Source organism: Phlebotomus papatasi, chromosome 2 (assembly GCF_024763615.1).
Source record: "Phlebotomus papatasi isolate M1 chromosome 2, Ppap_2.1, whole genome shotgun sequence".
Classification (NCBI taxonomy): domain Eukaryota; kingdom Metazoa; phylum Arthropoda; class Insecta; order Diptera; family Psychodidae; genus Phlebotomus; species Phlebotomus papatasi.
This window is the reverse complement of record NC_077223.1, coordinates 41,469,451-41,727,851: the sequence shown is the minus strand read 5'-3', so window position 1 is coordinate 41,727,851 and position 258,401 is coordinate 41,469,451. Positions and strand designations below refer to the sequence as shown.

General features: G+C 34.2%; 11 protein-coding genes and 1 long non-coding RNA gene across 18 annotated transcripts; 5 read left to right on the top strand and 7 right to left on the bottom strand.

Moving 5' to 3' along the window:
* Positions 1-87,005: 87,005 nt before the first annotated feature.
* LOC129802322 (uncharacterized) lies at positions 87,006-87,351 on the bottom strand. The gene is made up of 2 exons (XR_008751787.1): positions 87,249-87,351; positions 87,006-87,177 (listed from the first exon to the last, which is right to left on the bottom strand). It is a non-coding gene; the product is annotated as an uncharacterized LOC129802322 (long non-coding RNA).
* A 7,972-nt stretch (positions 87,352-95,323) lies between these two features.
* On the bottom strand, positions 95,324-96,494 carry LOC129800308 (BLOC-1-related complex subunit 7). 2 transcript variants are annotated; one of them, XM_055844596.1, is made up of 3 exons: positions 96,373-96,494; positions 96,162-96,301; positions 95,324-96,098 (listed from the first exon to the last, which is right to left on the bottom strand). In XM_055844596.1, the coding sequence occupies exons 2-3, from the start codon at positions 96,297-96,299 to the stop codon at positions 95,919-95,921; spliced, it is 318 nt and encodes a 105-aa protein (XP_055700571.1). In that variant the 5' UTR covers positions 96,300-96,301; positions 96,373-96,494; the 3' UTR covers positions 95,324-95,918. The 2 variants fall into 2 exon arrangements, with proteins under 2 accessions (XP_055700571.1, XP_055700570.1); XM_055844595.1 differs by having other exon boundaries at positions 96,377-96,494.
* A 1,252-nt stretch (positions 96,495-97,746) lies between these two features.
* On the top strand, positions 97,747-100,055 carry LOC129800906 (glucose-6-phosphate isomerase). The gene is made up of 3 exons (XM_055845644.1): positions 97,747-98,020; positions 98,273-98,470; positions 98,612-100,055. The coding sequence occupies exons 1-3, from the start codon at positions 97,890-97,892 to the stop codon at positions 99,951-99,953; spliced, it is 1,671 nt and encodes a 556-aa protein (XP_055701619.1). The 5' UTR covers positions 97,747-97,889; the 3' UTR covers positions 99,954-100,055.
* A 3,187-nt stretch (positions 100,056-103,242) lies between these two features.
* Positions 103,243-109,702, bottom strand: LOC129800904 (uncharacterized). The gene is made up of 3 exons (XM_055845641.1): positions 109,185-109,702; positions 103,484-103,769; positions 103,243-103,413 (listed from the first exon to the last, which is right to left on the bottom strand). Exons 1-3 carry the CDS (start codon positions 109,279-109,281, stop codon positions 103,335-103,337), a joined length of 462 nt encoding a protein of 153 aa, XP_055701616.1. The 5' UTR covers positions 109,282-109,702; the 3' UTR covers positions 103,243-103,334.
* A 36-nt stretch (positions 109,703-109,738) lies between these two features.
* On the bottom strand, positions 109,739-117,546 carry LOC129800903 (WD repeat-containing protein 43). Its single transcript, XM_055845640.1, has 5 exons — positions 117,319-117,546; positions 117,049-117,147; positions 116,031-116,986; positions 112,687-112,815; positions 109,739-110,225 (listed from the first exon to the last, which is right to left on the bottom strand). Exons 1-5 carry the CDS (start codon positions 117,496-117,498, stop codon positions 109,799-109,801), a joined length of 1,791 nt encoding a protein of 596 aa, XP_055701615.1. The 5' UTR covers positions 117,499-117,546; the 3' UTR covers positions 109,739-109,798.
* Positions 117,547-123,112: 5,566 nt separating this feature from the next.
* On the top strand, positions 123,113-124,090 carry LOC129803868 (MRG/MORF4L-binding protein). Of its 2 annotated transcripts, none has more exons than XM_055850689.1 (2): positions 123,113-123,554; positions 123,628-124,090. In XM_055850689.1, exons 1-2 carry the CDS (start codon positions 123,231-123,233, stop codon positions 123,877-123,879), a joined length of 576 nt encoding a protein of 191 aa, XP_055706664.1. In that variant the 5' UTR covers positions 123,113-123,230; the 3' UTR covers positions 123,880-124,090. The 2 variants fall into 2 exon arrangements, with proteins under 2 accessions (XP_055706664.1, XP_055706663.1); XM_055850688.1 differs by having other exon boundaries at positions 123,613-124,090.
* A 71-nt stretch (positions 124,091-124,161) lies between these two features.
* LOC129803862 (cytochrome b5 reductase 4) lies at positions 124,162-229,965 on the top strand. Of its 5 annotated transcripts, XM_055850680.1 has the most exons (8): positions 124,162-124,323; positions 146,858-146,955; positions 147,033-147,208; positions 206,879-207,094; positions 212,310-213,029; positions 217,898-218,192; positions 218,266-218,355; positions 229,643-229,965. In XM_055850680.1, exons 3-8 carry the CDS (start codon positions 147,058-147,060, stop codon positions 229,860-229,862), a joined length of 1,692 nt encoding a protein of 563 aa, XP_055706655.1. In that variant the 5' UTR covers positions 124,162-124,323; positions 146,858-146,955; positions 147,033-147,057; the 3' UTR covers positions 229,863-229,965. The 5 variants fall into 5 exon arrangements, with proteins under 5 accessions (XP_055706655.1, XP_055706653.1, XP_055706654.1 ...); XM_055850678.1 differs by lacking the exons at positions 124,162-124,323; positions 146,858-146,955; positions 147,033-147,208 and adding exons at positions 166,531-166,788; positions 175,171-175,566; XM_055850679.1 differs by lacking the exons at positions 124,162-124,323; positions 146,858-146,955; positions 147,033-147,208 and adding exons at positions 166,531-166,805; positions 175,171-175,566.
* On the top strand, positions 124,318-125,656 carry LOC129803867 (sentrin-specific protease 8). The gene has a single exon (XM_055850687.1). The coding sequence runs from the start codon at positions 124,603-124,605 to the stop codon at positions 125,239-125,241; it is 639 nt and encodes a 212-aa protein (XP_055706662.1). The 5' UTR covers positions 124,318-124,602; the 3' UTR covers positions 125,242-125,656.
* On the bottom strand, positions 125,262-140,530 carry LOC129803863 (fatty-acid amide hydrolase 2-B). Its single transcript, XM_055850683.1, has 5 exons — positions 140,398-140,530; positions 134,744-135,164; positions 133,461-133,813; positions 129,048-129,864; positions 125,262-125,557 (listed from the first exon to the last, which is right to left on the bottom strand). The coding sequence occupies exons 2-5, from the start codon at positions 135,053-135,055 to the stop codon at positions 125,327-125,329; spliced, it is 1,713 nt and encodes a 570-aa protein (XP_055706658.1). The 5' UTR covers positions 135,056-135,164; positions 140,398-140,530; the 3' UTR covers positions 125,262-125,326.
* Positions 185,009-187,801, bottom strand: LOC129803864 (chitinase-like protein Idgf4). The gene is made up of 2 exons (XM_055850684.1): positions 187,613-187,801; positions 185,009-186,297 (listed from the first exon to the last, which is right to left on the bottom strand). The coding sequence occupies exons 1-2, from the start codon at positions 187,737-187,739 to the stop codon at positions 185,093-185,095; spliced, it is 1,332 nt and encodes a 443-aa protein (XP_055706659.1). The 5' UTR covers positions 187,740-187,801; the 3' UTR covers positions 185,009-185,092.
* Positions 229,966-239,962: 9,997 nt separating the features above from the next.
* Positions 239,963-247,706, top strand: LOC129803866 (RNA-binding protein Rsf1). The gene is made up of 2 exons (XM_055850686.1): positions 239,963-240,161; positions 245,777-247,706. The coding sequence occupies exon 2, from the start codon at positions 246,019-246,021 to the stop codon at positions 246,685-246,687; it is 669 nt and encodes a 222-aa protein (XP_055706661.1). The 5' UTR covers positions 239,963-240,161; positions 245,777-246,018; the 3' UTR covers positions 246,688-247,706.
* On the bottom strand, positions 247,690-253,702 carry LOC129803865 (parkin coregulated gene protein). Its single transcript, XM_055850685.1, has 4 exons — positions 253,316-253,702; positions 252,974-253,255; positions 248,002-248,151; positions 247,690-247,924 (listed from the first exon to the last, which is right to left on the bottom strand). The coding sequence occupies exons 1-4, from the start codon at positions 253,422-253,424 to the stop codon at positions 247,764-247,766; spliced, it is 702 nt and encodes a 233-aa protein (XP_055706660.1). The 5' UTR covers positions 253,425-253,702; the 3' UTR covers positions 247,690-247,763.
* Positions 253,703-258,401: the final 4,699 nt, after the last annotated feature.

Sequence of the window (258,401 nt, the reverse complement as noted above, 5' to 3'; positions counted from 1 at the left end):
TTAGTACAGTGCACTTAAAACACTAAATATGCATGACCCGCACTTGCACACTTTCAAATAGATTTCCCACGCGCACAAGGGGTATGAGATGCGACAATCACCCAAAAATATCATTAATAACTAGAAATATTGATTGCCTCAATTTGCGAAAATTTACCATTTCGCATTTAACTCGTAATGAAAATTTCACTCGTTTCGTCTTGTTTCATTTTGCTATTAAAGTGGGGTAGTTTCAGGCAGATGAAAATTTAAACAAATTTCCGGTTGCATGAATGATCAGGGGATGATTTGGCAACTTCCAGTTGCAGCTAAATAAAAGTTAACCCTCTAACAGGTAATATTACTCATTTACTGCATTTACTGCGGTAATATTACTTTTTTGAAGTTAAAATATCTACAGTTATCTCAGTTATAGTCTTACTAATTTATTTTCTAAGGCTGAACTCATTTTGACCTTTCTTTTGCTAAAATCTTCAGTTTTGTGTGACAGGTCAGAGAAAAAAACAACAAAATGTCGTTCGCAACATTTTTCGTTTTCAAGTGCAAAAAAAATATTTTAAAGTAATATAAGTGTAGTAAGAATGTTATTTTCTGAGAGATATATTCTTCTGGTTTGTATATTTCAATTGATAAGTGTGAAAAAACTAAAAATACGAGTCTAAGAATAAAAACAGGAAGACCGCCTGTGGGCAGTCTTATCGGTTCAGGTTCAAGTAAGTTTTCAAAAATTACCGATTTTTTTATTTAATTATTTTGGTTGTTCTAGTAAAACATATTACTATTTTGTAATTTATTAATCATGGAAAACAATTCAGATTACACGAAGACTGTCTAGAATGAGTAAAATGGTCGATTTCTGCGAATTAAGCGAAATTGATAAAGAAGCAGACACTGATGATGAATTCCCTAATTCGTCATTTAACCCTTTACGGACAAAAAGGTCAAAAATCGAGGATCCGAAAAAATCACTTTTTCTAACTTTTTAGAGCAAAGGACAACTTTAGAAGATCTTAGGAAGAATTAAATTTTTGGGTCACGGGTGACCCAATCGTCCTTAAAGGGTTAATGCCCCAGATCGTGAAATAAAACCATAAGATGAGCAATTTATTTCAAAGGACCTTCAAATCATATAAGAAGATGACGGTTTCATACCTAGCCTGCGACCTTTTAGTTTAAAATCAGTCTTATTGAAACACCTTGAGCTTCATTAACGTCTAATTATAAAAATTATAAACGTTTTTTTCCTAAAAATAATCATTTTTTAGATAACCATAGAACATTCATCCATAAAAAACGTTTAAAATTCATTTATTTTACTATTAGTTTACTATTTTTGAATAAAAATATTTCAGTCTTTTGATGCCTTAAACCGATATGATCGCCTCCATGCGGTTTTTACCTTTTCTCACCTGGCGCTCAAATGGAAAGAGATAATGAAGAATGGATGGTTTTTTTGAGTTTAGTGGACCATTAATTACCCTAAACAAAATTATTTAACTATTTTTTTTTGCATATTAAAGAAAATACTGTTAGAGTGTTAATTTTATTTTAAATTGCTAAATGAATCTAAAAATTGACTTGAAAACTACAATTTTGATGTGTAATATCTTATGCATTTGTTCTTGATTTCAAGTGTCTTTTCGAAAATATAACTATTACAAGTTATAGAGGGTTTATCAGGGTCAATCGGGTCAATATTTACCATTAAACTGTTTTGTTCGAAAGGAATCGTTTGTGTCGGTAGAGTAAAATACACAAACATTACCACCTTGACAGGTTTGGAAATTTGAACTTTTGCAGCTTTGCAATAACGTCAGTCAAAATTATTGACCACCGACGCGACATTGGAAACTCCTTACTGCTATTTTGGATCATACAGTACACGCCGCTCTGGAATATTTAACCCATCCATGGATTCCATTGAATAACCTCACAAGAAAATTGAAATAATAAACATTGACGATAATAAACATAAATAAATAAATAGATAAATAGATAAATAAATAAATAATAAAATAGATAAATAAATAAATAAATAAATAGATAAATAGATAAATAATAAACATGGTGGAACAATTTTGTACGTAACTGCAAGAATTTATGAAATATATGAAGTAGTCGCTATTATATAATATTTCATAATTTCTTAAGGGGTTACATGGGTCTCTCAGGTCCAAATTACTAACTCATTCTTTTCGTGAAGGAAAACTGTAGTAAAACCTGGTTTTAAATTAATTTTTAATGCCTCCGGCACACTTCTTAGAACAGGATAATTTCATGAAATCGGACTTCACATTTCTTTCTCTCTCAAACGTTTTCCATATAACTATACCACTCCTTTGAACTATTCTTCTTTTCTCAAACATCATAACAAATTCAAATTAGTTCAATTCAATTTCAAGATGAAGAGAACGGAACAGACACGAAAAACGTTTGAGAAAGAAAGAAATAATAATTTCGATTTCAAGAAATTTTCTTGATCTAAAATTGTGCCAAAGGCATAAGCGACAAAATCTGGCAGTTTGAAATTGAAATTCATTTACTAACCAGACGAATTTTTCTATAGGGTAAAATGAGGTAAATTGGAACTACTGTTTTAGAGATGCAAATAGATGAAAAGCTATTCTTTTTCTTCTAAATCGCTTTTTTCTTCTATTTCATAGTCTTTAATTTTCTCTTTGCTTATCCGAAAGAGTGAGAAAATCTCAAATGCCCCAAATTGTAAATGGTTAAAAATTACCTCATTTTACCCTATTGAAAATGAAATTTATTAATGTTTTAAGTTATTCGAGCACAAATTTCGAAATTTTTAGTGTTTCAAACAACAACAAATTGCTTGGATCCCTAAAAAATGTTCTATTTAACTTTTAGCCGAGTTATATTTAAACAACGAAACTTCGTATGTGCATAGCACAGATTTTCCATTGTATCCTCACTGAACGGAAAAGGAGATTAAAAAATTGTTAAAAATTGATATTTTTCATACTGTGATTAAACAAAAGTTGCTATTTTGGGGTTAAGCAACGTTAAGCAAACCTCACAATATCAAAATTTTAACAACATTTATCAAAAAACAACAAAATTTAATATAAACCCTCTTATGGTCCTCTTATGGACCTCTTAATGCCTCTTTATTTGAAATCTATTAAATTTTTGAAATAAAACCCTATTTTCCAACTTAGTGAATGTATTTTATTTCATTTATACACTGTAGAATAAATTATACATTAAACTGATTAATCCCATGAAATTAGCTTTATAAAATTATTTCTATGTGAAAAGAGAAGATTATATTTCAAAATAAAACTAAAAATTATTTAAATTGTCTTTTTGGTCTTAATGTACACATAATATTTGATGTTAGGGTAAAGTGTATAATTTGGAATTAGTGTTACAAGTTGGACAATTCGCCGGTACAAGTTGGACATAGCTTTTTTCTTGATAAATACAGTACAAAGTTTGTTTTTAAGCACAAGGAACCAAATTATAAAACTAAAGCATTAAAAATATACAAATAAAAATGAAGTACTAAATTTATCAAGACGAAAAGCCCTGTCCAAATTGTACCATTGTCCAACTTGTACCACTGTCCAACTTGTACCACTTTACCCTATTGAAAAAAATCAGAGATATATGTCCATTCAGCAGTTTTCTCATCGACATCAAGATTCTAATTGTAAGATTACCTAAATCAAATACTAAATACTAAACTATTGATATCCTAGCATTTACTCTTAACTCTGTCTATATTTGCTGATTCGTAGAGGCAAGGGATCAACTGAAAAGTCGCTGTCCATGTTTTAACGTTTTCAGCCTCTACGAAACAAGAACAATTCTTTCCGGACAGATTAAAGATTAGAATATCCTACCGATGCGGTGGTGATACTTGTCCAGAGGGATACTTGAGGGTGAGTGTTTCCACACAGTGCGCAGTGGTTGAACCTTATTCTATTTATGTTACCTCTTTTCCGGACAGCGACGATCGACGATATTCCCGGCTAAATATTATTTCTACGGCCACGGGTACAAGAATTTCACTGAAATCCGAATCTTTGAAGTTCCAAATATTGTCAGAAGTTATTCCTCTGTGAATTAAAGAAAAGAAAAAAGAAATAAGAAAAATAAAGAGTGGGGTTATACAAGCAAAAATTTAATACCTTTTCGAGGCTTTGCTCTGTATGATTCGGATGTTCCAATTTGAAGCATAAAACTAACAAATTTAGAGCTTTAATATTCAAAAAAAGAAACACTTGTGTAAGATCACTGCTTTTATCTGATTCACTTTCACCAAATTGCAACGCGTCATTTGTACACCATCTAATCATGACTGAGAAGAAATGTCAAACTTTAAACTAATTTAAGTAAAATGTATTTAAAGCTTGTTAAAATGTTGTTAAAAAGCAAAATGAACAAAATTATTGTTAGAAGTAGTTCATTGTTGTTTTTAAATTGTTAAAAAAAAATCAATTTTTGTTTATTTTATCTCCTTTTTAGCTTCGAATAACCAAATGTTTGTTTATCTCGTAAATGATCTCTTTTTATCTCCAAAAATAAACAATTTTTAACAAATTTTAACTCTCATTCCGTTCAGTGCTCCATTGACGGTGAAACGAAACAATTTATAGTACTAAATTACTGTTTATTCAGAGTGTTTAAATCAGTTTCCACAGACTAAAATATTTATCAGTCTGATTCAAACATGTTTTCCACAAATTATAGGCAAAGATAAATTTTATTAATCTTTGCCATTGAGAGAAATCCGAAAAAGTCAAAATAACATTCCGGATTTGTTAATTTTACCCTGGAGTATTGATACGAAATCGATGTAAATATTTCCCCTTTTTAGGTGTATTATGGGTTAAAGTTACCTTTTTTTCATGTTGATTTTACCCTCAAAAGGTGTAAAATTAACATTAAAAAATGTTAATATAGTTTTACACCCGAAAAGTGTTAAAGCTATGACGAAAGAAAGTTAATCGTAGCCTCTTTTTTTTTCAATGGCTGGTTAATTCTACCCTGATCTCCTCTACCTGGCTTCCTCTACGAAGCAATTTAAATTTTGCTCTGCTTAAGTATTCACATAATCAAAATAAATTGCGATAAACATATAAATTATTATATTATACCAAGAAACTAATTGAAAAACAAAATTTTCTAGGGGACAGGTTATTGCATGTGATGTATATATTCTCTTTATGTAATTGAACTGAAGTAGTAAGAAGGTAATAGAATCTTTAGATAAAGTCAATGGTCAAATGGTATATTTCTACGTAGATGCAATTGAATAGGAAGCTATATGACCCGAAGGCATCACAGAGCAGAGGTTTAAGGATGAAGCGCTCTATTGTGAAAACATCCTTCTGTATCAGAAGACGAAAGTCACTCTTTTTTCCAACAATTGACCACTCGTCGAGGCAAAAAGTGCTTGGTCGAGTGTTTGCCAGGGAGTTGTGCGGCCCATTTGAGTGTCATGGCATGAATATCAAATGGATAGGCTGAGGACACTCAAATCCTTCAGCATTAGATGCGAAATATATCCTCTTTTGAGCACGAACGCCTCGGAAAATCAATAAATTCTTTTTCATTTGTGAAATTTGGCAGAGTTATTTTTTGCAAAGGACATAGCCTTACGGTATGGTTATATTGAAAATCAGAGTAATATTTCCTGATATATTTTGCACTACCCTCAGGGTGGGCTTTCCATTTCACAAATGCACATAATTTTGCTGGTGCTTCTCATATGGAAATTCATAAATAACCTGTACTCCCCATTCAACAGTTTGCGATGGAAAAGCAATATTAAAAGAGCCCCGGGAACTGTCGGATATTGTTGTATTTGAGGTGACTGAAAAGGATTTTACTAAATATTTCTCGATGGAATTGAATGTGTTGAATACAAGTCAGAAAAATTATATTTCAAAAGAAAAATAAAAATAAATAGAAATGATTTAACAATTGTTTTTTCTTTTACTGAGAAAAACAGCACTAAAAATAATATAAAATTGGAGTGAATCTGAAAAAAGATGAAATGCAAAATTTTAAGATAAAGTTTTCAGAATATATGGCAAAATGCAAAATACAGAATCTATTTCTATATCATTGTCTTTTTATGTTCTCCACTTCTCAAATTTATACATTGAGCACGTATATTTGAGAATGAAGATATCTATGTATATTTCTTCATTCATGATTCCCAAACTACCCTTTTATTGAGCAATATTTGGATTTTATTGGCACGTTGACGAACGATCTGCTACAGAGCATTGCCACTGAAATTGTATGGGAATGACTTTTATTTACTTTCCCAATATAAAACGGTACGATATTGCATTATCAAGTATAGAGTAAACCCGTGAAAGAGTCTCAATTTATCTCAGAAAAGAAGCTTCAGGGCATGATTGAATGGCATTCCAGAGAAAGTTGATGAATTTATCCAGGAACATGTGATGCTCACATTCGAAATGCAAAAGAATCTGAGGTGTATATTTCTGGGTATTTCTTAGTTATATGATTGAGTTATACTAAGCTAGTTTTCACATTACGAGAATGATTCGAGGATTTACTACGCAAAAAAATGACAAATTTATTCTTAATGGTACTTGAATTCATCTTAATCTAACTCACTGCTTTACATGAATGACAATGCGAGATAGCATAATGTATATTTTATTAAAAAAAAATAATGTCACATACTTTTGATTTACTTCTTTCCTGTGTAGCGCTACAATCCAAAAACAAAACTCTCCATAATTTCCTTATCCCATTAGAGAGTAGATAAAGATCATCCCTATCCTTCTCTATCCTTTCTGTATCGAGTGACCGTGCTACTGTGGAAACTGGTTCTTACAAGTGGAGTGCCTCTGTATGACCGGTCAGAGTGGTACCGATCGCTCCGCTGTTGACGTGGAGATCGGTACTGTTCTACAGAAGTTCCGGTACTTTTCAAAATTTGCTTCTGCTTCCGCCACACCTTTAAAATTTTATTTTTGAATATTCACAATATTTTTGTTCCTTCACCGAGAAAATTTTAAATGGTATTTTTTACAAATCGTGTCTTTAAATTCTACTGCCTCAAAAGATAGTAAAAATATACCATCCTCCATAGACATTTTCATTTAGAATCTACTATCTTTACATTTTAAAATCTAAGCCAGATGGTAAAATATGCTTTCCTCCTTTAGATTTTCCCTTGACCTCTCCAAGATTCTTATATCTGAATAGTAGATTTTAGTAGTCGGATAGTAAATTTTACTAGCCGGATATTAAATGTTATAATTTAACTGAAAGACAGTAAAATTTAAAGGAAGATAGTGATTTGGATTGAATTTACGATCCACTGCTGTTAAAATGTCATACAGGAATATCTTAGGTGACGATGCAACGGTTCCTGATATATGCTTTTTACACATTAAGAATTCGTGGCGCAACTGGAAGATCCTCGTCCATCATCACAAAGGCCGTTGAGACATCGGACATGTTTAAATCTTGGCGCTGTCGCCAATATTGAAAAAAGATTTTCACGCACCAAAATGACTTGAAAAACAGAAAATATCAACCAGGTAGGGCCCCAAGCCCTCAAAACAATGACAAAAAATAATTCAAATAGCAAAAAAAAAATCCAAGATTTTTTATTCTAATATCTGGCTAGTAAAATTTGTTATTCGGCGGCTAGTAAAATCCACCGGCTATTAGAATTTACTATCCATATGATAGTAAATTCCAAAGGCGAACAAGTATATTCTACAACTTTTACAGTCCGATCGAATATCACGTTTGCTCGGTGACCTTTTTACTATCGAGCTATGGAAATTTTGGATAAAGGATAATACATTTTACCATCCTAGTTTTCTCGGTGTCCACCTATGTTCACCTCCAAGGGGGCTAGTTGCTTGGTAGGCCCCAATACACACAGGTGAGTTATAGAAAATTGGGAAAATTGAGTAACCAACCCCATTGGTAAGTCACGAACCTGGGGCAACGGACAAGGGATCTGGTCCTTCTAGAGAGGGTTGGACGAGGGGCTAACAACCCATCTAATCCCCGTAAAAGCAAGATCGTTACGAAAACTCACAAGGAGCCTTCGATAGAACGGGCATTTCGACAGCGACTTATTCCTTATTTATTTTACTGGAGCAATCTGACGGAGGGTCGCCAGGACTGGCTGAGCTTAGTGCGAGAGGTCCAGTCCCTTAAAGGTACGTTGCAGCCACCTAAGTAAGTAAGTAAATGCCGCAAATTATCAAGTTGTAAAATACTTTTCAGTTATAATTTCCTGAACAGTTATATTGTAGCACCAACTAAGAAAAAGTAAGATTACATTTCGTTTAATAATATTAACGTCATATTTATATAAAAAGAATACTTAAAGAAATTGAACAGAAAAGTTGGAAATAAAGGAAAACCAAATGCCTTATACATGTATGTCTTATGCATGTATGCACATCCCAAAATGGTGCTTTTTGAACTTCTGAGTCATTTCTAAGGTAAGGGGAAACCTTTCAGACTTCACACAAATTCTGGCATCGAACACATTATATTTTTCCCATATTTCTTTAATGAATCTGACCTAACTTTCTCAAAAAATGTGTGACTTAAGACTAGATATCAAATTAAATTGTCATTGATCAGATTTAATAAGGCAATATGGGAAAAATTATAAAGTGTTCGAAGCCAAAGTGTGTACAAAGCCTGAAAGTCTTCCCCTTACTTTACATTTGACCACTCATTACCTTCATCTCCTCAAGTCGATTTACTATTTGAGGGATTACGGCGGTACACGGATTCGTTTTACTTTTTATTATTTGCAAAAAGTTTTCAAACGGCAAGTTGTGAACGTTACTTGTACTTGTTACATGTTATACGTTACTTGGTCTATGTCACATATTCTCGAATAATCCTGGATGAAGACATGTAACATTGCATCAGCCTAGTGAGGATTCTTCACGAAAATTTCGGACGATAGAATTCGGATTGCAATGGATAAGATCAGGAAGTGTTCATACTGATCTGCGTCCAAAGCATTTTTCAAAACGGCTGACCTCGAATACAGAAGAAATTGCCTTGTTTGAGTTGCTTTCCACCTTCCTGCGTAATAATAAAGACTATCATGTATAAAGGCCTTTACACATTGGGAACAATTTTCGTCAAAAATTGCTTTTATCGTCAAAAAAGGCAAATTCGTCAAAAGCACCGTTTTTGACGAAACTAGCTCCCCATGTGTAAAGGACTTTACATGAAAATTCTAATGTAAAGGGTTAAACAAACTCGTAGTTAAGTATTCACTAATGAGTTGTTCTCTTTGTCGATTGATAAGTCGGAATAATGAACTTTTAGGAAACATCTAAATCAGAGGCGTGCAAGAACCGTTAAAAACCGAATAAACCTCAAAATAAGTTTGTCTGGTAGCGTTTTGACCATTGACGTGCATGTTTCAATTGACGTTTATTCGGTTTCAACGGTTATTGCACGCCTTTGATCTAAATACTTCCGAGAGTGTGTACCACACCCAAATATACTAAATGCATTGGACAAAGTGGCATTTGAGACGCCTAAATACTTTCGAGAGTGTGTACCACACCCAAATATACTAAATGCATTGGACAAAGTGGCATTTGAGACGCCATGTTTATATTTGCCAGCTCTAACTTGAACGGAAAAGGTTCTTTGTGGTGCGGGATATCCCGTATCTCACGAAATGAAGTAGCGGAGCCTAATTGTCTGCTTGTCGTAGAAACACTACCTTTCTACTTTTTGTATCCCACTTGCTCGCATATCCAACAACCATAATCTCCAAGGGCTTCACAACTATTTCATTGATTGAACTTTGAAATTATTTAATCTTTGAGTTCTCCGATGATACAGCTTAAACATAAATTAATATCATTTAGGTTCTTTCCTCCCTAATACATTCCAAAAAAGACAGGCCAGACATCTTTTCTAGAACAGATGTTATGGAACAGGGATGTGGAACCAAAATACACATCTGGACAGTTCCGAAACTGCCCTGGGTATGAATTCTGAGATGACGAGTTATTCACGTTAGAAATTCACGTCTCTGAGGGTTTTGTGAAGCTTTCCCAAAAACTATTATGTGGATTCTTACATAGGTGCTGTATGTTTTTCACATGACACTTTTTGTGAAAGCTTAACGAAACACTCACAATAAGCAATCCAAAAGCCGTGAATTTCTCACGTGAAAAACTCACACTCTCAGAATTCATACCCAGATTTTTTTGTAATGAATTACAGAAGAAGCGGATATCGTTGATCACCTTGCGGTTCAGAGTTCAGACGATGATTCCAAATCTCGCTGAGTAGATGGGCCAGGTAATGTCAGGTGAAGTCTCGATATCATCTCGATAAGCTCCATATTTTCACCAAATAAAACTTTAGCAAATAAATCTACTACACTATGGTTTATCATTCAACCTGTCCTTGATATCCAATTTAAGTAGTGCCTTATTAAGAACTTTTCCACTCTTTATCACTTCCAAAAATGGTTGCACAAACCTTGAAAATGACTTTTTTGCAATTTCCCGTGTGCTATTTTTAAATAGCTAAAAAGTATAGAGGAAGGTGGAGTATTTCACTCATGCATTAGTTTCGAAAATGAAGATTTATTTAGGAATTGTCCTGTATATTGTAGCCCTTTCGGTTAACTGACATCTACACTCAACCGGTCTTGGACCTCATTTTTGGAATCTCAGGCTCAGCATCCGCACTCTGCATCTTCCCATGACACACTGACTTCACCATACACGACGCCAGAGTGTCATATCACTCACTCTAAAGCAGGTCAGGTCAGCAACCTTGCTAATGCAGTAGGGATAGTTGTGGAGCTCAGAGGCAAAATGACACATATCCTATGGCTAAATCATAGGATATGTGTCATTTTGCCTCTAAGCTCCACAGTTGTCAACGGCGGAACGATACGATAGCTACTTTGCCGTTATCTGGAGGAAAATCTTCTACAATATTTTCAGATAAACAATGCAATGCTCAAGAGAAACTAAAGAAACATAGTTTGAATATGATTTATATTCGTTTGGCATATGAGTCCTCAAAAATAGTCCAGCTCCGATGAATTCCGATGAATTGTGCTACGTTTTTAAAAATGCTTTTCAACTTTGAGGATAAAGAAATGTCATCTATATTAGAAGGTCATCCATACTAAATATAAGAATGGTCTTTTTTAGGTCTGGTAAATATATTATCCAAGTCGTTCTACAGGTTAAAGGTTAAAGGTATCTATAGTCAGTACAATAACGTTGGCTTGACGATACTCTTTACCCCCAAATTCAAACTCACAATCGAATTTTTTAAGTAGAGTTGCAAGCACCTCGAGTTGCACGCATTCCAAGGTCACCTGTAAAGAATCTCAGGTACCATAAGCTTATCTGGGCTTAGGGTAAGTGTGCCAAATTTCGGAATAGTTGCATGCAAGCGCAAAATCTCAAACTTGAAATGTAATATTTTTCCTTTTTTATTCCTTTTTCTTAAAGAGTATTGCTTGGGAACTTTTTGACAATTTATCGTCTTTATTTTCTCTAAAATCATTCTTAATACATTTTAAAATGAATAAAAATGTAGACAGAGCATTGGTGGCCTACTTCGGCCACCTTTATTCTCATAGTTCCTTGCCCTTCGGGATTTCTTCCAATGTCTGTTTCACGTCATCTCGTTTGTCGAAATTACATTTTCCGTTTTTCTTTTGCATTATATAATCTCTAGAGTATATAAAAACTAAAACTTCATGGAAATTCGAGAAATAAAAAAGGTGGCCAGAATTGCAAGCTGGCCGGAATTTGGCACACTTACCCTATTACTTGTCACGTTCTATTTTAAATATTTTGAGTACAGAAGGCGAACAAAAGAAAATGAAATTTCACTAATATCGGTTAATTAACATTAAAGATAGAGTCCAGTCAATTTCGGTACATAAGGGTCAGGATACAGTGGTATAGAGTTGCGTCGGATGCGACCCAGTATTAAGAAGGTAACGATCTCAGATGCAATATACTAAAATTTCATCGAAATCGCTTCATATTCCTAAACACCGGAAGTGCAGTCAGGTTAAAATATTTTTGATTATAGATCAGAACAGGGAACATCGAGGCAGAAGTGCAATTCACAGTTGGAAAGGTCTCGACTTCACCTGCAACATACTAAAACTTAAAGAAAAAGCATCGTCTAATTTTCGCAATATTCGAAATCGAATTTTCAAAAATCGATTTTTCGATTAATCGGACGTCCGATTAAATCGGATAAAATTTGGATGTCAAAAATGTTGTAGTATTCCACGAGTGCTTTCTAAAACACCAAAATTTTTCAAATTTTGACAATTAGAACCTGAGATATAGCCATTTAAAAACGAAGTGATTGACCCCATCTAGCTCGGGTCATGGAGGTTGGGGAAGCTCAAATTTTGTTGTAATAGAAAGCTCTCAAGCCTAAACATAACATACTAAAATTCGAGATCGATCCAAAATTGCGGAAGGAGGGGTAGGGGGGTGAATCTGACAAGTACTTCTAGCTGCCCATCGACATTTAACCTTTGCAGAAAACCGCTCGTCGATATCTCTTTCCGTTCTCTATCCAAAAGTGGTTATACGACGGACGGACGGGACGGACGTTCACGAAAATCGATTTTTAGCGTATTTGATATTCGTGATCTATGAGTGTTAAAACATTTAAATCCAAAATTTGGGCCCGATCTGAAGAGGTCGGTTTTCATCTCGGTCCACAAAAGTTGAGATTGTAAAGAAACTCAGCTAAAAATTGGAAACTGGTTAAAAAGCGTTGTTTCCTCGAAGTGTAGGCCTAAATATTAAGCTTGAGATTAAAACTATTGTACTCAGAAATTGTGCCCTAAAAGTCATGGGAAACCCATGTTATTTTGGGGAATTTGAAGAGACGGATTTGGGGATGTCCTGATAAATATCTCTAGGCATTTACCATGCAATTTCGTCACAATATCTTATCGTAGCGAAATGTACAGCAAATAATCCTTAGTTTTTGAAAATGCATTGAAGGGCATTGACAATGATCATATCATAGATAATATTCACATTAGCTAACTCACCAACTAGAGGAATGCCCATCTCACAGGTGCTTATCATTAATATTATACTTTAATTAATAAGAATTTCTTTTATAATGAAATACCTATACGGTGTAATTATATTCTGCTATTCTCTTTTTTTTTGAGTGCACAAATGGTCTAATTGATTCACTTTATTTTATTTCGGTGAATCAACTTCCGTAATTCAACTCAAGTTTCCACCTTTAGAATATTCCGTGAGAATTGAACTTGTGATTTGCCGTAAGAGATGAATCAATTGAATAGAATGAGAGCCAGAATCGATCGGAGATGGAGATGCTTGTGCAGATACCACACAAATGATGGCGTTTAATTCCACGCAAATAGATTATCGGTTGCCAATGTGAAAATCAGAGGAGGAATGTGGGGAAAAATCAAATAATTTTCACGCCTGGTGAAAATAACGGCGCGTCTAGAGGGGTGTGGTGAGGAAATCTTCACACCAAATGTGGCGTTAAGTTGAGGGATGCCGAAAGGCGGAATCAATACCCAAGGATATTAGATAGGAGAGGCGCGAAAGAGCAAAGAACATAACATACATGAGATGTACTTCAAAAGCTCAGCGCAAAGCCAAGTCTTGAGCTTTTGGGGAGAAACTAATAACAATACCAAAAGGATCAAGTTTCACATTTAAGGGGTTGGGGCGTGCAAACATCGACCCCAAACCCTTTGGCATCTGTCTGTGCGAGTGCTTCCTATTGAATATGGTTTCTCCCAAAAGAAGGAAAGAAGAACTGGGTGAGCGCATTTATTACATTGAGGATGACGATCGGATGTGGTGGGAATCGATTGAATTTTGCAGAACAGACGAAACCGAATTTCCCCATTCAACGTTTTTCTTTACACTCTCTTCTTGTTTTCGGTTTTCCGCCTTTTTTCCCATCCGCCGCCGCCGCTTTGTCGCTCTAACCCTTGGCCCCGGTTGCGCGTACCACCGTCCTTCGTTCTCACCACAAAATTTTGCCATCTCTTTCAGTCAAAAGGGAAAGACGTATCACATGAATATAAGTTACAAAAACTCAAAAAAAATGAATTTAGAAAAATATTAATTTAAAAACTACTTCTATAACATACCAAAATTTTCTCTTTACAAACAGTTCTATTTTAAAGAATTCTTTTAAGGAAACCCTTTTCGTGTACTTGCCCACTTCTCCCCTAAAGAACATGCTACAAATTCAGTTGCATGATTTCGGAAAGAGGGAGTTTTGGGTGGATAAAAAATATGGGAAATGGAATAAATGTACATATTTAGCTCATCTATTAAGGGGCTTCTTGTGCTCCATTGACGTGAAACAAAAACGGGAAATTCATTTATTCACGCCCTCCAATCCAAACTTGGGAACAAATTCTGAGAAAATTATACTCAATGCAGAATATCGATGACTCTGCGACAATTTGCATTGGGAAACAATTAAAAGAATACAATGTGGAAGTATATCTTTATTCTGGAATAATATTTTTTGTACATTTTGCACAAGAGTTTGATAACATGTTCGAATCGATAAATTTGAATGAATTTTTAATGATGTTATCTTTCTGTAGATACAATAATTTAAAGCACATTTCCACTTACACGGTTAAGAAAAAGAACAAGGATCCTCCCACTGAAGATTTGTAAATTGTTTTTTTTACAGATGATTTTTTTTTATAAAATTGTTCCCGCTTTGGTGAAGGGTTAAGTAACTACTTATCACCAAATTTAGAAAAAAGTAAAATTAATTTTATTATTTATTTATTTCGATGTACCGGGCTTTTATTGCCATTTTGCACATTGTTCGGTTTACAAATGTTTTATTCGGTTTACAAAGTTTCGTGAAAAATTTCCATTCAGACGCTTCAATCATTTGCACCGGGCGGGACTCGAACTCACAATTGTGACAGTCGAGTCAGGGGTCACACCGCCCAAGAGCCGCACGCTCTTACCAACTGCACCACGGACCCCCAAGTGAAATTAATCTTAATATAAATTTTGAACGCTTATTATGAAGTAATTCACATTTGATCTACAGTTTATTATGCCCTAGATACACTTACGACTTAAGCCGAGGTACGGCTTAACGTCATATAATAATAATAATGCTGGCACAACATTCCATGGAGGAACTAGGCCTTTCCACAAGGGGATTTCTAGACACGAATTATTACTTTTTCTTGTACGGTATGGGGTTGTCAGTCCCATGCCCGTGGAATCAAGTGCAGTGAAGCTCACTGGATGCAATTGAAACACCTTTAACGCCAGAAAAATTCCTGGTGACTTAAAGGGGATTCGAACCCGGGACACTTGCATCATAGAGCGAGTGCTCTACCGCTTGACCCATTGAGTGCCTACGGCTTAACGTAAACGTAATCAAAATAAGGATTTGGCTAAATTCCCATCAGTTTCCCACTAACTAAGCCGTTTCTCGGAATTAAGTTCAGGGACGGATTAATCGGAAATTGATGGAAATGTAATTTGATTATTATTTTGATTATAATTACGCTAAACTGTCTCTCAACTTATGTTGTAAGAGTACCTAGGGTATTAGATGTGTATTGGTTACAGACATGTTACACCATTAGTCTTTCAATTTAACAGAACTACTTTAATTTTTTTGACAAGGCAAAAGTAATAACTTATCGCCACTTTCTTGAATTGGTTCAAACTGGTTGAATTGGTTTCGTAGGGGGAATTAGAGCACCTTTGAATTAGGGCAGCTTTGAAATTTGGCTTTCTTCTATTTTAAATGGCCTTGAAACTCATTATCAAGTAATTCAGCTTCGCAATTAATTCATGGAACTATTTTTCACGATAAGGTCCAGTCTAATTTAAATAAAAGACATAAAGCTTAATTTCAAAGCTGCATCACTTCAAAGGTGCTCATTTCCCATTAAGTAACAGCAGCATGAAAGGGACAGATAATCCTAACCGGCTTATGTAGGTGAGATTCTTAACGTGAGCTAACTCGGAGTGCATGCAAATTCGATTTGGAGCTGAAGTTGGGAGACGCCATTCAGTTATCTTGAATCAAATTCGTGAAATTATACAAATTTTGTATTTAAACCAAAATATCAAGGATTTGGATGAACTGACAGAAAAGTGTTATATGGGTGAAATGTAGACCAGAATGTACTCTATAATTTTCCTATAGAACATGATCTCATCGATTACTCAGAAGCCAAGATAAGCGAGGTTTTTTGTTTCTTAACTCGTTTTTTCATCCAGAGTGCCCCAAGCAGTCATTTGTTGAACTTCAACTATATCAAAGAATTGTTGTATTTTGCGGGACTTTCCATTTAAACCCCTATTTTAAGTGTCTTGGTGGAGTAGAGGCAGTGAAATTGGCATCTGAGTGATTTCAAAGCGTTATTATTGGAAAAATCAATTTTTTCACACTTAAACGGCAAAATCGGAGTGATAGCGTAGTCTGAGTGGAAAATGATGTATGGACGAAATGTAGAGACAAATGTGCTCTACAATTATGTCGAAGTAATCATCAAAATCGGTTCAGCGACAGTCGAGATAATTGAGGTTATGTGATATTGAAATTGATTTTTCGACTGTGGCGCCCCTGGTGTTGGTCCCACGAAGTTCAAATATTCTAGAAAGTTGTAGCATTTGGTGAGATCTTTCGTTTAAGCCCTCATTCATCAAAATCGGTCACATAGAACCGGAGATATGATTTTTTTAATTTCGTGAACTTTGACCCCTCATATCTCCGGTTCTATTGAAACCACAGCGCCCATACGCACCATTTTGGAAACGTCCTAGACTGGACTACAACATACTAAAATTTCATTAACTTGCACAATGCCGTTTTTGAGAAAAGTGACTTTGAATTTCGATGAATTTTGACGCTATCACAGCGCCACCTGTGGTGACTTTTTGAACTTCCATCTGAAAGTGCTCATTGAGACGAAACCAAAAAGGTAAAATTTAGGTCGCTATGTTAGTTAGAACCGGAGATAGAGGCCGGTCAATGCTCGAACTTTGACCCCTTATAGCTCGGGTCAGGGGTTTGAGATCGACTTAAGGTTTTTTTTGTTTGATAGGTATAATCAACGGCTGCAACATACTAAAATTTCAGCCCGATGCACAATGGAATTTTTGAGTTATTTAACTTATAAGATTTAAAAATTTTCTTTTTAATAATAGCGCCCCTAGCGGTGGTTTTATGAACTTGCGATGTTAGAAGGGGAAGTGGAATTTCACGAGAGCTTTCCAAAAAGCCCTCACTTTTTAAATTCTGACAATTAGAACCGGAGTAATGGCCATTTTAAGAATTTTTTTTTGGACCCTTATAGCTCGGGTCAGGGGGGTCGGGGGACCTTAAGTTTGGTATTGATGGAAAGCTCTAAGGCCCAGCTAGAACATACTAAAATTTGAGTCCGCTGAATGCCATAGGGGCGGAGCTATTGAGAAAACAAAAAAAGGGGGGTCTTCAAAATGGCGGAAGGAGGGGTGGGGGGTGGGGGGTCTATGTACCAAGTTGCAATTTTCACCCGATATATAACCTTTGCCGAAAACCGCAAGTCGATATCTTTTTTAGTTTAGGAGCTATTAAGCTCCAAAGAGCGGCCGGCCGGGAACGTAACTTAGCCACATATATATTCGGAATCAGGAAGTGGCGAAACACATTTTGGCCAAATTTGAGGTCGATCGGACGACATGAAATTTTGTTAGGATTATAGTAGGTGAGATTGTTAAGAATCTCACCTAATAGGAATAATTCAGTTACGCTGCTGACTAGTAAGAAGTTTATTGGTCTTACAATAACGAAAGATCCATTGAAAAATTTGTTTAGTGTGCGCTGCTTCAGCTTTTTAGTAACCGTCGGTCGTTGCGGGTGTCTGCACATTTATTCGCTATATTTCAACTCTATCCTATAATATGAACAGTTGAAATGAAGAAAGAGGTGAATGGGTAAAATTATTCATATTCAGGTGCTTATGAATAGATTTTGTGCCATTACCATTTATTAGGTGAGATTCTTAACAATCTCACCTACTATAATCCTAACAAAATTTCATGTCATCCGATCGACCTCAAACTTGGCCAAAATGTGTTTCAGCACTTCCTGATCACGAATATATATGTGGCTATTTTACGTTCCCGGCCGGCCGGCCGGCCGGCCGCTCTTTGGAGCTTAATAGCTCCTAAACTAAAAAAGATATCGACTTGCGGTTTTCGGCAAAGGTTATATATCGGGTGAAAATTGCAACTTGGTGCATTGACCCCCCACCCCCCACCCCTCCTTCCGCCATTTTGAAGACCCCCCTTTTTTTGTTTTCTCAATAGCTCCGCCCCTATGGCATTCAGCGGACTCAAATTTTAGTATGTTATAGCTGGGCCTTAGAGCTTTCCATCAATACCAAACTTAAGGTCCCCCGACCCCCCTGACCCGAGCTATAAGGGTCCAAAAAAAATTTCTTAAAATAGCCATAACTCCTGTTCTAATTGTCAGAATTTAAAAAGTGAGGACTTTTTGGAAAGCTCTCGTGAAATGCCACTTCCCCTTCTAACATCGCAAGTTCATAAAACCACCGCTAGGGGCGCTATTATTAAAAAGAAAATTTTTAAATCTTATAAGTTAAATAACTCAAAAATTCCATTGTGCATCGGGCTGAAATTTTAGTATGTTGCAGCCGTTGATTATACCTATCAAACAAAAAAAACCTTAAGTCGATCCATAACCCCTGACCCGAGCTATAAGGGGTCAAAGTTCGAACATTGACCGGCCTCTATCTCCGGTTCTAACTAACATAGTGACCTAAATTTTACCTTTTTGGTTTCGTCTCGATGAGCACTTTCAGATGGAAGTTCAAAAAGTCACCACAGGTGGCGCTGTGATAGCGTCAAAATTCATCGAAATTCAAAGTCACTTTTCTCAAAAACGGCATTGTGCAAGTTAATGAAATTTTAGTATGTTGTAGTCCAGTCTAGGACGTTTTCAAAATGGTGCGTATGCGCGCTGTGGTTAAAACAGAACCGGAGATATGAGGGGTCAAAGTTCACGAAATTCAAAAAATCATATCTCCGGTTCTATGTGACCGATTTTGATGAATGAGGGCTTAAACGAAAGATCTCACCAAATACTACAACTTTCTAAAATATTTGAACTTCGTGGGACCAACACCAGGGGTGCCACAGTCGAAAAACCAATTTCAATATCACATAACCTCAATTATCTCGACTGTCGCTGAACCGATTTTGATGATTACTTCAACATAATTGTAGAGGACATTTGTCTCTACATTTCGTCCATACATCATTTTCCGCTCAGACTACGCTATCACTCCGATTTTGCCGTTTAAGTGTGAAAAAATTGATTTTTCCCATAATAACGCTTTGAAATCACTCAGATGCCAATTTGACTGCCTCTACTCCACCAAGACACTTAAAATAGGGGTTTAAATGGAAAGTCTCACAAAATACAACAATTCTTTGATATAGTTGAAGTTCAACAAATGACTACTTGGGGCACTCTGGATGAAAAAACAAGTTAAGAAACAAAAAACCTCGATTATCTTGGCTTCTGAGTAATCGATGAGATCATGTTCTATAGGAAAATTATAGAGTACATTCTGGTCTACATTTCACCCATATATCACTTTTGTGCCAGTTCATCTCAATCCTTGATATTTTTGTTTAAATACAAAATTTGTATAATTTCACGAATTTGATTCAAGATAACTGAATGGCGACTCACAATTTCAGCTCTAAATCGAATTTGCATGCACTCCGAGTTAGCTCACGTTAAGAATCTCACCTACATAAGCCGGTTAGGATTATCTGTCCCTTTTATAAAATTTTACTACGTTAAAAAAAATCAAGAAAAGAGGTTTGCATTTGGGCTAAAGTGCAGGTGACTTTGGACTTTGACATAAGCGACAATGAAAGTCTTCACATCTAAAGGTAAGATGATCGAGATCTACAAGATCGTCAAATGCTCGATCTACAAGATCGTCGTCAAAGCTACAATCGTCAAATCAAGATGGCGTGGTTACTATCTTGATTTGACGTTTCTGTCTACCATTTTGAACAACTGGCAAACCCTAAAACTCGTCCGATTGAACTGAAATTTTAGTATGTTGTAGTTGATGTCAAAACCTTTTTAAAACGTATCTATGCTATGATCTAGGTCAAGCAATTGCACAGATGCAGATGCTTTTAGTTTCAAATATTGTATTAATCATATGTAAGTGGTCTATATTATTTAATCTTGAATATCTGGAGCTTAAACGAATTGGTCTAATAATCACGTAAAATGGTCGAGGCTTTTATTCATTTACTTTTAAAAACTAAAAAAAAAACGAAAATACTTTTTTAATTTTTTTATTTTTGCTCCAATAATTTTCCAGATCCTTAAATCCTAAAATCCTTAATCCTTAGTAAGGTCTTTTTTCTGTTAGTTTCAATAAATGAAGCAGTCCATAGTTGCTTTTAGTATACCTGAAAATGTCTAAATTTTTAACTTGGAACCCCTGTATCCAGGACCTGATCTAGGCCGGATTATATATTTATCGTCTGAAAAGGTCTTGACATCAGCTAAACCATACTAAAATTTCAGCTTACGCATGAATTTTGTCTTTTGACACTTATTCAAAATGACGGTAAAGTCAAAAAAAAGATGGCGACCACTCCATCTTGTAGATCTCAAGCATTTTATTTTAAGTTCCCATATAATTGTATGATTTTTATTCAAATACTTTTTTAATAAAGCTTTAGAAAGACCATCATATGCCATTTCATAACACAAATCATGCGTTTCTAGGACGGAATAGTGAAAAAATTATAATTAAAAAAAAATTAAAAAAAAAAAACAAATGGATTATTCTAGACGAATAAATTTAGAATAGATTTAGGCAAATTACTATCTCTAAAACCAATTTTCAAATGAGACTTTCAAATATCTTTTTCCTGAATTCGTTTTTTTTTTTTGGCAAAATACCTATATTTGCATTTTATTGCCTGTTACTGACAGAACAAGTATCCTTTTGAGGATCTTTGCACCCTACTTGATGCATAATATATCCCTATGATATTGTTGACCGGATCAGCGAAGATCGTCAATAGTAGTAGAATTAATAAAAAGTCTTACAGACTACTAATTGATTTCAATATAACAGAGAACTAGCTATTTTTACTTTTCAATAAATTATATAATAATCTAAGAATTGTGCTGCAAGAGAAAATAACGTGACTCAGTTAGATCTCATACGGTTTATATACGTTTATCAAATAAGTCATGAATAAAAATTCACTTGCGAGAAACTGTGCGACCCTCCCCTAACAAATATATGTGAGATTCTAGGGAGTAAATAATTATAGATAAGTCATTTCATTAATATCCTTATTTATTTCAACCTTCGTGGATAAAAAATGCGACCCTTTAAAATTCCAAAATTAGAATTCCACTCAATCTTCAAGGAGCAAAAGGCTAGGAAAGTCTTTAGGCAATACCGCACGCCAAGAAACCTCGTAAATTGAAGACTGGGTGAAGCCACAGAGTTGGGTAGAATCAAAAGAATTTGGTATGCAATACAGGCTCTAGGACATTTTTCACATATCTTTTATCGATTAGCATGGTGTTCTTTCCTTTTCCTGATGCTTTTTACTCCATGAGAGGAACGATAGAATGTATCCATTATATATCAAAGAGATTGCGACAGATTCGGGTACGTGCTCATGCAGGACGAAAGGGAATTCGACACTTTTCCACCCTTGGAAGTGCTCCATTCAACCGCACCGGCTGATTTTACTACTCTTGGAATTTTTAATGCCACTCTGAGGGATTTTTTTCTTTGCCAAATTGCGCCTGAGGAATTTCACTGGTCACTTGGACTATTAATTGCAAGAGTCTTTTTGTGGCATTGAACTTAAGAGAGAGGTTAAAGAATTTGCAGTATACTTGAATTTCCATACATCTTGGTCAAACAAGAACACATTTTTTGATTGTCTTGAAGCAACTTCTAGCAATTTTTGACAATTTTTATTAATTATTATTATTATTATAATTACTATCCTATTAGGGTTTTTCAAAAATATTAAATCGATTAAATATAAAATCGATTAAAAAGACGTTTAAATGCTTCTATTTAGATCCTTTATTAGTGACCTCACCAAATAAATAATTTGTGATCCAGTCCAAGCACAGAAACAGCCTTAGTGGTAAAGATAGAGGGAAAAGATGTCGTGACCGTGAGTTTTTTTTTAATCTTTAATCATTTCTCCTGTACTACCTACATTTTCTTATGCTTAAACAAAGATTGAGCTCATAGTTGAATATGTATTTCAATTTGTAATATGAAAAGGTTTTTACTGCTCGAACTCCACAAAGAGAGCAATATAACCCCTCGATTTTTTCACCCCCTTAAACTTACACCTTGCAATCCCTGGGGACTTTTCTCAACATAACTCCACGTTTCACACGATTTCTTTCAAAAAGCTCTAAAGAACGCATTTCTCAACTGACAAGTCTAAACCGGTTCCAATCGGTTACGTGATACAATCGGTTCAATAAACTGGTAAAGGGTAAATGGCGAAAGTACTTTTGGGGTACAGCATCTATGTCATAAGTTGGAGCATTGAGCAAAGCTGGGACGCTTTGCCACCCCGTTCTTCCTAGATTCCCAAAACTCCAGTAGGGTAAGGGCTCATAATTTTGGACAGTTTCTTATTTTGGACACTTTGAGGATAAAATTGGACACTATAAATAAATTGATTAAAATTATGGATTTTTATTCCAATATTTTATGAATAATGAATTCTATCTAAATATTTGTTCCTTTTGTGAGATTTCAATAGTAAATACTTTAAATTCTGAATATGATTTGATTTAAAAATGCTTTGTTGAAAATTCAGAGTGAGCAATTGCTTACGAGAAATATGACAAAACTTTGTGTTTACTGCAGTCTTATTTAGCTGGGGTGGAGTTCTAATAATGTTTCTTCACTTTTTTTGAGTGATATTATTGAATATTCATTGAATATTGTGTTGATTCACGTTAATGGTGATTTGTACATTTGACCTGAAGTGAGATTTTCCTTGTGAATTAGATTTTCCGTGTGAAAAATGGGAAATTTTCTAAGAGATTCACTAGTGAGGTGATACTCCTTATTTTAGACAGGTGTTTTCTCTCGAAATATCGTGAAGTTTTAGATTTTGTGATGACTAGGTTGTATAAATTCCTGGAGAAACAAAGGAGCATCATCTCTACGAACGAGATGTACTAAGAAAAGCCTTAAAAAGCTCCTGGAAAGGCCAGGGAATGAGCGAATCCGCGAGTACTTGGATTACCGAAGTCAACTCACTTTAATGAATGATATGGAAAGTTTCCGGGCTTCTTGTGACATTCTACGGTTCCCTAACATGAACATGTAAGATTGGTTTATGAAATGAAGAACAATGGGCATCCTGTTGAGGCGGATTAGCTGTCCAAATTTACAGCAAAGTTGTCCAAATTAACAACCAAGTTGTCCAAAATTCGAGTCAAATTCATCTATACATATCAATTCATTTTTAAACATATTAAGACTAATTTTAGTAAAAACGAAGACAGTAAACCCTTGCCAAGTTTATAAACAACCCCTCTGATAAGAGAGTAACAAAAAAAGTCAATTAGTATTGAAAATATCGCACTTCAAACTTGTAACATCGATGCTCATAAGCAGACTGTTCAAAATTATGAGCCCTTGCCCTACAGGTAAATAACGTGAAGTTACTTTTAGAGTATGGAACCTATGTAAGTCACAAGTTCGAACATTTTGAAAGCTAGGACGCTTTAGTACTTACACACAGAAAAATGGAAAATTCTTAAACAGAAACACCCAGGAATTTAATTTCAAATCCCATCCAATGAATGCCAATGCCCTAATTCTAAATCCTTTGTAAGACTAATCGGTTCCGCGGCTAAAGTCCTTGCCGTTATTTTGAATTCCCAAAGACTGATTGGGTACGTAATGTGCCTTGTCCCTTAGGGTTAGCCCTCTGAGTGGGAGGTGAAGGGTGTGCATCTCTAGGAAAGCCTATTAGTGAACATGCCTTCCGATGAGCATAAGACTTTAGGCAGAGAGCCAATGTGCCTTCCGATGGTGCGCTCTCACAAGCAGTCAGTCGATCCTGAGCTACGAGTTCATCAACACACCCTTAACAAGAGTAATCTTGTCGGGCCACCACCACCAGTTGTGCTTCTCTGCCCGCTTTCCAAGATCTCGGTTATTTTAATCTCACACCTTGAACATTTAGTTTTAGTTGTAATTTGGAACTCCATAGACATTTTGCATTTTCCAGCTAATGCAGAACTTAAGTTCCCGATCTCTTAGCTTGAAAGAGCTAGGGATTCTAGCCCATTTCTTTCGCTCAGAGCTTCTAAACTTAAACGCCTCGGGGATTCACGTCCAATTTAAGTTCCCAGGATCTTATATATTCTTAAATTTAGAGTAAAAATTTTTCTGTGTGTATTTTTCCAAAAAAAAATGCTATTAAACTGCAGCCATAATCTTGACGATTTGGGACAGGGGGACATCAGAAACTTCATATAAAGCAGATGATTCTGTAAAATCGTTGAATTACAAAATTACTTTCCTCACAAGCCGTCCAAACGAGCTCAAGCCGTAAAAAGTATAGCTCGGTGACGAAGTGAAGCACCCCAATAAATTATCAAGGGGAGGCTTGTGATAAAAATCCAACTCAATGGAGTGGTGTGGGTTCTTTTATCGTATGCGGACCAAGGGGATGATCAGTGATGGAGAAAAAATCTTCACTATCCTGTCAGTTAATCTCACATGTCGATGAAAGGAATTCACAGATGGGCAAATGGTGAAATTTCACCTCGGAGGCTCGCCTTATTGGCCCATGAATCTCCAGCCCCTATTGCTGAAACAATTGAGAGATTTATTACTTAGAAGCAAAATTGACAGAGGTCTGCCGAAAGATGTATCCACGGGGACGTGTCTATTATTGACACATGCCACACCATCTCTCCAAATATCATGTGTATGTGTATGTTGCGAATTTATCCAATTCATCCCCCACGGTAGCCCTTTTTCCGCCAGAACTTGCCTGGATGCGGAAAAAGTACCATCCCCAGGCTATATCCTTCAATTAATCTTGTGTCAATATCCCAAAACCTGCAGACGCATCAATGCTAATCCACCAGCCACCCACAATAAATAAGGAGATACCATCCCATAGTCCAACGTATACCGTCATCATAAAAATTAGGCCACAAAATTACATACCCTCAGGGTGAAAATTGTTGATTTATCTTTCCTCCGTCTCTCATTCTGAAAAGAGAATTATCTATATAAAAAAATATGTAAGAGAGAAAAAAATTGGAAATTTTATCTCGTTTCGATTCTCATCAACCCCATTTACTTTTCGCGCGTTTACCATTCATCGATAATTTTATGAGATTGTGGTTGATGTATTCTTCAAAAGGAATAATTCAAAAATCCATCGATTGTATTACATTCTCTAGTGAATTTCTTAGATATTTGAGACTGCAAAAATACCTGTGATTTTCAGAAAGATCATATTGTCTAATATAGAAAATTCCTCCAAAAATTGCACAAATTCTATGCCATTTGCCAATACTTTTGGGAGTTGTATTAGAAACGACAGGGACTTCCTACAAAAGAGTTCGCGAAAAGCCATCACATAGGGTAGTTTGACACATGGGAAATCCGAAACTGACAGTGAAAAGAACTCTGTCGTCGTACATCAAACGTAATTCAATATTTCCATGGTGTCAATAAGTGCTTCCTCTTTTGTATTCAATAAACATTCAGTTAAAATGGGCGCCTTGGGGAGCATTACATACAATTCCAGTCATTGAGAGACTCCTCCATGGTTGCTCCAAGATATCCACTCACACCCACGTATTTACCACAAAGTTGAGCGGATGTGTGCTCAAGAAGTGAACACTTGAAAAATGCCAAAATGAAAATTGGCGGAAAAGCCCAAATATTAACATCAGACTCTAGCTGTTCAACCACGCGTCTATTTACATAACCCACTTCCTGGGACACATCTTTTGCCGAATTTCAAGCAGACACGCATGTTTTTTCACACGACAGAAGTACAATTTTCAGTGGAATGAGTATATACTCAAAACTCAAATAAGCATCAAAAGAGATTCCAAAAAAAGGAGAATTTTTGACGTTTCTTTTTGTTTTGTAGGGGAAAGCGCGCTACCTTCGTACGACTCAAGCTTCGGATAATTCCATTTTTTTTCCATGTACCTGATGCATTTAACTCATGGCTGTTATCAGAAACTTTGAAGCATTGGACTAGCTATTAAAAAATGATATTATAGTGAGTCAAATTGATTGAAAATATATTGCAAGGAATTAGTTGTTCAAAGCTTGAGTTATTCGAAGGTAGCACGATCTCCCCTAGTTATGAATATCTTTTGGATATCCACAAAATGCTACTAACATTTTACTTCCGTAATTGTTACATTGGAGAGTGACAAACTTATCCCTGTCACCCGCTTACACATTGGATGTTATAGGCATATGCTTTGCTCTCCTGAAGTATAGTTTTACTTGTAAAACCTAACCCTATCTAACCCCCAATCGTATTATTTTTGCAAATTTAACCCAAAACAGTTGTATAAGGCTGCAGGAGATTTAAAGATGAGTAGGATAGACGGTGTGATGCATACACTAACAAAACCTAAAAAGTTAAAACAACACTATTGCAGAGTTGAATTAACTCTGCGAATATCAATGTAATTGGTACTCATTTCCGTTGTAAACTTTAGTAAATAGAATTAAAACAACTCTTCGTGCGAGTTGAATCGTTTCGTCGGATATTGACGTAAATATTACTCTTTTTCGACGTAAAATTTCATCTCGACTGAAGTATATGCTTAAGTGCTTTCATTTTAAGAATATACTTCAGTCAAGAAGATTTTCGTGCGACAAAGTTTATATGCAACATCAACTAGAAATATGCCTAACAGTGTATCATGAAGACATGTGCGTGCATCATATGGGATATTTCGCTCGAAACATAGGGAACTTCAGGACAATAAAATATTAATGAAGAAAATGATAAAATTAAAAAAAAATAAAATAATTGCCAAACATATTCATTGTGGGACATGAAAGGGTCATTTCAATTCTAAAAAAAAGATTTTTAACTTTCGAAAAGAGTTATTTTAACTCTTAAAACGAGTTATCTTCAGTTTTAAAAAGAGTTATTTACACTTTTTTGTCATGTAGATTTTAGGAAAAAAAAAGTTAAAAAAGCTCTTCCGAATATTACACTTAAATGGAAGTATAATCAGCTCTAAAATATAGTTAATCGAAAATCACAACGAAATAGAGTTAATTCAACATCGATTCGAGTAAATTTTACTCGATTATTTTTCTGAGTGTAATGAACTCACGCTATCAGAGACATATTCGTGAGAATAAAATGTATTCATTACACCTGTCAATGCTCTGCCACTTTAAAAAGGTGTTCATAGTCGATCCCAAATCATTCCAAAACAAACTCCTGAATTTGTTACAGCCCAATAATAATGAAGGTTTCCACATCTATAAGGGTAAAATGCTCGATGTTTACAAGGTGACATGGTCGTTAGCTTCATTTGACGTTTCTGTCCGCTATTTTGAATAACTGTCAAAATCTAAAACTTGTTCGATTTGACTGAAATTTTAGTATGTTGTAGCCTAGTCCCCGGCGAGTGGCTTTCAAAGTTGAAGCCAATTTCTTACTTTCACATACAAATGCGTATGGGAATTTTTCTGCACTAGTGATCGTTATGCTAAATATTTAAAAAGTGAGAAGTTTTTCCATATTATAAGATACCTTTCCGTATAGAGGGATTAATATACTAAATTTTTGTTTAAATAAATCTTTTCCTTGGAGCACTGTGAGCTGAGTCCGAGATCAATTTAGGAATTGGCTTCAAATATAGCTCCATATAAAAAGGCCAACTTGCCAGGCGCTTGGTTGTAGCCGATGTCAAGGTCTTTTCAATACGTATCTATGTTCCGGTCTAGGTTAAGCAATTAACCTAGATACAGAGACTCAAACTTTCAAATTGTGAAATAATCAAATTTCCGCGGTTTTTATTAGTTAGTGTTGAATATCTGGAGCCTAAACGAAATGTCTCAATAAGCACTAAAAATAGTTGTGGCATTTATTTTATATATTCATTTGCTTTCAAAAAAAAGAAATACACGTAAAGTTTATTTATTTTTTATATAATGTAATAATTTTTTTATATCCTCAAATAATATGCTGTTATAAGCAAAACATCAGTTTTTTCTTAGATCGTATCACCTCATGATATGACTGCTGTAATTTTAGTAATATTTTCCATTAAGGAAGCACCCTCTGGTTCTGTATTCATAAAGATGTTAAAATCGGTGGCAGCCAAAATCCCGAACGCCAAAATCCCGAAAGCCAAAATCCCGAACGCCAAAATCCCGAAAAGGCCAAAATCCCGAAAGCCAAAATCCCGAAAGCCAAAATCCCGAATTTTTAAAATCCTGAAAGGGATGAAATTTTATGCAGGAAAATGTTTAGAATGATTTCCCAATGCACAGAAGATTTCCCTTTGCCTCCAGCAAGCGCGGATACAATCCTGGAAGTAGCTATGACACTTTTAAGAATTCGGGATTTTGGCTTTCGGGATTTTGGCCCATTCGGGATTTTGGCTTTCGGGATTTTGGCGTTCGGGATTTTGGCTTTCGGGATTTTGGCTTTCGGGATTTTGACCGGGACCCGTTAAAATTTTTAATTTGGAGCCTCTGTGTCCAAGAAAGTACTTGGCCTAGGCCAAATTCTATATATTCTGAAAAGGCCTTAGTATCAGCTACAACATGCAAAAATTTCAAATCAATTGGTTGGGTTTTAGGTTTTGACAGTTATTCAAAATGGCAGACAGAAACGTCAAGTTAGGCTATGGAGTACACACTACACACCTTTTTGTAGATCTCGACCTTTTTAACCAAAATCCTCAAATAATTGGATAATTTTTATTCAATTACTTTCCTTATACGGTTTTAGAAAGACAATTTACATGACATAAATTATGCATTTCTAGGAAGAAAATAAAAAAAAACAATATTTTAATGAAAAAATTTAACAAAATCGAAATGGATTATTCTAGTTAGATAAGTTTAGAATAGTTTTAGTCAATTTACTACTCTGAATCCGTTTTTGGAATTTGATTTTCAGATAACTTTTTTATGGAGTCGATTTTTGGCAAAATAGCAATGTTTGCATTTTATTGACTATTACTGAAACTACATGTATCCATTTGCAGATCATTGTATTCTATTTAATACATAACATATCCCTATGTACTTGAGCATGCGTAAACCAGATCTGTGAAGACCATTAATAGGTCCTATTGAAGAAAAGCTTACGAACACGGACAGCAGGGGGTCAAAGTCATCTAAAGAGGACAAAGTCAGAGTCACCCTTACTTACGGAATCTTCCTAATACCAGATAATTACGGGTTTATAGTCCATTGACCCCTATTCGACTTTTAAAGAATTTAAATACCTCTAACAAATCTAAATTCAATTGAACAGTTGCTTAACCTAAAAGGTCGCAATTAAAAATAATGCAAGTCCACTTTCTTAAAGAGCTATTAGTAGCCTAAACGGCTTCCAAACTCTATCCGAAATTGTACAAATTTACACAAAACGATTAAATTATTAAGACATCGTGAAAGTAGTGCTATTATTATATTTTAATAAACGACATAATTAATATAAGAGCTTAATTATTAATTTGAAGATATAAAATCGAAATCATCAATTCGGGTATCCACAAAGTTTCTTTTCACTCTGCCATCTGATTTCTACTAACTAATGATTAAAATAAGTAAAAAATAAATAATAGTTTTCAAAATAATAAAAACAATTCAAAGTGAAATAAATAGTACGACCAGTACGATATTTCACATGTTTCAAAAGTGAAACACTTAGCAAAAATATTCTACTGTGTATTAATAGGAGCAGGAATTCATGAAGCAATACAGAGGGTAATTGTGCTTTATTTATTCGATGTAAACCAGCCATGAATACACACCTTGGCATGAGACTTAAGGTGTTAAATTCACACCATCCCAACTCCATCAAGTTCTTGGCGAACAAAACACCCAGTCCAATGGGATTCTCCAGTGAAGCTCCCAAAAGAAGTCTCCTCTACCTCTGAGACGGCATTTAGCGTCTCCATGTACAACGGTTCACGTGAAAAGCAATTCTTCTCGCTCAATATAATCCGTGTCCTGTTCACCACATTCACCTTAATTATCTGGAAGAAACACAATATTGTGAACTTGTTTATTAACGAAGCGCTGTATAAACTTATAATAACAGATTGCATTCAAAGTCTAAACTGAGTGAGATCTCTGAAGTAGAGATCTATGAGATTATCATCCCAAGTTTGTTTGAAACACTTCACAAACTAAATCAATTTATACTTTGTTTAAATTTAAAAGAGATTTTGGAAAACTTTGGAGTTTTGAAGAAAGTTAAATCTTAAAGATTTACTTAAAAATTGACTCATTTTCTGAATATAGTATACATGCTTTTCATTAGTCTTATCGCTTATGATATTTCGTTTTCATAGCAACAAATGTCTCTAGAGTCTAGACTCTCATTGTCGTCATTTCTCAGAGTTGATTATGTGGAAGTAATAGAATACATAGAACACATCTACTGAAATTGTTCAAATAATAATTATTTAGAAAGGTTTGGCCAATGAAAAAGACTTCGCGAAGTGCTGAGACCCGTATGCATGATGCTGTGCTCTCGTGTTAAAAAATAATTCGCAATATGTATTTCATTAGACTTTAAAAGGACAGATAATCCTAACCGGCTTATGTAGGTGAGATTCTTAACGTGAGCTAACTCGGAGTGCATGCAAATTCGATTTGATGCTGAAGTAGGGAGACGCCATTCAGTTATCTTGAACCAAATTCGTGAAATTATACAAGTTTTGTATTTGAACCAAAATGTCAAGGATTTGGATGAACTGACAGAAAAGTGTTATATGGGTGAAATGTAGACCAGAATGTTCTCTATAATTTTGCCATAGAACTTGAATTCATCGATTACTCAGAAGCCAAGATAAGCGAGGTTTTTTGTTTCTTAACTCGTTTTTTCGACCAGAGCGCCCCAAGTGTTCATTTGTTGAACTTCAACTAAATCAAAGAATTGTTGTATGTTGTCGGACTTTCCATTTAAACCCCTATTTTAAGTGTCTCGGTGGAGTAGAGGCAGTCAAATTGGCATCTGAGTGATTTCAAAGCGTTATTATTGGAAAAATCAATTTTTTCACACTTAAACGGCAAAATCGGAGTGATAGCGTAGTCTGAGCGGAAAATGATGTATGGACGAAATGTAGAGACAAACGTGCTCTACAATTATGTCGAAGTAATCATCAAAATCGGTTCAGCGACAGTCGAGATAATTGAGGTTATGTGATATTGAAATTGGTTTTTCGACTGTGGTGCCCCTGGTGTTGGTCCCACGAAGTTCAAACATTCTAGAAAGTTGTAGCATTTGGTGAGATCTTTCGTTTAAGCCCTCATTCATCAAAATCGGTCACATAGAACCGGAGATATGATTTTTTGAATTTCGTGAACTTTGACCCCTCATATCTCCGGTTCTATTGAAACCACAGCGCGCATACGCACCATTTTGGAAACGTCCTAGACTGGACTACAACATACTAAAATTTCATTAACTTGCACAATGCCGTTTTTGAGAAAAGTGACTTTGAATTTCGATGAATTTTGACGCTATCACAGCGCCACCTGTGGTGACTTTTTGAACTTCCATCTAAAAGTGCTCATCGAGACGAAACCAAAAAGGTAAAATTTAGGTCGATATGTTAATTAGAACCGGAGATAGAGGCCGGTTAATGTTCGAACTTTGACCCCTTATAGCTCGGGTCAGAGGTTATGGATCGACTTAAGGTTTTTTTTGTTTGATAGGTATAATCAACGGCTACAACATACTAAATTTTCAGCCCGATGCACAATGGAATTTTTAAGTTATTTAACTTTTAAGATTTAAAAATTTTCTTTTTAAAAAAAGCGCCCCTAGCGGTGGTTTTATGAACTTGCGATGTTAGAAGAGGAAGTGGCATTTCACGAGAGCTTTCCAAAAAGCCCTCACTTTTTAAATTCTGATAATTAGAACCGGAGTTATGGCCATTTTAAGAAATTTTTTTTGGACCCTTATAGCTCGGGTCAGGGGGGTCGGGGGACCTTAAGTTTGGTATTGATGGAAAGCTCTAAGGCCCAGCTATAACATACTAAAATTTGAGTCCGCTGAATGCCATAGGGGCGGAGCTATTGAGAAAACAAAAAAAGGGGGGTCTTCAAAATGGCGGAAGGATGGGTGGGGGGTGGGGGGTCTATGCACCAAGTTGCAATTTTCACCCGATATATAACCTTTGCCGAAAACCGCAAGTCGATATCTTTTTTAGTTTAGGAGCTATTAAGCTCCAAAGAGCGGCCGGCCGGCCGGGAACGTAAAATAGCCACACATATATTCGTGATCAGGAAGTGCTGAAACACATTTTGGCCAAATTTGAGGTCGATCGGACGACATGAAATTTTGTTAGGATTATAGTAGGTGAGATTGTTAAGAATCTCACCTAATAAGTTACACTTATAGATTTAATTTTTGAAGTAAAACTTTTTTCTTTAAAATATCAAAATTTACTTTAAAATAAATTTTGCTTTGGATTGATGGTTAATGTCAGAGGAGCTCCTCTAGTGATTCCTCTCAGGTGGGTGTCTCGACTAAAATAATAGGTTTGCAGAGACAGTTGCTTCCGTTGCTTCACAGGAATTTTGAAAATTGCAATACAGCTCTTGTATAACAATGCTATTCCAATGAAACAATAACATATTTCTTTTAGCACTTTACTGTTTTCAAGTGCTTATGCATAATCAATTTTTCTTTTTTGTGGTTGCTGTCACAACTGTCTGGTGGTTTTAGAACATAGCAGGGACTGGGGAAAACAGTAGAGACAGGGACCAACACGAGAAAATCGATAATGCAGAAGCACTTGAGACCAATAAAGTATTAAAAAGAATGTTCATGAGAAAATTTCTGCTTTTCATTCTCGTTTTTGTTTTTCTTTTCACAAAAAGAATCTATTGATCAGTAAAGAGTTATTTCCAAAATATGAACATTACATTTCCAATTTTTAGTCTTTATTACTTCATTTGAATAGGTTAATAGGGAGAAGTGGGGCACCTTTCAAATTGGGATTTTTCACCTATGTTTAAGTGGAAATGAGCCATATTAGCTTCACAATTTGTTTGTGCAGCTAAATTATATCACGATAAGGCTCAATTTTATTTGAAAATATTTGAAAAATCCCAATTTCAAAGGTGCCCCGCTTTCAAATATGCCCCACTTCTCCCTAAGTAAGGATTTCAAAAATTGTGTAGTTTCTGTCAGTGCTAGTTCAGAAAATTTAGCATTGTGCATCATTTTCTGCAAAACAACAGTATTTAAAAAAAAAAAAAACTTTTCAGGTTCTTTTACTTTTTCTAAATAATTTTAGCCGTTTAAACTTTTTAGTGACTAATCAAAAGTAGGAAATATAGGGGAAGTGTACCAAATTTCGGCCAGCTTCTAATTTCGGCCACTTTGAGTGTAATTTCGGCCATGTAAATAAATTAATTAAAATTATGTATGTAATCTTCGAATAGTCAATGAATTTATTTTGCTTTTAAATATTTATTCATTTTAGGATGTATTAACACAAATACCATTAAATTTTAGGTATAATTTGAATTTAAATTGCGTTGTAAAAACTCAGTGTGGACAAAAAAATGTGACAGATCGATTGTGTTCCTAGCAGTCTTACGATTTGTGGTGAAGTGCAAAAGGTTTTCCTTCGGTGTTTTTTTATGAAAATTGATTATTTTTCATTAAAGACTGTTTCTGTTTATGTTAATAGTGAATCAATCTTTAAATTTCGGGTAAAATTTCAAAGCTGGATCCTGTATTTCGCGTAAAAAATATATACTTTGTGAGCGTCTCTCCGGTGAGGTAGTGTTGGATATTCCGGCAACATCTTTTGCTTTCCTAAATTTCTTATTCATTTGATGTTTTTTTTTTCAATTTCTGAGTTCTACAGTGTCCAGAGAAAAAAAACCATCGCTTCTATGAAAATGATGATGTGGAAAAGGCCTTGGAAGAGTTCAAGAAGGGCAAAGTGCTACGGGAATCTGCGCGTAAATTTGAGATGCTACTCTTCAGGTCTTCAGGACAAATTACACGGAAGATCTCAGGGTTTGTGGGTCATATAAATGTGTTAAACTAAATATTAAACTCGTTCCGTTTGACGTTTTGAAATTTTCTATCCGTTGCGTTACAAAAAGTGGCCAGAAAAAAGGTGGCCGGAATTTCACTCAAAGTGGCCGGAATACTACCCAAAGCAATGTCCATATTTTTATTAATTTTTCAATATTTTAGGAAGTGATTTAAAGAATACAAAGATGATAAACTAGTTTTCAAGGTTCCACACAACCCTCCCGAAAAGGAAGTAACAAAATATATCAATATGAATTAAAATTATTGTTCACTTTGTGCGAACCTGCCAACATTCCCCTTAGTATCTCAGTTGACTATTATGCTGAGGCGATGATATAGAAATAATCTGCTTTATATAACAATATTGTCTTAATCAAAATGTTTCTTGTGAAATTAATAAAAGAGCAATCACAGTGAATTCATCTCTGATTCCCTGAAACTGATGACCCACATTTACCATTTCTCTATCGCCTCATTGAGTATCGGCTTTTGGGGGGATAATCGTGACAATCGTTGACCTCATCCAGGATGGATGGTCTAGGCGAAAGACATTTCATGCTAAATATGATCATTTGTCACGACACTCAAACACCACGGTAGAGAGTCGGCATAGAAAAATTGCAATGAGATGCGCAGAGATCCTTAACAGTTAAATTGAGGTTTAACGAGATACAATTTAGGGTCAAAATAAGGCAATAATTCAATGTTTGTGTGCGTGGTCTGTGAAGGAGGGTGATGAGTGTTGTAATCGTGTGACACTCATTTGGACACATCGAGAAAAATGCCAACACTTCAGTGGGTGGGTTCTTATCTTAATGTGCGGCCGTGTCTTCAACCCCTTTTATTTCCGACCAAATAAAATTTTTCTCTGCCTGGGAAATGGCTCTATATTGGCTCTCTGAGGGAAAGACTGGGATACTGCAAATGGTGATAGAACTATTAGAGAGATAGGATCTACCGTCCAGAAGAATTGTCATCTATTTAAGAGTAATCTACGTGAATCTGAGGGCATTTTGTTAATTTAATTTCTTTTCGAAACTATGACTTTGACTTAGAAAAATACGATTAAGTTTTTATTACGCTCAGTTACCAAATTTAAGACAGAAGACAATATGGGGGAAATATTATCATTATTCGTTTTAGATTGGATATTCTATTATATAACATTTGACTGTTAATACCTATCAATTAAATCCAATATTAACCAAAACGGTTTGGAAAGTCTAAGCAACAAAAGTGTCATTTAACATCTTTATTTTCAGACTGGTCTTTTCCCAGAATATTTCGAAGAAAATTATTTCTTTATTTAATTAACGAACCGGGACAATTTGACCAACTCAACCTCACAATAGCGACCTTTTTAAAAAGTGTCCATGATAAAATGAACCCTGAACCAGTCTTACCAGAAAACTCCAAACCAAAAGAGAGCAATAAAAAAATATTTAGGGTAAGTGTACCAAATTTCGGCATAGTTGCAGGCAAGGGCCAAAGTCTTATGTTTGAAATGTAATATTAGGTGAGATTCTTAACAAAATCTCACCTACTATAATCCTAACAAAATTTCATGTCGTCCGATCGACCTCAAATTTGGCCAAAATGTGTTTCGCCACTTCCTGATTCCGAATATATATGTGGCTAAGTTACGTTCCCGGCCGGCCGGCCGGCCGCTCTTTGGAGCTTAATAGCTCCTAAACTAAAAAAGATATCGACTTGCGGTTTTCGGCAAAGGTTATATATCGGGTGAAAATTGCAACTTGGTGCATAGACCCCCCACCCCCCACCCCTCCTTCCGCCATTTTGAAGACCCCCCTTTTTTTGTTTTCTCAATAGCTCAGCCCCTATGGCATCGATCGGGCTCAAATTTTAGTATGTTATAGCTGGGCCTTAGAGCTTTCCATCAATACCAAACTTAAGGTCCCCCGACCCCCCTGACCCGAGCTATAAGGGTCCAAAAAAAATTTCTTAAAATGGCCATAACTCCGGTTCTAATTGTCAGAATTTAAAAAGTGAGGGCTTTTTGGAAAGCTCTCGTGAAATTCCACTTCCCCTTCTAACATCGCAAGTTCATAAAACCACCGCTAGGGGCGCTTTTTTTAAAAAGAAAATTTTTAAATCTTAAAAGTTAAATAACTCAAAAATTCCATTGTGCATCGGGCTGAAAATTTAGTATATTGTAGCCGTTGATTATACCTATCAAACAAAAAAAAACCTTAAGTCGATCCATAACCCCTGACCCGAGCTATAAGGGGTCAAAGTTCGAACATTGACCGGCCTCTATCTCCGGTTCTAATTAACATAGCGACCTAAATTTTACCTTGTTGGTTTCGTCTCGATGAGCACTTTCAGATGGAAGTTCAAAAAGTCACCACAGGTGGCGCTGTGATAGCGTCAAAATTCATCGAAATTCAAAGTCACTTTTCTCAAAAACGGCATTGTGCAAGTTAATGAAATTTTAGTATGTTGTAGTCCAGACTAGGACGTTTCCAAAATGGTGCGTATGCGCGCTGTGGTTAAAACAGAACCGGAGATATGAGGGGTCTAAGTTCACAAAATTCAAAAAATCATATCTCCGGTTCTATGTGACCAATTTTGATGAGTGAGGGCTTAAACGAAAGATCTCACCAAATGCTACAACTTTCTAGAATATTTGAACTTCGTGGGACCAACACCAGGGGCGCCACAGTCGAAAAACCAATTTCAATATCACATAACCTCAATTATCTCGACTGTCGCTAAACCGATTTTGATGATTACTTCGACACAATTGTAGAACACATTTGTCTCTACATTTCGTCCATACATCATTTTCCGCTCAGACTACGCTATCACTCCGATTTTGCCGTTTAAGTGTGAAAAAAATGATTTTTCCCATAAAAACGCTTTGAAATCACTCAGATGCCAATTTGACTGCCTCTACTCCACCAAGACACTTAAAATAGGGTTTTAAATGGAAAGTCCCACAAAATACAACAATTCTTTGAAATAGTTGAAGCTCAACAAATGACTACTTGGGGCACTCTGGATGAAAAAACGAGTTAAGAAACAAAAAACCTCGCTTATCTTGGCTTCTGAGTAATCGATGAGATCATGTTCTATGGGAAAATTATAGAGAACATTCTGGTCTACATTTCACCCATATATCACTTTTCTGCCAGTTCATCCAAATCCTTGATATTTTGGTTTAAATACAAAATTTGCATAATTTCACGAATTTGATTCAAGATGACTGAATGGCGTCTCCCAACTTCAGCTCTAAATCGAATTTGCATGCACTCCGAGCTAGCTCACGTTAAGAATCTCACCTACATAAGCCGGTTAGGATTATCTGTCCTTTTTAATACAAATTGAATTTATTTGTTACTTTTATATAAGGAGTGTTCCTTGGAACCTTGTAGGCAGTCTATCGTCTTTATTTTCTCTAAATTCACTCCTAATACATTCTAAAATGCATAAAAATGTAGACATTACATTTGTGGCCTATTTCGGCCACCTTCATTTTCACAGTTCCCCCTTCTGGAATTCTTCTAATGTCTTTTTTTGATCATCTTGTTCGTCGAAGCGACATTTTTTGATATTTTTTTCATTGTATTATTTCTAGAGTATGCAAAAACTAAAAATTCAATGAAATTCGAGGAACAAAAAATGTGGCAGAAATTACAAGCTGGCCGGAATTTGGCACACTTACCCTAAGTCGCCAAAATTAAGAAAAATATCAATAATTTAAAGTGCAGAACCTCAAATTCGGTGCCCTGTAAATTTCTAGTCCAATTGACAAGACAAGAAATTTCAAATTCAAGTAAGAGAGTATTTCACTAAGAAAAAAAGAGGGTGCGATTAACTTTTTTTCCTTATAACTTTGACACTTTTTAGGTGTAAAAATATATCAACATTTTTTAATGTTAATTTTACACCTTTTTAATGGTAAAATTAACATGAAAAAGGGTAACTTTAACCCCTAATACACCTAAAAAGAGTAATATTTACACCGATTTTGGATCAATACTGCAGGGTAAAATTAACATCTCCGGAATGTTATTTTATTTTTTTCGGATTTTTCTCAAGTGTTGTAATATGAATACAAAATAAAAAGTTCTCTTTCCTACCTCAGATGCTGAGAATGGCTTGGAGTCTGAACCGATAGCTTTGAGGAAAATCGTTTTTTTCTTTTCTAAGCTATCCTATCCTCCTACGATCACCGGTTCGCTTATTATTGAAAATAAATTTAACTCCTCCCAACTCCCTTGATCCCAGCTAAAAAGTGTCTAAAATTTAATTTTAAAATGGCAATAGCTCGGGTCCTAATTAGCAGAATTTGATTCAGGATGGTGATTTGGATAGGTCTCAATAAATGGTACAACTCTTCAAAATACTAAGACTTAATCCGATTTAATCGGAAGCTCTAAATAAGGGATGTCATTGCAGTGGCGAAATAGGCAAGAGCGTTGGCCTCTTGGGCGGATGGATCCCCGGCTTGACTAACATTTGTTGTGAGTTAGGGTTCCGCATGGTGCAAAGATCTGAATGACTGATTTAGACAATTTTCACATGTAATTAAAAACGCAATATTATGCACCACCTTCGCCCAACAATTTTGGTAGCATGCAAGAAACAGACACTAATTCGAAAATAATTCGAAAAATCCATTTTAAAAAATTCGATGCAGAAAATTTACAAGTCGATATCACTTACAGTTCTATCTCTAAAAACAGAAAACGGTATAAAAATGAATCAAAAAATATCCTTGCTCATTTCGTCGATAAAATATGGTCGAATCTTATTTGATACTTTGTAAAGAATCACCGATTATTTCTGGGAGGTCTTACGTATTTTTTTCACAAATAATTCAGTGAACGAGAAAACAACACTGAATTCGATTTCGAAGAATTTCCCCGGAAAATCATGCCTCAAGATAAAATATAAAATATTTTAATTCCATTTTATTTTAATGGTAAAATGGGCCAGAGGAATTCCATTTGAAAATATTGGTTAGACAAGTGAATAGAAAAGAAAAGAAGGTCAATTTAATTTAGGAGATTTCATTTCCTGAGCTATACCCTTCTCAAGTCCCACCTTTCGACGGTGAATGTAACAAAAAAAAGTCGAAAAAGACAGCCAAAGTATAAACTCACAAATTCCTCTTGTATCTTTGGGAGAGACAGCAAAGAAAAAATCCAATTCAGCAAATTTTCTACTCTCAAGAGTATCATATATTCAAGAATTCTGACTTCTGACTCTATGGAAATAAATATTATTCTCGAAACGATAATAAATGGGATATTCCGGACACCGTACTGAATTTTTTCCTCGGAAAGTCAATTCGACGAATATTCTTCCTTTTACACACTCCAATCGATTTAAACAGAAATTCAACATTCCACCAGAACTTTTAACACTTCTATGGTTAGGAAATTAGAAAGAATCCGTGTGGGAATTTCACATTAACACTATGGCTCCGTCCAGATGTCCTGAAATGCTCCAAATGAATTTTAGACAGGGAACAATGTCACTAATAGACATCTTATTATTATCTCTCTGTACAGAATCATTGGCATTTCTCCCTGGACCTGTGAGAATGCCAGAAAATGTGGTGCGAAAATCTCCTACCTCCCTCCACATAGTCTACCACACTTTTATCCCTTTCAATCCTCTAAAAAAAAGTCAGAGGATTGCTCCCAAAAATCCCCGAGTAAAGCATTTCCAAAAAGCAAAATGAAAGGGGTCGGAGAATCGAACAGAGCGTCCGTGACATTTCAATTAAATTGTGATTCTTGACTTTGATCTCTTTGGCAGTGTTTGATTTCCCAGGACTGGTGGACCATGTTCCTGGCACGAAATGGGATGAATGCTTGGCCTTTTGCAATTAGTTGGACCGCATAGCAAAAAGAAAGGGGTTTCCCAGAGAGACACTGGAGCATTCTACCATAAATTTTCGACTATGTATCAGCCAAAATTGACCGATGGGGAGTCAATGGTGAAATTGTTTGACGTGCAATCCCACGCTATCAATTAATTCTTTTCACATCTTCCTCCATTTGGCCTTTTTGTGACGTTGATTGATTCCCTAATCAATGGAAATATTGGAAGATGTAGAGGACTAAAAGAGTGAATGAATTTCATCCAAAGCTGTTGATTCTCAAAATCCAAATTCAGATTCTAATGTATAGCATTTTAACTTTGAACTGAACTGGATTGAGGATATTTTAGATAGAACTTACCAATGCAAAGATACTGATATCAGTTAAAATGACGAATGAGATAGTTTTTCAGTTTAAGGTTTTCATTGTGAGACAAATAAACTTTACGTTTTAGGAGAAATTACACAACTACGGGGGTCACTACTCCTCGTATTGCGTGCGTCTGACAATGAACTCCTTCATCTTAACTTAGCTTTGAAGTTTGAACCCCCACAACAGATATTTCTGTTTAGTAAATATTTCTATTAAGAATAAATATGTTTAGTGAGTGAATTTTATAAGTGACAGATCACTCTGACCCCCTCTGACACCGATCAACCTCCATGACCAGCTAATTGGCGGACATAGTTGTAAGCCCTGCTGGGGCTCACCTAAATAGAATTACAGTAGAGTTCCTCAAATTTGAACGACGGTTGAGTTCAAAATGTAAAATTTGAGGTTATGTGAAGAAAGTTTTTCGTGGAGTCTGAATTATAACTATTTTCCTTTGGTGTTTCCTCATTATAATCGTATTATATTAACTTCCGCAACAAATTCCATATATTTCACAACAAATTACATTGATAAAGTTATTTATCTTAATTTAGAGAAAGTGCATTTCACATGAATTCCGTTACGTTTTTGAAAATATTGTTCAAATTTGAGGAGCGAGAAATGTCATCTACACCCCCCAAATGTTCAAATTTGAGGAACTCTACTGTACAAACTTATAGAGGGAAAATGGGGAACTGGGGTTGTCACCCTTTTTTCAACTTTCTGAGAGTGAACTGTCCACGGCGACTGATGTTCACTCACTGAAATACTGTTGTTAATTGCTATAAGCAACAAAAGCACCATATAACAACCTTCAGCATCCGCCTTGAGATGGTAGGGGTTGGGCGTGTGAAAGGAGTAAAGGATTTAGATTGGTGGAATACAGCCGTTGACAGGGTTGACAGGCGTCGAATAAGCCGTACGCTCTGCACAGTGAACCGTAAATCGTAAACTTGTTTACTCCTCGTTTTAGTAACTTTCTGGCGAGAGAGTTGCAAAAATTAATAATAATGTAGTAGGACTGTAGAGCCTGGAGGAGTTGGAGGGAGAAAGCCCTTCCTGACGAAGACTCTTCTAAGCCAACGGTACCAATCACTGTTCAGTTGGAGTGTAACTTGAGGGGTGCTAGTTCCAAATCGAATTCACGTTAAGAATCTCACCTACAATAAGCTGATCTAGGCTTATCACTAGCTTTCAAAATCCCAGCTGCCGTCAGTAAGTCAGCCTTCTTAAAAATGCAGTTGTTTGAAACGAAACCTCTTGTAGCTGCATACGTTGAGGAAAGTTTGTAAAGCCGATTTTTTTTATTATACGGGCTTCAGACCTCAGGTTTAGCCATATGGCTTATCTTCTCTAAATTCTTATGAGACAATGTTTTTGTGAAAACATTAGACTTGAGATTGAATACTAAGAGCAAATGATCCACAAGATTTTGCTAAAAAAAAAACTAAAATTGCTTGTTATTTAGGATTTCGAGATCTTTAGGAACTAGGCTAATCCTCCAACATGAAACCTGTATTATATTGGTGGGATGTTAGGTTTTAAAAGTTCAGACAACGAAGCCTAATTTCTGGTTGCTGATAAAAGGCTGTTTAGATGCTGCGAAAATGAAGCCCAATTATTTGTTGATGACACCAAGGAAAATATAAAATGTCAATAAAAAAAACTCCATCTTTCCTGGTTATAAGAAATCCAAATTTATTTCCAAAAGTGTAAAACTTATACAAGATTATAGATAATTATTTACTGAATAATCACAATATTTTTTTGATAAAATTAGACAAAAAATTAAATTCATTGGTCGGAAAAGGTTTAATAATACATATTATTCAAAATATATTATAAATATGATTTTTTAAAATTGTTGTAAATTTTAAATTTTTTGCTTTATTTTTTAATGTCAAATGTGGTTATTGTAAGAATCATAAAATTGTAATAATGGAAAATGTTAACCTTAGCTTCTACTCAATTCCGGCAAACTCAGCAAAGACAAAAACCAAGTGCATTAAAGTCTCTCACTCGATTGGGGAAAAAGAATAACTGCGACTAATCACCGCTGCGATCGCTAGTGTAACTTCGAGGTCAGCAGAGCTCAGCTGAAAAAATATATGTTTTCAGCTGATTTGAAAAGCATTTGGTGCTCGCTAGGTATATTGAAATATCCAATAAAACTGAACTCGTTCCAAACGGTTTTGAACCGGTAATAAACCGAATCATAACCGATAACCAATTTTCATTCGAAATTCAATTATATTCCTAAGTTATATTGGGTAATGTTTTGACTGATTTATAAATCAGTTCAAATCAGTTGTGAACCGGTTATGAACCGATATGTAATTTTCATTCGAAAATCAATGTTATTACTCTTAAAATTAAAGTACTTTTGAGGAATAGCAACTAAAAGTCACAAGTTCGAGCACTTCGCGAAGTCCGGGATGCTTTGCAACCACTTTTGTCACAAAATGATTTCAAAAAGTCTCAAAATTAAAAATATTGTGTTAAAATAGCACATTAAATTTTTTTGGTCTCCGGTATTATTATTATTTTTTTTTTTGACGAAAATTGCAACAAGATCACAAGTAAAGACAGGCCACAAGTAATGCCGCCACCATATGTATACAACGCGTCATATTTCCTGTTAGTAATTTATTATCCCGAAATTTCTTATTGTTAGTCACAATTGATTCAGTCCTACATCGGATAAAATATTTAATTAATTCAACAAAGACGTTAATATTTTTAAGATCTAGAGATGATTACTGATTTTGGAATTATCATTCTTCTATAAATACTATAAATTTTACTTATTATAAAAATTGTTAACCTACCTGGTTGGCTACCGCATAAACATTGATTATACTATTTACAAATCATTTATAAATAATAGTATAAACTTGCACCCATTAGTTATGTTTCATTGATATTAAATACAGATTCAATTTATTAAAGTTCTCAACTACTAATGCATTGGCAGCTAATACATAATGTATAATATAATGAATGTACATATAAATCATAATTCAGATCGTCAGTGTCACAGTCAATGCATGGATGGGTTACATTCATATACTGGGTTCAAAGATTTTCATATCCATTTTAAATTACAACTGCGCAAACTTCACGCGAAAACAGTTTCCACAATCCATTTTTTTACTTTCCAGCTATTTTATTCTTTTTTAGATATGTTTTGAAGGTAGTCTAGTGGAAAATTGAAGGGAGGCAGGGTCTATTTTTCTACGGATTTGTTCATGGTTTATTGTCATTGATAATGTATAGAAAATGCGGTGTAATTTTCTAAAATCAATTTTATTTAATTATTTTTTCAAATATTCCATTTTTGATCAATTATCAACTTCGATATAGTTTTATGATAATTTATAGGCGAATTAAAATCAAAATTAAAGTTATATGTACTCAAAAATTTGCGAAAAAAATATTTAATGCAGTGCTCCTTCTTGGAACTTCGAGCAGTTCGCAAAGCCTCGGACGCTTTGCCACCACTTTTGTATAGTAGTATTACCAATTTTTTTATTTATTGAGAAAAACCTCTGGCAACGCGAAGAGCACTATTTACATCAAAATTTTCGCCAATTTTATAACAGAATTGTACGGATAATTCAAAAAGATTACATTACCGTCTGTTAGACTGCATTGAGTATCTTCACAATCAAAGCTCTAACCTGTAAATCCTTTTACACTAGGAACCTATTAACACGGAACTCTCAATGTGATTGGTCTGTAGAGAACACAATCTAATTTACTGGAATATTCGAGTTAAAAGAAAACTAAAAATAAAAAAGTCTATTTATGAAATTTGTACCGCCCACATATATTAAATTAGTCCGAAATGTCAAGTTAATAGCCCCTTGTTTTCCCGAAGAAAACCCTGTAGGATTTGCTAATTTCATCGGTCAAAGCACTCTGTAGCACACAAAGTGTGGGTCGAAAGGACACAAAGTCAAATAGTGGACACCAACAATTTAATTAAGTTCATCAACAGGCACAGAATCATCCTCTACTTCCTGGTTTACACGACAAGAGCTTTCAAAACTCTCTCTGTTGCCCTCTCTCTCTCTAAACTTTATGCGGTATGAGCGACTCAATTTAAAATGTTTCATATGTGCTTAGAAAATATATATATAATATTATACAATTCAAATTTACTCACCAACTTCTTCTTGATAAATTTTCAACATTATTTTCTTCTTGTAAGTGCAGAAAAAGTCAAAAGGACTACGTAAAACTCTTGCCTCGCAAACTTACTTTTTTTCTAAAAGCTCATAAATACTAAGCTTGAAGGACCCTTTTAAATTCCTTCTTCACAGTGTAAGACCAACTATTGTATTTCAGTTTCAAGTTGCAAAAACGCAAATTTACCAAAGTTTTACAACACATATGCAGATGAACAAACTGTTGGACTTTGGGCAAAAGTGCCGGAATATAACAAATAGGAAGTCAATCTCATAAGTTTTCTCGACGTCCTATGAGGCACAGTGAGTATCCTGTCTCCAAATTGGCAGGATTTTCCACTGTACACACTTTGTGTGGCAGGATGTGTTTCTTCATTCAATAATCTACACCTCTCGTCCTTTTTCCACACATTTCCCTTTGAGCTGAAAAGAGAAAATGGAAGGAAATTACGTCTTGGTTTGAGCAGAGACTAAAATCCTACCAACCGTGCAAATACCTCAAGAGAGATCGGAAATTCATTAAAAAGTAATTCATTCAGAGCATCCAACTAATATGAAATATTTACATGCTCCTGTAACAAAAGCCTCGTTGTTTCAGATTCTGAGAATATTATTTGTAGTTTGGATGAATAGAAGAGGAAATACAATAGAACAGCATGTCAGGGAGTTCCAGCATTAAGTAAAATTTTTAAAATAATAGTATTTTAATTAATTATTTTTGTAATTTAATTTCATTTAATTTTTCTCATTTTCTTTCTCTTCATTGCAGAAGGATAAATAAAAAATTCTCCACTAAGGTAAGCTAATTTAATGTCTCGCTAAAAAACAAAATGTATGGAGTACTTCTCTGATTTTAACTGATTTATAAAACACTATTTTAAGTTTTAATCTTAAAAAATCGTCAGACGAAATTTTCACCTGGGCCAGGGGGGTGACATTATCTCTGAAAAATACGACCAGTTTTAGTGTAATTTTTTCCCTGTTTTCGTACACAATTCACGAGATATCTCCAAAACTACGTATATTTCCAATTTAGGGTTTTCGGTTGCCTCTTCGTTATTAAATTGGCTTTTATTTTGTATTAGTATTTTTTACTAATTTATTCTACAATGACAGAAAATAGCTAATAAACTCAAAAATTTTTTCGGCTCGCTAGAAACATATGGGAAATATAGGAAATGTCATGCCCCCCCTGACCTGGGCAATCTCTAAAATAATCTCGCAGCTGTACAAGATTCCTTGAACTATGAAGGTTAAGCAAGCGAAGCAAAGCCTTGGGCTGCAGATAAACGAAGGCAAAATAAAGTACATGAATCAAACATCAAACATGGTTTAGATCAAACATCAAACATGCCTTATGCCCTAGACACACTTACGACTTAAGCCGAGAGACGACTTAGTGGAAAATGATGGAAATGTACTTTAATCATTATTTCGAATATAATTACGCTAAGCCGTCTCTCGGCTAATCCTCAGATGTGTCGAGGCCCTTAGATCAACAGTCACAGATGACAACAATATCTTAACAAGAGTCCTCGCACTGCTGCTGCAAACCAGCAGGGACTGTATCAGGCTATCAAGAGTGTTTCGTTATAGAAACTTAGGTATAAAGACAGAGCTATAGAACTATGGTCCTGCCAGTCCCTCACGATTCCGGAGCTTATACAACCATGCGGTGTATGAGTGCTACCGAAGGGTAAGTGTCGTCAAGCAAATACTCCTCAATAAACTCCGGTACGGTGACCGGGTGAACTGATCATCTGGTTCGCAAGGATGTAGATGACCCAGCCTGGAGAGTCTTTATGGACAGACTCTATGCTTCAAGTAAACGAGGCTGATCCAGCGCGGACCGCAGGACAACAATTTGTAAAGGGTGCGGTATTTAAGTACAAAGTCACGTAACAAGTTCGTAAATAATTAAGAATAAGTAAGTGAGTAACTAACCTCCAAAAAATGAAAATAAAATATCAGTAGACACATTTTGGAAAAATCCCAAAAAAATATTATTTTTGGGGGTAGGAGGGGATGGGGCAACATGCAGATCGTATTAATAGTCCTGTCATCGATCTATGGGGAGCTCCCAAATTTTTGCAAGTCTCTATCCCTGACCCTTTGAGACAGTGACTTCGATATCTTTATTTTAAACTGAATAAGCTTGAAGTTTGCAGTCATATATTCATTAATCAAGGAGTAGTGATTGGAGAGTAACAAGATCTTTCTACTGAAATTACTATAAAGCGTGTCCACGTTAAGATTGTACCACATGTGGACATCAGAGCAAGGCGTTCTTCATGCAGGGCAACATGAACTCGTCAATTTACATCACGGAGTGCCTGCAAAAACGCCTGTTGCCTCTGTACAGATGCCATGACATACTCCCGATCTTCTGGCCAGATTTGGCGTCGTGACATTACTCAAAAGCAACCAAAGAATAGTACGAGGAAAACGACGTTCGTTATATACCCAAGGAGATGAATCCGCCAAATACTCCAAATCTCCGTCCAGTTGAAACATATTGGGCTACTATCAAATACGATCCGAAGAAGAAGGCTAAACGCGTCGAAAATATCGAGGACTTCAAGAAAAAAATAAAATGAAACAACCAAGAACCACGGTTATGATCTTCTACAGACCTTGATGGGAGGACTCAAGAAGAAGATTCGAGATTTCGCCAATCAAATACTTGAATAAAAAAACTGAAACAGTAGAGTCTCGCTATAGTCCATATTTGGTTTCAAATTTGACACTTGGGTCGCACTATAGTCCATGTCATTTTTTAAAATTATCAACGATTTTTAGTATTGAAATTGCTCGACGGCTTCCACTTTCTTTGCGATTGTGGTACTTGTCCTTGCTCTCTTTATTGTGGATCACAATTATCACAACTACTTAATAAAGTTTGCCAAAAATATTAAAATAATTATGCATTTCGCATACAAAAAAACATAACCTAACTTAAAATCAGTGTTTTGAAATCAACGGTCGATAAATTGTGGACTATAGAGCGATGGCCTATAGCGAGACTCTACTGTATATCTAATAAATCTACAATGAATTAAAGTTTCAAAAAATATTTTTCTTTTTTTTAATATTATGTAGACTTCATTTTTAAAGCATTATTCTAGGGAACAATCTTATCGTGGACACGCTTTATTGCACAAAATTCGAGTTCTCTTAAATCAAGGGTTAAGTAAAGAAAACAATACAACACACAAACTTGATCGGTTTTTTTTTTGTTTACTTTCAAATAAGTTTAATAAAATAACACTTTGAGAAATTACTATTCTCAACTGATGTAAAAGAAAAACTATCGTTACAGAGTTACAGAGGTGACCCCTATGAAAATTAATTATGTGTGAACAGTCGTTCTAATTTTGTCACAGGAATTCAAAATGAAACTCTCCACTCCAAAGAATATCGAATAGGTGAAAATCCAATTAGGAACTTTTTTTTTCCAAGAAGGGGGACACTCAAGCAAAAAACCTCAGCAGAATCTATAAGAGAATTCATATGATTTTTTTATTACTTATACCAGAACCCTCCTCATGCATGAATGTATCGATGGCTTTGAGGTGGAGGAGTGGAAATGAAAGAGATTGAGTTTGGTAACAAAGATTCACAAAGTTTGACGAATGAAAAGCCTCCAGCAACCTTGAGTATCCTTGTGTTTGAGAATGGACCGTCTGATGCTGATGACGATGACGTGTATATATACAGCAATAGATGGAATGTGACGTGTTTGCCAAAACACATTCAATTAAGCAAAATCGTTTTCATCACCAATATGTTTGCGTGTGTATCTTTCGGGCGTGTATCTAAAAGTTGCCGAAGAATATTATTCACCCTCCAGATAGATGCCAAACAGTTATCCGGACTTGGCCGTACCATCTTATAATACGGACTAACTTTAAGATATGAATTCTTATTCATAATCATGCTGAACAAAACCATTATGAGACAAGTTATCAATAATAAGCACTTACAGGTCGAATAGATTTATTATTTGAGGTCAAGTTGAATATTACACCTTATCGTTATTATACAAACGTATTCCGAATATTTTCGATTTTGAGATAATCGTAAAACAGTGCTGAACAATGCGATTCCCGGAAAGAAATTATTGATTTGTGAAGCACCCATTTAGAGCAAAATGTAAACAGCCACAAATTCACTAATTTCTTTATAAAATATCATTATTTCATGAAAACCGATTTACTCATCTTGTAGGGGAATGATTGCACTTCACTTTTAATTAAACCTTTGGATTTAAAGTACTATTTTTCACAAGGAAAAAACAATAAATGTTTTCAATCAACCAGCTGTCATTAGCAAAAATATCACTGCTAGAAAACTTTTAGTGAAGAACTCGGCTGGCACAAGTTTGAAATGAGTCGATTACACTCACTTATTTAATGGATAAAAATATTATTTTTGCTTTTTCTCAAAGTTGAATAGTTATATTACGATACTGTAGTGACTATATTACGGAAATAAAAATAAAAATATTATTTTAAGTGGATTATCTTAGCGTAGTCATAAACGATCCAGATAGGGAAGCGCCGGATTAGCACACTTGACAGTAACTGCTCGAACAGAATATAAAACCTTCGATCTTTTCATAACCCATAAGTTTTACCTTTCACATCCTGGGTTTCTATTTTCATTACATTTTACGAATGAGACAAATTTTGAGAAATTATCTCAAAGTGTTTGTTCGGTTTGTCCACACCTGATCCGTCCGTTTGTATGTTGCCAGAGAGACTAACCGATTGGATATAGAGACTTGGATCATATGGAAGCCCCCCGTAAATTGATGCAAAGACCATTAACATGACCTTAATATTTTCGCCAACCCTCGTCGTCCCTTTTCCCACTAAAACCATGTTTTTAAGAATTGCTCGGAAAAGCCTCGTCGTTCTAATTCGTTCTACATTGTAATTTAAAATCAATAATAATTTTGAAGGTCAAAAGCTTTAAAAAAGCTGCGCAGAGACATTTCACAATATTTTCAACTGTTCAGTATTTTATGAACCAGTGCTGTGAACTTAATTAATATTTGCCTAAACATTCGGATCGGTTTAAATTGCGAAGCAAAAAGTTTCGCTATGGAAATAGTTTCCGAAATACTCAAACTTATAAGCACAATTATCTTTCCTATGAGTTGGAATTAAAAAAAAAACTTATCAATTTAGATAAATTATGCGAAACTACTTGCGGAGCATTCTTCAAAGGTGGAACGCATTGCTAAACCATTTTTAGTCTGCAAGTCGGATTTGCAGACGGATTTAGGTAAGTGAAGTATGTATCGGCTATGAAGGTTGGATCATTATGCCCAACGCACAATAATTTTGGTTTGTAAACATGTTTTCAAAACTTCCCATCAGAATGAGCGAGATGACTAGATCTAGATCTTACTGACTCTCATTGAAATGTCAAAAACATGTTTACTAAACAAAAGTTATTATGCGTTGGGCATTAGCCCAAAATAAAATGATTTTCTGACAATTATTTGCTGTTTTTTTTTTAAATGTCTTGAATTAGTTACTCTGAAACAAATGTTGCAAGAAACAATTAAGCAAAGGAAAAGAATGATATTTTCAAAAAAATATTAATTTTGGGGTGACGATCCAACCTTGTTTGTCGACACATGCCTCATTAACCTTACTATCCGATAACCTAGGGTAAGGGTAATCTATACGATTACCCTTACCTTTTCAATAAGTTAAAACAGGTGCTTCGTGACGACTGAATAGTGTTACAAAATCACCTTAAAGGAATAATTTTATAAACATAATTGAAAGTAATGAAATTTATTCAGGTATGATTTATTCCGGACACTGCTATTTCTCCTTGGGATCTGGTTTCGTAAAGCACGAAATGAATTAACTGGTCACTTCATGATGTGCGTGTCCCAGGTTCAAATCTCTTTTAAGTTCCCAAAACTTTTTTAGTATTAAGGGCATTAAAGGTATTCAAATTTAAACAGCATCCAGTTAGGTTCACTATCCTTAGGGCTTAAAATTGACAACTCCATTCTTGTATAAGAAATATGGTAAATCATAGAAATCCCTTATTGAGAAAGATCTGTTCGTATCATTAATATTATTGGTATTCTTAGCTGAGATTCTTTACAATCTCAGTTGTAAAAAAAATTATTGAGTTGGTATGGATTACATTTAATAAATGAATTATCTATAAGAATATTCTCCCGTTATAATTAATATTATGCCGCGGTGCTATTATTTAAATACGTAACTTTTCACATCATTATATATAACACCATTATATTCTGTATTTCATAAATGCACTTGCTCCATTTTTTTACAATTCATTTTTCATATAAGATAGCCTATCTGAAAATATATTATTCATGTTTTCCGTCAATGTATCCTTTTGTTGTATTCAGTTTTTTCCTCCGGAAAATGACAAGCACCATAAATTAAATTTATTTGAAATATCGCGCCTTTATAGGAATAATCCCCAGTGCTGCAGTGCCAAATGCTATTGACCCCTCAACTATATGGCAAATTGGGTCAGAGAAGCGAAAACAGACAGGATGAGGTATTTCATTTTCCTTCCCATCATCACATAATTTCATTTAATCGCCTTCTATTTGATTTGTTCTTTCAAAATATATAACCATCCCTGAGGGATGGTGTCTGCTTTTGAGAGTCCCTTCCTTTTTGCTCCTTCTTAAGTATACATCAAAAGGCCACTCACTTTGCACGCCCAGGGAGAGTGTGGATAGCACATAAAATGCTTTCTGATTTCATTATATTGCCGTTTCCGTCAAATCGAGAAGGATACGGTGGGAGAATGTGGGGCCTCTTTAGCGGATGCCATTAAAGGTGCGTGCTGAAAGGCGCCTCCGGTTCTCAATTGAAAGTCTCCCAAGCAGTAAAGTTCATTTTGCTGCTTCATGATTTTTATAGGCTTTCACTCAATTTCCAGGTGATCTTCGTGGTATCTCAGCTTCTTCTCAAGTCCAGTGAAAAACAATAAAATGATAAATAATCTAAAATTCTCTCCAGAGTTGAGAAGGCATTAAAAAAAAAGATTTTTCTTTCAAAAAATTTATACAAAATAACTGCCTTCGTTTATATTTATTGAATGATGGCACGTGTGAATATTTATTATAAAATAAATATACTTATAATTTAAGTTTTCATGAATTTTCATTTTTAGGATTTATTTACCTTAAAAACACGTTAAAGCAAGGCGACTCTGTTGTTTAATACCATTCTTCGCAAAATTAACAATTGTGGTGAAAGAAATTACCATTTGAAAACTAAAAAAATTAATTTAAATCAATAACTCAACCAACCTTTAATCATTTGAATATCCAAAAAATCTTCTTTCTGACTCATTAGATGACAAAATAATTTTTTTAATGAAAAAATTTTGTTTTTTATAGTCACTGGTGACCCATTGGTTCTTAGGCTTAAACAAACGAACTAAAAGCGGTCCATTCACTAGGAATTTAAACTAGTCCTCGATGGTCTGGGGGAATGATAACTTTTCGATACTATCGAATCTATAGTATCGATAAATCTACATCTTCTATAATTAAGCAAATATCGACTGTTTTCGCATGATTGGGCCACAAACTGGGCCATTTATTGTAATACACTTAAAAGAATGCGACCTTTGAAAAATATCTAATTTAGTTACAATATACCGCAAAAGTACTTTCGCATCATTTACCGTTTACCGGTTCTCACCGATTTGAACCGATTCATAAATCACTCAAGAGATCCCTCATAACAGTTTTAAAAACAATAGAAATAATTTTCTCATAAAAATTAGTTGTCGGTTAAGAACCGTTCCAATACCGGTTCAAAACCGATTGGAGCCAGTTCAGTTTTATAGAAAATTCCAAGACCTTTCCAACAATCCCAAACATGACCCCATTCGCTTGATAAATGCGGTCTCTAGTGTCTTTTTAAGCTTTGATTTTGAAAAACCGTTATTAGGAATGATTCAGCTGGATTTTCGTATATGGATGAGATGTCCATGTCCGCCTGGGTAATCTCTAAAGCATATCCAAAAATAAAGAAAATCGCACGACTCGTTTTCGAGCAATAAAACGTAAAAGCAAATCTCATTATCTCATTTGGCGCTCATACTTTACCACCCGCAAAGAATTCATGCTCGCATGAATTATACGCCTAACTGAAAAACTACGTTTTCATCCACTAAAAGAGTCACAAAAGTGAAAATAGGGTAAATATCTTAATTCAAAACCATTTGCAGACGCTTTAAATTTGACAGAATATTCAACACATTAAGTTCATTTTTTTCTGGAGAAAATAACATAGATTTGGTCCTTAACTTTTTTCAAATGTTACTGTTTAGTGAAAATCCTTTAAATATAATATAAAAATTTCTTAAATACAAAAAAAACTCTAGTGCAAAATGTTTCAATTGGAAACAAATTAATCCAAATGGAGACAAGGGAAATTTTCTAATTGGAGGCAAATAGTGTAAGTGAAACCGCGACGAAAGGCTTCCAAAATCTTGTTGAGTTGTTCTAGGATTTATTCTTATTCCTGGTCTTTTCTGCTTTTCCATCTGAGACAATAAGAAAATCTCTTAAAAAAATCATATTTCCGGGATTTCCTATTGAAGCATCTGTACATACTTCAGAAAAACCCTTTTTGTTCGCGAAATAGGTAATTATTTCATTTGATAACTTTACGTACTGTTAACAGTAAAGATTAACACTTAATTTTACATAATTTTCCAGAAATATTACACAAATGTAAAAAAAAAACGTATAAAGAAGAATCACCCTATTGTGTTTTGTATTAGAAAACATGGTTGATTGATGAAAAATTCTATGGTAAAAGGCACACTTCTAATTTTTCTGAGAAATTTATAAATTAAAATTTGTGATTATGAATGGATTTTTGCTTTATTTGGAGCAAAATTAATTAATTTATGAAACTGAGGTATAGAAAATATATAAATAAAAATTTAATACTATATTTATCATGTAAAAAAAATTATGTTTCCATTTGGAGTAGGGAAAAGTTTCCATTTGGAACAGGTTTTGAATTAGTCTTCAGAAAAAATCACTTTTTCTGAGTTCTCAGAACAATACATAACTTTAGAACGCCCGCCGTAGGACAAAAAATTTTTGGGACACCGGTGTCCCAATCATCCTTAAAGGGTAAGGGTCTTAAGCCCTTTAATAATAATATAAATGGCAAATAATATGTAAAATTCCGATGCAAATTCTAAAATCTTAAACTATAAGAGAGCAAAAATCACAGGCTTAAAAAAACTGTAGCATCATAAGTGCTAAACATGTTCATTCTATTGTAGTAAACTGTACTTATTTATGAAATCCTTTTTGTGTTTTACATTTCTGACATTCAAACAGAAATCACAATGCATTATCTCAAAGCTTTTACTAACTTTTGTTTCTGTGAAATTTTTCAGGGATAGAAAATGGAATGAATGTCGTAATTAGAAGCTTTCCTATATTATCTTACGGCTTAGCATTCTTTCAACTCTATTTTCTCGTATTTTTACGCGATGTAAAAGTGCAATAAATCCTCTTAATCTAACTGGTGGCGGACAAAGCTCTCACGGTTTTCAACAAAAACCTTCCAACTTAACAGTATACAATTAAGCCAAGATAACGATTTATTGGAACAAAATAAAACGTTCGTCTCTTCCTGATTAAGATTAAACATCTGCATGTCTGTCGTAGCCTGTAGAGATACATTCTTTAAATTCAGCGTAATCTTTACGATACCCAGTGATTTTTCCTCATCGTCATGCTTCACATTTTACAGAGTTACTAAATACACATAAGCGGATTGTGTGTTTTTGAGGCTATGGGGAGTGCTTTTAAGGGAATGAGGTGTAGTTAAGGGGAGAACAAGTGCCTGAAGGAAGAATGAAAAATTTTCAAAAGGGGGAGAAAGCTATAAAAACACGAATCTCGGAGATGGGTTTGTTGAGGACGAAAAAAAAATTGACTAAAGAAGCTTGTAATCTGGCTTAATAGTATCTCTTCAAATTTATTGCATTTCGAATCAGACAACTTAAAAGGAATTCGTGATATTTTTCCCACGGTACTGTTTCATTTAATTTATTAACTAAAATATTTGTATATCCGTAAATTCTCAGAAACACAGGAATGTATGGTGGTCCCTTTGATAATAGTCTGGAAAATGGTCTTCTCTGCAAATTCATGGAAATTCTGAGAATGTGATAAATAATTCTGAAAATTAGCTAGGTAAAGGTGATATTTTTATGCTTTATATGGTTTAAGTTTAATAATTATGAAAATAGTAGGTGAGATTGTTAAGAATCTCACCTAATACTGACAGAATATCCTAGAAGACCTACATCTTATAGCAAGTAAACCTTCAGAATTATTATTTTTTCTTATAAATCAATGGGGTTGTCAGTGCCGGATTGGTATGTGCAAAGTCTGAAAGATTTCCCATACATTTTGCTATATATTTCGTATTGGATAATATACACGAGATCCCGGGATTATGCACCTAACGGGATTATGCAAACACAATTACACATGTCTACCATTGAGACCTAATTTGTAAAGTTTTTTTTTCTAAAATACTTCTAAATGTATGTAACTCTTTCTACGCGGTGTATGAAATACACTTCATATGAACCGTTGGCTATGACTATCCCCCGAGAAATTGGTGCAAACAATTTGCATACATCATGGCGTTCCTGTAACTTATTCGAGAAAAATCCCATGAGCTTATGTAAATTTCCGGATGCACAAAGCCGGTTCGCGCGGTTTTCTTTGGTCCCGAAAATGTGCATAATTTCGGAACCCCGTACCGTGTACTGTGAAAAATTTGTTTTAAGTAAAATGTTAATTTTTTGTCGCGTAAGTATGTTACAGTAGAACCCCGCTATAGGCTATCGCTCTATAGTCCACATTTCATCGACCGTTGATTTCAAAACACTGATTTTAAGATAGGTTATGTTTTTTAGTACTCGACATGCAATGTTGTCATAATTATTTTAATATTTTTGGCAAACTTTATTGAGTAGTTGTGATAATTGTGATCCATAATGAAGAGAGCAAGAACAAGTACCACAATCGCAAAGAAAGTGGAAGTTGTCGAGCAATTTCAATACTAAAAGTCGTTGATAATATTAAAAAATGACATGGACTATAGTGCGACCCAGGTGTCAAATCTGGAATCAAATATGGCCTATAGCGAGGCTCTACTGTATTAAAAATTTATTTAACAAAAAACTTCATTGGTAATGTTTGATTTGCATTCTTTTTATATTTTGATTTTATTTATTAATTGCCAATATTTTTATTGTTTTTTTTGACACATGCGACACTGATTTTTAATTATCTTGTGAATAATTAAAAAGTATGAAAAATGTAGAAAATTACTCTTAATTCTGAAAAGAACAGTATTGCAGATGTGGTGATGACACTATTTGTATTTTCTTGGAATTTTCCAGCATCCTGTTTGTTTCCAATATATAGAATATATCCAGGGTAAATATCAGCTGTACTATCTTGTATATTGCAAATATATATTTCGTATAATTTATATATACAGTACACGGTAAAAACTTTTGGACACTGACCAAAATATTGGAACAAGTTGTCCTTGGAACAAATTTCTTTGGAATCAATTTGTACCTAGAAAAGATATTTGTTTGTTCCAAAAAGTTTTCTTTATAGTTTCGTTACAAAATACAGTTACAATTTTGTTAGAGTTGTTTTTGGAGCCGTTTTGATACAGTGGAATGTCTACAAATTTGAGTTGATTTCGTTTTATACAAATTTGTTCCCGAAATTTGGAACAGAATTTGTTGCATTCGGCTGTTTTGTTCCCACTGTCAGGAACAAATTGATACATATTTTTTATAACAATATTATTCCTACATCTGTAACATATTTGTTCCAAAAATTTTCGATGTCCATGGACGAGGTAATTTTTGGAACGAAATTGTTACTCATATGGGGAATCTTTTTGTTCCCATTGTCGGGAACAAATCCGTGTAAGTGATTTCGCCTTACAGTTAAGGCCTATACTTCAGTCGAGATGGATTTCGGTAGCGAAAGTTCATAAGGAACATCAAATAAAAATCAACTTAAGAGTATTTTATACAGACGCGTGCATGACGAAATCATATGAGAGTGCTGGCAGCAGGAGGGGAAGTTAATCTCGAATTTAAAAAGTGAAACCATGTAGCATGAAAATTGCCACAGATTTGGCGTCCTCTTCCCTTCGGTGATGGGTGACTGAGTGTGAGAGGAGGAATACGCTTTTATACTAGGCGAGCCATTTATTGGAACAAATTCATTACTAATATTGGGTATCTTTTTGAGTCTCATAAAATGAACAAGATTATGCCAAAAATTATGGTGTCCGTGGACGAGCTAATTTTTGGAACAAATACGTGCCGAAATTTTTTACCGTGTAGACTCTCTCAAATTCGGGCATTTGGGACCTAAATGTCACCCGAATTAGAGAGAAATTCGGGCGTCAAACTATTTAAAATGCTACGATTTTATGTCCATCTGCGTGCTCATATTGAGCTTAGATACTCATACTTATTGTGAATTGCATTACAACTTCTTAATAATGCAATGTCACATCATAACTAAGTCAAACTATGGCAAATTTGGGCATATTTGCTTCATTCGATAATCACAGTCGAACTTGAGAAATTTCAACAAATTTTTTTTTTAATTTAATTAAAATTTAATTAAATTTAATTAAAAAGTAGACCAGTATTAAAAGAGTCGAATTAGATAGAGTCTACTGTATCGTAATATTGAAAAAAACGTATACAGTGGAGGGAAAAATAATAGAATCAGCTTGCAAAGCTTATATTTTTTTTAACTTTTTTTCCCAATTTGTTGATATAATTCTAAAGTAGAAATCTCCAAATTATTAGAATCGTGGAATAAGGGTTGTTTTGGCCGCTAGAGGTCTCTCTTTTACATAGAATACGTCAATAGTGAAATTCAGTTCGGCCAAAAATTGGAAAACTGTCACTTATGGTTTCTAAATATAGCTTTATTTAAACTTATCCGATTTATCGACCACATTCTTTCATTTAAATGAAAGTGGTCCTATCGTGTTTTTAAAACCTAATTTCATTATTGATCTAATCTGTGAAAAATAGAGACCTCTAGCGGCCAAAACAATACTTGTTTGACGTAAGGTAATTATTTGAATATTTCTATATCAAAATTATTTAAACGAATTGGAATAAATAAAAATGATAGGTAAAACAGTGGTCTTTGCGGAGGTGATTCTATTATTCTGGACGCCACTATATATATTATCTATTATAAATTTACGATATTTTCAGAAAACCAGTCATATTTCTATCACTCAAAATTCGATTATATTTTTCTAATTTCTCTGTGGATTAAAATTGGTTATAAACAAGTATTCGATCAAAGTATCAATATTGCTAGTTTGAGTATTTGGGAAAGCTCGGACCCTTTGCTACCTCTTCTAGCTGATTTTTAAAATCAGTCTAATTTAATTTAATGGAAGGGATATTGTAAAATATCTGATAAAATTCGTATAGCTATTGTTCCCAACAACGTATTCTATAATATCACAGGATAGATCTGTTCAACATTCATCCAAACAATGCGGAGGTCGTTGAAAGAGGTTCACTCTTGACTGAAACCATTTTACACCCCAAGTAGACAATCCATGAGTTTGAAGAAAGCTCATGGAGTGTGTCGAAGAATCGATTAATTTTACTAACAACACTGACATCCGGAAATTTGTTTTCTCGCTCCTTCATTTCCTCCAACGAATGAAGAATGTTATGGACACTTCACGTTGTTAATGGATAAAGCAACAAAAATTCAATACATCCTTTCATTTCACGTCAGATGGGAAAAGGCAAAAGTTTCTCTGATGAACAATAAGCTCTTGTTGGTGTGTTTTCCCTTTTTATGGCGGAAAACTGTAACAAAAACATTGAACTGACAGTTAAACTTTGCTTTTAGCATTGCAATGCCCAGCGAGCACCAAATGCTAAGCTTTTTCAAATCAGCTGAAAACATATATTTTTTCAGCTGAGCTCTGCTGACCTCGAAGTTACACTAGCGATCGCAGTGGCAATTAGTCAAAGTTATTCTTTTTCCCCAATCGAGTGAGAGACTTTAATGCACTTGGTTTTTGTCTTTGCTGAGTTGAGTAGAAGCTAAGGTTAACCTTTTCCATTATTACAATTTTATGATTCTTACAATAACCACATTTGACATTAAAAAATAAAGCAAAAAATTTAAAATTCACAAAAATTTTAAAAAATCATATTTATAATATATTTTGAATAATATGTATTCTTAAACCTTTTCCGACCAATAAATTTAATTTTTTTTGTCTAATTTTATCAAAAAATATTGTGAATTCATTTATAAAAAAATATACTACACCTAAATTAAAATTGCATTGCCAAGAATTCTTGTCCGCTGTGATTTTAGAAAATTAATAACCCAAGAAATTCTTGGGAATTCTCAAGATATTTTGATATTTAATGAATTCTAAATTCGAGAAATATTGAAAAAACTTCGGAACCTCATGGAAATACCAAGAAGATCAAGAACATATAGAATTTAGAGCCTCTATAATTTTTATTTAATGGTATACACAGTCTACTCAAAATTATTTGAAATGATTTCCAACAAATTAGCATATTTTCCTGACTTTAAAGGTATTTAAAAACTCTCTTCTAAAAAATATAAATGCATATCATTTTAATTTAAAAAATGAATCATCAAATTGAATAAATTTTTCATTTAAAAAAGAATACGTACAGTATTAAAAAAAACGATAATTGTTGGTTTGTTATTTTACCACGATAATAAAAGTAGTTTTTTGTGTAAAAATACGCTTTAGAAAATTTATAATCGAAAATTTATAAATAGAAAAGTGCAGCATATACATTATGCATATGCATCGTGCACGGATCATACATTTATTTCACTTGTAAAATATAAAACATTTTATAACATAAAAAAATATATATTTTCCGCATTTGCCGCAACAAACAAAAACGCTTTTATGTAAATTTTTCAACTTAAATTGTGATAAAACAATTATATTTTATTTTGTAGTATCAATAGAAATTCTTTTGTAGTATTTTTAAAAGGCATTATTGAACTCATTTACTCTTTCCGGACCGCAGCATATACTGTAAGCCAATTTCACTTTTTTTTAAAATCAAAAATATCTTTGCTCAGAAATTAATTGAGGTCCTACAAAAAAATATTTTACATTTAGACATCCTTATAGTTTGTAATCATTCACAAGAATAGGATTTTTATCAGTTCTGAATAATTAAAAAAAAAACATTGTTTTCCACAAAGTATTCATATGCTGCTTTGTGTACTCAGAGTCCCAAAAGAGGCGAAAGAGTTAAGTGGTGGAGTCATAACTTTTAAATGGATTTTTTCAAATGCATCTGCAACTTTATTTACCATAAAAAAGTTAAAAAAGTAGAAAAATCCTGTTTCAAGATCAATTACAATAGTTGTGACCGACTGTGAGCATAATACATCAATGGCTGTTCCAGGAAAGATGCCAATATTTAATTGCGAAAATTGAGGAAAATATGCTTTTTGCAAAAGAAAAAACATATTTTTCATAAATAATGAATAATTTTATAACCCCCGACTGAATATTTGCTCAGAAAAAAATATTTTTATTTCTCGGGAAAATAATGACGCAATTTACTAAAAAATGCAACATTTTTGGTCGGGAGTATGTTTAATACTCTTATTTGACCATTCTCTATAGGCAGCATACCGCAGCATAATTCCTATAATAATATAAGTAATAAAAATCGTGATTATAATATCCCCCAAGTTGATAAATAATTTTAGGGGAAATTCCAAGTCCATTTTGACATTTTGAGAGAAAAAGAAAAAAAATGAAAGAGAAAATTTGCTGCTAAATGCTTCCTGGCGCCATCTACCGGCAGTATTTAGTTCTGCCATCATCCACTGCGAGCGCTAAACAGTGCCATTTTTATGTATTTGCTTAGCACTTTTTGTTCGAGAGTTGCTGATTGGCCAGCAGACCGATTCAGCAAAAAAATGCTGAAAATCCTATTTTATTCTGCTAACTGTGCTCGCTGGGTGATTGAGGTTATGATTTGATTTTTTTTTTTGAGGTTACGTGCAAATGGTTAAAATGTGAACTTGAAGCGAGAATGTAAGTAAAGAATGTTTATTATGAGAATGCATGTGGGAATAATGCAAATTGGGCAAATTCACAAGGACTGATGAATTTGAATGAAGTATCCTGTTTTTTTCATGCAGCGTCTGTAGGTTATTAAATGGTCTTTCGTCTAAAGTCAATATGGATGAGTTTTTTTTCTCTGCCATCTTCCCCCTATGGAGCATCATGGGATGATGATATGTATGGAATTTTGTAGGAGATATCGGGTAACATGACAAGAACACATTCACACACAAATTCCATTCATCCACTCAGACGCACTCTACTTTCCAGAAAATAGCAATTCACTCATGAATTATTTATTAAATAATAAATTTTTGAATATTTTTATCTCACTCTTCCGCAGAGGGACGCGGAGATGTGGATCCCAAAGGCAAAGAACAAGGGAAGAGATGATGTGAGAAAAAAGGGAGGAAAAACCACAAAACAGTCCCAAATGCTAATGGTCCATGAAATGGATTCTCTCCGCAAAATAGTTTCATTTAATATTTTTATTCGCCATCCTACTCTTTCAGTCACTCTTTGGCTCATTTTTCCAAGCTTTCTATCTCTTCCTCGCGCTCCACACAATTACCAAAAAGTCAGAGTTGGAAAATTTTGGTATGGGAGGTGGATGGAAAATCTCTGGTTTTATTTCCACAAATCTATTCACTTAATGCAAGAAACGTCTTCATGCTTTCAGGATTTTTTTTTGGGTATGACAATGTGATCTTAAGCTTTCTCCTAAATATAAAGATTTCAATGAATTTGAAAGATTGAATTAAAATTTAAAATTAGAAAGAATGTTTTCACAGTCACAACATTATCGGATATTTTTATATTCTATTTTTAAAAATTAAATTCCAAATGGAATATTGAAAGGAATAACAGAGTGAAATACACTTAACCGAATGCTCTCTCCCTATTAAGTTTGGTGGTTCAATGCCTTCCATTCGCACTCGACAGATAGCGGTCTCTAAATTAAGTGTTAATTTTGAGGGTTTGGCAAACAAGTAAAATTAACACCATTTTAATCAGTACAATTTGTTACTTGCATAATGCATATGTTGTGTCACTCGTTTTGTCTCTACAATTGAAAATAAAGACACAAATTCATGATTAAACACCCAAAATTCATAATTAATCAAATTTATGGTAAAAACAAATAAATAGCCTCTCCCGGAGTTTGATACACCAATATGTCTGTGCTAAAAGTTAAATGGTAACACTCTATTCGCACAAAAATCGTTGATTTTCGAAGAATTTAAAGTAGATTCAAAGTACAGTAGAACCCCGCTATAGGACATCGCTCTATAGTCCACAATTTATCTACCGTTGATTTCAAAACACTGATTTTAAGTTAGGTTATGTTTTTTAGTACGCGACATGCAATGTTGTCATATTTATTTTAATATTTTTGGCAAACTTTATTGAGTAGTTCTGATAATTGTGATCCATAATGAAGAGAGCGAGGACAAGTACCACAATCGCAAAGAAAGTGGAAACCGTCGCACAATTTCAATACTAAAAGTCGTTGATAATTTTTAAAAATGACGTGGACTTGTGCAGCCCAAGTGTCAAATCTGGAACCAAATATGGACTATAGCGAGGCTCTACTGTACTTCGAAATTCTAACAGGAAACATTTCAGCCATCATGTTGACCGGACTTCAAGACAAATCTTCGAATATCTCTTGGAGAAACTCCGGCTGTGAGCGCTCAGTTTCACTCGATAATTTGGCTATTAAGAAATAAATGTGCAAAGTAATTTATAGATTATGAGCTTTCTCAAAAAAGCCCTTAATCTCATCCTTTTTTCGCACATTACTGTGAACCTGTATTGTATTATATTATAATTACAATAGCAAATATTCAAAATTCTTCAGGGGGTCTACTATTTCATAAGAATTATGATAGTAGGGAAATTTCAAGCGCCTGGCAAGTTGGCCTTTTTATATGGAGCTATTTGAAGCCAATTCCTAAATTGATCTCGGACTCACCTCACAGTGCTCCAAGGAAAAAATTTATTTAAACAAAAATTTAGTATATTTATACCTCCATACGGAAAGGTATCTTATAATACGCAAAAACTTCTCACTTTTTAAATACTTAGCATAACGATCACGAGTGTAGAAAAATTCCCATACGCATTTGTATGTTAAAGTAATAAATTGGCTTCAACTTTGAAGACCACTCGTCGGGGACTAGGGAAATTTCAATATTTATTTAATGTAGGGTAAGAGTTCATCATTTTGGACAGTTTCTAAATTTGGACTGAGGCTAAAATGGACACTAAAAATAAATTGATTAAAATGATGGATTTTTATTCGAATAATGAATTCTATCTAAATATTTGTTCTTTTTGGAAGATTTTAACACTAAAAGCGTTAAATTTTGAATATGATTTGAGTAAAACATGCTTTGTTGAAAATTCAGTGTGAGCGATGTGAGCAATTGGAGCAATTGCTTACTTCAATCTTATTTATTTTTGGTGGAGTACTAACAATCTTTCCTCGATATTTTTAAGTGATATTATTAAATATTCATTGAATATTGTGTTGATTCACGTTAATGGTGATTTGTACATTTGACCTGAAGTGAGATTTGCCTTGTGAAATATGTTTTTCGTGTGAAATATAAGCAATTTTCTAAGAGATTCAGCAGTGAGGTGATACTTCTTATTTCGGACAGGTGTTTTTCTCTCGAAATTTCGTGAAGTCTTAGCTTCTGTGATCTTCAGGTTGTATAATAGGGTGTTTCAACAAGGAAAAAAATTTTTAGACATTTTTTGAAGAGAACGCACGATAGTCTGTTTCTCTGTGTGAGCCCGTTGTTCACACGGAACTGCCGTGACAACGATCCGTTCGCCTTAATTACCCCCCGGCGAAGTGTTTTTTTTTTTATATGGAGCTGTTTGAAGCCAACTCACAAATTGATCAAAAACTCAGCTTACACTTCTCAGAACAAGAACGCATTTAGACAGAAATATAGTATATTTATCCCTCTTTACAAGAACCAGAGTCGGGTATACAAGGAACACCTCAATTTTGACATATATCGTGTAACGGTCAGGAGTGCGGAAAAATTTCCATACGCATCTGTATGTGAAAGTAAGAAATTGGCTTCAACTTTGAAGGCCACTCGCCGGAGACTAGGCCTTAACTTTGCTCCTCAGATCGATCATGATCATCCTTGTCAGTCACACCCCAAATACCGAAGTTTATAATATTTTATGTCTGAATAAAGCAAAACAATGAAGAGCTTCAGTGTAAGATGATCGATCGGGGAATAATGAGGACAATGAGGATGATAAATTGAAAAAATTCAGCAATTTACTTATTATACACGGATGACCAGGAATAAGAAAATATCTTTAAGAGCCTTATGGATACTTTATTAATCCTTTAAATCTCTAATCAGCTATTTTAAAGTAAAATTGTGAAATCATTTCTAAGATGAATATCTGAATAGATCTTTTATTCTCTTGCGTTAGATACTTGTTTTTCAAAAAGATCTCATTTGCTCCACTAAGATAATATTATTAGGTGAGATTCTTAACAAAATCTCACCTACTATAATCCTAACAAAATTTCATGTCGTCCGATCGACCTCAAATTTGGCCAAAATGTGTTTCGCCACTTCCTGATTCCGAATATATATGTGGCTAAGTTACGTTCCCGGCCGGCCGGCCGGCCGGCCGGCCGGCCGCTCTTTGGAGCTTAATAGCTCCTAAACTAAAAAAGATATCGACTTGCGGTTTTCGGCAAAGGTTATATATCGGGTGAAAATTGCAACTTGGTGCATAGACCCCCCACCCCCCACCCCTCCTTCCGCCATTTTGAAGACCCCCCTTTTTTTGTTTTCTCAATAGCTCCGCCCCTATGGCATTCAGCGGACTCAAATTTTAGTATGTTATAGCTGGGCCTTAGAGCTTTCCATCAATACCAAACTTAAGGTCCCCCGACCCCCCTGACCCGAGCTATAAGGGTCCAAAAAAAAATTCTTAAAATGGCCATAACTCCGGTTCTAATTGTCAGAATTTAAAAAGTGAGGGCTTTTTGGAAAGCTCTCGTGAAATGCCACTTCCCCTTCTTACATCGCAAGTTCATAAAACCACCGCTAGGGGCGCTTTTTTTAAAAAGAAAATTTTTAAATCTTAAAAGTTAAATAACTCAAAAATTCCATTGTGCATCGGGCTGAAAATTTAGTATGTTGTAGCCGTTGATTATACCTATCAAACAAAAAAAACCTTAAGTCGATCCATAACCCCTGACCCGAGCTATAAGGGGTCAAAGTTCGAACATTGACCGGCCTCTATCTCCGGTTCTAATTAACATAGCGACCTAAATTTTACCTTTTTGGTTTCGTCTCGATGAGCACTTTCAGATGGAAGTTCAAAAAGTCACCACAGGTGGCGCTGTGATAGCGTCAAAATTCATCGAAATTCAAAGTCACTTTTCTCAAAAACGGCATTGTGCAAGTTAATGAAATTTTAGTATGTTGTAGTCCAGTCTAGGACGTTTCCAAAATGGTGCGTATGCGCGCTGTGGTTAAAACAGAACCGGAGATATGAGGGGTCAAAGTTCACAAAATTCAAAAAATCATATCTCCGGTTCTATGTGACCGATTTTGATGAATGAGGGCTTAAACGAAAGATCTCACCAAATGCTACAACTTTCTAGAATATTTGAACTTCGTGGGACCAACACCAGGGGCGCCACAGTCGAAAAACCAATTTCAATATCACATAACCTCAATTATCTCGACTGTCGCTAAACCGATTTTGATGATTACTTCGACACAATTGTAGAACACATTTGTCTCTACATTTCGTCCATACATCATTTTCCGCTCAGACTACGCTATCACTCCGATTTTGCCGTTTAAGTGTGAAAAAAATGATTTTTCCCATAAAAACGCTTTGAAATCACTCAGATGCCAATTTGACTGCCTCTACTCCACCAAGACACTTAAAATAGGGTTTTAAATGGAAAGTCCCACAAAATACAACAATTCTTTGAAATAGTTGAAGCTCAACAAATGACTACTTGGGGCACTCTGGATGAAAAAACGAGTTAAGAAACAAAAAACCTCGCTTATCTTGGCTTCTGAGTAATCGATGAGATCATGTTCTATGGGAAAATTATAGAGAACATTCTGGTCTACATTTCACCCATATAACACTTTTCTGTCAGTTCATCCAAATCCTTGATATTTTGGTTTAAATACAAAATTTGCATAATTTCACGAATTTGATTCAAGATAACTGAATGGCGTCTCCCAACTTCAGCTCTAAATCGAATTTGCATGCACTCCGAGCTAGCTCACGTTAAGAATCTCACCTACATAAGCCGGTTAGGATTATCTGTCCCTTTTTACATAGAATAGTATGGTATGGAACAACTGATACATACAATACTCTTTCCTAATGCTCGAACACTTAACTCTTTCGCGTCACACTTTTATTTAGCAGATCAAATATAATAATTTAGAGAGAAAAAAATTTTCCATTGCGTGAAAACTCGGAAAAACTCCGGGTCATATATGACCCTATTGTCCTCAAGGGAAGTGTACATACCATTTTCAAGATCTATATCACGGGCTTTTTAAGAGTTTTTTTTGCTTGAAGTTACTAAATGGCCAAAACTATGGCAAACTGGATTGTCTTGATGAACACTGTACTCCTGGTGTTCAAGGAATCTTCCTGGTAATCTCTTGAACAGTCACTGTCACAATATTTAGAGTGGTATTTGGCAAAAATAAACTTATCCACATATTTATTCACACACAATACAATTGCACAATATGGGACGCTTGCAGAATACTCTAAAATATTGCAAAATATGTTATAATTCATCAGATATAAGATGAAATGTCCAGGAGCAAGATGTCCCACCTGCATTTCACAAAGAAAAACAATGTCCCAACTACATTTCGCTGCAGGTTTGGGACGAAAACACTGTTACCCTTGGGGACAATAGGGTCATATATGACCCGGAAAATTCTACATGCTTTTCTGGAAAATTGAGAGTAGTTTATTATATCAAAATATGCAATATACAGTCTTTGGATATTCTATTTTGTGTTTCTAAAGAACTTTTTGCTGAAAAAAATAAATTAATATAAAAGATTTTGAAAAACAAAAGTCATTTCACAAAGTTCGAAATTAGTGATTTTTGATCTCAAATATTTTCTTTTCCTGAATATCTGGAGTCTTGAGAAAATTAGCCAAGAATCTTACATCCTTCTATTATGTCGTGCACAAACCGATAGAGTTCAATTAATCTAAATAGTCAAAAAAAAATTGTTTTTTTCCCTGGTCATATATAACCCTAATGACGCTAAAGAGTTAAAAAAGAAAATCAAAATTTGACAGTTAATTCGAATTTGAAATTTGTCAGTTGAACGGTAAATCATTTTGGTATGACGCTCATCAAGTTCTTAATGATCTCTATCTAATATTTACACTTTTTGAGCATGATGTTAACAAGTTCTCTGAATAGGGGAGTTAAAAAACTTTGACTTCTCCAAAGGAAATTAAATGGTGAAAGCCACAGTAAAAAAAATCATTCGGGTGAGTACCTTGTATTTTGTGGTCAAACTTTCAATTCTAAACTTTTGCGTTCCCCAAGTAACCCTCATATCCTCCTATACTTTTCCAATTAAAATCATCTAATGACTTTGTGTTCACCTTGGACAAGTATCCAAGGGCGACAGTGAATTCTTGACGCATCAAAGAAGATAGCAAAAAAAATTAAATGAGAACCACACGAAGGAATGTGAGGGTGATGGTGAAAATCAAAGAAGTGGACGATTTTTAATTAAAATATTCTTCAAGGAGTAGCTCGCAAGTTCTTGGGCAACACAAATTTGCTGAGACACCAAAGGCCCTCCAACATTAATAAGTCTTTGATTGAAAATGACGTACAGAGGGGTCAAATCGCAAAAAAAAGAACTTTCTCAGGGATTTTCAAGATAAATTCCACACCAGATTATCTTCTCTGGTTGGAGATTCCTCTCCAATGAAAAAAAAAGAATCTTTAAGTCTTTATGAAACAAAGACACCGGATTTTCGCCTTCTCGAATTTACAATTTAATTAAAAATTGCTCCTCGAATTGATGAGAATGAAGCAATGTTTCATCCACCACATTTTCTACTCTCCATCCACTTCACTTAATTTCTCTTTAATGCCCATCCACATCCACACTTCTCCAGCGAATTTAGCATGGAAAATGTGCGGAGATTTTCCCGCACTTTAAGTGCCCCCGAAAAGTTGAAAGCACTTGTGCGAAAGACAAAAGAACTACCCCCCTGAGAACCATTTCCTCAAGCAAATGTCCCACTTTCCATCTCAAGAGAAATCTCCGTTCAATTGTTGCACTAAATACTTTGAGAAATTCCCACAATTTCAGTGAATAGCATTGTCGTTTCCACTATTTCATATTACAGACTTCGTACACAACTTTTTAGTACCAAACTCCAGTGGTTTACTTCATGTCTGGAGTATGTTCAAAAATCAGGAGTAAAACATTATTATATAGGTCAAATTCAAAAACATATACCAGGCAGAATTTTATCTAATGATAAGGTTTTGAAATTATACATTTTCATTTATAAAAGGACGTAATGCGCTCGATTACGAAAATAAATATAGTTAAGATTAGAAAAAAACTGAACTCATCAGAGAGTAATCAGTATTTTTTTTTTAATGATAAAAGAAGAATGAGCTTGAAAAGTTGTTATGTATCGGACCAAATCGTACCTAATGGCTCTGGCATAACTTTTAGATCAGGAAAATTTCATGAAGTCGAAATTCGAAACCCTTTCTTTCTCGCATGTTTTACATATGGCTATCTTATTCTTTTTAATACAAATTCGATTGAGCTAAATTCAATTTGGAGTGATGTTTAAGAGAAGAAGAAGAGTGCGAGAGAATGAGATAGACATATGCAAAACAAATGAGAAAGAAAGGGATGCGAATTGCGACTTCATGCAATTATCCTGATCTAAAAGATGTGCCGGGTGCCGGAGTCATAAGGAGCTAACTTCAGCTCTAAATCGAATTTTGTGGTAATTTTTATTTGAACCAAAGCTTCTTTAACGACTTCAACCCTTCAAGTCAGCTTCAAGTCTTGCAACGAAGCTAAATTTAATGACAACACATTTTCATTAACAATAAGACACTGAAAAAGAAATTCATGGTTATAAAAAAAATTTCTCATAACCAGAAGTCTCGAAAAACTACCAGACACATTAACCCTAAAAGTAAACTAAACACATTTCTCAAAAAAAGATCATCTGATTTATCTGAATGGAACATCTGATGATATTCCTTTATCATCTTTACGATAATAAACTCATCCAAAATTTTCTTTTATTATGAACAGATACCTTTCGGTCTAGTGTTCATTTGCGTCTGTTCTATGAATGTAAAACAAAGTCAGAGTAATACTACGGAGAGGACACGCTAGAACATTTTTTAAGGTAATAGTGAAACAAAACCTCAAAAATTTGAATGTAATCGAGTTTCCTTAACCTTCTAACGGTGTTTTCTTTAATATGCGAAAAAAAAGTTCTTAAACAATGTTTTCTAGGATAATTATGATCCAATAAAGTCGAAAAAACCATCCATTCTTCATTATCTCTTTTAGTTTAGGCACTAGGTGAGAAAATATTAAAAAAATTTTGAAACTCTTTTTGCTTCTAAAATTCACACTTTTAGTTTCTTCAATTTTTTTAAATAAAATATACAAAGTAGAATGACATATCTTTCAGTAAAAAATAAATTTATTTTAGTCAGATAACTTTAAATCGGTATTTTTATGGAAATTGGAAATGAGCTCTTTTGCGCAAATATTTTTTGTTGCTTTTTCTCTGACCTGTCACACAAAACTGGGGATACCAACAAAACGAAGAGTCAAAAAGAGTTCAAGCTTTCAAGAGACATTAGTAAGACTTTTACCGAGGACACTATAGCACTTTTAAATAAATAAAACCTTTATTGTCGCTGTAAATGTGATTTTTGTAAAGACCGCCTGGAGGCGGTCTTACCCGTTAGAGGGTTAATGCGTTTTTTTAATTGTTCTTCAGAGTGTAAATAAAATTTATTGAACAGTTTTTATGGCTAGAATGATCAGTGAAAAGCTTGAATCTGAGGGTTTCTTTTAGTGATAAAATAAATGTTCTTCCACAAAAAGAACAGAATATATATTTCCCGATTTTTTGGTAGGCCCCACTCAATTGGACATCTATTTGATAATGAGCTATCAATTTAAAAAAAGAAACTTAAAGTGATTCAAAAACTTTTGTATTATAATCGTATGTCAAATGTAAAAGATCTAAAAGATTCTGAAAAATCACTGCAATTTTGAAACTTCTAGATTTAGATCTTCAGGAAATGGGCCAAACCTCTAGTGTGAAGCCCGTATGAAACCCTATAGTTCTACATCCTGAAATTTAACTTTCATATCTTCGTAAGGATGTTCTGACCATTTTTCTGACCACTTCGGGCAATGTTCGTATCTTTCTTGGAACCGCAGTGCATTTAACAGCATTAGCCTCCGCGGTTATTGCCTTCCTCTTGATATCCTTATTGTGAACTTTAAAGGTGGATTGACATTGGACTAGTACAAAGAGTTCTTCCGGAGATAAAACATTATCTATTTTCGTTTATTCCAGAGTTAAAGAAGTGTCAAAAAAAAGGATACTTTCAAAGAATTCCCAGTGATACTTTCATTTTCAGCAGTGGACTTTGAAACCAAATTCATAATCGCCTTGTTCCAAAAATATTATTGTACTTTCATCTTGGACAATATTAGGGGAGCCCGGGCAGAATTAGCCACGGATTGAATTAGGTAGAATTTTAAAATTTGCCTTACAGGGAATATTGAGGAAACCACTATTTATTTGAAGTAAATACTTCCATCCCTATTCATTGAAATATTTATCAATTTAAATTCAAATATTTTACAAGTTATGCGCAATGAAAAATTTTATTTGGTGGCTAATTTTTACCCCAGTCTCCCCTATCCTCATAAAAAATATCCTCAAGATACGAGATATACTCTTTAGTCACAAAAATCTTTTACTTTCGGAAAGCCATCCAAAAGAAAGAAACATAAGAATTGCAACATTTACAAATATTTTTTTTATAAATTATTGAAATAATCACCTGCTTCAATCAATAATAGGCGCATGAAATCAAAAAGGTTTTTCTGAAAATGGAGTCAAATTCCTCCAATACGATCTTCACAAATTAGAATGACTGACGCGACGGACGCGACCGACAGTTTTACTCAAAACGTTCTTTAAATAAACTTAAAATTTGAAAACGGCGTTAGAGTTTAAAGATTGAAAAATGTCATTTTTAAATTAACTGATAATTTCTAATCTAGTGAAAGGTATTATGTAGCGCTATCTTCAACTATTCCGATATTTCTTCAGAATTTATTCTCCTTTCAAAGCGATGCGTAACCTTAACCAGACGTTAGATGTTTTTTGAAATATTTGAAAGCTTCTAAGTTTGAGTAAGTAGTGATACCGACAGAAGAAGAAGAAGAGCCACACAAAGGGTCGAAAGCTTTGGAAAAAAAATATATTTTTTTTAATTTTGAAAGAGAAATGTAATCTAACGAACAAGGAGAGGGTTCCAAAGAGCGCAAAATTTCTGTCAGATCCCAGAAACTGAGGATATCTTATAGAATTATCGTACTCTCTAACCCAAATAGGGTTGTGCTTTAAATGTTAGAATTAAATCATCATTGCTGGAATTTGAAAATTGTCCACTTTTGAGCTTAAATATTTACTATTAACTAACAATTAACTGGATATTTACAAAATACCTTACTACATCGCTGTTTTTGATTAGGATTTCACAAACATTATAAAAGAACAAATTTAGATAGTCAATTTTTTCCTATTAGATACTCATCCTTAAAGGCTTAAAAATCCATGTTTGCAATTTTTAATGTAATAACGTAAGAATATTAAATTTAGCTTGTGTTTCCTAATTGTAAATTATTACTAATTCATCCTACAGTAATAGATGTCAACCCTTGAACTTAAAAATTATTTGGCACGATGAGAAACAAGAAAACATGGGAAATATCATACCCCTGCGGTAGCACCGCTATAAATTCATCGTAAATTCATTTTATATTACCTTTGTTCAAGTTTTTGATGGTCTTTATATGATTTCGAAAAAAACGAAAGAAATTCTCCGCAACTCGTAAATTTGACCATTCCGCGAAACTACAACGCTTTATGGTCGAAGGAACACCTCTTCGACAGGGAACCCCTATTGACACTTTTATCAAAATGATGAAATTTATTCAATATATTTAATAAAAAGTAGGTAGCATGACGTTTTTTTCTGTAGTATACCTATTCCTAGAGAGATCTTCGAATTTCATATCCCGAATGGTACAAAGTGTCAATAGGTCCTGATACGTGTTCTTAAATTGTCAATAGATGTTCCTTTCACCCTATCATCTCTTTTTTTCTCGCCAGATTGTGGGATAAACATTTTTGGTAAGTAAAGTAGCAGATTGGTGTGTAAACAAAATCAAATGGATCGAAAATTGGTAAATAAACTGGTCACTAAAAACTAAAAAGATATATAACAGATCCCTTTAAATCAAACAGTAATTCATGAACATATTGCTAAGGTTTTCTATTTTTGGGTATTTTACAATTTATTATTTCTATTTTATTGAGCAAATTTCATTTTTACTTTTTTACTGGTCATTTTTACAAAAACAAATGTGATGATTCTGCTGCAGCCATAAATTTGACTGACGGTTACGTTCACTGAATTTGATCGACTGAAACAAGCGCCTGGAAAGTTGGCCTTTTTATATGGAGGTATTTGAAGCCAATTCCTAAATTGATCTCGGACTCAGCTCACAGTGCTCCAAGGAAAAAATTTATTTAAACAAAAATTTAGTATATTTATCCCTCCATACGGAAAGGCATCTTATAATACGGAAAAACTTCCCACTTTTTAAATATTTAGCATAACGATCACGAGTGCTGAAAAATTCCCATACGCATTTGTATGTGAAAGTAATAAATTGGCTTCAAATTTGAAGGCCACTCGCCGGAGACTAGGACTGAAATTTACTACGTAATTTTTTTCGAGTGTAGAAAGAATTTATTCTTTCATCATTAATATATAGATATGATTATCTTATTAGTTTCCTGTGAATTGTCCAACAATGTCGAGAAATTCAGTATATGAGGGTTAAAGAAGAGAGATAGCAAGAATCATTCCCTACGGGTAGCCTTACCCATCCCTCATCCATTAAGTGTTAATATGGAGTGGTGGCTGTCATGCTAGGACTTGGAGAAAATGCTGGTAAATGTGTGAAAATTGAATTAGTGATGATGAAAATGGTGGCGTTTTACCACATCACTTTGCAATAATGCCGACCAAGAGGTATCGGCTGGAATCTTATAGTCCAATAATATGCAGCTGACCATAAGGCACCTGTAGAGATCAAACCTCCGCAACTATAATGGGTGAAAATCGAAAAGGAAACGGTGAAGAATTAAAAACTTACAAGAAAATTCACTCATTCTGCCAATGCAACGAAAAAGTTTTACCTCTAATTCTCAACACTGAAAGAAAATAACCCAGAGAGATTAAATAATGGTACAGCAATGTGGGAAAAATTTCATTTTGAGATTATAAACATTTCACTTGGACTCACCTTCCTTCTGACCAACCTACCCAGATGCTGGTGTATTAAATTATCTGCAGGGAAAACTTTCAATGATAAATACTCCAGCAGTCTTGGTGGGAGTTTCATGGGGGGATGGATATGAGAATGTAACAGATTACAGAAATTTTCAATGGACTTAAATTCAAAGGTTAAACACACCACAGTTGTACAATAGAAGAGTTTATTTTTTTTTTCTACTAATCTCCTTTGAAAATTCCTAGAGGAATTTTCTTATAATAATCGCATTTCACTTCCAGCCTCACCTTATTTTACTACTATAGAACTTTGTGTAGAATAAACTGATTTGGAATTAATTTGATGCAATATTCTATTCGTGTGGTAAATTCTTGAGCAATTTGAAGGAAGTTTGTAAATGAATTCTTGGAAAATATGAATAAGAAAATCTTTCAATGGGGGAAATCCGTAAGAAACTTTGAGAGATAATGAAAGTTTCCTGGGTTTTGTGCAAAGTTTCAGTGCAAGTTCACGGCATTCCTGTACAAAGTCAATACACTCCACACATGATAAATTCTTGTAAAGTTCAATTTTCAAGGGGGTTTTGGGAAATCCATCAAATGTTGTGTAAAAATATCCTGCAGGAAATTCGAGGCGACGTTAAAAGAATTCCTACAAAGGGTGCTCTCAAGGGGAAAGTTGCTGATGGGGATGGTGGGACAAAGTCAAATTTTTTCCAGTGTATTGTGCAAGAAAAATAGGCTTAAAATGTTTTTTTCTTCTGTGGTTATATTTTATCAGAGGGGAATGGGGCAAAGTGGAACATGCGTGTATTTCCTTTTCATTATTATAAATTGTGTATGAAATTCTTTCCTTTTCTCACTGAATCTCCCAACCTCCTGGATCCGCTAAACCATTCACACTGACAACAATATTGATTGATTTTGCAACACACCAGCCCCGTAACTCCTCTTGCCTAATGTCAACAAATAATATCTGAAAAGCCTATTGAAAATGCTAAGTGAGTCGCTTATGGTAGTCATTCATTCAGTGGAGCCGCCACCCTCCTAAGTATACTCTTAAATTTTCTCACTTGCTGGAAAAATTCACGTGAAGGAGCAGGAAAAGTGCCAAGGATCGATGGAAATTCTATATAGAAAGATGGATGGGGGGAAGGGGGCGAATGATGAAAATATTCATTGAACGGTGTAACATCAATTCGCTCCTGGACACGAGAACATTTCTAATCAATTTCCCATTCGATTTTAGTACACTTTTCGCAAAATGAAGAAGGGACACGATTGAAAAATTACCATTTAAACTCCATCCAGAAAGGGGTAAAAATTTGCATTTGGGTAATTTGTAAAATTCAACAGTGGAAGAACTTAAAAGATAAGAAATTCAGGAGATTGGAAGAAAGAAAATATTTCGACATTTAAAAGTAATTGGAGAAACCAGTGACAGGGCCAAATAAGCTGATGGTAACAGAGATTCTTTTCAGGCAATTTAGTAGATATTGTATAACTTGAAAGTTTAATTTAGAGACGATACTGACTCGGGCATACCCTTTGGACCAAGAAAATTTCATGAAATCAAAATTCACATTAACTTTCTAAAATAAATGTTTGGCATACGCCAATCCCACTCCTTCGAGCTCATTTTCATTTTTTGAACATCACAACAAATTCAATTTACTTCAATTCAATTTGAGTCCCAAAAAATTGGGGCAAATACATATGGGATGATACCCAGAATGATGCCACTACCCTATTTGATGCCACCTTGGATAAAATGACGTTTTTTTCAATATTACGATACAGAAGACTCTTGCTAATTCGGTTCTTTCAATATCGGGCTACTTTTTAATTCGGACGGCAGTTAAATTCAAAATAAAAGGATTTCTGGAGAAAAGAATCTTTGTAAAATTCTAAAATAGATAGCGGATTCGTATTCAAAGAATATCCAGATAATTTGGGAAATATTCACCAGTGCATCAATTTTGGAAAATAAGTAGGTAATAGGGGAAGTGCTTATAATTTTGGACAGTCTGCTTATAAGCATCGAAGTTCCAAGTTTGAAGTGCGATATTTTCTATACTAATTGACTTTTTTTGTTACTCTCTTTTCAGAAGGGTTGTTTAGAAACTTAGCAAGCTATTTATCGTCTTATTTTTATTAAAATTAGTTTTGATACGTTTAAAAATGAATTGATAAGTAGAGGTGACCTTGGCTCTTATTTTGGACAACTTGTTTATTAATTTGTCCAACTTGGCTGTAAATTTGGACAGCTAATCCGCCTCAATAGGATGCCCATTGTTCTTCATTTGATGAACCAATCTTACCAAGTCCTCTTCCTGTTCATGTAAGGGAAACGTAGAATGTCACAAGAAGCCCGGAAACTTTCCATATCATTCATTAAAGTGAGTTGACTTCGGTGCTCCAAGTACGTGCGGATTCGCTCATTCCCTGGCTTTTCCGGGAGCCTTTCAAGGCATTTCTCGCTACATCTCTTTCGTAGAGATGATGCTCCTTTGTTTCTCCAGGCATTTGTCCAACCTAGTCATCACAAAAGCTAAAACTTCACGAAATTTCGTGAGAAAAACACCTGTCCAAAATAAGAGCCATCACCTCACTGGTAAATGTCTTAAAACATTTCCCATTTTTCACACGAAAAATCTAATTCACAAGGCAAATCTCACTTCAGGTCAAATGTACAAATCACCACTAACGTGAATCAACACAATATTCAATGAGTAGTCAATAATATCACTCAAAAAACCGAAGAAACATTGTTAGTACTTCACTACAGCTAAATAAGAACTGAAGTAAACACGAAGTTCTGTCATATTTCTCGTAAGCAATTGCTCACACTGCATTTTCAACAAAGCAATTTCAACTCAAATCATATTCAAAATTTAACGTATTTAGTGCCAAAATCTTCCAAAAAGAACAAATATTTAGATGGAATTCATTATTCATCAAATATTGGAATAAAAATCCATCATTTTAATCAATTTATTTTTAGTGTCCAATGTTATCCTCAAAGTGTCCAAAATAAGAAACTGGACAAAATTATGAGCATTTCCCCTAATGGTTATCTTCTGCAAAGAAAATATTTCAAAAATAGGGCTAAAAATTTCGATATTTTTTATTTTCTAAATTCCTTGTTCAAATTCTAACAAACTTACAACATTGAAGAAGACTTATGAAGGCTATCTATGGAAAAAAAACTTTAAGCCGCTATCTTATTTATCTTGAAAGATATTGAATTTTAAAATTTTCGATTTGTAACTTTTTGCCCCAGTCTCCCCTATATAAACTTAATATATACATCCAGTTGAACAAAAAATCGTTGGACTTCAAACAGTGGGACGCCCGAATTTCTCTCTAATCCGGGTGACATTTTGGTCCTAAATGCCAGAATTTGAGAGAGTCTACTGTATTTTAGAATTATGAAATATATATACAATTTTTAAGGACGAGAGGGTTTAAAATTGGGGGCCAGAAAAAATCACTTTTTCTGACTGCTTAGGGCAAATCAGAACTTTAGAAGGCCTTAGGAAGATTTTTTTTTGGACACCGGTGTTCCAAAGGGGTAAGGGATTTTTCCTGATAAAAAAAGGCACGCGCCATTATATTAGAGTAGGGTCGTTTTTTCTTAATTGTCAGGCCTAAGTCCCTGCTGTAACATACTAAAATTTGAACCTGATCTATTCCATAAGGGATGAATTATTATGAAAAACAAAGTTTGGAATTATTATAAAATCAATCGATTTCCAGTTAGTCTTAGTACGTGGCAGTCATTATAATCAAATAAATAAATATATAAAAAAATAAATAATCAGATGTGTAGACCCAAGAATAAGGAGCTACAAGGATTCAGAGTATTAATTAATACTATCTCATTCTCAACTTCCACCTCCATGCGGTGAGCCATGGCCTCCAGTCGATATTTTCGGTTAGAGACCGACGCAAGAGGGGACCTTGTCTTGGCGATCTGAATTATATTTTTCAGACTTTGGCGAACGAGGATTTGTGACGATATAGTTGGGTCGTCATAGAGAGTGATGTGCGAAAGAGCGAGCAGTTTACTTGCAAACGGACAGCCCCAAAGCCATTCAAATACGGTTACTAACTTAACGTCAGATATGGCAACCGGCCGTAAAAGTTAAACCAAAAAATTTTTATCCTTGTACAATATGATAATGAACAACTTGAGTTTTCGATCGTCTATCGCAGTGCATGCATTCATAATACAGTCGAGTTCCTCAAATTTGAACGACGCGGTTGATTTCAAAATGTAAAATTTGAGGTTATGTGAAGAAAGTTTTGCGTGGAGTCTGAATTTAAACTATTTTTCTCTGGTGTTTCCTCAATATTATCGTATTATATTACCTCCCGCAACAAATTCCATTTCTTTAACAATAAATTACATTGATATATTCTCTAAAATTATCTTTCTTAAATTTAGGAAAGTGCATTTCATGAATTCCGTTACGTTTTTGAAAATGTTGTTCAAATTTGAGGAGTGAGAAATGTCATCTACAGCCCCCAAATGTTCAAATTTGAGGAACTCTACTGTAAATAACAAAATAGAGTTATGAAGGGCGATCAGTAAGAGGGCATGATGCATAACTCGTTTGGATGCAATCACAAGTTCCTGGAATGATTACATGGTTTCTGACTAAATGGTTCCTCGCATACTCACAACAATAGGCAGTACCCCTCTTTAGGCTACCCGAACTGTTAGACCAAGGTAGATCCCAAATACTCGTATTTTTCAATTTTATCTCGTTGGCCACCGAAAAGAGCTCCGTCCCATCCTCATAACGGACTGTGGTATCGACCACGTAGCCCTTCCCGATTTTTTTTACAATCAAGCCGAGTCTGAGACGGGAACCGGACGGCAGATCTATTGGGGCGGCGTCCTTTACAATGATTGAAAAAGAGGAAAAGCTATTGCTTTAATTACATTGATTTATTACAAAGAGGATGATTTTAACTTGAGTGTAAGTCCAAGAGGCAGTTTCACTCAAAATTGATTTGTTTTAAGAATAAGACTTTGCGTATTATTAATATCTTAAAACTTTCTAAATCTCTGAACACACAAAATTTAATTGAATCAGGATTTCACTACAGAATTTAAAAATTTAGCTGAGACTTTTAAGACCCTAGACTTAAGCTATCATCATAATTCCTTAGTGATTGCTCAATTTTGATAAATAATTTAGTCTGTGGAAAGATAATCTTTCACAATCCTACATTTTTTCTGAACATCGAAAGACCATTATAACGTTTATAAATTTATAAATCATCATACCACTACCAAAAAACGGAATATTTTACAGAAAATATTCTGAAAAATTATTAAAATTCATAATTTAAAAGCAAACATAAGACAGTAAACAACTATTTTTGTTTTTTTATTCTGTCTTAAATGCGTTTGTTGGAATTAATAAACCTTTGAAATTATTTTTAATTAAAATATTTAGTTATGGCCACACAACTCCTCCCATGCAATTTTCCTTCCGTAGGGTAAAGTGGTACAAGTTAGACAATGGAACAATTTGGACATGGCTTTCTGAATTGATAAATTTAGTACTACATTTTTATTTGTATATTTTCAATGCTTTAGTTTTATAATTTGGTTCCTTGTGCTTAAAAACAAATTTTGTACTGTATTTATCAAGAAAAAAGCCATGTCCAACTTGTACCGGCGAATTGTCCAATTTGTAACACTAATTCCAAATTGTATCACTTTACTCTACTTTCAGAACTTAAAACAAAATTCTTAAAACAATTTTAGAATTCATCCAATGCTAAAACCTTATTATCATCCTGAAACCGGTAGCAAATTATTGCAATGATGTCACTTTGTTTGATAACTGCAGTAGTACAGAAATTGGTGAAAACAACATCCCAAAATATTTCATGTTGATTTAGTTTTATAAAATCGATTACAAAAGACAAATGGGAAATGTTGCGAAATTAATCATTTTTCAGAACATAGAGTTTCATGAACTCTGCCATTGGTAATACAAAGGTTTTATTCGTTTTATCCCATCTTTCAAAAAACATCCTACCATAATTCTTTAAGGCTTCTTACTGGTCACAAATAAATTTATTTAAAATTTTATTCGGCAATTTATTAGTTTATAAAAATATTTTAAAAATTATTCGTAAATTAATTTTAGGACCAATAAAAATTTAACCAAAAAGAAAGATTGATACAATTTCTGCAACAATCGATATTTGCACATTGCAATTCAAATCAACTTGCTGTTTTTAATGTAAACCAAAAACAATGCGGAAGGACTTGGCAAAAAAAACTAGCGAAGATATAAAAATATAAAACGTATTTGCGAGAACTATATAAATATAACAGTGATTCGATGCATAAATTTTTTTAGTATAAAAGTTTTACTCGGAAAAATCAATAATTTATATCTTTGTTGTATTATTTTTCAATTAAACTACAGAATTAAATGAAATGAAGAGTTAGGATATTCATTGATTAACTTTCGCGTTTCAATTGTATAATCCATATTATGATTGTATTGTTTGTACAATGCGCAAATTCTGATGAAAAATTATTTGTTAAAAAAGCTGAGTAATTTTTTTCTATTACCCTGCGACAGCTTTTTATTTAATTTAGTCAATGTCAGTAAAATGTTCCATTTTGTCTAATAAAAAACAAATAAGTGATCATAAGTCACTTTAAATCGAACCGGAAACATTAAAATGGGTAATTACTTATATTTTTCCTTTACCTAAAATATTTTACTATTTTTACAAAATTTTTTTTTCAAAGTCGTTAGAGGCTATTAATATGTTATTCAATAATTACGCGGGTTTAAAAGGGATAGAAATGTTATGAGCCAGGGTGCTTTCGAGTATTTTGATGTCATGCTTTTTGACGTCCGGCTGTCGATAACTCCAAAGGCCAAACGGTTATACATAGTGACTTCCGGAGACTCCCTCTCATAAGTCGGCCTCCATATCATTTGCATGATCGGCATAATCTTAATTTCCCCCTCCCCTTTCCCTACAAAATTATGTAATTTTGTGATTGTTCAAAATCATTTTTTTCATTTTTGGATGTCGTTTTAGAGGTTATCAGGCGGACATTTCGACCACATACCCAAACACCGCACCGTTTAATCCTTCCTAATAACGATTTTTCAAGGTCAAATGTTAAAAAGTATCTAGAAGAGTATATTACTCACCCGAATGGAAAAACAAATATTTTGTTTTTCAAAAAAAAATCTTTATTCTCTTTTCACAAATTATTATTAAAAACTATTTTTCACTTTCAATTAAATCTCCATTAACTTTTTAGGCCAAGCTGGAACTTGAAAAAAAAATCCTTTGAAATTAAACTTGGGTCAGAACACGCTTTTTCCTGCAAAACGCACCTCATAAACCCAATTAGAGTAATTTAGTAGCAAAAAACGCGAATAGAATTTTTTTGGGGTGCTGAAGGATACACCCTGGGAATTAAATGCAATTCATTAGCTCGGTGGAACCCAAATCATCGTTGGTGATTTTATTAAATGGAGCGAATGATTTTCAAATTGACAGCAGAACTATGTAATTATTTAAACTTGGCTTTTTTGTGGGTTTTTCGCTTCGTTGCATTATTTTGTCCTGATAGTTAATGAACACCGAAACCCTTCCGTAATTTTCGTTATAACGTTGTAACGCCCAACTGAGAATCCATTAGTAGCCTCAAATAAACCAGACAGTTTATTTAGTTTATTTATACTTTTTGAGCACTTCGTGTAACTTTGCCAAAGAACTCATTTACGAAGTTACGAAGTATTGATATAGCCTGACAAAAAAAATTAAATAAAAATTCTAAATAGATTCTAAATATCCTAAATCCAACAAACATTTTGGTACAATTTATTATTTTAAAACGAACTCGCACTATTGGATTGATTAACCCAATAGTTAGAATTGTGCATTTCATAACAAAATTATGTCAAAATTAGTAACATTATATTCAGTATTCATTAATTAGATAGCAGTGCCTTATTGCATATGTACAAATGGAATACCAATGATTCAACACGAGCTAATGATTGATATTGAGATACTAGAGATACTATATAATTTTATTTCTAAATAAATATTACAAATAGACAAAATCTTTCCAATAGATTTCTATTAATTTTATTTTTGTTTTTTTTATGCATATATAAATAGAATCATATTCTACATACATATTTCTGAATCTCAAAATATAGCAAAATCACGAAAACGAAAAGGAAATGGATTTAATTGAATAATGAAAAAAACTTTCTCAACTCTCTTCTTAAGGAAGACCGATTGATTCCACTTCATTTTCCTGTACATTCCTACTGAAGACCCTAGAGAGTAATTATCCTTTGTTATCGCATTTCCTTTGTGAAGAAAATGGAGTAATAAAAAAAGAGTAGTGAGTGGCATCAAAGACTGAGAAGTCAAAAGAACCATTAAATCTAAATAAATGGGACACCTTACTAGTATTTTAAAGCTTGAACTCAAAAGGAGAGCTATGAGTAATCTACATTTTCCAAATTGTCACTAGTCTGAATCTGAAACGGTAAGAGATATCGATTTATATAGTTTGCGATGACCAACATTTCTTTGACTCTTACCTCAATACCAGGTATGTTTTTTGGGTTTCTTTCAAAACGTCACAAAAATAAATTACATTCACTTTTAATATGTTTTGAATGTATGCCAAACGAACAACCCAAAAACTGTGTGAAAAGGTTATTCATGAAGACCTCTATCTTATACGTCCGAGCATTCCAAAGACCTAGCAATTTCATCTCAATTACCCTGAACAATTCTCGAAGTACGGCTAACAACATTTCTGAAACTTTGGTTTCATAAAAGCTGCTAATTTGCTAGTTGGATTTGCCAGCACTTTTAGCTTTTAAGCTAAAGTAATTAAAAGTCCTTTAAATTTTTTTTATTATAATTACTCATTACCATTTTTCTATTTTATGGCCTTTCTTAATTATCTCAAATATTCGGTTACTTAAAAAATACTCATTTTTCGATTGTTTATTTCTGGCCCAATTTTTTACCTTAATTTTAATTTCTTTAATTTCGAGGAAATTCGTTTTTGAACTAATCTCAAGGCTAATAAGGAAATTATGATATTTTTCTCTTTAATTGTTTGCGCTTCAATTTTAAATATGTAGTCTGTAAATTAAAGTAATTTTTTTTTCTGTATAAAATCCGAAATATTAAATAAAAAAGAAAAGCTAGTGATAAGCCTAAATCAGCTTATTAGTAAGATTGTTAACAATGCATGCAAATTTTGATTTAGAGCTGAAGTTGGGGGACGCCATTCAGTTATCTTGAATCAATTTCGGGAAATTATACAAATTTTGTATTTAAACCAAAATATCGAGGATTTGGACGGTGTGACAGAAAAGTGATATATGGGTGAAATGTAGTCCAGAATGTTCTCTATAATTTTTCCGTAGAACTTGATCTCCTCGATTAATCAGAAGCCGAGATAATCGAGGTTGTTTGTTTCTGAACTCGTTTTTTTCGACCAGAGCGCCCCAAATGTTCATTTGAAAAACTTCAAATATATCAAAGAATTGTTGTATTTTGTGAGACTTTCCATTTAAAACCCTATTTTAAGTGTCTTGGTCGAGTAGTTGCAGTAAAAGTGGCATCTGAGCGATTTCAAATATAAATATAAATGTCCTCTACAATTATGCCGAAGTAATCATCAAGATCGGTTAAGGACGCGTCTAGATAATTGAGATTATGTGTCTTGTTTGACTGTGTCGCCTCTAGCGTTGGTTCTGCAAGGTTCAAATGTTTTAGAAAGTTATACAATAGCCTATCGCTTAATCGGCTCTTTTTCAATCGGGTGCAAAATTTTGTTGACAATTTTTACGTTTAATTGTGAAGCAAATTTTGTCAAATTCGCTGTAGTTCCTCTTATTTTATCATGATTCTTTACATTGAGCACTTTTTGTGGAATTTACAATGATTTTGACGCCCAAGTCTATCGATAATTTTGCCCCATATGCCCGATTGAGAGAGAGTCTACTGTAGGGATTTGCAAGACCTTTAATTTGCCCCCTCACTCATTAAAAACGGTCAAGTAGAACCCGAGATATGGCAGTTTGAATTTCATGAACTTTAACGACTCATATTTCCGGTTCTATTATAACCACAGCGCACTTACGCCACTTTTTGGAAACTTCATAGCCTAGGCTACAATCTAGACCCCGGCAAGTGGCCTTCAAAGTTGAAGCCAATTTCTTACTTTCACATAGAGATGCGTATGGAAATTTTTCTGCACTCCTGACCGTTACACGATATATGTCAAAATTGAGGTGGTCCTTGCGTGCAAGCCTCTGATCCTTGTAAAGAGGGATAAATATACTATATTTCTGTCTAAATGCGTTCTTGTTAAGTTAAGTTAAGAGTTAATGAGTTTGATCAATTTGTGAGTTGGCTTGGAACAGCTTCATATAAAAAGACACTTAACCTCGGGGTAGAGTACAACATTCTAAAATTTGATTAACTTGCACAATGGCATTTTTGAGAAAAATGCCTATCAAATCATTGTTCTACCTGCCGATTTTACTCGGAGGTTTTTTGAATTGTAACGGTATATTCTAGTACATTCAGAGAAAATCTGCAGATTTTCGGCAGAATTTCTACTTAGAAAATCTGTAGATTTTCGACAGAAATTCTGCCGAAAATCTGCAGATTCTCGGAAGAATTGCTGCATTGGAAATCTGCATGATCTCCATTGTCTCAACAAAAATATTGTTGATTTATCAAGAAACTATAGAAGTTACAAAGAAAATGGTGTGCTCTGCTTAACAAGCATTAATTAAACATTTTAGATAAATAAAAAAAAAATTCCAATAAGAATACTAATTTCTTAAAAATCGCCAATCGAATGATACAAAAACACGAAATTTAGGTCGACACTGTGTTTAAAGTTATCACTTCACTGTTCTCTACTTATAACACGGCGTCGCAGAATTCTTTATTTTATATAAACACTGTGATATCACCAAGGATAACTCTATTAAATTTTGCAAACTTCAGTAAAAAATATTCCATCTTTTAAGACACAACTGTCTGGAAAGTCTGGAATGTTGAAAAATCTACAGAAAATCGGCAAAATATCTACAGAAATTCGTCAGAGTATGCACCAGGATTCGTCAGAAAATCTGCAAAAATTTCTGACGAATTTTGTTCCAAACTCAAATAAAATTCGTAGGAATATATACAGATTTCTCGGCAGATTTTCTACAGAGGTGTAGATATTTTCTGCAGAAATCCTAAAGATATCTGACGAAATTATTTGACGGGTGAGTTTGAATTTTGGCGGTATCGCAGTGCCAGCAGTGGTGACTTTTTGAACTTTCATCTGAAAGTGCTCATCGATAAGAAAAAAAACCCAAAATTTGTAGGAGTCGGTTCTTCTACAATAGTTCTCCTAACGGTTAATTATATGAAAGTTGTACAGTAGACTCTTCGATATCCAGCACTTCGATATCCGGGTGACAGCTGCCAAACACTGGCGGTTGATATATTCAAAATTATTTTCACTAAACATGAAGTTTGTCCAGAGTGAATTAAAGTATTATTAACATTGTATCGAAGTTTTTAATACATAATTGTGATAAAAAATGAAACATAAGCACACCATGAAGAAAATTCTCTTTTTCTTTGTCAGACAGAAAATAAATTCACACTGCACGAAATAGAAAAACCGTTGATCATTCAAAAAACCTAAATGTCATTTTGTCCCCCAGTCAGCCGGATATCGAAGAGTCTACTGTATACCATTTCCCTTCATGACAGCACGAGAGAAAGGGAATGCGAGAGGGAAATAGAGGCAGTCTTGGGTTTACCGTGAAAGGAGGAGCATGAAGCTCCGAGTTCTGGGCTCCTGAAAGGGAATAATTTGTTATTCCAGGGCCCGGGACAACAAATCAGAAGTGGGATAATTAGATTTCCCAGGGCTCAGGATAACAAATTTAGGTCAAAATGTTAATTAGAACCGGAGATAGAGGCCGGTCAATATTCGAACTTTGACTCTTTATAGCTCGGGTCATGGGTTATTGATCCACTTAAGTATCTTTTTGTATGATAGGTATAATCAAGGGCTACAACATACTAAAATTTCAGCCCGATGCACAATGGAGTTTTTGAGTTATTTAACTTAGAAAATAAAAAAAAAAATCTTTTTAAAAATAGCGTCCCTATCGGTGGTTTTATGAACTTACGATGTTAGAAGGGAAAGTGGCATTTAACGAGAGCTTTCCAAAATTCGCTCGCTTTCCAAAATTCGCTCGCTTTTTAAATTCTGACAATTGGAACCGGAGTTACGACCATTTAAGAAATTTTCTTTGGACACTAATAGCTCGGGTCAGGGAGTCGTGGGGGGGGGGGTTTAACATACAGTAGACTCTCTGTCAATCGGGAATATGGGGCAAAATGTCATCCGGTTTAGTGATAGAATTGAGCGTCAAAGCCTTTGTAAATTCCACAAAAAGCGCTCAATTATAAAGAATCACGATAAAATAGGAAGAACTACAGCGAATTTTTGAGCGAATTAGCTTCATAATTAAACGTGAAAATTGTCAACAAAATTTGTCGCCCGATTGAAAAAGAGCCGATTGAGTGAGAGTCTACTGTACTAAAATTTGAGACCGTTCGATGCCATAGGGGCGGAACTATTGAGAAAACACAAAAAATGGGGGTTTTATAAATGGTGGAAGAAGGGGTGAGGGGTGAGGGTTCAATGCAATGTTCGGTTGAAATTTTCACCCGATATACAACCTTTGCCGAAAACCGCAAGTCGATATCTTTTTTAGTTCGGGACCTATTAACCCTATTAAGCTCCAAAGAGCGGCCGGTCGAGAACATAACTTAGCCCCCCATATATTCGTGACCAGGAAGTGGCGAAACACATTTTGGCCAAGTTAGAGCCCGATCGAACGACATGAAATTTTGGTAGGATTGTAGTAGGTGAGATTGTTAAGAATCTTAAGAAACCTTAAGACTAATTTATTCACGGTTCCTCACCGGAGTTGAATGTCCTATTTAACCTCAATTCGACTCGTGTGAAAATCTTTTCAATTTTGTTCCTCAATTTATTAGAATTCTTTGTAAAGGATACCAACGCGAAGAAAACAATTGAGATTTACAATTTTTATCACACAATAAAAAGAAACCAGCAATGTAATTAAATTGTAAACCGAGCGACGGAAGAACTGTCAAACCAAGCAAAATTAATTCAAACAATGTAAACAAATTGCTTTATGTTCATTTTATCAATATATTTCTATGAAATCTACAGAAGTTTTTTGAAAGAATAATTTATAAGTCTTCAACAGTTTTCATTATAATCCTTCCAAAGAAATAAAGAGAGGAAAGTGTGGCAACATGATCCAGCAACGCACAATTTTCCCAATAGTCCATGTTTAAAATCTGTAAAATATAACCAAATTACTCATTTTAGAATATTAGTCTTAACAAAAAGTCGTGTAAAAATGCCTTACCTTCAAATTCAGAGCAAGCCTAAAATCAATAAATCTTAAATTTCTTAAGAAAATTGGAAATACGTGTCTTCGCCTTATCGTCTGGAGCTCAAATGACGCCGAGCGCCGAGTTTCTGACTCTGACCTGACGTTTGACGATCGCTGCCGGGCAAACGTCATCTTGTCCCAAAACAAAACACTGTCCCAAACTGCACGACAGAGTACCCGAAAAGTTTTAAAATTTAAATTTCAAAAGTTACAATTGTTGCGAGCGCAACATATTTAAATTTAAAACTGCGGAGTGTGTTGCCCTGCTGAGGCGACGAGGGCGCTAGCGACGAGGAGAGGAGGTAGAAAAATCAGCAGCAGCTGATAAGTAAAAGAGCGCCAATCGGTCTCTTTCACCACTGACCGCCGAGGAGGCAACATCAATCACCTCGCCCATCTCCACCAGCCCAATCCCCAGCAGCAACACCATCATCACCACCAAGCATTGAAGCCACTGAAGCCACCGGGAGCCCCCAAGAACACCAAGCCCAATGCTGAGCTTTCCGGAGTAACCTCTGCCACATCCACCTCTCCCAAATTCCCATCTCAACCTCCGTGGGAGTGTTCTCACCGGAGAACACAGGGGAGTGTGGGACATAGTCCTTGCCCCGAACGTGGGACCTGAAGGAAGGAAGGAACGGAGGGAATAGAAGGGAGGTATAAAAGATTTTTCCCAATATTTTGGCGCCCGAGCAGGGAAAGGAAATCGTGAGTAGATTTTCAATTTTATCCCATGGTTAATTTGCCGGTTCCCCAGAGTTCATTGACCTCTTATCAGTGCATTTTTGGTGATTTTTGCAACTCATTAGGAGTGAATGCGATTGACCTAACGGTGGGGTAATAAAAAATTTGGCGCGTGGAAGAGAATGTTAATTTGTTACTTGTCGTCGTGTAATTTATTCCGTATAATATTCTTTGTAATTTTCCGTTGGAGATTTTTTTTTCTTTCGTGATTTATATCTCCATTGGGTGTAGTTTTCTGGATTTTTCATCCATTTTCTCTGGAATAGGAGTGTATTAGGATATTTTTCTTTTTTTTTTCCCTTTTTGGGAGATTTTTTTTTTTTTTCTTTTTTCGGCTATTTTTACCCTCTTTTGGGGAGTTCTCTGTTAGAAATGGAGGATTTCAATCCAAAATTTCTCTCAGAAGAACAACTGGATTGGGAATTACAGGCCAGGGGAATTAAATGGCCAGCTTCATTAGAAGAAGCCCGCGATCTTTTAAAGGTTGCTATTGCTGGCGGAAACCCTTTATTTCCCGTTGAAGGCGATGCTAAAAAAATTAGGGATGACACCTTACAAGTTATTAAAAAATTTAGAGAGCAAGTAGGGAATATCGAGGTCCTTTTTTCGAAGCAAGCTGAGATTTTCACAATGTTTCAGCACATCGAAAATAAATTAAAATTCACATCAGACCCTCGAGATCCCAAAAATGCCCTTTATGGTCCTGCTCTTGCTGAACTTGCAAATTTTAGGCAACAGTTCAGGGAACAGTTGAAGAATTATGCTGCCTCGGGAAAAGTGGGGGGTGCTATTCCTCGTCCTGCTTCACCTGTCCAAAAGACTAAACGTCTTAAAAGCCCAAAAAAGTCCCTATTTTCGGACTGTTATGTCCAGGAGAAGAAGAAGGTACCATTTGAGAAGCCCACATCTAAACTTTCTGCCTCCAGTGAGTCCTTTGTCCCAGAATTTCTTAAGCACCCACATCTGAACCTTTCGCAAGACCGTAGGGATACTTTCGACATCCCAAATATTGGATCCACGGTGTCTCAGCCTCAAGATAGGCCCCAATCCCAATTTGTTACGGTTGAGCAATTTAATGTTCAGAATGCTCAAATAAAAGGTCTTGAGAATATCCTGAAAAATATTCAGGATTCGATGGAGCAATTGAGACTCTCATGTGCTGGTAGAAGATCTCGATCCTCCAGCAGATCCAGTTCTGTCCATTCTGGGGAATTTAGGGATTCTCAACCCCAAAATTTGTCACGCCACTACCCGTTTCCTACACCAGCTCCACGTAGATTAAAACCCCTGCAGTTAAAGGACTGGGGAATTAGGTTCTCTGGTGACCGCAAGGGGAAAAAGGCCAAAATCTTCTTGCGGGATGTTGAGAGAATGGCCATGATCCAGGGCGTTTCTCTGCAGGAGGTGGTTTGGTCTATAAGACTCTTACTTTCCGATGGGGCTGAAACGTGGTATGATTCCTTTTCGGAATATCTTTTAAGTTGTACGTGGGAGGAGTTCCGCGAGAAATTTCTAAGTGCTTTTTGCAATCTTGAGAGCGATTTCGCTATTAGGAAGAAAATTGAGGATCGAAAGCAGGGGGTGGGGGAGAATGCAGAAGTCTTTCTTGCATCCATGTTAGCTCTCTTCGAGGAGCTGGATGAAGAAATTTCGGAAGTCGAGAAAGTTCGTCTCATCCGTAGAAATCTCCATTACTCTCTGTCTAATGCTCTTCTTCTATATGAAATCCCAACATTAGCGGAGCTATCCCAAAAATTAAAACTTATTGAGAGGAACCGCTCCTATGCTTTTCTCGATCGTCCCAGAAATGTGCGATTTAATGAGATAGGGAGTTTTCAGGAATCATCCACAAATAATTCAGAGTCCCTGGCCAGGACTTCTGATCAAAGGGGGCGAAGTGGGGGGAACAATTCCTCATCCTGGGGCAATTCCAGGCAATCTGGAAGGGGTGGGGGGAGAAATTCCTCTTCACGTGATAATGGGCGGAATGGGGGGCGAAACACCAATTCTTCCTCAATTCAGAGACAGGGTGAGGGGAGTAACTCATCCAATGGTGCTGAGGGTACTTCTCAATCTTCTAATTCCAATCCTAATTCCAATCTCAATTCCAATTCCAACCCCAATTCACAATCCAGAAAAAATCCTTGTATACATTGTAAGAGCAATTCCCATAATGTTAGAAGTTGCCCAACAAGACCCAAATACCTTTGTTTCAATTGTGGTAAGATCGGCACTATTTATGGACTTTGTCCAGTTTGTAACCCTCAACAGGGGGAACCCAATGCGACCCAGTAGTAGACAGAGAGTCTGAGGTCGCGGAATCTCCAAAAAACCTCTCTATGGATGATTCCAATGACCAAGATCTCATTTCTTTTGTTGATACCATTAATGTAAATTCAAATACAGTGGGAGATTTAATACAATTTGAGTCAGACAATGAGTCCTTAATTTCTGATGATTCTGTCCCTCCCTCAGAGGTAGAATCCTTTATTATATACCCTAACGGGGAAAATCGTCCCTATATTAAAGTTAAAATTTTTGACATTGAGGAGGCTATGGCTTTATTGGACAGTGGAGCGTCTCAGAGTATATTAGGATGTGGTTGCATGAACTTAGTAAAAATTCTAAAATTAGTCCCAAGAACTTCGAATATCGTTGTGCGTGTAGCCGATGGTTCAACTTATTTATCCACCAAAGTAGTCGATTTAATGATAACTTTCAATGGTAGAACAGAATTGATTCCCACCCTATTAGTCCCTGAAATTTCCATACCCTTTACTTTGGGGATGGATTTTTGGCATGCCTTTGGCATACAACCAGTTTTGTTGAATGCACTTTCAACAGTCCCTGATTCCCAGGATAATCAAATTCTGCTCTCCCAGTCAGAACGACTGGAGTTAGAAAAATCCATCAAAAACTTTTTAATCACTACTGAGGACTTTTTCGGTTGCACGGATATTTTAAAGCACACAATAGATACTGGTGACAACCCTCCCGTAAGGAAACCATCTTATCCTGTCCCATATCATCTTCTTCCCGCAGTGGATATTGAAATTCAGAGACTGGTTAGGATGGGGGTACTTCGGGAAGTTTCTTTTTCTCCATGGAACTCACCTCCTAATATTCAAATGAAGAAATCGGGCAAAATTAGAATTTGCATTGATGCTCGAGGTTTAAATAAAGTAACAATAAGAGATGCTTATGCTATTCCAAATCTTGAAAGCATTATTAATCGTATAGAAAGCTCCAAATATCTATCATCCATTGATCTGAGTGACGCATTCTTGCAAATTCCGCTCGATGAAGAATCTCAGATCAAAACTAGTTTCGCTATCCCAGGACGAAAGATGTACTGCTACAGAAGAATGCCTTTTGGCTTAGTAAATAGTCCTATGACGATGGCGAGACTGATGGATATAGTTATTGGATGCGACTTAGAGCCCAATGTCTTTTGTTTTCTGGACGATATCATTGTTCTCACTCAAGATTTTGAATCCCATTTGAAAATTTTAAATGAGGTCGCTGGTCGTTTGAAAAAAGCCAATCTTTCCATCAACCTGGAGAAGTCTAAATTCTGTATGTCAGAGTTAGACTATCTGGGGTACACTTTAAGCACTCAGGGTCTAAGTACAAACGATGGTAAAGTCCAAGCCATCTGCAATATTCCTGTCCCTAAAACACCCAAGGCATTACGTCAGTTTCTCGGTATGGCAGGATGGTTCAGGCGTTTCATCCCAAATTTTGCGAGTATTTCGGCTCCTTTAACCGACCTTTTAAAAGGTAATCCTTTAAGGATTGAATGGTCTCCGGAGGCCGACCGTGGCTTTTCGGAATTGAAGCAGCTCCTTGTATCTGCCCCTATTTTAAAACTTCCCGACTATTCTCAACCCTTCATAGTGCGTGCTGACGCTAGTGATGTTGGGGCGGGGGGAGTCCTTGTTCAGGGAGTAGGTAATGAGGAAGGAGTTATTTGCTATATTTCGCGAAAGTTCACGGCGGCTGAGCAGAAGTACTCTACTACGGAAAAAGAAGCCTTGGCTTGTCTATTTTGTCTTCGAAGGTTTTCGCAATTCTTGCTTCATACCAAGTTCACTTTGGAGACAGATCATTCTGCACTCCAGTGGATCTTATCCCAGAAGCAAGCCCGTGGTCGTATAGGAAGATGGTTGTTGGAATTTCAGCAATTTGACTTTGACATAGTCCACCGTCCCGGTAAAAGTAACGTGATAGCTGATTTCCTTTCACGGAACGTTAATACCATTTCGACCCGGGAAGATAAATGGTATGCGTCCCTATATGACCAAGTCTCGAAATCCCCGAGCAGCCTTCCGGAGTATAAATTAGAAGACGGCCGGCTTTACAAGTATATCCGCTATAAAACTCCTTTAGGAACTTATAGTTTTAGGTGGAGATGCTGTGTCCCTAAGGGTGAACGTCAGGCCATTTTGCAGAAATACCATGATGATCCCACTTCGGCACATTTCGGGTTCTTTAAAACTTTCCGCAGAATTACGGAATATTTTTATTGGCCTTGCCTTCGCACAGACGTGCGCAATTATATCCGTAAATGCGAAACTTGTAAGAAATCTAAGGCCCCGAATTATGATTTAACACCTCCGATGGGTAATCATGTAGTTGCATCACGTCCCTGGGAACATCTATCAGCCGATTTTATCGGACCTTTAGTACCTAGTACTATGGGCCATCGCTTTATCTTGGTCTTGATCGACAAGCTGACCAAGTATGTCCTTTTATATCCTCTTAGAAATTCTACTGCAAACTCTGTTATCAAAATTTTGTCTCAAAATGTCTTCCCACAGTTCGGAGTCCCTCGTGTCCTTCTGACCGATAATGGTAGTAGTTTCAAATCCGCTCAACTTCAGTCCTTTTTGAGAAATCTCGGTGTTGCCCAATGGTTTACCTCCGGGTATACCCCACAAGCCAATCCTACTGAGAGAGCAAATAGGACTATTGTTACTGCTATCAGGTCGTATATAGGGTCTAAACACACAAATTGGCCAAAATATTTAGCCGAAATAGGGATGGCTATGCGATCCTCGGTACACGACACTACACAATTTTCTCCGTATTATTTAAATTTTGGGCAAAATATGATTTCACATGGGGATGAGTATACGCATTCCGATGCTAATACGATTCCATCGATCGAAGAGAGGATAAAGGAGTTAAAATTGGCCAGACAGAAGGCCATGGATAGGTCGAAGAAATGCCATGAGTCGTCTAAAAAGCGATACGATTTACGTAAGAAGCCGGGTAGATTTTCCGTGGGTGACGTGGTCTACAGGCGATCCTTTGTGTTGTCTGATGCCAATAAAAAGATTCAGGCGAAATTTTGTCCATGGGTGAAGAGCAAGGTGTTGTCCGTTCACGGACAAACTTACGAGTTGGAAGACCTGAACACTCATCGCAAGGCAGTATTCCACCGTAAGGACATCAAGCCAGGTTAAGGGATTTTTGCCAGCAGGACGGATTATTTTTTTGGCAACAATATCGGCATCGTCACTGGAACTTTCTTTTGTATCTAACGTAACTTGATTTTTGTACGGGTGTATGAGCGGGTAACGTAGAGAGACCATATTATTAATTTTATTTAATTTCTATTTCTTGTGAACGGAGAAATTCATAAGTAGGCCATCGTTCATTATGGATAGACCTAAATTAAAATTATGGTCGTTCGCCTTTAGGTGTTCATTTTGATCGAGATGATTGATACAGATATAGCCCAGCCTTATGCTGAAGCGAACTATGTTCGGCTATTTCAATCATCAAACTGTTATCCCCTTTTAAGACACATTGCTAGCAGTGTCCCTTGGGAATTTAAAGTGAGTAGCACTTCTTGCTGTCACTAGTATTTTGATTCGGTATTTCGTCAAGACGACAAAACCAATCAATTTTTATTGGCCAATACTTTAATTATTTTTCTCCTTCGTCAGTTTTGACGTCACATATAATTTCGGACACCTTAATTCGATTATCTATTTTATTTTACTTTTTTTTCGATTGGGATGCACTGAATTCGGTCGCGATTTGTTTCCCATTTCTCTGCAGTTAGAGGCAGCCACATTTTTCTGATCGGGATGTAGTTTCTCGAGTAAAATTTTATCATGTTCAATATTCGAGGCAATAGGGCAGTGTCGGTGGAAAAAGGGGTTTTCTCTTTGCCCTTCAGGATTTCTCTTTCCCCAACATTGTAATTCGGCTGAGACTCTCCTTCCCGCTTCTACATTTTTACGCGGAATGCTCTTCAGCGGAATAGCTGAAATCCTGATCGGATTATAATGGTGCTGAGGCGGGAGATTTGGGGGGATAAAATCGTGACCATTCGTGTAGAGTAATTCCCTATTAGATCATGTATATTAATGATCCGCCTTGGTGATCGAAATGGGGTGGTCCTTAGTAATAATATCTTATTCTTTTGAAAGTATTTACACACACTTTAAACTTATAGTTAAGTTATTTCGCTGGCGCTAATAATTAGGTCGGCCTATCGATGCGAAATCCTTAACATTTTTGACTTATAACTATTAATTCTAAATTTTATTTTTTTCTCTCGAAATTGTTACTCTCTAATACTACTCATTTTGTTTTGCTCTACTACTTATTAATTGTTATTGTTATTAATGAGATTTGTTATATTTTGTTTTTTTTTTGAGATTGTGGCTTATTGCCCCCTGGGGGGTTCGAAATCTTTTTTTTTTTCTCTTTTTTTTTGGTGACCCCGGGGTGTGTGTTGCGAGCGCAACATATTTAAATTTAAAACTGCGGAGTGTGTTGCCCTGCTGAGGCGACGAGGGCGCTAGCGACGAGGAGAGGAGGTAGAAAAATCAGCAGCAGCTGATAAGTAAAAGAGCGCCAATCGGTCTCTTTCACCACTGACCGCCGAGGAGGCAACATCAATCACCTCGCCCATCTCCACCAGCCCAATCCCCAGCAGCAACACCATCATCACCACCAAGCATTGAAGCCACTGAAGCCACCGGGAGCCCCCAAGAACACCAAGCCCAATGCTGAGCTTTCCGGAGTAACCTCTGCCACATCCACCTCTCCCAAATTCCCATCTCAACCTCCGTGGGAGTGTTCTCACCGGAGAACACAGGGGAGTGTGGGACATAGTCCTTGCCCCGAACGTGGGACCTGAAGGAAGGAAGGAACGGAGGGAATAGAAGGGAGGTATAAAAGATTTTTCCCAATACAATAGAATTGCAACATTTTATCTTTATATTGAATTTTTTAACTTTTGCTAAATGCAATTTCACATTTAATAAAAAAGAGTGAAAAAATAGTTGCAGCTCACAAACGGATGTTGGTTTACTTTATTTCATGTAATCGTGTTTAAAGTACAAAAAACCCATTTGGCTTTTGGTATATCAGCCCAATCTCTCGGGGGCATCATTTAAATTTTTTGCAGCTGACACATTTCAAATACAAAATTTATCATTCTAATTGAAAGGAAACTGGGAAATCCAAATAAAAAAATAGAACTTGTGTAAATTTAATTTAACTCATCTGTACATTTTATTCTGCTGTCTGCTGTTATTTTTCAATTTAGTGCCAAAGTTCAACAAGTAAATTACTCGAGTTAAAATCAAAGGAAATGCTGTGAATTTTAATTGCTTCGAAGCACTGCAAGTCACTAATTATGAAACACATTAGTAATTAACATCCTAGGCAACCAGAGAAATTCACTTCTGATTTTACCCTAATGATTTGCAATTATTGATTGATGCTTTGATCTGTTCATTATGATGCACTTTTATGGTGTTTAACATAATTACGTAATCACATGAAATTTAAGAAAAACTTATTTATTGGATTTTATATATTCTTTCGATATAAATAATTGCATTTCAGAATAAATAATAAGTTTAAAAAATATAATTATCGTTCCATTGAACACACTTGTTCTTTGATGATATCTAATTTTTCTGTTCCCTGTTCTATTGCATCAACTTGATAACCCATTTGTTGTCTAATCAACTGCATTTTCTTGAGATTTTGAGCACTGTTATCCATGGAAGCTTCAGCCAGAGCAAAATTCTTAGCGGCCTGCATTAGAATCTGCAAAAATAAATTACAAATAATAAAAACAATGCATATACTTAAAATGTATGAGAACCTAACCTCATTTGACTTTGAGCCACGAACAATTTGGCGCGCAACCGAAGCCGAATTGTGGACGTTCACCATAACTCGGTCAGCGAGTCGGCGCTTCGAGTCACTGAAGAGATTCTTTGCACTGCTCGAAGAAGCTGAAGCCATTGCTAACAAATAAGAAAAACAACATTATGAATGAAAACGAGAAAAACTTCTCCATATTGATAAATATACTCACTTACCAAGTGCTAAATAATCTCAAAAATCTAATAGGAAGTAAATTTTCAGAAAGAAATTTACTTTTTGGAGGAAAACATGAAAGGTGTTTTTCCACTTCAAAACAAAAACAACAGGCGAATTTCTGACAGTTACAAAAACGTAGGGGAAATTTGGGACGATTGATGGTATAAGGTTTTCCATTACTTGTGGTAATATTTCTGAAATTTTCTTAATTTTCTAGAGCTTTTATAAATTATAAGATGATAACAAGTCTTAGTTGTTACTGTTCTATTTATCTATAGGAATTATTCATTCTGTGCTCTTCTTCCTAAAGAGAATTGACTAATCCGTCTTATATATTTCGAAATTATGCGTTAAAAAGCTATCTAAAAATACATATTTCATAATGTTCTTCGAAATAATACAAAAACTATGAGCAAATTTGTTTAAATCGCCATGCAATTTTTGCAAAATTTTTAGAAGAAAAAGTGAAATTTAAGCTTAATTTTTATTAAGCTTGAGCACTCAATGGGTCAAGTGGTAGAGCACTCACTCTATCATGCAAGTGTCCCGGGTTCGAATCCCCTTTAGTTGAATAAAAAAATAATATAAAATGCATGTCTAGAAATCCCCTTCAGGGAAGGCCTTGTTCCTTCATAGAATGTTGTACCAGCATTATTATTATTATAGCTCGATAGGCCCCTGTCCCCATCTTGAATTTTTTGGAAGGATCTTGAAATCAGTAATGAATAGGTTAAATATCCGTAAATGACTTATTTTTCTGTATTTCCATTTTTTGTTTGTCCGTATGCTTGTAACTCCTGCCATAAGAGTCTAGAATGATCACTACTTCACCAATTTTTGATTTTGAAATGCTTTTATTTAAAATAAATCAACGAAAATTAATAAATACTCTAAAACAATACAAACAAAAAAAGGAGTAGAAGTTTTAAAAATTTCTTTAGATTCAGTTTCATATGCCCTCTAATAATGTTTAATCTTCTTATCTGAATAATCTGGTTTTGTCTGAATGATGTTTTATGAGAAATAAATCATTTAGTTTTTTTTCACAACAATTGGTTATCTAATCCCCCCAAGACCATTTTATCGCTAGTAGACTACTGAAAACCAAAAGTTTATGCGAAAAAGTAATTCTCGGCGAGCTCTATTTCATGAGAATTCGAGCATTCATCTGAGACGCTTTGCTGCCTCTTTTTAGATTCCTTTAGCGTTATTTCATTCAAAAAAAAACTTCTATGAGTTATTTCCTGTTTACGGTAACTCAATTAATTTATTAAGTAAATTGTGCTTTGACAGTCTCTATTTTCGGGTTTTAAGTAACGCGCAATTTTTCACATGCTAGTATTTTTCATGAAAATTATAAACCTAATCTGGGACAGTGTTCTGTGAGGTTCTTGACATTCAAATGATATTGAAAAGTTCGCCACCAGTGCACAGTGCTTCACTTCGCCGGCTTTTTCTGCTATTTTCCCAGCATTTTCGTGATTTTTCCCAGTGAATTTTGGTGCTAAAGCAATGTCTGCGAGAGCCTTTCTTCCATCTGAGCCCTCTTGGCAAGCAATTCAAGCATATTTTAATGAAAATGGTGCCAAAATCAATATCAAAAATCTCTTTGAACAAGATGCCAATCGATTTGAGAAGTTCAGGTAAATCACGTTAAGTTTAATAGCTTTATCAAAAAATCAATGAATTTATTTGATTAGGGCAGTTTGATAAATACGATTGTTGAATTAATGGCGCCATAAGCGTGGGTTTAAAAAAAAACTTTAAGAGATTTCATAACAACTCCAATTACTTTCATTGCTGTCGAATAGAAAGGAAAAAAATGTCGCACGACCTCAACACCTTTCCAGGTCATTATCATTCGTTTAATATGCAAATTGTTTTATATGTTTCAGTTTAAAACTCTCAACACCTGCTGATGGTGATATTCTTTTGGATTACTCGAAGAATCGTATCACTGAGGATGCTCTGAAGCTGCTCCTGAAGCTGGCAGAATCTAGGAGAGTGGCTGAGGCCAGGACTGCAATGTTCTCTGGAGAACATATCAATATCACGGAAGATCGAGCTGTTCTCCATGTCGCTCTGAGAGATCGGTAAGTTTTATTCAAAAAGAAAAAGCCTAATTTTGGGACAGGACCGAAGATTTATAGGGATATTTTGGGACACAATATGGCGCACTGTAAATTCAAACATAGAAAATTTAACGAATAATTTTAATGGCGTCTTACTTGAAGGTCTGGTCAGGTCATTCTTGTAGATGGCAAAGATGTGATGCCCGATGTGCGTGCTGTTTTGGCTCACATGAAGGAGTTTTCTGAACAAGTAATCTCAGGCTCCTGGAAGGGTTTTACGGGCAAGTCCATTACCGATGTGGTTAATATTGGGATCGGAGGTTCAGACTTAGGACCTCTGATGGTTACTGAAGCCCTAAAGCCCTATAACAAGGGCCTAAGGACACATTTTGTCTCCAATATCGATGGTACTCACATGGCTGAGACTTTGGGTCGAGTTAATGCAGAGACCACATTGTTTATCATTGCTTCCAAAACCTTTACCACCCAGGAGACCATTACGAATGCAACATCTGCCAAACAATGGCTTTTGGAGAAGGCTAAGGATCCATCTGCAGTTGCCAAGCACTTTGTGGCTCTTTCCACAAACACAGAAAAAGTTAAAGCTTTCGGTATTGACGAGAAAAATATGTTTGGATTCTGGGATTGGGTTGGTGGTAGGTATTCTCTCTGGTCAGCTATTGGTTTATCCATAGCTCTGGCAATTGGTTTTGATAACTTTGAGAAACTCCTGGAGGGTGCTTACTTCATGGATATACACTTCAAGTCGGCTCCTTTGGAAAAGAATGCCCCAGTGATACTTGCTTTGCTGGGTATCTGGTATTCGAACTTTTTCAATGCTGAGACCCATGCTCTCTTGCCCTACGATCAATACTTACATCGGTTTGCTGCATACTTCCAGCAAGGTGATATGGAGAGCAATGGAAAGGGTGTCACAAAATCTGGAGAAAGGGCTACATTCTCCACAGGACCCATTGTCTGGGGAGAACCTGGGACAAATGGTCAACATGCATTTTACCAGTTAATCCATCAAGGAACTCGACTCATACCATGCGATTTTATAGCCCCTGCCCAAACTCACAATCCCATTGCCGGAGGTGCTCATCACAAAATCCTCCTGGCAAACTTCCTGGCTCAAACTGAAGCTCTAATGGCGGGAAAAACTGAGGCTCAAGCTCGTCAGGAACTTGAGAAATCGGGGCTCTCGGGAGAGAAACTAGAAAAACTGCTACCGCATAAGATCTTCACGGGCAATCGTCCGACCAATTCAATTGTCGTGAAGAAGGTGACACCCTTCACATTGGGAGCCCTTATTGCCCTCTATGAGCACAAGATCTTCACCCAAGGCATCATCTGGGACATCAATTCCTTCGATCAATGGGGCGTGGAGTTGGGTAAACAACTTGCCAAGGCCATTGAGCCAGAACTTGCCACTCCAGATCCCGTGAAATCTCATGACTCTTCCACCAATGGACTCATCAATTTCCTCAAAGCCAATTGGTAATTGCCAATTCTTCATCGAATAATCAAATAGTTGCATTATAATGCATGGCATAATAATTGTTAATTATTCATTCAATAAAATATAATGGTTGGTTGTGTAAAACATTGCATTTTTATTGTTGCTAATTTGGTATCATTGCAAGTGAGGTGCTTTTTAGGCAGGGGCATGGCGTTTCCTATGTTTCCCATATATTTCTAGCGTGCCGAAAAAACTTTTGAGTTTATTAGGTGTTTTCTGCCCTTGTAGAATGAATTAGCAAATAATACAAATACAAAATAAAAGCCAATTTAAAATAGAATAGGCAACCGGAAACCCCAAATTGGCAACCTACGTAGTTTTGGAGATATCTAGTGAAATGTGTACGAAAACAGGAAAAAACTTACACTAAAACTGGTCGCATTTTTCAGAACTAATGTCACCCCCCTGTTTTTAGGTGTGATTCCTTCTAATCACACCTATTGTAATCCTCGGATTTTCTCAAAGCGCTCAGATCAAGCTGAAATTCACAGGGTATATGTTTTGAACATCCCTGATGCCGAAAATCATAAGCCGCCATTTTCGGGTCCGGCCGGCCGTCCGGCCGTCCGTAGTACGCAATATATCCGGTTTGGAAAGAGATTTATCTTCAAAAATTTTTTTTTAAATATATCCACTCGCGCGTACGACGATTTATGTGCTATCAGTTTTTTTGAAAAACCGGTTCTAAACCGGTTAACACTTGGAAGGAACCTAGTGGCAGGCGCTGCCAATTTAGTTTTCAACAATGAACAATATATCATTTCGCCTGGAGGCCTGATTGAATACATGCAGAATTTATCTGGCTATATTTTCGTTATAAAATTTTTAATAAAAATTAAATATTAATGTAAATATATTGCAAAAACAAAAAACTGCACTAGGAAGAACCAAGTGACAGTTGCTGCCATATGCATTTTATATGGTAGTTTGACGTTCTGCAGATGTAATTTTCTTGATTGTTAGTATATAAAAGCCTTAAAAGAACAAATTGAAAGTGTTTTTGCAAATTATTGAGAAAAGTTATGGGGGAAGGTGACATGCGTTTGAATGCGTCAGTTTTTGAATGCTTCAATTTTACTTTTATTTCCCAAAGCTAAAATTCTATTTTGTTAAGCGAAGTTAATAGAAAATAGTTAATAGTATTAACTATTGTTCATAAAGTAGAATTTTTGCTTTGAAAAATAAGAGAAAAATTGAAACATTCAAACGTTGCCGCATTGAAAGGCAGACCACTTCCCCTTACAGCGTTATCACACTTGCACATTAAAATTTTAATGTGATTCACATTAATTGTCGCTTGTGAGCGTCCAAATATGTTATTTCTGTCTTTGAATCACTTAATATTTGGAGTTTTTCTATTTATTGATAAAGAAGTGGACTTGGCCTGCAAAAATAAGTTTAAATTTACTTAAAGCATAAATATTTATCACATTAAAAAATTAAAAAGGAAAACGCATTAATTTTTCGCATTAATGCTATAAATCAATTTATATCAAATTTTGCGGGCCAAGTCTACCTTTTTATCAACAAATAGATCAAATTTTGAATATAAAATGATTCAAACACACAAATTACATATTTGGACTCTCACCAGTGACAATTAATGTGAATCATATTACAGTAGACTCTCACTCAATCGGCTCTTTTTCAATCGAGCGACAAATTTTGTTGACAGTTTTCACGCTAAATTATGAAGCTAATTTGCTCAAATTCGCTATAGTTCTTCCTATTTTATCGTGATTCTTTATAATTGAGCGCATTTTGTGGAATTTACAAAGGCCTTGACGCTAAATTCTATCGCTAAACCGGATGATATTTTGCCCCATATTCCCGATTGAGAGAGAGTCTACTGTAAAATTTTAATGTGCAAGTGTGATAACACAGTTACTCCATGATTCTGATAAAGATGAAAACATCGAATGGTTAAAAATCTTTAGATGCAGTACCCAAGGAGGTGAAATTTCTGATTCAGACACCAGAAAAGAACTGACTAAAGCTCCGAATGTTTAAATATAAGTAAAAATATCAAAATATTATTTAAAATTCGATAAATGGCAGCGGCTGCCACTTGGTCCTTCCGTGACACTTTTAGTTAGGGTTCTACGAAGTGTTAAAAATCACGTTTTGTAGTTTATCTCGAAATCTAAGCATGCGATTTTGAATTTTTTATGTTTATGTTGTAGTCCAGAAAATTTAGACCAATTTAAAAAAAAAAAAATGGAGACATTCGTGGAACAATTTTCGAGATATTTCACTTTAAAGATTTCAACTCCAAGAAAGCGAGAGAAGAGAAGCGGCGACGGACAAGCTTTTCCCATATATATAGCACTCTCTCACTCTCCCTTTCTGTCTCTATCTCTACATAGTAAGCTTATATTCGAAGATTTGTAAGATGACATATACAATTCGCGATCCGCGATTTTTTTCGCCGATCTTCGCGGGTCGCGAATTTTTTCTCGGATTTTGCGGGTCGCGACTTTTTTTTGCGTATTGTCGCGGGTGCGTATTTTTTCACGGATTTCAGCGAGGCGATTTTTCTCGTGGACTTTCACGGGGTGTATATTTTTTCGCGGATTTTCGCGGGTCGCGAATTTTTTCGCAGATTTTCGCGGGGCGCGAAATTTTTCACGGATTTTCGCGGGTCGTGTATTTTTTCGCAGATTTTCGCGGGGAGCGTATTTTTCGTGGGTTATGAATATCTTCGCGGGTTCTCTTGGGTCGCTGACAGAGATTCTAAACGTACGTAAAGTTTGAGGCCTCTATCTATCATAGTTTCCGAGATAATCGACTTTAAAGTTTTTCAGACACTCTCATGCATTTCTCATCCAATTTTCCTTATTAATAACGATGATATATTACATACAGTTTAAGAATTATTAAATGAAATTTGCATTATTTATTTATAAATATCGTTCGAGTTTGCCACAATCCAAATTTGCAATTAAGGAATCGCACCTCTATAAGCTGATCTAGGCTTATCACTGGCTTTCAAGATGGCGGACTTGGTTTAAATATGCTACACGAGGTGATTTATTCATTCGTTTTGCGAAAAGCGTCAGAAAATTACTACCTTTCTTTATCAATTCAATAATTGATAAGCTACAGCTGACTGTTGCGATGATTTATCGTTTTATTTTTATTACAAATTACTTCAATAAATCTATCAAAATCCGGTTTCTGTTTATCAGCCATTGACCTTGCAAAATGGCGGATACAACTGTCAAATTTTCCAAATTTTTCTTTTACTTGAGAAAGAACACAATAAAAAAAATATATTTCAAAGCTTTATTTCTCACTGAAATTAGTTACAGTGGAATGCTATGTAGGGCCCCTTTGGACCAAAAATGACCTCCAAGATCGTCTTCAGTGGCGCGGAAATGTGGCAGTGGCGTCCCAGAAGGATTTGCGAGCGTCATTCATGGTGCTCTGAGCAGTAAAGTATCTGCAACAAAGTCAAAAATGATCGATTAACAAGTCGAGCAAGGCAATAAAATAAATATTCAATAGCTTACTTTCCCTGCTCTGGAGCCACTTTCCACGATTCCTCAACGTCAGAGACGTTCTTGATGTTATGGGGTGAGTACTTGTTGTAGAGTCCCCAGATGCTGTTCATCATCTTGCCATTGTACTTGACTGGTGTGTATTCCATCAGCTTCTTGTTGTTGGAATAATGTTGTTTATCTTGGCCAAAAAGGGGCGGAATACGCATCACTGACGTATCCTTCTCAGACGAAAACTTCTGGCCAATCTTGCAGGCGGCAAAGGCTCCCTGGGGCAACGACGGCATCGCTGAGCAATCTGGGAGAGAAATGCCACAATTTGAGTAACTTGTGCATCATATTTGCATTTGGTGATAAACATTGAGAAAAATTTTCCATTGCATTCCTCTTTGAAGGAATTTCTCTGTTTCTTTTTTCTTCTTTCGAAAGTGGGCCAAGTCATATAACTTGATAAGGCGATAAAATCAAAAATTGTTTTTTCAGTCACAACATTTAAAATGCATTTCCTGAAAAATGTTCGATAATCTTTCTCCCTGAACGACCAAAGAAATAAACAAAACAATTGTGCAAGTATCAGCAATTTTGATGAAATTTGACTCATAAAAAATGATGAAATTGAACAAAATAACTTGAGTGTATTTAATTTTTATGGAAATTTCATCAGATATGTAAAATTTTGATACTTAATAAACATGGAAAATTACTGGAATTATTATGAAAAGCTCTTAGAAACTATGGGAGATTTTCCTTAAGGTCATTCAGTTGATATTTATCAACAAATAGCATTAAAAATATTTGTATTCATATTTTTCTAAAACCAAGGGTTTAGTGTGCAGTTTTCAAAAGCGAACTGTATCTTGACAATTTCTTTTTAATTTCAACATTTTTTTTATATTTGGAATCATTTTCAATTTGGAATTTTTGGATTTTGTCTACGATTTCAGATGTGTAAGAAGAAAATATGTAAAGATTGAATTCTGTAAAATATTTTAGCATCATTGTGTTTTGATTTGGTCAATTGCTTGAAATAATTGAATGTTTTAAAGGTCTGCGAATCCGAAGATTGCAAGAATGTTATAAAATTTTATAGGACAAAATATTTTCACAGATTTCAATTAAAAATTTGAAAATGCTTAAAGTTAATTTTTAAATATTCTATAATAATTTTTTGAGGAATTAAGACCAAAAGAATAGGGGATAGTGCCCATGCTTTGTACGATCCCAATCCCAAGCTTTGTAATGACTAAATTTTTCCTATGTTTCTTAATAAATGTAACTCATCGCACGCATATTTTAAAACCCATTCTTTTAGGGGAAAGTTCCCGGTTTTTAATATTTCGGAATCTCATTTATTGAGAAACATAGGAAAAATTTAGTCATTACGAAGCTTAAAATCGCACGAAGCATTAGGCATTTTCCGCCACTTCATTATTTAGGTCAGATTCTTACGTAATTATATCTATGTGATGCTACGATTTGGTTTAATATTGACAGAGTATTTTTTGGACCATTCCTGATACTGAAAATGAGCAGCCAAATTTTTTGATTTTGAGATATTTTCAAAAAAATATAAAAATACGAATTTTTGGCTTAATTCAAAAATTTGCTCGTGAGGCGTCAATCATTTTATGTTGATCTTAAGGCACAGCTTAAATAGACCTATTTAATGAAAAAATTGAAGATCGAAAAACAGGTTTTCGAGATATTTCAATTTGAAGCAAAAACCAATTTTCAAATATTTTTCAGTTTAATCTAACTTTTTGCGAAATCTACTCATTTTAGTCACGCGATTTTAATTATTTATAGCTCACGTTGTAGAGCTAATCGAAGTAAACTAATTTTAAAAAAAAACTTCAGTATTACCGCAATAATTCTCGCGATATTGCATTTTTCAGTAAATTGATTTATTAAAAAAATCCCATTGTAATAGAGTATATTCACCAGCCTTTGAATGTTTCAGTCTTACAAATATCAGTTTTTTTTTCTTTTTTCCAAAAGAAAAATTCTGTTTTTTTAATCGAAGTTAATAGAAAATAGTTAATACTATTAAGACTATAATGTTTATAGAATGACATTTTTACTTAGGAAAATAAAAGGAAATTAAAATAATTCAAAGGCTGGTCATTTTCCCCTACTAGTTTGTGCGATTTCGACCATTTTAATTCCATTTTGCAGAGTTGTTTGAGTAGACACATTTAAAATCTCAGCTAAAATAAATCTATAGATCTATCTACATTTTTTGATATATTAATTATTAGAAATTTAAAAAATATAAAAAAATCATTTTCAATACGACACTGTATTTAATTTTTTATGCTTGTGCAATTTAGTACGTTTCTGGTTGATGTTACAGAGCCTGCAGAGCTAATTGCAATAAAATTTGCAATGAAGAATAGAATAGAATAGAATATTTATTTAATCACAAAATAGGGTTCATCCCTCTTACAATTGTGTTAAAGAAAAAGAAGATTAAAATTGAAATAACAAAAGAAAACAGAGCTAAAGAAAAAAAACATGAGGTGAAAAAAAGATGAAAAAAAAATAAGATGAGAAGATGCTTCTTTAAGATTCACTCAGCCTGGACCCGAAAAAACTGACGGATGCCATCCGCGGACCTACGCATGTCACTAGGAATTGCGAATCCCATATCCCATCATCGAAAGAATCACACCTTTATAAGCTGATCTTGGCTTATCACTTGGCTTTCACATTATATCTTTATTTGTTTTAATTGTAGCAAAAATATGTTTTGCAATTCGAAAATATCTTCTGAAGATTTTTTTATCCCTGCGATGTTGCTAATCCCGGGAGAAACCCACTGAAACCCCTAAACCTAAATTATTCACTAAAGCATTCAATTCATACGATTAACTTCAAATTATATTTTGTAAAATTTGTAAAATAACTCATTTGCTTTTCATAAAAAAAAGTTTCTTGTATAAAACTAAAGTATCATCTATACTTATTATTTAATAGTTTACGTATTTAAAAAAAAATGGATTACAGATATTTTTCGAATAGTTCAATAACTAAATCCATTTAAATAAATCGAAAGTTGCAAAGTTGTAAAGATGCCTCATACTGAATTTTCCCTTTGTCAAAAATATTTCATATTTTTAATCATTGAAATATATATATAAATGATTTCCGTTTTAGTTATTTGATTTTATTTTTAGTGAGAAAATTTAGTGAAATATACTGATTCAAATTTAGCAGGAAAAATTACCCTTTGTTCATTATTACTGGTTATCTATACTTTTTAAAGAATCCCTCGAATCCTCGTCGATAATTTTTCTATATAATCCCTATAATTTATTTTATAAATGTTTATTAGTAAAATTCGGAATGTCATTTTCCAATTTTATTTTTTAATCCTTAAACCTAAATGATACACAATATAATTGTGTTATTATAATGTAACAGTCACACATTATTTTGTCGAAATTTCAAAACTAACTTCTTTAGTTTTTTTTCAAATTTAAACTGGTCGAAAGGACTTCATTTCCATTCAGTCGACTCAGACCCTCATTCTGAGATAAAGGCGTAAAAAACTTAATAATATAAATAATTAGAACTTAAACAAAATGTGGGAATTGGATGAAAAATAGTAGTCCAGTTTGAAATAATATCATTCTCATTCGATTGTTCATAGGAAGCAGACGTTGAAGTTACATTCTTTTCAATTAAATCATTTATTAAATAAAAGGAAGAGTCTTTTCCCTCAATATCCTCCTTTCCCAAATCCTACAAAAAGATTATTTATTCTTAATAAATTCTCTCCGAAACGTAAGATTTTCTCCAGCAAACCAAATTGATTCATTTTTTTCAAATTCAATTTAATCTCTTTTCAAAGCTTTCATAGGGTCAGTTTAGGTCTTCAACAATAAATTTATTTACAGAAAAAAATCTGTTTCTAAAGATCTAAGTAGAGGTAGGTAGGGCTACATTTTATTTAGATCCACAATTGTTCTATCTATACAAATTATATCATGTTACAACCCAGTTTCCTTTAGAAATATACGAAAAAATCGTATAACAATGTAGCTCCAGCTCCACAGCTCAAAGTAGCCCTACCCCCCCCTAATTGGCCATCATTTTTTTTTTAATTAAAATTGAATAAAATCTACTTATCCAGAAAAAATGTTTTCAAAAAGAACTGTTCTAATATTTAGCTGAATTAATCTCAAAACCAGTAGGTAAACAGGTCCACTATTCACGTCTTAGGTTTCAGTATCCTTCAACTTATCCACAAAAACCAAATTGGTTACAATTCTTAATAGCTTTAAAAATAGTTTTATTTTTCGGTACCTATCCAAGAAGCAGTTTTTTCATGTCTTGCAGAATAATCTAAATAAGAAGAAACCAATATACTTGTATAACTTTTAGCGCTCTTAACAGACACTACTAAAAGTAAAGTGGCGCACTTTTAAGTAGTTTAAGAGCTTCTACAAGACTTTTAACACAAAATCCTCATTATAAGCATTTTAAAGGTGCATTACAAGACTTGCCGAAGTTTTGGTTCTATAAAATTTAAAGATTTATTTCTGAATTGAGCCGACCAATGTAAAAAATAAGCAAAAATCGTTAATTTATTTTAAAAAAAAATCCCCAAAAATGTTTTACGTGAAAATGATTATTTCGATTAAGTTCGTAAGATATTGTCATTTGTTTGTAAAGTTTCGTCAGAGAAACAAAAAAGTACGAACAAATGTTTATAAAAAAAATTCTCGTCATATCATCATTAAAGTACAAACTTTAACGAACTTTTTTGTGGGTTATGCGATTTAGGAGCATTTTGTAGAGGAATTCACAAATATTTACGAACAATTTTACAAATTTTTTTCTGTGATGTACTCTAATTTCCGAGTAATTTTACAGTACTTCTTGGCAAGATTTTGACTGACTTTACTGGACATTTCTAATTTTTGAAATATTATTTTTTTGTGTCCGTAAGTTTGTTACCCATCTAGAGGCCAAACGGTAAGAGATACGAACATCCGGTCTTCGGTGACCCTCTCTCAAATTAGCCTCAGATTTTCAATTCTAGATATTTAACTGATGTTAAACGCAGATTTATTCATTTAGATTTACTTACGAATAGTTTATTTCGTTTAATGATAATTCATGTCAATCATAAGTCAATCGCTTGATCGTTTCCTAGTTTCTAACCCTTATCACTTTCTTTTTAAGTTTTCAATTTATTAGAAAAATATTTTACTCCCAGTTACTCGTATGAGAATATTTTTTATTTAAAAAATTAACTTTGATAATGAAATCTTGGAATTTAGTAAACAATTTTAATATTTCAAGTTCAAAGACTGAGTACTTGCGTCAAACTAAAACGAACTGGTAATGAATCTGTTTTATTCGGTAATTTCCAGAATATTCAGACTGACTTTTCTAATTCAAAGAGAATGCACAAGGGGAAAATAGGGAAAATATTAAGGGATAAAATGTGTACACCACGTTCTTTTTTATTCGACATTTCCAGAATTTTCATGAAAATTTTCTATAACTTTTCCGATCATATCAATTCATTTGCCCATTAAAGGCGTCTACACATTATTGGGAGCAATTTTTTCGTCAAAAATTGCGTTTTTGACAGAAATTTGACGTTTCTCCCTACAAACGCTGCAGGGAATTTCCTTCAAAAAAGCAATTTTTGCCAAAAATTGCTCCCAATGTGTAGAGGCCATAATGATTGATGACTTACCTGTACAAATATCAAAGAGGCAGTCAGCAAGAATTTCTGGAAGAGCCTTTGTGGCACAAATTACGTGATAATCACTTTGATGGGCAGTCAAACACATTCAAAAGGCACAAAACAACTAAAGAAAAATCAATTCAGTCACGGTAAGAATCACAGAAGTATCCCTGAATCACAAACAATCAGGTAGATAGTCTCAATAAAAAACCAGTCTTCTACGCAAAATTAGCACAACTCGAGAACTTTCCGGAGTCCGGACACAAAATCCACCAAGAGAGCTGGAAGCAATTGAAAGCGTGATCTGGGATTGAGGGCACTTTTATAGCTATTGCTAAAGTGTTATCAAGATTAACCCAGGTCTTGGGGGTTATCAGTTGTATATGAAGCGAAGCCGGGAGATTAGAGCTCCGGGCGAGGCTTCGCCACAAGGTTATTAGTTTAAATTTTTGGGTATAGTACAGTGTGCTTCCTCGCGATCTACTTTGAATATTCAACCGATCTTCGGAACACTAATTCTCTATCTCTGGACATTGGAGACCTCGCCAAGCTAATAATAGACATTTTTTTTTCATGACATCCAACAATTTATTTCTCCTCCAGACACTTCCCTCGCACAAAATTTAATCAGAAACCTCCATCTCTTCGTCATTTTCTGCCATTTCCTCATCTACTTCCTCACTATCTTCACTCTCTGCCTGACTCCCACTGCCCTCTGACGAATCCTCCTCCCACCCATCCTCGTCATTGTTTGTCTCTTCCAGGCCAATTTCCGAGTCAGAATCTGACGCTTCATCCTGATGAACAATCAAATTCTTGTTGATCTTGGCAATTTCATCGCGATCAACCTCAGAATTGCCCCGGATTTGCGACAGGATGAGATCCAGACGTCCCCGAACCCTGGTCAGGGCTTGTAAATTGCTAACTCTGTGCTCAACAATTCCCAGGAAGGGTTTCATCTGACTCCTGAGATCCTCTGATCCAACTGCCATTAATTGCCCCACGTGCAGTTCAATTAGAACTTTCATCCAGTGCGTCGCACATTCGACACTGAAATAAATGCGTTAGAAAATTTTTCATGACAGAATTGAGACTAAAAATATCTAGATTAAGATAAAGATAAATTTCTTTAAATTTCTTCAAAGTGATTTCTTTGTAAACAAAAACTTGCATTTTTTTTTAAAGAAAGAAATCGGTGTATTTTTTTTTTAATTACTCAAACCAGCCAATAAGAAACGGTTATTTTCAATATGGCTGACATATTCTTGCATTTGTAACTTTTGTTAGCCAAACCCTCCGCGCCCTCTGCAGTAGGCATTCCGAAGAAGCAATCCGCTATTTTTTCGGCTTTTTTTATTTCTAGATAAATTTTCTTGAAAATATCAAATAATTTTCAACTTATGAAAGATATTCTCTTGAAATTCATTAAAATTTATCACTCATCAAATTTATCATTATTTATTATTCCATGGATAATTTAATTAATACACCTTTCAAAGTAAAACTCAATGGAAGTACACATAAATTAAAGTTTTATCCCTAATGCTATAATTAATGTGAGCAATACAATATAATCTAAGTGACATTGTGGTAAGTACCATCCCACCTAGAACAATAATTGTAATTGTAGGAATTTCTGTATTATTGAAAACACTGGAACAAAATTTGGCAAAATATATATGGTGGCGGCATTACTTGTCCTCTATCTTTACTAGTGATTCCAGAAACGGTTAACCGGTTCGAAAAACCGGGTAATCGTCCTATTTTGGAGACGGTTTTAAAACCGGTTTTTAAAGATGAAACCGGTTTAAACCCGTCTTTTTACAGAACTTTTAAAATTTCTCTAAACTCTGAAGATTAAGTTTATTTCTTAAAATTCAAGATTTGCAAAATTTTTCCTTGACTTTAGAAGAGAACTTGGATTTCAATATGATTCTAAGTGTAATATGTAGTATATGGTAGTAATGTTAATATTTATGAAAGATAGTCGTAATGGGTTTCCTGTACATTTCTTCCACTCTTGAAAAGAATTATTTGCTTAAAGGTTATCGGAAATTATTTCAGAACTTTTTCGCTTGGAAATATTTTACCTTTCAAACCTTAATTAAATATTTACAAGATAAAAAATCGATTGTATACTGAGAAAAAATTGTAAACAGTTTAGTACAATCTTGTAAAATATTGTTTAATGTGTGAAAGTAACATGATGCTACCTCTTTCTGTCTTCATAGAGATTTTTTATTAAATATTGCTATATTTTAACTACATATCTTATTAGACCCAAAATCATCAAAATTGTTACACAAGATTCTTGTATTTTTTTTAGTTAAAAACTGGTATTTAATAATTTCTCAACCGGTGGAGTAAAAATCCCCAGAGATTTCCTTTTATTTTATTTCTTTTTTTTTTCAAAATGCCTATGGAATATTTTCTGTGAAATTATTTGTGAATTTGGTGCAAATTATAATCGTGATTTTCATGACATATAATACCAAAAATTATGCATTGGTATGTTTTCTGTAAAGAATGATCTAAAAAAATGACTTTAGAAACAATTCCCGACCGAAAAATCTGGATTTTTTTTCTTAAAAAATGAATAATTTTGACAATACTTTTACAACAATATACAAAAAAAACTATAGCGGAATATAGGTAGCGATTCAAGTTTTCGAAACTTAAGTTTAAGAAGATTTAACTAGTTATAGGATTTTGAAAATAAAGAAGAAAACTCTTTCGGTTTGTTCGTCAAAACATTCTCTATATTTTTTCCAAGATCTAGAATAAAATTTTCAAGTATTTCCTCATTAAAGATTGTCAAAAATGACAACTTTTACCAAAAAATAGTTATTATTACGTCAATCTACATAGCATTAGCTTTTCCATGGTATAATATTATTGCAAAACCCCCGGTAATTTTTCTGCACTCTGAAATTTTCAGAACTATTTTAAAATATTATTTTAAAAACAAAATAAAGCAATAAATAAGTTCTCATTTAACTGAGAAAAAGAATATATTTGTGTGTTAAATATTACATCAAAGTTTTGGTTCTGAAAATATGTTCAAAATTCCATAACTTAAGTCTAAATTTGAAACCGGTTTTAAACCGGTTAACCGGTTTCAGAGCCATCCAAAACCGGTTAACCGTCTATCCTAAAAACCCGGTTATTTGGAATCACTATTCTTTACTTATGGTCTCCTTGAAAAAAAATGCACTTTTTTAATAAAATGATTTCGAAGAACCTCAAATTCAAAATATTTGAAGTGTTAATAGCACATCGCATTGTTTCGGTTTTGAGAATCATTTTATTACGATCATTTTTCATTTTTAAATTTAAAAGACCCATAACTGCGAGACACCAGTCACTCATTTATTTACCGATCTACGGGATCCTATGTTTTGTGCAAGTCTTATATGTTGCAAGAAGCTGGATAAAAAGGATTGAACGACATCCCCAGAAAGAATTGTTTCTAATGAAAACTTATTAAAAAATAAATAAAAATTGAACTTACTTTTTGAGTTTTTTCTGCATTAATGTTGTCAGCTCATTTATCAGTGGACGAATATATTGCGGAGGAAGATATTTCAACGTTGTCCTAATGCTGTTCTTATCTTTTGTGAGTAAGACATCTTGCAGTATTCTGAAAAATAACCAAAAAGAGTGAAATAAGACTCGATCTCAACATAAAAAAAGACCGTTGGAAACATCACTCATGAACAATGAGTCAGATTCACGGTGTCTTCCCCGACACTAAGATCTATTTTGTTTTATTTTATTTAGCTCAAATTTTAAACTATATTAGTTACGCAATTGAGAGTATTGAAATGAGCCATAACTTTTTTTCCTCAAATAAATATCACAATTACTTTGTTGTACATGAATCTGTGCTGATACCATGGAACCCATGAAACACACGATAAGCACTTTTTGAGCACAAATCGGGAGAATTATCTCTCTGTATGTACGCATAAAATCTGGTACAAACCACTTTCTATAGGTTTATTTTTCTCAAATTATCAGACGTTTTTTCATTACATCAAAAAGTCTTTGTATTTGTTGGAGATGAGCAAATAATCATCTTACTTTCTCTCGTTATCCCAGACGTCATAAATAAAGTACAGGCTCCTGCAGAACCTTTACGTTTTGAAAACATCCCCACGTTCAAATCTTTTGTCTAAAAAATGTTATAATATATTATCTGCTTGCCAGAGGTATGCAATTATATTTAATGGAAAAATTGAAATTATGTATTGCTCATTTTCAATTATTAAGTAACCAGTTATAGTATTTTACTGACAAATTGTTTGAGATGAATCTCTAAGAATTATTTTTTTAAATTGGGTATTTAAGTATTTAAAAAAAAATAAAATTCTTTTGATTTGGTTTTAAGAAAATCTACCATCTAAAATATTCATCACCCCCTACTGAATTACTATTTATGAAATCCACTGCACCATTTCAGAAATATCCTAGACATTTTCTAGCCGATCCCTGACAAAATATTGAAAGCCGAAATCCGAAAATAGACAAAATACCAAAAGGCTAAAATCCTGAACGGACCAAAATTCAGAATGAGCTAGGATTTTCAATGGGCCAAGATTCTGTAAAACTAAAATTCCGAACGCAACAAGTCCCAAAGCCAAAATCCCAAAAAGATAAATTACAAAATGGGCCAAAATTCCACATGACTCAAAGCCCCGAATAGCCGAAATCCCAAAAAGCCAAAATTCCGAATGAACAAGAATCCCTAAAAGCACTCTGAAAGCAAAAATCCTTAAAAAAAAAAGTCAAAAACCCAAAATCCTGAATAGGCAAAAATCCAGAATGGGCCAAGATTCCGAATGAGCCAAGATTCCGAAAAGCCAAAATCCCGCACGCAACAATCCTGAAATCTAAAGTCCCAAAAAGATAAAATCCAGAATAGGCCAAAAATCTGAAAGTCAAAATACGAAATTACTCGAAATCCCGAAGAGCCGAAATCCCGATTAGCCGAAATTCCGAATGGTGAAAATCACGAAAAGCAAAAAACCCTGGAAATCAAAAATCCTGAAAAGCCAAAATCCAGAATGGGCCAATAATCTGAGAATCAAAATACAAAATAATTCGAAATCCCGAAAAGACGAAATTCCGAATGGACAAAAATCCCGAAAAGCAAAAAACCCTGAAATCAAGAATCCTCAAAACCAAAAATCCAAAATGGGCCAAAATCCGAAATGGGCCAAAAATCTGAGAATCAAAATACGAAATGATTCGGAATCCCGAATAGCCGAAATCCCGACAAGCCAAAATTCCGAATGGGCAAAAATTCCGAAGAGCAAAACACCTTGAAATCAAAAATCCTAAAACCCCAAAATCCTGAAAAGCCAAAATCCAGAATGGGCTAAAATCTGAGAATCAAATTACGAAATGATTCGAAATCCCAAACAGCCGAAATCTCGAAAAGCCGAAATTCCGAATGGTCAAAAATTCCAAAAAGCAAAAAACCCTGAAATCAAGAAACAAAAAAACCCAAAATCCTGAAAAGCCAAAATCCTGAATGGGCCAAAAATACGAGAATCAAAATACGAAATAACTCGAAACCCCGAAGAGCGGAAATCCCGATAAGCCAAAATTCCGAATTGGCAAAAATCCCGAAAAGCAAAAAACCCTGTAATCAAAAATCCAAAAAAAACCCAAAAACCTTTAAATTGCCAAAATCCTGAATGGGCAAAAATCCAGAATGGGCCAAGATTCCGAAAAGCCAAAATCCCGCACGCAACAATTCTGAAATCTAAAGTCTCAAAAAGATAAAATCCAGAATAGGCCAAAATCTGAGAGTCAAAATACGAAATGACTCGAAATTCCGAATGGCCGAAATTCCGAATGGACAAAAATCCCGAAAAGCAAGAGACCCTGAAATCAGAAATCCGAAAAAGCCAAAATCCTTGAATGGCCCATAATCCAAAAAGGGCTAAGATTCCGAATGGATCAAAATTCCGAAAAGCCGAAGTCAGAAATACAACAATCTTGTAAGCGAAAATCCCAAAAAGACAAAATCCAAAATGGGATAAATTCCCAAATGACTCAAAAATCCGAATAGCCAATACAAAAAAAAATAAAATCCAGAATGGGCAAAAAAAACCCGAACGCCACAATCCCTAAATCTAAAATCTCGATCGTTGAAATTCCGAAAGGCCAAATTCCGAACTCTTAAGCGTCACAGCTACTCCCATGATTGCATCCGAATTTTCTAAATTGAAACGAAAATTTTTTAGGTTTTGGGAAATTATTGCAGATATCTTGTCAGATTATCTTGCCTTTCGAGATTTTGACTTTCGGGATCTTGGCGTTCGGGCTGCTGGGTTTACGAGATTTTGAACCATTCAGAATATTAAATATTCGGGATTTCGGCCAATTGGACCCATTTGGGATTTTGGCTTTTGGGATTTCGACCCATTCAGGATTTTGTCTCTTCGAGTGTTTCTTTTTCTTTCGGGATTTTGATTTTCGGGATTTAGGCCGGCATTTCTAATACAGTAAGGAAAATGTGGTTCTTAATTTTACAGGAGGAAGAAACCTGAAATTCGAAATTTTGCTTTTCGATTTTGAGAATTTATGCAAAAAAAATATCATAAAAATAGATTCTAAAAAATCCATGCATTCTTTTTAAATTCCTTCACAATATTACTGAAAAACACTTTAGCCATTTGCTGCCAACTAATAATCAATTTAGTTCAACTTTATAGTACTCAAAAATTATTAAGCATGGAAGTCTAAATATTTATTCACTAAAATGTTATCCTAATCTTTCATCTAGAATTTTTTTATGAAATAATTGATCAACTCTGATTAGAAGTAAAAAGAAAATGAACTCACTTTGGATCGCGACTGTGAAGAGCCTGGATGAGGTAGTGCATATTTTTGGCCGGAGTCACAGTCCCAGCTCCCTGATCCTTCGACAGTGCCAAATTCTCCAGCCTCTTTTCCATGGGAATCTCAATGGTCTTCAGGGTCTTCTTTGTTTCCCCTCCCAGAACATAATCCACTTTTGTGTGATCCACTAGCACATGCTTTGCTGCTTCCTTTCCCCCTTTGACCTTCCTGGGATCATCTCTGATGAGAATCTCATGAGGTTCTTCCTGCTTCGGCGTCAGACTTTCGAATCTCAGGCATCCGGAGCCTCCGTAAGCCAACAAAACGGAATCTGTGAATTTTGCCGCGACCACGGGCAGGGATTCGGCAGTTTTCTTGTCATCTGACACCAGAGAGATCCTCCATCTGGCCTTAATGGGCTTCACGGAGTTCAGAACCTTTTCCAGACTTTCACTAAAAATGTGCACAACTCCATTTCTCGACGTTGCGAGAATCTGGAGATTTCCCTGGTGGAATTTTACATCCAAAGTAACTGCCAGATCGTCCAGCAGAAATGTCCCCACGGAGTCCTTTTTCTTGACAGCCTCTAGATTCCATAGGGAGAGATTTCTGTCCATTTTGGAGGCAGAAATTGCATATTCTGACCCTTCTGAAGAGAATGTTCGCAGGAAGGTCACTGCGGATGTGTGTCCTGTGAACGTGTGCTTCAGCTGACGAGTACTCGGAAGCCAGGCCTTAACTTGCCGGGAGGCTGTGACAACTTTTTCTCCAGATTCTGTAACATTGATGCACGTCAGGCGTTCGTTTGACGTACTCCACTCGCCCACGGAACTTCCTTTCTCCAGATCCCACACAATAACCTTGGAATCTTCCCCACATGTATACAGAGTACTTGAGGAATGCCCCGAAATCCCAGTTACAGCTCCCATATGACCATGACCCTTCAGCGTGTGTTCCACCTTAAAATTACCCAAGAATTCAGTAAAATTTTCCCGCAAAAACCCAAGAATAAGTTACTCACTTTCCCTGTGGCTAGACTGAACACCAAAACGCCCCCCACTGTGGTCCCCAAGGCGAGAAAATCCTGTCCGGAAACTGACGACCGGCGTGATTTTTTTGACTAGAAACATAACCTCACTTTTACTGAACCGAAACAAATTTTCCCAATAAAACCAATAAACTTTCAAAATTATCTTATTCAATTATAAGTAGGGAGTCTTAGTATCCCCCTGAATAGAAAATCTTGGTAAGGATTGTGCCAAAAGCTGAGGAAACACAGAAAGTCACTCACCAGGCCATGTTTCAGCGTGATCCACGTGAGGCAGGTGCAAGGGCTGTTGTTGACGATGCTGGTGGAATAATCGTGCTTCAGTTCATTAGTTTCACAATCCCACACTTTGATTTTCCCATCATCACTAATATTCGCGTAGAATTTATTGTCAGGAGAGAAACATCCCGCGTGTTGATTCATTTTGACAACATGCGCGACCAAACAGGCTGCTGACACGACTGACAACCTTCAGGCAAAAAATAAAATTAATATGCGCCGACTAAATATTTTGCGGCGGATTGATGCCTGCCGCCGGCTTAGGGATTGTTAAATCACAGGCGCTGCTACTTCAATAGAATGCTCCATTTGGTCATCTCAATTCAATTCCTCTCTTTTTCGCAGGGATCTGCTGTCTTCACCTCTAGACTTCTTCTTCCCCTGGCTGATAGTGATAGATTAGTGGCCAAATTATCCATATTTTTCCTAGTGTATAGACAGCTTAAAGGCCATTATTCTTCGTTTTTATTGTAGATTTAATAACGGAAACAATCGCGACCCCAATAGGGTTAAGCGGTTGAAAATAAATTAATGAAAAAAAAAACAATCTACAAATTAGGTCGTGTAGAATTAGTACTGACAGAATATGAAGTAGAAACGCTGAGCACGGCATTGAATATTCTTGAAATATTCACTGCAGCTGTAGTGGTCCTCCAAGCATCGCAATACCCCACTATAAATATTAAAATAAAACACTGTTCGATTGAAAGTATTGGAAATAATTTTGGAAAGGGCTATGTTCAATAGAAAATAGGCATTCACCATTTTGTAATATTGATTGAATAAGGAAAGACCGGAAAATTTTGGACAATTTTTGGTCATTGGACAGCAGCTCATAGTCATAGTGGCTTATAGTGGATAAGTTCCTTCCAATCCCATCGCACAATAAAACCTTTTTACTCATTGATCTGGGCTTGGTGATCTTCATCACGCTTAGACCAATTTTTTTCCGACTGTTGCTCTCGCATGTGACTCTTTTTTGCTCGCCAATCACCATCCTGTGCAATTTATATATCGTGAGATATTGCTTATTAAGAATCTTGCGATAAGGAGTTACAACTTTTTACTTTGTCCTTATATGTTTATAAATTTATAACATTTTCTATCAGTTTTTAAATATTAATTTTTAGGCTAAAGTCCATGACAGAAAGTGAAGGTTGAGCCCGTTGAGCCATTTCCAAAATGAAATGGCCAGTATTACAATTGATCACTTGGCACTAAGGCTACCATTAACAGAAGATATGGTGTTGGCATCAATTTTAGATCCAGCTTACCAAAATTTAATAAATGCTAGTTTACAAATACCTCGACGAAAATCACAAATCAAAAAGAAAGTTTCTCTCTAGATTTCTCGATTCTAATTCAGGGAACTCTGAAACTGAAATTGAGTCACAATCGGATTCCATTCCAGTAAGTATCCTTAATAACAACTAATAGAAAGCGAGTTATAAGCCTAGATCACTTTATTGGGTGAAATTTTTAACGGAACCGAACTCCGAATGGATGCAAGGCAATAAAAATAAAACCGACAAACAAAAAAACAATATGAAACGTCTTATATGTCTAATATTTTCATCCTCTTCCTTCAGTCAGATAAAAGGGGGTAGGGGGAAGAGGCGCACCTTTGAATTTGGGCAGCTTTTAAAATTGAGCCTTTTGTCATATTTTTAAATAGAACTGGGCCTTATCGTGATATTATTAGCTCCACGTCCACAAGTCCATTGTACAGGAGAGTCTTCTAAATTCGAACGCTCGGGGGGTATTTTTGACATTTCTCACCTCCCAAATTCGAACGATTTTTTCAAAACCAACGAAATTAATGTGAGATTAAATTGTACTTTGAATTAAATTCCCGTACTTTCTCATAAGTTTTAGTGGTAATATACTTCCTTTTATTTTACACGATCATAATGTATGTAAACATTCAGGAAGAAGCACATAAATATGATTTTCAATCATCCAGGAATACAAATTTTTTAACATAACCACACAATTGACATTTTGAATCCAAACGTCGCGTCGTTCGAATTTGAGAGATTCAGATTTAAGAGACTCTACTGTAAATCTAAAGTGCATTATTACAAAGCATTAATTCCTGTTCGAATTAGGAGAAAAAAGTCCAAATTCAAAGGTGCCACACTTCTCCCTTCTTCCTAGTGGTAGTATTAGCTTTTTTGTCGTCGTAATAATTACATTTTTTGGGTGTCAAAAGATATCAACAGTTTTTCATGTTGAATTTATAACTTTTTCACTACATTTTATTTAAGCGTTTACACATTACACCGTTTACACAAATCTTAAAAATGAGTTTTCTTGACGTTTCCTTTGACATTTTTTCCATGTTCTTTTTCATTTGAAATAAAAAATCAAAAATCATTTTGTTTTTAATAATTGATTTCTCATAATGATAATTGGTTGCGGTCACGGCAATAGTGGCCGGACTTTCCGGTTACTTGCGGTTGTGGTCCCCGGGGACCTTTAAAATAAATTTGTAGCTGTGTCGCTCATTGCTGTGTCTTCAGTGAGACACATTGTCTATTTGAAAATCTCTCTCGTATTTCTCGTCACATTTTTCAACCCAGCTAAACTGGATATCCCCTTTGTCCTAAGGCGTTATTTATATGCAAATAGAGTGGCTCGAATTCCCGGAAAAAATGTATGGGTTCCCTGAGTTCCCTGAAAAAATGCATGAGTTCCCGAGTTCCCTGAGAAAATACATGGGTTCCCCGGGTTCCTTAAAAAAAATACATGGGTTTCCCGGGTTCCCTAAAAAATACATGGGTTCTCCTGAAAAAATGTATGGGTTCCCCGGGTTCCCTAAATATATGGGTTCCCCGGGTTCCCTCAAAAAGTATATGGGTTCCCCCGGTTCCCTGAAAAAATGTATGGGTTGCCCAGGTTCCCTGAGAGTTCCCTGAAAAATGAATGGGTTCTTCGGGTTCCCTAAAAAAAAAAGACATGGTTTCTCCGGGTTCCCTGAAAGTTCTCGAGTACCCTGAGAAAATACATGGTTTCCCCTGAAAAAATTTATGGGTTCCCCGGGTTTCCTGAGAGTTCCCTGAAAAATAAATGGGTTCTCCGGGTTCCCTAAAAACATACATGAGTTCCCGAGTTCTCTGAGAAAATACATGGGTTCCCCGGGTTCCCTAAAATAAAAATACATAGGTTCCCCGGGTTCCCTGAAAAAATACATGGCTTCCCTGGGTTCCTTGAAAAAAACGTATGGGTTGCCCGGATTTCCTAAACAAATATATGGGTTCCCCGGGTTCCGTCAAAAAGTATATGGGTTCCCTGAAAAAATGTATGGGTTCCCCGGGTTCCCTGAAAAATGAATAGGTTCCCCAGGTTCCCTGAAAAATGAATGGGTTCTCCGGGTTCCCTAAAAACATACATGAGTTCCCGAGTTCTCTGAGAAAATACATGGGTTCCCCGGGTTCCCTAAAAAAAAAAATACATAGGTTCCCCGGGTTCCCTGAAAAAATACATGAGTTCTCGAGTTCCCTGAAAAAATACATGGCTTCCCTGTGTTCCTTGAAAAAAAAACGTATGGGTTGCCCGGATTTCCTAAACAAATATATGGGTTCCCCGGGTTCCGTCAAAAAGTATATGGGTTCCCTGAAAAAATATATGGGTTCCCCAGGTTCTCGAGTTTCCCGTGAGTTCACTAGTCAGATTGGCTCGAGTTCCCCGAAATGAGTTACCCCTTGCTTTATCCTCCTGGGGCTCAGAGCAGTAAACTGATCTTTCAGTTCGTCCATGCATATTACTGGCTGTCTTTAAATAAAATTAATAATTAAAGCAATAAATAAATAAAGGGACAGATAATCCTAACCGGCTTATGTAGGTGAGATTCTTAACGTGAGCTAGCTCGGAGTGCATGCAAATTCGATTTAGAGCTGAAGTTGGGAGACGCCATTCAGTCATCTTGAATCAAATTCGTGAAATTATGCAAATTTTGTATTTAAACCAAAATATCAAGGATTTGGATGAACTGGCAGAAAAGTGATATATGGGTGAAATGTAGACCAGAATGTTCTCTATAATTTTCCCATAGAACATGATCTCATCGATTACTCAGAAGCCAAGATAAGCGAGGTTTTTTGTTTCTTAACTCGTTTTTTCATCCAGAGTGCCCCAAGTAGTCATTTGTTGAGCTTCAACTATTTCAAAGAATTGTTGTATTTTGTGGGACTTTCCATTTAAAACCCTATTTTAAGTGTCTTGGTGGAGTAGAGCCAGTCAAATTGGCATCTGAGTGATTTCAAAGTGTTTTTATGGGAAAAATCATTTTTTTCACACTTAAACGGCAAAATCGGAGTGATAGCGTAGTCTGAGCGGAAAATGATGTATGGACGAAATGTAGAGACAAATGTGTTCTACAATTGTGTCAAAGTAATCATCAAAATCGGTTTAGCGACAGTCGAGATAATTGAGGTTATGTGATATTGAAATTGGTTTTTCGACTGTGGCGCCCCTGGTGTTGGTCCCACGAAGTTCAAATATTCTAGAAAGTTGTAGCATTTGGTGAGATCTTTCGTTTAAGCCCTCACTCATCAAAATCGGTCACATAGAACCGGAGATATGATTTTTTGAATTTCGTGAACTTTGACCCCTCATATCTCCGGTTCTGTTTTAACCACAGCGCACATACGCACCATTTTGGAAACGTCCTAGACTGGACTACAACATACTAAAATTTCATTAACTTGCACAATGCCGTTTTTGAGAAAAATGACTTTGAATTTCGATGAATTTTGACGCTATCGCAGCGCCACCTGTGGTGACTTTTTGAACTTCCATCTGAAAGTGCTCATCGAGACGAAACCAGAAAGGTAAAATTTAGGTCGCTATGTTAATTAGAACCGGAGATAGAGGCCGGTCAATGTTCGAACTTTGACCCCTTATAGCTCGGGTCAGGGGTTATGGATTGACTTAAGGTTTTTTTTGTTTGATAGGTATAATCAACGGCTACAACATACTAAATTTTCAGCCCGATGCACAATGGAATTTTTGAGTTATTTAACTTTTAAGATTTAAAAATTTTCTTTTTAAAAAAAGCGCCCCTAGCGGTGGTTTTATGAACTTGCGATGTTAGAAGTAGAAGTGGCATTTCACGAGAGCTTTCCAAAAAGCCCTCACTTTTTAAATTCTGACAATTAGAACCGGAGTTATGGCCATTTTAAGAAATTTTTTTTGGACCCTTATAGCTCGGGTCAGGGGGGTCGGGGGACCTTAAGTTTGGTATTGATGGAAAGCTCTAAGGCCCAGCTATAACATACTAAAATTTGAGTCCGCTGAATGCCATAGGGGCGGAGCTATTGAGAAAACAAAAAAAGGGGGGTTTTCAAAATGGTGGAAGGAGGGGTGGGGGGTGGGGGGTCTATGCACCAAGTTGCAATTTTCACCCGATATATAACCTTTGCCGAAAACCGCAAGTCGATATCTTTTTTAGTTTAGGAGCTATTAAGCTCCAAAGAGCGGCCGGCCGGCCGGCCAGCCGGCCGGCCGGCCGGGAACGTAACTTAGCCACATATATATTCGGAATCAGGAAGTGGCGAAACACATTTTGGCCAAATTTGAGGTCGATCGGACGACATGAAATTTTGTTAGGATTATAGTAGGTGAGATTTTGTTAAGAATCTCACCTAATAATAAATTACTGATGGCCCCCATATCTCTACTACACGCGGCTGATCGTTTTTTCTCAGCCGGCTATAAATGCTAAATTTGTCTGAGGTTCTGCTAAATAAATATGCCCAACCCTGCAGAAAGTCAAATTTTGGGTTGGAAAAACATGAAATTTGTTTAGCAAATAAATCAATTTTTCTGGGTTTTTTCTGTGGAAAAATTGGAATTTTGGGGTAGTGTGAGTGAGGATGACCATGTCGATAAAGGAAAAGTCGGAGAGTGAGGAGATTGAATGGAGTCCTGAGGATGAAATTCAGCTGTTCTTTGCACTCGATGGACTGAAGCCTGTTGGCATAAACAAGTACTTTTTCATGGCCTGCATAGCTGACCGGCTGTCGAAGGCCCTAAACCGCGAAGTGTCCACGGAGGCCATCTGGAGCCACCTCAAGACCATGTACAATCTCGATGCTCTGGATGAACTGGAGCCTCTGCCATTTCCCAATGAACAGAAGGAATTTTCCCTTCCGGACGAATTTAGCACTCTGATCTCCAAGAAACGTCAAGATATTGAGGTAGTTTGTGGGCTTTTCTTCGTGTTTTTTGTTTTTCTGTGATATTGAGGCCATTCAGGAGATAATTTTGCAGGAGGCCACCAAGAAATTGGAGACACCAACAAAGGCTGAGGTGGCTAAGGCTGTCGCTAAGCCACCGACTGGAACTTCTCAATCTTCCGGAACCAGCAAAGTTCAGAGCCAAAGTCGTGAATCGCCGGCGGAAAAGAAGGTGGATGTCCCAAAGAGAGCACCCAAGAGAACAAGGGGCTCAGCTTCTCTCGAGTCCAACAGCAGCCCATCGACTACTCCACCTCCTGTTGTCTCCAAGCGCCGCCGAATATGAGCAACTTTCAGTCAGCTCTAGGCTAGAGAGAGCAATCCCTAGAGCCCCTCTCTAGAGCTTATCTAGTGATTGAAAATCCAAATTTTTATCTCCAAAATTTTGTCATATTTTTTATTTGTATTCCTTTGTTCTATTTGCTGAGGAATTAGATGTATGTTTGTATATTTTTAGTTTAATCTTAAAGGCTAATAAATCCTTTTATCCGTAGAAATAATCGTTTTATTCCGCCTGCAGGCTTCAAATTTTCAAGGTGAATAAAATCCAGAAAAATGGTGAATATATAAAGTAGGCGAATGCAGAGTGAAGAACAAGAAGAAAATGTCAACAGTTTATTCTCCAATTTTTTCGCGAAAAAAATGCAATTTCTAGTGAAAAGTGCAATAAAGTGAGATTTTGGGGCGCTTCTAGGGTGTCCCCTGTTGTAAGTGCTGTGGAGAAATCACGGTGAGTGTCTGTTATGTTGCCAAATTGTGTTTTTCCTCATTTCCCAGAGAATTCCCTCCAAAAGTGAGGTTATGTTTATTTGTCAAGAGGGCAGGAAAATCTCTTGCAATTGTGTCGATTTTTGCCATTCACGAGCTAATTTAATTAGAAAATTCTAGATTGTTATGCAAATTAGTGATCTGTGTGAGGGAGTTTTGTGACAAAGAATCACAGAAAAATCTGTGGTAAATCGCAGACTCGGTTGGGTTTTATTTTAGTGTTTCGGGAGTTTTTGAACAGATGAACATGCCAGACAGACAAGTGCTCTCCTTCCATGAAAGCCTCCTGCGGGAATCAGATATTGATCTCCTGAGAGGCCCACATTGGCTCAATGACCAGATAATCTCCTTCTACTTTGAATATCTCGAGAAAGTGATCTACAAGGACATCGAGGAGTTCCTCTTTGTGTCTCCGGAAGTGACTCAGTGCCTGAAAATTGTCTCAAGGAATGAGGCTAGTATCTTTCTCTCCCCCCTAAAAGCCACACAGAGGGATCTCATATTTTTCGCGTTGAATGACAATGAGAATACCTCAGCTGGAGGATCACATTGGAGTCTTCTGGTTCTCTCAAGACCCGAAAACACCTTTTTTCACTTTGACTCATCCTCTGGGAGCAATTTGAGCAGCAGTAGGGTATTCTTTAGTCGCCTGCGAGAGCCCCTGGGGTGTCCGGATGCCGATCTGCAGCAGCACAAGTGCCTGCAGCAATCAAATGGCTATGACTGTGGAATCCATCTGATTTGTGTCACTGACCAGGTGGCCGAATATGCTCGACGAACGGATAGAGTTAGCGGAACCCCGTCAATTTCCTATCAACAGGTCTCTCGGAAACGGAGAGAGATTTTAGAAATTATCCTGGAGCTTGGTGGAGCAATCTAGCCGCAGTGAACAACTACCTGTACCTTCACAAATATTAACAATTTATTTATTAAAAAAAATCCTCGTTAAAAATGAATCCCATCTCCTAAGCGACAATTTCGGGGGCCACCCAGCCTCCGAAGGCACGCTCAAGTTCACAAGCCACAGCCAGGGACAGACGGTCCTGATTCACAGCCGACACCACTTGCAGTCCAATGGGAAGGCCCTCGGAGCCCAGACCCAGGGGACAGGCGGTCGCAGGGAGACCCAAGATGTTGATGATGCCCGTGTAGGAGAAATTGAGGGCCCTCACCAGGGGTTCGTAGTGATACGGTGCCTACAAAATGAGATTCAATAAATTATATTTCCGGTTTAAATTGTGTTCAAATACTAAATTAAAAAAATCAAATAAATTTTCTGTTCATTTAAAAAAAAAGGTTTTTAATACTTCAAAAATTCAAAAGTCTATGAAAAATTGGAAAGGGTAAATAAATTTCATGGAATTTTTCATTTCGATGAAATTATTGAAAATATCGAAAAGCTACAAAAGAATGTCTTGAGGGGTACTTTAAAATACAGCAATTTCCTTTGAATGTTTTTCAATGTATTATTCAATTATAGTTAGAAAAAAAGCATCCCAAGCTTTGCGATATGCTCGAACTTAGATGCTATACCTCAAAAATACTTTCGCATCATTTACCATTTACCGGTTCACAACCGATTAAAAATCACTTATAAATCACTCAAAATATTTCCCAAAATACACCTCAGGAGTAATTTAAATGAATTTTGTATAAAAATTATTTATCGGTTATGAACCGGTTTATTACCGATTCAAAACCGATTGGAACCGGTTCAGTTTTACAGAAAATTCCAAGACCTTTCCAACGACCCCAAACATAATCCCATTCGCTTGATAAATCCGCTCTCTAGTGTCTTTTTAATCTTTGACCTTGAAAAATCGTTATTATGAATGATTCAACGGTATTTTCATCTAAGAACGAAATGTTCGCCTGAGTAATCTCTACAACATATCCAAAAATGAAAAAAAATCGCACGACGCGTTTTCGAGAAATCCCAAGAAACATGGTTTTGAAGGGGAAGGGGATGGGTGGAGGGAAAATGAGGGGCATGTTAACCCATTCAGTCAATGTAACAGAAATACTTGAGATAGAATGTTCATATTTTGGGATTAGTTTCCTACAGATAATAGATGAATTTTTTGAAAAGAAAAAAAAATATCTATTATAGGGGCGCGGGGATTTGCCCTCAAACACACGTCTTAACTAGTCTTAAACGTCTTATAGAGTAACTATCCAAGAAAACAAATTGGCAACCAGAATTCAAATCAGGAAAGAGGAAAGAGGCCAATTTTAACAAATTCGACGGGATGTCGAATTTTTCGTCCGCCATTTTGAGCAAAAATTTTGCATGACCTTCCGCAAAGCAAGAAAACAATAACAAAATGTATTCTCATCTCTGTCGGACTATTTTTCCCAAGTAATTGAAGAACTAAAGTTACTAAAACTCCACTCCCGACAGCAATTTGGATAAAAATTGCCCAGGAATAAATTATCTAAAATCACTCAATTGATATGGTATGATGTATAATACCATGGTAAGGAATGGGTTAACGATCCTTGTGTCGACTTATGGGGGGGTCCCCCGAAGGTCCCAAGTCGCTATCTCTTACCGTTTGGCCACTAGAGCTAACGACAGCCAGGCGGACCGGACAAACAGTGTGACGACATTTCTCAGAAATCGTCTGAAACGTGAAGATTTGTTGACAAAAGTGGTCTCCGGGGGGTGTAAGGTGGTAATTTTGGAGGGTGAAAAATCGAGGGATTACTGCTCTCTCCGTGGAGTTCGAGCAGTAATAGACCACGCCCCTTTCAGGAATATTACAGAGAAAAGTTAACTTTTTTTTATGTGCAATGTTTTTTGAGAAGATTTTGCTGTACGAAGCATAGACGGATCTTAAGATGTCAATTAGTAAAATAAGCTATGGCCTTATAAAATACATTAATTGTAAAAAAGTTGTATGAAGTTTTACAAGTATTGTGGAAGAAGTTCAATTTTTTAAAATCACCTAATTAAAACAAAAATATGAATATAATAATAACCATTAAAAATCCAGAAACAAGGAATCGAAGCTGATTTTAACACTGAAATGCTTTTAGTTTTGAACAATTAATTTAAACAGTTTATTGACAAATTAAACGAAAAAAAACTTTGTTTGTAATCGAAAGCTTATTGAACATCTAGGTATGTTCGAAAAATATTTCGATATCGAATTTTTGAAGGTGAAAAGCTAACCACTTCGGCGGCCAATTTTTCAGTCGATTTGCGTAAATTTGGTTTTTTGTTTATGATCTTGAAATTTTCAACCCAACTCCATCGGACTTAATCGGTCATGAGTCTTTAAAATACCCGTAAACGATATATTTTTCTCGGATTTACTTTTTTGTTTGTATGTTTTTTTTTACTCATATTAAAATATTCTAAAATCTGATCTGCCTTTCTTAAGTAATTTCTTATTTCGGAATGGTGTTTTTTTTAAGTTCATCAATTAATTTATTCGATAGTAAAGCGGTATGTATCAAAAATTATGCGAAAAGATAATACAGGGAGTCCCGGTTTGGGAAAAATCGGAGTGAAAGAATTTGATATGAATTGCTTGCTATTGGGAGCTTATTTGTAAAATAATTTTTGAAATGTCCCTAAATGTATGCAAATATTTTTTACGCGGTAAATTTGAAATGAACTTCTTGTGAACTGTTGGCGCTGAAATTATGCTAAAAATTGGTGCCGAAAATGTCTTGCATATCACGACGTTTCCATAACTTATTCCAAAGATCTCTCCTGCGGCACCCCCTGTACACGGTAAAAAAATTCGGCACATATTTGTTCCAAAACGTAGCTCGTCCACGGACACGGAAAATTTTTGGAATAAATTTGTACCTTCTAGGAGAAACAAAAATATACCCAATATTAGTAACAAATTTGTTCCAAAAGATAGATAGCTCGTCTAGTATAAAATCGTATTCCTCCTCTCACACTCACTCAGTCACCCGTCACCAACAAAGCGAGGAGGACGCCAAATCTGTGACAATTTTTGTGCTACATGGTTTCACTTTTTTAATTCGAGATTCCCTTCCCCTCTTGCTGCCAGTACTTACATATGTTTTCGTCATGAACGCGTCTGTATAAAACACTCTTAAATTGATTTTTATTTGACGTTCCTTATGAACTTTCACCACCGAAATCCATCTCGACTGAAGTATAGGCCTTAACTGCAAGACGAAGTCTTTTACACGAATTTGTTCCCGACAATGGGAACAAAAAGTTCTCCATATGAGTAACAATTTCATTCCAAAAGTTACCTCGTCCACGGACATCGAACATTTTTGGAACAAATATGCTATAGATGTAGGAACAATATTTTTTGAACTTTTAACCTGTGAACTTGAAAAACCGTTATTAGGAATGATTCAACGGTATTTTCGTAAATGGACGAAATGTACGAAAGGAAGGGGTGGGGATAAAATAAGGGAAATGTTAATGGTTCCAGGGTCACCTTACGAGTGAGTCCTTCGAAAGTACTCAGTCTCTACTACGTCTAACCTTTTGATTTGTATAGGTATCATCGGAACAGACTGGCGGATAAATAATATGTCATCAGAAAACTCAAAACTTCAAATTTCCAAAATTATACCAAAATATGAGCCCTTATTGGGTACAAGGAGTCAATATAATATCAATATTATATAAGAGCATTATCCGGAGTTAGAGCAGTAAAATAGAATTAAAAGCTTTTTCTTGCTTACCGCTGTTGGATGAGTTGGATAAATAAATACTCCATCTTCCCCGAGAAGATTTTGCATCTCTTCAAATAACTTTTCTTTCTGATCAGTGAGATATATATGCTTTGCATCTCCATACTTAATCCCTGAATTCTCAAATAGAGCCGTCAAAATCCCAATTAGTGTGTGTTGTGAACGTCCAACAAGCCACTTTAGCAATTCAAACGGAGGGCTGATCTTTCCTGTATACCCAGTGATTTCTTCTTCAAATCCAGGGGCATCCTTGGCTTTCATGTTAGCCAGCCAAATTGGTGCTGATTTTCTCAATTTGTCAAATTTCACTTTTTGCACTTTGGCCTTGAGTGTCGATTGGAAGTGATTCACCACTTTGTGCATGGCAGCTTTGATGTCAGGGTCAACAGGTGTCACTAGATGTCCACCGCCGTCATCAGTTTGATAAAAGATTTTCACACGAGACAAATCAACTGGTTCATCGAGTCGCAATTTGCTGGCATTGTCCCCAGCAATAATTTTTAGCATTGGTTTGAGATCTGTGGCATATCGGGACATGGGTCCGACACCCAAGAAGGATTTTAGATTGTAATCCTGAGGTATAGGGTAGTGTCCTTTGAGGGAAACAATGAATTTTGATGGTTTATGTCCGAAAACTCCATTGAAAAAAGCTGGCATTCTAATTGAGCCACCAATGTCTGATCCTATTCCAAATGGAGAACCACCAGAGGATAATAAACAACCTTCACCGCCACTACTTCCGCCCACAGTTCGATTTGTGTCATATGCATTTCGACTTATGCCATGGTTATTGTTGTAACTCTCCCACCTATGAATTAATTAGATTTATGAAGAATTAATAACACTTTCATTTATTCGCATCACGATGGAATTTGTTTATACTTTTGAAATGTTATTAGGCATTTGAGAGTGCTAAAAATATATCTGACTTTGTCACGATTAGGTCATCCTAAATGGATGTATAATAGAAATTTAAAAGTTGTTCTCCAAAACAATCCAAACTTCTTCAATGAATCTATAGCTAATCTTAGATTCTCTGATTTCTGCATTTTATTTAATGCTGAATGGATTAAAAATTTACAAAATCGAATTGTTTAATATCTAAAAAGTTAAATAGCATTATCTGAATTTTATACAGGATTAAGATTAAAGCTTTCTTCAATTATTTCGGGATTGTAATATACCATAATTAGTCAATTTTACTCAACCTTTCTTAAAAGGTTTAGATTGGTTTAGATGCTCTTAATGAAAAACTTATAGGGAAAAGTACTCTAACTTCGAACGTTCATGCCTACGAATATTCTTTTAGTTTTTCTAAGAGACTTACACATTTCTATTAAATATTAGTTGGCTTATCATCAATTGTTGATAATTCCGTGATAATTTAGTGTAAATCTCTTACGAAAAACAAAAGGTGTTCACATTATTCGAAAGCATGAACGTTCGAAGGGAGAGCATTTTCCCTCATGTTGAGAAACATTGTAACTGCTCAATTTCCACGAGAGAACAGTGTCCACTATCCAAGTTTATCTTCACATTCTCATAATCCTACCTTACAAACGGTAAGAGATATCAACTTCTAGTCTTTGGTGACCCCCCCCCACAAGTCAACATTCTCTAGCGAATTAACTTACCCAAATTACCCTCCATCGTTCCTAATTCGCCATTTTTAGTTATGTTAAAATTGGCTTAGGTGATTTCGTTAATTTTTGGAAATGTTTTGGAGGTTGTCCAGCTGAACATTTCGTCCATGGACTGGACACCTTTCTCTAGTTAAATCATGATCTTGAATTATTCAAGATCAAAAGTCAACCACCATGAAAGGCCTATTTTTCAACCAATTTGGACAAATTAGGATATTTTAGAAAGGTTATGAAATTTCAAATCAGACTGCATTGATCATAATTGGCAATGAACTGATAGATCGCGAACGAATATCATATGCACCAAAAATCGATTTTCGTGGACGGCCGTTCCGTCCGTCGTATAGGGTATGCGTGCCAAATTTCGGCATAGTTGCATGCAAGCGTCAAAGTCTCAAGTTTGAAATGTTATATTTTTAATACAAATAGATTTTTTTATTCCTTCTTCTTAAGAAGTGTTGTTTGGAACCTTGTAGACAGTTTGCCGTCTTTATTTGCTCTAAAATCATTCTTAATATATTTTAAAATGAATAAAAGTATAGACATAGCTTTGCTGCCCTATTTCGGCCACCTTCATTCTCATAGTTCCTTGCCCTTCGGGAATTTCTCCCAACGCCTTTTTTACGTCATATCGTTTGTTGAAGATACATTTTTTTGTTATTTTTTGCATTATATAATCTCTAGAGTATGTAAAAACTAAAATCTCATGGAATTTTGAGGTAGACAAAAGGTGGCCGGAATTGCAAGCTGGCCGGAATTTGGCACACTTACCCTAACCACTTCTAGAAAGAGAACGGAGAGAGATATCAAGAAACGCTTTTCGGCAAAGGTTATATATAGATAGAGGGCAAGAAGTAGGTGATATTAGATCCACCTCCCCCATCCCACCTACCGCTATTTTGGACCACCCAGAAAATTTTGTTTTCTCAATAACTCAGCCCTTATGGCATGAATCGGTTTCAAATTTTAGTATGTTATAGCTGGAACTATTACAGCTTTCGATTAGAAACAAATTAAGCCCCTGCAAGCCGCCTAACTTGAGCAATAAGGGGTCCAAAATTTATTTTTCAAAGGACAATATCATCGGTTCTAATTGCCATAATTTGAAAAAAATTGGTGTTTTGGAAAGCTCTCGTTAAATACTACAACCCTTATGACACCTCAATTTTATCCGATTTAATTGAACGTCCGATTAATTGAAAGATCGATTTTTAAAAATTAGATGCTGATTTTTTCTAAATTTTAATATGTTGTAGCCGTTGTAGTTGAGGTCGAGACCTTTCTAACGGTGGATCGCTCTCCTTTCTCGATGTTCCCTGACCTGAGCTATAATCAAAAATATCTTGAATGGACTGCATTTTCGGTGTTTATGAAACAATTTCGATGACATATCGGTGTTTTGTCTAATAACGAGACCTTTCCAACGATTGGCTACATTCGTTCCCACTCTACCTCAATGTACCCCAACCCTTACTGAAATGAACCGGACTCTACCTCTAATGTATATTAACCGATTTCAATGAACTTTTTTCTTTTGTTAGTCTTCTGTACTCAAACTATTTAAAATAAAAACTGGTCAGTGATAAGCCCAGATAACCTTATGATGGCTGAAATTCTTTACAGGACACCTCGGACGGATTGCTTGCAACTCAGAATACTTAAAAATTCGAATTTTATTCGAATTTCACAAATAAAGAATCGCGTCGAGAAATCGTAGGAGCTGTTTTCGAAATAAACCAAAAAATATGGTTTCGGTGGGAAACGATGGGGTGGAATGGGTGGAATGAAAAAGAAAAAAAATGTTCGGAGAAATGTTTTTTTTATCCTTTTCCGAAGACTAGAAGTTGTTATTTCTCATTGATTAAGCTCCAGGACAGTGGAAAGTTTGAAAAAAAAAGCCGCCGGATTCTTATAAAATAAAATGATTTACTAAAAGATATGAGTGAGATTTTACCAAAGATTGAGGTTTAAGAGTAAAATTATTGGATACAGTGTAACACAATGCCGAAATACATTAAATATAAACAGAAATAAATGTAAACCACAATGAAGGAATACACATTTATTAATGGAATTCTCGCAATTTAGATAAACGTCAAAAACAGTCTACCACCGCGTGCAAAATAATGTTTCACTTTCACGTATACCATGGCAATGAAAGAAAAATAAACCACGTTGTGTTTTTTATTGACTTTCTAATTTCGCAAAGACAAATGGGAGAATCAACAAATTACATCCTAATTTGGTTTTTGATCGATAAAGACGAGATTAAATGCGACAAGTAAATATTGAATAGGGGAAGAGGTGATACAAAGTTTAAGTGCTTTTTGGGAAATTGGGGATAAACGCCACATCTCAATAAAATGTAACTTAATTGCGAAAATACAATTATCAGGGGAGTTTTAATTCCGCGGTGTTTTCCTTTCCCATGGGAAATTAGCCGGAAAACTTTTACATTCTCTTCAAGTTTACTCACACCGAGGTTATTTGCGGAAACAATTTTTCTTACACTACAAATTTCACTTTTCGATTTTGAAGTCATAAAGAATTTCTTTTTGTTTTTAGAGAAAAAGAAAAACTTGTTACAATTTCTGTCGTTGATTCTTTTCTTATTTTGTATGGCATTGACATGTTTAAAGTGAGGGGAATTTTCTGTAAACAATTTTATGTGATTGCACATAAAATTTCCGAAAATAGATTAATTGGTATTTGGTATATATAAGATTTTCCAGAAAAGTGGGAAATATATTCATGAACTTACCACATACAACATTCACTCGTATTTGTGATGGCTAATGGAATGGCTCCAGCTTCTCGCATCAAATGAATTGCTTCGGAATCTTCTTCAGCTCTTGTATTGCATCTTGCTCGGATTCCTGCGGTATTGAGGAGTCCTTTGACGCCAATACAATCCTTTGTAGTAATTGGAACTCCCAGATAAGGTTTTATCTTTTCCAGTTCACTCTCGGAATATTGGCCGGATTCTATTAACTTATCCACTGCAGCGGCATCTTTCAATGCTTCCTCAAAACGCCGATCAACGACGCAATTTAAAATAGGATTTACTTCATTTATTCGATCAATAAAAGATTTTACCACATCAACACTCTTAACCTGCAATTAAAAAAAATAATTAAACATAATTTTTAATTGTGGAAAAAATTATGAAGGGGGTCATTGAGTATTGGAACGCAATATCTCAAATTGTTTGGTCCCTATTTCCGGATTATTTAATAAAGGATAATTATAGTTAAAAGTAAAAGTCGACTGAAGCATTCGATTACCGGTATATTTCCTATATTGATTAAGAATTTAAGACTCTTAAAATGTAATGCACTTTCACTTATTCGATTCTTTACATTGAGAAAAAAAGAGGGTGCGATTAACTATTTTTTTCTCATAACTTTAACACTTTTTAGGTGTAAAAATATATCAACATTTTTTAATGTTAATTTTACACCTTTTTAAGGGTAAAATTAACATGAAAAAGGGTAACTTTAACCCCCAATACCCCTAAAAAGGGTAATATTTACACCGATTTTGGATCAATACTGCAGGGTAAAATTAACATTTCCGGAATGTTATTTTAACTTTTTCGGATTTCTCTCAGTGTTAAGAATCAAATTACTTTTTAATTCATGCAGCAGTTAAATTTGAAAAAAAAGAACGTTTTCTAAAAGTTTTTCATCATTAAGAATTTTTCAGGAAATTTACAAAATTTAGGAAATTTCATATGAGTATCTATGTAGCGTACACAGCGATATGGTGATGAACAAAAACTCATTGGATTTTAAAAAGGTTCACGCTCGAATTTCTCTGTAATTAGGATGACAATTCGATCTAAATTGCCAAAATTTGAGAGAGTTTACTGTAAATTCAATCTTGATCAAATTGATTGATAAATAAATTCCATAGACGTTTTTTACTTTATTTTTGAAAAAAAATCCAAGATAGTACACATTAGTAATCGAATAATGATAATTTTTTGGTAAAATGATTCCCCTCTAATATTCAATGTGTTCGAACAATACAATATAAACTTACCTTTCCAGTCCGAATTTTCTTTGCCAATGACGTGGCGGATTCCAGTAGAGTTAGATCCTTTATTGGAGGCATAGAACCACCCTTGGATCCAAATAAAAATCTCATTATGCCTCGTACAACAATAACAATGAATCTATGAATGAGATTCACAGACACTTTGACGATTGATGTCGCCTTGTGTGCTTCATCATCACCAATGGTGTTCATTTTGGTGAAGCGATTGATAAGGGAAGTGAAACAATTAGTAGGGGATGAACTTAAAAATTTGGAGAATTTTCTCAGTTTATTCTTCAGTTTGGCCTTCAAGCGCATCGATACTTGTCTTTCCTAAATCTTCAGTTTCTTCTGTTTTACACTTTGAGCGGTCGGTGGTAGATTAAATCCCTGTTATTGTGTTTTTGGCACTTTAAAAACTAAGGAACTGAAAATAAATAAAAGAATGATTGAATTAGTTATTATTGTCAAATATGAATAAAATAAAAAGGGGTTTTCGAAAAGGATCATAAAGTACCTATGGTGCAAAATTGTACATTTAACTCAATAACTTCGGTAAGAAATTCTAAAGACACAACTTAAATTCGGAGATTTGTACTCGCTCTATCTTCTAAAGATAAGTGAAATCAGAATCTCAGACAATACGGGGTTATCTTTGAGATTCAAATAAGAATTGAGTTAATAAAATATTTTATGAATTATTGTTCTTTTTAATAATTTAATTAGTCTATTAAAGCACGTGATATCAAAAATGGTTTCTTTTTCTGAAGTTTATTTTATTTCGCTTTTTTTGTGAGCATTCTATCATATTAAGGTTTTTAGATTACTTATATTTAATAAGAAATAAAAACTGTTTTTTTTTTACTTTATGAATATGTGCATAAAGTATTCTTCCTAGTTCCTGATGTTCGACAAAAAATGTATATAAAAAATCTTTTAAAAATCAGGATCGACACTTTCAAAAATTTCTCTTGATCTTTATACTAGGTCCTCAACTATTTTTTAAAAATATTTTTGACAATTAAAGATGGAAAATGTTTAGAGAAATACAAAAACTAGTTTATTTTAATAAACTAGTACTATAATAATAAACTATAAATATAAATAAACTATACACTATAAATACTCTGGCATGGATTAAATACATGGATACCTCAATAATAAATAAATAAATAAATAAATGGATCAAATCCATTATTCCATCCAAATTTTTATTTCCTCAAAAATGATGAATTAGTACTCAGGCACAACATGAGATAGCAACTATAACAGTTAATGATCGGGAGGAGATAGGTTTAATACTAAACCTACTGACCGTTTTTGGTCGTTTTTCTTACAGCCTAGACACACTAACGACTTAAGCCGAGAGACGACTTAGTGGAAAATTATGGAAATGCTGTTTAACCATTATTTCTAATATAATTACACTAAGCCGTCTCTCGGCTAATCCTCAAGTCTGTCAAGGCCCTTAGCACGCTCGATCAAATGACAGTAGGGTAGCAATCCTACCCTAGTAAGGTAGGATACTCAACAAATATTTCTTTAAAAAGAAGAAAAAATTAAAATTTAAACACTGAAAAATATATTACATGCATATTTTAAGAAATTTATAAAGTTTTATAGTGACGTTGTACCGTTTAAAAATATGCAAATTTTAGAAAGCTTTTAAACCGGTCAATTTGACCGGGTCTTGGTTGGTTTAGTGTTAAAGAATAACACGGGGGTAGTAGCACATCTTATTTTCGCTTTTGATATTATCTTAGACCATAAAAATGCAATAATACAATATCAGTCGCTTGCGTTTTTTGACTGATTTTGGTTGGTTTTCGAGCAATACGTGATCGAAATTGATCGGAAATGATGTTTATTCATAGTATCGCTCCGTTTAAGCAAATCGTATTGTATGATTCCCCGTCGATCAAATCAAACGCTTAGCATTGTTTTTCTCTCAAAGAGATTTGGCCGTACTTTCGATGATAAGAAAAAGCTACGATATTTTGAGTTTGGAATACTCAAGCAATACCCCTTTTACCTCGCTTACGAATTCGATGCTGAAAACTTTTTCTTTAGTACAGCAAAGGCAAAACTTCGAAAGTCGATTTTTGAATTTTTCTTTGTGTTCCGTCAAGCCGTTAAGCCCCAAATTTTTCTCCATTTGGAATTTTTCCACGGCATGTAAATACTTGAAAATACTTTGACGAATCATATTTAATTCTTATAAAAGTTAATTGTATAATTTTCTTCCAGAAACCCTTTCAGATCGGCGACATCAATGGTTTTCGGTCCTTTTGTCCTCTGCTTCGAAATCACCTTTTTTGAGACGTTTAAATTGTTTAAACTGATTTTCTCAGGTATAGTTTTCGAATGTGCATGTTCGCTGTAGGTGTCTTTAACTAAATAAGGCACTTTAACTTGATTTTTTTTACTCAAGTTAATGTCCAAAAGTACCACTCCCCGCAATTACTGTTTTTAAATCTGAGTTTATAGAAAATAATCCTTACTTGCAATATCTATCGGTATTGTAATTGGTTATTGTGAACAGATGATTAACCTATAAAATAAATGCAACTTCAAGCATGTGTGCCGACTATATGTGTTGTTAGCATGACTTATGTCTGATGATGATTAATTAAATTCGAGTTATACTCTGTCCCGGGATTATGCACATTTTCGGGACCGAAAAAAAACGCGCGAAATAGCATTACGCATCGAGAAAATTTGCATACCCTCAGGGGCTTTCTTTTGAATAAATCGGCCGTAGATCGAATTTCGCGCGGAGTAAAAGTAGTTAAAACAAGAGGATTCAACTTTTAGTACAAATGCATTAACAAACAGTACTTTTTGGCCAGAGTTTTTCAAGAAGTGGTCAGAATATTTAAAAATTTTACCCTAATAAAAGAAATTAAAGTTGTATTCCGAAAAAGAAAAGAAGCACAGTGCTTTCAAATTTACCACGTTGCAACATAGTATATAGTTAGGCGTATTTAAAAAATTCATAAATTGACTCCCAATGGCATAGGCAAACTTGCATAATTGTATGTGCATAATTCTGTCAGGTGGGTCAGGTGCATAATCCCGAAGTGCATAATGCTGAGACTGAGTGTACGACTTCTACGCGTAAAGCGGTCTTCAGACTAAAAGTTTAGCCTAGTACCCAAAGGTCTCAAAATCCTAAATAGCGATCAATTTTATTGCTTTTTGAGAACCTAATAAGGTCATTTATCTGTAACAATCCAAAAAATTGGAAATGATAAGAAGTAAGAGCAATTAAGCCATATAGCTAAGTCTTAGGTCTGAAGCGGGTATAAGCTTCAATACTAAATTTTGAGGTAAATTCTTCATTAAGTGACAGGCCTTTGAGTCAAATTGTAGAAGGGGCACAACCTAAATTTATTTTTGGGTCCCGGTCAAAATCCCGAAAGACAAAATCCCGAAAGCCAAAATCCCGAATGGGCCAAAATCCCGAATTCTTAAAAATGTCATAGCTACTCCTACGATTGCACCCGCGCTTGCTGGAGGCAAAGGGAAACTTTTTGTGTCTTATGAAATTATTCTAAACATTTTTCCCCATATAATTTCATCCCTTTCAGGATTTTGAACATTCGGGATTTTGGCTTTCGGGATTTTGGCGTTCGGAATTTTGGCTTTCGGGATTTTGGCTGCCACCGTTATTTTTGAGTGCAGATTATTTAGGAAGCCTTATGTTATCATTATGCCCTCTCATGACTTTCGGTTTTGTGTGTCAAATAGCGTGTTTAAAGAGTATTGACAATGCATTTTGAGTGAATTCTACTTGAAACTATAGTGCCAATTTTTTAATACTACATTCTAAAAGTCATGTAGTGGCAGGCAAGAAGCAATTTCAACCATTTGAAGCTATCATATAATCTTAATTGATTGGATTTTTAAAGCGACTTCCAGCGGAAAAACATCATTATGATAGCTTGTTAGAAAATTGCAAATATGCTCTCGTAATGTTGCTTTTTATAGTTTTTTTTTTTCATATTTCATTATAGAACACCTGGCACACCCTGTATCTTTCTTAAAAGATCCTCAAATACTTAAGCAAAAGCCTCTATCTGGACTTTCAACCCATTCAAGAGTTGTGTGTTAATTTTTATCGCGTAAAATTCTCTGTAGTTGACTTCAAGACATAAGCTGTAAATTAATCATTTGACTTAAAAAGCATCTAAAGGGGCAAAAACACAGTGAGAGAGAGTCAACAATTGAAGTTGAATAAACATGCGAATGATATTAACAGTCAGAGAATATTGCACAAAATTGAGAAAAGTATGTGAGAGGATTATTTGTGGAGAATGACTCAATGAATATTTTTGTGACTGTAAATATAAATATAATATTTTCTGTCTGATAAAACATGCATATCACGGTAAATATCTGTTGTGAATTCCCTGATATTATATGTAGATTGATGTATAAAGGAATTCCTCTAAAGGGAATTTTATCAATTAATGTGCCACCATTGAATTCACTTCAATTCACAATATAATTCAATTTTGCATATGGAATAACATCACTTTATCGGTTTCTATGTGATAATGGTTTGTCTAAATAAGAGAAAAAATCTCTTTATAAGCATTTATCGCTGGACTGTTTTTTTTCTTCCAACTCTATTTAATTAACAGATAAAAGGAAGGCCACATATCTGCTGCAAAACATTCAAATATTGTAAAAATTGTTTTAATGAGCCTTAAGCTTTTCTAAAGCTTTGAGAGAATAATAAAGCTTTAATCATTTTTGTCTGAAGCGGTATATACAGAAAACAATTAGTTAGAACTAGTACAGACAGTATAATCCTAATTCTAATTGTGTCAAAAAGTCTTCATTCTTTCAAACATACTTTTAATATTTCGGGAGTTGCCAAATAACTCAATAACTTGGATGTCGAAGTACGTAATCCACTATTTATTCCATTCAATTAATAATTAATTCATGAGACAATGGAGACAACATTTCCTTTGGGCATATTACAACATGAGTAGTGTACAAATTGTGATTAATATTGATGTTAAAAGGTGGAAATTAATATTTAATTTCTATTCTCACATGAACTTTATGGTCAATTTTAATCATTCTACTGTCACTATTAATTTTTAGAACGTTACGCAAGTTTCTGAGAAATTTCTCAAGGGTGGTTTTATCGGCGACTAAATTTTGTGTCAATTTTTTTTTTTCGAGATAGAGAGTGTGTGTAATGTTGTATTTCCGATCATATTCTAACACGATGTATCTTCCAATTGTGTTGAAATTTCTGCGCAAACACATGCACGCTCTAATGAATGGTTAGGTGAGAGTATGATATAAACATTTGAGAGTTAAAAAAGAGTGGCTTGAGGAGTGACAAAGAAAATCTCTCAGGAAGATGGAAAGATACTGTGTTGTATGTTGGAACATAACAATGAATTGAAATGGTCTTGTTACACCTTTCCGTGATTCTCGTGATTTCATTTTTTTAATGAACATTGTTTGGATTAACACCTTTTTCTGCACTTCACTTGAGTTTTTTGCACGACCTTTGCACGAAAAAAAAACTTATTAAGATTTGTTTAATGGAAAAGTTTAGCAAGAAGAAAACTTGAATTTGTGAGGTCAACAGAGAAGTTAACTATTTCATTTTGTTGATGCAACAATATACGAACCGGTTGATGGAGGGACATGGAGGCTACAGATGTAGGAATCGAAGTGGAAAATCCATAAAATAGTTTTAAACGGAGAGCAACGTGAAATGATGGGCGTCGTACGAGTAGAACCACATCACTACTTAAATATTCGTGAGCATCGTGTTGTATTCGTCGCGATTGAAAGTTAGCAGCTGATATGAAAGCATATTGTGTCATACTCTTCATCAACATTGGTCGTATTGCGGCTGTCTCGCGTTTTACTGCGAGTTTTATCGACCGGTTAGAAAAGAGAGAGGGAGAAAGAGAAGTGGTTGTTTTCCTCTTTCAATTGATACACGGTTAAAAATCTCATCGGTAGATTCTACGGTGTTATAATTTTCTGTAGGATCCTTTCACTTTTCACAAGATATATTGAACAAAGTATTTTTGTGCATAATAAAGAAAGTATTAGGGTAAGTGTGCCAAATTCCGGCCAGTTTGCAATTTCGGCCACCTTTTTTGTTCCTCGAATTTCCATGAACTTTTAGATTTTACGTACTCTAGAGATTATACAATGCAAAAGAATAACAAAAAATGTAGCTTCGACAAACGAGATGACGTGAAAAAGATATTGGAAGAATTCCCGAAGGGCAAGGAACTATGAGAATGAAGGTGGCCGAAATAGGGCAGCAAAGCTATGTCTATACTTTTATTCATTTTAAAATATATTAAGAATGATTTTAGAGTAAATAAAGACGGTAAACTCTTTACAAGGTTCCAAGCAACACTCTTACAAAAGAAAGAATAAAAAAATCAATTTGTATTTAAAATATTACATTTCAAACTTGAGACTTTGACGCTTGCATGCAACTATGCCGAAATTTGGCACACTTACCCTATGTAGTTATACGTACAGTATCGGCCAAAAGATTCCTTACAAAGTTATATTCCAGAGATCAGATGGAAAAATTGTAGAAGAAAAATACTTTTTAACATTTTTCGTTTTGCAAATGAGTTGCCTGTTTTCCATAGATGTAATTTATGTATTTAAAAGAAATAATAATTTTATTTCATATCAAAAATAATTGTTTTCCAAACGTTGACCATTTTTTTTATCGGTCTAAATCTAAAGTTTCCTGACACATTTGAAAAAATTACTCAAATGTTCAAAAACATTAAAAAATATATAGGGGAAGTGCTTATAATTTTGGACAGTCTGCATATAAGCATCGATATCCTAAGTTTGAAGTGCCAGATTTTCAATACTAATTGACTTTTCTTGTTACTCTCTTTTCAGAAGGATTGTTTAGAAACTTGGCAAGCTATTTATCATCTCATTTTTACTAAAATTAGTTTTAATACGTTTAAAAATGAATTGATATGTAGAGGTGAATTTGACTCTTATTTTGGACAACTTGGTTATTAATTTTTACAACTTGTCTGTAAATTTGGACAGATAATCCGCCTCAACAGGATGCCCATTGTTCTTCATTTTATGAACCAATCTTACCAAGTCCTCTTCCTAGTCATGTAAGGGAAACGTAGAATGTCACAAGACGCCCAGAAACTTTACATATCATTCATTAAAGTGAGTTGACTTCGGTACTCCAAGTACGTGCGGATTCGCTCATTCCCTGCCCTTTCCGGGAGCCTTTCAAGGCATTTCTCACTGCATCTCTTTCGTAGAGATGATGCTCCTTCATTTCTCCAGGCATTTGTCCAACCTAGTCATCACAAAAGCTAAAACTTCACGAAATTTCGTGAGAAAAACACCTGTCCAAAATAAGAATCATCACCTCACTGGTGAATGTCTTAAAAAATTTCCCATTTTTCACACGAAAAATATAATTCACAGGGCAAATCTCACTTCAGGTCAAATGTACAAATCATCAGTAACGTGAATCAACACAATATTCAATGAATATTCAATAATATCACTCAAAAACAGCGAACAAACTTTGTTAGTACTTCACCAAAACTAAATAAGACTGAAGTAAGCCACGAAGTTCTGTCATATTTCTCGTAAGCAATTGCTCACACTGAATTTTCAACAAAGCAATTTCAACTCAAATCATATTCAAATTTTAACGTATTTAGTGTTAAAATATTCCAAAAAGAACAAATATTTAGATAGAATTCATTATTCATCAAATATTGGAATAAAAATCCATAATTTTAATCAATTTATTTTTAGTGTCCAATGTTATCCTCAAAGTGTCCAAAATAAGAAACTGGACAAAATTAGAAGCATTTCCCCTATAAATTTAAAATTCTGCTTTTTAATTTAGCACATATACGCTGAAATTCAAAGAAAATATGAGCTGATACTCGAGAATACTGCGTTCGAAAAATTAGCCGTAAAAGATCAGCCCAAACAACCATTGAGGGTTTACGATTAGGGATTAAAGTTTCTTGCGAAAATTTCTAATTTTTATACACCATTTGATTGCTGAAAAAACGTTTAAATGTAACTGCGAAAATCTCTTAATACGGAGAAGAGTATTCTGACTTTCCCATTACTCCAATATTGCGTAATTTACTAAAAGTTGGACAGTGCTAAAAATCGGACATAACGAGAGTCGGACTATGAAAAACGATTTCAGCACGCAAAATGAACTTGAACTATTTCGTAAAGCGTTCTTCAGACCAGAGGTTTAGCTCAGTTACCTAAGGTTTTTTAATCCTATACAGCAGATATTTTTTTTTCAAAATCTAATGGATCATTATTTGTGTTTGGACTTTTGGATCAATGTAGAAAATCAGCATACTTTCGTCCAAATTTTGTTATGATCTCTGATTTATATTGCAGTCATACAGGGATATGATAGTGGCCGATGGAAGTCAAAATCCCGAATGATCCAAATATTAAAAGAATCGAAAATATGGGGAGAATAATGTGAGAAATAATTTCCCGAGCCACGGAAAATTTCCTTAACCTCCAACAAGCATGGGTGCAATCGTGGGAGTAGTTATGACACCTTTAAGAATTTGGAAAATAAATAGACTTTCATATTTTGGTCCCTTTCGGGATCTTGGCGGTAATTTTGGCGTTTGGGATTTTCGCGTTCAGGACTTTAGCTATCGGGATTTTGACCGGGATCCAATGGGGGAATAGGACCGGAATTACTGTGTTACCCACCCAATCTCACCAATGATCGGAACAACTAGGGTCGGGGTCATAGAGGAAAGCCCTTGGGGAACCAGTAGCCACAAACACAATCGTTCGATAAAGAGATTTTCGAAAAGGATAGGAAGAAATAAAATCTGGTCTCTATCTACTCTCGAATTACATAAAGGTGTCTACACATTGGAGCTGATTTCATCAAGAATTATTTCAAGAATTTTTTAAAGAAAAATTCATATTTTTGAAGGAATTTTTGAAGAAAAATGCCTCCACACTGGGTTTTTTATTTTCCATCAAAAATGTTTTTGACAGATTGCCATCATTTCCAAGTCTCTTGCTCTTCTGACTGTTTTTCACGAAAATTTGTTGTTTCACTGCTGGAAAAAATGAGAAAAGCGTTTGGTGAAGTTCCTTGGGATAGTATTTAGTGAATTTCTGAAGAAAATCTTCTAAATATGCAAAGGAATAGTGTTTTTCTGGAGATATCGTTCCTGGTGGAATCCAACCCGGAACATTTCCTGTGATTTTCCTCCAGAAATTGCCTGAAGTTAATCCATTTGTGTATTCTTAAGGAGTTCCACAGTACAGTGGCCTCGTACTCCATGGATTGCAAGATGGATGGAAAGGAGAAAATGTACGGGCACTTTGGAATCTCTATATGCCTTGGTTACCAATTAAAACAAAAGCTAACCAGAGCCACCGAGGAGATCTCAGTGCAAACGAGAACTGTCCGGAGCTACCAGAAGCCATCACTTGAACCCCCACAAGAACATCAGAATGATCTTTTATATCATTCACTTTCTCAACCACTAGGAACTATGTGGGATTGCTTCCTTTCGGGAACACCAGAACTGGATAGCCACAGGCCTTCGATTCCTCCGTGGGACTCCCAGTTTGAGTAGTAGTGCATGAAAAGGTGGTGAGAAATAAGAAAAAATCTAAAGTAAAATCCTTAAAACCTTGGTAATCAAGGCATATAGAGATTCCAAAGTGCCCGTAAATTTTCTCCTTTCCATCCGTCTTGCAATCCATGGAGTACGAAGCCACTGTACTGTGGAACACCTCAAGAATACACAGATGACACAGATGGATTAACTTCCGGCAATTTCTGGAGAAAAATCACAGGAAATGTTCCTTCAAAGGTTGGGTTGGATTCCACCAGGAACGATATCTCCAGAAAAAGACTATTCCCTTGCATATTTAGAAGATTTTCTTCAGAAATTCACTAAATACTATCCCAAAGAACTTTACCAAACGTTTTTCTCACTTTTTCGAGCAGAAAATAACAAATTTTCGTGAAAAACAATATTGAATCGTGATGGTTTTCGTCAAGAATTCTGTCAAGAATGACTTTGATGAATTTTATTCCAATGTGTAGCGGGTAATTTCTTTCAAAAATTCTTGATGGAAATTACCTTCAATTGGATATGATTTTTGAAGAAATTTGTCTACACATTAGACAAATTTTCTTCAAAAATCCATCTTTTTGTCAAAAATTCTCACCAATGTGTAGGCAATTTTCTTGAAGAACACTTCTTGAAGCTCATTTTTGATAGAAATTTCTTATAATGTGTAGACACCTTAAGGAAATTGTTATTTTTTTAAAGATTGATAGTACCACCATTAAATAGATTATTATTAAGATTAGATAATAGATTAAAAGATTATTATTAAATAGCACTCGTCATTTTCTGGACTGATCCTTAAGTCGATGTCTATTTCTATTTGGCAATTTATAGTTAGCCTCAGTAGATTTAAGAATAGAGAACTTTCTTTATGACTGAGATACTGGGTCCATGACTAATCAATTGGACGTTTTTCTAGTATCATACCGGTCTTAAAATTTAATTAGTTATTTTAAGAATAAACCACGAATTAAGAGAAGGTGATTCCTTTTACCAGTCATGTGTGATAAAGTGCAAACTTTAACCACTTTTACGAAATGGGTTATACCATTTACGAGCATTTCGTAAGTCCCCAGTGTAAACTACTGGTCGAATTCTTACGAAAATGAGATGTAGAGAGGCCCCCTGTATCGACATTTCATTTTTCCATACGTTGGTGCATAGAGGCACTGAAGATTATTGGCAAGTTTTTCGTAAAGAGAATTGACTTATCAGTCTGATATTTTTCGAAATCTTGTATTAAAAGCTATCTAAAAATAATAATTTCATAATGTTCGCCGAAAGAATATAAGGACTACGAGCAAATTTGTTTAAGTCGTGGTGCAATATCTGCAAAATTTTTACAAGAAAAACTAAAAAAAAATAGCTTCACTTTTTATTAGGCTTGATGGGCCCCTGATTGGAAGGACTGGTAAGGTATAGGCTCTCTTAACTCTTTCGTCTCCCTTGGGACTCTGGGTGCCCATGGAAACAACAAATTTTTTAGATTATCTAGAATCGATAAAAATCAGATTCTTCTGGATAATTACAAACTATAAGGATGTCCAAATCTAGGATATTACAGGATCCTAATTAACTCCTGAGCTTAGATATTTTTGGTCAAAAATCGTGAATTTTCGATTTTCTGCTTCCTTGCAGATATCCTGACTTTTTTTATATTTTTAGACCAGAATAAGACAAAAACCTCACGGGGCCAATAAGTATGATAACTAACAATTACAGATTACATAAATTCGAAAAACATTTTTTTCTTAAATTTTCAAAAAACTTGTTCAAACTTTATGGGTACTCTCGTCCCCAAAAATTTATAGGTCAAATGTAAGGTTATCCCGCCAATGCCCGCCATTTGCTAGGACCCAGCCAGATTCCTCCGGGAGACCAAAGTCCACATGTCCTTCTTCTCTGACGTTCTAGACCGGACTGAGTCTCTCGACTGTCCAACTTATAGGTACAGTGATAAAGACCCAGTAGGCAATGATACCGCAACAGCTTAGAAGCGACATGGAAACGTGCCTGGGCCTACTGGGCCTTTATCACTGTACCTATAAGTTTATAATAGCCAGGATTTGTGCAAACGTATACAATTCATTGGAAATAGGTTTACAATAGTAGGAATTCACAAATATTTACGATCAATTTTATGAAATATCTTTTTCTCTGCACGCTATTCTGGGAAATATTTACGTGATCTATAAATTGGTTGTAAAGTGAACTAGTAAACGATGACAACTTTAACAATCATTTTTAATTAAAACTAAATTATTTTCACTTTTTAATCACGAGAGCGGTTTCGGTAAATAATATACGAACTAGTCGTAAGGTTTAAAACTGTTAAATTCATAATATATAATGAGATTTTAAGTAAAATATGTCTTTTCGTTGATTCGTTACGCTATCTATCCGTATGACTGCTTTTATACAAACACACCAGAGATATTAAAGTAGTATTTTTAATTTCTTTTTCTTTCAGATCACATATCCTAACTAAAAGATTCCTTATAGAGAAATGTTATAAGCAATTTGACTCAAGAAATTTACTATACTTAATCAGCACAACAAAATCACTATGTGAGTTTTGACAAAATACTTTGAAAACCGCACAATGTTAATTAACTAATTTAACTTGTTTATTTTGTGGGATTTAGTGAAAGTCTTCTTAGAACAGAGAAAATGAGTGAAAGTCCTAAAATCAACTTAACGATACCAGTTGAGAGAAAGGGCTCTAGTCGGACACCATCACCCTCTCCCACCCAAAAACGAAAAAATATCTTCTCTAACCTGCTGCCGCAGAATTTGGGTACTACCAGTGGATCGGCAACAGGTAAGTTCTATTTTCCAAATACCACTTAGGGAAACCTCAAACCCGTAAAATTTTTGCTTGATTCTGTGGTATTAATTGTACTCATAAAAGCTGAGGTTTTTTGTCATATAACCATAATTACTTTTTTGTGTAAGGTTTTTTTTTAATATAATATTCCAACATTGGATAGAGAGCGTTTATTTTATTTAATCAGAAAGTTTAAATTTTTGACAACGGAAGGTTAATGTAATTTAATTTTGTTAGCGTTTTGGTGTACCACTAATTGAAATGTAATGTATGAAACATTATATGCCTCACGAAAATCATCAATTCAAATTAATGGTGTCCTTTTATCTCTTAATACCAGTAGTTGGTATTGTGGAAGATTTTTTTTAAACTTCATATCCTTCGTTAAGTTATCTGTCAAAATGCACTGACATTAAAATGTGAATTTTGCTAGTGACATTATTTTTATCTTTTTTTTGTTTTGCAAAAATACTTCTTTTTATAATCTATTTTATGTGTTTTATTCAATAGCAACCTTTCTATAAGGCAAATTAACGAAAGCTTTGAAATTTCAGCTTTCGTTAAGTTAACTGTCAAAGTGATCAAAACTTATATAAGTATTTAAATTTTCATTATACCGTTTAATTGGTGTGAAAATCTCAAATGTCCCCTTGAATATTTACATAAATCTGTTGTGAATTGTTAAAGGAGGGATGTATTTCCTTCTGCAGACTTCAAAGGCAAGTGAAAGTGTTCCGCTTCCATCCTACACATTTTCCACAAGTGCCAAGTTTATGTGAAGCCCAAGAGGCCTCTTAAGAATCCCGCTCAGGGCTCATTGTAGCGTGAAAATGTATTTATTTAAATTAAAATCGTTAACTCTATCAAGAGCGACAAATGTTTCTCACTACATTGCTCTGTGTTTTAATCTCTCGATGGAATCGAGAATTTTGAGACGTGAAGGTGGTTTTGGGGGTATGAGGTGAGAAGATCATCTTGAATTACATTTTCGGAGGTCTTATCAGAGCGTGGAAAATGTTTGGGATTGAGAGAATTGTTTGGGGGAATATCTTGTGTTAGAATTTCATAAAATTTGTGGTTTAGATGAACCTTCAAACGTAATTTATATGTCTTTTATTGCTTCTTTTTATATCGTTATATTTATGGAGACTTAAATGAGTATCAGCAACGTACAAATAGATATTTATACTTAATGCTAAAATGGTATAGGCAGAATTTTCCCATATAGGAATTTTCCCAAAAAAAAAAAACTCACGTGTTTTGTGGTTATATCAGGAAGTGATGGAAAGCTCTAGGACAATGGGTTTTATTCTTCAGAAATTTTCCCTTCAACAATATACACATTATATAAATGATTGCTTTCAATCGATTTATTATGTGTATTTTACAAAGCATAGCGGACTTTTAAGATTCTTTACAAAGGGTTTGGCTATATAGGGTTGATGGGGAAAATTGGGTGTTATATTTGAACAAATGGGACCAATAAAACGTCAATTTCTTAAGAAAGAATATGATAATACAAAGAAAATGGGAGAGAAAAGAGAGAAAAATAGAGGATAAGGACAGACAGAAATTTTTTGTCTCAACCGCGGTATTAGCGTTTTTTTTAAGATGGAATTCTTTACAATAATCTTAGGATATTTAGAGGTTGAAGATTAGGATTCAAATATAAGCTGTATATACGTAGATCTCTACAACTAATCTGCGGATTGTGGCTAAGTTGAGGTTTATCGTCTTAGATGGTAAGGCTAAATGGTACACAAATTAAACATTGATATTAAATAATTTATAAAGGATTTGCACAATTTTTACCATCTTTGTTCTAAAATTTGATAAATACGAAGAAAAAGATGAATTATTACTATGCGTACAATAGCTGACTAATGGGTTCTACACAATAGGCAAATTTATGTCCATATTGAAGAAAATTCCCTACACTTGTGTAGGAAAAACTCTTCAGAAGGGGAATTCTGTAACGCTCTGGCAATGCCATATGACAAATTGGGTTCGAATCTTAGGCGAGCTTTTTCGAAAATGCGATTCTGTAGGCGTGACATTGCCATTTCAGCTCACGTGGTATTGTCAGAAGTCACATATTTGAGATTTCTGGCCATTAAAATGACAATGAATGTTGTTAAATTAATCAACCAAGATAGACTGTATTTGCATAATATCACTAAGTAAAGGCATTTCATTAAAAAATCAGTGAATTGCATTTTCGAACTCATATGATATGACAAAAAAAAGCTCGATTGTCACTGTCAGGTTTCGAACTCACACGCGAGAATGCCACGAAAATTACAGAATTCCCCTACAGGGCTCCGCCGTTTAGTAATAACCTTTCGAAAAGACAAAGCCACTCATAAGCCAAGCCATACCTATTAGAAAATCTACCGGAAGCCTAAAGCGCTGATTGTTCTGTCATTTCGAATTTCGATATTCTTGACACTTCAATCGTCAACAATGTCAATAACAGTGTGCAAACGTTTGCTGCAAAGAGTGAATTTTTATGTAGTTTTGTGGAATTTCAAGATGGCAGAACGTTTTAATAGCAATTTTATTAAGATAAATGTCCTTTTCATGAACTTGCACACTTTTGTGTAACTCGGCGGTTTAAACGTTCGAACTTCCAACGGGTTTTTAGCTAAGTTCTCTTTGATATACATTCGAATCGGTAGAGGAAAAACCTCAACCTCAAAGAGCTCTCAAATCGGGAAGGTTATTACTACTGAACGGAGCCAATATGGACATAAATTTCTCTAGTGTTGTAGAGGCCATAAGACACAACTCTGAAATTTTGGAGTTATTCCGAAAATACACATAGGATGATCCTCAAGCTCGAAAAAATTAACGGTAAGAGATCAGACCAAATGGTCCAAACTATCATACATTGAGGATAGGATCAAGGATAAGTGGTTTTTGCGTAAATGTGTACATTTTGATTGCTGAAAGATTTCTTAAGTGCATTATCAATGCTCTTCTCGTACGGAAAGTAACACTCTAACCTTTGCATTACTCCAATCTTTATATATTTTAAGATTTTGCGATGTTGTGTATACTGTTACTGGCTTTTTTTTCATCCAGTTGACATTTCAAAAAGCAGCCAAAAAAAATCCAAAGTGAAGTTTTATACTTTTTCCACTGGCGCTGATATCGCTAATCCTCATAAATTTTACTAGACCTCATTGACACCAATCCTTATTTTTCAGGCTGATCCCTAAACCGATGCCTCTGTCCATTTTGGGCTGTTTAGAGTAATGGCCTCTACACACTTAAAGATTTATGTCCATATTAAAGTAATTTGCATCGTTTGTGTAGAAAAAACTGTCAAATATGGATATAAATTTCACTGTGTAAAAGACATGAGAAATAGGATTTAAAGCCCTAAATAGACACGGATCGACTTAGGGATCAGCCCGAAAAATGAGAATCGGTTTTGATACATTCAGGCATCAGCTTAAAGTTTGGAGGATCAGGCTGATCTTCTAAATTCGTTAAGTTTAGTGAAATTAAGGGGATTAGGTGACATCAGCGCCAGTGCTGAAAATAAAAAGCTTCACTTTGGGTGTTTTTTTGTGCTTTTCGAAATGTCACTTGGGTGAAAAAAACATGGAGAGTAATGGTACGCAATATCGCAAAATCTTAAAATGTATTAAGATTGGAGTAAAGAGAAGATCAGAGTGCTCCTTACTGTACGAAAAATCCATTGATGTTGCACTTAATAAGCATTTCAGCAATCAAAATGTGGAGATTTAATAGAAATTTACGCTGTAAACGCTAATCCTTGATCCAAAATCCTCAGTGTTATGATAATTTGGGCTGATCCTCTACCGCCAAATTTTTCGAGCTGAATATTCTCCAGGATCAGCCTGTGTCTATTTTTGGTATAACTCGGATTTCTAAAAACCAAAAATCGCTAAATCGATCTCAAACTTTGTAAAAATCATATAACTCAACTGGTTTTTTTTTTTTTTGAACCGCAAATTTCATCTAAAACTAATGTATTAGCAAACTTTTAATCGCATTCATTGCATTTTATTCCGAAATGCAAATAATGCTACGAAATTGTTTATTTCTAAAGAATCTCAAAAACCAAAAGAGTAGTAGGGCTTACCACTGTTTTTTTCTCATGGTAGTTTTCTCATAGGATAAGGAGAAAATCAGAAGAATTTATACTATGCTCTTGGAATTTTCAATGAAGGGGTGTGAGAATCTTCTTAAGCTTCATTTGTATGTCTTATTGCTCGACCTGAAATACAATTTTGAGCTACAAAGAGCGCGCATTTTGATAATTTTCAAATTTAGATAAAAGAGTTTTTAATTTGAGATTACTAAAGAAATAAAAATACTTTTAAACGTTTTTTAATAGATTTTTAGATTTTTATTAAAAAAAAATGCTGTATTTTGTACTTAATTCATATTCTCACAAAATGATTAAAAGTGATTATACGGAAAAGGGGAAGGAAAGCGTCCCATTGTATGCGGAATGCTTGAATTCGTATCTTAGATGCAATACCCTAAAAGTATTTCACATGCTACCTTTTGCCGGTACTTGCTCGACTGGCACCGGTTCAATCTTATCAGAAATTCCAAGACCTTTCAAACGAGCCCAAGTATGATACCATTCTATTAATAAATTATATTCTAGAGTACTGTAGAAAAATTGCCGTGTAGATAATAGATGTGTTTTCGGAGAGGGAAACTCCGTCCGGATGCGGCAACACTGTTTGTGGAGTTTTCAACCCAGGATCAAAAACTACCTCTTCTTCAGAGCTTTCGACACGCTCCGTGTCTTCCTCAGTGATCGAGTGTTGTCAGAGATCTGTGGGTTTCGTTGGGTAGGGGACGTTTTGCATTGGTGGGAAGGTTCTAGGATGTTCACAAAAGATCTCAACGGATGCACCTGACACTCTTTGGTCATTCGGGGACAACTGAAGTTTTTTTTTTTTATTTTTTTTTTCAAAAAAACTTCAGTTGTCCCCGAATGACCAAAGAGTGTCAGGTGCATCCGTTGAGATCTTTTGTGAACATCCTAGAACCTTCCCACCAATGCAAAACGTCCCCTACCCAACGAAACCCACAGATCTCTGACAACACTCGATCACTGAGGAAGACACGGAGCGTGTCGAAAGCTCTGAAGAAGAGGTAGTTTTTGATCCTGGGTTGAAAACTCCACAAACAGTGTTGCCGCATCCGGACGGAGTTTCCCTCTTCGAAAACACATCTATATTCTAGAGCCTTTTTAAGCCTTGATCTTCAAAAACCGTTATTAGAAATGATTCAACTGTATTTTCGTTTATTGACGAAACGTCCGCTTAGGTAATCTCTGAAATATTCAAAAATGAAAAAAATCGCACGACGTGTTTTCGAATAATTTGAAAAAAGCATGGCTTTAGCAGGAAAGATAGGGGTGATGGAAATGAGGATAGGAACATTTTACTGGTCCCAGAGTTGCCTTATGTAGGGATATTGCAAGGTCCTTAGGTCTCCATTTCTGACTGTTTGACCTTTAGGCGTGGCAGCGGCCAAACAGCATGACGTTAAAAAATTCGAAACTTCCAGTTTCCAAAATTTTACTAAAATATGACCCCTTTTCGGGTAAAGAGCCGGAATATACATATACTTATAACTCAAAATCGAGGGATTAATACTGCTCTCTCTCTCTGTGGAGATCGAGCAGTAAAATATTAATTTTTTTCGCATAAACGGTATAGGAGAATATGGGCTGCCTTTGAATGTGCTAGCTATTGGAAAATTTCAATTTTTCTCTTATTTCCTAAAACAAAAATTCTGTTTGAATACTAGAAATTATTAGAAAATAGTTAACAATAATTCACTATAGTTGGTTGAACTGATCTGTAGAAGTATGTATAATTGGGAAATAGGAAAAAATTGAAATATTTAAAGGCTGGTGCATTCAAAGGTACGCCACTTTCTCCTTTATTAGCAGTCATTTTAGAAGAATCCTGGATTTAGAGATGCATTATGTATATCGTTTTGCAGCTTCAAAGTTGGCTAAAATGCCTTATACTTTGACTGATAATTTCACACTAATGTGAACATACGGAAAATAAACTTTTCCTCTAATTAGAAAAAAAAGAAAACTTTCGCGTAGAACTTTTAATCTGCATCACTTGAAATCAAAATTAAGTTAAGGTACAGGAATTTTAAAATAAAAGAAAACATGCCAACACGTCTTTACTTTGCAAACTTTCTTGAACTTATGACTTTCATTCAATGAGACAAAAGTTGTTTCGCGTTTAGATCTAGATTGAGAACATTGTATAGCGGTGCGAATTATAAGAAAAAAATCATTATCACGAACTCAAGCTTTCGTAGAATTTTTTCATTGTATATATTTTTCGTTTAACTTAAATTGATTTATAATTCACTTGAAGATTTTCTTAAAAATTTTAAAGAAAAATTTATTAAGGGAAATAGGGTACCTTTAAATTGGGACAGTTTTGAAATTGGGCGTTTTTCTCCTATTTTGAAATGCAATTGAGCCTTATCATGATGCAATTTAGCTTCTCAACCGTTTTGTGGAGCTAAATTACATTATGATAAGTTCCAGCTTCATTTAAATATAGAAGAAAAAACCTAATTCCAAAGCTGCTGCAATTCAAAAGGGCCTACCCCCTATCGGTTCTTACCTATTGGAACCGGTTAAGATTTGTCAGAAATTCCAAGACTTTTCTAAGGCACTCAAAGTTGCTCCAATTAGTTGAGAAATAAGTCCCTTAGGGTTCCTTGTAATCTTTGAGCTTAAGAACCTATTTTTAAGAATGATTCAGGGCCACTTTTGTACAAGGACGATATGTACGTCGTAAAGCCTAAAACACTTACAAATAACGCACGATACGTTTTAGGGTTATTCAAAACAAAACAAAAATTGTTACACAAAAGTTCAGTTTGATTCTCAAAAAAAGGTAAACGGAACTCTATTTGAACAAAATGTCATTGATTTTCGAAGATTCAAACGCAGTTTCGAATTTTCACACTAAAATTTTCGCACAAGGTGGGAAAAATTATGAAATATCACAATAAAATCTGGAGATAAAGTCACTATTATTAATAATATCGAGACTTTTTTATTATTTTTATTATAATATAATCATTAATGTTCTCGTATTGAAAGAATCTGCTGATCGTAGGTCGTCCAGGAACACCTTCTCCGTAGTGAATGCTTCTTGAAGGTTTTTGGGCAGAGACAGTGCATTTTTATTATACGTTATAACGTTATAACACAGTGAAAATGTCTTTTTATAGATATTCAGTTACTTGTACCGGGCGGGACTCAAACTCATAACTGTGAGAGTCGAATCAGAGATCTCATTCACCGAAGATCAACAGTATTGCCGGTCTTGCCTATTGCGCCATTGAGATCCCCGAGAGACTCACTCAATGTGTATTATGATAACAATAATAATAATGCTGGTACAACATTCCATGAAGGAACCAGTCACTTAATTAAACTCATTCTAAATTCGGCTACCTCTCATTCGGATGGCTTTTCTGCCTCGAAAAATTTTGTTGACAACTTTCACGTTTGATTAAGTATGTCTATTAAAGCAAATATGCTCAAATTCGCTGTAGTTCCTCTTGTTTTATCGTGATTCTTTATAATTGAGCGCTTTTTGTGGAATTTACAATGGCTTTGGCGCCGGAATCTCTCGATAATTCTAAATCTACTATCGGAATGCGCGCTACCTTCGGACGATTCAAGCTTCGGACAATTCAATTTTTTTTTCTCTATGTTCCTTGTGGATTGCACCCATAGCTTTTTCTGAAAATTTGGAGCATTGGACTAACTATTAGAATATAATATTATAATGATCCAAATTTATTTATAACTCATTGAAAAATGTGATTTGTACGAAGCATAAATCATCCGAAGGTAGCGCGCTTTCCCCTACTACAGTGAGAGAATCGACTGTGCAGTGAAGTTTAATTGGGCATAATTCGAATATCCTTAGCGCCAGAAAAATTCTCGGTGACTTAAAGATTTGAACCCGAGATACTTGCATCCTAGAGCGAGTACTCTACCAATTATCCAAGAGTGCCCAATGATTATAATTTAATAATGAAACAGAAATTTGAAGCGTTGTTGCTTTGTTTTTTTCTCACAAGACTGGACACATTTTGGCAATTCGAGTACTCGTACTTCGAAATTCGAACAGGAAGTACTTCAGCCACCTTGCGGAATTATCAAGAAGTAAAAGTGTTTCGTTTTTGGCTTTTCAAACAGACCCCATAGCAAAAGAAAGCGGAATAGGAATAACAAGCGAAAAAATCCTCGGAATTTTCCACTATTTGCCTTAAAAAATTCCATAGGAATTTTCCATAATAGGTTCCAAGGAAAATTTAATGGATTTGTGCTGGATTTTTCATATAGAATACATCCATGGAAATGCTCGTGGAATTTATGTGGATTTTTCCACCAAAATAAAATGGAGAAAAAATGAAGCTGTCACATGCACCTCGTGATTTTACTTCCGAATATTAAAGAAATAGCAAAGATTACGAGGATTATAATATGTTTTACTAAATCAGCAATAACGAATTAACACTTTAAGCAATAAAAAAATATTTTGTAAAAAAAAATAATTTTTTCGAAAATATTTATTAATTAACATAAAAAAAGTATTATTTTAGGTTGGCGACCTATTTAATGTAATCACTTCATTATTATCTACACGAAACGCAGTGTCGCATAATTAATTATATTATAATTGCCACATGAATCACTAGAAATGTTTGCGGAAGGTTTGGAAACAAATTCTAAAAGTTGCCGCAACACCATTTTATTTGTTTGACATTTCAGAAAACTAGTGGAAAAATCCATATAAAACACTATGGAAAAATAGTGGAAATTTCCATATGTTTTTTCCAGCTTATCCCGCGGACGTTTCACGTGTGAGTTTCCATATAAATCTTCCGCGGAATACCGCGGAATTTAACGCTGGAATTCCAGCATGTCGTACTAGTAAATTCCATGGAGCACTATGATTTCCATGGAATTTCCGGCTTTAAATTCCATAGGAAAACTTAGTGGAATTTTAGCGTCAAATTCCAGCGAATTTAGCCATTTGGACGCAAGTTTTCCATTGGAATTTTTGCGGAATTTTGCTATGGGGGAGCTTCGAATTTCCCAAATTCAAATTGTGAATAGTAAGATTACGTAAAAAGGATTCTTTGTTTTCAGAAACCGTAAGATTGATTTCCGAGTCTCTCTTTCTCAGAAACTGTAAAGCTGGGAGCGAAAAGGCTAAATTAAAAAAATATTAAACCAAAATATTTATTTATAAACCAAATTGTCTAGGGGGTTTAGGGGCATTTTCGAAATCGGATATATACGAAACTTATACGTTCAGTCTAAGTCTGTTCTCTTAGCCGAAGCATTGTATTAGCTGGATTAGCTGTCGTGAATGTAAAAAAAACACACTTAGGATTCTCTATGATTTAAGGATAAAACCTACACCGAGAGAAATTTGAAAAACTTAAAATAACATTCCGGAAATGTTTATTTTACCCTGCAGTATTGATCCGAAATCAGTGTAAATATTATGCTTTTTAGGTGTATTAGGGGTTAAAGTTACCGTTTTCCATGGTAATTTTACCCTTAAAAAGGTGTAAAATTAACATTAAAAAATGTTGATATATTTTTACACCTAAAAACTGTTAAAGTTATGAGGACAAAAAGTTAATCGCAGCCCCGTTTTTTTCTCTTTTTGTAGTAAAGTTATTTCGAGCATTGAATGAAGTATGAAACCTTTTCTCCAACAACTGCCTCCTTTGGCACATACCATGGTTTATCACATGAAAATTCCTCTGCAACTCTTCATTTTAATAATTCCACACAGAAGGCAATATAATTTATTGTAATGAGAGGAAATGCAAAGGAGGAAAATTAATATAAGTTCTACAATTTATAATTATGAGAAATGTTCCATTGTATTGAAATACTTTAGGTTTTTTAGTTCATAATATTTCATTTAATTGCTCTTAATATTTAAATATTGTCCTTTTAATTCCTTTTAATTGAATTATTTTATGAATTTTTAATTGATATTTTTTACTATGAAGCTTGAAATTTGTCCTGGAATTGACATGTAATTTGAAAAAAAAGGTGTATTATCTCGTAAACTACCAACGATAAAACTTCACCTTGGACCAATTAAATTGTCTCTCAAGTGTTGTCTGCGTGGAAAAAAAAACTTGGTGAATCACCTTTAGGGTGTGTTTTCCAACCATCCTTTTCGGATTATTAATTATCCTTATTGAATCAGTAAATTGCGTTGTAAGGAAAAAAAATGTAAGAGGAGCATGTTTGAAGGATATTCTTTAAAATTTAATTTATTAGGTAAATTTAAACGATGGAGGAAATTTAATAGTTGTGAATAAAAAAAAAATTCTTTGAGTGCAGGATATTTCTTTAGCTAAAAGCAACAAGCTTATTCCTACAATTTTCCGCTTGTGTAATAGAACATTAATAAACGCAAATTTAATGCTAAATTGTGTTTCCTGCTTGAATTTTTCACGTGTAAGATTTATCTCTTAAGCTTTGATGAATGACAAAGGGGATAAGTCTTAATGTAAGAATGAAGAGACAGCATATATGTTGTACGACGATGATGAGTAAAAAAAAAAGCGTGACATGAAAATTGAGATAAGAACCAACGGAGTGGGTGGTGAAAATGCTTCCAGATACAAGATTACACATTTCCTTCTTGGCTATAAGAAAGAGGAAAAATAATAGAGATGAGGAATTTTTTCCAAGAAAAACGAATGGGAATTTTGTAAGATGGTAAAGTCAATTCTACCAAACCTTTTACACATTGTAATCCTATTGATGTATCTTGTCTTAACAATTGCATTTATCAAATTCCATCTGGATAAGTACTGTGATGTTGTTAGGTTAACTTTACCAATATATGTATCTCTGAATGCAGGATTTTTTATCATATTAAATTTTAAATTCCATAAAATAACGTGTGCTCTAAAAAAAAGTTCCATATGCTAAAAATTCATATAAATGTTCAGTTTCAATTAAATAATTTATCTGCTATTTAAAGCTTATGTAATGTATCTCGGTTTATCAATTAAATCGGGAATTCAACTTCAAAAATAATAGCGATGAAAATTCACGGAGTGTACTTGAACTAAATGAAGTCCAACATAAAAGGCACAAAAACAATACAATTTAATTTGTCTTTAAAGGAGTGAAAAAATATATCGATGTTGAAATATTCTCGAACTTGTAACTTAAACCTCAAAATTAGTTTTGTATAATTTAGCTAGATTAATAAAGTTGTTTGTTTGGTCACAATTAATTTGAATAAATTTATAACTGGTTCACTATGAATTTATCACTGATTAGAATTGGTTTTAGACCTGCCACAGATTCGGAGACCTTTACAACGAACCAATGTGGCTCAAATTTATAGGGAAATACATTTTCTAGAACCTCTTGAATCTTTCAGTCTTGAAAACCTTTATTATTAAATTTTATTTTGAAAGATATTGACGAAATTTTTACTTGTCTACAAATCTTTTTCATCGTTTTAGGACACTTAACACTAAACCTACCTAGACCCGGTCAAATTGACCGGTTTAAAATTAACACGTATTCAAACGGTAAAAGGTCACTACAAAACTTTATAAATTTCTTAAAATATTCATGTAATATATTTTTCAGTGTTTCAATTTTAATTTTTTGCTGTTTTTCAAGACAAATTTGTTGAGTACACTACCCTACCGCGGTTTGTTATTTGACCGAAAAACGACCAAAAATGGTCGGTAGGTTTAGTGTTGATATATCCGATAATTAATTTAAAAAAAATATCACGAAGCGTTTCTTCCCTTTAAAAGCTAAATGAGGGTAGTGTTATATCCTAGACACACTTACGACTTAAGCCGCACTGAGAAAAAAAATGGGGGTGCGATTAACTTTTTTTCATCAGAACTTTAACACTTTTCAGGTGTAAAAATATATCATTTTTTAATGTTAATTTTACACCTTTTTAAGGTTAAAATTAGCATGAAAAAGGGTAACTTTAACCCCTAATACACCTAAAAAGCATAATATTTACACCGATTTCGGATCAATACTGCAGGGTAAAATAAACATTTCCGGAATGTTATTTTAACTTTTTCGGATTTCTTTCAGTGCGAGAGACGACTTAGTGGAAAATGATGTAAATGAAGTTTAACCATTATGTCGAGTATAATTACACTAAGCTGTCTCTCGGCTAATCCTCAGGACTGTCAAGGCCCTTTAATGATCATTACTTGAACCTACGTATAAAAGATCCTTTGTAGATTTCAAGCCGCTATTTCTAACTGTTTGGCTTGCAGTTCTGTTAACTTCTGGCCCAATAAATGGACCAATAGATAAATAGTGTGAAATATTAAAGTCATAAGTAGTCGAAATTCTTTATATGGACAACTTAAGGGTGCTTGGAATTCGGAAAATGTATAAATGCGATTGTAAGCTAAATTTTTGAGACAAAGAATAACGTCGAGGGCTTTAATTTCATAAATTATTCAAAAGTAGTGAAATATTGCTCAGTATTTGAACGATAACAATAATACTTTTTATTGGTTTATGATTTCATATTTAACTAAAATTTTCGTAATTTGAATTATTCCTTAAGGGGAAACCCAGTTTTTAAGGTTAAAAAATTTGATTGTTTTCTTGGCTCAATTGAATAGTTGTGGCCTTAGTAGAATATGAGTATTTAAAATTTTTAAGCGAACACTTCAATTCTGCCATAAGTCTTTAAAGGTTAAATCTGTAAATCGGTCTTAAAAATAGACCGATATTCTTTAATAGAATAAGGTTCTTATGTACAAGTCTTTAATAAAAGCAGTCTGGCCCTAAGGGATTTAGCTCTTGGGTACCCACTGTCAAAACAAATATTTGTAAAGTCACAGAGCCCTATAAAATTTGGGAGAACCAGGTCTTAAGTGACGTGAAACATCGGCCCACCGCACGGGACGAGGCACTCAACAGCCTTAGCCTAAGTGACTGATTCTACTGTTCTACTGTTCGATAGACTGTGAATTTGAATTTAGTGCCAAGCACTGATCATTGGCCACTATGCCTATGAGGGAAAGACAAAGACTTGTCTAAAAGGTTAGGTTGCCCACGGTGCGGATTTGGGTCCTCATATAGACATGGCTTAACATTGATGTTTTACTTCAAAAGGATCTTAAAGTAGCGTCAGTCCAAAGGAGATTATATCAACCTGAAAACGATACAGGGACAGGCTCCTTAAGACATCCTAATGAACTTACAGGTTAATTAGCGATAGATGAGGTAATGGAAAGGCTACTCCATGACGAGACCTTCTTACTTGTTTCTGCTATTGTAGTTAGTGAAATGCTTTCTTGGTAGATCCCAGAGATTAACTCCAGCGTCACTTTCATCACCTCATTCTTAAAGCTTATTGTACAAAACACTTTGTAATGTGCAGATGGTGCAGCTCACTTTAATGAAATAAACATAAAACATCTCCAATAAAGATCTTTAATTTCAAAGTGTCAATTTCTTAAAGCCGTTATGCTAAAATCTAATAAACCTCACAATAACCAAACTGTGATCCAAATATCAAACTTCTTTATGTTTTCCTTAATTTTAAAGCTGATCATTAGGACCTTTAAAATCTTTAATTTCTGAAAATTTTGAAAGTAATTTGAACTAAAAGAAGCATCATTAGCCTTTAACTTAGAACAGAAAATCATTGAATTTGACTTTAACATTTAAGCTCTTTATCTCCGAATTGAGGGAATTGTGTTTTATACGTTTTATATTATAGAAGTTGTAACACAGAGAAGCCGATTGCAAAGAGTACGTTTTTTTAACGCATTTACTCTAAACTTTTAAGTACTTTTTTCTCAAAAAGCGCTATTTCTGTTGACCTAATGCACTGTGCAGTGATAAAGAAAACTGGTTAACGAATCGAGTTATTCTAAAAAGTGTTTGAAGGTTTATTATTACTTCCTCATAAAAACTAAAAAATAGGAAAAAAGTTTTTATTTCTATTTTCTTTATTTATTCAAGTACAGAAATTATAAAGCGAAAATCTTTCTTTAATATTTCCATAATTTGAAACTCCCCTCTTTCTCTATCCTTGCCTTCCTTTTTTTTCAAACGCATATGCGTGGCCCTCCTGAAGTATAGGGCTTAAGTGTAAAATTTTCACCCAAGCAAATATACCCAGAATATATGGCCTAAATGGTGTGGGGTCTGTCATGAATATTTCACTAACCTTAGGCATTTTAAAATCAAATTCGTCACAATATGTATTAATTATTATCTAATTCAATTTTTCTTTGAAACAAAACCCGTGTACTTTTTAGCTTTCAGAATGTATCTTCCTCTTAAATTTGAAGATGGTTTTAAAAGATTTTTTTTCTAACAGATCAAATTAGAAACAAATAATGGATGCTCAAACTTTGGTATATCAATTTTTTTGAAATCTCTAGAGATCTTAGAAAATTATTAAAAAGATTATTTCAAGTGACAGATTTTCAATGTATTTCTAGAAGAAAAACTTGTAAATTTTCTAATTTAAACTTTTTCCCTATAAAAGTTATATTTAACTAGTTTAAAATGAGAACTTTTATTTGCGTTTTTAATATAATAGAAAATGAAAGTTCTTCTTGGTAAACTTTATAAAACGAAGTCTTCAATATCAATTTAAGTATACGCACACAATCAATATTGAGAAAGTTATTTGCGGTAGAACGTCTGGAGCAATTTAGAGTACACTTTATGATATTGCAATAAAATATCAAAGTCATTTAATTTAACTGCATTTTGAGTCTTGGTATAATTGCTGAAAAGGAGAAAAACCTGCACAACGAGGTGCTTTTTGTAACTGGGGGAATATTTTACAACCCTCGTATTTTCTAATTTAACCTTTGATGGTGGATGGGTTTACTTTTGTTCTTGCCGCGAAAGCTCCCTTGTTTAAACAAAGTGGTAGAATCTATAAATGGAAAATATTGTCAGGAAATGTGTGGTGTACATAATCATATATAGTATTGTGCAAAAAGAGCGGCAAAAAATGCTGCTGAGGAAACGAAGCCATGCGATAAAATGTTTATTTTTCTTAATGGAAAAACCTCACTGGAGGCGCCTGGTTGTCGGTATAAGAGCAACTTTATTTTTCATCTTAGTGTCTTTACTCTTCCCGTTTTGTATTTGTCAACTTTTGCGTAAACACATTTCAAATAAATAATTAAGTTTGTAGGGGATGAAAAGTCGAATTGTTGAAATTAATCTGAAAATTTACTATATTATAAACATATAAATTCTATTATATATTCTTATGTAGAAATAATTGTTTTATTGAGATTAGGTTGACGAGGGGAAGTGCTTGTAATTTTGGACGCTTTGAGGGTAAAGTTGGACACTACAAATAAATTGATTAAAGTAATGGAATTTTCTTATAATATTCAATGAATAGGGTAAATGTCCTAATTCAAAACCATTTCCAGACGCTTTAACTTTGACAGAAGATTCAACACATTAAGTTCATATTTTTTCTGAAGAGAATTACATAAATTTGCTCCTTGACTCTTCTAGAATGTTACCGTTTAGTGAAAATTCTTTAGATATAATTTGAAAACTTCTTAAATACAAGAAAAATGCGCGAGTGTAAAATACTTCTATTGGGAACAAATTAATCCAAATGGAGACAAGGGAAAGTTTCTAATTGGAGACAAACAGTGTAAGTGAATCCGCGACGAAAAGCTTCCAAAACTTTGTTGATTTGCTCTTGAGTGCAGGATTTGTTCTTATTCCTGATCTTTTCTCCTTTCCCATCTAAAACAATAAGAAAATCTTTCCAAAAAAAATCATATTTTCGGGGTTTCCTATTGAAGCATTTACAGACACTTCAGAAAAACCCTTTTTGTTCACGAAATAGGTAATTATTTCATTTGAATACTTTACGTACTGTTAACAATAAAGATTAGCACTTAATTTAACTGAAATTAGCCAGAAGTGTGACATAAATGTTAAACAAAACAAATAAACAACAGTTATCTCATTGTGTTTTTCATTGGAAAACATGGTCGATCGATGCAAAATTCGATAGTGAAAAGGTACACTTTTAATTTTTCTGAGAAATTAACAAATTAAAATTTGTGAATATGAATGGATTTTCGCTTTATTTGGAGCAAAATTAACTAAATAATGAAACTGTGGTATAGAAAATAATAATTTAGTACTGTATATATCACGAAAACAATAACGTTTCCATTTGGAATAGAGAAAAATTTCCATTTGAAGCAAGTTTTGAATTAGCTTAATTTACCCTAGTGTATTCCGTCTAAATATTTATTCATTTTAAAAGATGTTAACCCTAAAATCGTTCAATTTTGAATATAATTTTAATTAAAATTTCAGTATAAGCAGTTCCTTACAAGGAATGTGACAGAATTTTGTTTTTACTTTATTTTTATATAGGTTTGGTGAAATACTTTCTTTCTCCGTGAATTTTAAGTGATACTATTTAATATTCATTAAATATTGTTTTAATTTATGATTGCAGTGATTTGTTCATTAGACTCGAAGTGAAATATGTCTTGAAAATAAAGTCTTTTTTTTTGTATAAAAAGTATTTGGTCAAAGGGTTGCCAATCAGGTTGCGTTGCTTTTTTAATAATTAAAAATAATCGATATAAAATTAAAGTAGTTCAAAATTCTTAATTTTTTCTTTGCAAATAATATTTTATTACTAGTCAAATATCTTATGCACCATTTTTTACCATCCCAGTGAGCACAGTTAACTGGAAAAAGGTGCGTGTTCAGCATATTTTTGCTGAAGCCATCAGCAAAAATGTGCTGACCGATCAGCAGTAGCAGAACAAAAAGTATTAACTAAGTATATGGAAATGGCACTGCCTCGCGAATTTTAGTTTAGGGTTAGCGGAATTCAGCCGAAAAAACAAATATTTTCAGCTGAATTGAAATTGATTAGCATTTGATGTTCACTGGGGAAATACTGCTCAATCCGCCGCGGAGGCCACTTTCCTCAACTTATCTTCGCGTTTGAAATTATTTCTAAGAAATTACGTCACACTGTTCGTTCGTCTGTCGCCAACTCTAGAGGCCAAATATAGACGACTTAAGACTTTCGGGGGCCACCCCGTAAGTTCACCCAAGGATCCTTAACATGCTTCTCAATTTTCTCCCACCCCTCCCCTTCCTCTCCAAAACCATGTTTTTTTTGGATTGCTCGTAAATGCGTCGTACGATTTCTTTTTAAATCTTGGATATGTTGGATATGTGGCGGACATTTCGTCCTTATATGAAAATCCCATTGAATCATTTCTAATAACGGATTTTCAAGGTCAAGGCTTAAAAAGGCCCTAGAGAGCGCATTTATCAACTTGGTTCCATTCGGGCAAGAATCGGTAATAAATCTATTCGCAACTGATAAGTAATTTAACGATTCGGCTCCGTTAAGTAATAACCTTTCGAAGAGACAAATCCAAGCCAAACTTATTAGAAAATCTACCATAAGGCTAAAGTGCAAGTTCATGTATTCGTCGCTCTAGCACTGATTGTTCTACCATTTCGAATTTCGGTATTCTTGATACTTTAATTGTCAACAACAGTGTGTAAACGTTTACTGCAAAAAGCGAATTATTGTGTAGTTTTGGAGAATTTCAGGATGTCAGAATGTTTGCATTGCAATTTCATTAAAATAAATGTCCTTTTGATGAACTTACTTACTTTTGTGTAAAGGCCTCTACACATTGGGAGCAATTTTCGTCAAAAATTGCATTTTTGACAGAATTTTGACGTTTCCACCTGCAGCATTGCATGCAATTTCCTTCAAAAATACAATTTTTGACAAAAATTGCTCCCAATGTGTAGAGACCTTAACTCGGCGGTTTAAACCGTTTAACCCTTTAAGGATGATTGGGTCAGCCGTGACCCAAAAATGAATTTTTTCCTATGGCTTTTTAAAGTTGTATTTTGCTCTAAAAAGTTAGAAAAAATGATTTTTCTGACCCTCGATTTTTGACCTTCTCGTGCTTAAAGGGTTAAACATAAGAATTTCCAACGGGTTTTTAGGTAAGTTCTCTCTGATATACCTTCGAGTCGGTACAGAAAAAAACCTCAACTCAGATCGGACACGTTATTACTAAACGAGAGGATTCTATTCAAGATATCAGTTCAGAACCGGTAAACGGTAAATGATGCCAAAGTTTACTCAGTACGAATTTCCAAAAAGCAGGAACGTTTTGATACCCCTTTTTGCTTTGTTTGCAACAGTGATAAAGTCTCAAAATTCGAAATTGGAAATGTTTACATTTTCTTTGTGGCTTCGACTCCACAAACGTGTATTATAGATGCACATCAATATCAGTGGGAAAGATTAATCTTATTAGAAGTGCTCCGAATCAAAAAAAAAAATCCACTAAATTGTATATTAAAGAACAGAATTTGCGAGCTTTAGTGCAAAATATGCAGTTTGGCTCCATGAGATGGAGAAAACAATGGCATGCAACTAATGAATGTGATGATGATAAATGATTAGAAAATGAATAAAATTTAGGTTTAGTGTACTCTTTCACTATTATATGCAATTTCTAGATCATGTCTAGGGGAAAGTGCTATGTTTCGTATGATTTCAAGCTTCGTAATGATTATTTTTTTCCTAACTAGGGGAAAGTTATTCAGACATTTATTCAGAAAAAATTTAATCATAGAAAAGTTGGTATCGTACGAATCATGGACAATTTCCCCTACAATTTAAAAGTTACTGTGAACATGGAATAAGAAAGATTACAGAAAAATTTAAACTAATTTGAAAATTTCTTTGGAAAAATCGTCCAAGAAAGTAATAATTAAAATTTGAATGTTAATAATTGCCCGAAAACAATTTAATTTAAAAAAAAAGCAATTTTAACCATGTGAATTCCCCTTTAAATAATTGAGAAACATGCTACGTTCCGAGACTTAAGTTTGATTGCGTTATAAAATTTGTCGTATAAAACTTTTGTACCATCATCAGTGGCCGGCATTAGTTTTCGATGGAGAAATGATGATAAATGTCTGAGAAGATTGGATACACTCAATTTTGGAGGGTGGTTTATGGGTTTGAATTTTGTGGGTTGATTGTACCCACAACACACACTGATAGTTTTCCATATAAGAGATTTTTCCCATTGGGTCTCACTTATTTTACGGGAAAATTCTCTATCTATAGTAGAATGGTGTGTGAGAGTTTTCTCGAAGTGAGTCTGTGTGAAAATTGTATAAAAGCTCAGCGTATTTTCTCACAGCTTTCAGTTGACGAAGAGCTTTCACCCGTGCCACATATACTTCATTCTCTCTCTCTTCTACTTTCGATTTCTTTAACAATTTAAACGGTTTTATCATTTTACCCCTCGGTGTAATCCCTTGATATTGTTGATTATATTGTTTGATTTTTGAGACTGTGGAATTGATATTAAATGATGAAAAACAGTTTTATTAAATTTGTGGTAGATTGACATTTTCAAATTAATACAGTTTGTGAATGGGAATGAATAAATTAAATGCCCAGGTTGACATATTAATGATGTGTGTGCAATTGCAAATTAAAACACCAAATGTTTTGTTTGAAAATGTTATATAGAAAAATCAAATTTTAATGAGATTGCTAATTGCCCAAAATAGGGTACCATATTTCAGTGGATTTTAAATTTAAAAAAATTAAATGTTTATGCGGCATAATTACAGGGGAAAAATATTATCTCACGAATTATTCCTGTATTGTCTTCGGCAAATGTGGTATTAATTAAGAATATTCAATTATGAGTTTTTGCATTTTTAATGAATCTACACCCTCATTATTCTGCTGAGCATAAGGATTTATTCGCATAGAGATTGCGATATAAAGCTGCATCCATAAATTATTCCTTTGTACTATATATACGACCGACGTGCAATCGGAAGCTTTTTATCTGAAGTTTTCGTGCTAACGAATTCTTCATCTTTTGAACTTTAATGTGATTTTGCAGTTATGTCGTAGCCTTGCATCCTTTCCCAAAGAAGAATTTCTCTTTTTAAGCTAAATTGATGTTATTAGTGTTTACTTTACTTCACTACACATCTTGTTTGAAATTCCACTTGACACTTTCAATTCCGTGTCATATGGGGAAAGGGATATCTTTCAACTCTAAACAACGTTGATACTGTTTGTCTTTCTGATGAATAAAGAAATTGGTTGTGCATTTCAATGTAATTTAATCCATATATCAGTCAGTATTATGTCAACATAATCCCAAGGAATGGCATTGTAGTGAAATTGACCGCTTTTGATTCAGAAGAGCTTCTTTTTATTTTGCACCGCAGATACACGGAAGAAATGAAAATAAGGCCAATCATTGGAGTGTAAAACTCACTCGAGTGTTTTGAAATTCATTAAACGACACAGAAACTATGACGTATGTATAAATTTATCACTAGAACATAGATTTGATTGAAAAGCTCTACTGTTTACTGAAGTGAACACTATACATTCTGGCGTTAGTTTATTTAAAGGTTTCATCAGATGCGACTTCCAGAAATATAATAGGTATCTCTCAGAACTTTTGTTTAATATTAGATTTTCAATTTTTTTATCGTCCAATAGAATAGAGAATAGGTACCGGGTGAATCTATTCAAAATCGTTGAACCACAATGATGGTAGCGTTAAATTCCGTTTAAAAAGGCATTGCATTGTGTCAAAATGAAGCTTTTTAGCGTAGATTTCTCACAATGTTTTGGGTGTCTTTATATTTTTGCTCAAATTCCAATGAAAAAGCAATATAGTCACTCAATTTTAACAAAAAGTAAACTCACAGAAAGTTTTCATTAATCTCAAACTGATACTCAGCTGATGAAGTTCAAACTTTGTCAATAAGTTTCAAATCACTGACCATAAAAATGTGAGGCAGGGAAATTTCCTATCTTCAACATTGTAACCGACATATTCGTACTAGAAATTTGGAAAATTTTATTCCTAATATTATGCATAATATCTTTTGAATTTGGTAACTGGAAATTTTTTTGTGAATTTTTCTCAGTGTTTATTCCCAAGTAACAAATTTTTACAACATGATGGACAAATAACGGCATGAACGTTCGCACGTTATTGAAGTGGGTCCCGGTCAAATTTCGAAAGCCAAAATCCCGAACGCCAAAATCCGGAAAGTCAAAATCCCGAATTCTTAAAAATGTCAAAGCTATTCCCACGATTGCACCCGCTTTTGCTGGAGGCAAAGGGAAATTTTCTGTGTCTTACGAAATTATTCCATACATTATATATTCCATTATACTTTCATCCATATAGTTTCATGTTTCATCCCTTTTAGGATTTTGAATATTCGGGATTTTGGCTTTCGGAATTTTGGCTGCCTCCGATTGAAATGACTTCGGGTAACCAATTATCTTACTTCAATATTACAAAATAATTGGTTAGTTTTACCTGGGATAAAGTAAAATTTGTCGTTATAAAATAAAGGTTATTCCGCAATTCTAAAGTATGACGCACTTATTCCCAAATAGGGTAAGTGTGCCAAATTTCGGCATAGTTGCATGCAAGCGCCAAAGTCTCAAGTTTCAGATCTAATATCTTTAATATATATAAATTGATTTTTTTCACTTCTTCTACTTAAGCTTAGAACCTTGTAGAAAGTTTATCGTCTTTATTTACTTTAAAATTATTCTTAATACATTTTAAAATGAATAAAAATGTAGACATAGCTTTGGTGCCCTATTACGGCCACCTTCATTCTCATAGTTCCTTGTCCTACCAGAATTCTTCCAATGTTTTTTTCACGTCATCTCGTTTGTCCAAGCTACATTTTTTGTTATTCTTTTGCATTGTATAATATCTAGAGTATGTAAAAACTAAAAATTCATGGAAATTCGAGGAACAAAAAAGATGGCCTAATTAAGAATAATTGAATACTTCGGAATCATTGAAAATTCGGAATTTCAAAATTCTGCACTGTTTTAGATAAGCAAAACAAGACCACACAAAAATACAAGTCTTAAAACTTAAGAGTACTTCTTCGTGGTTTTTCTTCTTTTACTCATGTAAAATACTGAGGAATTCTCAAAATTTCGAAGTTTAAATGATTTAGAATTGCCCAATTTTACCCTACTGTGACCATAAGATAGAAAGAACGCTACGTTGACTTTATTTTGAAACTTAGAATTATTTGTGGAAACGCGAGGAAAATATGACAAAATATCAAAAAAAAAGTTAATTTATAATTCAACACATTTTCATACAAAATTTACTGCTTAACTGTATTGACTTCATTTCGAAAAGAAATGTGTTTTTGGGATATTCTTTGAAAGTTCATTTTGTTATGACAATTCTCTTTGTTGACTTAGAAAAGGTAGATAAGGCGAACTTTATACAAGCCTAAGTTCTGGCATAAGCTGCGTGGGCCCAGTCAAAATCCAGAAAGTCAACAGCCTGAATGGATCGAAATCCCGAATAACCAAAATTCCGAATAGGTTAAAATCCCAAAGAGTCAAAATCCTGATTGGATACAAATGCCGAAAGCCGAAATCTCGAAAACCAAGATGTCGAAAAGTTAGAATCTCGAAAGTAAACATCCCGAAAACCAAGTTGTCAAACCAAAACTCTGAAAACCGAAATCCCGAAAACCAAAATCGTAATAGAGCCAAAATCCCGAAAGTCAAGATCCTGTATTCTAAAAAGTATCATAGCTAGGGGTACGTGGGGCTACTTTGAGTCTTGGGGCTACATTGATATACGATTTTTTCGCATATTTCTAAAAGAAACTGAGCTTTAACCACTGAGAAAAAACGGGGCTGCGATTAACTTATTTTCCTCATAACTTTAACACTTTTTGGTGTAAAAATATATTAACATTTTTTAAAGTAAATTTTACATTTTTTAAGTGTAAAATTAACATGAAAAAGGGTAACTTTAACCCATAATACACCTAAAAACCATAAATTTACACCGATTTCGGATCAATAATGCATTATAAAATTAACATTTCCGGAATGTTATCTTAACTTTTTCGGATTTCCCTCGCTCAGTGACGTAATGAAATTTAGGTAATAACAAAATAATTGCAAGACACTGTTTTCTTTAGAAATATGGGAAAAAAATCGGATATCAATGTAGCCCCACCATTCAAAATAGCCTCACTTATTCTACACATTGTCCTCCGTATAAATTCGTCCCTTTCAGGATATTAACTATTCGGAATCATAGCGTTCGGTATTTTGGCCTTTCTGGATCTTGGGATTTTAGCTTCTGGGATTTTGGCCGGCACTCACAGTGTTAGAAAGAATTCTCTCTAACACTTTTCAGCCTAACAATTCCATGAGTTAAACTCTTTAGAATAAAAAAAATAAAGAATCAAAATAATTCTACAAATATTCGTTAATTCATAAATTCCGAAAGAAAATTTTACAAAATTTATGTCTTCTTATTTTTAAGAAAATATTTACAACTTGTTTGAATCCCTTGAAACTTTGGCCATTTAAAAGACATTGGTGAAAATTTTTGATTTCATTTTGAAGATGTCGAATTTTTGAAATATATGACTTCTCATTTTGCCTTAGAAATTCCTAATGCTAAATATTCCATTCTATTTTTTTTTAAAGAATAAAATTTTCGGTTACGAAATTCCCAAGGGATACAGTAAATGGTCTTCAAAACTGAGCTATGTCTTAATATGACTACATCTGTAATTTCTTAAAAATCTATTTAATATAGAATTCCACATAAAAGGTAATTGTTCCATAGGATTTTGAGAAATAAATATAATTGATTTTTATCTAGAAATTCAGAACTTTTTGGAAAGTGGGCTAAATCTATTTGAAGATCGTGAACGTTGCAAAGAAAAGTATTTACAGTTAACGAATACTAAGGACTTAACGAAAAGCTTAATGAATTCGAAAATCTAGGAAATAAATTTCTGATGAATATACATGGAATGTTCATAAATCTTTTTGCGTACTAAAGCAACTTGACAGCATAATAAAATGTCTCAATTAGTGATAAAGCGTCTTATATATCACACAGAGAAAATGGTAGCTATAAATACCATATGTTGCTAAATCAGAATGGAGAGTGTATTGTAATTAATTTTCTCCATTGGTGACTAATTAATTTGGCACAGCATGGAAGTTCTTAGATCAGTTTTCACTTTATCATGAATAAGACATTTGATACCTTCTCTTATTTGTAAGATGTTGAGGGGGAGCTTTCTATGACACTGTCAATTTAATAGCATGCAATCTTGTTAATTTATGGCATTAACGGAGAGTGCATCGGCTTTGACACCTTCTATTAGTAATGTAAATTACCATATAATTGGAATGGTTACTGGCAGATTTAGTAACGGTGACACAATTGCAAGACTTTGCAAATTCGATTTTAGAAGGGGGAGTGTGGAAAAAATGATACTAAATTGATTTTTACTCAAACCTTCAATTAGGGTGGTTTCGTCCAACTGTTTCTGTTCTGATCAATAAGCTGGTGAAATGGGTTGGAAGCATTTAATTAAGAGTCTTGTAATTTAACAATATTTGCCTTTGGACATTTTACCAAATATACCTTAGCAGAGTTTATGAATATTTCCATTAATTGTTCTGTCCACAAAATTTTAATTGGTACCTTTTTTATCATTCACCTTTCTCATTTTATATTATTGCTTCTGTAAAACAAGAAAAAAAAACGAAATACAGAGTGAAAAATTGCATGATAACATTTATATGAAGTATCATATATCAACATTGTTCGTTGCATTTGGATGATTTTGTATAGCAGGTAAAATAGACCTTTAGGCTCCATTGGGAATAAAATTTATCTGAGTCAGAACAAGAATTTGCAATTATACCTATCATTCCCACTCTTCCAATTACCGTTGATTTATTCATGCCACAGGGATATCAATCAATTGCAGAAGACTGTATTTTCAAAATTGATATCCTCGAATGGTTTTTCCTCCAAAACTTTCCCCATGGGATTTTTACATATAACCGAAAATTTTCACCAAACAAAAATGTTATTTTATCACTGTTATAAAAAAATATTTTTCTCTTGAGCTTTTGAAAGCTCTGTCACACACTCGATATATATATTTTTTCAGTTGTTATGGGGGAAGTAAAAGAAATGTGAAATTCTTCATATTTTATGTAAATGACAATAGAGAGAACGATGGATTTGAGGATATCAGCACAATCACACATCTGCACAAATATCAATGTAAATAAATGATTTTCCAAGTGGAAATTGAAATAGACGGTGAAGATGCTAATTTCAATTTCCATGTTTAAATTTAGACTGATTTAAATTTAGACGTTCAAAAATATACTGAAATTTTGCATAATTTTCTAGTTCGAGGAAGAAATCAAGTGAGAAGTTTTCAGTTTTTCGAAACCGAAAAGTACGAAGGGAGGGTATTTTTTCTTAGTGAATTTCCCAATACGAATTTGACACAATTTCACTTGATACTTGAAGTGTGTGCTTCATGAATGGGTAAAGAATACGGTTTAAAATTTTTAATACACTAAAATAACAGAAAGTATAAGAATATTTATCTGCCCATGACTTCGTAATGAGGCTCATTGATAAGGGAAATCTTGCAAAATCTCCAGAATAAAAGGACGTTCGCTTGATGAAAATACTTGCAAGTACATATTTAGAAATTATAACAAAAATTTTGAAAATAAATTGTACACTTTTCAAGGAATGAAATGTGTTTCAAATGGAGAAAACTTACGTTTTAAATTATATTAAATTTAAATAGTTTCGGTCTGATGGGATCTAATGGATTCTACACACTTTTTAAAAAGTTTTCGTGAATGTTGGGAATATTTAAGTAAAATATATGGGATTTATAGGATTATATATATTTATATATATCCTATATAAATTATATAGGAAGAACTGCCAAAATTTCTTCAATAATGCCAAATATGGCAGTAAAACTCTTTATTTTATAGGGGCATTACTGGTAGTGAATGAAGAATCAGAAATATTTCGGATATTTCGGATATTTCTTTTATATTCTCCTTGGAGTAAAAAGAAAAACAAAAGAATAAAAGTTTAGAGAGTTTAATTTCTCCCTTATACTTTCTTGTATCACATTAAGAAATTCTCAGTAAATCGTATTTTGTTTTTCTTTTCAATTATAACTATGTTGTGGTCATATTTTTAATTATTAAAACATAAGGTTTTAGAATTTGTGTAATTTATAGATTTTTGTTATATTATTTATTTATTTGTAAGTGATTTTGAGTTAGTGACAGTTGTTTAACCATCTAGGTTTTCGGTCATTATAAGCCTAGTGCCTGAGACCTGGGTAAAGAAAGGGATGTGTGGGGATATAAAAAACATTATTTACTCTAAATTTTTTGTTATTATAAAAAAAATTATTTAGTTCAAGCTTTGAAGCTTATAAAAGTACAACATTTAAACTATATTTTCTGAAATTTTCATTTAAAAATTTTAAAAATTCGGTCATTGGGACCTAATTGTCAGAGAATTTTTAAAACTTATTTTGCGGTAGTTACGATTATTCGGAGTAGATTTATCTAAAGTCAAAAAACAAAATATTTCCTCTTAGCAGACAAATTAACTCGTACTTGCACAGAGAATTTTTTGTTGTTTTGATCACAACTTATTTTATAAGACGAAACATGGTGTAAAATGCATCAAAAACGGTATTTTTATTCAATATTCTTCCTAAAATCCACTTTTCTCAAAAATCCTTCGTTCAAGTACAAGTTATACTCACCTTCTAACAAATAATATTTTTTGTAACTTCTGATAAAATAGTAATAATTCTGATAAAATACTATGAGTAAGCCAGAAATCCAGAAAACCAATGTTTGCTGGTTTTTTCGAAGCATTCTTCGAAAATTAGGTTCTACCGGATGATTTTTTTAAAAAGTTTTTATTTGAAATTTTCAGAAAATATTGTTCAAATCTTGCTCTTTTTATGTTTAACCCTATAAGGACGAGAAAGTCAAAATCGTGGGACCGAAAAAATCAATTTTCCTGACCTTTTAGAGCAGAGGTGTGCAAGAATCGTTTGAAACCGAAAAAACGTCAAATAAAGCTTGTTCGTCAATGGTCAAAACGCTACCTGAGCAAACTTATTTTGACGTTTATTCGGTTTCAACGGTTCTTGCACACCTCTGTTTTAGAGCAAAACGACACTTTAGGCCCGTAAGAAAAATTTTGTTTTTGGATCACCGGTGACCCAATCGTTCTTAAAGGGTTAAAAAATATCGCGTTGAAAAAAAAAGAAATTTAGAAAATATATTTACCTTTTAGTACCTATTCGACAATCGACACCCACGTAACACTAGTTTCAGACTGCAAGTTTAGCCCAGTTCCTGAAGGTTTCGAATTCAAGACTTTAAAATTTTAAAGGATCATTTGCTCTTAGTATTTCATTACAAGTATTTCTTCTTTTCTAAATATCTGTACCAAAAAAATAGAGAAATTAAGACACATAGCCAAGCCTTATAGCTTAGGATCGTCATTTAGAAATTAAAGATATTCGTTAAAGTTATAATAAGCTTCAAGATTGACATGTTCAATATTGCAATCAAAATTTATTTCCTCTGTTTTCCACATCCGGTTCAATCCTTTTATTAAAAAAAATATATTCTGATTCTGATTTTTTTACTCTCATGATTAAACTACGTTACTGGTTTTGTTAACTTCATAAACTTTTGGTTTAGCCAAAGTTTTGCGTTTAATTATTATTACAATTTTATATTTGAATTATTTGAAGCAATTTGTAGTAAATAATGGTAATATAAAAATTTAAAATTTAGTTTTTTGAACTTTTCGCTTTAGGTTCTAATGAAAATTTAAAAGTGGAAAATGCTATAAATTATATTGATATTACGAAAGTCAAGTACCACAAATTTAATTTCAAAACCAAATAGAGACTTGAAATTTTTTGAACACTAAAAGAAAGTCCAATATAAGTCAGCGAAGCAGATAATATGATACAAAGGATAAGTTGAAAATTTGACCATTTGTGTGAAAGACGTCATTACATGCTGGAGTGTGAATTAGTCGGAGTGTTGAGATTTTTATTGAAGCCATCTTGTTATCTATTGTGTCCAAAGACATGACATTGTGTGGCTGGTGCTTTGTGTCGAAGCACAACAAAAAGCACCGGAACAATAGCATAGTATCATCACAGAATCAGGATGCTGTGGTGACAACGGAGGTTGAGACGATAAACAATGTTAGAAAGGAGTCAGGTGGACCAAACACTGGACTCAAAGTCGTGTCGGGTACAACGAAAGCAATTAGCAGTGATACAGATGATGATGGTATGTTGTTAACATTTTTTTTTTCATGTAATTTTTTCACCATAGGCATATTCGCATATTCCATATTTTATTCTTTTATTCCCCTATTTTGTTCGTTTTGTTTTTCAATAAAAATATCATATTTCATTTTACCTCGGGCTCGGGAGTTCATGGGAGTAACTTGTGGAAAATCTGCATATTTATATATATACGCCCCATTTTAAGATTTACGGTTTTGTGATATCAATACAGAAAATCACAGAATTTAGTTTTTATAAAACAGGTCGGAAATCCTTCATTGAATTATTATTTGATGAATTCAACATAAAATTTTGTTAGATGAAATTTAATACAGTCAATAAAACTCTGTTACTAATTTAAACTTTATAACAACATATCTTGTAACGACTCTTCTCACCAAAGGCATTTTTAGATTTATCTCAATTTAATTGATTTTCTTTAAAATTCTACACTTTTTCGAAAATTTCTCACGCATTGTAGCGGCTTCAAGTCATTAGAACTAGAGTGACAAGCCATTTTTTTCTCCCCCTTCCCTCTTTAATCCCTTTTCAAAGGTCTTAGGCCATAGGCCTATTTTGACCGATATCCTGTGCAATAAAATACCTAAAAAGGATCAAACTATCAATAACTTAAAAATAAATAATCAATAAATAACGGAAACGGACTACAGTAGACTCTCGCTAATTCGGCTCTTTTAAGTTCAAACTACTTTTTAATTCGGGCAACAGTTAAATTTAAAAAAGTTCATCGATATTTTTTTTAAGTTTTCTAATGAAGCAAATATGCTCAACTTTTGCCATGGTTTGTCTTAGTTATCATGTGATTTTGCATTTCAAAGGGTTTTCATGAAATTTACCATAAATATGAGTAGGGGAAATGCTTATAATTTTGTCCAGTTTCTTATTTTGGACACTTTGAGGATAACATTGGACACTAAAAATAAATTGATTAAAATGATGGATTTTTATTTCAATATTTGATGAATAATGAATTCTATCTAAATATTTGTTCTTTTTGGAAGATTTTAACACTAAATACGTTAAAATTTGAATATGATTTGAGTTGAAATTGCTTTGTTGAAAATTTAGTGTGAGCAATTGCTTACGAGAAATATGACAGAACTTCGTGGCTTACTTCAGTCTTATTTAGTTTTGGTGAAGTACTAACAAAGTTTGTTCGCTGTTTTTGAGTGATATTATTGAATATTTATTGAATATTGTGTTGATTCACGTTACTGATGATTTGTACATTTGACCTGAAGTGAGATTTGCCTTGTGAATTATATTTTTCGTGTGAAAAATGGGAAATTTTTTAAGACATTCACCAGTGAGATGATACTCCTTATTTTGGACAGGTGTTTTTCTCACGAAATTTCGTGAAGTTTTAGCTTTTGTGATGACTAGGTTGTATAAATTCCTGGAGAAACAAAGGAGCATCATCTTACGAACGAGATGTAGTGAGAAAAGCCTTGAAAAGTTCCCGGAAAGGCCAGGGAATGAGCGAATCCGCACGTACTTGGAGTACCGAAGTCAACTCACTTTAATGAATGATATGGAAAGTTTCTGGGCTTCTTGTGACATTCCACGTTTCCCTTACATGACCAGGAAGAGGACTTGGTAAGGTTGGTTCATAAAATGAAGAACAATGGGCATCCTGTTGAGGCGGATTATCTGTCCAAATTTACAGACAAGTTGTAAAAATTATTAACCAAGTTGTCCAAAATAAGAGTCAAATTCACCTCTACATATCAATTCATTTTTAAACGTATTAAAACTAATTTTAGTAAAAATGAGATGATAAATAGCTTGCCAAGTTTCTAAACAATCCTTCTGAAAAGAGAGTAACAAAAAAAGTCAATTAGTATTGAAAATATCGCACTTCAAACTTAGGATATCGATGCTTATATGCAGACTGTCCAAAATTATGAGCACTTCCCCTATGTAAAATTAATATGAGTATGCAAATGAACAAAAATCGTTGCATTTCAAAAAGTTTGTCGCCCGAATTTATCTCTAATTCGGGTGACATTTCGGTCACAACTGCCTGAATTGGAGAGAGTCTACTGTACAAGTGACAAGCCATTTTAGGTGGAAGTTTTAGGGCAGAATCACATTGACATTTTACGTCACCGTCAAAGCCCTCACCGTGTTTCTTTGATTTACTCATTCTCATTGCAATTCTTATGCAAATTCTAGATTACCGTATTACCTTATCTCATACTCGGTGGCACTACTCGGTTAATGCTACGCTACAGGTCTTCTGAACACCCCTACTTCATCTGATTTATTCAAAGGTTCGATTAATTGAAAAATCGATTTTCGAAAATGCGATGTCGAAAATTTCGAAAACCAGATTATATTTATTTTCAATTAATTTTTTATGGGTAAGGTCGAAAGAAACCTTTCCAACGATGGTTCGCACTTTTCCCTCAATGTTCCTTATCCTGAGTAACTTGATCAGACAGTGTTTTCGGTATTTATGAAGCGATTTCAATAAAATTTTAGTATGTTGCAATTAAGGTCAAAATCTTTCTTACTATGGGTCGCACCTCTTTCTAATCCGAAAAGAAAAATACCTTTTGAGAATTTAGACTTTAGACAATTATCTGTAAAGGGTTAACCCTGTTTTAGACAAACATTTTCAGAGGAAATGTAGCTACAAAAGGAAAGCTTCATGCAAAAATTATTAGTCTGCTCATGAGTAAAAGCACAGTTAAATAAATTCTTTATGAAACTTCTCTCCTTTATTCATTTCTTCATCTAAACAGAAAGGAAACATATCTTTCCAAAAACTGCAAAACAAAATAGGAAAATAACTGTGTTATACACATTTAATAATTAATTATTTTAAATATAATTAAAAGATTCTATGTTAAAATTAATTAGTATGAAAATAACCTTTTCGAAATATTTATATAGGGGAAAGTGGTCTGCCTTCGAATACGGCAGCCTATGAATGTTTCAATTTGTCTGTTTTTTTTTTTTTTTTTCAAAGCAAAAATTCTGTGAACTATAGTTAATATTATTAAATATTTTCTATTAACTTTGATTATCAAAATGGAATTTTAGCTTTGGGAAATAAGAGAAAAATTGAAACATTCAAAGCTGCCGCATTCAACTTTTCCCTATATTTTGCATGAACTACCTGACATATTTGGACACTAAAATGTAAACAGTTTGACCTAATTTATGTATAAATATATCAAAGAACTTTTATGTTAAATCCGTTAATTTAGCTTCTCAGAATATTTCTCGGGAATTCTTTGATAAATTTTACAAAGATGAAAAGAAAAACCTTACAGAAGTTTTTCATTTGCAAAACAAATTATTATTTAAATTTCTTATACTATTTTCTTTCTTTTATTGCTGTATTTTGAGGAGAGTAAATATCAAAAATTTGCCTAATACGTAAATTATGAGAAATGAAATTTTCTTCTTATGAAAGTGCCTTATCCGGGTAAATTGATAAGATTTGTTTTATTTACACAATTTCATATTTTTTTCCTCTTCTGGAAATTTTCTTTTATTTGCTTAATATCACGTGTTTATATCTGTTGCGGCATTAATATTTGAATGTTGCCGAGATTTTTTTTTTTGGCAAAGAAAGGGACTGAAATGAAGTTCCAGGATATAATTTTCCTTAAGAAATAAAATGTATATTTTGTCCGACGAAGTCTATGTATTGTAGCTGTGGGGAAACATGTAAAAGACTTTCTATGGTTGAATGAGGAAGAAACTCTCATAAAATTGTGGTTTAAGTTTGACGAAGTGTACGTGCAGAGGTTTAGATATTTTGTGGCAATGAATGGGGGTTTTCTATACATAGATACAATCGCATACAAGAATGGAGGTCAATTTATTCATATGTCCCAAAAGCTTGGGGATGGATGCCACATGGTAATCACTAAACAATAACCTGTGAATGGCAAATTTACTCTCACCCTTTGGGGTATGTATCTCATTAACAAGAGAATATATGAATTGGAATGGATATTATTGTAAATAATCTGTAGGGTGACTCGATTTTGTAACACAGCTCTATGGGATTATTTTAGGGTGCAGGATGATAACACAGGGCTTTCTGTAACAATTTCCTATAACTACAAACACGCGCAACTAGAGGAAGATAGATGAAAAATTACCTATATCCGACTCTGAAATAAATGATGTTTCGAATGAAAGGAATGATTTATAGATGTTGTGGACAAAATGTGTGGTCACAACAAAACTGGATTATCGTCCATTTATCAAAGACGTATCATCCTATTTGATTCAAATTTTGAAGGATAAAATACAAAGTAGACGGCAAAATCCACTTGGGAATATGCAAAATCCTTCACTGTATAACTTTCGGGATAAGTGATTGAAGACTTTCCTACCACAAAGTCTAGCCTCCATATTGATTTTCCAGCGTTATGGGACGATTTTCCAAGATTGCTATCTAAACTCTGAAATCTCATATTGATCTGCGAAAGTTTATGGAATAGTATCGAAATGGCACTTTCTGTGGGAAAATTGATTATATTCATGTTTAAAACTTTGATGGAATTGTTAAGTCAGCCAAGTACACAATCTCTAAATAAAATCAGTTTCTTCACAAAATCTTATGTGTTATACATGCAAAGAAGGCACAAGTTGAAAATTGTCAAAAGTACACGGAAAGAAATTGGGACAAATCTGCGACATGGAGACTTTTAGCATATTTACTTACCTAAGTGGCTTCAAGGTCCATTTAAGGGACTGAGCCTCTCGCTCTAATACGGGCTTCAGACCTGAGGTTTATCCATATGGCTTAGTTCCTTTAATTCCTTTTCCGACAAGATATTTAAGGAAATTGTTGTTTAGGAATTGGATTATAAGGGCAAATGATTCATTAGATTTTGAAAAATCAATAAAATTGCTTGTTATTTAGACTTTTGAGACCTTCGGAAACTAGGCTAAACCTCCAGTCTGAAGCCGGCATAAAGTCCTCCAGTCATGACGATCAGATCGCTCCAGAAACACAGCATAGGTCGCTATCGAAAAGTCCGTGCTTTCGTAGGCTCCTTGCGAATTTTCGTAATAATCTTACTTTTACGGGTAAGGGTCGTTAATCCCTTGCTCAACCCTCTCAGTAGGACCAGATACCACATAGGATAAAGTGATATAAGTTGGACATAGTGTTACAAGTTGGACAATTCACCGGTACAAGTTGGACATGGCTTTTTTCTTGATAAATACAGTACAAAATTTGTTTTTAAGCACAAGCAACCAAAATATAAAACTAAAGCATTAAAAATATACAAATAAAATGAAGTACTAAATTTATCAAGACAAAAAGCCCTGTCCAAATTGTACCATTGCATTGTCCAACTTGTACCACTGTCCAACTTGTACCACTTTACCCTACTTCAATTCAAGCTTTAAGGCATTGACTGCTGATTTTGAACTGAAACCCGCATAAAAAGTGAGATTCTTAACAATCTCATATATTAGATCACAAAATCTTATGTTCTTCGATCGCGCTCAAAATTTGCAAAAATGTGTTTGGCCACTTCCTGATCACGAATACAGTAGATTCTCTCTCAATTGGGCATTTGGGATAAAATGTTATCCAAATTATCGAGAGATGTGGGCGTCAAAGTCGTTTCACAAAAGGCGCTCAATTATAAAGAATAAGGGCCTTGACAGACCTGAGGATTAGCCGAAAGACGGCTTAGCGTAAATATGTAAGAAATAATGGTCAAACTCTAGGATGATTAACTAATAAATGGATCATTTTAATTCACAAATGGTATATTTTTCTTAAATTCTTTATAATTTTTAAGCTTTAGATCCTACAAAAATAAGTAAAACACGAAATGGTAGCCACATATACAGAGAATATATTTTTATTAAATTTAAAATTTTACTGGTGTTACAGATAGAACATTTGTCAGAAAATGTTGTCATTTTTTTTAAACATTTGTCAGAATTTTACGTCTTTTTCATAAAGGTTTTATGAAATATTATACTCGTGCAATTATTATAAATTTTGTGCTAATAGCATAACATTAAATACTAAAAGTTTTAAAATGAATGCATTTGGTTTTATATCAAAACTAAAAAAACCACATGAGAAAAAATGTACCGCATTTTTGTACGGAAAATGTATGAGACTGCCCTGTAGGGGAATTCTGTAATTTTCGTGGCATTGTAACGCGTAAATTCGAAACCTGACAATGCCATTCGAGCTTTTTTTTGTCATATCGGTCATATCATATGAGTTCGAAAACGCAATTCATTGAATTTTTAGTGAAATCCCTTTACTTGATGATTTTATGAAAATACAGTACGACTTGGTTGATTTGTTTAATAAAATTCATTGTTATTTGCATTGTCAGAAATCTCAAATATGTGACTTGTGACAATGCCACGTGAGCTGAAATGGCAATTCAGGCTACAGAATCGCATTTCCGAAAAAGCTCTCCTAAGATTCAAACCCAATTTGCCATATGACATTGCCAGACCGCTACAGAATTCCCCTCCTAGATGTCTGAGAGACATATTTTGGAAAAACAAGTTTATGAATATTAAGAACAAATTTCGAATCTACAAAACTTGCGTCCAACCGATAATGACTATACGGCAGAGACAAGGGCCGACAACACTAGAACCAAACGCACGTTCAGGACTACCAAAATGAAAACTCTAAGAACAATATTCGGTTACTCATTACGCGATAAAAGAAGAGTTCAAATAATCGCGAAGAGTGTGAACCCCAGGACATTGTGCGATGGTCAAGATCAAGAACTGACACTAAACTTGCGAAAAGGATTCAAAAAATCTTCCAGCGTCGACTACGAAACCAAGAAGTAGACCACTTAAAAGGTGATACCAGTTCTGGACATCAGAATCACAACTCCCGCTGATGCTCAGTGCCATAGCACATTCAAACACTCAATCGACGACAAACAATCCGTAGCTCAAGTGTTGAAAAAAACAGGGCTCAAATTTTAGTATTTCTAGCCAGGACGTAGAACTTTCAATCAAAAAATAAGGCTCCATGATCCCCTGTTCCGTGGCCATATCTCCGATTCTAATTGCCAGAATTTGAAAATGAAGGCCTTTTGGAAAGCTCACGTGAAATGTCACATCTCCTTCTAAAATCCCTAATTCGTAAAACCCCGCTAGATGCGCTATGTTTTCAAAAAATAACTTCCTAATTAAATAAAAAATTAACTTTTTAATTAACTTTAGAAAATTTTTCAATTAGCTGAGATTCTTAACAATCTCTGTTTTCTGAGTTAATTAGATCCATCCCTATGGCACGAATAGGGCTGAAATTTCAGTATGTTACAGCTGCACTCGATCTAGTAAAAAAAAAACTTAAGTCGCTCGGACAACTCTAACCCGAGATATAAGGGGTCAAAGTTTAAAAATTGACCGGCCTATATCTCCAGTTCAAATTAACATTTTGACCTAAATTTTTGTTTGTGGATTCGTCTCGATGAGCATTTTCAGATGGTAGCTTAAAATTTCACCACTGGTGGCGCTGCAATTACATAAAAATTCAAACTCGTTTTTCTCAAAAACACCATTATTGTGCATTTTGATTAAATTGAGTGCTGTATCTAAGCTATGAAGTTGCCAAAAAGCTGCATGGGTTCGCTGTGATTACACTAGAACCAGACCGGAGATATGAGAGGTCAAAATTCACGAAATTCAAAATGCCATATCTCCGGTTCTATTTGACCGAATTTGATAAGTAAAGGCGCAAAAAGGTGTTGCGAAACTCACTCCTGGAATCGAATCGTCCCGAAATTTTCGGAATCTAGAGTTTCCAGGGTCTTCTAAGAATTTTGAGATCCCAAAAATTTTAGACTAAATACTGAGATTTCGGAATTGGTGTAATTCAGGGGCCCAAAATACGAGACCATGTGTTACTGTTCAACTCTTTAATTTCGAGATTGATCCTGATCTTGAAAATGGTTCAATTTCCGATATTTCCGAAACCCAGGATACCATATTCTAAGTCCTAATTGAGTTAAGTAAATTTATCTAGACAAATATTGATAGACGGCTTTAGGGACTCACGAGTTTGAGTATTTCTTAAAGCTGAAACGTCTTTGCTGTACTTTTTCTTAACGTGTATTCTAAAATCTCATGGGAATTTGAAGAAAAAAAAATGCCATAGAATAAATTTGCAATTGAGAGCGAAAGTATAAAGTCAACTTTTCTATCTGAAAATTACATTTTCCATTCTGTTCCACACCCACAAACACCCTCTTACGAGCAATACTTCAGATAACAATTCACTTTAAGCTCATTATTTTGCTTATTACTGAATACATTTATAAATATCTTCATACATTAACAGTTAAGTGAGGCTTATCGCAAATAATCCTATTTGTAATCTCCTTCTGCTTTACTAATCATTTCACGCTCCTTATTCTTAATTAGTCAATACAGTTTCACTTCACCGCCTTGTCTTAGACATTACACAAAATTGTATATAATTACTCATGTACGCTAATGGGTTGGTTTTGCTTTTGTAATCCTATTTTGTGTACTTTTAGGAGCATGTGTTCAATGAAACAATTACCGGCAATTTGCATGAGAACGGAAATTACACTAATCTATATAATGTACTATCGCATAAAAATGAATACCTTGCAGACGGTTAATAAAACTACTGTGTTGCATGATTTAGCGATAATAACATTAAAAAAATTATAAATATTTGAATTTACTTACTATGAAAGCTTTAAATATAATTACGGCTCTAGAAAAATCAGTTAAAAAAAAGTACATTTGACTTTTTGTTTATTTTATATATAGCAAAATTCTATCACATAAATTTTACCAGAGATAATTCAGTGGCTTTTATCCTATTTTGGGTTACCACGAAATATGATGATTCATTTAGTATTCTTTATTATTATCATTAGTCCTTTCACAAATTCGTGTGAAGAACATCCTACATATATACAAAAGTCTGAGGTTGAGCTTTCGGATGATTTATGAAATTTTTGCTCGTCTGGCATTCACTGATACTATATTCCAACATTATTCACATGTGAAAGAGAAGGGTGGGGTTCAAGAAAAAAGACACACACATAAAATATAGTGATAAAGAAATTGCTCAATGAGTGATGTGAAATTATTCCAGTGTTTTTTCATAAGTTAGAGCGTGATATGCTCATTTATTAAAGATTAAAGAAGAGCTTTTTGGTGAAAAAATTAATAATCGTGAATGATAATTATGTAATACAAATTATTTATGGAATAATTATGATATCTCAGTTCCAAAATATTTCAACTTACGCTTATATCAGTTTTTTTTTGTAAGCAATACGATTTTAAAGAAAATTTTGTAGAAGCACTGAAGTTTTTAGGCATGTCTTAGCAATTTTCCATCTTTTACGAATCTTTCTGTTTATCAATGTCAAGTTCAGAGTTTATCAAGAATGCCAAAAAAAATCTACACAAATACATTTTATTGAAATGTTTTACACAAAATAGAAAATCTGAAACAGTTGTGTCTAATTGAGGTTCTCAAGTCTAATTTACAAACGGTATTTGGCAGCTCTGAGAATAGGGAATTTGTCTCCTGAGCAGGAACCACGGAAGTCATCCAAAGTTAGGTCAAAGATTCCAATACCTCCCAGACCTTTAGCTCTCACATATCCAGCCTTATTTCCAGCGGTGTCAGGATCCTCGAAACTACACCAAAGACCATGTTCGTAGTCTCGGTCGGGATCACCTAGGCGGTATCCGTAGGTTCCGAAACGTTTGGTTGGATCACCAACTTTCCTCAGTGGAGCATCTTCTCCCTTTAGGTGGGCATTTGAAGGGTTGGGTAGTTTAGCACAGGCCTCAGGATAACTCACAAGACCTGGAATTTTAACCTGAGGACCCTCAGGATGACCCTCTTTAGGAGTACGTAGAGGTGGGACTCCCGTAAGTCCGGAATCTTCACCTAATTTCCAGCAACGTCCATATGTGGGAATACCCACAACAATCTTAGATGCTGGAGCTCTGCCTCCCATCCATGTCTGAACCTGGTAATTGACATTGGATTCAGGATTGCGTTCTGGGAGTTCATAAAGTGGGGCAGGGTAATCAGCCTCTTTGGGATTGCGTTCTGGAGTTTGGAAGTCAAAAGCAGCCAGAGCAACATAATCCAAATTGTTAATAATAGCTGGGACGTCAAAATAAATGGATGAATTAACATTAGGCAGAACAGTTAGAGCCAATTGGTAGTTGTCGTGTCGGAAAGAGTTCTTAAGTTCACGGACTAATGCCGTAAATTCTTCTCTATGTTCTTCCCATTTCTCATCAACTGGGGTGTCTGAGGTGAAGGGTTTCTTTAGTTTGTGGAAGAAGGATGACACAGTTCCGCGAATTTTTTTGGGCTTCACGACTGGGAACTGCCATGAAAGGTCCAGGCCATCAAAGTCGTATGTCTTAACAAGAGTGTAGGCAGAATTGATGAATGAAATGCGACCTGCACTAGACTCCAGAAGGGTTAGATATTTTTCACTATCACTGTCAGCTCCACCTCCAACACCTAGGAGAATTTTTAGGCCGGGGTATTTGCGTTTCAGCGCTGTGATTGCTCTATAATGGCCTTTGCCTTGATCGAGATCTTGATTCTCATTCAAGGAGACAAGTTTGTTGGTAGCACCATTTATGCCAGCATTACCGTAAACTAAGTGCGTACAGAAGGGAAGAGCAGGTTCGATGTCATTAATATTAGTCTTGCCTAGGCCTGCAAAGAAAATAAATAAGAATTTTACATTATAACTATTTTAAATTCGAGCTGTTCATTAGGAACACGTGAAAAGCTTATTTAAAAGAAAATTATAGGATATAGGGGAGTTATATACAGTAGAACTATACCCAATCAACACTGATACATCCAATGAGCTTTTATTACAGTAGACTCTCTCTCAATCGGGCATATGGGGCAAAATATCATCCAAATTATCGAAAGGTTTGGGCATCAAAGTCATTGTGAATTCCACAAAAAGCTCTCAATTATAAAGAATCAGCGAATTTGAACAAATTTGCTTTAAAATCAAACGTGAAAATTGTCAACAAAATTTTTCGCTCGATTGAAAAAGAGCCGATTGAGCGAGATTCTACTGTACCACGAATTCACATGAATTGCGAATTAGATCTTTTTAAGACCTTCTTCTAATTCGCTGTAATCAATTCAATGCAATATTTTATTTATTTCTTGTGAAATATATTTATTAAATATGATCTCATGACAACTCATCCGGAAGTTTAAACAACTACATTTAATGTCCGAAAAAGCCATTTTAAGTTATATAAATAAATGCTAGCATTTTACCCTTGTGTTACCGTCTGAACATTTCCGACTTAATTTCGTAGAAATTTTTAAATCAAATTTATTTAAACATCACAAGTTTCGACACACATTATATCCTACACAAGGTGTATTTGTTTTTTAAGTTATGCGGATTAGTTAATTGGTTCTTCATTGTAGATGAATCACTTGTTTTTTTTCCCACAGTAAACTAGTTAGAGTTAACGATCTTAAGATTAATTTGGCGTATTATTTGATTGATGAATCACTGTTTCAAGGTCTTAAAATTAAAACTTAATATTGTCTCACGAGATAAAACCCATTTTATGCATCAACTCTTCAAGATTTATTCCAAGAGCACCGTTAAAAAGTCGGAAGTAGATTTTTATAATGCACGGAAAGTCATATTCTATTGATATTGATCTCCTATTTATGGCACAAGGTTAAAATCATTGCAACCTCTGAACTTGAAATTTATTTAACTGTCCTCGTACTTTAAAAAAAAAATGAACTTACACTGTGTATTTTTCTTCATTAAAATTACATCCACGTGCTAAAGATTTACTTTAAAAGAAATTTTGACGAACTTGTTGAATGTGAAACTTTTATAGAATTTCGCAGAATTATTACCATCATTGCGCAATCAATCGACACTTTTCTCAAACACAAAGTCATTTTAAAGTTTACCGAAAAAAATCCCCTGCTTTGGCATCTATTTTGGAGATGTTGGTTGAGGTCAACGGGGACTTACCTTCACGCACAAAACTCCGGCTGTCGTAGTAACAGATGACCTTTGCGGTGGCTTGGGCGGCAATTGGGGCGAACGCGAATGCGGCCAAAGCCGCAAAAATCGCGAGACAAGTGGTCAGACTGGACATCCTCACTCGATGATACTCCACAAGATACTGAGTAGATGTTCGGATCTCACAGTAAACGCAACTAAACAGATTTGTTTAAATATACAAAGTCCATTTTATTAAGTATAGAGGCACACAAAGTGGCAGGAAGCTCGTTTTATTTCCTATTTCACAAAGAAAATTGGCAATGACTGCAAGCTGTTGACATATTTTTTTTTATATTTTATTAGATTTTATGAATTATAATTTTTACAGTCAGTTAAATTTCCCAAATTGGAATTTGTAGAAAAATTGAAAAAATAAGCTCAAAATAAATCAAAGAAATTGACTTAATGCTAATTAGAAAAACTATTTTTTTGTTTCATCAGAGAAATTTAAAACAGTTTATAAACGCTTAAGATTATATACTTTTTATCTCGAGCATAAAATTCATATGGCGCTGAATGAATAAATCATCAGCAATTTAATTTGAATTTAGGTAGTTTGATTCAAGAGAGTTTAGACTAGACATTGAATTTGTAATGTTGCACTCACGCCATTTAATTCCCATGAAGTTGAAGAGTCTATTTTGTAAATTTTCCAGCGAGCACACTTAGCTGAAAAAAGTAGCGTTTTCAGCATATTTTTGCTGAATCGACTAGCAAAAATTTGCTGACTGATCAGCAGTTGTCGAACAAAAAGTGCTAACCAAATATATGGAAATGGCACTGAATCGCCAATTTTGTTTCAAGGTTAGCAGAATTCAGCTGAAAATACATATGTTTTCAGCTGAATTGCAATCGGTTAGCATTTGGTGCTCGCTGGGTCTATACCTTTTGGAATACGAAATTTCAACATCTATCCCTATCAGAAAACGTTGACTAAAGAAAAACGTCATATTATTTACATTTTATTTGATACTTTAAATAAATTTCAAGATTTCGGCAAAAGTGTCAATATGGGTTCTCTGTCGAAGAGGTGTTCCTTCGACTCTATATCAAAAACGAAAAAAAATCGCTCGACGCGTTTAAAAGTAATCCCAATAAAACATGGTTTTTGTAGGCAATGAGGAGCGATGGAGGGAAATAAGGAACATGTTAAATGTCCCAGGGACAATTTATGGGGCGGTTCCAGGAAGGTCTCAAGTCGCTATCTCCAACCGTTTGGGCTCTAGGCGTGGTAACGGCTGGACGGACAGACGGACAAAGAGCGTGACCGCTATAAAACATATAGGGGAAAGCGCGCTACTTTTGGACGAATTAAGCTTCGCGCAATTCATTTTTTTATTGTGTTTTAAATTAATTTGGCACATTGTAATATTATATTAGGTGAGATTCTTAACAATCTCACCTACTATAATCCTAACAAAATTTCATGTCCTCCGATCGCGCTCAAACTTGGCCAAAATGTGTTTCGCCACTTCCTGATCACGAATATATGGGGGGCTAAGTTACGTTCCCGGCCGGCCGGCCGGCCGGCCGTCCGGCCGTCCGGCCGCTCTTTGGAGCTTAATAGCTCCTAAACTAAAAAAGATATCGACTTGCGGTTTTCGGCAAAGGTTAAATATCGTATGAAAATTGCAACATGGTGCATTGACCCCCCACCCCCCACCCCTCCTTCCGCCATTTTGAAGACCCCCCTTTTTTTGTTTTCTCAATAGCTCCGGCCCTATGGCATAGAGCGGGCTCAAATTTTAGTATGTTATAGCTGGGCCTTAGAGCTTTCCATCAATACCAAACTTAAGGTCCCCCGACCCCCCTGACCCGAGCTATAAGGGTCCAAAAAAATTTTCTTAAAATGGCCATAACTCCGGTTCTAATTGTCAGAATTTAAAAAATGAGGGCTTTTTGGAAAGCTCTCGTGAAATGCCACTTCCTCTTCTAACATCGCAAGTTCATAAAACCACCGCTAGGGGCGCTATTATTAAAAAGAAAATTTTTAAATCTTAAAAGTTAAATAACTCAAAAATTCCTTATGCGATCGGGCTGAAATTTTAGTATGTTGTAGCCGTTGATTATACCTATCAAACAAAAAAAACCTTAAGTCGATCCATAACCCCTGACCCGAGCTATAAGGGGTCAAAGTTCGAACATTGACCGGCCTCTATCTCCGGTTCTAATTAACACAGCGACCTAAATTTTACCTTTTTGGTTTCGTCTCGATGAGCACTTTCAGATGGAAGTTCAAAAAGTCACCACAGGTGGCGCTGTGATAGCGTCAAAATTCATCGAAATTCAAAGTCACTTTTCTCAAAAACGGCATTATGCAAGTTAATGAAATTTTAGTATGTTGTAGTCCAGTCTAGGACGTTTCCAAAATGGTGCGTATGTGCGCTGTGGTTTCAATAGAACCGGAGATATGAGGGGTCAAAGTTCACGAAATTCAAAAAATCATATCTCCGGTTCTATGTGACCGATTTTGATGAATGAGGGCTTAAACGAAAGATCTCACCAAATGCTACAACTTTCTAGAATATTTGAACTTCGTGGGACCAACACCAGGGGCGCCACAGTCGAAAAACCAATTTCAATATCACATAACCTCAATTATCTCGACTGTCGCTAAACCGATTTTGATGATTACTTCGACATAATTGTAGAGCATATTTGTCTCTACATTTCGTCCATACATCATTTTCCACTCAGACTATGCTATCACTCCGATTTTGCCGTTTAAGTGTGGAAAAATTGATTTTTCCAATAATAACGCTTTGAAATCACTCAGATGCCAATTTGACTGCCTCTACTCCACCAAGACACTTAAAATAGGGGTTTAAATGGAAAGTCCCGCAAAATACAACAATTCTTTGATATAGTTGAAGTTCAACAAATGACTACTTGGGGCACTCTGGATGAAAAAACGAGTTAAGAAACAAAAAACCTCGATTATCTTGGCTTCTGAGTAATCGATGAGTTCAAGTTCTACGGCAAAATTATAGAGAACATTCTGGTCTACATTTCACCCATATAACACTTTTCTGTCAGTTCATCCAAATCCTTGATATTTTGGTTGAAATACAAAATTTGTATAATTTCACGAATTTGATTCAAGATAACTGAATGGCGTCTCCCAACTTCAGCTCCAAATCGAATTTGCATGCACTCCGAGTTAGCTCACGTTAAGAATCTCACCTACATAAGCCGGTTAGGATTATCTGTCCCTTTTAATATCTAATCCAATACCCTAAATTGTCAGAAAAGTGCTATGAGTGAAATCCATAAGGAACGTAGAAAAGAAATTGAATTGTCCGAAGCTTGAGTCGTCCGAAGGTAGCGCGCTTTCCCCTACCAAATATTTTAGACAGAAACAATCAAACAATAACAAAACATCAATTTTACTCATGTAATATCTCTTGTAAAACACATTATAAAAAATTATCGATATAATTGAGAATTAAGAATGAATTTTCGTCACTAAAAATTATCAATTTGGTCAGTAGAAGAAATCGAAATAGGACAGTAAAGTAGCAAACTTTAGTTAATAATCTGGCTAGATGTGTACGTTATCAAAAACTAAAGAAGTCTGCCATGCTTGGGCTAAAATGAACCCCAAGCCATTAGGGATATCCTGGATTCAATACCCAAGAAGCAATTTTTTCCTAACATAGTCTTGTAGAATTCCCTAAGTAAGACATTAGCGAAAAGCGCGCTATCTTCGGACGACTCAAGCTTTGGATAATTCAATTTTTTCTCTATGTTCCTTATGGATTTTACCCATTGCACTTTTCTCAAAATTTGAGATTCATTTATAACACATTGAAAAAAATTATTTGCGGCAAACATAAATGGTTTAAAGGTAGCGCGCTTTCCCCTATAGAACTAAAAAAATTTCGATTTGCTTATAACGCTCTTGATTCCATCACTGAAATTACTATAAGCAAAGTGGCGCAATCTTAAAGATCTTAAGAGCTTCTATAAGAATTTCAACAGAAAATTCTCACTTTAAGTCTTTTTTAAAAGTGCACTAAAAGACTTGTCTAATACTTGGTTTTATAAGGTAGCTACTTTGTGTCTTGGGTAATGTGCAGATAATTTTTTGTTAGCACCAAAGCCGAACAGCCTTATAGGCTTAGTTTTAAGCATTTCAGATTGCTCAGCCTAAACTTCCAAGCAATCTTAGAATTGCAAAACATACAACCAAGGAAGGAACTTTCCATCGTTTCTGTCGCGAAAATATTTGGGAGCAATGCTAGACAGTGATGGCCGCAGAGGAAAGCTTAATCTGATAAATAAATATGAATTGAATTGAATACAAATCTATAGAAATATTAGGTTTAATAGATATTTACGAACAAATCAATCAATTCAATTCGTAAAAAGAATTAATTTTGGTAAGTGGGAAAAATTGATTTTATTAATCAAAATTATTTTAAAAGAAAATTGATTTTTCTGATTAAAATTATTTTTTCATTTAATTTTTTTTTAATCATACGAAAAAATACACTTTATATTTTTTTGTCAAACATGATGATTTTTTCTACTTTGAAAGTTCTAAACTTAGAAAATTTGATTTTTACTGACCAAAGAGTTTTTACCAAATTCTATTTTAATGGTGAACAAATTTAATTTTTTTTAATCATATGAGTGTTTTAAAGTACTGACTATTCTGCTGTCACTTTCTTGAAAAATGTCTAAAGATTATCAATTTTCTATACACGACTTATTCACTGATGACGAGTTTGGAATGTGTCAGAGTGTTAAAGAGAGATTTTGCAAAGACTTGATCATGTGGTTCACAACTTATTGACAAAATCGAACAATTGCTGGAATTCGTGATGACATAATATAACCTCTGAGGGTGACCTTTGGCAGATGATATACTTCGTAAAACTTGATTTTCTGGAAATGGGGCAAGTTTATAGTGATAAAGTGATCTTTTAGCCTCTGCAAATCATACTGAGCTTTTTTTACAACCTCCAGTTGGCTTTTAGTTCTTTAGAATCAGGACACTGCCATGTTGACTGTGATAAATTAGTACTAATATATTCTACAATCTACTCTACGGGAAAAGTTTGAATAAATGTTTAAGTGCTCTTTATGCCTTTCAAACTATATTAAAGCGATTTATAAGATAATTGAAATGTGAGTCAGATTAGTTCGTTGTCGTTTTTCTTATTCTTAGAGGTTAAAATTCAGGCAATAATGGCAATAATGAGTAAAATAATCCAACTGAGGCGTCAATACACTAATAGACTATGAAGGCCAAATGATTTCAATGGCTTTTTTTCATTTTTTCAAAGCTCTTGGGAAATTGTAGGAGATTAAGTCGATTTTTTTTGTTGCAGAAATAGAAATTGAAAAATTGTCAATAGAACTTCTAATTCTTTTGATGAAATGCATTCTGATGTAAACTGTGTCAATTCACAATTCAATTTTCACAGGAATTGTTCTGCTATAGTTCTTTTTTTCTCTCTTCAATCAATTCCTTTGAATGATGATAAACTTTTTGCTGGAACTTGTGAAACAAATAAAATTAAGTACTTTTCAGTTCATTTAAATGCACTACAGACTCACATAATTATTCAGCTCATTTCGGCATCAGTTTTATCCTCTATTTGTGCCACTTCAACTCACTGATTGTACGTTCTCAAAAACAAGGATAGTTTGCTAAAACTTTGTAGCAGACATATGAGCGTGCTCTGAATAATTAAAATTAAAGATTCTATACTCTATATTCTATACTTTATACATATATATCTTTAGTAGAAAAGTTTCTTATTTTTTGATGAATTTTTGCATTGAAAGTGTAAAGAAATGCTCAAAATAATATTGAGACAGGGTCCATGTTAAAATAGCAATTAATCTTGTCTGCATTAATAATTTCCAAAACGTTGTGACAAACACAGTGTTATTTTTGTTGTGTAAACTTGTTTTTTGATATTTTATTTAAATAGGGGAACTTGGTACAAAATATTGAAAAATGGCTTTTCTATTTTTTCCACAATGTTCCAGAAGACGTGAATAATTTTTATGTCCGTAACTTGACTTTAACGAACCTTTAGAAAGAAAGATTCAAAGCTATTGAAGTTTGTATTACACAAAAATCTCCGCTTGAATAACTTCTAAAAAGTATCCAAAAATGAATCGCTCAAAGCGTTTTCGACGTATCTTCCAAAAAAAAAAATGTTAAGAAGTCTTAAGTTCGACAAATTCAATTTATAGGGTGGGTCCTTTAGGACTTCAAGTAACTATCTCTAACCGTTTGATCTTTATCCAGACAGATGCACTAGCCATGGATTGTCTTGTTTATGTGCCTTGGTTAACCAGTTCTTTTGTGTTAACCGGTCGTCATGTCTACGACATAAAGAGTATTTTTTTAAGTTTATGTAAAAATTTTATTATCATGTTTTCATTTAAATATACATTTATACACTCATGCAATTAGACTTCAACTGTTAATTCCAAGAAAATGATTGCACAACTGCAATATTTACACGAAATAAATCACCACTTAATATGAGATAATAAGAATATTGCAAAATAAACACACCAAATTGCAGTACAACGCAATAGGTTAATGAGAAATAAATTGAAATGTGGAGGGAGAGGGGAATATAGAAAGGATGTTTTATTTATCATCTTCGCAAAGATAATAAGAGTGAATCACTATTAATTTTCTCCACCAACAAAGAAAGCGTGAAAAGGGATGTTCATGTGAATTGTTGGACTATGTTTTATTGTTACCGCTATGGCCATTAAGGATTTTATCGTCGATTTATATGTATTTCATCTTGAGCTTCATCATAATCTTTTCCCATCTTTTCTTCTTCTTTTTTTTCCTTCATTTTGCGAATACCGAGAAAGTGAAATGAATTTTATTTTCTTTGTGAAGAGTGAGTGATGAAATGAGCCGTGAACATTTCTTTTGCCACCTGCTCCTCCATAATAATATTCCTGAGAATTTTTCTACGATAAAGTCGTCTTATGGAAAATTGCACATGCATATATACATAACTTTTATCAGGAAAGACTCGCAAAATTTATCCGTCTATTTGTTTGTTCATGACTCATGCGGATCCTTTTCTCAAACATTACGAGGTATATGTGTGTGCTTTTCGAGTTCTCACGGCAATATTTCTTGTATCGTGATATGGGGATGTTATTTTTAAGGGAAACTGGAGCAGTTTCACTCATGAATTTCGAATAAAACTTTCAAATTGTTCCTATTGAATGGGGTGGTAATACGCCTCAGGCTTTGCAGTGCTCGGACTCGTGACTTATGACAGCTACACACTAGAGGAATTTATGACCTTATTGAAGAGTTTTTCCTGCAAAAGCGTAGGGAATTTGCTTCAATATGGACAATAATTTTCTCTAGTGTACAGCAGCCATTAGACGCTATACCTCAAAAGTACTTTCGCATTATTTACCATTTACAGGGTCTCAACCGATTAGAACAGACTTATAAATCGCCCAAAATGCCTTAGGAGTCTTAAGAGTAATATTGAATTTCGGGAAAAAATTAGTCTATTAAAATCAGTTCAGGCTTGTCAAAAATTCCAAGACCTTTCCAATGTGCCAACGAGCCCAAATCTGATAAAATTCAGTTGAGAAATACACTCACTATAGGTCCTTTTTAACCTTTAACATTGAAAAACCGTTATTAGGAATGATTCAACGGTATTTTCATATGAGGACAAAAAGTTCGCCTAGGGTAAATGGTCTAATTCGAAACCATTTCCAGACACTTTAACTTTGACAGAAGATTCAACACATTAAGTACATATTTTTTCTGAAGAGAATTACATGAATTTGCTCCTTGACTCTTTTAGAATGTTACTGTTTAGTGAAAATTCTTTAAATATCATTTGAAAACTTCTTAAATACAAGAAAAATACGCGAGCGTAAAATGCTTCTATTGGAAACAAATTAATTGAAATGGAGATATGGGAAAATTTCTAATTGGAGACAAACAGTGTAAGTGATACCGGGACGAAATTCTTCCAAAACCTTGTTGAGTTGCTCCTGAGTGCAGGATTGGTTCTTATTCCTGGTCTTTTCTACTTTCTCATCTAAAACAATAGGAAAAGCTCTCCAAAAAAAATCATATTTCCAGGGTTTCCTATTGAAGCATTTGCAGACACTTCAGAAAAAACCCTTATTGTTCACAAAATAAGTAATTATTCCATTTAAAAACTTCACGTACCGTTAACAATAAAGATTAGCACTTATTTTAACTAAAATTAGCCAGAAATATAAAATAAAATGTTAAACAAAACGAATCAACAATAGTCACCTCATTGTGTTTTTTATTGGAAAACATGGTCAATCGATGAAAAATTTGATGGTGAAAAGGTACACTTTTATTTTTTCTGAGAAATTAACAAATTAAAATTTGTGAATATGAATGGTTTTTTGTTTTATTGGGAGCAAAATTAACTAAATAATGAAACTGTGGCATAGAAAATTATATTAATAATAATTTAGTACTGTATTTATCATGGAAAAAATGACGTTTCCATTTGGAGTAGCGAAAAGTTTCCATTTGGAGCAGATTTTGAATTAGCTTAATTTACCCTAATCTTTAAAACATATCCAAGACATATCCAACATATTATTTTAGAATGCTTCGAAACTCAGTCACATAAACTGATATATCATGTTCCTATTACATACACATAACGGAATATATGCCCTTAAATCGAAAAGAAATCGTATAACTAAATAATTGTATTTCTCATTTATAACTCACTGCTATACAAGATATTTCAATGAAGGATCTTGTGCGAACATTGTCACTAAATAAAGACAACTAGGGGAAAGCTTTCAGGCTTCTGACATACTCTGGCTTCGAACATTACATATGTTTTCCGATATTTATTTGATGAATTTGACCTAAAGCATATTTATTAGCTAGTATTTAGTCACACATTTCCTAAAAAAACTTAGGTCAGATTCATTGGATTCATTGTGAAATATGATTAGTTACTTAGATTTGCTTTTTACTACTTTATTTTCATTTTTATTAATGACTGATTAACAAATAATTCTAAAAATACAGATATTTGGAAATATTTCGCAAATAATCCTTTTCAGGAGAGGTTCAGTTGCAATATCTTAGACAGACTTACTGGTAAAAATAAAAGGATCGAATTAGATTATATTCCATCCTTTAAGGATGGATCATATTTGAACCTTTGAAAGGATCACTAGTGTCTCTTAAAATTTTGTATGCAAATATATCACGTTAGATTATGTTTTATCACAAACTTATTACTGATATAACATATTTCTCTCATCTGAGCGAACACCAAAGATGACTTTATCACTGTTTTTGTTCATTTATTCCGGAGATAAATAAGTGTCAAAATAGGGACACTTTCAAAGGATCCTCGGTGATCTTTTCGTTTTTACCAATTGGATCAATTTGACCCTTTTATTCTTACCAGTGCTTACGGCTTAAGGGCAGAATCACATTGACAGTAAAATGCTCACCGTCACCGTCAAAGCCCTCACCGTATTTCGTTTATTTAGGCATTTTCATTGTAATTTTTACGCAAATTCTCAATTACCGTGTTACCTTATCTCATACTCGATGGCACTAGGTGAAAATAATATAAGAAAATTGAATAAATAAAGCGAAAATGCGATAAACGGTGAGCAAAAAAAAACTGTATGAAAAACTGTAGCAAAAAAATCCTACAGTTTTTTTTGCTTACCGTTTATCGCATTTTCGCTTTATTTATTCAATTTTCTTATACTATTTTCACCTAGTGCCACCGAGTATGAGACAAGGTAATATCGTAATGGAAAATTTGAGTAATAATAGCAATGAAAATGCGTGAATCAACGAAATACGGTGAGAGCTTTGACGGTGACGGTGAGCATTTTACTGTCAATGTGATTCTGCCCTAAGCCGAGAGACAGTTCAGTGGGAAACTGATGGAAATGTAATCTAATCATTATTTAGTGAGTAAATATGTTAAGCCGTCTCTCGGCTTAAGCCGTAGGTGTGTCTAGCACATTAAAATGAACCGAGAAAAGGGTCGGTCTAGAATTGTTATTTTGCAAGAGAGAATTTGAATCAAAATACCCCGGTATTAAAAGACGTTTAAAGAAATTTGGAATATCATATTCATGACTAGAATAGCACAACTCAGAATGTGATTCAAGGGGGTATTTTCACAGAAAATAGAATCTTATTTTTTGATTCTCTGCGCTTCAGATAAATTGAAAATTTATTAATACACTGAGAAAAAAACGGGGGTGCGATTAACTTTTTTTCCTCATAACTTTAACACTTTTTAGGTGTAAAAATATATCAACATTTTTTAATGTTGATTTTAAACCTTTTTAAGGGTAGAAATAACATGAAAAAGGGTAACTTTAACCCATAATACAGCTAAAAAGCATAATATGTACACCGCTTTCGGATTAATACTACAGGGTAGAATTAACATTTCCGGAATGTTATTTTAAATTTTTCGGATTTCTCTTAGTGTATGGATAAGTTTAATTTAAAAAATTCAATTTTGGAGCAGGTTTTAAATTAGGCTATTTTACCTTAAATATGGCAGTCAGATATGGTTTTCTTTTTAATAATTTAAAGATTTAAACTTTAAATCTATTGTGATAGGACTAATACGGAAGAAAATGAAAATGCCCCACTTTCCCTTATAAATGAGGAGCTGGGGTAGCGAAAAAACGTTGCTAAAGGTGAGTGTGACATGAAAAGGGGGAAATGTGTATCGGTTCTTCTATCTGTGTCATCACCATTTGAGTGAAAGGTTAGGAATGTTACATATGTAGTATGAGTTTGATATATATTCGATTCCTTTTTTCCTCTTCTTTATTTTTCTTCATACCAACACTTTAGTATATATAGAATTTCAGTATAGAGGATATCTTGATTTCCTGCATAACTCAAAGTTAATTTAAGGATATTGAGAGGTAATGAAAGAAAAAAAAATTGTTGATTTTATTGAGGAAGTGAGACGAAACGAATTAACATTATTTATTGATATTGGAAATCTTTTGAAATTTTTTAGCAATAAACATTGATAAATTAAATTACTGTACATATACCTTTTCTTATGGGGCGCTCCCACAAAAACTTGTTTTTATATCCATTTTCCTTTTACTCCTGAAGAAGTAAAAAAAAACCGATCCCTTCCGACCATTTTCTCATTTGAACCAGAAAAAAAAATTCTCAAAAGCCTCTGGCTCTTATTTACATTTCCCCAGCTTCAATGGTACATTTATGAAAGTTTTCTTTTTTCTGTTTGAGATCTGCCCTTCTCATACTTAGTAATTTTCTAAGGCTTTTTCACGCATAATCTCTTCATGGATTCATTGGATTTTTTTTCCAGACTCAATATGAAATAATGAAAAATGTATAAATGTACATTTCAATTAGTTTTATTCTGTTGATGGAAGATGTCTGCTTCTTTTCACCCTATTGATGATTATATTGAAGATACATAGAATTTGGGGTGCTCGGAAATAGGAAGAATAAGTTTCTCAATAAATTACTTTATGCTGTTTCGTAGATATCTTACTCACATCAACGTCATTTGCCAAAAACATCTTGAAGAAAAATGCTTCTAAGATGATGAAAAAAAAAGAGAATGTGAACACATGAGTTTTGCTGAAGATGGTAGAAGTCAATCGAATGTTACGGTGAAGAGCTTTGGAGGCAATTAACTCAGCCACTTTTCCTCTGTTAAGAAATTCAATTTTCTGTCAGATTTTTTTCCTTCGTTTTTTTTTCACAAAAGAAAAGCTTCCTCAATCTTATTCCAATTATATGAAACACTTCTGGAATTTATTTTCATATCTGAGCTATTCTTCCTGAACATTTTGTGATAAATGGAGAGTGAAATTTTCTTGGGTTTTTTGCTTTAAAGTGTGCCACACAAAAGATTATTATATTTGTTCAAAGTGCGGAAGTGAAAATTATCATTGAAGCGATGGGTTGGTCTCTGGATGAGTCTCATGATGGAAATGTTTATTTAATTGCAAGGAAATGTCTCTCATCACTTTAATCTCTTGAGAATTGCTTGTGATTCATGTTTCTCCCTTACCAACACCCCCTGAAAATATATATCCCTAGACACCAATTTTATATAAGAAGGATTGAGAGTGAAGCTGGGACAGCCGTAAGCAAATGTTTTGTTATAATTTCGAAAATAACAATTTTTAGAGATCATTTCAATGAGATTTAAATTGCACTTTATTAGTTTAAAGTGGAGCGACAAGTCGTTTATACATAGACCATTCAAGATTTTTATATCAAATCAAAAACACATTCAGGGAGATGATAAACAACTACGGTTAAACTGGGATGTAATCAATTTTGATTATTTTTAAAATCCAGTTTACTTTTGACATGACGTAATCAGATAAATTGCATTCATCTGTAAGAATATCTAATTATCTATCACACTTTAAAAATTTTAAGATGTTTCACATTTAAAGCTATTATGTGTTGATATGTTGTTTTGGGTTTTTAATGATACAAAGCATTGAATTTTCATTTATTCAAGCAAAAAATCGGATTTAGTCCCCAAAAATTAGTTAAAAATAAGCTAAAACGCCACAAATTTGATTTCTTATTAATTTGCTTTATAGACATCACCCTAGAGGCCCTATTTCTCAATCGATTTAGTCAAGATTAGATTAATTTATTAGTTTTCAGTCAGAAATTATTTGAAGTGATAAAAAGCTGTTAAAATAATAATAATAATAATAGGGGAGATTGGGGCAATATTTGTCAAAATGGATATTTTATTTTCTCACGAGCTATCAGAGAATCTAAATTACTTTTATTAAGCATATTCTTATAGACAATTTACCGCTCTATAACTTTTACCAACGTTATTTTGCTCCAACTCTAAAGTAAATGTGATTTCTGAGCAATTTTCCAAAAAATGATTTTGTGGAAGTTCTCAAAACTGCTGGGGCAAATTTTGCCAGTCATGGGATATTTTTTGCTATTTTCTTTCGCTTTGTTACAAGTTCTTGTGAATGAAAGAAATATCCAATTGAAATATTTTGATAGGAAATTTATTCCTCTATAACTTTATCCAGAACATTTTTTATTATCTAAACGAGAAATGTGCTTTTCAAGTTATTTTCCAAATGCTGTTTTTGGCAAGAAAACTCTCTTCGCCGACTTAGAAATGGCAGATGTTTCTATATTCTATATTCTTTGCTCGAATTCCTTAAAACCTTTGACGTTTATTGAGGTACACGAAGGCAATCTATGATAAAAATTTGAAGTCTCGGTCTCTTTTCTTTTGGCAGATATTGAATTTTAAAATTTTCAATTTGACAAATTTTGCCCCAGTCTCCCCTAATAATAAAACAAAAGCCAGTGATAAGGATAGATCAGCTTATAGAGGTGTGATTCCTCCATTGCAAATTTGGATTGTATAATAATAATTTAATTGTATAGGTATTACTTCTGTTCAATATTGGAATGGTTTACAAATGCTTTAGGTATCAGTTTAATTCCGTATTCTATGTGCTCACGGCCAGAATTCGATTCATTAATAGTGTCACGCGTAAGACATAAATAGGGGAGGGCTTTCAGGCTTCGCACACACTCTGGCTTCGAACATTTCACATTTTTCTCATAATTCTTTAATGAATCTCACGAAATCTCACCTATTTTTTCAGGAAAGGTGTGACTGAAGACTAGCTTTAAAAATATATTGCTATAGGTCAGATTCATTAAAGGTATATGAGAAAAGTATCGAGTGTTCGAAGCCAGAGTGTATGTCAAGCCTGAAAGTCTTCCACTAGTTTTTCATTGAAGAGATAACGACATTAATTTTCGAAAAACTCAAACTGAATTTCGAATTCTCAAAATAAATTTACACAAAAAAATTATTATTATTTATTGATCATTACCAGTTGCGCTGGTCTTTCGTTGACTTTACGGTTTTTCGGACCTAAAAGCCTTATGGTAGGAGATATCGACTTCCAAGCTCCGGTGAGCCCTCCCCCATAAGTAAACTTTAACTTGAACTGGATTTTTCGTATTTTCCTTTTTCCCCCTCTATTTCCTTAAAAATTATTTTATTTTTTTAGTTTATCTCAAAATTGGCCCCAGCGATTTTATTCATTTTCGGATATGTTGCAAAGTGAACATTTCATTCATAAACACTTATGACCGGAAAATTTGTTACTTTTAATTTCCGTAAGTTGAAATCGCTCTAAACATCACCCGTATTATAAAAGGGTGCTTAATAAGCATTCTGGTGGACAAACCCTATCCCAGTGATTTTCGAATCATTATCTAAGATTTTCTGGAGATTCTTAAAATTGCTGCTTTGAGAAAAAACGGGGGTGCGATTAACTTTTTTTCCTCATAACTCTGACACTTTTTAGGTGTAAAAATATATCAACATTTTTTAATGTTAATTTTACACCTTTTTTAAGGGTAAAAATAACATGAAAAAGGGTAACTTTAGCTCCTAATACACCTAAAAAGCATAATATTTACACTGATTTTGGATCAATAATGCAGGGTAAAATTAACATTTTCGGAATGTTATTTTAACTTTTTCGGATTGGTCTCAGTCAGTGTGGGGCAAATTTTGTCAGTCTTCGGATAATTTGTGACGTTTTACTCTCGCAAACGTTAAAAATATCAAATAGACATATTTTTATAGGAAAATTTATTTTTCTACAACTTTGTCGAAGATAATTTTTCTCTAACGATAAATGTGCTTAAATTGAGCTAATCAGTATTGATATTTTCTGTAGACCAAATATTCCAAAAATAGGACTCAAAATTTCATTATTTTTTTTTTTTTTTTTTTTTACATAACCCTTTCTCGTATCCCTTGAAACTGTAAGTTTAAGAAGGTTAATAAAAATTTCAAGCCTCGGTCTCTTTTTTTTTTTTTTTAGAAAATAGTGAATATTGAAATTTTCACAAATTTTGCCCCAGTCTCCCCTAATGGATGGCTTATTGGAAGTAAAATTTTGTTACAATAAATTAATTTATATGAAAAATGCAAATAACAAATTCCCGTGCTCGAAGTTCATAAACATTGAACAAATCACACTTTACAAAAAATTAAGTCACCCAAATTGCCCCACCGTCCCCTTCCTTCATAGTGCAATATTAAATTCCAAGAATTGTAAATGTTTTGATTACTCTATTAATTTATTGCATGAATGATCAAAGTGATACTTTAAGCAATAATTTAATTAATCAATAAATCTATATGCAATACATCAAATGTCGATTCTTCCTTTGCTATGATAAAGGAAAGGGTTAGTACGTTATCGGAAAATTCCACAAAATAATATTTTTTATTGGAAGATCTATACGAAAGTTTATAGCAATAGTAAGCAGCCTTACAGAATCACAAATATGGTATGGTGCCTAGGAAAAAGTATCAAAACAGATTTTTCTCATGATTTTATGACTTCCGTTAGCTAAATTGCAAAAGGAAAATGCTATGGGGAAATGTGAGTGTATGGAAGTGCGTTCTAATGTAATTCAATTTAATGCTTCTCGAGGTGAATGAGATTGCGATAAACCTAGTTTATACCATTAAGAAGAAACCTTAAGAGTCAACCTATTTATTTTTTTATTACCAAAATGTCTCATAAAAAATACATCTTTATATATATGTACGTACAATATAATATTCCGAAGACAGAGTGTCATTTCAATCATAAAATTATGAGAGTATGACTATGTAAATCCTGTTAATGTATCATCCAGCATATTTTTATCCAACAGCCCGTGGCAAGAAAAAGTTCTCCGTAAAAAAGGCACCCGAAAAATGTCTGTTTAAGGCAGGAAAGGAATAAACTTTCCTCTTAAACGCCTCAACTCAATTGTATTTTCAAGGTATGAGGATGATACTGAGAAAATTATCAACTTGTCTGTACAATTTTTTTTCCATATTCTTTTGCAGTCCATTTTTCCGTGCCATCAGCGAGAAATTTCTTGAGTACTTTCTCTTTTTTTTTCTTTCTTTATTGATTTGATGAAAACTTGTGTGGTTTATTATTTGATTTGTGGATAAATGGAGATTTCCTGAAAAAGGGGGTATGAGGAGATATTTCTTCTCAATTTTTCTCTCAATTTCCATCAAAATCCAATTATATTATCTCTCCCACCATCAATATTCTTTCCATCAACACTCAATCTTTCTGAGATGATGGAAAATTTTACAAACAATTTTATATTCAAGAAAAGCATTTTCATTTTCACCCTCTATCTCTCATGTCGCAATTTTCCGGCAGTTTCTAGAGTGCAAAAGGTGAAAGATAAACTTTTCCCTGATGTTTTTGCACCATACAAGTTCAAATGTTCTTTGTAAAAAAAAAGTGTTTAGGGTAAGTGTGCCAGATTTCGGCATAGTTGCATATAAGCACCGAAGTCGTAAGTTTGAAATGCAATAATTTTAATTCATATTGATATTTTTTGTTACTTCCTTTTCGGGAGGGTTGTATGGAACCTTGAAAACTAGTTTATCATCTTTGTTTTCTTTAAATCACTTCCTAAAATATTGAAAAATTAATAAAAATATGGGCATTGCTTTGGGTAGTATTCCGGCCACTTTGAGTGAAATTCCGGCCACTTTGACTGAAATTCCGGCCACTTTTTGTAACGCAACGGATAGAAAATTTCAAAACGTCAAACGGAACGAGTTTAATATTTACTTTAATACGTTTATATGACCCACAAGCCCTAAGATCTTCCGTGTAATTTGTTCTGAAGACCTGAAGATTAGTATCTCAGATTTTCGCGCAGATTCCCGTAGCAATTTGCCCTTTCTGAACTCTTCCAAGGCCTTTTCCACATCATCATTTTCATAAGAAGCCATGGTTTTTTTCTCTGGACATTGTAGAACTCAAAAATTGAAAAAAAAAAAACATAAAATGAATAAGAAATTCAGGAAAGCAAAAGATGTTGCCGGAATAGGCAACACTACCACACCGGAGAGACGTCCACAAAGTATATACCTTTTTACGCGAAATACAGGATCCAGCTGGGAAATTTTACCCGAAATTTAGAGATTGATTCACTATTAACATAAACAGAAACAATCTTTAATGAAAACTATTCAATTTTCATGAAAAACACCGAAGGGAAACCCTTTGCATTTCACCACAAATCAGAAGACTGCTAGAAACACAATCGATCGGTCATATTTTTTGTAAGGCTCTTTCCACACTGAGTTTTTACAACGCAATTTAAATTCAAATTATAGCTAAAATTTAACGGTCTTTGTGTTAATACATCCTAAAATGAATAAATATTTAAAACCAAAATGAATTCATTGACTATTCGAAGATTAAACATACATTATTTTAATTAATTTATTTGCATTGCCGAAATTACACTCAAAGTGGCCGAAATTAGAAGCTGGCCGAAATTTGGCACACTTCCCCTATATATACAAAAGTTCCTCTCCAACATACACTGGTGCTTGTTTGTGATGAATAAAATTTGTAATTCAATGTGTTGTCAATTGAGGGAAAGGGTTTTCTATAAGAGAAGTTAAATTTTCTATATTCACATTCCCAGATTTCTCACAGAAATTTCTGCAAAATTTACAAAGCATAGTATGTAAAAGTTATTTAAATTTAGCTGAATAATATGATATACAATGAAATGAAAGACAGCATTGGTTGTGCCAATTCCAAAAATTTCTAATCCAACTTGTCCTTCTGATTATAGGCCAATTAGCTTACTCCCAGTTCTTTCTAAAGCTTTTGAATTTCTTCTCCATCAACAAATTTCTCAATATCTTTCTAATAATGGTTTGCTCAGTGACTATCAATCAGGCTTCCGTTGTGGTCACAGCACCACTACAGCCCTTCTTAAAGTGAGCCATGACATATCGGCGGCTATCGATCGCAACCATTTTGTGGTCTTGGTATTGCTTGACTTTACTAAAGCGTTTGATAGTCTGCCGCATGACTTGGTTTGCTATAAACTCTACAAGCTTTTTAATTTCTCCTCATCCGCGGTCTCTCTTATTGCCTCCTATTTCAGCGGAAGATCTCAGAGAGTTAAATTTGGAGATAAATTGTCTGCCCCAGCTTCTCTGACAAAAGGCATTGGACAGGGATCCATTCTTGGACCCCTGCTTTTCTCTCTATTTATCAATGACTTACCAACTGTCTTGCGCAATTGTTCATACCACTTGTATGCTGATGATCTGCAAATTTACATTGAAGGTGATTCTTCTGACCCATCCTCTACCTTTCAGCTCATGAATGACAATTTGGCGAAAGTCGAGCACTGGTCCGTTTCAAATGGCTTACTCCTAAATCCCAAAAAGTCGCAGGCTATTATCATAGGCAAAAAGGCAACCAACATTACTCCCTATCCTCTAGTCCTTCACGGCGAAGTTATTCCTTTTGTGGATCAGGTGAAAAACCTGGGTATTGTCTTTAACAAGACGTTATCTTGGTCTGACCATGCATCCACCATTTGCCGCAAGGTGAACTTTTCTCTCTATACACTTAGACGCTTCCGGGACATCACGCCCTATGATATTCGCTTGCTCCTAGCCCGAGCACTGCTACTTCCATTTTTTAATTATGGAGCAGAGCTCTTCTTTCTGTCGGATGCTGACATGATTCGCCGACTTTCAGTTGCTTTCAACAATTGTGTGAGATATATTTGCGGGTTGCGCCCTCGTGATCACATTTCTTCTTATAGAAATGTTTTTGTAGGATGTGATCTCCCATCGCTACTTCAAATGCGCGCTCTCATCTTTCTTAACCGGTTGATTGCATCGGGATGCCCTGGGTACCTGGCCTCTCTCTTGACTCCTGGCGGGTCGGCTAGAGTCGGTGGACTGATTGTCCCTAAGTCACACCATGAGTCCTTCAGACGAACTCTATTTGTCAAAGGGGTTTTTATGTATAATTCTCTCGCTCCTCAGAAGCGTAGATCGCCTGACACTATTAGGGAGCACTTCCAGAATGGACCTTGCTAATTTCTCTTTTCATTTTTTAAATTCTTGATTTGTTTTATAAGCTATATTTTATTTTACTTTGCTTCATTTTCCTTTTTTTTTTAAACTATTTTTTTTTTATTTTTTCTTTTATGCCACAAATTTGTAAGAGGGAACTACCCTAAGTTTTGTGTGTCAATAAATTGAATTGAATTGAAAATGTTGTACTTTCTGATTTTCTTTTCTGCTCTTTGACAAGGAAAAAATGTGTTTTATTTCTTTTTTTTGGTTTAATTTTTAGGAAATCCGAGGAACAAATGTGCACTAAAACCGGGTCATTCGTTGATGGATTGGATCCGCTTGGGGAGTTCTGGCTGTGATTTGGCAGGGACAAAAGGTATTGTAGCACCAGTGAGTCATGCTGAGCTTTCAAAGCACTGCAAGAAAAGCGACGCTTGGATTGCAATACGGGGCAAGGTGTACAATGTTACCCAATATTTGGACTTTCATCCTGGAGGTGAGTTAAAAATTTATTGAAAAAAATTCTTCAACATTTGTTGGATTTATGCATTTAATATGTAGTTACATGCGTCGGGTCGCTTTTATACGAGAATGTTCCTTGCTGTGCTATGCACCGATAATCTTAGAAAATCTGGCTTTAGTGGTTCATTCCTGCGGTAAAATTTCCCCTAGAGGATTGTAGAATGAGCAAGCAAATGAGATTTTTCTTTGAATATAATTTATGACAAAGTTATTGAATTATGATGATTAAAATTTCAAAGAATAGGGAGATGTAATGTTTAAAAAAAGGTAGATTAGTTCCAAGCATGCATGACTTGCAAAAACATGAATTTTTGGGATAATAAATGGTAAATGTGCTGTAGATATTTTGGAATAGCCAACCCAAGGCAACCCAAGGAAAAACAGAGTTGTTCATAAACATTTGGCAAATGTGTCTCCCTTACTTGTATTCAATAGTGATTGACCTATTATTTCTTTTAAGACAAACTAAAACATCTCAATGTGTAATTTTACCCCTGGCTCAATCTACTCCAATCCACCTAGTATCTGTTATAATCTGCCTAACTGGGTGGTGCACCCAGATAATTTACGAAAAGGAATATTGGAATGTAAGGCAAAGCTCCTTCTCGGGTGTTCGAGCAGTTCACAAAGCCTCGGACGCTTTACCACCCCGTTTTAGAATTAAAAAGCATTAAAAATGCATTATTTTTTTTATACAGTTTCTTTTATAATATACTGTAAAATCACACAACTTTGTACCAACCTAATTTTAGACATGAAAAGCTCTCTAACGGAATTAGTAATTCCGGGGAAGCTTTCCAAAAATTCTTCAAGGTATGATGAATGATTACGGGTATTCCTTTTTATATGCTTTTGTTACCAAAGATTGGTAAAAATTCCATCATTATCTGTGCTGTTTCTTCATTTTTCCAAATCTGCATAAGTGTTCTCTGGAACACATTTAACACTAAACCTACCGACCGTTTTGGTGCTTTTCCTAGCTCGCTCGGTAGATGATACTCAACATTTTTTTCTTGGAAAAGAGGAAAAAAATAAATTTAAAAACACTGAAAAATATATTAAGTACATGCCTATTTTAAGAAATTCATGAAGTTTGATAGCGACATTGTACCGTGTAAACGTTAATTTAATAAAAAAAAAATATTATACAGGTCAATTTGACCGGTTTTGGTAAGTTTATTGTTCAAAACGTTTCTAATTTATTCTGTGTGTCTTGTTGATTTTCTTACTATTAAGGCTAAAATAGCTGAATCGGCGATTTCATAGGTTGTTCCCTCTTCTTGTAGTGACGTGTTAATCTCAAAAATGGGGAAAACGCAGTTCAACTTTGTGCCACTAGTTTTCGCAATAATATATGACCCCTATAGCATCGATATCGTTCAAATCTTAAGGTTTAGTAATAGTTGGGAGTCAGATCTTTCAAGCAAGAAAAACTGGACCCCATCCAAGCCCCTGAGCTGAGATCTTGGCTGAGATATTGGTCATAAAAGAATAAATTATGTTAAGAATACATAATCATTTAACCCTCTAACAGTATTTTCCCTAATATGCGTAAAAAAAAAGACGTAAGAAAATGTTTTCTAGGATAATTATGATCCAATAAAGTCGAAAAACCCATCCATTCTTCATTATCTCTTTTAGTTTAGGCACTAGGTGAGAAAATATAAATTTTTTTTTGAAACTCTTTTTGCTTCTAAAATTCACATTTTTAGTTTTTTCAATTTTTTTTAAATAAAATATACAAAATAGAATGACATATCTTTCAGTAAAAAATAAATTTATTTTAGTCAGATAACTTTAAATCGGTATTTTTATGGAAATTGGAAATGAGTTTTTTGCACAAATATTTTTTGTTGCTTTTTCTCTAACCTGTCACACAAAACTTGGGATAGCAACTAAACAAAGAGTCAAAATGAGCTGAAACTTTCAAAAGATGTTAGTAAGACTATTACCGAGAACACTATAGCACTTTTAAATAAATAAAACCTTTATTGTTGCTGTAAATGTGATTTTTGTGAAGACCATCTTGAGATGGTCTTATCTGTTAGAGGATTAAAGGCTTTATTTATTTTGAGCCGTTCTAGTTGTCGGAATTTGATCATTGATGGTGCAAATTAATGATCTTATGAAATATAAAATTCGCAAGAACACTACTACTTCGTATGACCACCGCCAGGGGTGGTATAATCGAAAAATTGATTTTCGTAATTTCTAAATCCGTGTTTCCAATTTCGATGAAATGTACTATTTTGTAGGCTACAACATACTAAGCAGAAAAGTTGAGACCTTTCTAAGGGCCTCGACAGACCTGAGGATTAGCCGAGAGACGGATTAGCGTAATTATATTCGAAACAATGATTAAACTTCATTTCCATAATTTTCCACTAAGTCGTCTCTCGGCTTAAGTCGTAAGTGTGTCTAGGGCATAACGATGGGTCGCACTAACCTCTCGATGTTAGTTAAACTGAATCGACTTCTAAAAAACATATAAACAATAATTGAATTAAATTGAATTAAAAAGGAATTGTCAATTAAACTTCTTTTATGTACTGTTTGTTTATTCGTGAATACTTATTGAATGATGATTTGAAGCTAAAATTGTGAGATTCGACAAGTTCAACAGAGGGTGGCGCAGAGTTGCACAATTTTCGTTTACAACTTTGTTTTACATACAAGAAATTTTCCTTCTTGTCTAATGATGATTTTTTCCACCATGGGGCTATATTCCAGAGATGTGTAGTTATGCTGGTTAAAAATCTCATTAAAATATCTCAACTAATTTGGATAATATATTCAAGAAAAACTTGAAAAAGTGCTACAAAGTTGTATGATTTTACGGTTATAAACAAAATCTTTTTTAAATAAATTAACTTCAGCTTGCAAGATAAAGATTTTATTTTGGTTTTTGTTTGGTACAAAATTTTCTTTCAGTAAGGTTTTGAAAAGATAGAAAAGTGCTTGTAATTCAGGACAGGGTGCATATAAGCATCAATGTTCAAAGTATGGAGTGCGTTATTATTCAATTCAAATTGAGGTTTTATCGTTAACGTTAACGGTTTTATTGAGTAGTTTTTTATCGTCTTCGTTTTCTCTAAATTATTCTTAATTTTGATCTCAAAAAAATATATAGACATGAATTTTATTGTAATTTTGAACACCTTGCTTGTAATTTTGGACACTTTGCTTGTAATATTGGACAGCTAATTCACCTCAATTCAAGCTTAGCGAGCCCTCTTATTGTTTATGAGAAGGAACCGTAGGATGTTCCAAGAAACTCAGAAACTTTCCTTTATAATTCTTTAAAGAAAGTTGATTTTGGCACTCCAAGTACGCTACGCGCAGATACACGTATTCCCTTCCCTTTCCGCAACTCTTCTAAGGCTTTTAGCAGTGTATTTCGTTTGTAGAGGTAATGCTTTTTTGTTTTTTCAGGCATTATACAACCTAGGCCTCACAAAAATTAAAAATTTATAGACTTGTGAAACAAAACAACTGTCCAAAATAAGCAACTCAATCTAACTGGTGAACCTTTGGCAAAATCGTATACTTTTTACATAAAAAACGTTATTCACAGGGCAAATTTTCTCTCGATCTAATGAACAAACAGTTATTATATGAATTAACATAATACTCATTGAATATTTTATAATAGCATTTAAAAATATTGAAGGATTATTATTAGTAGGGTAAAGTGGGTAAAGTGATACAATTTGGACAGGGATTTTTTCTTGATAAATACAGTACTAATTTTTTTTAAACACAAGGAACCAAATTATAGAACTAAAGCATTAAAAATATAAAAATAAAAATGAAGTACTAAATTTATCAAGAAAAAAAGCCCTGTCCAACTTGTACCATTGTCCAACTTGTAACCACTTTACCCTATTTCATCAAATCTAAACAAGATTGAAAGTAAACAAAAAGTTCTGTCACATTTTTCGTTTCAAAAAACCAATATAAAGTATTGAATAAATTATTCATTAAATATTCGAAAAATTTTAATCAATTTATTTGTAGTGTCCCACCGTACTCTTAATGTGTCCGAAATTACAAGCTGTCCCAAACTACAAGCAATTCCCCTATTTCTATCTGAATTTAAAATGATTTTTTTCTTAGTATTTATAAAGAATTTAAAATCATTTGAATGCAAATACTAAAAATTGCATTAAAGTCATTAAAGTTATTATAGCACAAATGCAGCTGAATTCCACATAATGTTCTTTAATTTCGAAATTATGATTTTCAAATAGAGTAATTTGATTTTAATTTATTTTTAAAACCATTTAGGATAACTGTTCCAAATTTCGGCATAATTGCATGCAAGTGCCAAAATCTTAAATTTGAAATGTAATAATTTCAATACAAATAGAATTTTTAAATTTTTAAAATAAATAAAAATTTAGACATAGCTTTGTGTGATATTTTGGCCACCTTGATTTTCATAGTTCCTTGTCCTTCTGGAATTCTTCCAAAGCTTTTTAACGTAATCTCGTTCGTCGAAGGAACATTTTTTTTTGTTTTCTTTTTGCATTGTGTAATCTCCGTGTATGCAAATACTAAAAATTCATAGAAATTTTGGGAAAAAAGAAACGGTCGAAATTGAAAGCTGGGCGAAATTTGGTACAGTTACCCTAATATATTTGATATTTATTTATTAGTTTATTTTATTATTTAATGAAATAAATAATTGAAAAAAATGAAGAAAAAATCATTTTAAAAAAATGGTATTATTGTCTATATATTGACCGAATTTAAAGGTAGAATAATTTTACATAATCATTTATTGAATAATGTTTGTTCATTCACTAATAACTAAATTCATTATTTAATCGATTTTCTATCAACCTATTTTTTAGTGATTAAAAATATTTATTTAGATATAAACAAAGTAAATCTTCGAACGTCTTTGCAAAAAGACTGACCAGAAGTAAAATAAATTTTCATTTTGTTAAACTTTGAAATAACTTTTATCGCATAAAGTTTTCTTTTGTCTTTCCACTTAAAAGCATTTGTGAAACAGAAATCTGAACATGAGTTGGTTTCCAGCAATATATGCTACTGTATCTGAATTTCTATTGTGTTACTTTACATACCCTCAAGGACATTGAATAAGTTTCTCAAAGATAAAGTAAATTTGTATTCTCAATTGATTTTCCTTGTATTCCCAAATCTCTCTCTCCTTTTTCAAGGAATTGATGAATTGATGCGAGGCGTGGGAAAAGATGCCACCAAGTTGTTTGAAGAAGTGCACGCTTGGGTGAACTATGAGCAATTGCTGGCAAAATGCTACATTGGTCCCTTGAGGAATGTGGCATCGATAAATCTCGAGCCACTGGACACAACCTCAACTGCCCATAGCAAAAATCAATCACCAACATCAGCAAATGGTGGTTTTCGACTCCCATTCAGCATATCTCTGACCCCTTCGCCAACGCCTACAGCTCCACCTTCGCCCGAAAAGGAGGAGATCATTCCCAGATTTGACTGGATTCAGAAGACCTCTGACCTCACGATAATCTTCTATACGAAAACCCTATGCAATCCAGGTGTAACTGTGGAGTACATGAATGACCAGGAGATCGATATTCGCGTGTTGATTGGTCGAACGACGCATCTGTTTCAACTTAAATTTGCCCATGAGGTACGATGGCCTTGCTCGGGAAGAATTGCATTGGAATCTGGAAAGATTGAATTGGTATTTGGAAAGACTCAGCCGGCTCTCTGGACGTCCTTTGGGCTGATGGAGAGGAAGAAGGTGACGGATTTGGAGGTGGGAGTGAGAGAATTTGATGCAATCCAATGCCAAAAGTTCAATCACGATTCCTATGCGGTTATTCTGGAACCAAAGAGAAGACTCCTGCAAATTCATCCCATTGGATACCACGTCAGTGTCACAGCACGTGTTCAAGGTATGAAAAAAATTGCTCAACCTTTTAGTGCTCGAAGTATAAGTGAGAGTAGTGTTATACAATACGTTTTTAATCAAATTTGTTACTCACCTGGAGCTTAATGGGTACACTGAGAAAAAAAAAGAGGGTGCAATTAAGTTTTTTTACTCATAACTTTAACACTTTGTAGGTGTAAAAATATATCAACATTTTTGAATGTTAATTTTACACATTGTTAAGGGTAAAATTAACATGAAAAAGGGTAACTTAAACCCCGAATACACCTAAAAAGGGTAATATTTACACCGATTTTGGATCAATACTGCAGGGTAAAATTAACATTTCCCGAATGTTATTTTAACTTTTTCGGATTTTATTCTCAGTGTAAATACCTGTGAACAAAAAATAGTTCACATTGAATTTTGGAAAGTCAAAATTCGAGCAATTTTGAAGGTTTATTTATCAACCAATTTAGTTAAATTCGGATTTTTTGGAATGGTCTTGAAACTTTAAACCCAGCTGTATCGGTTCCGATCAGTAATGAATCACTGAAGTTCTCGCAATTGATTTATCTTTATTAAATATTTCTTTTTTATTTTTCCCGAAATTTGTTATCGCGTTAGAGATCATGCGGCAAGAGATAGCGACTTTCGGTGTTCGGTGACACGCCTATAAGGTGATATTATCTTAAGGCGTTTTACCTTTTTTCCTCAACTCCAAAACCATATTTCTTTGTTTATTTTGAAAACGGATCCACAGATTTATTTTATTTTCGGATATGATTTAAGAAGTGTATTTGCAATGATTTTGTCCATATATTCCAGCGACCTCAATTCATTCCTTCCAATGATTTTATAATGTAAAATTTTATAGATAAGAACCATTGAGGTTGATTAAAGTTTAAAGTTCAAATTCTTAATAAAAAAAAATGCAACAACTTTCAGTTTTAGGACGATTTTGAACATTTCTCAAAGCTGGAACGCTTTGCCATCTCTTAAATCGATTGCAGCTAAAATCCCGAAGAGACAAAATCCGGAATAAGTCGAGACCCGAAAGTCAGAATTCTGAATGGACTAAAGTCCCGAATGAACTAATATCTCGAAATGGGTCAAAATTCTAAAAAGTCGAAATCCTAAATAGTCTAAAATCTCGAATAACTAATACCCCAAATGGGCTAAAATCTCGAAAAGCCAAAATCTCAAAAAGGAAAAATTCCAAAAACCTAAATCCCAAACGCCAAAATCCAGAAAACATTAAAATCCCGAATGGGACAAAATCCTGAAAAGCCAGAATCCCAAATTGTCTGAAATCTCTAATAACTAAAAACTCAAATGGGCTAAAGTCTCAAAACGCTAAAATCCCAAAAAGATATAATTCCGTAAACCAAAATCCCGATCGCCAGTTTTCAATTTTTCAACGATTTTTAACATTTCGCAAAACTGGAATGCTTCAAAATTCCGAAAAGCCAAAATCCAAAATTACCTAAAATCCCGAATTGGCTAAAATCTCGAAAAGCCAAAATATCAAAAAGGCAAGATTCCAAAAAACTAAATCCCGAACGCCAAAATCAAGAAAAGATCAAAATTCCGAATAGCCAAAATCCTGACAGGGTCGAAATCACTCGCAGAATAATGTACGGAATAATTGTCCAAAAGACGGAGAATGACTCATTAGGAGAGGGTAAGACAATTTTTGAGATTGTTTTCAAAATCCTTTTGAGAGGAATGGGTTTAAAAAGATTAGGAAAAAAATGTGAGAGTTGAAACTGTCCATTCCTCTATCTACAAATATTTTTTTGTAGAATTTTGATCTACTAAATTTTTTAGAAAAACTTACGTTTCGTTATTTTGCCCGTTTTTTTATCATTTGTAAAAGCGAAATTGTAACGGATAGCCTTTTCCTTCGGTTGATATTATGAGAAATATTCTCATTTTCCAAATTAAAGTTTTTTATTGCAACTGACACTCTACAAGAACATAAATTCTAAATGAGTTTACTGTATTTGAGTCACATTGTATTCTAATTTGGCAACTATGGCAATTTGATAGAATTTTAATTCAACTTTTAATCCTTTCAATTAATGAATTCCAGAATATATATTGAAATCAGTAAATATGTTGTCTATTCATTTTAATAACAGACAAATCGATATGATAAATTCAACGTTGAAGCACGAAAACCACATAAAATATTCAGAGACGTGCACAAAATTTGTAAAAAGATGGGGTAAACCAAAGTGAAATACACTTCGTAAAATGCTCGGTATCTGCAATTCGATATGCCATTTAAAAAAAAACAAGCAGTTACATCTTTAAAATGACGTCTTCTCAGAATAACCACGCTATTAAGGGAAAAACTCGTTTTTGCATTTGATTCTGGCAACATTAAAACAGGGCACTGACGTCGCATTTCAGCTTAAGGAAATCTTAGTCACTTTCGAGGAATCTTTCTTGCCTAATTTTATGGAAAGAAGACTAATAACAGAAATACAAATTTAGTATACTTAAATTTACAGGTGTTTTAGGGAAGAAAACACAGTGCATGACAGAGCAATGCCAGAAAATTTTTTAAAAAAATCGACGTTTTTGTTCTTTAGTTTCCTTACAAATGTAAAGTAACTATTCCAGAATCCTTAGGACAAAGGGTGTTAAATTTTCCACTGAAAAAGGAATTCTCTCGCAGTCACTGTCACTTATGAGGTCTGATCGAATGAATTTCTGTATCTGGAGGGCTTCCCAAAAGCGTAAATATTGCCTGGAAGTTTATCAAGAACTTCTGAAGGCCCATTAAACGAGGATAGAATGCCTAATTACTGGTAAAAACTTCAGAAGGTGCCAAAGGAAGGCAAACATTGGCCTCAATTCTGAGACCAAAATCAAGATCAAAATTTCAACTGTCAAATACTTCCAAAATAAAGATTTCGTATTCTGACGCGAAGTATTTATGGAATTTTAAAATGTCTTGGCTAAAAACCAAGAGATTTCAAGTTTTTCCACACTTACCAAAACGTCACTTCTGACAAATATCTTCATTTCACTATTGAATTTGTTGAAATTTCGTCATATCAATTAGGAAAATTAATTATAGGACATATTAAAGAATAAATGTGAAGCCATAAACGGGAGTATAGGAAGTGCAAACCAAACTTATGACTTGTGATAAACCAAGAAATGTTTATACAAGATGTGATTATTTTGCAGGTATCCTCAGGATGGCATACTTAGATATGTACATCTAGAAATACGTATGATTTCGATTAAAATACGAGGTCAAATACAGTATTTTTCAAATTAATTCTCTTTTTGTACCATCTCTTATAGAAATGTTCCTCATTAATAGTTATTTCCAAATGAAACTCTTCAAATTGTTACTATCTTGATAATTCCAAGCACCTCCGAGAGGTTTCTTGGAATTATTTCAAGAAAACAAAAAATTTAACGTCTTGAAATCTTGAAATATTGGTTCCGGAATTATAAATTTTGATATCCACACGGTTTGTGCCTTAGATTTCAAGAAAAACACATCAAACAGGGTAGATTCAAGCCTCTTACAAATGCGTGGAAAGTAATAAAAAATGAGTAAGGGCATAATCACATTGACAATAAAATGCTTGCCGTAGCTTCACCGTATTTCGTTATTTTACGCATTTTCATTGCAATTTTTACGCAACTTTTCCATTACCGTATTACCTTATCTCATACTCGGTGGCACTAGGTGAAAATAAGAAAATTGAAGAAATAAAACGAAAATTCGATGAACGGTGAGCAAAAAAAACTGTAAGAGAAATTAATCGTACAGTTTTTTTTGCTCACTGTTTATCGCATTTTCGTTTTATTTCTTCAATTTTCTTAATATTATTTTCACCTAGTACCACCGAGTATGAGATAAAGTAATACGGTAATTGAGAATTTGCGTAAGAATTGCAATGATCGCAATGAAATTGTGTAAATTAACGAAATACAGTGGGTATTTTATTGTCAATGTGATTCTGCCCTAAATAAAAATGTTTAGAAAGAAAGAATAAGAGGTAAAGAATAGAAAAAAATATTAAAAAAAGAAATCTTAGTGGTTAAGCCCAGTTTGGAAATGTCTCTTGGATTCCCCGTAGAGCCTAATGGGTCTCACGGAGAAGGAAGTTATATAAGGAGAATCCAACGACAAATAAAGTCTTAAAAGTTTTAAAGTCTGGTAGGACTTACCTATAATATTATAAGTTCTAATTTCTTGGCGTTCTATCTGTTTTATTAACCGATCTATGCTACATTTCGGTTTTTGATTGGAACTGGAACCTTATTCAGATCATAAAGCCTTTGGAAGAACAATTGCTAAATTTAAATTTCGTAGAGTGAAAAAAGGTCAAGTTTTCCAAAATAATGAAATTTAAGTTTAACCATTGTTTTCCCAAGTTTTTGGTCTCCTAAAGAAGGTACTAACCAAAGACTATAACTTCAGTTAAAAAACAGATAGGAGTTCAGTGCAAAGACCGCAAAAACCAAATTTCCGATCTGACTCCATTAGAACTGAAGGTACTATCCAGTTTTCAATTTCTTCAGAGTAAACCTCGCACGATCACTTATGTTTCCTCACTGAAGTCCTAGAAGAGTACCATACGATCAAGAATCGGGATTTGGACGTGTCATAGAATTGCAGGATTAGGATTGGTGGATTCGACCGCCTACTAGGTTAACAATTATCGAATAGGCCATATGCTTTACATATCATCATTGATTTTTTTTCACGAAACTTCAGATTCTTAACAATCTTACCTACTTTGTAAAGTGATTCCCTGGCATGTGAGACATAAAGGTCAAAATTTCATCAGTTGTTCTCCCCGTAGCTTGAACAATAAAATACCAAAAATGACGTGAGCATCTCTTTGTGTTTGCCAGGTGGAGATGAAGTCACCCGGAGTTATACCCCAGTACCAGTTTCGTATTTACCAGTGCCATGTCCAACAAATTGCATAGGGCTCCTCGTCAAGAGCTACTCCAGTGGCATGCTCTCCAAGCACATCACACGACAAAGTCCGCTTGCGAGTGCCATTAAAGTGTCACAGCCACGTGGTGGTTTTGCCTTGTACAGACTCCGGAACCACTGTAGAATCGCTTTATTGGCAGCCGGAAGTGGAATCACTCCAATTCTCGGAATTGTTGACTATCTTCTAGAGCGGAGCAATAACAAAATGTAAAAAAAAGTCTTTCTCTCAAGGCAAAACATGTCTTGTGAGATGACAGTCATTTTTCTTTACTTTTTGCAGAGAACTTCTAAAGTTGGTGTACTTTAATCGAAAGGAGGAGGACATCTGGTGCCGTAGGAAATTGGAGGCTATTGCTCAGAAGGACACGAGGTACCTAATCCAATTTATTTATTTACCTAAGCTTGCCTTCATTTTTTCTTTGTACCCTTCTTGAATGGGTTTTTCATGAACCCCAAATTTCCAGAGAAAAATTTTATATCAAGGTTTGCTTGGCAAACACTGAAGTGTATTTTACATTCCTAATCATTTTTTAGAGAATTAAAATATTAAACCATGATATTGTCTTTGTATAAAATTCAAAAATTTCAACGTAGTGTTACAGTTTATTTTTTACAGTGCTTTAAATATTAATAATACTAATTTTCAGCAGTTCTAGCCTTATGGTGCTATTCTAATGAAAAAAATGAATGAATTTTTAACACTTTAATATTCTCAAGTGCTTCTGCATAAATTGGCTTTTATTTGTATTGGTTTTTGTCACGACTGTTTTGTGGTTTTAGAGCACGGCGAGGACTGGGTAAAACTAAAGGCCTCTACACATTGGGAGTAATTTTTGTCAAAAATTGCATTTTTGACAGAATTTTGACGTTTCTGCCTACAGCACTGCAGCCAATTTCCTTCAAAAAAGCAATTTTTGACGAAAATTGTGCTCAATGTGTAGACACCTTAACACAAAAGAGTCGATAATGCAGAAGCACTTAAGAACAGCTAAGGTGTCTACACATTGGGAGCAATTTTCGTCAAAAATTGCGTTTTTGACAGAAATTTGACGTTTCCCCCTACAACGCTGCAGGGAATTTCCTTCAAAAAAGCAATTTTTGACAAAAATTGCTCCCAATGTGTAGAGGCCATTATGTGCTAAATAAATATGTTCAAGAGAAAAAAAAATCCTTTTAATTTTTTCATTTCAATGGCGTCATGATTTCTTCCTAAACATATTCTTCGGTAGTTTGGAAAATTTATTAAAGAATTAATTTCCCCAGTCTCTCATTTCTTCTAAATTCAAAGAAAACCATAAGTAGTTAAAAAATTCTTAAACTATTTCCATTACTCTGCTTTTTTTTAATTTTGAAAGTTTATTGTGCTATTCTAATGAAAAATATAAAGCTAAAATCTTTCTCATAAACATTTTTTGCACTTTATTGTTCTCAAGTGTTTCTGCATTATCGACTTTTCTTTGTGTTAATTCCTGTCTCGACTGTTTTCCTCAGTCCTCGTCGTATTCTAAAACTACCAAATAGTCATGACAGGAACTAACACAATATAAAGTCTATTATCTAGAAGCATTTTAGAACATTAATGTGCTAAAAAGATGTTCATTTTTCGTTAGAATATAGAACCATTATTCATTTAGGGCGAAAATGAAAAATTCGTGGTGCAATTCTGAAGCGTTTCTAATCATAATTAGGCACTTTCACTGAGAAAAAAAAGAGGGTGCGATTAACATTTTTTCCTCATAACATTAACACTTTTTAGGTGTAAAAATATATTAACATTTTTTAATGTTAATTTTACACCTTTTTAAGGGTAAAATAGGTAAAATTAACATGAAAAAAAGATAACTTTAACCCCTAATACACCTAAAAAGGGTATTATTTACACCGATTTCGGATCAATACTGCAGGGTAAAATTAACATTTTCGGAATGTTATTTTAACTTTTTCGGATTTCTCTCAGTGTTTGAAGCGAGGTAGCTTTAAATAAAGGTTTTTGTCGTATTTTTAAATGTAACTGGACCTTGCCATGATATAATTTAGCTCTACAAACCATTTTTTGAGCTAAATACATCATGAAAAGTCTCAATTCTATTTAAAAGTAAGAGAAAAAGCCCAATATCAAAGCTGCCCGAAATCAAAGGAGTATTATTTTCCCCTATAGCTATACATTTTTATGATAAATAGCAATTTTTCAGTAATTTTAGTACTTTTTAGTAAGTCCCGGTCAAAATTCCGAAAGCCAAAATCCAGAATTGAGAATTTGGGTCGTTCATACCACGCTTATGATACTTGCAAGATCTTTGGTGATTATTTGCTTTTTTTAATGGCTGCTGAGTATTAACTCTAAACTGGGGTACAGGGAGTTCCGGCTTCAGTGAAAACGGATTGAAAGAATTTCATATAAATTGCTTACTTATTGGGAGCATATTTATAAAATAATTCTTAATTGCCCCTAAATGTATGCAAGATTTTTTTTACGCGCTAAATTTAAAGTGCATTTCTTAGGAACCGTTGGTGCTCAAAATAGGCAGATAAATTGGCGCCGAAAATATTTTGTACGGCGTTGCCGTGACTTATTCCAAAAAAGCTCTCCTGGGGGTATACATATTTTCTGTGTCACTGGTGTGAATTCGCGAGCTTTTTTGCGGTTCCGAGAATTTCTCTGAAAGCGGAACTCTCTGTATTAGTTTTTTCGGCGTATTTTTTTAGAATTTCTTCATCTCCAGTCTTAAATTTTATGTCAATCTTGAAGATAAGAAAGATAAATAGTATCACTCGGCCGTGAAACATGCATCACTGTGTCAAAGAGAACCAGGATAAACAGGCAGGAAATAATGTATTAGACTGTTTCTCGGCGATTGACGTGACGATGCCTTTGAGTCATTGTTAATAACGGTTTTTCAAGGTCAAAGGTTAAAAAGGCTCTAGAGAGCGTATTTCTCAACCGAATAGTATCATTTTTGGGCTCGTTGGAAAGGTCTTTGAATGTCCGATAAAACTGAATTGCTTTCAATCGGTTCTGAACCGGCAATGAATTAGTTCATAACCGATAACTAATTTTTATTCGAAATTCAATTATATTATTTATTAAGGTATTTTGGGTAGCTTTGAGTGTACTGATAAGTAATTTTTCTCTGAGAATCAATTTTATTAAAACTATTTTGTGGGATATTTTGAATGATATGAATCGGTTCAAACCTCTTTGAGATCCGGTAAACGGTAAAAGTACTTTTGAGGTATAGCATCTAAGTCACGAGTTCGAGCAGTTCTCAAAGCCTGGGACACTTTGCAGAGAAATCTAATTGTATTTTTTCTAGGGTATTTTAAGAGGTCTTCTTAAAAATTTATAATAAATTGGTTCAAGTGGTTAAAATCGATTTTAAACCTGGAAGAAACTTCGTGATACCTTCAAACTCTTAACCACTAAACTTTTTCTCTTGAATTGGCACATTAAAAAACTTTATTGAATTAGCAGTAAATGTTGTAAAACTACTTTGAGGGTTATAGCACTTGAGCAGCAAGTCCTAGCATATTGCAAAACATAAGACGATTTACTATAATTTTTTCAATGTTTTCAAATATTCTCTACATTTCGTAAAATAAAAATTCTTGAAGTACAATGATTCTCCCTTTCACAATATTGCTTTGGAACATCTTGATAAAACAATAATGATAAATACATTTTGCTTGTTTTTTAGAAGTTTGTCTCATTGAATTGAAAATCCAATATAGTAAAAGTGAATGAAATTGCGTTCTGTTATTGCCACAAAATTTTCCACTTTCTAATATAAACAAATAGAAACGAACTAGCTTTCACATGTAACGTTTCTCTTTGATGCACAATACAATATTGACAAGTATTTTCAATGTTTTTTGATAAGTATTTTAATATTCAGCTCATTGAAAAAGATTGATTAAAACAATTAAATTTTTATTTTTCGTGTTTTATCTTAATTTTCTGTCTTAAAACTTTTCCTATAACTTTGTTTAAAACTTTGACTATCACATAATATTTCACTAATAATTTTCAATGTGGAAATTATTCAGATGGGATAATTTGGCAGAAGCACCAACCAGAATGTATATTCTCATTCTGTGAAAGGTAAAATGTTCATCCGGCAATTTTCAACTCTTCCACCACCCGCCATATCGTTTATTTTTTTTCTGTGAGAGGAAGTTTTATCTTTTATTCATCACGAGACGGACTCTTTTCTCATTTTCATGAGCCACTTTATTTTCCGAGTCCTCCGAACACTTTTCCCGACGAGCCATAAACTGTGATTTCAACTGACAACCCATCCTGTTCATTTGGCTTTATCCGTTTGGGAGCAGATGATGGTTCAGAAGGAAATTCATTGTGAAGTTTCTGTGAACTTTTACACTTTATGCCCCTTATGCAGTCACTTGGAGATATTTTATGGGAAAAAGAAGTAATAACTTCTATAGAATTGCACTCAAAAAGTTGATGAATTTCCAAGTTTGATTGCTCGTTTCGGCTTAATGTTTGTGAGTGTGAAATTAAATGAATGAAATTGATAAGGAATTTCTGGTATAGAATATCATTCGTTCAATTTAATTTTCTAAAGGAATCGTGTTCTTTCACAAAATTTAATAAAGAGCGATATTAAATGGGGAAAATGGACTTTTGGAAGGATAATAAACCTGTTTTTTTAGGAACCTTTATAGAAATGTGTTTAATTAACAGAATATTCCAGGAGTTACAGTGTCCATTTTACTTTGAAAAATTTAAAGAATTTCACTGTCAAACAAAATTAGGGTACAATTTAATTCAGCATATTCTCATTCGTAACGAAAACCATAATGCTTCAGAGGGATTGAATTTGATTAACAAAAAATGGTGACAAAAAGCGAAATATTTCGCAGAATACTCGAAGCTTCTTGTAAGGATAACGATGCTTTGATTTACCTGGGGTGGAATGATAACTTCTTTTCGATAGTATCGACTGTCTATTCTGAAAAATTGAAACGATAGCTGCACTTTTTGTAGCTAATATAAATATTTATCAACAGTCTCATTTTTTAAGAATGATATAATAAATGGTCTCATAATATTTTAAAATCCTTCATATTCTAAATCTAGCAGATACACATCTATCGATAATAACGATTCGATACTATCGAAAAGTTATCATTCCACCCCTGTTAATTTTTATGAGACCGGTAGGGGAATACTATAATTTTTGTGGTATTGTCACACGTAAGTTCGAAACTGATCAATGCCAATCGATCTTTTTCTGTTATATCGCGTGAATTCGAAAATGCAGTTTATTGATTTTTCAATGAAATTTCTTTACTTAATGATATTTTAGAAATACAGTCTGTCTTAGTTGATTTTTTTAATAGAATTCATTGTCATTAGAACTGCCACAAATCTTAAATGTGACTTCTGACAATGCTACGTGAGCTAAAATGACAATTTTATTGCTACAGAATCAGATTTTCGAAAAAGCTCTCCTGAGATTCGAACACAATTTATTATCCCGTCAAATCATTATTCTACCTGCCGATTTTACTCTGAGGTTTTTTGAATTTTAACGGTATATTCCAGTGTATTCAGAGAAAATCTGTAGATTTTCTGCTGAATTTCTGCTAGAAAATCTGTAGATTTTCGGCAGAATTTCTGCAGAAAATCTACAGATTTTCGGTAGAATTTCTGCCGAGAAAATCGGCATAGTGTCCATTACTTCACAAAAATATTGTTGATTTATGTAGAAACTGTAGGAGTTATAAAGAAAATGGTATGCTCTGCTTAACAAGCATTACCGAGTACACATTTTAGATAACTAAAAAGATGCGAGCAAAAATACTAATTTCTTAAAAATCGCCCATGGAATGATACAAAAACACGAAATTTAGGTCGATACTCTGCTTAAAGTTTTCACTTCACTTTTCTCTACTTGTAACACGGCGTCGCAGAATTCTTTATTTTATATAAACACCGTGATATCACAAAAAATAACTCTATTGAATTTTGCAAACTTCAGTGAAAAATTTTTCCATCTCTTCTGACACATCTTGTCTGGAAAGTCTGGAATGTAGAAAAAATCTACAGAAAATCGGCAGAATATCTACAGAAATTCGTCAGAGATTCGTCAGAAAATCTGCCGAAATATTCTGACGAATTTTGTCCCAAGCCCAAATAAAATTCGTAAGAATATCTACAGAATTTATCTGCAGATATTCTGTAGAGGTGTAGATTTTCTCTACAGAAATCTTAAAGATATCTGCAGATATTATTTGACGGGATGGTATTGCCAGAGAGTTATAAAATTCCCCTACTGGAAGAGAGAGTAATGAGAGTAGAGAGAGAGAGTTTTTAGAGTAATAAGATCGATGTTTCCCCCAGAAATTCTTTTACCAGAAATGAGCATTCAGCCTGCTTTTAAACGCGTTTATTTCGATGTGAACCTGAGAGTCTCAGATTACCTTCCCCAATGGTTTGTTCCCTAGATAAAATTTTTTCAGGCTCTATTATAATCTTCTCAAGTGTGTCCTGACTAAAACAGGTCATCTAGTAGATCGATTTTAATTTGAAACGTTTCGAATTTCGGTGATTACAAAAAAATGTGTTCACACAGTGATAAAGTTAATAAATTTTACAAAAAAAAGCAAAAGCAAAAAAGGTTTTTCAAAAATAAAAATGTCAACAAAAAACAGAACACAATACACAGAATTTCCAAATAGGGTAGATTAAGCCCTTTTCGCCACCTTAAGGTTTGATATCCTTGTAATTCTTCCAATTTGTGTCGAAATAAAATGAAATTTTTTGTACAAATGCTTTGAAGCCTTGTCTCTCTATTGAACCAGGAGACTTCCCGGGAATTTTTGGGCATCAAGTTGAAAAAATACATTTCCTGCAGCAATGCATGTTTCAGTACTTTTCGCCACTTTGTAAACACTTTTTCGCCACTTGTTTTTAATTGAATTTTAAGAAACAGCAGCTGTCGGAAACTCCCAAAATAAACGGTACAGTCCCTTTTTTATATATACCACCGATACTAGACAATTATTAGAGTATTTCAAATTATTTTTTGCACATTTTTATTTGGAATAAAAAATCGATCGAAAATCACGTCTGTTTCGACTATAATCCGCGAGGTGCGCCACTTGTAAAATGCTTGGAAAAAATGAGTTTGGAAAAATGGAAATGAGTGGCGAAAAGTACTTACACAGCCGGAAAAGGTAAGCCCTTTTCACCACATCCAAATTTCATTAATTTAAAAAAAAAAAAAACATTATTAAAAATGATATTACAACAAAGTTAAGTTAATAACAGATTGAGTTTCAGTGAAAAATATCACATACTGTACAGCAAAAACATAAAATAATGCAAGACAGTTTCTCTTAGCGTTGACAAGTTTCTTAAGAACACCATATTTTTTGGTGATTGTTCACCTTGTCGAATATTTCCTTTAATAACTTGCAAATAATCTAGTCGGTAAAGAGCCTGATATGGTTTCTTGATCCATTAGACTAGAGATCATGAAATAATACTCATTTCATAGTTCCATGAGCTCATAAATTCCCTTAAAAAGTGATTTTATTTGAAGGTGGCGAAAAAGTGCTTAGGGTAAATTAAGCTAATTCTAAACCTGCTCTAAATGGAAATTTTTCGCTACTCCAAATGGATACGTCACTGTTTTCATGATAAATACAGTACTAAATTATTATATTTATATATTTTCTATACCACAGTTTCATTATTTAGTTAATTTTGCTCGAAATAAAGCGAAAATCCATCCATATTAACAAATTTTAATTTGTTAATTTCTCAGAAAAACTAAAAGTGTACCTTTTCACCATCGAATTTTTCATCGATCGACCGTGCTTTTCAATGAAAAACACAATAAAGTGACTGTTGTTTATTCATTTTGTTTAACATTTATGTCATATTTCTGGCTAATTGTAGTTAAATTAAGTGCAAATCTTTATTGTTAATGGTACGTGAAGTTTTCAAATGAAATAATTACCTATTTCGTGAACAAAAAGGGTTTTTCTGAAGTGTCTGCAAATGCTTCAATAAGAAACCCCGGAAATATGATTTTTTTTGGAAAGATTTTCTTATTGTTTTAGATGGGAAATGAGAAAAAAAAAACAGGAATAAAAACAAATTCTGCATTCTTTCGTCGCGGTTTCACTTACACTGTTTGTCTCAAATTAGAAACTTTCTCTTGTCTCCATTTGGATTAATTTGTTTCCAATAGAAGTATTTTACACTCGGGTTTTTTTTGTATTTAAGAAATTTTTATATTATATTTAAAGAATTTTCTCTAAACAGTAACATTCTAGAAGAGCCAACGAGCAAATTTATGTAATTCTCTTCAAAAAGAAATATGAACTTAATGTGTTGAATCTTCTGTCAAAGTTTAAGTGTCTGGAAATGGTTTTGAATTAGGATATTTAACTTACTCACTCAAAAATCAATATTTTTTAACAAGAATTTCACCAAAAGAAATCTAATGAAATTCTCTTGAAATGACGTCGACGAAAAAAACAAAATCCAAAGCCTACTGCGACTGACTTCATGTCAAGCGTTGGGTAATTGTTTCATGCACACGCTTTACTTTTTATCCGAAAATCAATTTTATTACACCTAAACCATTTTGAGCGATATATTGAGTGATGTCTAAATCGTTTCGAATCGTTTGTGAAATGATAAACGGTAAATGATGTGAAAGAACTTTTGAGGTGTAGCATCTATTTCACAAGTTCCAGTTATTTGCAAAGCATGAAACGCTTTGGCACCACTTTTCATCTACGAAAGCCCGTAACAAAGCATAATGGCATGTCACAAATTACCCCATGCCTGTCACTATTTGCCTTAGTATTTTTGATAATTCCCATAAAATCAACTTTTAAAAATTAGTTTAGAGAAGCACTGTATATAACTTTAAAGAATATATCTTTTTCATATAAAAATGTACTAACTTAGAAATCTTTTACTTTATCGTGAAAAAAATAAAATACCGATTTTGTCACGTTTGGCCTCAGTAACCCTTGAAAATTAAAAAAATATCAAGTCAAAAAATATTAGAGTGGATTTTGAAATAAACTTTTTAATTGTAATAGTGTCAGTATATCAAATACTTTAGATTTAGAGAATATCCCAATGTAATTGTTCGACTATCACCTTGATCTTTAATCGTTTGGACTGCAACTCTGATAATAATTGCTAGATGGATGAACAGAAAAAAAGGGGAAAATGTTTTGTTCTTTCCAAACATCCTTCCGTTAGATGATTTAAATGATTTCCGTCTACAGGAAGTAATAGAATGTGGGCGGGTTTTTCGGATTATTTCCTCTCATTAAAAAAAAACATAATGTATTGTAATTAATTATTCGTCTGTATAGTGTGGATTTTGCCACAGACCAAACGGTTAGAGATGTCGATATATCGGGTTTACGGAGAATTGTATTCGCCGTACTTCTTTATAAATTTTTCCAAGATTTTACTAATAGAACATATTTTCAACAGTTTTTATGCCAAAATGTTAGTAGTCTACAGTTGTATTCTTTTAACTATTTCGACCACCCTCTCATATATATTAATGGTAAAAAAGGGGGACATGGAAAAGCTGTAGAATCATAAAAGGGACAGATAATCCTAACCGGCTTATGTAGGTGAGATTCTTAACGTGAGCTAACTCGGAGTGCATGCAAATTCGATTTAGAGCTGAAGTTGGGAGACGCCATTCAGTTATCTTGAATCAAATTCGTGAAATTGTACAAATTTTGTATTTAAACCAAAATATCAAGGATTTGGATGAACTGACAGAAAAGTGTTATATGGGTGAAATGTAGACCAGAATGTTCTCTATAATTTTGCCGTAGAACATGATCTCATCGATTACTCAGAAGCCAAGATAATCGAGGTTTTTTGTTTCCTAACTCGTTTTTTCATCCAGAGTGCCCCAAGTAGTCATTTGTTGAACTTTAACTATATCAAAGAATTGTTGTATTTTGTGGGACTTTCCATTTAAAACCCTATTTTAAGTGTCTTGGTGGAGTAGAGGCAGTCAAATTGGCATCTGAGTGATTTCAAAGCGTTATTATGGGAAAAATCAATTTTTTCACACTTAAACGGCAAAATCGGAGTGATAGCGTAGTCTGAGCGGAAAATGATGTATGGGCGAAATGTAGAGACAAATGTCCTCTACAATTATGTCGAAGTAATTATCAAAATCGGTTTAGCGACAGTCGAGATAATTGAGGTTATGTGATATTGGAATTGGTTTTTCGACTGTGGCGCCCCTGGTGTTGGTCCCACGAAGTTCAAATATTCTAGAAAGTTGTAGCATTTGGTGAGATCTTTCGTTTAAGCCCTCATTCATCAAAATCGGTCACATAGAACCGGAGATATGATTTTTTGAATTTCGTGAACTTTGACCCCTCATATCTCCGGTTCTATTGAAACCACAGCGCACATACGCACCATTTTGGAAACGTCCTAGACTGGACTACAACATACTAAAATTTCATTAACTTGCACAATGCCGTTTTTGAGAAAAGTGACTTTGAATTTCGATGAATTTTGACGCTATCACAGCGCCACCTGTGGTGACTTTTTGAACTTCCATCTGAAAGTGCTCATCGAGACGAAACTAAAAAGGTAAAATTTAGGTCGATATGTTAATTAGAACCGGAGATAGAGGCCGGTCAATGTTCGAACTTGGACCCCTTATAGCTTGGGTCAGGGGTTATGGATCGACTTAAGGTTTTTTTTGTTTGATAGGTATAATCAACGGCTACAACATACTAAAATTTCAGCCCGATTGCATAAGGAATTTTTGAGTTATTTAACTTTTAAGATTTAAAAATTTTCTTTTTAATAATAGCGCCCCTAGCGGTGGTTTTATTAACTTGCGATGTTAGAAGAGGAAGTGGCATTTCATGAGAGCTTTCCAAAAAGCCCTCATTTTTTAAATTCTGACAATTAGAACCGGAGTTATGGCCATTTTAAGAAATTTGTTTTGGACCCTTATAGCTCGGGTCAGGGGGGTCGGGGGACCTTAAGTTTGGTATTGATGGAAAGCTCTAAGGCCCAGCTATAACATACTAAAATTTGAGCCCGCTCGATGCCATAGGGGCGGAGCTATTGAGAAAACAAAAAAAGGGGGGTCTTCAAAATGGCGGAAGGAGGGGTGGGGGGTGGTGGGTCAATGCACCAAGTTGCAATTTTCATGCGATATATAACCTTTGCCGAAAACCGCAAGTCGATATCTTTTTTAGTTTAGGAGCTATTAAGCTCCAAAGAGCGGCCGGACGGCCGGCCGGCCGGGAACGTAACTTAGCCCCCCATATATTCGTGATCAGGAAGTGGCAAAACACATTTTGGCCAAGTTTGAGCGCGATCGGAGGACATGAAATTTTGTTAGGATTATAGTAGGTGAGATTGTTAAGAATCTCACCTAATAAATTTGTAAGTGCTGAGGGTAAATTTCTTAAAATAACGACTACACATATACTACATCCTTTTTGTGAACAATATCAATGAAATTCTAATAGAAAAATTCCAAATGGAACCATTTTTTATGGGCAGAAGGTGATGTGATTCAGGTGTCACATAAAAGAAAATACTTTCTCGTGTGCGTGTTTGCTGGAAAATTTATCTTCAATTTGAATTTTTATTTTTATTGCAGACTATCTGTGGCTCACATCCTGTCGGAACCCGAAGATACTTGGGATGGTGCCAGGGGGAGAATATCTGAGGAGATTGCCATGGATTTGGCCTCTCGCACCTCCCCCAACTCCATCACTTTCTGCTGTGTCTGCGGACCACCGGCCTTCAATGACGCCACTGTGACTCTTCTCACGAGTTCTGGCTTCCCCAATGGAGACATCCACGTGTTCCAAGGATAGGTATTCAGTGGGGATGATTGGTAATGTTATTTCATTTTTGTCGTATTTTGTTTTCGTGAAAAAAAAACTCTCTTCAAGTTAAAGAAAAAAAAACAAAAGCAAATATGCACACACATACTTAGGGAAATCTTATGAGATATTGCAAGTACATCTTAAAAAAAAGCAGAAGATGGATAAACAGGATAAACAGGATAAAATGAGGGATAGGTGATTAATGCTGTTAGGGTACTCATTAGGCCAATTTGTAACATGCACCAAGTATTTAAGCGAAATTCATTTTTTGCCTAAAACACAGAAAAGGGAATTTGAAATGATGCCAAACTCTTTTTAGAAGAAAAACATGGAGTCTTTGTTGTGAAAGAAATTGTGTTCGATCAAAAATGATTTTTTTTTTTCAAAGTCAAAAGTTAAAAATGCTATAAATAATATAATTTTCAAACAAAAGACGAAAGTTTAGCTTTTTTGGAAAGGTCTTGAAATTTCTGACAAATTTGAATCAATTCCAATCGGTAATGAACCGATCTTGAACCGATAATTTGAAACGTTTTACCACTCTGTCATGTGTGTTCAGACTAGAAAGCCCTGAGAAAAGTTGTCGTGATAAAAGTGAAAGAAAATTGAGGAAATTCATTTTTTGAAAGAAAATTGTGAATAGGGAAAAAATATATTTTTCCTTCATTATATTTTCCTTATTATTTTCAAGATGTTTTACAAAAATATTTTTTTCAGAAATTTCTATTTATTGACATGATGAAAAAGTTTATAAGGGCCATCCTTTATTTTTGAAATCTTTAATTGTAACACTGCAGTTCCTTTTTGGCAGTTTTCACGCGATCCTGCCATCTGTTCTTCATTATTCCTTGAATTCCTAGAGGGGAATTCTGTAACGCTCTGACAATGCCATATGACAAATTGGGTTTGAATCTCAGAAGAGCTTTTTCGAAAATGCGATACTGTAGCCGTGGCATTGGCATTTCAGCTCACGTGACATTGTCAGAAGTCACATAGGCTCCTAACGCGACCTTCACATGGTGTCGTTGAAATTCTCTGGGGCGATTTTTTTACATATAATAATTTTCTCCGGATGACTTTGGAGGAATTTAAAGAGCTGCTTTAAATCGTAGGGCTTTATTTTCAAAAGAAGACTACGAAAATGAGGGAGTCAATATCACCCAAATCCCGACTGAGGTGTGAGTTCCGGCGATTGGTGACTCAATTTGTCGCAAACGGCCTCAAAACCATCAGATCGGCTGCCTTTATTTTTGTATGAAGGAATATAAAATGCAGATCGAACACATTTTTGTTTAGCTTTTTTCTTACTTATCCTCTTCACCGATCTTTTTCAATATCTTTTGTCCATTCTCCATCTCGTGCACGATAAATAGTAGGTATTAGCAATACTTTTTATCACAATTTAATCATGAATAAATTGGTGAGAAAATTATGGCACAGAAACTACCCGAATGACTGCAATAAAGTAGTAGGGTAAGGGCTCATAATTTTGGACAGTCTGCTTATAAGTATCGAAGTTCCAAGTTTGAAGTGCGATATTTTCAATACTAATTGACATTTCTTGTTACTCTCTTTTCAGAAGGGTTGTTTAGAAACTTAGCAAGCTATTTATCGTCTTATTTTTAATAAAATTAGTTTTAATACGTTTAAAAATGAATTGATATGTAGAGGTGACTTTGGCTCTTATTTTGGACAACTTGTTTATTAATTTGTCCAACTTGGCTGTAAATTTGGACAGCTAATCCGCCTCAATAGGATGCCCATTGTTCTTCATTTGATGAACCAATCTTACCAAGTCCTCTTCCTGTTCATGTAAGGGAAACGTAGAATGTCACAGAAGCCCGGAAACTTTCCATATCATTCATTAAAGTGAGTTGACTTCGATACTCCAAGTACGTGCGGATTCGCTCATTCCCTGACCTTTCCGGGAGCCTTTCAAGGCATTTCTCGCTACATCTCTTTCGTAGAGATGATGCTCCTTTGTTTCTCCAGGCATTTGTCCAACCTAGTCATCACAAAAGCTAAAACTTCACGAAATTTCGTGAGAAAAACACCTGTCCAAAATAAAAATCATCACCTCACTGGTGAATGTCTTAAAACATTTCCCATTTTTCACACGAAAAATCTAATTCACAAGACAAATCTCACTTCACATCAAATGTACAAATCACCAGTAACGAGAATCAACACAATATTCAATGAGTATTCAATAATATCACTCAAAAAAAACCGAAGAAACATTGTTAGTACTTCACCACAGCTAAATAAGAACTGAAGTAAACACGAAGTCTGTCATATTTCTCGTAAGCAATTGCTCACACTGAATTTTCAACAAAGCAATTTCAACTCAAATCATATTCAAAATTTAACGTATTTAGTGTCAAAATCTTCCAAAAAGAACAAATATTTAGATAGAATTCATTATTCATCAAATATTGGAATAAAAATCCATCATTTTAATCAATTTATTTTTAGTGTCCAATGTTATCCTCAAAGTGTCCAAAATAAGAAACTGGACAAAATTATGAGCCTTTCCCCTACCTGATGAAAATTTAATGAGCAAATTTTGCTCATAAATTTGCTCGATTCTCATTAATTTGCTCATTAATTATCAATCGTATTTATGCTATTTTAATCTATTTAAACCAATTTTTAAATGGACTCGAGTCCATTTTTTTATCACTAAATGAATCGATTTCTAAAAGCTCTTGACGAAAATTGCACATTAGGACACATATCAGCAACAATTAATATGAATCACATTAAAATTTTAATGTGAAATTCTCTAGTGTGATACCACGGTTAGAGAGCCTCACAGGCCGATTCATGTCAATAAATATTCCCAAATAAACCTGAATATTAAAAATATTAGTTACTGTACATAAATTTTTGGAAAACTTTTTCAATAATATGGGGACTTTTCCTAGACATTTCATGTCATATTTTTATTCGTCAGAATCTAATTCAACGTTGTCAAATATTAGTGAAAAATCTTTTTAGCTGAGACGCAAACCTCATATTGCTTGCAAGACATGATTTTCCTCAATTTTCTTTCAATTTTCTTTGCTTTCGCGATACTTTATTTTACTTCCTTGGAGACGTTGTATAAAGGTCCTTCCATAAAAAATAAGAAACGCATTTTACTTTATTTTTGACAATTTAAACACATATTTGTTTTATTTTTCAATATTCTTGTTCTGATTTTGATTTTTTACGGGATAATGCTCAGCGCACAATAACTTTTGTTTGTAAATATGTTTTCAAAGTTTCCTATGAGAGTGAACGAGATGACTAGATCTAGATCTCACTCACTTTCATTGAAATGTCAAAAACATGTTTACAAAACAAAAGTTATTGTGCGTTGGGCATAATTGATCAAAAAATAAGGTTATTGTTTTGGGTTTTTAGTATGATCAATCCAACTAACAAAGACTTATCTTTTGAAAGGGCGTTGCATCTAAAAACAAGAATGGTGTAATGCTAGAAGTTAAATAAATCGAAAATATATGCGAGTACCATTATTATCATTGGATTCCCAAAATTTGTAATTCTGTTTTAGTAAATACTTTCGTTAAATTCAATTAAGGCCTTTGCAATTCGAGTGCGTAGATTTTAGGTTATTGAGTGAATGAACTTAGGATGGAATATGGCGCATGAAGTGTTAAAATAAACAAAAAAATCTATCAAAAATGAGGAGTCTTAAAAGATTTTGATTGAAAATATATGAATGATATGTTTAAATTGATTATAGGAATGGGAAATCCTGAATTTCCCATCGAGAATAATTTTTTAACTAAAAAAAATCGCCTCATTATAAATAAGCAAAGTAAATTGGGATCTTTCTACACAACTAAAAAATCTTTAAATGTTGTTACTTTAAGGTTTTGATTATGTATAAAGAGGTAAAATTGTGGTATAAATTCTGTGTTTTGGGTGGATCTTTTAAATAACTCGTCGATGTCTTTTATTATTCTTCTTTTTTTCTTTAGCAAAGGATCGTCTGTATAGATAATATAAATTGTCGGTGAAATAGGGTAATATAAGACACGCCATCCAAGTAATTAAGATAAACACTCAAATAAACCTCTAAAATAAAAAAAAGAAATAGTCCCTCAGAATACCTAAATTTCTCGCCAGGATTTCACGAAAAATTTATGTGAGAGTACCTAATGCTGATGATGTATTGAAAGAGAAAATATATTTACAAGACAAAGAAATTACTCTTTCACTCTTTGAGTGAGGCGAAAAAGTTTCAACAAGCATCCAGCAAACAGCAAAAGAATATTAGTGTTGAGGAAAGTTTCTTCCTTTAAGAGCAGACATACCATATTCTAATTAAACTTGTGCAATTCACGTGATATTTACGAGGATTTTCACATGAAAATCACAGCTTTTGAAGATGATTCAAATTGGCTCCAAAGTGCTCACTCTAATGGATTTATCTCATTAAAATGCAGGTAAAGTTCACGAAACTTATGTATATTTTATGTACTTCAAAATTTAGATTTAGACTTTTGGTTTCTGGGTGGAAACTTATTCTGTTTTAAACCTCTAACGCTGTTTTATTTAAAATGTAAAAAAAATAGTAAAATAAATTGTTCATTATTATAACTTTTTGTTTTAGCTTCAGGTTTCTGAAACTTTTTTCGCTTCAAAAACTCCGCTTTGATTTTTTTTTTTCAAATTTATGAAAATTACTTTAGTTTGGTATTTTTTACGTTCTGGGCGTCCCCGTAAAACTCAAGAGAATAACTATGTAATGTAAAACCAAAAAAAGGCTAAAAATGTGGAGAAATGTCAGTAAGTGTAATAAATTAATTAATTCTCCATGGAAAACATGGGCTGCTGGTTCAATTGTACGCATGATACCGTTTCTCCAGGCTCGTAGTGAGTCGAAAACGAGTTGAAGTGCACTTGGCAATTGGTTGAGATCAGTGGCAAAGACAATCAGAGCCAGTGCCCCCATAGCTCAGTTGGTAGAACATTTGCCTAGATAGCGAAAGGACCCCAGTTCAAGCCTGACTGGAGGCAGGAATTTTTTCCTCTTTCTATTTGGGTTAAATTTCTAGATTGGGAATCACTTGTTCTGATTGTCGCTCTCTGTGCACAAACACAAAATTTCTTGGAATTACGTACCAAGCGAACAGAAGTCTGTTCAATCACTTTTATAATGTAAGATTATGACTCGACAGCTCAGAATATAAAACGAATAAGTCGCGAATGGCACCTTTACAGTAGAGCGATTTCAAGCTGAAATATTACATGCAGAGTACAGGATTTTTAAGATTTGAATCTTCTATAATTTTGGGGATACAGTGCCCGCTCTCTAATCCGGATCGCCGTAATCCGGACGAGTTATCGACAGTTACATTTAAAATAATTTTGAGGTCATGTATGCATATGTGTTCAGCAATGAAAATGAATTATCCTGTGATGTTTTTTGTTTAATAAATGAAGTATAATAGCGATAATAGCATAGAATTCTCTAATTATGTCTTTTTTTAATATTTTTTAAAACTTTTATTCTATTCTACAAAAAAATTTGTATTATTTTGAGAGACATTGAACAAATTCAAAAAATCCATCCGGATTACGAAGCGGACATCTGTCATATTGTCTCCCAATCATCCGGATTACAAAGCGGGCAGTGTAATTTCCGGTAGGGAAGGTAGAGGGTCTCAAGGAGTACCCGAAAAGCGATAAAAAACGAATTTTGCAAAAAATTTATTTATTCGACTTATATTCTGACAAGTCGAACTGAATAACAAAAGCAATTTTAACTTAATAAAGTAAATTAGAAGAAGGTTAGGATTTATCAACCAGACCTTGTCGCAATGTAGTTACTTGTCTTTTTGTTAACGCTGCTTTATCAGTGTATTCAAAAATATACTGTGGCTTTATTTTATTTTATTAAAGCATGTGCACGGAAAGACTCTTCCATTGTTTGACACGAAATCGGCTTGTCAGAATATAAGTCGAATTTTTGCAAAATTCGTTTTTTCGCTTTTCGGGTACTCTGTGATACCCTCCAGCTTTCCTGTGAGTATCATACCGCAAAGGTAATTATTCTCAAAGTTATTGAGGGGTTTCAAATCTTAAAAATCCTATACTCTGCATTTAAAATCTCAGCTGAAAATCCCTCTTCTGTAAAGTTGGCCATTCGCGACTTATTCGTTTTAATTTATCTTCTGAGCTGTCAAACAGTTGCAGCAGGCTTCGAATTTTGTTTTGTTCTTCTTTGTTGACGTTTCAAGATAAATTTAATCAGCTTTCTTGTGATGAAAGTTTTGTTAAACATTTTGAATTTTGATTGGGTCGATTGGGAAAAGATGGAGAGCGTTTCGAACGTTTCGAAGATCAAAAGTTAACATTTATATCAAGGGTTATGCTGAATTTGGAACAGTTTCTGATTGTGACCGTTTTATTTAGAAATATTACATTTTTGCTGTAAATTACACGCCTCGCAAACGAACAAAAAATTTACGGAAAATATTAATTAGAGAAAATTTCGTGTGAAAATTTGTCGTAACTTCCCAAAAAATGAAATTTACGACAAATTCTGATATATTTTTTTAATAATAATAGTTTTAATCTCAAAATCGCAAAAATGAAGTTACAACAAATGCTGATTTAACTGACGATTTCGGTTCCGCTCTCACGGATAAAGTATTGGTTCCAGAATTGGGTATCTTGAAATCCACACAGTTTGTATTTTGGATTTCAATATTTCAAAACACTTGACAGATTTGACCTTGATCTTGATTTCTTTTAATTCATAATTACCAAAATCTTGAAATTTTCTTTATCTTGATCTTGGTTTCAGAATTAAGGCCTATATCTTTGATTCTATGACCTATATTTATTTAAAAAGATATCTGTTGAAGTTCATCTTGAGGTATGCTACAACTTATTAGTGAGTTTTCAATCGGCGATAGATTACAATTTTGTGATGTTTTAATTTAATTTTCGGTTATAAAATTTATAAAATTTTATTATCACTCATTATTTTACTAGTAACGACGGTAACGACACATTCAGCGGCTTTGCAGTGACCAGTTAGTTTTTTTACAAAACACATTTTTAGTCAATTTTATGATAGAGGAGACTGGGACAAAATTTGTCAAAACGGATATTGTATTTTTTCACAAGCTATCAGAGAATCTGAATAATTTTTTTTTTGAGCATATTCTTGTAGGAAATTTACCATTCTACAACTTTGCCGAAGTTATTTTCCTCTAACTTAAAATTAAATACGCTTTCAGAGCCATTTTCCAAAAGATGATTTTGTGGAAATTTTCAAAACAGCTGGGGCAAATTTTGTCAGGCATAGGGTATTTTTGTCATTTTCCTTCGCGTTGTTACGAGTTCTCGTGAAAAAAAGAAATATCCAATTGAGATAGGGTAAAGTAATACAAATTGGACAATGGTACAACTTGGACAGGGCCTTTTTTTCTTGATAAATTTAGTACTTCATTTCTATTTGTATATTTTTAATGATTTAGTTTTATATTTTGGTTGCTTGTGCTTAAAAACAAATTTTGTACTGTATTTATCAAGAAAAAAGCCATGTCCAACTTGTACCGGCGAATTGTCTAACTTGTAACACTATGTCCAACTTATATGACTACCCTATTTTGATAGGAAATTTATTACTTTCCAACTTTGTGCTGACTATTTTTTATTATCTAAACGAGAAATATGTGCTTTAAAAGTTATTTTCCAAACGCTGTTTTTGGCAAGAAAATTCTCTTCGACGGCTTAGAAATAGCTGAAGGGCGAATTGGGAGAATTGAATCGAACGAACTTTGCCGAGTAAATGTCACATAGCAAAACGAAAGAAAAAAGTTGGCGCAGAGTGCTTTGTATTACTGGAAATCCAGAGAAATTTAAGCATTAAAACACATTTCTTATGTGAGAAATTTCTCCAAAAATCCTTTATTCTTTTCCTGTTCGAATTGTGTTGCCTCAGAAAACATCTTCAGTTTCATCAGAACCAGTGGACTGGATGTTTCTTTTCGCCATTTGGAACATCGGCATTCTTCGTTTTTTGACAATATTTGCCCCATGCCTCCTGACAAATTTTACCCCGAGTGTTTATTTTTAATACACTCAACTCTTCGTTATCCAGCACTTCGATATCCGGGTGACAGCTGCCAAACACTGGCGGTTGATATATTCAAAATTATTTTCACTAAACATGAAGTTTGTCCAGAGTGAATTAAAGTAGGGTGGAATAACCGGCTATCGCCATGTTTAGGAAAAAATTAAATTCCTTTAATCATAACTTTTGAATACTTGTTACAAGATAAGTCAAATTTGACACAAAGTTACTTAGATGTATTGGCTCTAGATACGTGAAAACAATAATCCTAGAACATAACGCTGGACTACTTAAAAAACTGATTTTTATTAATAATGCAAAAATAACCATTTCGTCGCCACTTTTTACCACTTTTCGCCAGTTTTGTAAAATTTGTAACCACTTCTCGCCACCCAATTGAAAAGAACCACACTCGGTTATTTTAGGCAATGCTGAAAAGAATACATTCACCATTTCTCTTTCCTTGTGATCACTTTATTATTACTCTCTTTAAATGATTTTTCTTCACTTTTATTTGAGAAATCAAATTATGGGGCTTTTGCAGAAAGTAAACAATGCAGATTTGACAACTGAGAATGTACGAAGTGAAGTTAGCGTGGCCTATTGAAAAGATATGGCGACAGGTGGTAAAATCAATTCCAGAATATTACCACTTCTCGCCATGCCTAATTTTTATACAAAAATAATATAAAATGAAATATTAATTGACTAAATACAAATTTTATGTATTCCACAAGTGCAATTAAATATTCAATAGACAAATTATTTACCCAAATAGGTATTTTTGGCCTGATGAAAATTTGACGACACTTAGTACATTTAGTAAGAGATGTTGGATTCGATGCACTTGCTTAAAATATTGCTCTAAAAAATGCTCAAAATCGTGAATCCAAAACGAATAATTATTATTTTTCGATTCTATGCGTAGAAGCAGAAACAATATAAAGAAATTGCGACTCATTTATTTCATAAATTGCGAAAAATAGCGATTTCAACGTAAGTGCCGAGAAGTGGGGCATTGGCGAGAACTGGTGATTCCACCCTATTATTAACATTGTATCGAAGTTTTTAATACATAATTGTGATAAAAAATGAAACATAAGCACACCATGAAGAAAATTCTCTTTTTCTTTGTCAGACAGAAAATAAATTCACACAACACAAAATAGAAAAACCGTTGATCATTCTAAAAACCTAAATGTCATTCTGTCCCCCAGTCAGCCGGATATCGAAGAGTCTACTGTAAAACTACTTCTGGAGAAAAATCAGTTAGGAAAATTCACAAACAAAAAACAGATCCGTGTTCAGCAGCTCCAAATTGTCCAGCAAACACACACTAATGCAACATTTTTGGAAAGTAAGTCGATGAAAATTGATATCTCTTGAATGGCAAATATTTAAAAAAAAAACATGACTCAAAATTTCAATATTTTTTACTTTCTATATTCCTTGCTCTTATTTCTCAAAACCTTTGACGTTTATTGAGGTTCACGAAGGCAAAATGTGATAAAAATTTGAAGTGTCGGTCTCTTTTCTTTTGGAAGATATTGAATTTTAAAATTTTCGATTTGACAAATTTTGCCCCAATCTCCCCTACTATTAATTACTATAAATAATCTATTCCTTGCATATTTTCTCCAAATTCTGTATTAAAATTACAATACTTTATTATTTCGACAACTGCTATTTTTCTAATCGAAAAAACATATTTGTTCTTCTATACACGTTGGTTCCTCCGTATTATGCAATAATTCTTTCTATTCTGTAAATAATGCCACAATATTTCCATTTAAATTTCTCATGTGTATATTTAACACATATTTAGGGAGTTGTCTCGATAAATTTCTGACTGTATTCAACGGAAATATAACAGTTTGAAAAGTAGTACATGTAATGGCCGTCGATGCTTAGCACAGTAACCTCTGGTGGAATTAATGCGCAACATGTTCTATTTTTACATACTCGGCTCTCCGATAACTTAGTCGGCTTCTTGAGCATCATTTCCCTTGAAATCGCCGTGGTGTGAAGACTCACGTCTGCTGCGATTTTATTAATTTGTGTGTGCAAAGTATAATCTTCCATATTGAAAGAGCATTTGAGAAAAAAGCCGGATTCTTCGTGACACTTGCAAATAGCAAATTCGCTCTCCTCAAACGATATCATCCCTCGAAAACGACGCTGCGACGGTAACATTTACAATTTACTACCATTTGAACGTTTACAAAGAGCTTTTTGGTTTTACTTTTACCGTATTTGTACCTTTTTGAGAGCAAAAGTGAGATGAACAAAACTACCATGAAGATTTTTTTGATTGCAAATGAACGCTGGGAGTGCCTGTGCCTTGTTTCATATTGACGCCATTTTTTTTTACACATCGCACCATACAAAAAATAATGAATTTTCAATAAGAGAGTGTGTGAAGAAGAGATTTTAATTATATTCTGTGAATTTCTACGCGTCGAAAATTATGAGAAAAAATTCTACATGAAAATTGTTCTTTTACGCCGCCATTTTGCCACTCAATTGCGTCGTGACGCCGACTTTTTTTTTGTTCTAAAGAGGATTGAAGGAAAAATCAATCACATTGGCCTAGAAATGCCTTTGGTTATGAGTAAAATTTACTGCAAATGCATTTTAACGCATTTTCCATGGCCAACTTGCCAATTTTGTTACATTTTTCTGCGCAAAATATTTCAAAAAAATTTTTTCGAGTGGCTGGCCTTGCTTCCAAAAATACATCGAAATGATGAAATTTTATGATTAAAGCTGACACTATAAATTTTATAATCTCAAGAGTGAGAAAAATAACATCTAATTAAAATCTTCGCGTCGCTATAAATTCCTTAAGAAATTTCTTTCACAGAAATAAAAATATAACATGACAAAAAATCATCGCCTTTATTTAACAAGTCACAATCACGACAATGCACTAAAAAGCCTTTATAAAAAAAAACAACTGGAAATAAGTATTTTTATTTAAAGCTCAAAGGAATTTGACAAGATCCTGCATTTTTTGTTATATTTCTTAAAGTGTTGATATGAAAAAAAAAACTTCCAAAAGCCTCTGCATGTTTCTCCTAAGACTTATATTGTATTTGTACGCATCTTAGACAGAATTTTCATAACCCTGTTCTATTCAATCACTTATTCAGTTTTTTATTTAGAAAATTGTATTAGATATTATGAAAATTTCCATGACACATTTTCTAACTTTCACACTTTTCCAAAAAAATAAATAAATAGAGCAGGCATCCAGAAAATGCGCAACTTAACGAAGAATTTCTTCCTGTATTAAATATCATATTAAATATGATTAATGTAATAAGAATTTTCAGCAGATAACAGTAAATCACTGAGGCGTTAGTGAGAAAGAATAATGAGCAATTTCTGCTTATTAGACAAATTCTTTTTGAAGGGAACTGAATTTTTTATCAATTTTATTTAGAGTACAAAGAACTCCGAAGTCTTATCTTTTATAGCGTGCAAGCAGCGATTGTAAAGCATATTTACAATTTATACTTATTCAATTGCAATATCTCTAGCAGAAATATCTGTATAATAATATCTTATTATATTTTAAATGCGCTTTCTCATCATATTTTTAAGTAAAATAATTGTTTTTTCTCTATTCAGATCAAGAGAATAAGTCATTGTTAATTAGGTTTGATCTTTCTTAGCTACATTTTTAATTATTTCTCTTTTTAAAATTCGTTCAGGCCGTTTTATGGCCTCTACACATTAAGAGCAATTTTTTTTTTCAAAAATTGCTTTTTTGAAGGAAATTCCCTGCAGTGTTGTAGGTGGAAACGTCAAATTTTCTGTCAAAAACTCAATTTTTGACGAAAATTGCTCCCAATGTGTAGCCTTACGAACTATGTCAGAATTGGTATTTTAATGATCTTTTTTACGGCTTTAATTGCTTTGCCCTTAATCTGTAACGTTTTCTTAGGGATTAGGTTATCTCTACCTGGTACAGTTTTAAAAATCCAATCGACAGCATTAGACTACTTTTTCTACAAATAGCTTTGCAGCATTTTTAACGTTTGCAACATACTCCCTCCGTTCCGAAATAAGTCGTACGTTTGGGGAAAAATTAGGGATTAAGGAATATTTTCAGAGAATGTTTTTGTTATTTGCAAATATCTTGTGTATGAACTATCCTCCATGTCCAGGGATAATATGAGGATCCTATCACGATGGTATGTTGAGGATTCGATATGTTGAAGTTGTCGATTTTTCGCGTTTTTTTCAAAGAGCTCCGGTAGATAGTTAATTACTAAAAAATGGACTGTGATTAACATTACAGGCTAGAATTTGTTCTAAATTTTCAGTATGCACAAGTAGAACTCAACAGTTATTACCGATATGACATTTTTTATTGCTTAAATTTTGCAGAATGAGCAATAAAAAGAATATCCTTTTTTATGTGTTCGAATATCTGGATGCAAAATGGTGAGAGATAGGGACTTGGGACCTTCAGAGGACCCCCCATAAGTTGACCCTGGGACACTTTATATGTTTCTCTAAAACATATTCTGAATTGAAGAAAAAAAAATCGCACGACGTGTTTTCGAGCAATCCCAAAAAAACATGATTTTGAAGGGGAAGGGAAGGAGTGGGGGCAAAATAAAGAACATATTAATGGTCCCAGGGTCAACTTATGGGGGGGTCCCCCGAAGGTCCCAAGTCTGTATCTCTCACCATTCTGCACCTATTTTAGATTGAAAATAAAACGCCAAAAATAAGACATTTTTAAGACATTCGTTCCTCAACATACCATCAAGACTGGACCCCAATTTTAGTACTGGACATTAGCAATAGTTCTTTACAAGAGATAATTGTTGATACATAAAACATTTACCAACAAACTTTCCCTTAATTCCAATTTTTCCCAAACGTATGACTTATTTCGGAACAAGATTTTTTCCCAAACGTACGACTTATTTCGGAACGGAGGGAGTACTAGAATTTTCTTACATTTTTATTTTCACGTGTGATATATCGTTGATATTGTTAGACTCGTCAGTTAAATCAGCATTTGTCGTAACTTTATTTTTCCGATTTTGAGATATATACATATTTGAAATCTACGTAATTTTGTTTTTTAAACGTACTTGAGAAGAAGAAACTTTTATAACCCTAATAAAAGAAACAAAAAATTGTAACTCCCATTTTTTTTTTAGAAATTACGACAAATTTCCATGCAAAAAACCAGGGGGGTGACATTAGCTCTGAAAAATGCGACCAGTTTTAGTGTAAATTTTTCCTCTTTTCATACACATTTCACGAGATCTCTCCAAAATTACGTAGGTTGCCAATTTGGGGTTTTCGGTTGCCTCTTCGTTATTAAATTGGCTATTATTTTTTTATTTGTATTATTCGCTAATTCATTCTACAAGGACAGAAAACACCTAATAAACTCAAAAGTTGTTTTGGCACGCTAGAAACACATGGAAAACATAGGAAACGTCATGCCCCTGCAAAAAACTATCTAATTAGCATTTGCCGTAACTCCCTTAGTTCACTTATTTTTCTTCTAATTTTTAGTTAAATTGGAATATTATTGAAACGTTACTTTTTCAAATATCCAAAGACTGTGGATACTGCGAAATTAAATCACTATAATTGAAAATTTGTAAGCAAAAAAAACCGTATAAAATACAGTCTCTGCTAAAATGAAGTTACAACGCTGATCTAACTGACAGAGTGTTTAATTTCCAAGCGTTTAGAAATTAGACTCAGCTCTTCGTTACCATTGTGGGAATAAGCCGATGTTAATTGCAATTAACAATAGGGAATACCGGAAGTCGTCGGGAAGAGATAATCACTTAGGGAAACACATCAACTATCTCCAGAGCTTTCGGCTCGGTCTCCAAGCCTTCATCAGTGGTCAAGTCTTGCAATCTCGACTCGTTCAAGGGTTTTGGTCAGGATTACACCAGGGCATAAGTGGGAACGGGGGCACTATTCTTACACTGTCTTCTTGGCACAATTTTCGGATCTTGTTCTTCGTTTTGGGTCTTGCTCTTCGTTATCTGTCTGACGAAAGAACAAATTGACGTTTAGTTTTTTTTGAATCTAGTCAATGATTTTTATATTTTGTTCTGTGTAAATTTTTTGTCTGTCGAAGAATAAGGGAACTTTCTTCCTGGTGTGTTTAGGTTTCAATTTTTATCACAATTATGTATCAAAAACTGAACAAACTGCATATTTCGTTAAAAAAAAACGTTTTGAATACATCAACTGACAGTGTTTGGCAGCTGTCACCCAGATATCGAAGCGATGGATAACGGAAAGCTAGCTCGTGTAATAGAGAAATTATCTTCTTACTAGGGCACTCCGCCATCTAGCGGGGGCATTAGAGATAACTAATGTGGTGCTAATTTACTTTACAAGCTACAGTACTCTCGCTAATTAATTTCTTATGAGATCGGGCTTCTTTTTAATTCATTGTATAAGTACTGACGTGAGAAATGGTATTGGAAATAGGAAGATGAAACTTCCTCCGGTTGCGTCAGGGTTATCTTATCCTTTCAGGACAGGCAAAACACAAAAATCTTCGCCAAAGCTTTCGAAGCTAACAACGCGCCTTCCTCAGTGGTGAAAATCGTGAACAATGTCTCTGAAATTTGTCCTGTTTTAATTTGAGTTGGCCTGTGACCAATGTCCAGAGAGGTGGTTTTCCAGCAAAATCCTGTATTTCCCCGTTGTTTCCTAATTAGGAGCGGAGGAGTTAAAATAGGACAAATTTCAGAGACATTGGTCACGATTTTCATCACTGAGGAAGGCGCATTGTTAGCGTCGAAAGACAACCCTGACGCAACTGGCGGAAGTTTCATCTTCCTATTTCCAATATCTTTTATTCAGACAGCTTTTTAAATTTGTTTGATTATGATTCTCGAATGAAGCAAATATACTTAAATTAACCATGATCCGATGACAATCTTAAAATGTTTGACAGGTCTTATTTTTTATTATAATTTTTATTTATTGATTTATTTATTATAATTATATAATTATAATAAAGTATTATAATTTTTGATTAAAATAAAATAAAACTAAAACAAAAATCTCAATATAATTCTGCATATCGTCAGTTGGATCATCAACTGGGTTAACTGCATTTGCTTTGTGTCTGCTTTCATTATAAATGACGTATCGCTGCGTGGCCTTTAGCGGCGAATGTAGACAAAGCAATTGCAGTTAGCACAGTTGCCAATCCAACCGACGACATAGGCAACTTCATATAATCGTTCCTGAATTTAAAGATCAATATTGTAAATACGAAACTAAAACTGGAAGAAAAATCTTCAATAGTTGCGCAAATTTTCTCAGTCCTACCATTAATCTTTGAAAACTTCTAATTGCTTCTCATTTGGAACCAACAATTCAAAAAGAAACTACTGAGAACGAACCCAAACTACCACCTTCGAAATCACTAAACCTATCTCTAGCTGTGCTTCTACTATCAAATATCCTGAAGATTTTTTACAATAGAATAGTTTCAACCTAGAAGCATTTGTTACTTCCCCCTGCACTTGTCATTCTCAAGCAAGTTGTTTCAGCGTGGCTTCGCAGTGACTGAAAATGTGTGAAATTGTTGTTTCTATTTCCCAATTTCCCCTGTTTTCTCTATAATTGATATCCTTTCGCAAAAAAAGAGAAAAACCATCAAAGATTAAAATAAAATACCAATCAAAGAAATCCAAGATGAATGTGACAGAATGAGCGAGAAAAAAACAAAAAATGATTTAGCAAAAGTGAGCAACAAAAGAAAACCAAATTATGTCAAATTTCACAGTCGACGCACTCTGAACTCTTCTTCCCTCTGCGTTCAATCGACGATATCCGACGACAAGGCAATTTTGAAGGGGCACAGCCTACGACTAACCCTTCAAAGTGCGCTCCCAGCTCAAGCTACACGGCGTCCTCGTCGCAGTTCGCCGCTCGTCCGATCGACACACACATCGACGTCAAGCCAAAAGCTCTGTCAAAAGTGAGGTTAAGTCTAGCGAGAGAGAGACAGGTTAGGCCAACAGAAAAATGGGAGACAATCGCGGAACACGAGTCTACGTGGGAAATCTCACTGATAAAGTAAAGAAGGAGGATCTTGAGGGAGAATTTATCAAATTTGGTAAGCTGAATTCTGTCTGGGTGGCATTCAATCCACCTGGTTTTGCTTTCGTTGAGTTCCAGAATCAGGATGAGGCTGAGAAGGCCTGTGACATTTTGAATGGAACTGAAGTTTTGGGTTCCAAATTGCGCGTTGAAATCTCCAAAGGGCGTCCACGTAGTTCTCGTGGTGGCCCTGGTGGGGGTAAATTTGGTGGTCCAGGCCGTGGAGTAGGCGGTCGTGGTGGTGGCGGTGGTGGATTCCGCAATGGCGGTGGCCCCAGACAGAGTTCAGGCGGTGGTGGAGGTTTCCGCAGCAGCGGCGGCCCTGGTGGCTTTGGGAGTCGCAGTAGCGGCGGTGGGGGTGGTGGTGGTGGTGGTGGCTTTCGGCCACGTGGTCGAGGTGGCCGTGGGGGAGGTTATGACTCTGGAAATGGGGGTGGATTCGGTGGACGCTCAGGGGGTGGTTTTGGCCGCGATCGAGATGGCGGAGGTTACAATTCCTTCGGCGGCGGTGGCCGAAGTAATAGTGGCGGGGGCGGCGGTAGCCGATTTAGATCGAGGAGTCCTGCCGGTGGTGGACCTCGTGGAAGATTTTAAGGCATTTTTAATTGTATCAAAGGATCCTCCTTCTCAACCAACTAATGGTCTCATTCTTAGATGTTAAAGTGCTATGGATGGGTTATTTTAAACAGTCTGACAAGTTGTAGGCAATTTTTTATTTCTAAAATTGCCAAAATGGGGATTTTTTTTAAGATTATAATTAAGTGTGTGAAAAAAATTATTTGATGAATAATAAATTGAATGTAGTAAAAGGGAAAGACTTTTATTGAAAGGAAACTTAACGAAGATTTTGAGAAAAAGGTTGTCAAAAATTTGGTTTAATATTCGTAAAGATTTATTTTAAACTAAAATTATGTCATATTTTCGAATTTTGAAAACTGATTCGCCAAAAGTTAAGTTGACTGACGAATCCTTGACACCAAATTTAACGAAACAATTTTAAGTGACATAAAAAATCAACGAAAAGTGATGAATTCAAATCTTTACGAATACACAACAAATTTTTAACACTTTCCGTATGTTTCGTTAAGATTTTTAGACTCCATGTCATTCTGGGAATAATTTTAAGAGCATGCCTATCCATGGCCTGTGTCTAAGGTCCAATTTTCGGCTCCTTTAATCACAAGTTAAAGTGCAAATTAATAAGAAAAAAATAGAAAGAAAAATGTCATAAAAGGGATGATATCACCATTCCTTAAAATCTCTCTCTCGCTCGAGATCAAGTGTCAAAGAAAAGATTGTAAAAGAAAAAATTTAACGAAAAGACGAATAAACTTTTGATATAAAAAAAACAGCAAGAGGGATTGATTGAAAGAGGGAGACAATATTTAAGGAGAAATAAACCACCATAAAAAATGTGAATTTCGAGTTAAGAGAGCAATGTGCACAAAAAAAACTTTATTTTTCTGTTAAAGAAAAAAAGAGAACCTTCAAAGATCATTCAATGTTGCAAGTAAAGAAATATCGTCAAGAGTATTGAAAAATGTAAAAGAAAAAAAATTATCTAAAGTGTCTGAAGAGAATAAAGAGAGGATAATATAGACGACATAATCACTTATCTGGTTTTTATTCCTTAATCCCAATTTAAAACTTAACAAATTGTTATGGATCCCTTAGTTGATGTAGCAGGATTCGTAGGTCGGCACCATGTATTTGATGTTGATGAAGGCATCTTCTCCGCCATGTCGCTCGAGAACTTGCAGCGTCTCGTCAATCAAATCGCCCAGATTCATGTTGTTCTTCTGAGCATAGTCGATGCTGTCGCCACAATTTACTGATCGAAAAAAAAACGAATCGATAATTTTCAAAAAACCAAGTTCTACGCAAAGCAAGGATTAGCCTGCGACTTACAATTCTTGACTTTGTAGGCATTGAACATGGGCAGGAGCTGACGATAGAAAGGCACTAGAGCCGGTCCCACGAGGTCCGAAGACATCACGAGTTGCTGAATAATCTTTAAAGTCACGCACATGGTTTCGTTGTTGCGAGTATTGAGGGCATCTGCAAAAACAAAAAAATAATTTTTGCTAAGTATAGTAATATAATAATGGGTTTTTGCATATATTTTAAAGCTTGCGTGCAAAATAAATGCTTACCCAGGTAAAAAAAATCATTTACCTGTTTCAACTAAATTTGCATCTTATCAAGATTTTTAATTTAAATTAGGTCAAATGGTTTGTTTTACAAATTATTTTCTATAATTCATATTTAATTGATTCCTTTCTTGAAGAAAAGTCCCGTTTTTCTATTTATTACTGGTCTTAAAACTTTTCTTAAAAAAAGTATTCGACCTTCGTTTTTCGGTGTTCCAAGAAGGATATTCATTAAGTTGTTGATGTTCGAGGACATAAATGTTCACCTTGACCATATCACTCCTTGGAAATTACAAGGGGTCAACTCACCTTTTTGGCGATTTTGAGATTCTAATGCACTTAGAAAGACAATTTAATAAATTTTCAGATGATATAAGTCATTAAATTTCGTTATTAGAAAAGTTTTTCAAAATTTTAATCTTTTTGATTACTTGCATAATTTTGTTTGAAGTAAAGGGGCACAAAATAGATTTATCGTTCAAATTTTTGTGAAACATGGGACTAACTCAAGCAAGTTGATCCCTTGTCATTCTAATTTCATGAAAATTTGCGCATCATTTAGAATGACAAAGAGCTAACTCATAAAAAAACATATTTTGAAAGGTAAAAATATGTATATTTCGATGTTTATAATAATGCTCATACAAATAGAAAAGAATTAAATTGTTTTTATTAACATACTTAATTGACATAGGGGAAAGTGACCATGCTTGATACGATCCAAGCTTGATAATAACTATTTTTTTCCTATGTTAATCAAGAGTTTTGACTCATCGCAACATATTTCAATAGCTGGTGCTAAGCCTCACATTTCCTAAAAAAAATAAGGATTCTAGCTCTTTTTTCCTAGTTTCAGGAAGCAAAAATCAAAAACAGGCCCAAAACTGTAATTTCGATACATGATATTTCATAAGTATTTCTTAATTAATGTCGCTGTTCACGAAAACTACTATCATAGGCACATAGAGGGGTCATCAGTACTAATATTTATGTAAAAATATTTTTACTTGGTGGACACTATTTTTGTGGGTGGTAACAAATTCATAAATTCTATCTGTGTCCATCCTATATTTTAAGAAGGGTCCATGAATGATAATTTTAATGTGGCAACTATATCATTAGATGTGATTATTTCATAATTACACATATTGCAATCCGCCAATTTTATCAACAATTGACATAATCTTCAACCCTGTAGCCTGAATTTTAAGGTTGCAGAATGACATTTTCATGGACTCAAAGTGAAAAAATGGTTTTCGCTAGCGCCCTAATGTCATAAAAACATGGCTTAGAAAAATTACATAAAAGTGATTTTAAAACTAATAACCAGTCATATAAACGATTTAAGCAGATAGATTAGAGATCCGTCTAAATATTGATGTGCAATTTTTTGTATCCGGTGAATTTTTTGCAGTGAAAATGGGCCTCCGAATTGTCGAATCAATTATTATACAGGAAGGCCCCGAACCCAACTTGTATAAAAATCGCTACTGAATTTCCATTTTCTTATTGAGGAAAATCTAAGGATTTCCAGGAACTATTTGAGGTTGGATTATGAACCTAATAAGTGAGACATTTTTTTGTCATAGTGCAAGAATCGCTTCGGTTTGTGTGTTAATCAGAAAATAATCACAAACCTTGGACATCATTTTACAGTATTAAGCATGGTCACTTTCCCCTAATTATTTATACAAAGTTGAATCTTTCATACTGTCTCCTGAAAAATGGCTCAGATTGAGTTGGCCCCTTGTAATTTCCAAGGAGCGATATGCTCAAATTTGTCACGGATTTATCTTTGATGTGATTTTGCATTATTAAGAGGTTTTCATGAAATTTATAATAGCAATAATAATGTAAACTCAATATGAGTATGCAGATGAACAAAAAATCGTTACATTTTAAACAATTTGCTGCCCGAATTTCTCTCTAATTCGGTTGACATTTCGGTCCCAAATGCCCGAATTTGGGAGAGTCTACTGTAATAATATCCAAGCCATAAAGAACTGACAGTCTTTGGGAAATTAAAGAGATCCTTCTGAAAATTTACAACTTTGACATCTTAATCCCCGAAAGCGGTATAATCGATATAAATTATATTCTGCATAAAATCGATGTACGAAATAATATTTTCACCCCTGACTACTTCATTAGATAGCTGCTATACAAATTAATTGATTAATCTGAACTTGTAGCAAATCGATTGTTCAAACGATTCCGTTCTGGTAAAATGGACGACAAAGATCAGGCATGCTCTGTTAGGCCAATTATCGAAAATGTTGATAAAATCATGGAAATCGTTGGGTTGGACAGACATAGGAGCATTTATTCTCTTTTTTATATCCCCAATCATCCCTCTCTACACCCAGGCCTCAGGCCCTGCCTAGGCCTATCAAGACCGAAAACCTACACGGTTAAATAACTGTCACTAACTCAAAATCACTTACATAAAAATTAAGGGACAGTTAATCCTAACTGGCTTATATAGGTGAGATTCTTAACGTGACCACTAGCGATGGTTTTATGAACTTGCGATGTTAGAAGGGGAAGTGGCATTTCACGAGAGCTTTCCAAAACGCTCTCACTTTTTAAATTCTGACAATTAGAACCGGAGTTGTGGCCATTTTAAGAATTTTATTTTGAACCCTTATAGCTCGGGTCAGGGGGGTCGGGGGACCTTAAGTTTGGTATTGATCGAAAGCCCTAAGGCCCAGCTATAACATACTAAAATTTAAGCCCGATCGACGCCATAGCGGCGGAGCCATTAAGAAAACAAAAAAAGGTGGGTATTCAAAATGGCGGAAGGAGGGATGGGGGGTCAATGCTCAAGTTGCAATTTTCACCCGATATATAACCTTTGCCGAAAACCGTAAATCGATATCTCTTTTAGTTTAGGAGCTATTAAGCTCTAAAGACCGGACGGACGGACGGGAACGGTTTTTAGCCACCCATATATTCGGGATCAGGAAGTGGCGAAACACATTTTGGCAAATTTTGGGGCCGATCGGACGACATGAAATTTTGTTAGGATTATAGTAGGTGAGATTATTAAGAATCTCACCGAATAGGGCTAAAAAATTCGATAAATTTTATTTTCTAAATTCCTTGTTCAAATTCTAAGAAACTTACGACATTGAAGAAGGTATATGGAGAATATCTATAGAAAAAAATTTGAGACGCTATCTTTTTTTACCTTGGAAGATATTGAATTTTGAATTTTTCGATTTCTGACTTTTTGCCCCAGTCTCCCCTATTTTTGATAAATTTATTAGTATAGAAGTGGAATCTGAAGTGACATGTTAAACTCATTTTCAACGACATAGCTCTCTTTTATATGTAGTTAATATAAGTAGGGTAAGTGTGCCAAATTCCGACCAGCTTTCAATTTCGGTCACCTTTTTTGTTCCTCGAATTTCCATGAACGTTTAGATTTTACGTACTCTAGAGATTATTATACAATGCAAAAGAATAACAAAAAATTTAGCTTAGACAAACGAGATGACGTGAAAAAAACATTGGAAGAATTCTGGTAGGACAAGGAACTATGAGAATGAAGGTGGCCGAAATAGGGCACCAAAGCTATGTTACATTTTTATTCATTTTAATATGTATTAAGAATTATTTTAGAGTATATCAAGACGGTAAACTCTTTACAAGGTTCCAAGCAACACTCTTTAAGAAGAAAGAATAAAAAAAATCAATTTGTATTTAAAATATTACATTTCAAACATGAGACTTCGACGCTTGCATGCAACTATGCCGAAATTTGGCACACTTACCCTATTTATTAACAATTACATTCTTTTAAGAATGTCACAATAAATGGCCTAACAATGCGTAAAAGCATTTTTATTCACTTTATCTTAATCAATCTAACAGTTGTAGATTTATCGATACTAGGGGGAAGTGGGGTACCTTTGAATTAGGGAAGCTTTGAAATTGGGATTTTTCTTCTATTTTTAAATGGAATTGAGCCTTATCGATGTAATCTATAGCTACGCAATTTGTTTGTTACGCTAAATTATATCATTAAAAAAGGTTCATGAAGAAAATCAGCTAAAAAACTCAATTTCACAGATGTTTCACTCACTTCCCCCTAGGGCCCCTAGGTTAAACTTAGGGATTTCGAACAACGCGAAATTCCGGAAAAAAACAATTTGAAAGATGGGACTTTGTTAAACTGGTAATAATTTAGTAAATTATGGACTTCTAGAATTTTCTGAAGATTTTTTTACTTTACTTTTCATCAAGTTTTGGTTTGTACTTAATTTTGTGTGGATTGATAATTCAAATTCCACCCTATTTAGAGATTTTTTATTAACTCAATTAATAAATCAATTCAATATAAGACTTTCTTGTCAGTTCAACAATTTATATGGAAAACCTTATACATATCTGAACAGGACTTTTAACTTAATATAATTGCCTCCCTGAAACCATTTATAAATTTATTATTGTTAATTAAAACAATTGATTTAATTATATCCAAGTTGAGGAATAGGGGGAAGTGGGGCACCTTTGAAAGTGGAGTACCTTTGAAATTGGGATTTTTCACCTATTTTCAAATAAAATTGAGCCTTATCGTGATATAAGTTAGCTGTTCAAACAGATTGAGAAGGCAAATTACGTTATGATATGTCTATATTCAATTTAAAAATAGGATAAAAATTCCAATTTCAAAAGTACCCCACTTTCAAAGGTGCCCCACTTCCCCCTATCATGTAATAACTTACTCTTTATGGGTATGATGAGTTGCGGAATAACTGGATAGATCTTATCCCCTCCGTGAGCCAGCAAATCTTGAACTCCTTGCCTCGCGTAGGTCTTGTAAGGGTGTTGAGTTTCGCTCAATCCGTCGAAGAAGAGCGGTAAATACAGCCCATAGTCCAATTTATCAATATCCACTGTCCAGGCAATCTTGAAACCTCCAATGAGGTAGTCCATCTTGATGGGTAGGTCTCCCCTGTCGTAGTACATCCTGAAGGAGGTAGCCCTGGGCTGCAGAAAATATCGCCCTACAAGTGGACACTCATGGTGAACAAAAGGAACAAAGACAGTCACCTTGGGGGGCTCACTTTGGGGCGTTTTGGGAGGTCCAGAAACTCGGGTGTTCTTCTGGAGGGATTCTGTGGAAAAGGGGGGCACTGTACGCTTAGACGGGAGCCTCTGGCGATAGCTGGACATGGCCAGTTCAGAGCACAACTTCCTCACCACTCTGCAATTCCTGCACTATCGAATTTCACCACTCGACGTCGCCATGGACACATCTTGGCGTCAACAAACACCCTCGGGGGACAGGCTCTTATCATCCGCCGGAAACATTGCTTCGTTATCGACTACTCTTCCCGAGGAACTTTTACATTTGGGTGGAGGAAGCAAAAGAAGAAGCACAAATCAATTGGGGCTGAACTTCACCGTAAAACAAAATTATTAATCAATGAATTTGATTGAGGAATTGAAGAATGAGTTCAATGGCAAATAAGAATTATGAATGAATGAAAAAATAAACTACAGGGTGAATGATATACCACATATAAATAAATTTATTATTTATATTACAGTTAGTATTAAAATTAGACTACAGCAGATTGGGCAGTATTTTGGTAAAAATGATCAGTAAAAAAATCCATTTTGGTCAGTAAAAAATTGGAATAGTTCATATCAAAAATTGCTTCTCTTATGGCCTCTACCTCGCGGTAAAGTTCTCTACATAAGAGAAATTTATGTCCACTATTCTACAGTTTTTCCTATACACAATCCTAGACAATTTACTTCAATATGAACATAAAATTTCTCTAGTGTAGATAGTGGCATTGGAACTACTATATTAGGATCAAAAACCTAGACCTAGCTAGAGTAAGTACTGCAGATAGGTGGAACTAGGGCTCCTTGGAATTTGAGCACTTTTGAAAAAGGGTAGGGTAAGTGTGCCAAATTCCGGCCACCTTTTTTTGTTCCTCGAATTTCCATGAATTTTTACTTTACATACTGTAGAGATTATACAATGCAAAAGAATAACAAAAAATGTAGCTTTGACAAACGAGATGACGTGAAAAAGGCATTGAAAGAATTCCCGAAGGACAAGGAACTATGAGAATGAAGGTGGCCGAAATAGGGCACCAAAGCCATGTCTACATTTTTATTCATTTTAAAATGTATTTAGAATGATTTTAAAGTAAATAAAGACGATAAACTGTCTACAAGTTTCTAAGCAACACTCCTTAATTAGAGGGAATGAAAAAATCAATTTTTATTAAAGATATTACATTTCAAACTTGAGACTTTGGCGCTTGCATGCAACTATGCCGAAATTTGGCACACTTACCCTATTTTTTCTCATTTTTAAAAGGATCTGGTCCTTACCGTGATATAATTTAGCTCTACAAACTAATTGTAAAGCTAAATTACATTATGATCAGGCTGAGTTTCGTTTTAAAATAAAAAAAAGCCTAATTTCAAAGGTGACCTACTTCCCCCTAAGATCTTTAATATGATGAAATACTAATTTGTCAGATCTACAAGACATTTAAAATAACTTTAGAAAATTAATTATACTGAGTTTTTACATTCTTACATCGATTTGTGCAGGAAAATCACATTACAAATAAGAAAATGTTAAGAATTTGGTCTAGTTCTAGACCATCAAGATAAATTCTATTCAAAGGGCTGTCCCAGAATGAGCTTCTTCTTTTATTTATATCATATCGCTGCTCTCTGGACTATCATCTTCTGCGTAGAAATTCAGCATTTAATGTGAATAAGACTTAAGAAGGGGGTGTAAAGAATAGATTACTTACTTCCCTAAATACAAACGAATTAAATTTCAGACGAAAACTGAACTGAAAGCAGTCTAAAATAAAGTGAAGAAGAAAAAGAACTGAAGCAAAAAAAAATAACATTGAAAAATCTAGTCGAAATACTAAAATATCGAATTCAATTAAAAAGCTAAATGTTTAGCTTATTTGAACTGAGCAACACTCGCAATAAGCAACTGCAATTGCATTTATTTTGAGTTTTTAAAATAATATTAGCTGGTGTATATAATTCAAAAATATAGATATTATAGTATTCTCAATAATTCAACCCCTATGGCATCAATGGGTCTCAAACTTTAATAATGTTATAGCTGGGTCTAAGAGCTTTAGATTAAAAAAAAGCCCACTCCGACACGCCTGATCTAACCCGGAGCCGTAATGGATTCAAAAATCAATCTTAAAATGTATTGAGGTTCGGTTCTAATTGACAGAATTTAATTCTGTTTAGTGTTTTGGAATGCCCTCATTAAATGGTAACATAGTAAAATATTTATTTCACACGAACACCACTAAAAGTGAAATTGAAATATGTCCCGGCTTTGCGGAATACTCGAACTCACGAGAAAGAGCTCTCAGTTTGTTTCTAATAAAAGTTGCGGTAAATGCTCTAATTCAAAACAATTTCCAGACGCTTTAACTTTGACAGAAGTTTCAACATATTAAGTTCATATTTTTTCTGAAGAGAATTACATAAATTTGCTCCTTGTCTCTTCTTCTTACTGTTTAGTGAAAATTCTTTAGATATAATTTGAAAACTACTTAACTCATTCCTTACCATTGTATTATACATCATACGCAAATTGAGTGATTTTTGATGATTTATTTCTGGGCAATTTTTATCCGAATTGCTGTCGGTAATGGATTTTTAGTAACGTTTACTTGAGAAAAATAGTTTGACAGAAATGAAAATACATTTTGTTATTATTTTCTTGCTTCGCGGAACAAATCAATAAATCGAAATGTATGAGTGTGAATGGATTTTCGCTTTATTGGGAGTAAAATTAACTAAATAATGAAACTATGGTATAGAAAATATATAAATATTTTATATATTTATAGCAGGTTTTGAATTAGCTTAATTTACTCTATAGTTTTTCGCATGATCTTTTGGTGCTTCCTGATCTACTAGAGACCAAATTGATTCATAAATTTCAAAAGTATTTCAAAATCAAAAATTGGTAAATAAATGATCATTTTAGAATATTCTGGCATGATTTACAAGCATACGGACAAACGAATAATGTAAACACGAGAAAGATAAGTCGCTCTTGGATATTTAACCAATTCATTATTGATTTCAAGACAAGTAAAAACTTTGACCTTCAAAAATTCAAGATGAATTTTTTTTTAGGTCATAGCTAAATATGTTTGGACGAAATTTTCGCCTAGACCACCTCCAAAACACATTCCAAAAATAAAAGAAATCGTAGGAGCCATTTTCGGGGAAAAAAAAACATGGATTTGGAGTGGTTGGAACGGGGTGGGGGGGGGTAAGAAAAAACACATCTAGAGATATCGTTTTTTTGTTGGAGCTCACTGAAGACCGGAGGTTAATATCTTTTGCCATTTAATCTCAGGACGGTGACAAGTTGAAAAAAATCGATCATATAACTTCTCTCTTTGAGTTCGAGCCGTTCGAGCAGTAAAATTGAAAAATCGATTTACGAGAATTCGATGTTGGAAATCAAATTACTGTTGTTTTATTTATCAGTAATACTGATTTTACAAGACGAAACGTGGTGTAAACAAGACAAAAATGGTAATATTTTTGTATAAAATTCCCCCAAGAACAAAATTTTCTTTTTTGTCAAAATTCCACAGTTCAAGTATGAGTTTAACTCTTCTTAACAGGAAATATTTTATTTTTTGACTTCAGATTAATTTATTGTAAGAAATTCTAACCGCCGCAAATTTTTTTTTTTTCGAAAAGGTCTCCCCAAAGGAACCACTACTAAAGGAAAAAGTCATTTTTGCATTCGAATCTGGCAACACTAAAAAAAAGTAGCTGATGTTGCATTTAATTTTTAAGTTCTTTTTGGAATTTTAATTATTCTTGTGGAATTTTTCTTGCCTAATTTTGTTGCAAGAGGACTAACAAATATAAAAAATGACATATTGTGATAAATCCCTGTAGCCGATCGGGCGCAAAGTTTCACAGTAACAGAAAATTCCCTGGAATTTGTCTGCTATTTTTCCGCGAGAGTTTCCGTGGAAATAAACGCTAATATTCCGCTTGGAATTCTGCGGAGTTTTATCAGCTTTTTTTCGCGTGGATTTCCTAGAAAAAAAAAAAGTCCGAGGAATTTTCTTGCGACATATCTGAGAGCATTCTCTGGATATTAATTCAAAATTTCCTTTGAATATTCCGAGGATATTTTCTGATATCTTTCCGACCAAGACTCCATGGAAGTAAGCGCGAAAATTCTACAATTATTTTTCGTTCTAACGCTATAATTCTTGCGAGCTGGACATACTCAAATGAACGATATGGTATATATATTCAATATTTTCAACTCAAAAGTAGAACAATTGAGTGTTCGTCTGATAGATGAATATTCTCCAAGTTCTAAGCTGCCAATTGGCACTGATCGTCCATTTATTTGTGGATGTTTTTTTTGTGGAAATTCTCTATGTAAGTTCCACGAAATTTTTAATCAATTTTTGGAATTATTTTGAAGAAAAATATATTTAAAAAATCCACTTGAAAAGTCGTGGAATTCCTTAATATTAAACCACGGAAGCCTCTAAGGCCGTTGCATGGAAATTTCCACGGATAATTTCGTGGAAATATAGAGGATTTTTCCGAATTTTTAAAGGGCTGACTGCCGATTATACGCTAATAATCCATAGGAAAAGCCGTGGAAATATTAGCCTCGGGAAATATTCGTCTGAGAAAAGTCCATGGAAACTCGCGGACATTTCTTATTAGACGGTCCTATACAGAGTGCCGCAAACGTCCATGGAACGCTAGGAAGAAAATTAGCGCCAAATTCCATCTCGGAAGCCTACGCGGATTTTTAGCGGTAAAATCAGCGGACATGGAGGCAGGGTTTTTTTTTTTGAGAACAAAAGACAGTTCGTTAACAAACACTGATAGAAAATTGGAAAAATTTTATGTTTCTTAGAAGTTTTTCATTCATTTATACTTTTCCAAAGAAAAAGAAACTATTCTAGAATCCTTACAGTGCATACGATGTGAAATTTTCCAATTCTAGAAGGATAAAAAGGAATTTCTTTCCAGACAGTGACACTTATGGTTATCTAATGGAATAGATTTCAGTATCCGGAGGGCTTCGAAACAGCACACAAATTGTCTGGAAGGCTACCTAGAACATCTAGGGCCTTC

Bases quoted from the DNA above. Each gene is read 5' to 3' on its own strand.
- LOC129803868 (XM_055850688.1), top strand. From the start codon at position 123,231: ATGACCATGTCGATAAAGGAAAAGTCGGAGAGTGAGGAGATTGAATGG. The intron at 123,555-123,612 runs GTAGTTTGTGGG...GAGGCCATTCAG, and splicing joins AGAAACGTCAAGATATTGAG to GAGATAATTTTGCAGGAGGC.
- LOC129800308 (XM_055844596.1), bottom strand. From the start codon at position 96,299: ATGGCTTCAGCTTCTTCGAGCAGTGCAAAGAATCTCTTCAGTGACTCG. The intron at 96,099-96,161 runs GTTAGGTTCTCA...TTATTTTTGCAG, and splicing joins GTGGCTCAAAGTCAAATGAG to ATTCTAATGCAGGCCGCTAA.
- LOC129803865 (XM_055850685.1), bottom strand. From the start codon at position 253,424: ATGTCCAGCTATCGCCAGAGGCTCCCGTCTAAGCGTACAGTGCCCCCC. The intron at 253,256-253,315 runs GTGAGCCCCCCA...GTCCACTTGTAG, and splicing joins ACCTCCCAAAACGCCCCAAA to GGCGATATTTTCTGCAGCCC. The intron at 248,152-252,973 runs GTAAGTTATTAC...TTGTTTTTGCAG, and splicing joins ACTCATCATACCCATAAAGA to ATGCCCTCAATACTCGCAAC.
- LOC129800906 (XM_055845644.1), top strand. From the start codon at position 97,890: ATGTCTGCGAGAGCCTTTCTTCCATCTGAGCCCTCTTGGCAAGCAATT. The intron at 98,021-98,272 runs GTAAATCACGTT...TATATGTTTCAG, and splicing joins AATCGATTTGAGAAGTTCAG to TTTAAAACTCTCAACACCTG. The intron at 98,471-98,611 runs GTAAGTTTTATT...TCTTACTTGAAG, and splicing joins CATGTCGCTCTGAGAGATCG to GTCTGGTCAGGTCATTCTTG.
- LOC129803867 (XM_055850687.1), top strand. From the start codon at position 124,603: ATGAACATGCCAGACAGACAAGTGCTCTCCTTCCATGAAAGCCTCCTG.
- LOC129803864 (XM_055850684.1), bottom strand. From the start codon at position 187,739: ATGTCCAGTCTGACCACTTGTCTCGCGATTTTTGCGGCTTTGGCCGCA. The intron at 186,298-187,612 runs GTAAGTCCCCGT...TTTTCTTTGCAG, and splicing joins CCGGAGTTTTGTGCGTGAAG to GCCTAGGCAAGACTAATATT.
- LOC129803862 (XM_055850678.1), top strand. From the start codon at position 175,359: ATGACATTGTGTGGCTGGTGCTTTGTGTCGAAGCACAACAAAAAGCAC. The intron at 207,095-212,309 runs GTGAGTTAAAAA...TCCTTTTTCAAG, and splicing joins TTTGGACTTTCATCCTGGAG to GAATTGATGAATTGATGCGA. The intron at 213,030-217,897 runs GTATGAAAAAAA...TGTGTTTGCCAG, and splicing joins TGTCACAGCACGTGTTCAAG to GTGGAGATGAAGTCACCCGG.
- LOC129800903 (XM_055845640.1), bottom strand. From the start codon at position 117,498: ATGAATCAACACGCGGGATGTTTCTCTCCTGACAATAAATTCTACGCG. The intron at 117,148-117,318 runs GTGAGTGACTTT...TTATGTTTCTAG, and splicing joins TCACGCTGAAACATGGCCTG to TCAAAAAAATCACGCCGGTC. The intron at 112,816-116,030 runs GTGAGTTCATTT...GTTATTTTTCAG, and splicing joins CTTCACAGTCGCGATCCAAA to AATACTGCAAGATGTCTTAC.
- LOC129800904 (XM_055845641.1), bottom strand. From the start codon at position 109,281: ATGTGTTTGACTGCCCATCAAAGTGATTATCACGTAATTTGTGCCACA. The intron at 103,770-109,184 runs GTAAGTCATCAA...TTTCTCTCCCAG, and splicing joins CCTCTTTGATATTTGTACAG to ATTGCTCAGCGATGCCGTCG. The intron at 103,414-103,483 runs GTAAGCTATTGA...ACTTTGTTGCAG, and splicing joins GTGGCTCCAGAGCAGGGAAA to ATACTTTACTGCTCAGAGCA.
- LOC129803866 (XM_055850686.1), top strand. From the start codon at position 246,019: ATGGGAGACAATCGCGGAACACGAGTCTACGTGGGAAATCTCACTGAT.
- LOC129803863 (XM_055850683.1), bottom strand. From the start codon at position 135,055: ATGCGCTTGAAGGCCAAACTGAAGAATAAACTGAGAAAATTCTCCAAA. The intron at 129,865-133,460 runs GTAAGTTCATGA...ATTAATTCATAG, and splicing joins ACGAGTGAATGTTGTATGTG to GTGGGAGAGTTACAACAATA. The intron at 125,558-129,047 runs GTAAGCAAGAAA...CTCATTTTGTAG, and splicing joins ATCCAACTCATCCAACAGCG to GCACCGTATCACTACGAACC.